Source organism: Trichosurus vulpecula, chromosome 6 (assembly GCF_011100635.1).
Source record: "Trichosurus vulpecula isolate mTriVul1 chromosome 6, mTriVul1.pri, whole genome shotgun sequence".
Classification (NCBI taxonomy): Eukaryota; Metazoa; Chordata; class Mammalia; order Diprotodontia; family Phalangeridae; genus Trichosurus; species Trichosurus vulpecula.
The window spans coordinates 75,000,727-75,289,084 of record NC_050578.1 but is presented as its reverse complement, the minus strand read 5'-3'; the positions used below and the strand labels follow the sequence as shown (position 1 = coordinate 75,289,084).

Here is a 288,358-nt window from a genome sequence, read left to right as displayed (position 1 = left end):
TTCCTCAGGCCATTTGCCTTTTTCTTCAATTCAATTCAACAAGCATTCATTAATGCCTCACACTCTGTGGGGCCACGAGGAAATAAAGAAAAAAAACCAATAATCAATCTCTGCCTTCAAGAAGTTTACATTCTACTGTGAAAAAAACTCACACACAAGTAAGTAAATACAAATTAGACTTAGGGTTTGGTGGGGTTGATCCAGGGACCCCTCATCTGTTAAATCCCCTCCAATTCCTTGATGGAATTACAGGTTGTCCGAATTTGAGTGGCCCATTTGCACACAAAAGGTTTAGGAAATTGCCAAGAATTGTGAGTCAAAGGACTTGTCACATTCTCTTTTCTCAGACCATTCTTGTGGCAAACTGGACAGACTGAAACACTTCTACGTGCAAAGGTTCCACTCCAAACGTGACATTTAATTTCAGAAAGTAGATTGGGGTACCCATTTGATGAGGGCTTCTCCACTCCAAGTGTGACACTCTAATTTTATAAAGTGTATTGGTGTACCCATTTGATGAGGGTTTCTCCACTCAAAAGAGTAGTTTGGGGGCACTCACAACCCAGGAGATCTGGAAAGGCCAAATGAAGGAAGTGGTCTCTGACCTGAGCTTTGAAGGGAGTTAAAGACTCCTGGGGCAGAAGTGGGGAGGAAGAACATATAGTCCCAAAGGACAACCCACAAGCACATAGAGCAACCCAAAGGCACAAATGTGGGAAACAATCTCTATTACATGTGGGGAGCATCAGGTCAGTCAATGGGCTGGAACATAGGGTGTATGAAGAAGAGTCATGTGAAATCAATCTAGAAAGATAGGTTGGAGCCAAGTTACAAAGGCCTTTAAAGGCCAAGTAAAGGATTTGTCCTCAAGGCAATGGGAGCCATAAATGTTTTTTTGAGAGAAGTGATGAAGTCAGAGCTGTGCTGTAGGCATATCAATTCAGCAGCTGGGTAGACAATGAGATGAAGGCGAGTAGAAAAATTGGAGGCAGAGGGAAATCAATTAGAAGGCTTTTGTTATGCTCCAAGTAAGAAGTAATGAGTGAACAAATGAACAGATGGAATATTTATTAAGTGCTTACTGTATATAAAGCATGGTGCTAAGTAAGGACTGGGGATATACAAGGTATGACTAAAAAGTAATGAGAATGGTTCCAGAGGCACACACCTTTATAGGCCTTCAGCAAATGCCCAGTCTTTATAATCCCATAACCCACTGTATGTGCAAAATGATAATCTTTTCATAACTTTTTTAAAAAAGGAATCATTGTGTTTAAGGAGTCCTTGGATAGGCACTAGCCCTACTTCCTTATGTTTCCTGACCTTTTGTCTTATGGGCTTCAAGAGTAACTAAGAACCCTTTAAACCTAGATCTTGGATGCTGTAAAGTGGGCAAAAATATTAAATGGACAGGAGACATAGGGCACTGAATAGTAAATCAGAAGAGTTATATAAGTAAGCCCCTGGATTAGAGTGGTCCCAAGAAGCCAAATTCAATCTTGAGGAAAGTTGAGCACAGACGAGTCATAAGACCCAAGTTCCATTTTGGAAACAAACTGAGAATACAGATTGGCTCAAGAATGGTCCAAGAGTCCAATTTCCTTCATCCCAGGAACAATCCCAACATAGATTCCACATCTTCACTGCATTAACCTTTATGTTGTGCTAATGGGCTTCCTTTAAATTGTTCTCTACCATTTATTCCAAGATGGTACTTTTCCTTTGCTGTTGCTATTTACCTTAAACAACTTCTGTTGTGATATCTTCCTTGGTATCAAGAGAACTCAACCTTTTAGCACTCACAAGCATTCTCAGGAACTCAGCTGAAGCTACAAATTGGGCAAGAAAAGTCATGAGCTTTGGCTTCCTGCCTCAATGATTTGGAAAAACAAGACTGGTAAGTTTGATTCTGTCCAACTCCTCAAGAACCTTGCTGTTTTGATTTTCCCCAAAATATCTGCCTCTCTCCTGGTTGCTTCCCCTCAGTCTGCAAGCATGTTTGTTTCCCTTATCCTAAAAAAATTCAAAACAAATGTCAATGTAGCTTCTCTGGGAATGCCCAGTTCACCTCACTTGGAGGTGCCCTTAAAGAGCCTTTGGAGCATGTCCTGATTACCACACATGGAGGCTCCTTCATTCATTACCATGGGTGGTAGCCTCTTTTGAAACAGGTGAGACTGAGCTGGTCTCCACTCTCTATTTGCCCATTCTACCTACTGTATCTAGGGGGTGAAGATCCCAGTTCACTCACACCACGGACTGCATGAAATGAACTTCGTCTTTTATTTTGGCCCAGAGAAATGGGCCTGAAAATGCTTGCTTCTGTTCTGTGTTATTTGTCTTCCTCAAGTTCAAGTGCCAGAAGTGATCCTCATGGGATCCAGGAGTTCAAGCCATGATGACCTTGGAGCCAGGATTGTAGGTGGAATGGTACAGCCAGATAGCCTGGCAGGGAAGCCTTGTCCAGAGATAGCACAGTTCCTGTGGCTAAAATCCAAGGTGGGGTTTTGGATTTGGACCTGGGTCTATAGGAACTGAGATAAGTTATGAATCTAATCCCCTTTCCTTCCCTAGAGACTGAGGTTGTATAAAAGAGAGGGATTATGCCTTCCTCCTGTTGAGGGAGTGAATTTGTATGTTTGTGATATATTTTTTAGCAAGCATTCCCTTTTAAAAGTGAATCAAATTGTTAGTTGCTAAATGGAGCTAGGGTACAGGCAGCCACCCCCTACAATTGAGGAAGCATCATCAATAGAGGCTAGAGCCTTTTGCAGAGAGCCTAGGCACCCCCAAACTCAGGGCAAGGAGTGAAATCAGGTCTTTTAAGGAACCAGCCACTGTTACCCTCTCTACTTGTTTCTTGATCACAGGGATTATGGATATTTTTAGTCTTCATTTTCAAAGGACCTAGTTTATTAGAAGGGGCTTGCCAAATATTTAATAGGGTGATAGAATTTTTTGTTTGGAATAAATCAAAACCTAGTTTAAAAGGGCCTGAACTTACTTCCAAGAGACTTAGGGGAAAAAGTTATTTGTAAAGTAAGAGGGGGTAAATATGTCTATTTCTAAATGTACAATCTGCCTCAGACTGGGAAGCAGGTAAATCTAAAACTTCATTTACTCAATATTTTGTATCTTTACAAATGTCGATCCTCTCTCCTCTCATAGGAGAAAACATGCAGTATTTTTTATGGCACATTTTCTGTTTTGGGAAATTTCCACATACACTGATGAAAAGAAAGAAATGATTTCACTGACGTGCTTGACCTCTCTGGTGGGACCTGAGCTACTTCTTTCAGGAATGGTAGGACTCAGTCAAGTGGAGAAGTAAGGGAAATAAAATGAATGACAATGTGGAGGCAGCCAAGTTCATAACTTGTTTCAGAAAGGGTATGGCTGAAAGCTGTTCTGAGTAAAAAAACTGGTTCAATCAGTTCAAGGGCTGCCTAGGAGGTAGGTATACTTAGGCACAGAGCTACTATAAAGGGAAGAAACAACCAATTTTGCTGTTCAGTCATTTCTCAGTAGTGTCCAAATCTTTGTGACCCCATTTGGGGTTTTCCTGGTAAAAATACTGGAGTGGTTTGCCATTTTCTTCTCTAGCTCATTTTACAGATGAGGAAACTGAGGCAAACAGGGTTAAGTGACTTGCCCAAGGCCGCACACCTACAAAAGTGTCTGAGACCAAAACTGAACTTACTAAGATGAGTCTTCCTGACTCTAGGCCTGGCATTCCATCCATTCTACCACTTTGGTATCTGAAATAACCAATAGCCATTTCAACTTACATATGAGTTGGGGAGATCAGGACAAGAGGGAATCTGTGAGAGCTGGAAGAAAAACATTACTTCCCTTTTGAGAAAGAAAAGGGAAGAGGAGGGAAAAAAACAAAAACACATCATCATACAAGAGAAAACGAAAATTAAGAAGCAATCAAGCTACAATGGGGGTGAGACAAATCAAGATGAAATGGAAATGAAAATCATTAGGGGAAAAGAAACATAGCATTGTGTTGATTACTCACAGAAGGCAGTTCATATTTGTTGTCAGAGCAAAAGATAGTTCGGTGACATGTTTATCTTAGAAAGGAAGAAGGATTATTCTTTACTCGGCATTAAATACCACTGCCAAATTCTCCTCCTCCTCCTGTACATCTTTCACAGTAAAGCATATTTGTTGGGTTCCTACAAAGTTTCTACACAGAGGTAGATATACAAGAGGAATATATAAGAGGGATATACAAGATATATAAAACTTGCCCCCTTGTTGGAAAGACAAAGAAATGTGAATAAAGAAGACATTGAAGACATGTGATAAATAATATATACCAAGAAATGCAGAGGAAGAAGCGATCCATTTAGCTTATGTCAGTAAAGGATTTGTAGGAAATATTTAGATCTCTCTCTAAATTAAGGAAGTCAATGTCCGTTGAGATCTCTTTGTCTAAACCTCAGGAGCTAGGATCTGCCAAGAAGTGCCTCTGGAAACTATTCTTGGAGTAGATACTAATCTAGGCCACTGCAATTGCCAAAGAAAATAATTAGACAGGGTTCAAACATAGCTCTACTTTTCCTGGTCTAAGGTTTAGCCAGATTCCACCTAGAGTAAGTATGGTCTAAGGTTTTCCTGTGTAATGAGAGTGTGCTGGGTTGCGTCCTTCTTGAGGCGGGTGTTATCCAGAGCATGCCTAATATTCCCTTCCTGGTTAACCCAACATGAGGCGACTTGGTGAATTAACTCTCAGCCATGAGTAACTGGTGCAATGAGCAGAAAGTTTTCTGGTTGGGTAAGTTCACATTCAAAAGGATCCATAAGTCAATACCTTAATCTCTTTTGTGCACTCTTCCCTATTGGCTTTTGATCGAAATCCAATGGTTGTCAGCCCATGAGCGGGGAGGAAGGGCATCCGGATAGTTTTCCTTCCATGGAGACGATTCGTGTCCCTGAGAGCACGATGCCTGCTTCTATTAATCTTTCCTGACCTTAGGTGAATGAGTATCAGGATATGGAGCCGACTAGGTGAGAAGCCGGTGAGTTTCAAGGGTTCAGAAGAACCATCAAAGCACCCCTCGGCAAACCACCAAACCTGGTAGCAGCAGCAGCTGGGTCTGGTGAGGGGCCAGCAAACCAGCTAAGGAACTCACTTAATCCAACTGTGAGTTGACCCATAAACTAAAACACTACATACTGGAAGATGCTAGCCTAATAGAGCAAGGGAGCAATTTGGCCATCAGCAATTACTCAACCCAAAAAGAACTTGGTGGGGACTCTATCAAAAGAGGATTCCCCTCAAGGATCATTCTAAGCCTAAATCCTCAGTAGTAATAGACTGAAAATTTAGTACCTGAGCATTCGATGTATTTTTCAAGCATCAGTAGAAACCAGAAGAGTAGGAATGAATACTCAATAAACACTTTCAAGGTATTTTATTAAAGACAACATAAGCTAAAAGAAACAACAAAACTATTTTAAGAGACTTTGGATATTGCATTGATCTTGGTGGGAAAGGATGACTACAGGAAGATTTGGGGGTCATTAAGATGTTTGACAAGGGGAGAGAAGTTGATTGGCACACCCAAAATATCTTCACTGAAAAGTCTGCCAGAGATCATGTGAGAGGTTAAGCTGACATCACTATGAAACGAGTCTGTGTTCTGTCCTCTGCCTGTCTCAGTGTATAAAAATGGTTGAGAGGCACTCCACTCTCTAGGCCCATCTGACAACTCTCCAAGGAATCCAGGCAAGTTATTGTTTTTGTTCAAGTTGTACTTCATTGAAATTCCTTCTAGAGGGTCCCTTTTGATTACAAGGTCTCCATCCTGTCTGGTAGCCGAAGGCATAATTCGGTTCAGGTCCTGCCCTTTTATTTTTTTATTTCATGCTTCTGGCACCTCCATTTGAGCTATCCCACTCCTGAACCTGTCTTTCTCACAATCAGCTTTGTGTCTTGGCATTAGCATGCAGGACCTCCAATTAGGAGATCATGAGAATAAGTTATACCCTTAGTTCTCCCCCGCTGTCCCCTTCGGGTACTTCCCATTTCCTTCTCTGGGTTACCTTTAGCAAACGGCTTTATTTAACCCCTGTGCTGCTAAATTTTAAGGAGAGCAAGGCCACTGATTTCAATAATTTTATTGTGAGATTTAGCTTCCTTCTCTATATTTTTCTTTTAGCATATTAAGATACAGACTAGAAATAGAATGAAGCATCACTTTGAAGGCATCACTCTGACTCTGGAAGAGCCAAGTTTGGAACTCTGTGGTTCTATGCCTGTCCCAGATGCAAACACAATAGAGAAGAAAGAGCAGTGTTTAAAATAGAGGATTATTGTTTTTCATTCAACAGCTTCTGTTCAGGGCTCAGTCCCACTGAAGCTTCTATTTCCCTTTTTCTTCTTTTCTACAGAGCCATCCATCAGTACTTGGGAATAGGGACTCAAAGACCAAATGGCTTATTTGAGCTAGAATTATAGCATTCCAAATTTTCAGGGGGTTTCTGTATTCATTATCTATTTCATTTTCACAACACCCATACAAGGTAACTAGGCAACTCTATTTTATAAATGAAGAAAATGAGACTTGGGAAAAATTGGTTTATCTAAATTTATAGAGCGTGTTAGTGACTGAGCCAGGATTAAATTCATGTGCCAGAGCACTGAGGCTAACCCAGAGACACGGACACTCACAGGACAGGCTCAGGGTATGGTGGGCCCAGAAAGCAACTACCATAGGTTTAATATTCAGGAAAGTGATAACTGAATGACTAAATAGCAGAAGAGAGGAGGCTGTAAATGGTACATTTTTGCTCAAATGAGCCACACTGAAGATAGGATGAGGGTAGCTTGTAGGGCTAAAGGCAGAAAAGATGTGGGATTGAAGTCAGTGATTCCTTACCAGAGAAGAGAGGCTGTGTGTGAGGAAGGGCGCAGGCAGGAACCAAGATGAGACAAATAGTGATTTAGGAAATCCATGGTTGAAAGGCTATGACAAAGAAGGGAGAAGCTAAAAAGGCAGCACATTAGGAGCTTGGTCAAATCCAGGAACAATCAGGTGGGCATAAAGTTTTGACACTGGCTCATGACATCCTTTCCTATGCTCTACTGGCCTCACTACTCATGTGAACTGACTGCTACAAGGTACCATTTTTTTCTATTGCAAAGTTTCCCTTAAGCTGACAGATGATATTTCCACTGTAGTCACATCATTAGGTTACCATAGCCTGTCTACATCCCTTGGAGAGTTGAGGAAAGCAAAAATGTTGTGAGAGCTCTAAAGTAACCAGAGGAACTTTATGAAGCTTCCATATGAGGATTTAATTCATCAGCAATAACAATCACCCTTTCTTTAAGCTATCCAGGTGTAAATCTTATGCTCAGTTCCCTTCATTTCACCCCATCTTCCCACTACAAATATGATATTTTTTCCAAAACATGAGCTAAATTTTGTGGGGTTTTTCCATTTTTCCAATTAACTAGCATTTTACTTATTTTCTCTCCCTTTGGAAGAAAAAGAAGAAAAAACTCATAACAAAAATACATAGTCAAGCAAAACAAATTTCTACTTTGGCAACATCCAAAAAAAAGAGGGCTTTATTCTGAATCTTGTGCCTATCACCTCTGGGAGTGGGTACCCTGCTTTATCATGGATTTTCTGGAATCATGGTTGGTCATTGCATTGATAAGAGTTCTTAAGTATTTCAAAATTGTTTATCTTTACGATGTTGTCATCGTGTACATTTTCATCCTGGTTCTGCTCAGTTCATTATGTATCAGTTCATAAAAGTCTTCCTAAGTTTCCCTGAAATCACTCTAAATGTGGTAATTCAGAACTTAACCCTGCTCCTAACCTCTCACTTGTTCAGATCCTTTAATAATGGCTTATCCTGAAGCTTGACGACCCTAATGCCTTCAACTACATCTAAGATACATATCTCCTCAAATATCTGTCAATCACCAGCATTAATTAAGACCCCACCATTTACCAGGTATTATATTAGTCTCCAAGGATAGAGATGAAAATAAAACAATTCCTGACTTCATGGAGAGCATATCCCATAAAGACAGTAGGATCATATATATGTTTTGAAGACAATATGAATTCATTAGGTATTTGTTATGGTCAGAGAAACCAGTCATTTTTTTCATTTACCAAAATGGTGGCAATTTAAATTCAACTCGATAAACATCTATTAAGTTATTTACCATAAAGGAAGCACTGGGGGTAGAAAGCCAAAAACAAAAGAATACTTGATTTCAAGGAATTTGTATTTTATTAAAGGATGAAACAAAGTATAGTGTAAAGAAAAATGAGGAAGAAGAGAAGGCTATCAAGTAGGGGAAAGATGTAATAGAAATGGTAGCACCAGAGCCAAGACTTACAGGATGATAAGGATGCTGAAATTAGAGATAAAGAAGAAAGGGATTCCAAGCCACGGGAGTGGTCTGTTCAAAGGCAAGGAGGTAAGAGATGCAGTGTTGAACTGGTAGAATGGTTAATAGTCCAGTTGGTCTGAACCTTAGCCATAAGTAATTATACAAAAGTAGGAAGGAGGCAGACTATGGAGGGCTAAGGAGTTATCCAATGACAGTCTGGAGCCACTGAAGGTTTTTAATAAGGAAGTGACGTGGTCAGTCTTGGGATGTATTGGAGAAGGGAAATATTGGAAGCAAGAAGACCAACTTGGTTGTTACCATATTCCATATGAGAGGTAATACCTCTCAGATAATGATTATGTGAGTAGAGAGAAGGAGCCAAACGTGCCAGATGTATTACAGGTAGCATTGACAACAATTGGCAACTGATTGGATGAGTTGGAGTGAAGGAGAGGGGCCAAGATGATTCAGAGGCAGTGAACCTAGGTGATTAGGAGGATAGTGGGCCCTCAGCAGAAATAGGAAAAGTGGAAGAAAAGGAGAAGGCAGTAACTTTGAATTTGAGATATCTGTGAGGCATCCAGGAGGCAGCTGACAAGGCACGCCTAGAGTTTGGGAAAGAGATTAAGAATATATGCATGAATGCATACATACACAAATATGTTTGGGCATATGGGTATCTATCCATATGTCTATCTATAGATGGTATGAATAGCAGCTAGATTTAGATAAATACTATCTAGTTGGTGTCAGTGTTTTTCAGTCGTTTTGGCCATGTCTGACTCTTTGCAACCCCATTTGGGGTTTTCTTGGCAAAGATACTAGAGTGGTTTGTCATCTGTTTGTAGACAGTATTTATCTTTTTATAGATAGATATATGGATATGAATCATCTGTATAGCAATGATACTTGAATCAGTGGGATCAGATGAGAGAGAGAGAGAGAGGAAGGAGAGGAGAGAGAGAGATGGAGAGAGAGACACACACAGAGAGAAACAGCGACAGAGATACATGCAGAGAGAGACACGGAGAGGGAGGGGGGAGAGAAGGGAAGAGAGAGAGAGAGAGAGAGAGAGAGAGAGAGAGAGAGAGAGAGAGAGAGAGAAGCAGACAGATAGAAGGGGGGAGAGAGAGAAATAGACAGACAGACAGACAGACACAGAGGCAGAATAGCATAATTTTCTTCCAATAGTAGAGAAAAGAGCCCAGGACAAGACCACTGAGGATCACTGACCCTAACTTGAAAGGACACAAATGGTTTTATCTAGCAAGAGAACTTGAGAATAACAGAGCAGAGGGGAATGGAGCCCAAAGAGAACAATCATGAGAAAGCCTCCAGGAGGAGGAGGAGATGTTCTACGGTATCAGAAGCTGACAGGCCAGTAAAGATGCGGCCTGGAGAAAGGGCCTGCATTGAGCAGGTCAGATATTGTCCCATCAGTATCTCCTAGTGCTTACTGAATTTGACATGGAACATTCTACAGACAATCAAGTATTTTTTTCACAATATCCCTGAGTTAGGCAATGCAAGTTTTATCACCTCCATCTTACGCAGCCTCTCGGCTCACTCCAACTCTCTTTTATTTTTACATGTATTTTTAAAAAATTTCCCTCTTTTCCAGTATAAGTTCAACTTCTAGCTGTGTGCTATTCTCTGTCTCTCTTTTTTATTTAATTTTTAATTTATGGCATAAAACAAGCCTTTCATAATAGCGCAATAAAAATGATTGTACATGAAACTGCAAGTCTACTATGTACAACTTGCTCTTCCTTCCAAATATGTAGGAAAGCTGAGTGCCCTAGAATAGGGCTGACTACCCCAGCAGGGAACCTTGAGGGGTTGAGGCTTTTTCTAGCACAATCATTCATAAGCCATCTTCTGTGTTCCCCACTGATCACCAATTAGCCAGCCAGAGGTAATCATCTTTTTAAAATAGGGTTTTTACTAACCACGTATAGCAAAGAGAGTTGTTATAGAAACATCTCCCAAACAAGGAATACACTCTCCCCTTGCTCATAACAAGGTCCCTGGAGAGAACAGGCTTATTCTTAACTCTCATATAACTTAACTTAGTTAGAGAGCTCATATGTCCAAAGGGTAAACTCACAGTTCAAGGCTTCTTCTTTCTTCATGGAAATCCTCATGAATTTCCCCTTCAATCTAGTTTTCTGCTAGGATCTGCAGGTTGGTCCCCTTACAGAGTCTGGAAGCCACTTTTCCTTGCTGTGATTATTTTGTTTCCAGTGTGTCTCCCAGTTCAAATACTACCATCAGCTACTGCTGCTCTGTCACAGGCTTCTCCATACCTTCCCACCTTTTGAAGTTCTCAAAGTTATCCTCTGGTGAAAGGAGAAGGGAAGTATGATACTTCCCCTGGGTTTGCTCATTCACTGCCACCTCTCCCCCTTTCTGGCTGCCTTCTGGGACAGGAGTTGTTCACTCTCCAGAAGCTTTAATAGCTTCTACTGGAAATCCCTTTTCTTATATATGTACGCAGATAAGTGTGTTTCATTCTTCAACCAATCCATATACATTTCCTTTGTAGGTAGCATTATCTGATTTAATCCATTGGCTGGAAGCTCTCAAATAGACTAAGGAATGGTTCATATCTAATTTATACCTTGATTGATTTTGTAAATAGCTAATTAAATAGGTGTTCTTACCTGATAAAGGTACCAGGGAGTAGAGCATCTTCTTGGTCCCATTAATTGGGATTGAGGGATATGAAACACTCCTCGTATATGGATGAACAAACTCTTACATATAGATGAGCTCAGAGAGTTAAAGGTAAGTGTAAGAATGTGGACTCAAATCCAGTTTTGTTTGTTTTTATTCAAAATCTAGTTCTTTTTCCTTTATGCCATGCCTTCTAGTCAGTGCTCAATATTTCATGAGTGATAACGAGTTGATAGCCACACCTTTGTTAGCAGAATTTATTGAAGGTATGTTTAACAAACCACACCTTTGTTAGTAGAATTTATTGAAGGTATGTTTAACAAACTGGTAGGTAAGCTGATTCTTCGACACAGACCAGAACTCGAGAAAGGCAGCTAAGAAAACCCAGATAAACCAGGCAATCTCTTATCTACAGTTATACCATAGAGCAGTGTCCAACTCAAATAGAAAGAGATCCCTGTGGACTTCATGTAGACTTAGAAAATGACAAATTAACATTATCTATGTTTTATTATTTTTTAAAAATTTATTTTGTTAAATATTTCCCAATTACATCTTAATCTGGTTCAGGTTGCACTCAGAGAGTTTTGAAGCAAGTTTGCCACCTCTGCTACCAAACACTGGCTCAGAAATCAGAGGTCCCTGATTCAAATCCCATCTCTAATGCTTATGATCTGTGTGAAGTGGTTTAGGCAAACCATTTAAGCCAAGCAGGCCTCTCATAGGTGAGCAAATTTTAGCTGGGATTTAAAGGAAGTCAGCGAGGCTAGGAGATGGAGATGAAGAGGGAGAGCATTCCAGGTATGGGGGACAGCCAATGAGCATTTGCTCAGGCAGAAGATGGAGCATCTTGTGCACGGAACAGTAGAGATTCTGGTGTCATTGGATCACAGAGTATGTAAAGGGAAGTTAGATCATAGAACATGTAAAGGAGAGTAAGACATAAAAGGCTAGAAAAGTGAGGCAAGAAGCAGGTTGTTAAGGACTTTGACCATGAAACAGAAGATTTTATATTTGATCTTAAACATAATAGGAAGTCACTGGAGTTTGAGAAGAAGTAGCTGCATGTGACATGGTCAGGCCAGGCTTTAGGAAGATAATTTTAGCAGCTGAATGGAGGATGAACCACAATAGAGAAAGACTTGAAGCAAGGAGACCAACCAGATTGCAATAGTCCAGAGAAGGGTGAGGAGGCCCTACATAAAAGTGGTGGCAGTGTCAGAGGAAAGGGAAGGGAAGGGAAGCAGGAACAAACATTCATTAATATGTGTCATATACTATGCTAAGTGCTTTACAGATATCTCATGCGCTCTTCACAACAACTCTATATGGTACGTGCTTTTCTGCCCTACAATTTACAGTTAAGGTAACTGAAAAGTTAAGTGACTTGCCAAGGGTCACCCAACTAGAGAGTACTTGAGGCTATTTTTAGACTCAAGATTCCTAACTCCAGGCCCTGCTCTATCCACTGTGCTACCTGGATGCCCAAGTGAAAGAAGAGAGAAGCCTATAGGAGAGATGTCGTGAAAGTAGAATCGATCATTCTTAACTGATCAGACTGATTCTGATTGAAATAGAGGGGAAGGGTTAAACAGAGTGAGGAGTTGACAATGACACCTAGATCGTGAGCCTGGGTGACTGGGAGGATAGTAGTGCCCTCAACAGTAACTGCCAAGTTAGGAAAAGGGGAGAGTTTGTAGGGAAGGAAAGAGTTCAGTTTTGCACTTGTTGAGTTTAAAATGTCTATGTTTAAGATGTCCGATAGTAGACAGTTGAGAGAAGGTGGGACAAATAAATCTTAGAATCATCTGCATAAAGATGATTTATTGAACCCATGGAAGCTGATAAGAAATCAAGAGGGATGAGAATTGAGAAAAGGCCATTAGATGTGGCAGTTAAGAGATCACTGGAAATTTTTGTGTGACAGTTTCAATTGACTGAGATTGGAAGCCACACTGAAGAGAATTAAGAAGAAAGCAAGAAGAAAGTAAGCACTGATTATAGATGACCTCAAATATTTAGCTACAAAAGGCAGGAGAGAAATGATATATATCTAGTAGAGATGGATAAAAGTTTTTTTAGGTTTTAAAGGCTTTTTAAAGATGGGGAGTCTCCTGACTGTTAGTGGAAAGCACACTAGAAGGGGCTCATAGGCTAGTATAAGGAGGCTAGCCACTAACAGGGTTATCCACAGAGTCTTGACAGTAATAATATCCACCCATTTGGATATCTAAATTATTAGCACCAGTGAGAGTTGGGCGACTAACCCTAAGGAAGTATTATACTTCACAACTCCCCCTTAGCTCATTTCATTGTACTTATGTTCTTCCTGACTTCTCCAGTCTTCTGCTTCCTATGCCCTATGGCATAGAAAGAGAGGGGACCCTCATGGTTCAATCATATGGTATAATCCCCTAGAGGAGGGAAAGACTGTCTCTGTTAAGTAAGTCCTGGGAAAGATGGTGGTCATAGTAGGCAATCCTTATTCTGGAAGGATATGAAGGATGGGATTGAATAAGACAATTGCATATGGCTCTGATGACAATTCCTGGAAAGAGATGGTGGGGGAGGCGAAGTTTCATAGTTTCAGTTGTTGAGCAGGACAGAGGAAGGCCTCTAAAGGGACGGTTTTACTAGCCTACTCTCTATAGTTAATGGAGAAAGGAGGGTGGGGCAGAAAATAGTGCATGTCAGTTCTCAATTTTGTCCCATCACAATGGGGCAATCTTAGAAGGAAGAGTAGATGGGGTGAGGATGCAGACTAGAGGAGATGGAGGGGCCAAATCCTCCGATAGAAGGAGGGCTCCAAGAAAGGAACAATCCTATCAGTCCTAGGTGATAAAAGGGAGGAGGGGAGTCAGGAAGCTGTAGGCATGCTAGAAGGGTCAGCTCTAATCAGGACTCTTGTGGCTGAATATGCATCCCCAGAGAGGGACAATACTCTCATGATACAATAGCACCAGGCAATATCTGAGAAAAGGTACCTGCACAGTGGGGTATAGTGGTACTGGGTAACCTCTAAAGGACTTGGGGGCATGGCAATGGGAAGAGTATGAGGCCTCAAAATGGCAGTACACTCAAGGCTTCACAGTTTGCCTTCCAGTAGGGAAGATGTGGATGTCAGGTGGACTCTATGGCTCTGGTGCATTCAGACCCATCAAACGTCTCTGGAGAGGAGGCATTGACTGGAAGTAACTCCATTCTCCATTCAGAGTACTGGCAGAGTTTTGGAGGACACAACTGAGCTCTGCACTTGGATATCTTGACAATCCTCCTATGTGGAAACAAAAGGGGATAGAGTCCGGCATGGTACAAAACAAAAACAAAGTCTAACAGGTTATGAAATGGGAGGTGTTTAGGTCAGCAGAAGACTGGGTACTTGCTCTTGGGGGGACCCCACTTTCTTAGAGTTGGAGCCACTCTTTGCCCTTCCACCCTTCAGCCAGGCCCAGCAGACTTTTCCCTTATTCAATGCTTCAGCTCTACTCCTCACCCTGGGGTGAGCTCAGAGAGCAAAGGGCATTGAATTCATCTGAAGCATTGGCGTACTTAACAAGCCTCTCTGTTAACTGTTTTAATTTGTTTGGGCCCAGGTCAAAATCATGAAGTCCTGCTTTCTATGTTTTGTTAGGGAGTTCATAAAAATATTTTTAAGAATCAATAAAATTCTCTTCTTTATAGGTCTTGATGCCACTTTGTGATCGTATCCCCACTATTATCTGTATAACTTGCCTTCACAACATCTGGGACATTCATATCAGACAGAATTATGACTGATCACTTTATATAACCAACGAGTTCAAAAATAATTCCACAGGAATTATAAATGTAATTTTAAAGACCAGTGATAACTTTTAGAATCAGAATGTACTCTCCTTGGGGGAGGGAAGCAAGGGAGCAGGAAGGTTGCTGTTGATCTTTGGGAGTTATCTGTTAGGAGAAATTCAGTGCTTATACTTCACTACTGAAGTGTTGATGATGAATTCTGTTCTCACTGTATCTGCTCTGTCTCTCCAGGCTTGACACTTTCTTCTCTCTCTGGGCCAAGGGACTCTCCATTGAATGGGTGGCTCAGCACCTCAGCTCACACTCACTGCTGTAATGTACAATGCATCTGGATAGACAATTCGAAGTTACTTATGCAGGGGTAGGAAACCTGGGACCTTCAGGACACAGGTTTCCTATGCCTGATTATGTTAACAAGTGGACAGAAAGTAGTCAAACTTTTTAAGTCAAAGTATGTAAGCATCATCTTCTAAAACAAACCACCACCTCGACATTTTGAATGTTCCAGTTAGTTTCTTAACTTGTCTCAACAGGGCTCACTCCCTGCCCAGCCACAGGCCTTGTATCTCCCTCCTAGGTGGTCATCTGGCAAGTCACATCAGCTCCACCCTGAAGCCAAAATGGGCTGCTTAAGTCTGAGTGTTAGCAACTGAGTGTCAGCCTGAGTCACATGCTAGGACCAGGTTGACAGCTGTGGCCTCAGGGAGGTTTTTATACTTTTAGCCACAGGTATTCCTAAGGTGTTTACCTCCTCATTTTATTGGTGGTTTACTTCAGTATTACTGATAAAAGGGTTCATAATATTGTTTTAATTGGCGGTCTGTCTTATCAGAAGGTCCACATATATTTATCAGTTTTTTTAAAAACACACACATGCTGTTTACTACATCACATCACACAGATGTTTATCTTATTTTTGAAAATTACCTTAAAGGAAAAGATCTTCCTCAAAAGAGGTCAGTGACAAAATAGGGTCTTAAAATAAAATGGAGTCAGTGATGCTAAGCTGACAAACTGTTTTATTAAGGTACTAAAACTGATTCTTAACACACACACACACACACACACACACACACACACACCACATGGTTCCCTGTGGATACCTCTCCTTTCTCATGCAGAGATTTCTACCCTCCTCCTCCTTTAGGAAAAGGGAGGAACAGACTGTCTTTCCTTCCCCCACCCAGGGCAGTGACAGCCTCACTGTTTTCAGTTCTCAGGACAGATGTTGAAGACTTTCTCATAGGATTGTTGTGAGGATCAAATGACATTATATTTGTAAAATGTTTAGCATAGTTCATATATATATGCATATATAATATATATTTCATAGTAAATTCTTAATAAGTGCTTACTCCCGTCCCTTTCCCCTACCCCCAGAGAACTGGCCCAGTACATAATCAGTGAAATCGCTAATAAAAGGGTGGATCCAGACAAGTTTGATTTTGGTGACTCTCTGATACCAGAAGGATTGTCCAAGAAAAAAACTCAAAGCAAAAGACGGTATGCTCTCTTCAAGTTATTGGGGTATGGAACATGATCATGGAACAACATACCATTTACCTCAATGACCCAGAGCATTCTAGGAAAATTCTGTGTAGCACAAGGCTGTGGGGTAAAACCTTGTACACCCACTAGCATTGGCAGGTTGGGTCTCTAGACCTCAACTACATGAGGGACTAGAGGTGACTTCACATACTGTCACTTACAAGCCCGCACCTGCTATGTTTCCTTTAATGATTATCAGTTGAAATCAATTAGCCAGCCTGAGTTAATGAGCTTTTACAAAGGGATATTTACTGAAAAGATACAGCAAGAACTGAGTAACTTCAAGAATTGGAAGCCCACCCTTCTCTACCACTTTGGTCCCTGGAAAGAGTGGACTCCAACTTAAAGTGGTGCTCACAAAACATACCCGTCACCGCATCACTTCTGGATGCCATAAACAAGTTGCCCTTCAGGGCTGGTTCCTCATTGGGCTCAGCTATTAGGCCCTGCTGTGGACTCTCGTTGCTGGACTTCTGATAGCTGATCCAACCTTTTGAAGTTCACAAGGTTGTGACCTGATCTGACTCATCTCTGGATATTCATTCCCCTAAGATCTAGAAAGAATGAAATACTGCGAGGATGGAGGCAGAGGTGGCACCATGCATCCATGACCATGTGGCAGCTGTGGAGGGAGAAAGAGAAGCAGAGTTCCATCACTCAGGCCTCTGTGATCTCTTCCCTTGCCCAGAGGCTTAGAGCAATTCTTGCCTCTTTGCCAACCAGGAAGATCCAGAGATTTTGTTTGTCTGTTTAAATGTTTTGTAAACACTCCATTCTGGTTCAGCAGCCAATTAAGATGGCTTTTCCTCACTATGCAATAAGTTCATAGGAAATAGTTAGCACGTATCTGGATGCTCTGAAACAGAGAGGGGAAAGGTCCCTTGATCATGAACTTACTGAAGCAGGCTCGCCAAGCTTCCACATGGAATACAGCAGGCAGAGAATGCTAAGCAGAATTGAGGCTTCATTGGTCAATCCTATTATATCCACATATGCAACCAGTGGTCTTATGATTCCTAGCCTAGTTTTATACTGCCCTACTTGTCTGACCTTGTCTTCTGTTTTGTGCCTTATTTCTCATCCTTAATTGGCTATTTCCAAAACAGATCCACGCTCCATGTGTTGTCACGGTGATTCCTGTTCAAGCATGGGTTGAACTAGATGACCCCGGAAGTCCCTTTCAATTTCTTGGTTCTGATTCTGTGATAAATAAGTCAATTTAATGGTTGTATCTAAAATCATGCAATCATACATCAGCTGTGAACAAGCCAGGATATAAACACAAAAGTAAACAGTCCCTAACATTAAGGAGCTTTTTTGGGGCTCAGCTCCAGGCTCTATTCCATACTCTCCAGCCTTCTTTGTCCACCATACCATAGCAGCCTTATCACCCTGGAAGTTCACTCCAGCCCTATTGACCCTTCCTCTGGTCAGTTCCTCCCAGAACACCTATTTTAAGGAAAGTGCCCAGTCCAACCATGTCTTTATCCTTCTCTGGGCTCTATAGACTTCCTTCCTTCCTTCCTTCCTTCCTTCCTTCCTTCCTTCCTTCCTTCCTTCCTTCCTTCCTTCCTTCCTTCCCTCCTTCCCTTAATAGTATTTTTGTTTTTTCTTCAATTATATGTAAAGATAGTTTTCAACATTCATTTTTGTAAAAATTTGAGTTACAAATTTTTCTCCCTTCTTCCCTTTCCTCCTCCTCCCCAAAACATCAACCAATCTGATATAGGCTATACATGTACAATCACTTTAGACATATTTCCACATTAGTCTAGACTTCTTTCTGCATTCCCCACTTGGCTATCCCCCCTTTTCAGTTTGCTTTTATGTGATATTTTCCCCCATTAGAATATAAACACCTTGAGGGCAGGTATTATCTTTCTTTTTGCTTGTACTTATACTTACCAGTGTTTAGCACAGCCTCTGTTTGTTGACTTGACTTTTTCTCCAAAGGGATTTTGCCAAATTCAATGACCAATTCTCAGCCATTATTGCTGTTTAGTCATGTTTAGACTTTTGCTGATCTCATTTGCTGTTTTCTTGGCAGAGATACTGGAGTGCTTTGTCATTTCATTCTTCAGCTCATTTTACAGATGAGAAAACTGAGGCAAACAGGGTTATGCAACTTGCTCAGGGTCTCACCGCTAGTAAGTGTTTGAGGTCAAATTTTAACTCAGAAAAATGAGTCTTCCTAACTCTAGGCCCAGCATTTCATCTACTGTGCCACCTGGCTTTTAGCAAGCATTTGATACCACTGAACGCTTAATCTTTCTTGATACTTCTCTCTTCTTTGGCTTACACATCACTATCATAGCTACCCTAGTTTTCCTACCTTTTTGACCTCATCTTTTGTGTCTTTTGCTGGTCTTCATACTCTTCCTCCTGCCTTAATTGTGGGTGTCTCCCAAAGCTTTGTTCTGTGCCCTTTGTCCTTTCTCTTCCTCTATTCACTTACAGTTTTCAAAATCACCCCAAACCCAGCAAGTCCCAAACCGAACTCATCAGCCACCTGACCTTTAAAGGTTGCTAGACTTGTACAGCTGCTTTGTCTTCTTGCCAGCTGTTGCTGCAGTCAGGGCCAGAGGGGAAATGAAAAAAAAAAGATTCATGTAGTTCCCCATGAAAACTAGAGTGGAAAAAAAATCTAGTTGTGGAAATCACATGAGTTTATACAGCTTTTCAACTATATCCTTTCAAGTATCCCTTTCCTCTAAACGGGCTGTAATTTTTAATTCTTCCAAACACAGGACTAGGAACTAAGTAGGTGCTCATTAAATATTTCTTTTATTTAAAAGAGGTCTAAAATTTAATTGTGACAACTGCCTTGACCCCAGAGAAGAAGCAATGTGGTACAGTGGAAAGAGTAGTAGATTTGGGGTCAAAGGACTTAAGTTTGAATCTTGGCGCCACCATTTGTTAACTATGACATAGAGTAAGTGATTTCATCTCTCTGGGTCTCCGTTTCCTGATATCTAAAAAAAGAAGGGATTAGATTACAAGATCTCTAAGATTCCTTCTAGCTTTAAGCTATGATCCTGTGACCTTTCCTCTCTTGGGAGAGAAGTTAGGGAGCTAGGTGTAGTATGTCCCTATTGTTTAGGTTTTGTTGGAATGTTTTTGATATAAGGGAGGAGTCATTGGGGAAACAGATTGGAAAATGATTTTAATGTTTTTTAAGAGGGCCTAAATTTGGGGGAGGGAATAAGCATTTATTAAGTACCTATTATGTGCCAAGTACTGTGCTAAATAAACACTTTCCAATTATTCTCATAATCCTCACAACTCTATAAGGTAGATTTCATTATGATCACCATTTGTAGCTGCAGAAAATGAAACAGGCAGAGGTTAAGTGATTTGTTCAGGGTCACACAATTAGCAAGTGTCTGAAGCTGGATTTGAACTCATCTTCCTGATCCCTGGTCCAATGCTCTATCCACTGCATCATCTACTACCTCTAAAGAAAATTTATTTGCTGAGGTTGGGAGAAAGAAAAGAAGGGACTGTTTCTGATATTGAATTCATACCTTTAGTTACCTGTTCTTTAGACCCAAATGTCTAAACTTATTTGTCCTTTGACACACCTATAACATCAGGCTTAGGTTATGCTAGGGTTGTGTCATTGCAGAAATCACCCAACTTGAACTGTTTCTGATGATGAAATCATCTCCATGCTCTGGAAATCTTCAGGATCATTTAAGCATGCACCAATGTTTCATGATGGATTTTTAAGATTTTTTTTTTATTTTCTGGAGCCTGCTTGTTCTCTTTCCAAATGTTGATGACTTTACTTATTTACTTATGATTATTAAAACGACTCCTAAGCTTTTTGGCTTTAAGGGTACTAAGATTCTTAGAAGCCCAAAATGTGGCAAATAGGCAGACTAGTTATGAGGGTGAGTTTACCATGTGCGACCCAGCACTGGGAAAGCAGCTGTGCTAATCCTCACCTTTACTGATCTACTACTGAGTCCTTCTCTTGAGGTGGGAGTGATATGGTCAGTTAGTTGGTCAACAGGCATTTATTAAGCTCTACTGTGGGCCAGGCACTAAGCTGAACTATGAGGATAGATAGATCAAACAAACAAATGAGAGAGAGAGAGAGAGAGAGAGAGAGAAGGATGGAGGGAGAAGAAAGAAAAAAGAGAGAGGAGGATGAATGAAGCAAGGAAGGAAGGGAGAAAAAGAGAGGGGATGGAGAGAGGGAGGAAGGAAAGAAGGAAGAAAGAAAGAAGAGAAAGAGACAAAAACATAGTGTACATTCTAGTGAAGGAGATAACCTGTAAATAACTAGGTACCTATGAGGTGTTTACAGAATAGGTGAAGGTATTTGGGGAGACCAGGAATGGTCTCCTGCAGAAGATAGGCTTTGAGCTGAGTTGTGAAGGAAGCAAGAGTAATTAAGAAGAGGTAAGGGGACAGAACACTCTAGGCATGGGGGATAGGCAGGGCAAAGGCATGGGAGTATTGTGTGCAATGTAGAGCAGCATAGCTGAATCATAGACTATGTGGAGGGGATTGATGTGTAAGAATACTGTAACAGCCCTTGGGATGGCCACTTGTAGGGAGGCCTGGTGCTAGAGACCATAGAAGTCTTATTTCTTTCCAGGATAGGAAGAGAGGAAGAGATCAGGACCAGAGGGCAAGCTTTTCCCCCCTAAGTGGGAATGTTAGAAGCTCTCTGTAGTGGGAGAGTAGAAAAAACACAAAAAGAAGGGATGATGGGACTTTCTGTTGACACATGGGCTTATTATACATTACCTGATTCTCTTCAGTTGCTTGTTTCTCCTCCCTGCCAAATTACCTTGGGGGTGGAGGGTAGGAAGTGTTTTGTACCAATGGTTCTCACTGTATCAGCTTAGTAGATGCCCCTTTCTAAGAGTTACTTAATCTTTCTAAAAATGACTTTCTACAGATAGTATTGAAGGGGCTTGGGGTAGGAGCATGCTAGTGGGGGCTCAAGCTAACACACTAGACAATAACTCTCAACTCCTTGGGGTACTCCTTGAATCCTGAGAAGAGGGAGATAAAGCTTTCTTCTGGGACCTGAGATGTATCTTTGAGAGTGAGACTTGGGAGAGGCATCTTAATAAGGCAATATGGGCAACATGAACTTCCATATTTCTTTTGAGGTCTGCATTAGCCTTTCGGTTATTCAAGGTTCAGAACCCTTGTGTCATCCTTGATACTTCACTCCCACTCCACAAATCCACTCGGTTGTCAATTCTCATTTCAATCTCCACATCATCACTCTTTCCATGGTCTTCTCTCCATGACCACAGGGATCACCCTAGTTCAAGCCCTCAGCACCTTTCCATCTGGACTGTTTCAATAGCTTTCTGCCTGGTCTCCCTAATTCAAATCTCTCACCTCTTCAATCCATTCTCCACAAAGCTGCCAACATGTTAGTCCTAACCGGTCTAACCATGTCATTCCCCTGCTTAATAAACTACAGTGGTTCCTTTTGCCACTAGTATCAGATATAAACCCCTCTTTTAAGCCTTAAAATTCCTTCCTGACCTGGCCCAATGTATTTATTCCTGTTTGTATCTATTTTGTATAATTTCATTTTTAAGTGTAGATTTCCCCTTGTTAGACTCCTCAAGGACAAAGAGGGTTTCACTTTTATCTATATATCCCTAGAGTTTAGCATAGGGTTTGGCACATAGTAGGCACCTATTAGATGCTTGTGGATGTGGAATGAATTGGCCTGAGAAGAAATGAGTCTGAGAAGAACTGGGTTCAAATGCGGATTCACTTCCTAGCTGTGTGACCCTGGGGTGAGCCACAAATCTTTGCTTGCCTCAGTTTCCTCAAACTGTAAAATATAATATAATATATAATACAATATAATATAACACAATATAACATAACATTAGTATTGTATTACATATATTATATTATATATAATATATTATATAATAACATACACAATATACTAATATATTAATATTACATATAAATACAATATCATATCATAAACATAACATAATAACACAATAATATAATAATAACACAATAACATATAATAAATATAATATCATCATCATCATCATCATCATAAAATAATAGCCCCTACCTCTCAGGGTTATTTTGAAAACCAAATGAGATGAAGTTTGTAAAATGATTAGCAGTGCCTGACACATAGTAGGTACTCAATAAATGTTTTTTTTTCTCCTTTCCCTCCTCTTGTTCCCCTTTCCTTTGTTGACGAATGAGATCACAGATCCATGCAAGTAACTTCCCCAAGACTTCCAACACTGTGCTAAGGGACATTCCTAACAATTAGAATGATTCGGAAGTGGAGTGAACTACTCTAGGAAGTGGTGTGGTCCTGCGCATTACGAGTCGTCAAGCAAAGACTGGACTCCCATTTCTAGGGATGCTGTAGAAAAAAATTCTCCTTCATGTATAGGATGAACTAGATCAGAGGCTGGGAAACTACTGCCTGAAGCTGTCTGCTTTGGGAGGCCACTGCAGCTAAGAATGGTTTTCACCTTTTATAACGCAAAAGGCTTTATCTAAAAAGTGCAGAACATTCTTAGATTGAGCACCAGACCTGACAAAAGGAGGTGGCAGACTTGATCTGTGTCTTAGGCAGTAGTTTGCCAGACCCCTGGGCTAGTTGGTCTTTGAGAATTAGACACCTCAGAAAAGTGTGTGTGTGTGTGTGTGTGTGTGTGTGTGTGTGTGTGTGTGCGTGTGTGTGATCCTTTCAGTTTTTTAGGTTTACAACCTTGGTGTAAATTCAGGTTTACAATTTTGACACTGTGTATACACACACACACACATAAATACATACACATATATGTGTATATACATATGTGTATATACATATATGTACGTATATGTATATATGTGTATATATATTCACTTCATCCTACCCTTCCCGCTTAACCCCAGCAGTGAAAAGATTAGTGGAAGGACATGTGCCTGGTGTTCCTTTTAGGGGACAGTGATCTATATTAACTGAAGCAAAAAAAAAAATTGTGAGAGGGGAAGGGTTGTCTTTCCTCCATCTCATCAGCTGACATGACTCTCAAAACCATTATTCCAGGAATCCCGGAATACATTTATGCCCAAGGTCTGATGTTCCCTAGAAGTACTTGCTCCCATAGTCCTGGTGGGCATATTATATCTCTGTTCTGGCTCCAGGTCTCACCTCCGGCTGGTCCCAGGCACCTCAAGTAGAAGCTCTGGAGATCGGTGCCAATGACAACCAAACCAAGAGTCAGTCTGAAGGCTGCTGTGCTGCTCAGCTCTGCATCTCACTTCTCCAAGGTACTTATTTTTTCCGACCCCCAGGCTCATGTGGCTTAAAGTGTCTCTAAGGGCAAAGGAAAATGAAATTTGGAAATTAAGGGAATGTACTTGTGCATACATCTTCTTATTTCTCTCTTGACTCATTCATCTATTTGTCTTGGTTAAAACCAAAGGGGCTAGAGCTATAAAATCAGGAACATTTACTGTGTAATAACAGAGGCAGTGAGTTTGATGGATAGAGGGTTGGCCTCAGAGTCTGGAAGACCTGGCTTTGGATCTTGCCTCTATGTGACCTTTGGGAAAATCTCAGTGCTCTAGACTATTCTTTAAGACCATAAGTTACTGCTGAGTTGCTGATGATTCACTCAGTAAGGGTGAGGATGAGGGTGGCAGTGGCGATGGTGGCCATAGAGGTTTTCATCACCTCATGTGACAATCACAATGTAATTCCCTTCCTGTCTGGGTAGGGAAAATTATAGCCTCCACAGCTTCACCTTCTTCCTGCAAGTCCAGAATCCTAGGGTTACTAGTCATTTGTGGTCCTTCCCCACCCACCAAAAATGGCTCACATTTGAATGCAACAGTCATAATTCATTTACATACCTGATCATTGTCAATCAAAACAGATTACTTATATCGGGACAAAAACATAGTAATGGCATGAGGCATTGTGACAACTAGCAAAAACTGTCTCATCAACAATGGAACAGTAATGATAGTTCATCATTTCCTCCACTCCCCAGGGTGGAGTTCAGACTCTTGGATGTCACTCTCCCTGCTTTTCCTGAGCTGCTACATGAGATGTCTGGAAGGTCAAAAACTTATCATGAAACCTTTTTTCATTAGAATAAGAGGTCTTTGAGAGCAAGATGGTCTTACTTCTTTATTTGTTCTCCCAGGGCTTAGAACAGTGGTTTGTACATAGCAAGTGCTTAATTAATGCTTTATTAATTTGTTCGAGCTTTCATTTCTCCCCCACATCAGTAGCAGAGATGGCAGGGCTGCAGTACCAGACTCAGGAATACTATAGAAGGTTCAATAATTCTCCTACCAGATTAGATTGTGATCTCTTTGAGAGCTGGGACTGTCTTTTTGTCTTTCTTTGTATCCCCAGGGTTTCTTGAAATGCCTGGTGCATAGTAGGTACTTAAATGCTTAATGACTGACTGACTAGGAGAGCTACTGGGTGAAAATGACTTCAGGACTGGCTTTGTCCAGCTCTTCCTTTAGGGTCCTGGTCTTAGAGAAAGAAGGAAGGAATAGAAAGAAACCTCAAGATTAGCTAGAGGAGACATGGCCAGTGGGAGTCTAGGTCTACACAAACCCTTAGCTTTCCTTTCCCTTCCACCTCCTTCCTTGCTCTCCAGCTTATTCTTCCCACTGCTTACCATTCATCACTCTTCTCTCTCTTTGACTTATCCAACAAGTGGGATCTGGACTGGGACTGTGACCCATTCCATTCACAGGATACATTGCTCAGAGACTCCAAGGTTGCATCCAAACAGATATGTCCCTTACCTCAAAGACAATGCATTTTAGGCCATGGCAGGCAGGAGTCCATGATAGTTTGAGAAGTAGGAACAATATATACTAAGTAAGTCAGGATAGTTTTTCTCCTAAAAAGCAAGGAAAATGTCTCTGAAATTTGATTGGTCTGGGGACTATGAGATTCAAGTCATTCATAGGACTTCCTTGCCACTTAAAGGTAATAAGAGAAGCCTCCTCATAAGGGGTTAATGCCCTTTAGATTTCCAACTGCTCTATGATAATACAGTGATGACCAGATGTATTTCTCTATGGAGACAAAGAGGCCAGGTTTCCCCTGAACCAAAGCTATGTCCAGGCTGAATGCACCTTCAACGCTAGAAGGCTAAGTTATCCTCTTTTTCTTAACGTTAGATGGTCTACAAGTGTTTCATTCCATTCCAGTCTCAAACCTTAGTTGCCAGACTGGCCTGAGTTAGATGATCTATAGCATTTTCTTGTAACAGAAAGGATTGAATTGAAATGGCTTACATCATGGTTGAAGTGGGGGAAGGGCAATGCAGATGTGGAGGATGGAGAAACATGGTACCGTGTGTCAATGGGACAGAAGACTCTCCAATGACCTGATGTAATTAATGAGTGTAAGCTAAAGAAGACTGAGAAAGAGGATAAGGCTGATGTCAAGGGGAGCATCCTCTAGTTACTGCTTATAGTCCTAGAGAAACTAAAGCTCCAGAACAAGAAAAATGTGAGCTGGCCAAGCACATTTAGCAATTAGAGAAAAAGCTTTTGGGTTTTTTTTTCATGAAGGTAACTGATGGACTTAGAAACAGGATAAGTTAAGGGGGTGACATTGATGGAGGTTAGGACCACTGGCTATGGGCAGGAAGCTTGTCTCCAACTCTGGTATTGCTAGAGAATGTGCTAAATCCTGATGATATATCACAGATGTAAGAGAAGAGAATGTGAGCAGAAGTGAAAAGGAGAATTGGGAGCAATCCATCATCAGTGGTTAAAGTAAGAAAGCCTCTGGTTTATCCTAAGTACCCACCCAAAGCATGATTTATTCCGCAATGGGATTGGAGGTTTTCATCACCAAGGATCCAGGGAGGTCATAGTATCTTAAATGACAGTCTGTGAGTCACCAGAATATGTTTGTTGAGAATGCATTCCAATGGAGCCAATTCAAAAATCCTCTCCATGGCAGAGTTCCAATGTACATATCAATAATGTGCATATATATGTATACACACACATATGTATGTATGTGTGTGTGTATTTTTAAAAATTTTGGGAGAGGCAGTAAATTACTCTTGGTTGTGAGCATATATCTTTTGCCTTTTGAAATATCACTTTACAAGTTCTCCACTCTTTTATGATAGTAGCTGCCAAATATTGTGTGATACTGACTATGGCTCCCCAGTAATTGAAATCTTTCTTTCTGACTGCTTGCAACATTTCTTCTTTAACCTGGAAACTCTGAGTCTTGGCTATGACATTCCTTAGAGTTCTCATGCAAGGTTTGTTTCAAGAGGGGACCAGTGAATTCTTTCTATTTTCACTTTGCCCTCTGATTCATTAGGTCTTGGCGGGAGTCTGCACAGGAGTCAAAGGCATCCTAGAGCACCACAGCATGGGGGAGGAACCACCAAAAGGGCCTAATATAGGTAGCCTAAAAGCCCTGTGAAGAGAAGGAGAGGGGTGTTTTAAGGAGAGCTTAAAAAGTTGGAGGATCTGGATTTCCCATTTACATCAGAAAGTATTCCAACCAGAGCTAAGAGCAGCAGGCAGAATTTGCACTGAGAACTGAGAGAAACGCCAAAGAGAAGTTAGACACACATTCTTTAAAGAACTGATCCTCAAAATTCAGCAAAGAGCTAAGGGAAACTTCATGAGACCCCTGTGAAGGGAGAAAAGAACTTCCTATAACCATCAGCTACCAGTTTATCATTTGGTCACACGTACTCTCTAAGTTTGAGCCCATGCTTCCTCAGGTGTGTTCAAGGGGAGAGTGCATCCCCAGTTTGGGATATATTTCTGTAATAACTATCCTTATTAAACCTTTCTAAGTACTAATTGTCTGGCTGCTAATTAACAGAACATATACTTATGGGGACTTGTAGTAACATGATGAGAAACATCAGCTACATATCCAGGACATGGCTAGCAATAATACCTGATACCTTGTAATTAACTTTATACTTTTCAAAACCACCCCTCCTGTATTATCTCATCCAGTCTTTGGCAATAACACTATGAATCAGGTATTCTTATTTATAGATGAGGAAATAGAGGCATGTGGAGCTCAAATAACTTATCTAAGTTCCTTCAGCTGGTTGGTAAAGGAATCCCAGGGGAAGAGTCCAATGTCTTTTCTATACTCCCTCAGAAGTAGCGAGATGTGCTTCAGACTTGTTGATTATACCCAGTCTCAGCCTCATCATCAAGATTATTCCAATATCTTTCTCCTTCTCTGAATAGTCTTCCTTATTACAGGTTTTTCTTACTTTATTGTGGAAAATGGAGACAGAGAGAGAGAGACAGAGAGAGAGAGAGAGAGAAAGAAAGGGAAAGTCAGACAGAGATAGATGGTAGCAGAGTCAGAGAGACAGAAAAATAGAGACAGAGGTCAATACCTAGTGATCTCTTGACAGAGATCAAATGAGATATTTGTGAAAATTGCTTAGCACACTGCCAGGCACACAACAGACACTGTCTAAATGTTTATTCCTTTCCCTCCCCCACCTCCTCAACCTAACTCTAAAACCTAATCGCTTCTTTAGGTATTGTTATTTCATGTGTAGGTTTTAAGAGACAGCATGGTGGCTCATGCATTGGATATGGAATTATAAGTCAATCACAAGGCCAGGATTTGAATCCTGCCTCAGATATGTTAGTTATTTGATCATGGGTAAAACAGAACCTCTCAGAGCCTCTGTCTCTGCAAAATAAACATAATAATATACATACAACCTATCTCATAGAGAAGTACTTTGAAAACTTAAAAGGACTATAAAAATGTGAGCTATCATTAGGTTGCTGATGCCTTAAATTACAGACCCTTAGAAGGAAGATCAACCAAGTCATCTTTGGGCCCTGATAGCCACTGAAGTGCATGGTGGGACTTGATAAAGAAATTACAGGAATGAAAAGAAACCCACCCACAGCCACATGTATGGATATCTGGGCAGAACAAATGCATCCTTTTTTAAGGTTTAGCTTTCAAACTAGTAGGAAAGCTAGACTTGAGTTTACAGATAAATTGCATTTCAACCTAAGAAGGGAAATGTGCTTCTCAAATCCTACTCACAAGATATCTCTATCCAGGAAGGATAGCTACCTATTTCATAAAGGAAAAAGTTGGAGGGGCGGAGCCAAGATGGCGGCTGGTAAACAGGGACTAGAGTGAGCTCCGTACCCGAGTCCCTCCAAAAACCTATTAAAAATGGTTCTGATCCAATTCTAGAACGGCAGAACCCACAGGACAGCAGAGGGAAGCTGGGTTCCAGCCCAGGACAGCCTGGATGGTCTCTGGGTTAGGTCTATCCCACACGGAGCTGGGAGCTGGGAGCTGGGAATGGAGTGGAGCAGAGCCCAGCCTGAGCGGTGTGGACCATCCAGACCACAAGCCGGGCGGAGGGGGCCCTAGCACCCTGAATATGTGAGCTGCGGCAGTTACCAGACTCCTCGACCCACAAACACCAAAGACTGCGGAGAAGGTTAGTGGGAAAAGCTGCGGGAGTAGAAGGAGTTCGCTGTTCGGCTTCCAGCCCCGGGGGCAGCGGAGGTGGGGCAGCTACAGCTGTTGTTACTTCCGGCTCCAGGCTCACCTGGTGGGAGGAATTAAGTGGCGGATCAGAGCAGGAGTACAACAGCCTGCTGAAGATCTAAGCCCAGTCTGGACTGGGGGTTCTTGGGGAAGGAGTAGTGCGGGTCTGACAGAGCTGGCACCTCCCCCCCAAACGTGGAACATAGAACTCGTTAGTCTACAAGCAGTCATACCCCACTGAAAAACTCAAGGGTCAAGTTAGTGGGTTGGGAATATGGCCAGGCAGCGAAAACGTGCCCAGATTCAGTCTCAGACTTTGCATTCTTTCTTTGGTGACAAAGAAGACCAAAACATGCAGCCTAAAGAAGACAACAAAGTCATAGAGCCTACAACCAAAGCCTCCAAGAAAAACATGAACTGGCCCCAGGCCATAGAAGAACTCAAAAAGGATTTGGAAAAGCAAGTTAGAGAAGTAGAGGAAAAATTGGGAAGAGAAATGAGAAGGATGCGAGAAAACCATGAAAAACAAGTCAATGACTTGCTAAAGGAGACTCAAAAAAATACTGAAAAATACACTGAAGAAAACAACACCTTAAAAAACAGACTAACTCAAATGGCAAAAGAGCTCCAAAAAAGCCAATGAGGAGAAGAATGCCTTGAAAGGCAGAATTAGCCAAATGGAAAAGGATGTCCAAAAGACCACTGAAGAAAATACTACTTTAAAAATTAGATTGGAGCAAGTGGAAGCTAGTGACTTTATGAGAAATCAGGATATTATAAAACAGAACCAAAGGAATGAAAAAATGGAAGACAATGTGAAATATCTCCTTGGAAAAACCACTGATCTGGAAAATAGATCCAGGAGAGATAATTTAAAAATTATTGGACTACCTGAAAGCCATGATCAAAAAAAGAGCCTAGATACCATCTTTTAAGAAATTATCAAGGAGAACTGCCCTGATATTCAAGAGCCACAGGGCAAAATAGAAATTGAAAGAATCCATCGATCGCCTCCTCAAATAGATCACAAAAAGAAATCTCCTAGGAATATTGTCGCCAAATTCCAGAGCTCCCAGATCAAGGAGAAAATACTGCAAGCAGCCAGAAAGAAACAATTTGAGTATTGTGGATACCCAATCAGAATAACCCAAGATCTGGCAGCTTCTACATTAAGAGATCGAAGAGCTTGGAATGCGATATTCCGGAGGTCAATGGAGCTAGGATTAAAACCCAGAATCACCTACCCAGCAAAACTGAGTATCATGTTCCAAGGCAAAATATGGATTTTCAATAAAATAGAGGACTTTCAAGCTTTTTCAGTGAAAAGACCAGAACTGAATAGAAAATTTGACTTTCAAACACAAGAATCAAGAGAAGCATGAAAAGGTAATCAAGAAACGGAAATTGCAAGGGACTTACTAAAGTTGAACTGTTTTGTTTACATTCCTACATGGAAAGATGATGTGTATGATTCATGAGACCTCAGTATTAGGGTAGTTGAAGGGAATATGCATATATATATATATGTTTATGTATATATATATATATAGGTGAATGTATATGTATGTATATATCTATGTGTATATGTATGTATGTGTATGTATGTGTATATATGTGTTTATGTATATGTGTGTATATATATATGTGTATGTGTATATATATATATATATGTAAAAGAGAGAGAGCAGACACAGGGTGAGTTGAAGATGAAGGGAAGATATCTACAAGAAATAAAATGAAATTAAGGGATGAGAGAGCAACATACTGAGAGAGGGAGATAGGGAGAGATAGAATGGGGTGGATTATCTCCCATAAAGGTGGCAAGAGGAAGCAGTTCTGTGGGAGGAGGGGAGAGGGCAGGTGAGGGGGGAATGAGTGAACCTTGCTCTCATCAGATTTGGCCTGAGGAGGGAATACCATACATACTCAGTTGGGTATCTTACCCCACAGGAAAGAAGAGGGAGGAAGATAAAAAAAAAAAATAAAAGGGGGGGGGATGATGGAGGGGAGGGCAGATGGGGGTGGAGGTAATCAAAACAAACACTTTGGAAAGGGGGCAGGGCCAAGGGAGAAAATTCAATAAAGCGGGATAGGTTGGGAAGGAGCAAAATGTAGTTAGCCTTTCACAACATGAGTATTGTGGAAGGGTTATACATAATGATACATGTGTGGCCTAGGTTGAATTGCTCAACTTCTTAGGGAGGGTGGGTGGGAAGGGAAGAGGGGAGAGAATTTGGAACTCAAAGTTTTAAAATCAGATGTTCAAAAACAAAAAAATTTTTGCATGCAACTAAAAAATAAGATACACAGGCAATGGGGTGTAGAAATTTATCTTGCCCTACAAGAAAGGAAGGGAAAAGGGGATGAGAGGGGAGGGGGGTGATAGAGGGGAGGGCTGACTGGGGAACAGGGCAACCAGAATATAAGCCATCTTGGAGTGGGGGGGGGAGGGTAGAAATGGGGAGAAAATTTGTAATTCAAACTGTTGTGAAAATCAATGCTGAAAACCAAATATGTTAAATAAATAAATTTAAATTTAAAAAAAAATAAAGGAAAAAGTTGCATGATAATAAAATAATTTTTTTGTACAGATGGGAAAACATAGACTGCTTATTAACCATTTAGATGCCATGTCCCGGTAGGTCTAATATGTAAGGATGAAGGTCCCCCAACTAACCAGAAAAAGCCCAGATATTTTAACTGAATCAATCAAAAGTTAACTAGATGTAAATACATTCTTAATCAATTTGAAAGGATCATAGGTGCTTTGGGCCATTGGAGGAAAGTAGATGATGCCACAAAGGAAATATCTTCTGATTGGTTGAAGAGAATCAGGCATGTGTCATGAGGTTGTACATAAAACAAGTCAGTTCATGAGTTCTGGCAGTCTACCAATCTGTAGTACTAGTCAAGCCCCTGAAAGAAAATTGCTTATAGGGAGGAAAGAATTTCTTCTTTCTCATCCTTCCTCCACAAGATGGCCTTGTTAGTTCAAAAGATCCAGTGGTACCATCAATAGTCAATAGGCAATAAAATTTATTAAGTGCCCACTATGTGCCAGGCACTGTGCTAAGTAGGACCATTGGAGGTCCCACTAGAAAACAGAGGTCATGGAAGTGACCACTAGAGCAGTAATGACCTTTGGCAGAGGATGCACCTACAGACAGATGTGGAAAAACAGCTACAGGTCTTCAGTGAGTGAAAACTCTGATGAGAGAAATAACTAATAGTTATAGATTCTAGAAAGGCTCTGATATTCAGAATCCAGCAGAGAATTTTATCTAAGGGGAATTCATTAAAACTCCAGAAAGGGAGCCTTTATGATTAAAGGACAAATGTAATTTATCTGATTGTAGATAGAGAAAGAGATTTTGATTACTAACTATAAGCTAAGGTTCAGTCATTCACAGAGAGGACCCAGAGTTTGAATCCAGAAAGCTAAGAGGAGAGAGAGGCAAAAGATAGATTTCAGAACTACATCAGCTGGAAGCAACGAATACCACAGTTGCTACTGAGGAATAATTGAATAGAGGAACAGACTGGTAGCAGAGAATCAGCAATATCACCTAGCAGACTGACTAGTTTGGCTAACACATCAGCGCCAAGGATCTCTTATGAAGAGTTCATGACAAGAAAGAGAACAGCAAACTTAAGAGTGCCATCACTCAAGCACATAGGTTTTCTTCATTCGTATGTCTGCTTGGAAGGTTTCTGTAAATATCTCTCCACTCTCCCCCATATATACTGAGTGCATTGGTGGGAGAGTAAGACCTATGTTTATATGTGGCATTATTATTTCTGCAATTGCTTTAATATGTGAGTACAGTACCTGTGATATTATTTTTTCCTTATTGCTAAGTAAATGTTTATGCTTAAGATCTAAAAGTAGCATCATTATGGTACTGTTTCATTTGTATAAATGGAAATGTATCAGTGGGGGCTTGAGAACTGAAGTGATAAGTCAGAGTGTATATTCCCCTATAACAAGGGTACTTCTAGGACCCTGAGAGAATTGGAGTGTAACCATTTAGTAGTAGTCCTTCTTTGGGTACCTGGACCTGCAAATCTGAGAATAGGTTAGAGGGAAGGAGCCAGCCCAGAATGAGTATGTGTCCACACATCTGAAGTGAAAAGTGTGAGGTACAGCACCACATTGCTTATACTACTTTTTTCTTTCTTCTGACCCTCTCCCTCTTTGGCTGTTAACTATCACTCACTGTGAAGTGGACCTGTATTCTTATCCATAAAATATGCCTTTTCTTTCCAGGGGTGGCATGATGGCTTCAGTCCCAGTACTCACAGATGTAGATAACAAATACAGAATCTAGACATTCAGAAAAGCATGTGGAAATGAATAAAGCCCCTGCCTTTTGCAATGAGAGATCATTAACTTGTGTTCAGCGAGGGTTTGTATGACTTCATTCTTGCCAGCTAATCTCTTTGAACCTTAGTTTTAAGGAAGACATTTCTCAATGTGAGCTATTTACCAGCTGGAACTCCAGGGCATACTTTCAGGCTCAATGAGATAGTACATGTGAAGCTCTTTGAACCGTTTATATGAGGAGCTATAAATCTCAACTATTGCTCCCTGGCTTCCAGGTACACTATGAAGATTAATGAGAGATAGTAATAAATACTTGGGTTTCTCAGATAAATGGTACCACATAAATAGAAGCTCTTTTTGTTGTCTTTTAAAGATAGAATGCTAACAAAGAGTTATACAACATGGGCACATGATATCATGAGGTTTGAAGGATGACTGATTATTATTGCCTCAAAGCTAAGGCAAGTGGTACTGTAAGTTTTTTGTATGCAGTTTTTCATCACAAGTCAAAATGTCTTGGTGATCACCCTCTGAACATGGTACATTTATCCTAGGCACTCACATAGATTTGAAGGGGAAGGGTATTTTATAGTTCTGTTGTTGACATGTTTTTGAGATGCCTTTGGGACATTCAGATTGAAATGTCTATTAGGCAGCTGGTGATATGGAATTGGACCTCAGGAGAGAGAACAGGACTAGATCTGGCAGTCATCTGAATGGAGATGATAATTGAACCCATGGGAGCTGACGAAGTAAGCAAGAGTGTGTATAGAGGAAATTTAAAATGTCCTAAGTTAGAGCTTCGGTACACACTCACGATGAAAGGATTCAGTATAAATGGTGGTCCAGCAGCGTTAGCTAAGAAAGAAGTGTCAGAGAGGCAGGGGGGGAACCCAGAGGGAGCATTTGCACAAAAACCCAGAGGGGGTATTTAGAAGGGGAGGATGGTCAATTGGTCCAATGCAGGAAGATTAAGAAGGATGAGGACTAAGAAAAGGCCAGTGGATTTTATTATTAAGAGACCATTTGATAACTTTGGAGAGAACAATTTCAAGAGAAGGTAGAAAGTGCAGACAATGAGTATAGACAATTTTTCCCCAGGAGTTTGATTATGAAAGGGATAGGAGGGACAAGTGAGAGTTTCTTTCAGGCAACAGGGAAGGAGCAGCTAGTTAGGGATAGACAGGTTTAGAGAGAGAAGGCGCAAGTGAAAGTCAGTGTAAGGCTGTGGTTCCCAAGACCTCTTGGCTCTCAGAAGTGATCCATAGAACCATAAATTTAAGAACCTTTTGTCTATCCCATTGTTATCACAGAACATAAGCTACTTGCAAGCATGGATTGTTTCTTTTCCTGCTTTCGTATCCCTAATATCTAGCACAATGCCTGGAACATAGTAGGTGCTTAATAAATGTAAGGAAGACAGCATCTTCATTACTTAAAAACATTCACAAAGCACTCACAACTTCCGTTAGACTTGAGCCTCTTAAGGAGAGACCTGGAAATAAGATGGTTAAAATGCTATGCACTAGGGAAGTAGGAGGTAGATTCAAGTGAAGAGGATGGTGGCATCATTTATTAAGGAAGAACAGAAAGTACTTTGGAGGGAAGTGAGGGAAAAGGGTCTCCATACAAGGAAAAGGTAAATAAAGGTGGTATAAAACCCAAAGGCTTGAAGGTAAATTGCAGGAATCCAAGAAAAGCAGAAAAGGTATTTGAAATAAGAGAGTTTGTGTAGCTAGGGTGGCCCTTTGACTGAATCCAAGCTTCATAGAACAAATTCCTTTAATAAAAGGATTTGTTCTGTAAAACTTGGACTCAGTCAAAAGGCCACACCCAAGCCCTAGAAGGCCACATGTGACCTCGAGGCCAAAGGTTCCCCAACCCTGGGTAGCATGAGAAGGAGAGGGAGTAAAGAAAGAAATTAATATAGCAGAGGAAGAGAGAGAAGGGGGGGGAATGTAAACATATTAGTGTGCCTCTTCATGCAATAAAATGGCCCCTGGATTCTTGAAGGCTCTCATATAGTACTAGCTCTGGTACCAAAGCTGGAATGAACAATCTGGACCAAAACAATAGACTGTGCCTAGTTGAGTGCACACACCCTGGTTATCAGGTGATCAATTCTTTGGCCATAAAGACCCACATAATAAATTTCTTTTGTTTTTTTTTTCAAAATCATCCCTTGTAGACTAGCTAAGATGGCAGAAAAGAAGGAAGCAATATAGCCCAGCTTTCCCCAGAATTACTACAATGGTGATCTAAGAAGAATGTGGTACCTGTTAGTGAATGGAAAATAAAAGAGAAATCACTAATTTGACATGTAGGTGAGTGACTAGGGGAGGAACTTTGTAACAGGGATTAGCCTGGATCCTAGACTCAGCACAGAGCTCTGAGCTCAGCCAGTAGGACAAGGACTGCTAAAACTGATCCCTCAGGGCCAGGCCCAAGCCAACAAGGAGACATCTTCCAAAGGGTCCAGGATCCTAGACTCAGCTCCCAGAGCTCTGAGCTAGGCCTATAGCACAGGGACACCTAAGCCCTAGCTCAGGCCAGCAGCTCAGGATTGGGAGCATGGACTCAAGCACCTAGAGCTCCCAGTATGAAAGGTCCCTCAGTGTAGATCTTGTCCTCAGACCCCTGCTCAGGAAAGCAGCACAGGGGAGGGGCATAGGGGAGCTTCCCGATGGACTCTGGCCATTTGAAACAACTCTCCGCTAAGCCAGAAACATTGGTTTGCTCAAAGCAGATTGCTATAAGAATGACTAAACAAACAAAGAAAAAAGATAAAGAGCCAGTTGAGACCAGAGATGCCTGAGACACAAACCCAGAAGAAGAGAAAATTTCCAAGCACTTACAATCAAAACCTTCAAAAAAAAAAGAACTTGGGAACAAAAAAAAAAAATAGAATTCCCAGAAAAAATCATGTAAGAGTTAAAAAAAAAATTAGTTTAAGAATGGTATTGTACAAGCCATTCCCCAATTGAGAAATGGTCAAAGGATATGAACAGGCAGTTTTCAGAGGAAGAAATTAAAGCTATCTACAGGCATATGGAAAAATGCTCTGGATCGCTGCTGATTAGAGAAATGCAAATCAAAACAACTCTTAGATACCACATCTCTCCTGTCAGATTGGCTAAAATAACAAATCAGGAGAATGATAAATGCTGGAAAGGATGTGGGGAAATTGGAACATTGTTGCATTGCTGGTGGAGTTGTGAGCTGATCCAGCCATTTTGGAGGGCGGTGTGGAACTATGCCCAAAGGGCTATAGAAATGTTCATACCCTTTGACCCAGTAATACCACTTCTAGGGTTGTATCCCAAAGAAATCACGCAAGCGGGAAAAGGACCCATATGTACAAGAATATTTATAGCAGCTCTCTTTGTGGTAGCCAAGAATTGGAAAGCAAAGGGATGCCCATCAATTGGGGAATGGCTGAACAAGCTGTGGTATATGAAGGTGATGGAATACTATTGTGCCATAAGAAATGGGGATGATGCAGACTTCATAACAACCTGGAAAAACCTACACGACATAATGCTGAGTGAGCGGAGCAGAGCCAGGAGAACGTTGTGCACAGCCACAGATATATGGATTCCCTGAGGACCAACCCTGACATACTGCACTTTTCTCAGCAACCTAAAGGGCAAGGACAACTCCAGGGGACTCGCGATGGAGAATGCTATCTTCATTCAGAGAAAGAACTGCGAAGTTTGAATACAGACTGAGGCACACTACATGCTCGCCTTTTCTGCTTCTCTTTTGTTTTTGTTTTTGGGTTTTTTTTTTTTTGGTTCTGTTTCTTCTTTCTCGTGATTCATTCCATTGGTCAAAGTTCTTCTCCACGACTTGACTAGTGCATAAATTAATTCAATACGAAGTTATACATGACAGTTATATGAGACTTCATGCCGTCTTGGGGAGGGAGGGGGGAGGGAGGAGAAAACCTGGAACTCAAGACTATGTAGAACTGTGTGTGGTAAACTAAAAATAAATAAAGAAATTTATAAAAAAAAAAAGAATGGTATTGTAAATGAAATGAGAATGAAAAAGGAAAGGGTTGAAAAAGATCTATGGAAGATAAACTTTGAAAAAGAATTAAAAGCTTGGCACAAGAGGTGCAGAACCTTACCTAAATAACAGCTATCATTTATATAGCGCTTACTCCTTGCCGGCCCCTGTGTTGAGCACTTTACAATTGTTATATGATTTGATCATCAAAACAATCCTGGGAGAGATAGGCTATTATTACTCCCATTTTAGAGATAGGAAACTGAGGCAAATAGAGGTTTAAAGGACTTGCCCAGGGTCACACAGCTAGTAAGAATCTGAGGCAGGAATCTTGATTCCAGGCCCAACATTCTCTCCACTGCACAACCTAGAAGCCTCCACACTCCCTGACAATTAGAAGAAACCAAACAAGTTCACAATTCCACGTGACAATAAGAAATTTAAAAAAAATTTTAATGAAAAAAAGGGAGAATGATACAGGTATCCCCTAAGAACGGTGACGTTGGCAGGGGTCATAGAGTCAAGTTAGATGAAGATTTGGGGTATGTTTTGATGATCTTATAATTAGGAAGAAAAGTGAGGGGTGGGGGAAGGTGATATACTAGGGAAGAAAAGAGAAGGAATAGAGGAGGGATTTATTGTCCCATCTAATCAGGGCGTATAAATTAAAGGTTATATAGATGAGGGATAGAAGGAGGGAGTAATTATCACTTGAATCTTGTGCTGATGCTCAATGAAGGAGCAGAGTCAGGGGAATAACATATATTCTACCAACAATATTGTAAAAAGAAACAACTTTGAAAGACTAGAACTCCGTTCGATGTAATTCATGATCAAGCAGGATTCCAGATGACTGGTCGTTTAGAATGCTGCCCACCCTCCTCCTGACACAGAAGTGATGGTCTAGACAAGCAGAGTGAGACATGCATTTTTGGATATGGCCAACGTGGAAACGCATTTTCCTTGACTATGCATACTTATTGCAGGTGTGTTTTGTTTTTCTTGTTAATTGGGAAAAAAGTTGATTTATTAAAAAAAAAAGTCTCCTTCTCTCCCCCCAAAAAAACAAACATAAAAACTAGAACATTGCAAGATGTTTAGTGTGCAGAGAAATAGCAAGGATTTTCACAGGACAAAACACACCACCACACTTATGGAGCTTTGTATAGTAATAGCAGGAATTTGGGCTGGAGGAGAAGACAATGACTTTGCCTCCTAAACTTACCTTTTGGTCTAGATGAGGAGGAGGAGGAGGAGTCTCCTCATTGTCATCCTCAACTTCTGCTCTCATTGGTAGTTTGGGTCCCCAGAGGGCAGTAACTCCTATTGTCAGATAACATGATAAGGACAGTTAATACAAAAGTTCTCCTAAGAACCTAGTTCATGCCTTCCTAGACCCTGTCCTTTATCCACTGAACCATTTAGCTCTCTTAGTAAAGATTAATAGGCTCCGCAGCCATTGTCCATAATGAGACCCTTTGAGCAATGAATGACCAATGTCATGCTCAGCAGCCACCACGAGATCAGCAGAGATCAGGTCCATGTGGTCAACAATTATTGTCAATCACCATGAGACCAATGGAGTAACATGTCTAGTAAAGGCACTCTACCCAACAGACCCAGTGAGAGTACAAATGACATCACTAGGGGAAATTTATGGTTCTCAGGTATCAAAGGCATATGTGGCCCTGGCCACATGTTCCCTACATTAGTGCCTCTCCTGCCTGATCCTAATTCATGCCTACTACTGGTAGTATATGTATTTGTGGAGCAAAGTGCCTCAGGTTAATGGGAATCTTTTATCATAAATTTTCTTTCTGTGATTTTTCATCAAATGCCTTTGTTTTGAAATGACTGTGCCATCAGGCTGACTACAGGTAAAGTAAATGCATCAGTGGAACTCATGAACTATGGTTTTGAGTGTATGTAGACCCACAGAGTACCTTGAACCTAGGGCGATTGTTGTGGTTATTGCTCCCACATGGGAGCAGAGGATGGGGTCTTCCAGAAGCTCCAAATATAAGGACAATCAGAATGGAGAACAAAATAATCCCCATGGAGAAGTGGTCAGAGAATATCCTTTCCAATTCTCTCACCCTCCCCCGCCCCCATGCCCTATCAGGCAACATATTCTAGACCTAAGAGCTCATCAAATGCCTTAGTATAACTTTGTGGAATAGAACACCACCATAAAATGTTACTTTATGGATATTCATCCAAAGAAGGGGAAATTAGATACGATTAGGAATCAAAACAGCTTTGTAAATCTCACTGCTAATGCTTGAAGTCAGAAAAAGACAACTCAATCAACCAACCTTTCTACCACCCCCAAGTCACCCTAAACAAAGTCTTATTGTTCTGAATATCATGGTTTCTTTTTTTGAGGAAAGACAAAGATGTAGCTGTGAGTTTGTGTTTGTAGAGCTGCCTCTGTGCCCACAGAAAAGATACTTAAGGGGCTGGGGTTGGCCAAAGGACAAAGGATCAATATGCAGTGAGTGCCTCCAAAAGAGAATATACCCCCATGGCGTTTTCCTGAAACACAGACCTAGAGTCACTGATTCTCCTTAGTTTCTGATTTCTGGTTGCTGGTACACACAGCCAAGGATGGTAGTAATAATCAGGCAGACAGCCTATGCCTAGTGTAGATCTCTTCTCTAAAACCCAAATTCAAAAGAAGTCTGCGGAAAAAGAAATTCTCATTAAAATTATTGGCAATCATATTAAGATGGCTTTGAGCATAAAACTACCAATCCAGTGATATTTTCAGGTCCATTTATTTTTTATGGGGATGTATGTCATCAGGAGTGGGAAAAGACTGGTAAGGTGCTAACTGTATCTTTCTCTGATCCACAATAGTTAATATGATGGAGTTGTGCTACTGAGAAGTGTATGAGAATTATTTTTAAATGAAATCTATTTCAAGTAAGTATTGTAATGGCTTATCTCTATTGTTCTGGGTTGGACCTAACTGAGGCCAGTTGCCTGGTAGTTTAGTTGTAATACTAGAACAAAATAAGACACTCAGAAATTGACCATAGCAGAATATTTAACAAGGATAGACACTGAAGACATCACAAGTTGATTCAGCTGAGTGAGGCTCCCTTGACTGAGTTGCCCATCATGGTCTATCAGCCAAGCCTCAGTGGTCCCCTCCAGATTTTCATGGCTGTTTTGTGCTCAGGCAACCTGGAGGTCATGTCAACAGCAGAAACCTTTAGTCCCTGAGCCAACCAACACTCAAGTATCATTTCAACAACTTTGAAGGAAAAGCTAGCCTAATTTTCATGGGGAGAGAGGTCAGGATTATGGGTGCTAACCCTGATAAACAGAGAAAAATTCTCTCTATTTTCACGTCTCCTGTTTCACGTCTCTCAAGTTATTCTGCTTGATTATGTTTGAATTATAGCTTAGGGGATGAAAAATCAAAGAATAGAACATTTCACTTCCAGTCAGGGATTATTTAACATACCAACAGAGGCACTTATGACCCCCAAGACACCTTGTTGTTGTTGTTGAGTCATTTCCATTGTATCCTGTGCTTCATGACTCCATTTGGGGTTTTCTTGGCAAAGATACTGGAGCATTTTGCCATTTCCTTCTCCATCTCATTTTACAGATGAGGAAACTGAGGCAAACAGGGTTAAGTGACTTGTCCAGGGTCACACAACTAGTAAGTGCAGGAAGATGAGTCTTCCTGATGTCAGGCTCGGTACTCTATTCACTGCACCACCTATCTGAAATCAAGCTATAATTCTTATTTAGTACTTCAAAGATCTGTGATATCACGATACCTCTGATATGAACCTTAACTCCTATATAACTTTGTAGACTGTTGTGGAGTGTTTCTATGGTTCTGTGTTTTTTTTCTCCTGAAAGTTTTCTATTTTAAAAAATTATAAATAAAATAATAACCTAAGATTTTGTGTCTCTATCCTTCCTCCTTCCCTTCCAGTATGAATCCCCTCAAACCCAAGGCACCACTCAACTAGGACAACAAATATACCAGGGACCATAGAAGTACCACTGCTGACCTCTTGGTTCACTCTCCAGGGACAGGGCAACCCTTCCCCCATTCTTCCCATCAGGGAATTAATAGGGGCAGGGAGAAAAAGAGGCAGTTTCTCTTCTTTTCTCAGGCCCAACCTTTACTCTCACCTTGCCTGTCCCTTATCACCACCACAAGTAGGAAGTGAAGAGGAATAGGGAGATGTATCCCAGAATCACGACTCAGGGACTGACAAATGAGAGGGGTACATGGCTCACAAAGGCAGTTTGAGCTCATACAGGGCCAAAGCTAGTGAGAATAAAGGACCACAATGCACCAAGGTGCCAGTGAGGACCACAGTTTGGCTAACACTAGAGATGAGGGGCAGGAGCAAGTGAGCTATGGGCAAGGCTAGGGGGAGAGCAGCCATTTCTAGAAGCCAAGGGCAGTCACAGTGAGGGTAAGTAAAAACAAACTATGGGAGGTATCCTTGGTAAAGAACGCAAGTCAAAGTTTTGGTAGAAAGGGATTGTTGGTTAGGGAGAAAGATGAACTGTGAAACTGGGGTGGTCACCAATGATGACTGTTTCTAGGAAGGTATCTAGACATGTTCTCTCTGTGTCTCCTTCGTCCCCCAAGATTTCATAGGGTAGGGTCTTAAGGCTAGTGGGACACCTCTTCCCCTTTGCCCATGCCTTCAAGCCCCAAGATATCCCGAGCTGTAGTGGACAAACCTGGCTTGACCTCCTCTAAAGAAGAAAGGGCTCATGAGCTGGGGCCAGACTCTAGGGCTGGGTGAGCCGCAGGAGGGAGATGATATCTGAGGACTAGCCTGAATCATCATCAGGTTAGATGCAGGGTGATGAAATTTTCACCTACAGAAACACTGCAGGCAGCTGTGGTGGCACAGTGGATGGAGTGCTAGGCCTGTAGGTGTCTTCCTGAGTTCAAATCTGACCTCAGATACATACTGGCTGTATGACCCTGGGCAAGTCACTTAACCCTGCTTGCCTCAGTTTCCTTATCTGTAAAATGAGCTGGAGAAGGAAATGGCAAACTACTCTAGTATCTTTGCCAAGAAAACCCCAAATGGGGTTGTGAATTGTCAGATATGATTGAAATGACTGAACAACAACGAAAAGTCTTCAGACAATAGACATATAATAATACATCCCTGCCCCCATACTTATAAGACTGAGTTTCTTCCAGTTTTCCATTCAAGAACATCATGGTTACCTCCACAAAGAGGCATCCAAATAGGGCCTTAGTAAGCTATGATGATGATAATAGTACTTCTTGGAATTTAAAATTTAAAAAAGTGAATACAATATATGATCAATATTCCTCCTCAGAGTAAGAGAGGGAAAGTCAGAGCCTTAGGAGCAGCCAGCTGTCCTACAGGTCTGAGCTGTGGAATCAGGCTTCTTAAACCAAGCCCAACAAACTTGTCAAACCTGTCTGGGCAGCACCCGGAACTGTTATTTATGACTTACTTGCTTTTGTGATTTCTCTCTCTTACGGTTCTGGAAGGAAGCCTGAGACTGGCTTCTATGGGACAACTCCCAAGTGAGAGTAATTCACAAGTCCACAAGTGAATAGTAGGAGATGGGGGAGGAGTAGATCATGTCCACAGCTGGTGTGGTATAGCCAGTCCTTGTTGGTCCCAGAGCATCCAGAAGGTAACATTGCCACAGTTTTGGTTGGTGATAGTTTGGGGTTCTATCATTTTCCCTGATGGTGTAGGAATTGGATTAGAATCCAGGAGGCCAAATGGAGGAGGTCAAAGGTACTTTACAAAAGAGCTGATGCCAGAGACATTTCCCAGTTCTGTCCCTATGATTTTGCTAAGTGCCCCTTTTATCTTGCTCTTCTTCCTGGCACTGCTCTGGCTTTTTTCAGGGTCATTTCCTGAGGGGAACCTCAATTCTGCCTCTCCATTTCCTTCCTCTTCCCTCTACAGAATGACTGAACTCTATTTGAAAATTGCTCAAAGGCGGAATGGCTGATAGCTGTAAACAACTGTAGCTTTAAACTTGGCCTGAACAGGATAGAAGGAAAAAAGGGTCAGAGAAAAAAGTAATGTCGAGTGGCTGTAATGAGAAGAAACAGAATGAACGGTGAAGTTTGGTGTTCAGATGGCCGTCTGCTTACCAGGAATGCAGGGATACAGGAGAAAACTCTTCCTGAAGTAATTTTAAAATGCAAAGGATCCAGAACACTCCAAGATATCCCCTAAGCAATAGAAAACAGCACCTTTCTCAAAGCTTGCAATCCCTGTGACCTTCGCATAATTATAAATATACATACATGTCATATTAATATATCTAATAAATAATTGCTAGATATTATATAATATAATATATCACCTATATTATGATAGTTTACTATGTGATATTTATATCTAGATAAATTTCTGACTTTACATAGACTTACACAGTTTACAAAGTGCTTTACAAAGCTCATTATTTCTTGTTAATTATAAACTTAATGATCAATAAACACAAGCATTTTAAGACACTAAAGACAAAAAAAGGATTGTGTATGGAATGACAAACTTCTATTTAATTTTCACACACATGGGTTTATTTCCTTTCATCTTTGACCTCTTTGAGGGATCTAAGCCTCAAAGAGGTGCTGCTGGGCCAAAGGATATACATGGTTTAGCAACATTTGAATATAATTTCAAACTGCTTTCCAGAATGCCCCACCGTGCCCATCCTCCTGCAGTGCCATTTTCCTAATTTGTCATTTTTTATTAGAGATGTGAAGTATTTTCATTTGATTCTCACGAGAGTCCTGTGACATAAGTGAGAAAAATATAATTATTCCCATTTGACAGATAGAAAAACCGAGGCTCTGACTTGCCCACTATCACATAATCAGTTGTGATTTGATTCTAAGTCTTCTGGCTCCAAATCTGGTCTTCCTTATCCTATGTACCATATGGAGTTTCCTTGAATTGATTATAATGTAATTGTAACATAATATAATTACATTATAGTTATGTTGTATGTATAGTGTAATTATAACATAATTATAATATGATATAATTCAATATATCATTCTCATTTTAAGGCATTTTACTTAGAGCAATTATCTTCATTTTTCCCACTAAAAGTATGATCTTCTTTTTATTGTGACCCTTGAGGCTCACTGTTGCTAAAAAAAATAGTAACAGCAATAATAAATGATCTTAACTAAGCCAATACTCAATTGAAACTACATGTCTGGCTTACCACCAGTAAATGAGCACTCTTTCTTAGGTGGAAGTAAAAAAAGCTCTTGGAAAATAAGGTTCTTCTCTGAATGGCATTCTTTCTCCAATCTGTAGGAGGGGATATACAAGAGGATTCCATCAGGAGGTAATTCTGGTGAAAGACGAAAAAGGGGAGAGAAGTGGTCACTGAGGTCACAGGTCTCCAGCCTTCACGCATTGGCCTCCAATGTGCCCCAAGGTGTATATGGACATTTGTCTGTGTATTTACTTTGATGCCTGGCTTTCAGTCCTAACTGGATGAAGAATTTTGACCTAATGGGGTCTAAGAAAAATATAAGGCACACAAAACATTTGTCATTTCCTAAAGGGATTGGCCATCTCAGAAGGAGGCGATATCCTGAAATGCCTAGGATTAATAACATCTCTGGCCCTCTAGTATTTTACATGTTACTTAATAAGTTTGCACAGGTGTTTGTAATATTGGCATGACTGGGTACATATTTACTTGCCTGCTACCATACAAATCATGAGAAGCCATCAAAAAGAACAAAGGAGCTGAAACAGCCAGATTAGTAGTTGATTTTTAAAATGTCAACAAGCATTCACTAAGTGCCTATTATGTGCTAGACATTGCCTTGTATATGGCCTGGACTTCCCCCAAGAGCGATGCTGATATCTCCCCACCATAAAGATTCTTGGTGGTGTTTTGCAGGGGATTTCTTAAGCTCTCACTGGCAGGTAGGGTAGTGGATAGATTTCCGGGCCTGGAGTCAGGAAGAGTCATCTTCCAGAGTTCAAATCTGACCTCAGACACTTATGTGACCCTGGGCAAGTCACTTAACACTGTCTGCCCCAGTTTCCTCATCTGTAAAATGATCTGCAGAAGGAAATGCCAGACCACTCCAGTATCTTTGCCAGGAAAACCCCCCAAAAGGGGCCCCAAAGAGTCAGACACAACTGAAACAACTGAACAACAACAGCAGTGCTCATCCTCCGATTATCATAAGCCAGTAATAATGGACATGGTTCCATTTAACCACTTACCACAGAATGGCTTTTGCAAAGAGATTATATACTTGAAAGATATAGCAAGAAAAATATGTAAAATACTTTGGAGGGCGTACTCTCCCCTATATCACCTTGGGCTCTGGGAGAGCAGATTCAACTTATCTCAGTTACTATAGAGCTTTGGGTGCTACCAAGTTCATTCGTGGGCCAGATGTGGCCCATGATTTTGCATCTTAGTTACTACTGACCAATGTCTCAAATGTCACTCCCTCCCAAAAGTCACTCCTTGCTCCTTGGGACATTGATTTGCACTGCCTCTAGAACCCAGACTCCGGAACACCAAGATGCCAAGGTGCCCTCCAGACCTTTCAACCTCACAAGATCATGGAGATTCTATTCCCTTCACCTAGAATTAAAAAAAATAAAAACAAAAACAAAAAACAAGCAGAGAGGCCATGGACTGAGGCTTTTCTTAGGGCTACATGACCTCAAGAGGAAGAAGGCTAAAGGCCTCTCCTCTTGTAATATGGTCTCTCAAGGAGTCACTGGGCTCTGAAAAAAGATGTTTCTGACAAACCTCTTGTAGTATCCCTGCTATGAATCAAAGAGCATCCTGGTCATCCTGTGATTGGCTGACTTGAACCAGTTATAGAACATCTTACACATATTCCACAGTGTCTCCAAGACATTTGCTTTATATATCATCCCAATTCTCCTGGAAGCCAGCTCCCTGGCCTCTTCATAAATGGAGACACCATCTGTAACAATGCTACTTGCCACTACTGTGGCTGTGCAAGACCAATAACACCAGCACACAGGAAGGCTGCTAGCACAGGTTCTTTGATCTGCTTCTCTAAGGAAAGCAACTTTAAGGGGTTTACAATCTTACTTTAAACATACATATATCATTCACTTTGCTCAGGGGAAAAAGTCAGCACCCTGAACTTCAGAGCAAACGCAAACAGAAATTACAAGCAGAAATTATATAAACAGAGCAACTAACACAAATCAACAGACAGGGCTTCTAGCTGTCTGACCAAGACATTACATTCATAGTTACCAGAGAGAGAAGCACCAAAATCTGGGTTTTCAAAGCCAGGGGGCTCTGCAATGACTACTCAGAGTCTTGTCTGGCCAAATCACAGGAATGTTCTTCTAATGAGCGAACCCCCAAAGCCAAACCTCTCCTCCCACAGTCCTGAGAGTTCTCAATTCTGAGTGCAATGGCTATTCTCTGGGTATATATATCCTTTTTTCAGGGCCTGAGGGCTTCACATCTCTTGAGAGCTTTATACCTCTTGTGACCTAATTAGCATATTAGCATAAAGGTGTGGGTCTTCCTACAAACAAAGGCAAGACTCAATCAAAGGCACTTGATTGCCTTAGTGCTGGAAGCACTCCAAAAGAAAAAAACAATAAAAAGTCCTACTTTGCTTGCCCTTACACCATCCCAAGTTTTCTGCATATGCATCAAACCTCCATTACACATTTATTAAGCCCGTACTATATGCTAAACTTCATGTTAGCTGCTGCTTATACTGATGAGCTGAAACCCTAAAATAGCTATCAGGGATAGCTTCTAGGTGTAGCCTTCTAGGTCCTTGGGTGCGCCCTTTTGATTGAGTCCAAGTTTTCTAAAACAAATCTTTTTATTAAGTGGATTTGCTCTGTGAAGTTTGGATTCAGTGATAGGGCCACGCTTGAGGACCTGGAGGGCCACATTGGCCTCAAGGCTTCTTTTACAACTCAGGCTCATACAGAAGTCTTATTTTTAAACATCCAAATTTTTCATTCACTGTTTCCCTACAAGAACTATTTCTTATCAGTTAAGCCTGCACAGACTCTTCCTCCCTATTGCCCTGCTGATCTGATGAAGGAAGAGATAAGCCCTGTTTAGGAGGCTGATCTCCATCTCTGCATCCTTAACAAGTCTCTTAAGGATTGCATCACCGGATTTCTGGCATGTGTGCATGCCTGTAATTTCATGTAGGCATGCTGAAGGACTTTCCAAGTTGAGAGATGGATTCCTAGGTTTAAAGGGAAGATAGACTATTGCTGGCTATCTGATTGGGAAAAAATATATCCTAAGAGGCAGATCAGGGAGAAGGGGTTGTGGTGGGGGTGGAGAAGGAGGAAGAGGGAGGGGGGTCTGGGACAAACACAATGGCAGCAAATGAGTGGCATTCTCTGGAGCACTACTGTTACCTGGCAACCTGCGGTATGGCACTCATGCCCCAGAGCAATGTCAATGCCTTGAATGAGGGCAAGCACTAGTACCCATTTCAAGTGGGTGCAAGGTTTATTTGTGGTTATTATTCAGGGCTGCCCCAGTTTAATAAGAGACTCAAGTAAAAGAGACTGAATACATTGGGTGCTAACAACTGAAGAAATTGGCAGACGTGGTACGTCTAATTCTTTTTCAGAGTTTAAATAGGTAGAGATCTCCTGGCATCCGAGATGTTTTGTTAAAAAAAATAAGGGAATTTCAGTACTTTTTTAAAACAAGTATGCATATAAAGGTGTAAGAAATGTATACCCTGCCAGTAAAAGTGGATGGGGATCTCATGTATGTGAACAGAATAGGAATAATTAGACTGTATGCACTAGAATTCAACGATTATTCAAAGAGCCACTGGTTTTGCATTAAAAGTGACTTGTCTAGAGGGAGTTTCCCTCCAGCAGACTAGGACTCACTGCTCCAAAAAACAATCTGTCATTAGCCCTTTGGTCATTGGAATAATCCGTGTTTTTTTAGGAGAGGATAATAGAAATATAGAGTTTAGAACTGGTAGGGAGTTCAGTGGCTGTTTAATCCAACCCATGCCTGAAAGGAGTCTCCAAATAAAACATATGTCAATTGGACTTACAGCCTCAGCTTGGACTTTAGTGTAAGTTATTTTTTGTGTTAACAGTGGCTTTGGGAAGGTTGGGGAAGCTTCTCTCTGGTAGCAGGGTTAACCTGCCATCCGTGGAATACTTATAATGCCCAGCTTGGTAGAGGAATCTTCCCAGATTAAGAAGACAATTTGGGACTGGCACACTGCAGAGAAGTCACCAGAGACCTCACCCTTTCTCATTTTATCTGGTCCCCGATCTCTGAATATTGTTACTATAATGAGGATGCAGGATCTAGGAGGGTATGAATGGTACCTGGAGATTCCCACAGTAAGACTCATCCCCCAAGGAGTGTCCTTTCCCACTGGGACACCAGGGAGTAGGGAGGGCACGATCTGATGACAGGTCTAGAGATTTCCAAGGCCTTTAAAACAGGGCCAACAAATGTTGAGTAATGCTATATGTATGGAGAAACTCTCAGGTCACAGGAAAAGAAAACGACGAGATTATTTTTGACATCCTATAAGTGCCTTTCTCTATTCAAGTTCTTTGTTGACTCATTATGTCATCGAGGCAACCCTTGATGCTCAAAGGTTCTCAAATGTTGTTACCACGAAATAGAGACCAGGAGGTTAAGGACCCCATGGTGCTGAGAGGAGCCAAGTCATGTGGGGACAATGCAGTATCCATCTCTGCAACCCACAACACCTAAAAGAGGTCCTTGGATATGGCAAATACCTGGAAAATGATGGAAAAGTCTAATTAAAAACAAACAATGTCCTTCAGTTTCTGTTCTTGCTGCCGATGCTAACACATCTTGATCTTGGTGCCACAGTAAACAACAGCACCCTTGGGCACAAAAAAAAATGACAAAACGGGGAATCCCACCTAAATTCGTCATGGAGTTCAATTTCCCTAGATAATTAAGCAAGAACTGGTATTTAAGAAATAAAAAGCAATGCACACTGAGCTAACTAAATTGCACCCCCCCCCACCCTGGGCTTTCTGCCCTATCTGTGCTTCAGTATTCAGCCAGTCTTAGAAGTTGAGCAATGCTTTCTTTTGTCTTGTTCCCTTCTCTCCTGAAATTTAAATAGATTCCATTTAACTAGTATTTGGTGGGTGCTTATTATAGCCTCAGCATGCTACATCTAAGGACAAAAGACTTCTTAGTCTCTCTTGGTTTGGGCTTTGGAGATCCCCTCACCCTGGAACACACGTGAAAGAAAGACTCAATTTTGGGTCACTGAACTTTCTGAGGACACAATTCCTCAGGTCACCATGAATACACCTTAATAGGCACTTAGTAGGATGCTACCTGTGAAGGCAGGACTGACTCTTATATATCATGCCAAAGTCAGCTCCCCGGCCTCTTCATGAATGGAGACACCATCCCAAGTGTTCTCTCCCCATCATTATTGTCTGCAAAAACTTTTTTTCATTTGATATTTTATTTTTCCCTCAATTATATGTAAAAACAATTCTGCCTTTCTTTTTTTCAAATTTTGAGTTCCGAATCATCATCCTCTCTCCCCCCTCCCATTGAGAAGGCAATTTGACATAGGTTTACATGTGTAGTCACGCAAAACACAGAGAAAACAATGTTTTAACCCTTCATACTGCTCTCCCTCCCCACACAGACAGGGCCACCATGACCTCTGGGCTTTGACCTGAGCACCTGTGCCTCAGTTATCTATTACTATGCTGCAAAGGGCTACACAAATCTTTCTTCAGGATTAGATTTGGAAGACTCTGCGTCCTGGCACCATCTGACAAAAGCAATAATGTCTCAGACCTTTGTAACCATCCCATTCCAGATGGCCCAGGTAGGCCCCTATCTAAAAATAGAGAAACATTCACCAAACGTCTCATTATTAGGAATCAGTTTAAGAATAACAATACATCTCTCACCACCGTATACAGCACCAGATTCCCAGACATCAGGCCCATCAACCAGGAGTCATGTGCAAGGCATCTCCTGTGTGTGTATTAATTCCACCATCATTTGGGGATGAGGCAAGGGAATTGGCACCAAATGAGAGTCCAGTAAGGCCCCTAGGGATTTACTGTCCCAGATGCCTGACCTGAATTTTTTCCTGGTTCAATCCTGGTATTTGAGAGGGAATAGACCAACATTAAGATCTGTTGTCACAGGATCGAGGAGGGTAGGAGCTCCAAGCACCTGGCACTTGCCCCCAGCAAACTCCTACTTCCTCCATCCCTAACCCTTGTAATAAAGAGTAGCTGTACGCAAAGACAATACTCTCTCCTTCCCTTGCTACTCATCCTTGCCTATCTCAGCTCTACCCCAGCTCAGTCTCCCTGTCCTAATCTCCCATTTTGTCCTCTGCAACCCCAATCTATGATTAACAGGTTTCTCTTCATCCTGAGCCTCTATTTTTCTGTACTAATGGAAACCTGGTTCATTCATTCAGCCAACTATCCATTCATTCATTCCACAAGTATTTATTGTATAATTATTATATGCCAGGTTCTGTTCAAAGTGTTGGGAATACAAAGACATAGAAAGACAGACATACACCAGTGTCTTCTCACAAAGAGATTATATTCTACTGGGAAGAATGCGACACAAAAACAGATAAGGAAATACATAATATATATGGAATAGGGGGATTGATCAAGGAACCTGATAAATCAAGTGACTGATTAGATGCTCTTCAACCACTGGATGAAATTATAGGATGTGATAATTAATACGGAAATATGTTTTACATGATTGCGCATATATAACCTATATCAAATTGCTTACTATTTTAGGGAGGGGGAAGGGAGCAAGGGAAGAAGAAAATTTAAAACTCAAAAATTTTTTAAATGAATGTTAAAAATTGTCTTTACATGTAGTTGGAAAAAATAAAATGCTATTAAAAAAGAAATTACGGAATGTGAGTACCCCGACAGGCACAACATCCTCCGCAAGAGACAGGGCTATGGCATTGCACAGACCAGTTACAACATTAGAAGACCCTATACAAGGCAGTTTTTTTAGGGCTATCACAAAAGACATTGCCAGCACAGCATCTAGGATGGCACAGCTCTGGTGGCCTTCCAGAGAGGCCTGCTACCATTGCAAAAGATAACATCTGGGTGAGGTCTATCGGAGCTATAACAGGAGAGAGAGAGAGAAAGAGAGAGAGAGAGAGAGAGAGAGAGAGAGAGAGAGAGAGAGAGAGAGAGAGAGCAAGCTAACTCACAGTTGGGATTTGTACAAGAAGGAGAAAAGTCAATGTCAAACTAATTAAAAATCATTGCTAAAATTTCTATAGTGCTTACTATGGGCTAGGCACTTTGCTAAGCACTTTATAAATATCTTGTTTGATGCTCACAACAAATCTGGGAGGTAGGTGCTGCTGTTTCCCTTATGTTGTTGTTGTTGAGACATTTCATTCATGTCCAATTCTTCATTTGGGGTTTTCTTGGCAAAGATACTGGAGGGGGTTGCCATTTCCTTCTCCTGTTCATTTTGTAGATGAAGAAACTGATGCAGAGTTAAGGGACTTGCCTGGGGTCACACATCTAACAAGTGTCTGAAGCCAGAATTGAACTCATGAAGATGAGTCTTCCTGACTCCAGGCCTGGCACTCCATCCACTGTGTCACTTAGCTGCCCCATAATCTGTGATGGACCATAAAGGGACATACCCAGAAGCCAGGGATTCTAGCACACAAGTCAAGGCCTCATCCTAGTCACTTGATCCCGATGCAGAAGCAGCAGCAAGCAAACTATAAGATAGCAGGAACCTGGGACCCACTTGCTGCATCTAAGGAGGGATCAGAATCTGGCTCTTGCACAAAGATTCAACTGAGAAACTGAGGCAGGAGATGTAAGTAAGAGAAGAAAATGTGGAAACACAGTGAAGAAATACTATGCATTAAGAAGTCCATGAGGTAAATCCAGAAGAAGAGAGTAACTTCACAACAAGTTCAGAACCTCAAATTTTATAAAAAGAAGAAAGTATATGTAAGCAATCGATAGACATATAAACAAAGGCTCTAAATCTCTGACTGTTAGGAAAATGCAAATTAAAGGAACTTTGAGGTCACACCTCATACCCATCAGATTGTGAAAGATGACCCCCCAAAAAAGGAAAATGATAAATGCTGGAGGGGATGTGGGAAAACAGGCATTCCAATACACTGTTCCAAACCACTCTGGAAAGCAATTTTGAAATTTACCTCTGAAGTTCCTAACTGGAGTACCCTTTGACCCAATAATACCACTATGGAAATATAACCCGAAGAGATCAAAGAAAAACCTATGCACAAAAATATTTACAAAAATATTTATAGAATCATGTTTTTGGTAGCAAAGAACTAGAAACAAAATGGGTGACTACCAATTGGGGAATGGCTAAACAAATTATATAGTGCATGAATGTAATGGAACATTATTTTGGTGTAGAAATGACAGAAAGATCTATTTAAGAGAAACTTAAGATGTCTATAAACCAAAACAGTTAATTGAGCAGGAGCAGGAGAACAATCTGTACAATGACTACAAACAACAGTGTAAAGGAAAATAACTGTGAAAGATTTAAGAATTCTCCCCAATGCAATGACCAAAACCAATGCCAGAAGAAGGGTATTGAATCCTGCTTCCTACCAGAGAGGTGATGGCTTAGCGATACAGAATGAGATGTAAATATTCAGGTGATGCCAACGTGTGGATTTGTTTACTTATTTGTTACTAGGGAAGACTTTTTTCAAATTTGGGGATGGGGGAAACTCATGAGAGTGTGCAGAGGGTTAGTGAAATACCAAAGAAAGAAAAATCATCACTGAAATATTTTTAAAATACACAGAAAATAGCAGTAGGATGTTAATGTACTTAAAATATATACATACAAATATATATGTGTGTATATATGTATATAATATACATCATATATATATATATATTTTCCTTTTGGTCCTCTTTGGGAATGAAGGACAGCCAACCAACCAACCATATGTATATACACAAAACACATATATACACACACATATATGTGTATATATGTATGTATATACTTATACATGTATGCGCATATGTACATATATATGTATATACGTATACATATATGTGCATATATCTATCTGTATAATTGAGATCCACAATTTCACATATGTAGCATCCCCAACTTTCCCCAATTCCCACAACCCGTTGGCTGTTGGGTCCTTCCCAGGGGGACAAACACCATTTCTGCTCTCAGGGTCCTGAGAGTAACCAGTCTCTAATATTGTCATTCACAAATCTCCATCGCACCAACCAGATGAGATTTTTGTTTCTTTCTCAGTTCTACAGAAGGCAATTCTCTTAAGGTTTTGATGACATCTATTCACTGTCACTGCCTGCTGTCTGAACTCCTAGCCCCCTTCTTTTCCACCTGAATTGTTTCTCCTCCAGATCACAATTCCAGCAGTAATTTCTCATCATCAATCAATGAATAGACATCAACTACCATTTAGAAAAGCAGATTTATTAAGGTCCTATGACCATAATAGTAGTCATAAATAGAATCTTCTTTCAGACTGGGACATTCTCTGTGCTTACTCACACAAAGTGCTTTCGGGACGGGGGCTAAAACTTAGTTTAACGTTATAGAGGTCATGGGTGCACAGGGGTCCCCTTTGACTCCTGGGCCTAGAAGTCCTTTTTATTTGCTGTTATGGAATCCTCCCCCTTAGATATAACCCTCTGCTGATCTCTATCTTTCTAGAATCGATTGCCAAAATTTCACTTTATATGAGGGATCACAATCCCAGACTAACCTTTCACCTCCATCTGTATCAGGTGGACTCTGCTATCAACCCTGATGCCTTTGAGGGATCTCCCCATTCTCTGGGCACTCCCTACTCAAACCATTCATTGAGGGGCAGTACAGTGAGTAGAACACCGGCCCTGGAGTCAGGACCTGAGTTCAAATTCAGCCTCAGGCATTTGACATACTTACTAGATGTGTCACCTTGGGCAAGTCACTTAACTCCAATTGCCTTGCCTTCCCCCCTCCAAAAAAAAAAAAAAAACCTTCATTGACACCATATCAGGAAATAAATACACAAGAATGGGACACCAGTTGCTTAGAGACACATGGTGGCTGGAGATGTGGCTGGGGAGGGGAAAAGTGTCAAGCTTCCCTCCCTCACCCAGCAGCTCAGAGCAATCCTTCTCTCAAAGGTTCGATGGAAGAAGAGAGGGAGAGAGTGACTGCTCTAATCTTTTATATGTACACTCATTTCCACTTCAGACTCTCCTGAATCATCAGTTTTTCTAGCTCCAAAGGCAACTGGAACACTTCCTTATCACAGAGAACTAATCCTGAGTCATCATAGCCAAAGTCTCTTTCCTTGCAAGTTTCCACATATCTTGGAATAAGACAAGGCAAGAAATATCTACAAATGCTTTAGGAACTAAAATCCTGTTGTCCAGTCTCTCCGCCCCCCACCCCCATTTAATATATAATTGTCTTTTTTTGTTCTTTATGAAAGGGTTGTGTGCTGTGTTTTGTCCACAAAGGTTATTATGTATGTCCACATTGGTCTGTCTAGATGTGACTCACAGGGAGGCACGAATTGATATTTCTAGAATCTTGTCCATCTCCAAAGAAGATTTTATTCTTGAGAGGAGGGGGAGCAAGAAGTTGGTGCAAGAGACTGGCCACTGCACTCTCTTCTGAGAGGGTACCAAACTAAAAATATAGCTGTCTGCTATCCCCAGTATGGAAATAATGCTTCATTTCAAACTGCACCCGTGACCACTACCCCTCAAGAAGGAAGGAGTACCCCCCCAAGCTATATTGCTAAGGTTTGACCTCCTTCCCATCACATGCCAGTTCCACAAAGAACACATCGTGAATGGCAAATAAGAGCATTTTTCCAAGCCAACTGCAAACAGAAATCAGAGAAGATATGCAGATGAAAATACACCAGATAATACACAGACTGAATGAGCTTTCCCATTGGGATAGAGTTATCTCAGTTCAACCCAGAGAGTACCAGATCTCACCCAAACGGAAATTCCCCATAGCAAGCTGAGGATAGTAGCATGATTAAGGTGCTGGCTCCTCTACATGTTGGCTGCTTTCCAGAATCCTTTTTCTCCCTTCAGGGCAAGAAGAGGTCCCAGATCCAGCACTTCCATTTATTTGCATTCCCAATCAGTTACTGTCTTTTTTGTTTCTTTAGTGAAACTGACCACCCTGCATTCAAATTTTTCTTTTCTGCCAACTATTTCTGCTGTGCAGGCCATAAATTCTGCTTTCACAATTCTTGTTTTTCTTTTAAACTATTCAATAACATCCTGTTATAGTTTTATGCATGCTCTCTTGGCAATCCACAAAGTCCTTTGCCTTGTTAGGTGTTGATTCATTTTCCTTTGTCTCACAATACTTATTCATAGATGCCTAAGTTTTTTCACTTGATGTGGGGGTCATACTTCCTTCTGCTATTAATATCTTCTCTGTTGGTTTATCTACTTAATCTCAAGGTCTTTGAGTTTTCTTCTTTCTGAGATCTTCAGCAATTTCAATCTTTATCCTTATTTTCCTCTATTGCTCACTTTCTGACATCCTCTCAAAAAGTCTTAGCCTCCACCCACACTGGACAAATTCATGGTCTCTGCTCCAAGAGACTTGGATAATGGATTCTTTCCCTCAGGCTAGGTGGAGTGCCACACAGCCTCTCCCACATTGTACCTTCTATCTGGCTATTCCTCTGTTCTCTGTCCAAGGTCTGCTGTGGCACAGGGCACTGCCTTTCTGTTGTCACAGTCTGAGTAAATTTCTGCTGTTTGGATCTCCATGGCACAGGAGCTGAGGAGAAGATGTTGAGATGCAGAGTTCAGTTTTGTTGTAAGCCCACAGGTTGGCTTGTGCAGTCTTGCTACTGGAAGCATGATATGTGGTGGGGAGAGAATGCTTAGTGAATGCTTTAGAAGTTAAACTTTAGCTTTCTCTCCTGTTAGCTCATCAGGCTTTTACCTTATTTGGGTTTTTGGTATCCTAGACCATAGAGACATCTAAGACTGCTTTGCTATTGTGTATAATTCCTACATTAGAGAAGTTTGAGAAGTTGTGAGGATCAGAGAAAATAGTCCTCTATCTTGTTCTGGATACAGCATGGAGGAGCTTAAACCTCTGAAGGGTGCAGTAATAGGTGCCAGCGGGCAGCTTGGCTGGACTGAGAAGGGTCTCTGTGCCTAAGAGTGGTGATACAGTGTGAGGAGAAGCCATGGACCCTAGGTTGTAAGAAAAAAGTTCAAAAGCAAGCAGCAATTGTGTCAGGGCCAGTTGCATCTCCCCTTAAGTCTCTTGGGGTAGAGACTAAAGCCAGTAAACCATGAATTGTCTGGTGTGGGAGGAGGTTAAAACTTTTTTAGAAAAAGTCAAAAAAGCGAGCAATAGAGGAAAAGAAAAGGGAAAAAGATTGAAATTGCTGAAGATCTCAGAGGGAAGAAAACTCAAAGGACCTGAGCAGGGTCTCAGTTCCAGCTTCCATCCCAATCTGAAGCACTCTGAAGAATAACCAAGGCAGCAATCCCAGACCAAAGGGAAGCTTATAGTTCTGTCACTCTGAACCAGTAGAGCTTTCCAGTTAGTGGCCAAGTATAGCAGCAGTCTACTGGGATTCCAAACAAGGAAAGCCCACTGATGTATTGCTCAGACTCAAACCCAGGTAAAGAACTGGCAAAACTGAGAACAAGAGGGCAGTAATCAGACTTTTCCCTGGATCAGACCACTTTGAGAGCCCTGAAAGCTTACAGGTCTCCAGTCTGAGCCATCCCTAAGATCCTAGAATAACACAACATCTAATACCTCAAGAGAGCAACAGCAGGATAAGCCCAGGCATTTCCTTCAGAAATGCATAGAACCTGGCCCTAACATAAAATCCAAAATCAGAAAGTAGGCTGAAAGTATGAGAAAAAAATATCACTATAAAGAGCTAATATAGTATCAGGTATGTCCAAGACACAAACCCAGAAGAGGAGAATGATTTCAAAACACCCACAAGCAAAACTTTAAAGAAAAAGACAACATATACAAATCAGACTAGAATTTCTAGAAGAGATGAAACAAGAGTTTAAAAAAGATTTGGAAATGTTTTTATAAATGAAATGAGAACAGTAGAGGAAAAAACTGGAAAAGAAATTCCTTCTGTAGAAGAAAGAATCAGAAAGGAAATTAACCGCTTGGTGCAAGAGGTACAAAACTTTGCCCAAGCACCAAACTCTGAAATAAGAAGCTAGTGTCTATATGAGACAAAAAGGAATGTTAAAACAAATTCACAAGACTGAAAAATAGAAAAAAATGTAAAATATTTCATAGCAAAAACAATTATCCTAGAAAACAGATCAAGAATAGATAATTGAAGAATCATTGAACTGCCTGAAAGCCATGACTTAAAAAAAGAACCTAGGCATCAGATTTCAAGAAATCTTGAAAGAAAATCACTAAGATGTCTTGGACCCACAGGACAAAGTAAAAATAGAAACTAGTAGTCGCCTCCTGAAGGAAACTCTGAAATGAAAACTCCCAGGAGGATTATGGCCCCAAACCATAATTATGGCTCCAGGTCAAAGAAAAAAAATATTACAAGTTGCCAGAAAGAAAGACTTCAAGTACTAAGGAGTCATAGACAAGCTCACATACAATTTGGCAGCTACTGCTATAAAAGAGCAGAGAACAAGGAATATTAATTACAAAAAGGCAAAGGAAATTGGTATAATATAACTTCCCCAACAAAGTTGAATAAAATTCTACAAGCCAAAAAATAGGGCTAAAGGAAATAAAAGACTTCCAAGCATGGCTGAGGAAAAGATCAGAAATGCATAGAAATTTGCAAGTATAAATACACAAATCAAGAGAAACATAAAAAAGTAAAGATAAGAGAACTGTCATAATGGACTAGACAAGGATGAACGGCTTACATCATAATATGAGGAGATGATATATGTTTTCTTCTGAACTCTTATCATCATCAGAAGTCATAGAGGGAATCATAGGAGTGATTCCACTATGTCCTGTGATCCTAAAAGAAGAATAGAAAGGGAGGAGAAGAGGTGTAGGTGTGGTGGAGGGAAAGCAAGATCAGGGTGTGCAAGTAGAAGTATATAGAATTGGTTGAAGGAGGGAGGACTGTTGGGTATAGAAACACATTTCACTAAAGAGGTTAGTAGGAGGGAAAAGAAAGAAGAAAGAGGGAGCAATAAGAGGGAGAGTAAATTAAGAGCATAGAAGATAGGGCATCAGGCCTGGAGTCAGGAAAACCTGAATTCAAATCTGGCCTCAGACACTTACTAGCTGTGTGACCCTGGGCAAGTCACATAACCCTGTTTGCCTCAGTTTCCTCATTTGTAAAATGAGCTGGAGAAGGAAATGGAAAACCACTCCAACATCTCTGGCAAGGAAACATCCAATAAAAAGGGTCACAAAGAGTCAGATACAACTGAAAATTCAATAACAGATGAATTCTAAATTTAAAAAAAACTCTAAAAACTACAAAAATATCTATAGCAACTCTTTTTCAGCAACAAAGAATGGGAAATTGAGGGAATGCCTTTTGATTAGGGTATAGCTGAACAAGTTATATAAATGTGATAATAAATGTGATTGTCCTATAAGAAAAGATGGAGGTGATGGTTTCAGAGGAATCTGGCAAGAGTGGAATGAACTGATGCAGAATCAGGGAAACAGTTTGTGCCATGATAGCAATAAGGTTTTGTCCTTCTTTGTCATAGAGGACCAAAATAACAACACTATAAAGAGAAATAACATTGAAAGACTTGGGAATTCTGATCAGCATAATGAATAATCTTGATTCCAGAGGATCCTTGATGAAACATGCTACCCCCTTCCTGATAGAAAGATGAAGGAATCAAAGTGCAAAATGAAAATCTTTATTTTTTGGATGTTGTCTTTGAAGAACTTTTCTCTGCTTGTCTATACATGTTTAGCAGGAGTTTTATTTTTCTTTCTTTCTCAATTTGGAGAGGTGGGTGGGGGTAATGAGACAGAGAAAAGGCAGATTTCCACTGAATTGAAAAAAAAGTTAATTAAAAAAATCAAAATTTTATGTGACCTCAATTTCTAGAACCACAACATTATAGACATGCAGCTCAATGTCTTATAATTTTTCTAAAAATAAGAGTATGCCCTGGGTTTTCAAGCCTGGCATATTTTGTGAACAATATAATAACTGATGCTATGTTTCTGAGAGATATACCTATGGCCCCATTATCTTTTCAAAATGCATTCCAGGGAAAAGAGTGATCAAGTATTTGGAAGTTATGACATGTAGGAGAAGCAGGTTACTCAAAATGTCCTTGATTTCCAATTTGTCTCCCTAGAGACTTCAGTGAATTTCTCATGGGTGAGATAGTAGTCTCTGTCAGTAGAAAGGGGAACCATCTCACTCCAAACTGGACAACTCTTTCACTTTTGTGTATTTTCTATTATATTCTAATCTATAGAACTTCTCCAAATTCTATTTGCTATTTTGCAAGGATAAATGGCTTTACTCACTAAATACTATTTGGGATGGTCTTTTGTGTAAACACTATTTGGAAGGAAGAGGCCAAGTCAATGGGTATAAGCACGCTTAAGCCGTTAAGAGGAGGGAAACAGCTTTGTTTTGATTTTATTATACCCTTTGAACAACAATATTTGGGGGGAAGATAGATATCTCTTGAAAATAGCCCATAGAAAAAGCAAGCATCCAGCCACGACCCTTATGTTTTGAGTTCTCAAGGTAAAAATTGCAATTTTCCTTGCAATATGAATCTTCAGACTCCAGATATATTTATAATAATGATAATACCTAGCATTTACGTATCACTTTAAGGCTTGTAAAACATTTAATAAACATCATGTCATTTTATCCTCACGAGAACCCTGGAAGGCAGCTACCATTATTATCCCCATTTTACAGACAGGGAAACTGAAACAGGTGAAGGTTAAGTGACTTGCCTAGGGTCACCCAACTAGTAAGTATCTGAGGCTGGATTTGAACTTAGATCTTCCTAACTCCAGGCCTGGTGCTCTATTCCATGAGCCACCTAGCTGCGTCTATTGATTCGTGGTTCCCTGTAAGCCATGTTTCTTTATGTTTAAACAACCTGTTTATGCATACATACCCTACATTAGGCACACGCATCATATAGGAATAAAATCACTAAATAATTTTTGTAAAATTTTAGTTTTTTATTCCCTATTTATAATGGGTATTTCATGACATGTGCTCAAGTATTTAGTGCTGTGGAGAGAAAGATATAGCTTTTTGTTTCTTTTTTGACTTCAACTGTTTTATATCTTCATTTCTTTATTTTGAATTCAACAAACAACAAACAAAAGGAGCATTTTTGTATCCATTGTAGAACAAATTGTACATGAAACTATGAATCTCTATTGTAGAGAACTTGCCTTTCTTTCAAAGTATATAATAAATTCGGTTTATAACTTTCAAAGTTTTCCCGCTCGTCTATAGTTTCTTTTATTCTCTTCTGATTTGAGGGGAGGAGGGAGAACCTTATCCTTAGCCACCTTCTCCCTCCCACATCATCCTGATTTGAAAAAATGAAAGAAAATGAAACTTTTTGTAACAAAGATGCACAATCAAGTAAAACAAAATTCCGTATCGGCAACATCCAAAAATAAATGTCTCATCCTGCATCTTGAGTCCATCAACTCTTTGTCAGGAAGCGGGTAGCATACACCATCAACAATCCTTTAGAATCATGGCTGGTCATTTCATTGGTCAGAGTTCTTAAGTCTTTCAAAACTGTTTTACTTTACAATGTTGTTCTTTTGGTCCTGCTCACATCACTCTGCATCAGTTCATAAAATCTTCCCAAGTTTCTCTGAAATAGTCTCCTTTGTCATTTCTTTTGTTGCTGTAATAATATTCCATCACATTCTTATACTGTAATTTGTCCAGCCATTCTCCAATTGATCTCCTAATTTTCTCATCTTTTGCTATAAATATTCTTATACATATGGATCCTTTTTTCTCTTTCTTTAATCTTTTTGGAGGATAGGTCTGATAAGGGTATCACTAGAACAAAAGGTATGCAGTTTAATGACTTTGGAAAGTAACTAGTTTCCAGTTACTTTCCAGAATGCTAGGACCAATTCACAGCTCTACCAACACTATATTAATCCCAATATCCCTTACATTTGTTATTTTCCTTTTCCATCATTTTTGCCAATCTGGGTATGAGGTAGAATTCTCAAAGTTGCTTTAATTTGCATTTCTCTAATTATTCATGATTTGAAGGCTTTTTTTCAATGAAAAAAATATTTAATTTAAAAAAAATCATTAGGTAAATACAAATTCTACTATTCCCACTTTTCATAGATCACAAAAATCAGTTTTGACCCTATGTTATATCATTCTTCATGTGTAAGTATCCAGTAAACCTTTTCATTTATACATAATATAGGCTTCATCTGATGCTTTAAATATAATTTTGGAACCAATTTGACTTTTTTTATTCATCTCAGTACAAAATGCACTATTTCACAACCATGAGATTTTTTAAAATTTAATTTATTTAATATATTTAGTTTTCAGCATTGATTTTCACAAGAATTTGAATTACAAATTTTCTCCCCATTTCTACCCTCCTGCCCACTCCAAGATGGCATATGTTCTGGTTGCTCTATTCCCCATTCAGCCCTCCCTTCTGTCACCCCACTCCCCTCCCATCCCCTTTTCCCTTCCTTTCTTGTAGGGCAAGATAAATTTCTATGCCCCATTGCCTGTGTATCTTATTTCCTAGTTGCATACAAAAACTTTTTTTTTGTTTGTTTTTGAACATCTGTTTTTAAAACTTTGAGTTCCAAATTCTCTTCCCTCTTCCCTCCCCACCCACCCTCCCTAAGAAGGCAAGCAATTCAACATAGGCCACATGTGTATCATTATGTAAAATCCTTCCACAACACTCATGGTGTGAAAGACTAACTATATTTTGCTCCTTCCTAATCTATCCCCCTTTATTGAATTTTCTCCCTTGACCCTGTCCCATTTCCTAAGTGTTTGTTTTTGATTACCTCCTCCCCCATCTGCCCTCCCTTCTACCATTCCCCCCTTTTATCTTCTTCCTCCTTCTTTCCTGTGGGGCAAGATACCCAACTGAGTGTATATGGTATTCCCTCCTCAGGCCAAATCTGATGAGAGCAAGATTCACTCATTCCCCATCACCTGCCCCCTCTTCCCTTTCTACAGAACTGCTTTTCTTGCCACTTTTATGTGAGATAATTTACCCCATTCTATCTGTCCCTTTCTCCTTCTCTCAATATATTCCTCTCTCATCCCTTAATTTAAGTGTTTTTTATATATCATCCCTTCATATTCAACTCACCCTGTGCCCTCTGTCTATATATATGTATGTATATATATATATATATATACACACACACATATATATACATACATACACACCCATATATATGTGTATACATATATATATATATATGTATGTATACACATATATATGCATATTCCCTTCAGCTACCCTAATACTGAGGTCTCATGAATCACACACATCATCTTTCCATGTAGGAATGTAAACAAAACAGTTCAACTTTAGTAAGTCCCTTGCAATTTCTTTTTCTTTTTCACCTTTTTATGCTTCTCTTGATTCTTGTGTTTGAAAGTCAAATTTTCTATTCAGCTCTGGTCTTTTCACTGAGAAAGCTTGAAAGTCCTCTATTTTATTGAAAATCCATATTTTGCCTTGGAGCATGATACTCAGTTTTGCTGGGTAGGTGATTCTTGGTTTTAATCCTAGCTCCATTGACCTCCAAAATATCGTATTCCAAGCCCTTTGGTCCCTTAATGTAGAAGCTGCTAGATCTTGTGTTATTCTGATCGTGTTTCCACAATACTTAAATTGTTTCTTTCTGGCTGCTTGCAGTATTTTCTCCTTGATCTGGGAGCTCTGGAATTTGGTGACAATATTCCTAGGAGTTTTCTTTTTGGGAACTATTTGAGGAGGTGGTCTGTGGATTCTTTCAATTTCTATTTTCCCCTCTGGCTCTAGAATATCAGGGCAGTTGTCCTTGATAATTTCTCAAAAGATGACATCTAGGCTCTTTTTTTGATCATGGCTTTCAGGTGGTCCAATAATTTTTAAATTATCTCTCCTGGATCTATTTTCCAGGTCAGTGGTTTTTCCAATGAGATATTTCACATTGTCTTCCACCTTTTCATTCCTTTGGTTCTGTTTTATAATATCTTGATTTCTCATCAAGTCACTAGCTTCCACTTGCTCCAATCTAATTTTTAAGGTAGTATTTTCTTCTGTGATCTTTTGGACCTCCTTTTCCATTTGGCTAATTCTGCCTTTTAAGGCATTCTTCTCCTCATTGGCTTTTTGGAGCTCTCTTGCCATTTGAGTTAGTCTGTTTTTAAGGTGTTGTTTTCTTCAGTATTTTTTTCAGTATTTTTTGGGTCTCCTTTAGCAAGTCATTGTCTTGTTTTTCATGGTTTTCTTGCATCATTCTCATTTCTCTTCCCAAGTTTTCCTCTACTTCTCTAACTTGCTTTTCCAAATCCTTTTTGAGCTCTTCCATGGCCTGAGACTAGATCATGTTTTTCTTGGAGGCTTTTGATGTAGGCTCTTTGACTTTGTTGACTTCTTCTGGCTGTATGTTTTGGTCTTCTTCGTCACCAAAGAAAGATTCCAAAGTCTGAGACAGAATCTGAGTGTGTTTTCACTGCCTGGCCATGTTCCCAGCCAACTTACTTGACCCTTGAGTTTTTTGTCAGGGTATGACTGCTTGTAGAGTAGAGAGTACTTTGTTCCAAGCTTGAGGGGATGTGCTGTTGTTTTCAGAGCTATATACAGACAGCTCTGCCACACCAGCACTCCTCCTTCCCCAAGAACCACCAACCCAGACCTGACTCAAATCTTAAGCAGGCTCGGCACTCCTGCTCTGATCCACCACTGAATTCCTCCCACCATGTGGGCCTGGGGCCAGAAGCAACTACAGCTGTAGTTCTGTAGCTGTACCACCTCTGCTGCCCCGGATGTGGCCAAACCCCAAACTCCTTCACTCTGTCCCTGCAGCTTTTCCCACTAACCTTCTCTGTTGCCTTTGGTGTTTGTGGGTTGAGAAGTCTGGTAACTGCCTTCCACTTCCAGCTCCGTGTGCGATAGACCTCACTCAGCGACCATCCAGGCTGTCCTGGGCTGGAGCCTGCTTCCCTCTGCTATTTTGTGGGTTCTGCAGTTCTAGAATTTGTTCAGAGCCATTTTTTATAGGTTTTTGGAGGGACCTGGTAGGGAGCTCACGTAAGACCCTGCTTTCCAGCTGCCATCTTGGCTCCTCCCCTCTACCATGAGATTTTTGTCACTTAAATTGTATGTCATTTTATTATGTAATTTAATAACTGGGTTAATCTGTTTAAAATATAAATCTACTCAAGTTAATTAAGAGTAAGCTTTTCAAGAAATGTAAAATGTTTATACCAAATGTATTGTAAATAGAATAAAGCATACATCATATTCAGGAAAAAAAATCATTAGATTAAAAAAAATATTGCTTCCTCGTATTCTTTGACCACTTATCTGTTGGGAAGACAAAACTTTCACTAGGAAATGATCTTGAACATTTTTGTTCAGAGTCAGTCCTCCATTCCTTTCTCATTAGAGCCCTGGTACCCAGAGGCAAGACTAAGTAAGATTCATTAGAAAATATCTGTCTAGCACTTTGAGATGTCAGGTTAAAGAACCATGCACTGATATCATTTCCTTGTTCTGTGTGTGTGTGTGTGTGTGTGTCTGTGTGTGTGTGTGTGTGTGTGTGTGTGTGTGTGTGTTGGGATTAGAGAGAATGACGTATTTATCAAAAGATTTTCTTGGAAGCTTAGGCCAGGAAATCCTTTGCTGAATCAAGAGACCAAAGACAGCAACACAGATGTAATGAGGATATGATTCCTCCAGTTAGCCAAATGTGAATGTGCACACCATTGGGAGTGTAGTTTTAGCAATTGTGTGGTGGCTTTGACAAATTTATTTGTTGTTTAATTTGGGGACATAAAGATCTGTCCCAGTTTGCTATAGTGGAAAGAACACTGGAGTTGGTGTCAGAAGACCTGCAGTCAAATTCTGACTTTGCTACCTGCTACTTGTGAGACCTTGGACAAGTCACTGAAATGATCCCAGGGAAAGGGTATCATTCCCCCAACCCCAAACCCCACTGACCCAGTGTATTTGTTGCTGATTTTTAACAGTAAAATGAAAAATGAAATTTTTAAAAGTAAAAAAAAAATTCACTGCCTTTTGCAAAAGAGCACTCATATTACCCATCCATCATTCTGTAACGTACATAGCATGTACAACAGAAACAGTTTTGTTTTGGGAGAACTGTTCCTTGTTCTTTAGAATAGCTTATACAGATATATCTATGGTTTAGCTATTAGTATCACATGGCAACAGCAAGAAATAATGCTTCCCCCTCCTGCCATACTGTTTCAATGTTGTTGTTTAGTTGTGTCTGACTCTTCATGACCCTATTTGGGAGTTTTCTTGGCAAAAATACTGGAGTGGTTTGCCATTTCCTTCTCCAGCTCATTTTACAGATCAGGAAACTGAGGCAAATAGGGTTAAGTAACTTGCCCAGGGTCACACAACCAGTACCTGTCTGGGGCCAGATTTGAGCTTAGGAAGATGAGTCTTCCTGACTCCAGGCCCAACAGTCTATCTACTGCACTACTGAGCTGCTCCATAAAAACTGATTACAACTGACAAAATACATTGTAACTGAAATGAATAACATTTTGAGTTTGTGTCTGTTCAAGTGTTTGTCCGCTCTATCCACTGCTCCACCTAGCTTCCCTAATAGATTTGTCTCAATAGAAAGAACTTTTAGGTTTTATTTTTGCTTCAGAGAGATGTTTTTTTAGAACTCCTTGAAATTCAAGTTCATATAATTTTTTGTTTTGATTACACAAAATAGATTCAGCTGATTTTTGATTCTTTTCTTTCAGTTTATGGTGACATAGGTGTTTGTCATTCCCCTAGGGAAAACTATGTTTCTGCTGACTGCAAGTTTACAAAAGTGGCTTTGGAGGCTATGATAAGAACAAAAAGGAAATCTGTAACAACAACCAACTGATTAAATGAGTGAAAACTTAATCATGCAAGAGGAAGATTATAACTAATCTTTCTAGTTGTAAATACCAAAATATAGAACATTTCTGATTGGGGCAAAATTAGGTATCTAAAAAAAAGATGTAACAAATTTAAATTGCCTTCATGTGTAGGAATTCAAAGCGAATTTTGAAACAAATAATCTTTAGTTTGTAAAAGTTAAAATATATCCACCATGCTTTTAACATCACTCATTAACCTGCTTTTAGAGGGCAAAGCAAGCTTCTGTTGTGTACTTGGCAAACAGTAGGTATCTAACAAATGTTTGCTCCCTTCCCTAATGTATGCTTGATTGAACCATCAGTCAAGAAGTAGGTCTGACATTTGTGTTTAACCTAATTTTTTTTTAAGCTCAGTGGACAAAACAGTCACCTAACCCTGTTTGTCTGTTTCCTCATCTGTAAAATGAGTTGGAGAAGGAAATGGCAAACTATTCCAGTATCTTTGCCAAGAAAACCATAAAGGGGGGGGGGGGGTCACAAAGGGTCACATGACTGAAAAAGACTGACTGAATATCAGTTTTGGTAATGGGGTTTTCCTACCCAGGGAAGTACATCAACAAAATCAAGTCTAAATTATAGAATAATCCTAAATATATGAAGCTTTGCTATGTAGAGGTTTACTAGTTTATTACTATAGAGTGTTACTATAGTAAAGACCAAACCAAACCAAACCAAAAAAAACCCATTGGAATCCTGTATTCTCTTTCTGGTTTTGCAACAATTTGGTTGTGTGTCCTTTGGCTAGTTACTTCTCTCGTCTATGTAGTCATCAAGTCAACAGGCAGTTAGTAATCTACTATGTGCTATGTGTTAAGTGCCAGGAATACAAAGAAATATCAAACTAGGCCCTAAACTCAAGGAGCTCACATTGTTTTTTTAAATAGTATTTTGTTTTTTCCCCAGTTACACGTAAAGACAATTTTGAACACTCATTTAAAAAAAATTTTGATTCCAAATTTTCCCTCTCCCTCCCTCTCCTGTCCCCTCCCCAAGACAGTAAACAATTGGATATTTGAACATTTTACATGTTCAATCATGCAAAACATATTATCATATTAGTCATGTTGTGAAAGAAGACACAGACCTAAAGGGAAAACACACACACACACACACACACACACACACACACACACACACAAATACAGAAAGTGAGAAATAATACGCTTCTATCTGCATTCAGACTCGAGTTCTTTCTTTGGAGGCAGGTAGCATTTTTTTTGTCATGAGTCCTTTGGGATTGATTTTCTTGGATCATCGCACTGCTGAGAATGACACAATATTGCTGCTACTATACACAATGTTCTCCTGGTTCTGCTCCCTTCACTCTGCATCAGTTCATATAAATCTTCCCAGATTTTTTTTTCTGAAATCCATCTATTCATCGTTTCTTGTAGCACAGTAATATTCCATCATAATCTTATGCCATGACTTGTTCATCCATTCCTCAATTGATGGGCATCCCTTCAATTTACAATTCTTTGCCACTACAAAAAAGCTGCTATAAATATTTTTATACACATAGGTCCTTTCTCCCTTTTTAAAATCTCTTTGGGATATAGACCTAGTAGTGGTATTGCTGGAACAAAGGTTATGCACCATTTTATAGCCCTTTGGGCATAGTTCCAAATTGGGGAGCTCACATTCTAATGGAGGATATGACATACAAAAAGAATAGTACATTAACAAGATATAGATATGTTAAATTGGAGTCATTTCAGGGGTAAGGCACTAGCATGAAAGGGGTCGGGGAAAGACTATAAATGGAGGGGATTGACTATGGGATCTCCAAGGTCCCTTTCAGCTTTAACATCCTATGGTCATATTTTTAGGTTTTAGGGCTCAGTGTTGCTTAATAGAATTCCTCCTTGAATGAACATATAAGAATGATTTGAAATTACCATACCAAAGTACCAGCCAAAGCAGGCTGATCTCTGCTTAAAGCATAATTACAGTATTTCTTGATATGTAAGTCGATAATTCTAAAGTGCTTGAAATGAGTTTGTTCTCTTAAGTACATGTCTTATATAAATTATTTGCTTAGCAATTTCCACCAAAGTTCAACTCAAGAGGCCTCATCCTGAAGTAAAAATGACTCTGGTTCCTTAATGACTATTTCAGTGGAAGACATGCTCTGACAGGCACTGGCAAACTGGAAAGGCTTTGAGTGTGGGCCTGATCGCAGATGGTGGATCAGTTATCTGAGGACCAGCCTCCTTGAGTTCAGACAGGTTCATCATGAGGCAGGGTGGGTGGGCCAGAGGATGAAGTTTTTCTATCCACAGTGACTTGTGAAGCATCTACTAAAGTGAGGAGGAGTTATAGTCTACACTGGTAGAGGGTGTACCCACACAAATGAACTCATAGATGATTTCAAAGTATTGAAGATACTATTGTTTACCAAGTTTCGCCCCCACCCCCTGCCTCTATAGACAGCATAAAGGTATACTTCAGCCCAGTCTCTCAGTTACTTCTTTCTTGTTTTTTTCCTTTCAAAAATATTATCTTTAATTATCAAGTAGTGGGGTTCCCCACCCCTTCATCCCACTTCCTCTTAGCCACTGGGGTGGGCTGGGGAGAGATGGAAAGAAAAAAATATTCCTGTATTATGAAACTACAGTCAAGCAAAATCTCCATGTTGGTCATATCTGAAACCGTGTTTCTTATCGTGCATATTAGTCCATGAGGTAGGCAGTGGTCTTCTGGAATAATCGCAGTTGATCATTTAGTTGGTCAAAGTATTTCAGAATTGTTTAAGTATTTCAGAATTTAAGAATTTTAGTATTCAAGTTCACCTTAAATATTTCAGAATTATTCATTTTTATATTGATATTAAAATATAAACTGTTCTGGTTCTGCTCATTTCACTCTGCATCAGTTCAGGCAAGTCTTTCCATATCTCTGAAACTTTTTTCCCTCATTTCTTATAGCACAATAGTATTCCTTTGCATTTACATACCCCCATTTGTTCATCCATTTCACAGTTGATGGACATCCCTTAGTTTCTAGGTTTTTTGCCCCCATAAAAGAGTTGCTACAAATATTTTTGCATATATAGGACCTTTTCCTCCTTCTTTGGGCTAACTGGGTCAAAGGGCATGCAGTGTTAAGCATCTTTTTGTGCAAAAATATCAAATTGTTTCCCAGAAAGGGTACATCCATTTATAACCCTGCCAACAGTTCAGTTTCCCCCAGCCCCTCCAATATTTGTCATTTTCTTTTTTGTCATCTTTGTCATTAACATCTTGCACAAATTCAAATTAGTAAAGTTCCTTTTACTGAAGTTTTACTATATTCATTTTCTTTCTTTTTCTTTTCTGGCTAGCTAAAAGAGCCCATGTTTCATTTTTAAATTTTAAATGCTTCTTGATATTTTTTGTTTTTCCATCACCTTTATTTCTAAATCTATCCCTCTCCACTTTCCCATTCAGCAAACCATTTCTTATGATAAAGAATTTAAAAAGAAAGAGAAAAAAAGCAATTCAACAAAAATTAAGACCACACACACACACACACACACACACACGCAGGCACACACACAGTTGCCTTCATATCCATTTCTCCTAGCAAGTCTGGCCAAGGAATTGAGCCTATCAGTAATATCTTCTCTTGATGTAGAAACATCCCGACTCCAGTCAATTCTGACCAAGAGACCCAGGATCTCCCAACCTCTCAAACTCACAAGGATCTCTCCAAGGTTTGAAGCATTAGTCTTAAAATTGTTGATCGGCCATCTATGTTCAGGGAAGAAACACAAAGCATAAAAATAGCAGTCAAGGGCCCAAAGGTCAGGTTTAGCATGCTTAGCCAAGCCCTCTGCCTTAGCTGCCAAATGCTGGCAGATGCCATACTGCCAGGGTGACGTAATATGGCATAGCGCCCTTCCCCGCCTCCCCCCCCCATACCTCATTATAAGAATTCTAGTAAAAGAGAGCTCCTAACCACACAGGAAAATGAAAAGAAGATGGTGAGGCCCGAGAAGCTGTCTTTCCATTTTAAATTGAAATACCACCACTGCTATCCAATCCTCAGTTATGGAGCTAAGGGACCAACAAGGAGGTTACTTCATTATCCCAAAGTACACATTTTATTTGTTGTTACTAAATTTTTATTATCTCAGATTTTGTTGATTTTGGATCAAAAGAGTTAATGTTCATAAAGCACTATACAAATGCTAAATAATAATAATAGTAATAATTTGACCTCATTTGCTTTTTTGCACTTTATGTCTTAATTGTTTAATTCTAAATATTTTTGTGGTTATTCAATGGGTTTTTCCAGTACAATGCTTTTAATTTGGGAATGGTTAGCTGGTAGTGGGCAGGGCACCTCTGTGTATATCCCATACAAGCCATGTTATACAAAGAAGAACAGAAAAAAGAAGGTTGTCTATACCATTCTGAATCTCTTATCTATGCTTGGTAGCTCCAACATTGCCCTGAATGGGGTGGATGAAAGAAAGAAGAGTGTAGGAGCAGAGTAAGAGAAAAAAAAATGAAAGAAAGAAAAGTTTTTAAAAAGAAAAGGATGTCATTGAAGGATTTTTTCTTAATTCCCAGAAGAAAACAAAGGGAAGGCCAGAAAGGATCACAGACAACCAGGACAGCTTTGAAAGGTACAGATTGAATTTATCATATATTTTAAATGAAAAGCAAGTTCTACATAATAGAGAATTGAAGTTTCATGTGCAATGCTCTTTTTCTGTTCTGCTGAGTATGTGGAAATACTCATTTTGTTTGGTGTTTGTTAGGTTCATAATTTAAAAAAATTCTAAATGATAAATAAAATGTACAAAGTAAAGAGGTAAAATCCATTTAATCCTGTAAACCAAAAAAAGCATAAGTGAAATGGTACAAAAGAAAAATTTCCCAAATTAAAAGATTTAAAGGCATCATCCTGGAAAAACCGATCGAATAACCGCAAAAATATTTAGAATTAAACAATGAAGACATAAAGTACAAAAAAGTGAATGAGATAAAATCATCATCATCATTATTATTATTTGGCATGTATGTAGTACTTTATAAACATTAACTCTTTTGATCCAAAATCAACAAAATCTGAGATAATAAAAATAGTAACAACAAATAAATGTATATAGTTCTTTCAGTTTGTAAAGCACTTTACATAGGCTATTCCATTGGTCCTCCGAACATGAAAACAGTACTATAATTATCCCCATTTTATAGATGAGGTTAAATGACTTGCCCAGGCTCCAACAAGTAGGCACTGTCTTAACCATAATTAATAATCCCAAGCATAAAAGAGACCTAAAATAACCTATCATAAATAATAAATATGCAATTGATAATAAGAGAGAAAGTGACAGAAAAACCAAATATATGTATATAAACATATGTGCATATGTGTGCATATACATATGTATATATATCTGTCTATCTATCTACATTTCTCTGTTGATAGGCTCTCTTGCTTATATTTCAATATTCTTTCACCATATTTGGGACATCCAATAAAGGCACTATTTATTCTTGTGCCTCTCAAGTCTCAGTCATGCTGAAGCAGAAATGGGTCTCCTGTCCCTCTATAGAGATCTCAAATCCTCACCTAATCTCTAGCTACATTAATTTCACACCAGACAAAGCAACAGCTGGATTTTCTTTTATTTAAAATAGAATACAATTGTGCAGATGAAAAAAATGGCAGGGGTAAAAATGAGGGGTTCACTAGACAGAAAGAAGCAAGCAGCTTAGTATTTGTTGTCTGAAAAGGCTCAATCCCTTGTCCTTACTTTAATTCCTTCCTCTTAACAGGTAGGGAGGAAAGACAGAAGTCTGATGAGTTTGACAGTTAATGAAGAGCTACTTCCTTGTCTAGGTCAGAGCTGGGAAACTAGAAAGATGCCTCAGTAGAGTGCTCCCATCAGTTAGAGCTAACCATCCTTCTCAGCTCTCAGCACTATCTCTGGCAGTTTATCTCTTTGTTCACTCTGTTCAAGAAGAGAGGCCCACCAAAATCTCAGAAGAAATGGGCAGGGGAACATCTATCCACATATCAAACAATCCATTCGTTGTGTCACTCATGAGATGTAGGATAGGGAACCAACTTCTTATGGCTTTTCTCTCCCAGCGTTTTCAAAAAATAAAACAAACCAAAAACACTATTCCAGAAGGCCAATTTTGGAAGATATCACCATACTGGTGAACTCTGGGATAGTAGTTTCTGCCTAAATCTCTCATCTCCGTAGTGAGGTTATCTTGGCTAGGAGCTCAAGAACCCAGAGCTACATGTCCTTTCCTAAATTACCCTGCCTTAGAATAAGTAGGAAAAATGAAAACAAAAACATATAGTAATACTAAGGGAAAACCTATGTCAATTGATCTTTATGAAAAGTTTTATGAGCAGTTTGATATGATGGAAAGAATGAAATCTCTAGAGAGTCTGAAGACCTTCATTCATGTAAAAACTCTAGCATTTATGTGACCCTGAGCAAATCATTTAACCTCTGGATGCTCCAGTTTCCTATCTGTAAAATAAGAGGGCTGGACTAGATGAGCTCCAAAATCCCTTCCAGTTTGAAATCTATGGTTTAATGATCTTCTGCCCAAGATGTGAAAGGGAAAGTAAAAATTGTTGCTTGGTAATTACTGTCACTTCTAGCCCCTTTTAGGTTAGAGAAGAGAAGGTGATTCCTGAAATAAACACCACTGTATTTACACCTTCATTTTTTGCCTACGCAGATGTAAAGTAGGTTCAAGCAAAAGCTAACCAAATGACTCCATGATTTGAGAATGTTTTCAGAGTTGTGGAATTTTCCATTATTAAGCACTGTCTTTGTGTTGTCTTCTGGGGATGCAATACCACTTTGCATTAATTCACAGTGCTACTGGCCAGCTCACTACTAACCAAAGATTTAGAGTATTTCTGCCCTAACGAATATTAATACTCACTATAATGCTATCTTCTTTACCACTCTGTTGTCCAAAATGTATTTTTTCCTGCAGTTGCTAGAATACAACTTTATTTATGTTTTAATTTCATGTGACTTCTGCAGGAATTTCATGAGAGGAAAAATTCATTCTGTATTAAAGCTGTTATACAACTGAAAATATTAGCTTGACTAATTTTTTAATCTACTAGATAGTAGCAGATCTGAAACTTAGGACTTTGCAAAGTAGATAGCAGTATGGGGAAAAACAAAGAGGGGAAAACACAAAAAAGACACACATTTGAATAGTAGTATTGTAAAAAACATGTTTTTAATGCCAGAAAATTCTACCATCTTTAGCTATGTAGGTTTGGGGGGGTTGTTTTTTTTTCCTTTGAGGAGGCCAGATGGTGGCAGTAAGTAAAATCCCAGATGTTACAATGCTTACTGCTTGTGTGACCTCCCCTGGCCTAGGTTCATCTGTACAAGACGAGGTTTGGGCCAAATGCCCTCTGAGGTCTGTCCAGTTCTAGATCTAAGCTATGAAGTAAAACTTCTATGATCAAAGGTGCCAGTTGACAGTAACACACACACACAAACACACACACGCCCCACACACAGATCACAATCTTTAAACCTTTCATGGGGGAAAGAAATGTCTTGCCCTGATATGTCTCAGTTAGAAGTGGAGCAGGATGAGATGACTCAAAAGTGGAAAATAAATGTAATGCAAGTGTTCTGCATTATAGATTCCAAACTCAAACCAACGTTAGCCAAATGCTGCATTTTTCTAATGGCAATTTGCTCAGCGCCCTGAGCCTTGTTCATAGAAGATGGGTATTCTCTTTTCATCACAGCAGATACTAATTGGAGTCTTCTCTTTTGTCATTTTTAGTATGGAGGCCATGGGGTCAACAAACCTGGGTATTAAACTCCTTCCTTTTTAAAAAATTGAAGCTGACCCACCTGTCAAAGTAAGCTAAACCTATCCTGGTTTGAAGCACACAACAGTCACAACAGCATCTCTTGTAAACATAACACTCAAGGGAAATAGACATTAAACTTTCAGAGTTTAAAAATGGCTAATACCCCAAATTTGTCTTGGAAAACAGTCCTCTCAAAAATGCCATCTATTGTGCTATAGAATCTGAAAATTTCATGAATATGTAAAGAGCATCTAATCAGTGAAAATTTTCAACCAATTTCCTAATACCTGTTTGGCATTAAAAAACCTACTCTGAAAGAAAATGAATATAATGGGAAATGATGAAGAAGAACATGCTCTTTAGATTTTGTATTCATTATAAGACAAAAACAAAGAAATTAAAACCTCCAGTCCAGTGTTGGCAGTGTTCTAAGGAGATGGGGTATAAGAAAAAAAAGTTTTCATGGTAGTGGAGTAGTACCCAGAGCAGTAATAAAAAGAACTCCTATTTATGCAGTTCTTTTTGACAGAGCCAGTAATAGTCCCACATCCTTGGAGCCTACGTTGACTATTTCTTCACTATACTTCTGAACCAATGTAGTCACGGTCTCAAAGAGCATCTGAAGTGTGTAGCATCAACAAAGCACCAAATGTTAGACAACTTAACAGAAATTTTTGCTCCAAGACCATTCACAAGTCCACACAAGCTGAGAGAGCCTCCCACTCATCATCTTCCTTCAAAACAGACTCAAGTACATCCTGGCAGGAGATGAGGTAAAGAAGATCTGAACACAGTGATTCATCAAGACTGATGAGAAGGTCTACATTGGTACCCAGCTGGATTCATAGATTTCATCATTGAGAAGACGGCTGAAAATCTTTGTCTGCGGTATGACACCAAGAGGTTCTTTTCTGTTCATCACATCATGGCTGAGGAGACTGTGTATAAATTGTACAAATTGAGAAAAGCCTTTGTGAGCACAGAAAGTATCTTCCATCTGGCGACCCATGATGTCCTCACTATGCATTACCATAAAACTGAATGACATCATTTAAGTTGATTAGGAGACTGGAAAAATCACTAATATGGTCACATTTGACACTAGTAACCTATGTAGAGGGACCAGTGAAGCTAACTTATTTAGAATTATATGACCACAGAGAGAGACACTTTGGCATCCTGTATGCCAATGGCAATAGTTTTTCCACTAGACTTTCAAACATTTTTGTTATTATCAGAGGACGCTTTAGACCTCTCTTCCCCAAGGAAGCCAAACAGAACACTAGATAGATGATTGCAGATTAGAATTAGCAGGGTTTCTTCAAATAGGAACATTAAAAAGTGATTTGAACAATAAAAATAAATGGATAATTACCTATAAAACATAAAATTTACAAATGAATAAAATAAGAAATAGAGATATTAACGACCTAATCTTGTAAAGTGAAATTGAACTAGCTATACATGTACCTCTCTTCTTTCCTTAAGTTGAGAGGATTGTGGGTATAAATGCTGTATAATATGGCATAAGGGGTTGCTGGCATTGGTCAGTTTTCCTTAACTGTTTTTCTTTCTTATAGAGCAAGATTTGCTGGCTGGAAGATGGGGGATTCGTCTCAAAGTGACTGATAGAAAAACAAAAGGCATGAATAAAACTTAAAAAAAACCAGTTGACTGGCTGAATTTTTGTTTTCAATCAGTTGCTTTTAGTCAAGCAGAGGATTCTTACATAATGGATAGCAGAGAGAGGTAAAAGGTGGTGTGGCAGCCCAACTGAAACCCTGCTATATTTGTGATGAGAGAATCTGGTCTCTTCTCCCAGTGACCTATAACTAGGGGACCTATAAATTTCCTTCCAACTCTAAGGCTGTGATTCTGAAGACTGACATATATTATTCTATTAGTTAGTAGAATTCATTAGATTATCAGAGATATAACATTAGGGAATAAGAAACAAGTTTCCATGGAGGTGAAGGAGTGCCCAGAAGAGTAATAATAATAATAATAATGACTCATATTTTTACAGTCCTTAATTGTTGTTCCTCACAACACCCTGTATAGGTACAGATAAGGAAATGCACAGAAGGCTGGAGTTGCAAAGGACTTTGTGGCCCAGATCACTGAGGCTCAGAAGAGTTGGATGATTGGTAAATGGCCACACAACTAGGAAGCAATAGAGTCCACATTCATACCCAGGTCAAGATACAAAGTCATAGAATATTAGGTCTAGAAAGGACTCCCATTGTCTGAATAGTTGTGGGGAAGCAGCATGCAGGTACTGGGCATCTTTGAGAGAGAGGACTTCACAGTATTGTCTAGGTTTAGCCCTACCTCTAAACCAAAGTATATTATTTTCCAAGGGTGTTATACACTGCTGCCCCAAAATCCCCTTAACAAATGAGGTTTGACAGATGGTAATGGTGGATAGCAAGAGATATTTGCATAACTTCTCTCTGACAAGCGCTTCTCTAAAGTTAGTTTGGAGTTGGCTTTTTCAGAAACCAGTGATAAGCACACCATTTCAATGACTATCAAATGAATATACCTTCACTAAGAAAATCTTCAAGTAACCCAACTGACTCAGAACTGTAATTTAAAATTTTATTTTTCTTTTATCTGCTGCCAGTAGGAATACCAGTTTACAAAATGGAGTCTGTTGAACTTCTGACCAGAATGTTTTTTTTATTTTTTTAAATAAATCTAGTCTTAAAATAACCAGATATCATAATTTAGCTTATACGTTAAACCTAAGTGGAACAACATACATTACTACAATAATGTAAACAAAGGTAGCATTAAAAGACAATGAAACTCAGATTAATTACAATGATAGAACTTGGTCCCATCATAGAGATGATGAAACCCACTTCCTATCTCTTTGTGAAGAAGTAAGGGACCACGGATATGCAATGTGTTAAGTTTTAATTAACTGTTCTCTGGTTATCTCCCATACCTGGAATATACTGTCTCCTCACCTCTGTCTTTTAGAATCTCTGGTTTCTTTGAATCTCAGCTCCAGTATCACCTAGATGAAGCCCTTCCTGACTTCTTTTCTTCCACCTCCAATGGCTCTCCCATCCCAAATTGGTTTGGTTTTTTTGTTTATTTGATAATGATGATGATGATGATGCTAATAGACAGCATTTAAGGTTGGCCAAGTATTTACATATATGATCTTATTTGGTCCTCACAACAACCCTGTGAAGTAAGTGCTATTATCATCCTCATTTTATACATGAAGAAACTGAGGTTAGGAGAGGTGAAGAGACTTGCCCAAGGTCACACAGATATTGTGTCTGAGGTAGAATTTCAACACCTTCCTGATTCCATATCCAGCATATTGTGTCATCTAGATGCCTCATATGTATTTTGTACATATTTATGGTAGGTATAAGCAAGCTGTAACATGTGATCAGCAAGGATCCCAAGAGAAAAATAGGCATAAAGGACATCATTAAAGACTTCTTTGACAGAAAGGAAAGATGAGTTGGTTGTATGGAGAGAAGAAGATATGAAAGATGGATGGCCAATGTGCTCCAACAGTACCCTGTCAATGGTGGGAGAATCAAAGAAGACTTCCAACATGTTGGGGGAAACTTTTTGAGGACATGGATAAGAGTCTCATAGAATAAGCAGGAATAGGTGGGTTGGAATCTGTATTATTGGAAGGGGAATTCAAAATTGATGAGATCACAGATGAGAATTTGAGGGTATGTAACATACCCCTGATAGTTTGCACACTTATTGAGGGCTGAGACTATTTCATTTGTCTTTGTATCCACAGAACCTTGCACAGTGCCTAGCACATAGTAGGTGTTTAATAAATGCTTACTGAAGTCATTCATTCATAAGAAAAAAGAATTCAAAAAAGAAGGGAGCAAAAAAGCATCACTGAAAATTAATTACCTAGTAAGCGGATTTCCAAGCCAAGCCAAGAGGTCACTTACTATTTCAGGGGTGCTTCCAAATGATCACAAAGTTTCCAAACAAATCGATTTCAATTTAATCTAATACTTAATAAAGTATGCCATGTGGTACTTGCAGGTGGAAAGGCAAGATATAGGGCAGTAGGGAAGTGTGAAAATGTGGTGAAATACTTTCCAAAAGTAATTCTTGTAGAGTTCCTCATCTATACCACAACACAGTGTTGCACTTACTTTTGTCTTATTTTAGTATTGTTCTCAAACTGCTGTGATACTTAAGGCACCACAGAAGTGCAAGTCTTTGACTCCTGGTATATTTAAGTTACCTACTAGATTGAAACCTTCGTAGGGATCCCATTTCATACACCTAATGTGTACCTCACAGCACCTGATATGCTGACAGGAAATAAATGTTCATTTGACTTATTTAAAGGTACAACAATCAACACATGAATGGAAAAGGTAGCGCTTGATCAAATTCCATTTCATAAAAAGAGCTGCTCCATCATGGAGAAGCAATTACAAAGAAGGTGATGGAAAGAACAATGGTTTTCAAGTCAAAAGATTTGGGTTCAAATTCCAGCTTTACTCATTACTGCTTGGACAAATTGCTTCGGTTTCCTTATATGCAAAGTTAGTCAGTCCACAAACATCTAAATTTTTTTTCTTTTAATTTATTAATTAATTTTTAGTTTTTTACTTTTATAAGATTTCGAGTTCTTAATTTTCCCCTCTCTTTCCCCTCCTCCATCCCCAGGATAGCAAGCATTCTGATATAGGCCATACATGTACAATCATATTAAACATATTTCCACATTAATCAAGTTCCACAAACATTTATTAAGCCCCCATTATGTATCAAAAACTGGGCTAAGCACTGGGGATGACAAGAAAGGTAAAAACAGTCCCTGTCCTCAAGGAGCTAATAGTCTAATGGAGGGGACAACATGCAAACAATTATGCACAAGCAAGGTAAATTGGAGGAACTCTCAGAGGGAAGATGGTAGCATTAAGGGGGAGTGGGAAAGGCTTCTTGCTGAGACTTGAAGGAAACTAGGGAAGCCAAGAGGCAAAGAGGAGGAGGGAAAGATTTCCAGGGACAGCCATATGAGGGCAGGGTATGGGAGTGATATGGTCAGACCTAAGCGGAGGGTAGAATGGAGTGAGTAGGGAGACATTTCAGGCAAAGAGATCAAGTAGCAGCTTATTGTAATAGTCCAGGTGACACCAGGGTGACAACAGTGTCAGAGGGCAGAAAGTGGCATATGTGAAAGGTGTTGCAAAGGTATAATCAAGAGGAATTGTCAATAGATTGGATATAAAGAGAGTGAGGAGTTAAGGACATAAGGTTGTGAACCCGGGTGACTGGAAAGATGGGAAGTTCAGAAGAGGAGAGGTTTTGGGGGGAAGATAACATGTTCTATTTTGGTCCTATTGAGTTGAAGATGTCTGTATCCAATGGTCTCATTCAGTTTGAGATGTCCAATAAGCAGATGCAAGACTAGAGTTCAGAAAAGGGTTTAGGTTTGAATAAATACATCTGAGAATCATATGCATAGAGATGATAATTAAATCCATGAGAACCGAAGAGATCACCAAGTGGAGCGGCACAGAGGGAGAAGAAGGCCAGGACAGAGCTTTGGAGAATACCCATAAGTAGTGAGCGCAACCTGGATAAAAATCCAGCAAAGAAGGAACAGTAAGATAGAAGGAGAAACAAGACAGAACCATGTCGTGAAAACCTAGAGAGAAGAGAGTCTCAAGGATGAGAGGGTGGTATACAGTATTAAAAACTGCAGAGAGGACAAGAAGGGTTAGGTCTGAGAAAAGAACATTCGATTTGGTAATTAAGATCATGGGTAACTTTGGAGAAAGCAGTTTCACTTGATTGATGAGGTTGGAAGCTTGCCTGTTTATGATGAGGTTGGAAAATGGAGAATTAAGTAGAGAGAGGAAAAGAAGATTGATTATAGATGGCTTTCTCAAGGAATTTAATCACAAAAGGGAGGAGAGATATAGTATGATAGCTATGAGGGATGAATGGATCAAGTGAGGATTTGTTAAGAATGAAGGAGACATGGATTTATTTGTGGGCAACCAATAGACAGGGAGAGATTGAATGTAAGTGCAAGAGAAAGTATAATAGAGGGTACAATCTGCTGGAGAAGACGGGATGGAGTGGAAACACTTGTGTATATAGAGGGGTTGGATTTGGCAAGGAGAAGGTCTAGCTCTTCATGTGAGACAGGGGTAAAGGACAACATAGTGGCAAAAGGCATCTGGGACATGTGAGTTGAGAAGACATGCTTTAGGAGAATGGCCTCAATTTTTTTTAGTGAAATATGAAGCTAAGTTCTCAACTGAAAGGGGGTGAGGTGGAGAGTGAACTATAGTACGTTTGAAGAGGGATGAAAAAGTTTGAAAAAGCAGCTGTGGTAAACGAGATAGTGAATCAATTAGGAAAAAGTGAAAAGATTGCTTTGCTGCAGTGAGGGCCCAGTTGAGATTATGTAACACAAACTTGCAATGGACCCAGTTGGTACAGTTTCACAGTCTTCTCCAGCTTTGTTTAGCAGTGTGCACATATGACCAAATGAAGCAGATAGGGGGAGTAATCCAAGGTGAAGATTTGGCATTGACAGTTGGATAAGGGGGCAAAGTAGAGAATAGTCTAGTGTTGAAAGCAGAGAATAGTTTAGAGTTGAAAATAGAGAACAGTATAGAGTTGAGCTGGTTCACCAAAAGATGGAGAGAGAGAGAAGGGAGGAGAGTGTGGTCAGTGCATAGAGTGATAGACTAAGAAAGAACTGAGGAGTGGACAGATGGGAGGTCATCTTGAGGTTGAAGGATAGAGGGAGGCATCTTAAGGCAGAGGAAAAGATGAAATAATAAAAGGTTATGATCAGATAAAGGAATTCCAGAGTTCATGAACATGGAAGTGTGTGGTGGCAAGATCGACAGTCTGACCATCACCGTGTGTAGATGAACTGGTGTGGAAGAGTAGATTACAGAAAATAAAAAAGTTTAAAAACTGAGAAATTAGGATGTTTGAGGGAATATTTATTGTATATTGATTGTCAATATGTATTGGAATCTCCTAGTATGAAAGCAGGAATTGGAGAGGAGAAAATTTGTAAGCCAGGCACTGAACTCATTGTGAAATTGTGTTCCTTAGATAATAGTTTCCAGAATCTCAACTGGGTGATAACTGTAAATTGTATGAACCTCAGAGGAGGTGAGGTTACTGAGTGGTGGTGGTAGAAAGAGAGTCTGGAAGTGCCAGTGGGTAGCAAGGAGTATTCCAACTACCCACCATGACTAGTGAGTTAGAAGTATAAATGAAAGTTCATTTAGTGCTGGAAAGGGTAGCCGGGGAGACTCTGCCATCAGAAGAGAGCCATAGGTATTAGTGAGCAGAAGAAGACAGAAGGAATGAGGAAGGAAAAGTTTTAAAATGAAAGCAAGTTTGTTTACCAATGGACCAAGAATTCCAGAGAGAGCAGTGAAAGGAATGTGGAGTTCTGGATTGGGACTTTGAAGGGATAGGATTGAAAGAGCTGGGAATGAGGGATGTGGCAGTGGGTGGTGGGGAAGCAGTTATACAATAAGAGCCAGGGGCTCAGAATCATTGGGATGTGCTAATTTTTGTGTTAACTATTGAGGAATAAATTCAGGCAGATTATTAGAGGCTGGAATAAAGTACATGATCCTGGCAGGGCATGGTGTTGGATTCTGGGAGCCTTAGTAGGTGTACCTCACAATAGGCAGGAGGTGGGGAAGGTACAGCTTGGGGCATCTGGACAGAAGGCAGGAGCTACCAAATCCAGGATGGTCTACAGCCTCTGAAGCGCTGGAGAAGACCCTGAGGTAAAGACAGAAGCCTGATACAGGGCACCCTGCGAAGACTCAGGAGGAGGAGGCCACAGGCACATGGGCTGCATCCTAGGCTAATACAGTGGAGGAGGCAGAGAGCACAGGCAGATGGGCTGAATCTAGGGCTCTGGGGGAAGAACCAAAGGCAAAAACAACAGCCACAAGCAACAGTGGGGGTTGAAGCAACACTACATAGGAGGTCTCAGAGGCAAGACAGAAGCCATTGTTAGCAGGCTCTTACAACTTAAATCTATAATCATTTACCAAGCACTGTCCTTAGCTTTTCTATAACCTTGGACCTGATGCTAGGCATTCTGGTGCTCTATGTGTAGCTAGGTTGGTTGGTATAGCTTCTGAATTATTCATCCCCTTCACTCTACATACATGAACCTGGCTCCACCTACCAACAAATGTGAAGGAAGGAGGGGGTTGTTATCCATTTTGGATTTCTCTCACTGTCTTACGGCAATAATAATAGCACAAGATGAAAACAAAAAAAAACCCGCTTTGCTTCTGGGCAGTCTCTAGCACAGGATCTGGGAATGGTACCTACTTCCTAAGGCAAGCCTTTTTTTTAATGGGATACATGATTAACCCCAAGGCCACAGACAGAAAACTGAAGCCCAAGGATTTTTAAATCGATTTATAAAGTAAAGAAAAGTCAGAGATGGTATGGATCAACAAGCTAGAGTGACTCCTGCCAGACTAAAATGAGGTCTCCCCACTGGAGTGATCCAGAAGCATCTCCACCAATTCCCACTCTGGCAACTATTGTCTTCTAAGAACAGACCAAGACGAATGTAGAAAGAGGGAGAAATGAGGACAGCAAAAAGGGGTCAAATGAACTACTGGATTGGGTGGGAAGGATAAAATAAGTGTCACCAAGAGTGATTGATGCAGCTAGTTTGGAAACAGCCACTCGGCTAATCAAGAAACATTATGAAGTACCTACCTACATGTGGCCTAATTGCTCAGTGTGAGTATGGCAGCTGAACAGAAAGGAATGCTGATTTATTCCATTTTACTCTCTAGGTATTTCCCAACAGAACCTAATCTTGTTGGGGCTTTAACCAACTGGGAGGCCAGGCCAGGACCCCAAAAGGTATGTAATCAACTAATGGGGAGAGGATGGGAAAATGAGTTACATCCCAATTTCTCTAGGATAATTAGCCAAGGGCCTAGTCTCTGACTCAACTGCCTATACTTCCATTATCTTAAACACTCCCCAACTCTACTCTTTGTGAGCTCCCAACCTTTCCCTTCACTGGGTTGTTGGTAAGAAAAGGGCTTTGTGATTCTTAAAGCACTATAAAAGTCATTATTATCTAATAACAAAGGTCTTTTATGTTCATATGGATAATTGAAAGTTGGCTATAATTTTGAAAATGAATATTATAGAACAAGCATGAAAGATGTCATTAAGGAAGCGTATGACAGGAAAAGAAAATAAATCAGATATTGACAAGAATAAGGGAGCCTTCTAGATGTTGGGAGAAATGCATGAAACACAACACATTTGGGGAATTCCAAATCAATGACACCACTTATCTATTTCAGTATTGAGAGACTATCAGATAATTCCAAGGGTGGGCTAGAAAAAGATTAACCACAGGGTCTCAAAGAGACACACAGGGCACACTTTTAAGTTTAATCTGCATTATTAACTTTCTCCATCACTTAAGTCTAGAAAATCAACAAAACAATAAAGCCAGCCCTTATTTGTAGCATTTGCTGATTTCTGAAGTCTAACTGCTTACATTGAAAATTTCACAATGGGCTTTCTTGCTCGTTTGAACTAGATCCAACACACTCCTGGACAGTTCCCTGAGGTAGTACTTTTTAAGACCTTATACGTATCCTCACTATGAACAGGACTGTATCTTCAAAGCTAAATAATTGTCTTGTTTTTTTTCAAAAAGGCATTTCTAAAAGTTAAAAATATGATATAAATGACAATACTAAAAATAATCTCCCTTTCCTTCCTCCCCCTCTTTCTTGGAAACAAGTTGATTGAGACAGGGCAGAAGTAAGCAATAAAGAGAAGTGAAAAGGGATTTGAGGAAGTAAAACAAGACCCAGTGTGGCTGGAATACTTCATTGGAACCCGTTAAATGGGGAACTCCAAGATGCCCTGTTTTGGGGCTAGAGCTGGTCTATATTTGCATATTCTGTGCAAGGCTGTTTTAAGTAAAATGAGGAGTATATTTAGCAGCGGCAACTAGTGAAGTGAGCAGAAAAATGGGTACACACATACCCCGCACAGTTTCTGAACAGAATCCAGCTATGCAAAGAAAAGTTCCTATTCCTATCCAATGTCTGCAATTATTAGGAGAAGTCCTTGGCCCACAGATTCACTAGTTAATCTAATGGTCCTAATGTTCTTGCTTTTAGTTTTGGAAGCAACATAATGAGTTCATTTCCCACTAGGAAAGTGGGTGATTGGGAGTTTTTGTAAAGGCTTTAAAAACTGACAATACTTGGCAAGTATTGCCAAGGTAAGAAGAGTCAAGAATGATTCCCAGGTCACAAATGGTAGCAAGAAGGGACAGCAGCATCCTCAACAGACACAGGGAAGATTGAAGGAATAGAGGGTTTAGGGGGGAAAATAATGTGTTGTAACACCAATGCTACTAGCAGCTGCTGTGGAGGTGTTAGACCAGCAACAAGACCAACAACACCACTACACGGGAGGGCTGCTAGCACACGTTCTTTGATCTGCTTTTCTAAAGGAAAGCAACTCTAAAGGGGTTAACAATGTTAACTTTAATTAAACATGCATATATCATTCACTTAGTTCAGGGGGAAAAGTCAGCACCCTGAACTTCAGAGAAAATACAAACAGAAGTTACAAGAAGGAATTACAAGCAGAGAAAATAACACAAATCAATAGACAGGGCTTCTAGATGTCTGACCAATACATACATACATAGCTACCAGAGAGAGAAGCATTAACATCTGGGTTTTCAAAGCCAGGGGGCTCCTTAACGGCCACCCAGAGTCTCCTCTGGCCAAATCACACTAATATTCTTCCCATGAGTGGAGCCCCCAAGCAAAATGCTAACCTCAGAGTATATATACACTTCTTCAGGGTCAGTTCACAAAGGGTGTCACAACCATATGACTCAAACTCATGTGACTTAGGCTTTCTTGTGACTTAAGCAGGTCATCAAAGACTCTTGATTCAAACAAAGGCAAGTCTCAATCAAAGGCACTTGATTACCTTAGTGCTGAGAAGCACTGCAAAAGAAAAAATAGCAAAAAGTCCCACTTTGCTTGCCAATACATGTATGTACATATTGACTTTGAAATGCCAAGGGAACATAGAGAAGGAGGCATGCAATAGGTGATATAGGACTGGAGCTCAGGAGAAAAACTAAGACTGGACGCTTAAACCTGTGATAGCTGATATGATGAAGAGAAAAGGCATGTAGGGCTCTCTTACAGACATCCTAGTTAGGAGATCAGAAAATGGATGATGATCCAGTAAAGAAAACTCATCAGGGATTAGATTGATAGTCGAAACAAGAAAGGACAGTGTCACAGAAACCAAGGGAAGAGAGAATACGAGGAAAGAGTGTTCCACAATGTCAAAGGCATCAGAGTAGGCAAGAAGGGTGGAGCTGGAGAAAAAGCCATCGAATCTAGTGATTAAGAGATCACTGCTAACCTTGGAGAGAGTAGTTTTGGTTGAGTGGTGAGGTTTTAGGTGGTTGAGAAGGAAGTGGGAGGTAAGAAAGTGGAGGTAATTAGCATCGATGGCCTTTTTTGGGGGTTCCCCTAGTGATAAATTCAAATATCATAGTCATGAGGAAGACTAAAGCCAAATATGATTCTTTTCAGAGTAGGTAGCTAAGTATTATGAAGTGAAATATGCCAAAGGCCCAACTGGTTTCCAAATCACTCCATCTAGGAAAGTTTATTAGGGTCTGATATTCCCTAGAGGCAGAAGTATGATGGAGCTACTTCAAACCAACACAAGAGCCCATTATTAAATTTTCAGCGTGAACATTTGTATCTCTGAAGTGACCACAACTTAGGAATTGATTTACTGTTTTGTTGATTGCTTAGACTTAAGAAAATGATAGAAAATGCTAATAATGTAGATTAAACTTAAAAAGTATGCAGTGTATACATTCTTGCCCCTTAAGGAGCACACCTCTAGCTAGAGGTATTATTTTGCATTAATCTCGCCCTCCTTTGAACCATTTGTAACTCTCAAGGCTACATTGTATTCTAATTTATATGATGCTGGAATGTGGTAAGGCTTGAAGCCAGGAGACCTGGGTTCAAATCCTGCCTCTGTCACACTAGCCAATTAGACCTTTGGTACAGCACTTAAAGTAGACCCTAGTTCCTTAATTTGTAAAATACTGTGATAGTCGTTATCTTTATCACTCAACTGTAAGGAACAAATGTTATAACTCAAGAAACATACTTTGCAAAGGTTAAGGAGCTATGTGAGCTATCATGGGGATCTGTGTACATATATCATTCATTGTACTAGACCATAAATCCCTTGAGGGCAGGGGCTGTTCCTTATTTATTTTTGTATCTCTTTCATATACTTAACAGCACCTTACTTGAATGAATCCCACTGATAGAGACATTCTTTTGTTGTTATTGTTGTTTTTTAGTTGTTTCAGTTGTATCTGGCTTGCTTAGTTGTTTCATTCATGTCTTACTCTTTGTGATGCCATTTGGGGTTTTCTTGGCAAAGATATTGGGGTGGTTTGCCATTTCCTTCTCTAGCTCATTTTACAGATGAGGAAACTGAGGCAAACAGGGTAAAGTGACTTGTCCAGGGTCACACAGCTAGGAAGTATCTGAGGCCAGATTTGAATTCAGGAAGATGAGTCTTCCTGACTCTCAAAATGGCACTCTATATATTGTGCTACCTAACTGCCCAGATATTCCTTCCATCCATGTAAATTATAACCCACCCTCTCCCTCTATGAGATTATCCCACACATTCCCCTATAGATCCTCCACATAGCATTGGCCCAATGGGATATGAGACTTCCTAGGCTTCTCCTAGACATTTCTTTTATGTTTTCTGTACCAATGGAGCTTTCTAAATGCTCACCTGTTACCTCTTCCTTTTGAAACACAACCAGCCAACCTGCCTTTACAGTCACACGTTTCCTTATGCCATTTCTTGTAGATTGGTCAGTATTGAGACTGTGCTGCAATGTGCTTGTGCCTACTGAGCCTCCCCACAGCACTTTAAGCATTGCAGCAATCACTTAGAATTTTGTAGCTTATGTACTTGCAGTACTTGAAGGTTACAGAGCATTTCATCATCTTTTTCTCATTTTTGCTTCACAACAATCTCATCAAGACGGCAAGGGGCAAGTATCATTCTTCCCATTTTACAGATGAGCAGCCGTGTTCAGAGGACTTGCTCGTAGTCATTGCTGTTGTTCCTTCATTCTCAAAGAGGACCGATGACATCAGGAGACTGACATCTTGACTTAAGAGTGAATTGGATTTAAGTGAGGCAGGGCCGTGCAAAATCATCAGCCTCACTCTCTCCCCCAGAATCATCGGGAGTCCAGTGGCAAGACATAGGTCAAGATGGCCCAGCTGCTCACAGTCACATGGTTAGTAAATGTCAGAGTCAAGACTCAAGATCCACATCTTCTGACTCTAAGCCTTTTTTTAAGCGGAAAAAAATTTAGGATTTTTTTGAAAATTTATTTTTTTCAATTAACAAAAATCTACCTCCTTTCCCTTTCATTTACTCCACCCCTGCTTTTGAAAAAGAAAAAAGAAAAAGAAAACAGTTGTAATAAACACGTATGGTTAGGCAAAATATTGGTATGTCCATATTGGTCATGTCCAAAAACCCCTGATGTCAGACTCCCAACTTCATGTTATCTCATTACAGAATGCTGCCCTGTATCTACTGTCCCAAGATCATGTTAAAATTAGGTGGGGCCTTAGAGATAGAATCCTTTAACGCTATAGACCTTTACTCCTATTCAAGGAAAGAAAATGTGGAGACCTGCAAAAATTCCTATCCCTGAGAAACCACTTTAAAAGCTACATTATTTAATTGAGTAAAAACAGATTAAAAATTAAAAACAAATTAATAAAATGCTGCAGAAAAATATAAGCCAGACTCACATACGTGGTAAGCTAGATTCAGTAATCATAAAGTTTGCTGGGTTTTGTTTTGTTTTATTTGCAAATAGACCAATACCTTACCTCTGAGATTGCCTTTCATTAGACTATATGCTGTTTTCATCTACTTCCTGTAACAGACACTTACTAGCTGTGTGACCCTGGGCAAGTCACTTCACCCTGTTTGCCTCAGTTTCCTCAACTGTAAAATGAGCTGGAGAAGGAAATGGCAAACTGGTCCAGTAACTCTGCCAAGAAAATCCCAAATGGGGTCACAACTGAAAAATGACACGATATGGTGTAACATGTATACTCTGGATCCATTTTCTCAGGACCAGGCAGACTACATTTGCCCCTCAGGATTCTAGGGTCCCCTGAAGGCTCTGTGGGAAGTCTCTTTTCTCTGCTATTCCCTGAGCCACCACTAGCTGTTGCCCTCTCTCCCAATTCTGGGGGTCCAATGAATAGCTCTCCAGTTCCATTTAAGCACCTAACAATGATTGGCTTTTGCAAAGGGGTATTTACTTCACAGATATTGCAAGTACAAATAGATGAACATTTTTCCTTCATATCTCAGGGGCATAATCCCCCTACAATCTCTGGGCTGAGGAAGGGAAAATCTAGGCTCACAATTTAGCTCAATTCCTACGTAACATTAGTCTCTCCAAGTCCATGGCAAAAGGTAGTTGCTGAGTGTTTATGCTGAGTTGGCTGCAACATCCAGCTTAGGGCTATAGACTCCCACATCCTCATGGCCTTTGCTCTCAGGTCATACTGGAAACTCTACTCCCTTGCCCTAGAACAAAAAGGCCCAAGACCCCGGTTTGTTTCTTTGGAGCCATATGACCTTGGGGGAAGTCACATGACCTCACAGCCTAATACCGTTACCAGAAGCCATTAGTGAAGGAATAATCCCCCTCTCTCAGGTGTAGCTGTAGCCATGTCACATCTAGTGGCCCTTTTGAAGGCCTTTTTGAAGAATTCATTAGTTTGGCTAACTAGACAATGGAAAAAAATCATGTAACTAGACCGATAAGAACGAGTCAAAGAATGTTCATCCTTGCTCCAGTCTGCACAATTCTCCCAGGAGCCATCCTCTTGGGTCCTCTATGTTGATGACTCCACCTTAGTAAAATGGTGGGGTCTGCACATTCTCCAGATCCCATTCTACAGTAAGTATTTGCAACTACACACACACACACACACACACACACACACACACACACACACACAGAGAGAGAGAGAGAGAGAGAGAGAGAGAGAGAGAGCTATTATAAATATCTTGGTATAAATGGAATCTTTCTGTCTTAAATCTCTTGGTCAGAGGAAATGGGCATTTTGGTCACCATCTAAGCAAAATTTCAAATTACTTTCCTGAATAATTGGATCACTTCACAGACCCATGTTAGTATGCCTGTCTTTCCACACTTTCAAAGTTAAAGTGGTTAAACTTTTATATTGAGGAGCACAGGTGTTCTCTTTGTTACAGTAGCCTAGACAGATCAATGTTTTCCACTTAGCTACTTCCCAAGAACAATAGAGGTATGTTATTTGAAGTGATTTTCCATAAGCACAGATCTGACTGTGTCACTTCCCTACTCATTAAGTTCCAGGTACTTCCTAATCCCCCTAGAATCATACATAGACTCTGTTTAGATTTTAAACCCCTTCACAACCTAATACCAGCCTGTATTTCCAGCCTCACTGCATATGACTCTCCCTTCCACATTTGGCAACCAGCCAGACCTGGCCTTCTCACTGTTCCTTACATACAACATTCCACCTCCTAACTCTCTTTGCCTTTTCTCTGGTTCTTCTCTGCCTCACCTGATCCCTCTCTTCCTTCAAGATGGACCTCAAGCATCCTCATCTCTTAGTGCCCTCCCTCTCAAACTACCTCGTATCTGATTACTTTGTATTTATTCCCTTTATATTTATTCTGTAAATAGTCATGTATGGCCTTTTTATATAAGTACCTTCCAAATAAGAATTATTCCATTCATTGTATTTATTAGCCCCAGTGCCTAACACGGTTCCTGGTACATAGTAGACACTTAATGCACACTTGCTGATTGATTGATAGAATAAATTTATAATTAGAAAAGTTGAATATGTATACAAATAATATTATGATAGTTTACTCATAAACTCATAGAATGGGAAAAAAACCTTAGAGTTTATCTAGTCCACTTTACAGATGAAAAATCTAAGGCTTAGGAAGGAAGAGTGACCCCAATGTCACACAATTAGTTAGTGGTAGAGATGGGGCCACTGGTCTTTCTACTCTCCCATGTCTTCATGCCATGCCCTCTCCTTGTGTAATTGGAGGAGATAATACAGTTCTGTCGAATGCACCATGTTAAGTGAACCATAATTGTCCACCATTTGGACTAACAAAGACTAGACTTGCTGGTTTGTTTCAGGAAGGCAATTTTTACATGGAAAATGTGTTAAAAATGTTCTATCTAGATTGTCAATTATACATAAGAAAGCATAATTATGAGGTGAATTGAAGTTTTTTAAAGGACAATAGAGTTAAAAAGAAATAAATCAACACATCCAATATTGTTATTTTATTGTTCTCAGTTTTATATTAAAGGAGATATGCAGGAAAACAGTCCCAAGCATTTCAATATTCTCTAAATTGTAAAAATTTCTAAAATCAGCAATAGCCTATAAATTAATATTTTCAAAAAGAAAATAAAAAATAAATGATATAGAAGAAAATACTGTCTTTTGTATCTTGGCCACAATACTGCCAGAGACAATTTTATTAATTAATTAAATTATTCTAATTCTAAGCATTTGTGCTTATAAAGAGATGGACCCAAGCGTATCCTGCCTTCAGAAATCTCTCTTTCCCATGAAGTGCCAATCACTGTGCTAAGTATTTGTAATGTTCCCAAGCAAAAGACAGAATTCTGTAAGAGAAAACAGCAACAAGGTTCAGGTTATGGTTTGATTCAAATGACAGAACAATACTATCATCACTTGACTTTCTGGCCTGTCATGAAGAATCATTTTCAAAATGATTTAATTTAATCCAGTTAAGTGTGGAGACAGGTAATGATCTTAATTAGATTAAGGTGTTCCTGCTGCAACTCTGTTTACCATCCTGATCCATTTTTTTAAGGAATTTAGGGCTCCTTCTAAAACTTGTAGTTTGTTTCCAATTTCCTCACAGGAAGAAGTTAGACCTCTGATAAGGTTGATCTAAAAAGTTGTCAGGGAAGTATTTTCAGAATTGATGGCTAAAGAAAGATTGATAATGTTGCTCATTAGTCTCACATAATTTTGTAATATGTAGCCTAAAGAAGAAAAGAAAGGAGTGAAAAGAGCTTGGTATGTTTCCATGACTTCCCAGACTTCACCTCCACACCTCAGCTACGGTCTCACCCTGATACTTGCCTTGGCCATACCTGGAACTGACTGCCTTCCCCCTCTCCCTTACCGCCCCAAATTTTTCCCTTCACAAATTCCCCACTCCTGATTTCTCTAGTTTTCTTCAAGGCTCAGTTAATATAATAACTGTCAGGTGGAAGTGAGAGAATCACAAAAAATCTATTTTATTTCACAGAGAAATTGGCTAAGCCTTAGTGTATCATTCCATAGATTTGACATTGTCAAGATATTTTATTGAGCCAACCTCTGGTTAGTAAATTGTCATTAACTGAACCTTACAAAGCAACAACTTGAAACTATGTTCCAATTCTTCACTACAATACAAACAATGGGATTTTCTATCCTCTATCCTTTTTAATCAGTCATATGACTGTAATGATGACTGCTATAGTAAATTAAGATACCAATGGTCTAATCAAGCTTGGAGAATCTGTGGCCTCAAGGCCACATGTGGCCCTCTAGGTCCTCAAGTGTAGCCCTTTGACCGAATCCAGACTTCACAGAACAAATCCCCTTCATAAAAGGATTTGTTCTGTAAAACTTGAACTCAGTTTATAAGACCAAACCCAGGAACCTAGAACGCCACATGTGGCCTCCAGGCTGCAGGTTCCCCACACCTGATAAGTACTCTGTGACAATTAGTGCCCTCTTCCCTCTTTCCCTCCACTCTGCCACCGGAAGGGGACAGGACTGATGGTCATTTTGAAATTTTGTTTCATGAGTTGCCATGCTAATACTTAGAGACACTGGTTCTTAGAAGATATTCTATTGTGGGGACCATATCCCAAGACTTGCCAGTACTTATGCTCCACTGATGAAGACTTAGAAAACCCAAGGTCCAAATATATCAAGAACTGAGTCAGATTTATAAAAATAAGAGCCATTCCCTAAGTGATAAATGGTCAAAAGACATGAAGAGGTAGTTTACAGATGAAGTAATCAAAGCTATCTATAGTCATATAAAAATGCTCTAAATCACAATTGGTTGGAGAAATGCAAATTAAAACAGCTTTGAGGTACCACCTCACACTTATCAGATTGTCTAATGACAGAAAAGGAAAATGACAAATGTTGGAGGGGATGTGGGAAAATTAAGGTACTAATGTACTGTTGCTGGAGTTGTGAACTGATTCAACCATTCTGTAGAGCAATTTGGAATTATGCACAAAAGGTTATTAAATCATGCATACCCTTTGACCCAGCAATACCACTATAAGGTCTATATCCTAAAGAGATAAAAAAGGAAAAGGACCTATATGTACAAAAATATTTATGGCAGCTCTTTTCTGGTGGCAAAAAATTGGAAATTGAGAGGATGCCCATCAATTGGGAAATGCTGAACAAGTTGTGGTATATGATTGTGATAGAATACTATTGTGCTATAAGAAATGATGAGCAGGATGCCCTAGAAAAACTTGGAAAGCCTCACATGAACTGGTGAAGATGAAATGAGCAGAACCAGGGGAACATTGTACACACACAAAAAATCAATATTGTGTGATGATCAATTGTGAATGACTTAGCTATTCTCAGCAATACAATCATCCAAAACAACTCTGTAGGACTTGTGATGAAAAATGCTATTCATCCCCAGAGAAAGAACTGATAAAGTATGAATATAGATAGAAGCATACTTTTTAAAAAAACTTTCTTTAGTTTTCTTGTTTTTTGTCAATGTTTTCTTTTACAACATAACTAATATGGAAATATGTCTTGCGCCACTACCCATGTATAACCTATATCAAATTGCTTGCCTTCTCAATAGGGGGAAGAGAAGGACAGAGAGAATTTAGAACTCAAAATTTTTTTTCAAAATTAAAGTTAAAATTGTTTTTACATGTAATTGGGGAAAAATTAAAAAAACTAGATAAATTTTTTTAAAAAAACCCCAAGGTTACCTTTATACTACACTGATGCCTTCAATTAGGAATTTGTTTAGAAGTGATTCATTCTGTCCCCAAAATATTGAAAGCCCTCATGGTTCATATATTTAGTGCTGTTCAACTTTTAAAATTGCCATGTTTAACCCTTCCATTTTACAGAGAAGGAAACTAACCACAGAGGTTAAATGACCTGTCCAAGTTTACACAGTTACCAAATGGCAGAAGTATGATTGAAATCCTGGCCTCTGACTCCAAATACAACCCAATTCATCACTAAGCATACACCAATAGTAGATAAGAAGAGACTAATGTCAATAGGATGGTTAAATGCCATTCTAAAGAAGGGGATGGAATGAATCTAAGTTCACCTTTCTGGCCTAAGGAGCATCTACATTCCTGATTACTTATATATTTACAGTATTTCTAAAGTCTGCGTGTGTTTCTCTTAAAAGTACGTTCACTAAACAGTGATTATCAGAGGTGTTCACTTTGGTACCATAAGCCATGTTGCATTCATGCAAAATCTGTCTCCAGAAAATATATATTCATTAAATATCATCTATTTGCTACCAAAGTTGTAGCTTTTGTTTTCTTTTGTTTTTATCTGAAAAACAAAAACAAAAACCCAGTGAAATGCCACACACTTAAGTATAAAGTAACATAGTTGAAAGGAAACCTATGTAAGAACATTTTTAAAAAGTAGAAATAGTTATTTGTGAGTGTGGCTTGAAAGTGATAGAATTTTTATAGTTTCAAGAGAGCTTGGAGACAATCAAATCCATGTTCAAGACATACTTCATAAAGAGATGGACACCCTTTGCTTTTCTCAAAGTAAGCTTGCCAGGTGACAACAGAGTTGGGACTAAAATGTAGCTTCCTTGATTCCCAGACTACCACTTTTTTCACTGCCTGGTGGAAAGTTTTAAAAATCACATTAAATCAGCAGCTCAACATGAATAAATGATACAACTGGGTTACTTTTTCTTCTTTCCTGTGATTATAGGATGTAAGAATTGTTTGGTAATCTTTCCCTAACACTTAGCTCATTGAGTGTTTTTTTTTTGTTTTCTTGTTCTTTTTTAACTCATACCTTCCCAACACTATCATTAAATGTTGCCATTTAAAGGCCTTTTTTTCACCTCCTGCTAGCTATGCCGGTAAGACAGACAGACGGACAGATAGAGATAGATAGATAGAGATATAAAGATATACAGATAGATAGATAGAGAGAGATAGATAGATAGATATAGATAGATAGATAGATAGATAGATAGATAGATAGATAGATAGACAGATCAGATCATGATATATCCAACAAATCAAACGTATAGTTGGCACTTTGACTAAGAATTTAGATTTCACCTCAAATCCATGTGACCTGGAAAGTTAAACGTCATAACTTAGAAACGTTATTAAACATAGTTTGTCTGCATCTGAAATCACTTCAATTTTGTCCATTCTAAGCTAATTTATATGAAATGGCCAGAATTTTTCCTTTTGTTATTTTTTCCTCAAACAAAAATGTAGTAACTATTTTCTTATAAGTTTGTAAAGTCCATTTAATTAGGGTGCATATCCAGGGAATTTTATTTTTTTCTTGTGGCACACATTTATTGAATAATCAGACAGTAAAGGATATTCTTTCTATTCACTAAATAAACTACAAGAACTAAAACTAAGCAATGTTTCAAAATTAACAAGCAAACCATAAGAATGTAAACTTAAAAACTGAGATGAGTATGTCAGTTTTTTGGAGGCCTAGCATACCTGGCTCATTCAGCATAGCCTGCATATATATGTCCATGGATCTGCTCTATTTTCCTTTTTCTTTAATAGAAATGGGACTTCTTTTCATGCCAGAGAAGGGGTACTCCTTATTCACTGAGAAACAGCATTTCTTGCAAGATAATAATATAGTATCTTGAAAGTGATTTTACAAACGATATTTACTGCATTCATAAGTAAAGAATAAAATGTAGCATGAAATTTAGTTTGATTATATACTCTGTAGGGAATGTAGTGAGTTGGTATGAATAAAAGGTTTCCTATAAGCAATAGTATAACTAAGTCAAAATGGATTTACACATTTGATATTTTTTCCTTCAATTTTAGTGTTTCACGGTTTTGTTAGTGCCTGGTTATAGTGTGCTTAACAATTCTGACTGGGTAGAATAGCTGAATTAATGATTATTTTCTCATTTCTTTGGAACTGAGATGCAGCATTATGATGCATTAAGGTGATGGCCTAATTGCTAATATGCTTTTTTTCCTGATTAAGAAATGAAAACAAGCCTCATTTTCATTTTGAAATGTCTCTGTATTCTTTTTTGTAAGACAGAAATGTTTGACTTTTCATTAAAGGTATTTAGTTATATCCAACATACTGCACATTTAAATGTGCAGTGTGGGCCATTATCCAGGGACTGATTGGCTAAATTTAAGAGCACTTTTGTTGAAAAATAAAAATGACATTACTATTGTTACTATTTTAAGATTAGTCAGTATACTCAAAGCATTTGAAAAAAAAGTTGTATTCCTTATTCAAGTTCTTTGATTAAGCTCCAAATAGTCTTTTTTGCATATTATTTCAATCAGTTAAGTATTATTTTTGGATGTTGGTGACTGTAGATTTCATCCCATGTTTTCAAAATGAAAACCATATCTTTCTAGATATTACTCTAGAAATGAATTTCATGATGTTCAACTTTGTTTTTTCTGTTGTTTTCTTTGTGATGTTAAATACCAAGTCCCAGGATTTAGTTAATTTGTATGTCTTCCATGATTGTAAATATAGTGCCAAAACTCTGGTCACATAATACAGAACTTTAAAAACAGTTCTTTAGAGTCATTTTATGCTTTGCAATCCAAGTCCCAACACTTGGTATTTTTCCTTCTTGAAAAATGTTTAAAAAAATATTCTATTTAGCAACTGAGAAATGGTAAGATGTGCCTATTGGGTATTTTTCAGGTCTCTTCTATTCCATATTGGAAAATGAAAAAAAATCAATCAACTTGGACTATTTTTCCATTACTTAGGGTCATAACTCCCATTAGCTTGTTTACCCTCTTTGGACATACTACCCTATTTGTAATCTGTAATGTAGTTTTAGATTGTGGGATAACTTCAAGAACACTGAATAAAAGGTGAGCTTTTCCATTGTCCTTTGTCTTCAGACAAGAAAGTTAGAGCCTTTTTTTTTAAAGCTTTCCATGTGCACTTGCCTGGCCTTGAAAGAGAAAGCATAGCTTCTTATCATGTGTATTTGGATATTGAATTTTCAATGTCTCCATTTCTGCTGGCACTTTATTTTTCTTAAGGACATGATTTTAATTCCATAATTCCTTCTTTGCTTCCTTTAAGTAGTGGTAATATCTAGTATTTACATAAAGCTTTTAGATACACAAAAGACATTATCCACGGTCTTTCCTTGGAACTTGATAATAACTGTGAAGCAAGTACAATGGGTATTATTATTACCATCTTATAGATACGGCAATTAGGACTCAGAAGAGTCACTCGGAAAGGAGTAACTTGCCCAGGGTCTCATACCATTGGTTTCTTCTCCTGAGTTTACAATGCCAGGTCCTCCCTTCCTAAAATAAATCCCATCAACCAAGCTATCTTCTCATCATCCTCTTCATTGCTAAGCTTTTTTAAACTAATGAAAATATTTTATTAATGCCTTTTGTTTTCATGTCACCATCATTTCCAGATATGCCCCTTCTTAGTTCTCCCCTCATTTCAATTTCAATTCAAATTCATTAAACATTTAATAAGTGCCTACTATGTACAAGGCACTGTCCTATGCTCTGAGGATTAAAAAAAAGGCAAAAGCCTGTCCTTGCCCTCAAGGAGTGTACAGTCACCAACATCCAAAACTAATACTTAACTGATTGAAATAATATGCATAAAAAGAATATTAGAGCTTAATCAAAGAATCTGAATAAGGAATATAACTTTTTTTCAACTGCTTTGAGTATACTAACATCTTATAATAAACAATAGTGAAGATGTCATTTTTATTTTTCAACAACACTACAGTAAGTTTTCTCTTCTAACAAATGAAACAGTTAAATAATACTAATTAACACAGCAACCTCAATGATCTGCCACTTGTCCAATAAAAGGAAAGAGATATACTTTTTCATTTTTTCTCCAAGAACAAGATTGGTTATTACACAGACTTTTGCTTTGTTTTATTGTCCTTTTCATTTGCAATGGGGTAATCACTTTTATATTAATTGTTTGGTTCTGTTTACTTCACTCTGCATCAGTTCATGGAAGTCTTCCCATATTTCTCTAAATTCTTCGTATTTGTTGTTTCTCACAATGTAATCTTTAATTGTCCCCTGAAATTGTTCATTTCATCACTTTTTATTGCACAATGATATTCTATTATATTCACATACCACAATTTGTTTAGCCAATCTACAATATGAGGACAATTAGTTGACAATTTTTGGTTCCTGTGAAAGGAGCTGCTATAGATATTTTTGTACATGTAAATTCTTTTCCTCTTTCTTTGATTTATTTGGGGATACAGATCCTAAAGGTAATTTCTTCCTTATTCCTCTAATATATTTATGATGATTGATCTTTTATATGTAGGTCATAAATCTATTTAGAGGCAAAGATTTATTGATCTAAATCTAATTTCTGCCAAATTTCTGTTGAGTTTTCCTGGCAGTTTCCATCAAATAATGAGTATCTGTCTTTCTCCCTACTCCTCCACAAGTAACTGGGGTCTTTGGGTTTGTAAAACATTATTCTACTGTATTTGTTTGCTTCTGCATGTTAGCTATGCCATTGTTTTTTTTTTCTTTCTTTTTGTCTCTGTTTTGACTAGTAACAAATTGTTTTAATGATTATTGCTTTGAAATTCAGTTTGAGATCTAATTTTAATAGACTTCCTATCTTCCCATTTTTTCATTATTACCCCCTTGATATTCTTGAACATTTGTTCTTCCATATGAATTTTGCTATTATTTATAATCATATACACATGGTTTTTATTATTTACATTATTAACATGGTTTGTTATATGTATAGTCTTCCTTTATTGATTTAATTTTTCTAAAGTTATTTTGAGTCCTTAGCTCATTTCTTGTTTATCATTTAGTTGTATTTGTTTAGGCCTGAAAGAGGTGCTTTAAGGTACCCCAGTATTCATTCTCTCTGTCTCTGTCTCTCTGTCTCTCTCTCTGTCTCTTGCTGTGTGTGTGTGTGTGTGTGTGTGTGTGTGTGTGTGTGTGTGTGTGTAATTGTGCTCAATTTTACTTAAACAGATTTAAAGTGCAGTTCATGGAATTCCTATTGCCCACTCACCTACCTACCCACCTCCTTCCTCCATGGCTGTATATCTTCACTGATGCACTGCTATTATGCATAGTGATTTCCTTCTCTTTCCTTCTTTCCCCCTCAACATAGTCCCCTGTCCCTCCCATTTTTGTCTTCTTTTTAGACCATTAAAGCAGAACAAAACCACGCACAGACATGCTGTCATTTCAACTTTTCTCTGTGACATTTAAAGATTTTTAGGGTTCTGAGTAGACATTTCTTATGCCCCTATTAATATGTGAATAGTCCATCTCCATATATTCCCTTTCGATTAAACAAAGATGTCTACCTTTCTATGTTTCTGATGGCATCTGCATTTCAATTTCGAACTAGGTACTCAACAGAAAGCAAGTTGGCAGAAACTGAGTATAGACCAATATCATACACTATTTACCAAAATAAGGTCAAAATGGATGCATGACCTAGATATAGAGGGAAAGATCATAAGTAAATTAGAAGAACATAGAACATATTACCTATCAGACTTATGGATAGGAAAAGAATTTATGAATAAGCAAGGGATAGAGAGCATTGTGAGATGTAAAATGGATAATTTTGATTATATTAAATTAAAAAGCTTTTGTCCAACTAAAATCAATGTAGCCAAAGTTAGAGGGAAAGCAGAAAATTGGGGGGAAATTTTTATAGACTGTTTCTTGGTATAACAACGTTACTAGCAGCTGCTATGGAGGTGTAAGACCAACAACACTAGTACAGAGGAGGGCTGCTAGCACAGGTTCTTTGATCTGCTTTTCTTAAGGAAAGCAACTTTAAGGGGTTTACAATCTCACTTTAATTAAACATACATATATCATTCACTTAGTTCAGAGGAAAAAGTCAGCACCCTGAACTTCAGAGAAAATACCAACAGAAATTATAAGCAGAAATTATATAAACAGAGCAAATAACACAAATCAGCAGATGGGGCTTCTGTCTATCCATAGCAATACATACATAGTTATCAGAGAGAGAAGCACCAACATCTGGGTTTTCAAAGCTGGGGGGCTCCTTAATGGCTACCCAGAGTCTCATCTGGCCAAATCACACTAACACTCTTTCAATGAGTAGAGCCCCCAAGCAAAATGCTAACCTCAGGGTATATATACATTTTTTCAGGGTTAGCTCACAGAGGGTGTCAGTCATGTGACTCAAACTCATGTGACTTAGGCTTTCTTGTGACTTAAGCAGGTCATCAAAGACTCTTAATTCAATCAAAGACTCTTGACTCAAACAAAGGCAAGTCTCAATCAAAAGCACTTGATTACCTTAGTGCTGAGAAGCACTCCAAAAGAAAAAACAGCAAAAAATCCCACTTTGCTTGCCATTACACTTGGATAAAGGCCTCATATTTCAAATCTATAGAAAATTTTGTCAAATTTATAAGAATATAAGTTATTCCCCAACTGATCAAAAGATATGAATGGGCAGTTTTTAGATGAGGAAATCAAAGCTGAGATGACCACTTCCAGGAGCAAAGATGACGGAGTAAGCAGTAAATTGCCATAAGTCTTCTGTATTCATCTCCAAACAACCCTAAAATAGTGCTCCAAAACAAATCCTGGAATAGCAGAACCAGCAAAAAGCCAGAGTGAAACAATGTTTTAGCCCGAGAAACTTGGAAGATCAGCAGGAAAGGTCTGTTTCACTTGGGTAAAAGAGGAATACAGTCTGGAATAGGAAGCATCCCAGCAAGCCAGCAACAAGTCCCACCTCAGCAAATCAGCAGGAGATCCTGAGCCCTAGTAGGGTGGAGCAGGCAAACACCAACACTAGGACTCCCCATGTGACTCAGTTTAGCCAAAGGAATGGGCAGACTCCAGCTCGGAGAACTGCCATGTGCTTCAGCATAGCCTTGGGCAAACAGGCAACTTGAAGGGGCCAGACTTCCATATGCTTCAGTGTAGCCCCAGGGAAACTAAGAAACACCCCACCAGCCTCAACACAGTAGACACCAGCACCAGGAACCAGACTGAGCACCAGGTAAGCTGCCAGACCCCCACAACCCCTGGTAGTACCAGCCACTCCCCACTTCACCACCTCAGTGCAGCACCAGATGCAAGAGGTTCCTCACAGGCCTCAGGCAACATTGGTGCAACACCAGGTAAATAGCCAGGGCCTGTAGCCCCTGACACAAGCAGCCTGAGACTGTGCCCATTCCACCCTTGGAGCAGAGCTCAAATTTAAAAGAAAAGAAAAAGGCCAAAAAAGATGAGCAAAAAACAACAACAAAAAAATCTGACCATAGAGAGTTATTATCATGTCAGGGAAGATAAAGACAAATTCAGAAGAGGACAACAATGTCAAAACATCTATGGGTAAAGCTCAAAGCAAAAACAGGGAGTGGTCTCAAGTCCAGAAAGAACTCATGGAAGAACTCAAAAAAGAGCTTAAAGATCATATGAGAGGTAGAAGAAAAATTAGAAAAGAAGTGAGAATGATGCAAAGAGTCAACGGCTCAGAAAAAGAAAACAATACCTTAAAAAGTACAATTGGCCAAATAAAAAGAAGTACAAAAGGTAACTGAGGAAAACAACTCCTTAAAGTTAGAATTAGGCAAATGGAAGCTAATGACTGTGAGATATCAAGAATCAGTCAAACAAATCAAAGAAATGAAAAAATAGAAGAAAATGTAAAATACCTGATTAGAAAAACAACTGACCTGGAAAATAGATCCAGGAGAGAGAATTTAAGAACTATCGGACTACCTGAAAGTCATAATCAAAAGGAGGACCTGGACATCTTTCAAGAAATTATCAAGGAAAAGTGCCCTGAGTTCCTGGAACCAGAGGGCAAAATAGGCATTGAGAGAATCCACCAATCACCAAGAGATCCCAAAATACAAACTCCAAGGAACATTATGGCCAAATTTCAGAACTCTTCAATCAAGGGAAAAATACTGCAAGTGGCCAGAAAGAAACAATTCAAATATCATGGAGACACAATCAGGATTACACAAGACTTAGCAGCTTCAACATTAAAGTATCAGAGATCACATTGAAAAGATAAAATACAGTTAAAAATAATGAGGGATCATTAAAAATAGAAAATTAATCATTAAAAAAACTCAACAAAATAGGTACTTGGTTCTAACCTTTTCATTAGTTTTTCAGTTAAACATTGCTGCCAAAGCCCCAAAATGGCTCCACCCCAAAGCTGAACCCCTATGGATGATGGTATCTGAATTGAACTAAATGTTCAATGATTGGAATACTCTCATCCTTTTCACAACCTTCCCATTTCAGTGATTCTGAAACCCTTGCTATCCTTGTTCAAACCTTGCTTCTGTACTCACTGTACCCTTATTCCCATCTTCCTCCACCCAAGGCACTAATTGCTTCTCCACTATTAGAATATTAGCAGCCCTTCAACATCACAGAACTCTTTTCAGTAATTCAAGTACATTTGCTTTTCTTGATTTCTCTTTAATAGTGAGTTTGCATCTTAAAGTTCCTGCTCAGCTCTGTTTTTCTTCTTCAGGAATGCTTCAAAATCCATGAAAAGTCCATTTGTTTTCTTGTAGGATTATATTTATTTTTGTAGGATACATTATTTTTGGTTATATAGCTTAATGTTTCTGTCATTGGGAATAGTCTATTCCTAAATCTCCCCTCTTTTTTAGTAAAGGCTGCCAGGTCTTGTGTGATTTTTGACTGTCAGTAGCTAAATTCTTTCTTTCTGGGTACTTGGAATATTTTTTTCTTTGACATGGAAACTTTGAGCTTTGGTTAACACTTTCCTGGGACTTTTTCTTTGGTGGTCTCTTTTAAAAGGCAGAATCTTGTTATTTTTTATTTTGCCCTCTGGTTCTAATAGATTTGGGAAGTTTTTGTTTATGATTTCCTGAAACATAGTGACAAGTCATTTTTTTTTTTAAATCATGGTTATCAGGGAATATAATGATTCTTAGTTTTCCAGTTCAGTTGTTTCTAAGAGCACATACCTTATGTAACAGTTACAATAATTAGCTTATTTTAAGCTTTGGGGCAATATAATGGACCCCAGGATTCATGTGGCTACTTCATTTGTGTCTTTAGGGAGTTTATTTTATATGAAATATTAATAGTTCAATAACAATTGCTCTGAGCCCCCAACAATGAAAATTCCCAAATTTAGGTAGAAGTTGGGCTGTCTATATTAATCTACATTTACATGTATCACTAGTTAACTTCCGACTTCTTTGAGGTTGAGGGAAAATTCAGATTACCAGAAATGTTTGGGTAAATTGCAGATTATATTATAGTGTGTGTATATAGAGAGTTATCAAGAGGGGAGGTGGGACTTCTCTCAATCCTTGATTAGGTGGGTACATTGGTGACAATTGCCTAAATCTTCTGTTCTGAATTGCTTGTAGAGTTAATGGTCTTCCGCAACATCTCCCTTCCCTACCATACATTTTTGTTGGTTGACTCTAGGCTGCTGATTCTTTTTTAGCTCGGCTCTGTATAATCCAACCTCACTTATCTTCCAGACCCTTGGAATCTCTATCTGATCTTGAGATAGTTTTTTCCTTCTCTTTATATAGATTTCTTGCAGGGTGAACAGTTCTCTAACTATGGCTTTGATTGATTCAAGGAGGTGGAAAGACCCTGTTCACACTTGCTTTTGATTAATTCAAAAAGTATTCTTTTTTTTAAAATTTATTTATTTATTTTTAGTTTACCACACATGGTTCTACATAATTTTGAGTTCCAGATTTTCTCCCCTCCCTCCCCCCTCCCTCCCCAAGATGGCCTGGAATCTCATATAACTACCATGTATAACTTCGCATTGAATTAATTTATACACTAGTCAAGTTGTGGAGAAGAATCATGACCAATGGAATGAATCATGAGAAAGAAGAGACAGAACCAACCAAAAAAACCAACCCAAAAACAAAAACAAAAGAGAAGCAAAAAAGGCGAGCATGTAGTACGCCTCAATCTGTATTCAAACTTCACAGTTCTTTCTCTGGATGAAGATAGCATTCTCCATCGTGAGTCCCCTGGAGTTGTCCTTGCACCTTACGTTGCTGAGAAGAGTGAAGTATGTCAGGGTTGGTCCTCACGGAATCCATATATCTGTGGTTGTGTACAATGTTCTCCTGGCTCTGCTCCGCTCACTCAGCATTATGTCGTGTAGGTTTTTCCAGGTTGTTACGAAGTCCGTATCATCCCCATTTCTTATGGCACAATAGTATTCCATTACGTTCATATACCACAGCTTGTTCAGTCTTTCCCCAATTGATGGGCATCCCTTTGTTTTCCAATTCTTGGCTACCACAAAAAGAGCTGCTATAAATATCCTTGTACATATGGGTCCTTTTCCCGCTTGTGTGATTTCTTTGGGATACAACCCTAGAAGTGGTATTGCTGGGTAAAAGGGTATGAATATTTTTATAGCCCTTTGGGCATAGTTCCAAATTGCTCTCCAAGATGGCTGGATCAGCTCACAACTCCACCAGCAATGTAACAATGTTCCAATTTCCCCACATCCTTTCCAGCATTTATCATTTTCCTGTTTTGTTATTTTAGCCAATCTGACAGGAGAGATGTGGTATCTAAGAGTTGTTTTGATTTGCATTTCTCTAATCAGTAGTGATCCAGAGCATTTTTTCATATGCCTATAGATAGCTTTAACTTCTTCCTCTGAAAACTGCCTGTTCATATCCCTTGACCATTTCTCAATTGGGGAATGGCTTGTGTTCCTATATATTTAGCTCAGTTCCCTGTATATTTTAGAAATGAGGCCTTCAAAAAGTATTCTTACGTAAGAAAGGTAATTACTTTTAATTGGGTAAGATAATCAATAGAAATACACCCTTGCATTTTCTCCTGCCTTTTGATTTTGTTCTTTTTTTTTTTTTTTTTTTTTGCTACTTCATGGAGTTGTTGAATTCTGTTTGGTCTATGCTAATTTTCAGGGGGTCTGCTATTTGGATAAGGTTTAATACTTTCTGTTCTAAGCTATTTATCCAATTCTTTTCTCCAGAGCTTTTATTTAACTTTTTATCTCTTACTCATTTCTTCAAAGTATTAATGCAGTCCTTGTGGAATTTCCATTTTTGCCCCTTTGAGTCTTAGCTTGCAGTTATTGTGGAGTTACTCTCTTTATTGTTTTTTTTTGTTATGTTGGGATAGCTTATTTCTTTTGGTTACTCATTAACCTTAGTTCCTGAATGGGGATTGTGCCAGGGCCAAACTCTGACTTCTGCTGCAATATCAGGAGAATTAGTAAGCCCCAAATAGTCTTGACTTGGGTTACCTAGGTTCTTGCATTAACACACCTCTTGTGTTAACGCCTCTTGGATTTTAGGGTTTAGAGAACTGGATTTTTCAAGGCACTCTATGAAGCTGGGCCCAGGATATCCAGGGCTGAGCCTGCAATTTCTGGTCCCTTCCAAGATCCTCACTGTAGCCATTCTATTGCTTTCTCAGGGAAGCCCTTCACTGTTGCTGCTTCCAAATAAAAGCATTGTAAGCTTTATGCGTTTGGTCAGTTTCTCACCACATCATCTTGTTTGCTAGTGTTGGCACTGGCTTGGCTGGTGCTTCCCCTTTCAAATTGCCTGTAGACTTCTGCCTGACTTTTTAGGTACTTCTGAGGTAGAGGAAGTCCCTGTAGTTTCTCACTGGATTTCTCGATCATTATTCAATCCTGTGTAATTTTTAGTTTTTTGCTGGAATAGGAATAGCAGAACTGACCTGCCTACTTCTGTTCACGTAGCCATATTGGCCAGAAGTCTCTCTAATTAAGATTTTACAGAGGGAAAGTACACTTTCCTGGGACCCTGGTGAATATTCCAGTTAACTGACTGATTGGACCTTGGAGACGCTGTGTACATGGAATACCTATGGGGCTGGCTTCAAGTTTTAGGTATCCTATGGCAGAGGGTCCATTTTTAAGACTTGGTTGTCTAGTGGAAAAAAGGAATAGATTTGGAGTAAAGAGATCTGGATTAGAGGTCTATCTCTAACACTAACTGAATGACCATAGATAAGTCATTGAATTTCTCTGAATCTCAGGTTCCTTCTTCATTTGTTAAAATGGTATTAGTTACACTACCTTTCTGGAATCTGAGGATGTAAAGTTAGAAGGAGGCTTGAAGAATTTCACATTCACACACCTCATTTTAAAGAGGAAGATAATGAGACTCTAACAAATTAAATGACTTCCCTGAGGTCAAACTGGTGGAGGCAAGATTGAAAACCAGGTCCTCTGACTTTACTCTGCACAACTGAAACTTCTTGCTACCAACCCAGGGTCACTATGGGGTGTTAGGAGCAACTGTCAGTCAGCATTAGTCGTGTGGAGGTAATATAGTTGGTTGGAAAAAGAACACTGGGCCAATAGCAGGAGACCTGAGTTTTGGTCTTGGTTTCGACACTAGTCAGCTATGTTACTGGAGTAAATCACTTAACCATCCTAGATCAGGTTCTTCACCTACAAAATGAAGATTATACACTAGATTATCTTAAAATATCTTATGGCTCTAAAATTATAAAAATTATATACGGCTGTTATGGCAAGTTGAAAAAAAATGTTTATCTTCCTACATACAGTGGCTCATTGCTGTCACCAGATAAGACAGAGGACAGAAATGTGAAGTAGTGATAAGGCATACAACATTTTAAAAGCTAAAAAAAAAACCGAAAAAACAAAAAAAAACAAAACCCAAACTTACACTTTAGGGATCTATTCCTTTGAAAATGACTTTCTTAACTTTACCAAACTAATAAAAGATAATCATCATATCTGAAATTAAAACAGTTCCAAATTGTTTTTATATTAGCTGGAATTATGTGAAGAAATATTTAACTACAATGAATATAGAAATAGTCAAAATCATTCTTCTACCATCCACAAAAGTCTATAGAGTATACACACACACGTATGTGTGAAAATTGTTATATAGACACACATATCCAACGCTGACAATAAATGTGTATGCATGCAAATCTGGATGCTAACTATACGTACAGGATGTATGTATATGTGTGTGTTATATGCATACATATAGTCAACTTCATAGCATTGGCAATTAAATGCCATTAACACATAGACATGTGTATGCATATATGTACTCATAGTTTTAGTATTCAATCATCTGTGCTAATGATTCGTGATGGATAATAATGACACTATAAATAATCAGAAACCACAGACGATCTCACCCATTTGGGTCATAGTTTCACACTTTATGGCAGAATTCTCTAAGTTCCCACAACCTCAATTCAGGCCACAGCTCAATTACTGATGGTGGGATTTTCTCCCATCATGAGACCCAACACCTATTTGGACATGTGGGTTATAACTTCACTTTGGGCAACAGTTGTCTGGCATTTGTAATCACCCTCAGAAGAATTTCATGACCTTCAGCAGTCACAGCTGGAGGGACATGTGACTGATAAAGAATTTTTTTGTTTATATCATTATTTGACACGCAAAACTAATTTTATACATGTGCCACATTTCACATGTATTGCTTTACTTCCTCCCTCTACTTCTTTCCCCTTCTGGATACAAGGCCATCTATTATTCCTTGCAGTGTTGTACTGTCACCTCTGAATGACCAGAAAGTCTTTGGCTATGTGCACACAGCAAACATTAGTTTCACTTAAAATAAAAAAAACAAACAACTCATTTGATTAGTGGAATCTCCTCTCCATAATAAGATTGACTGCTTATCAGGGAATCATTTAGATACCGAAAAAATCTAGATAACTGTTTATTGTCATATAGTCATAAATAGGAGCAGCTAGTGGTGCAGTGGATATAGAGCACAAGGCCTGGAGTCAGGAACACTCATTTTCCTAAGTTCAAATCCAGCCTCAGATAGTTACTAGCTGTGTGACTCTGGTCAAGTCTTTTAACCCTGTTTGCCTCAGTTTCCTCATCTGTAAAATGAACTCATGAAGGAAATGGCAAACCATGATAATATCTTGGCCAAGAAAACCCCGAAAATGGGATCATGAAGTCGGACATGACTGAAATAACTGAACAAAAACAAAAGTCATAAATAGGAATGTGAAAAAAATGTAGTTGCCATCTGAAAACATGCTGGCTATCATTTTGTTTCAAAATAATAGACATTGGACTTAGTATATCTTGAGTTTCTTTTTATCTTTTATAATTATGAACTTGAAGAAGAAAAAAGATCACTTTCACATCCAAAGAAGAGAAAAGGAAGATTGTGTATGAAACTGAAAATCTTTTTTACATAAAGATCTTTTTAAAGTATATAACAAATTCTAAAATCACCTTGCTTTTCTGTCTCCCTCTGAACTTTTTGCTCTTTGAATTTTTAAATGTTTCACTGATGCTCTTTTCTTTCTTGTCAGTTTTTTTTTTGGTCATCACTATCATCTCATTTTTCACATTAGCAAATCTTTATCAGTTCAATTTTTTTTGGTTAATTTCTTCTCTGATTTTCAGGATTTCCATTTCTGTATTTAGTTGGGATGTTGTTTTGACTTCAATTTGTTGCTTTTCTAGTGTTTTGTTATTGTTGTCGCATGCACAATTCTGTGATCTCTTCTTTCTCTGTTTTATTTGTGAAAGTATTAAATGATGTAAATTTCCTCTGGGGTACAATATTGGCTGTATCCCAGAGATTTGGGGGATTTTGTTTCATTTCTATCATTTGTTTCAAGTGCCTTTAAAAAAAACCCTCAACATATTGTTGGGTCCATCTTTCTAATCCATTATGCTATCCTCTCCCATTTTACAGATAAGTTCATCCCATTTATATTCATGGTTATCACTGCTAACTGTGAATTTCTTTTACATTTTTTCTTCTCTTTGGCCTTACCCCTTTTTTAACACAGTGGATGGTGGAAAGAAAAGGAATATGATTAACATTAGTGATCTGTAGCTGGAATGGTCTTTCATTTGATTGTTCTTCTTCTTTCTTTCTTTTGCCCCAAACACTGGTTCCTTTTCACCCCCTCTTTATAATGTACTTGAAGTTTGTTTTGCTTGAGACTATTCTTTCTCTTTTTCTTAAAACCTTCTCTCCCATTTCCTGATCTTTCTCTTTCTTTGTTTAGTTTAATATATTGCTATATCAAATTCTGTGTATATGTGTGTATTTCCGTAACTCACCTTTGTGCAGTTTAAGATAAAAGTGAATTTCATGAAATGCCAATTTCCTAATTCCTTTACTTCGTAAACCCTTCTTCTCAGGCATCCCATTTATGAGATAAGTATGTTTCACTTCCTTTTTTCTCTTTTTTTCCTCAGAGAGGAAAGAGAGATTATCCCTCCTTTTTCTTTCTTCTTTTAGTCAAGAAGTATTTGTTAAGGTCACACTATGTGCCAAGCACTTTGCTAAGCTCAGGTGATAGAAATACCAAGAATGAAATAAGCCCTCCTTTTTCCTTTTTTAAAATGTTAAAAAATTAAGTATTTAATATTTTTCAATATCTTGGTGTGTTTTGTTTCTTACATATCATAGTCTTCCCCAGTACTCTTCCTCTCCCCATGACAGTCATTCCATATAGCAAACAGTAGTTTTAAAAACAAAAAAAAGAAAAATAAAAAAGAGGAAAAAATTAGCATAACTGATCACAGCATGAACAATATGCAAAACCTGTGGACCTCCCAACTCCAGGAAGGAGTGCATTTGGAATATTCTCTTATATCTCTAACAACCTGTACTTTCAAGGAGGAATGAAATCATAGCAGTCCCTTTGTCTTATTTAATTTCTTCTATGGCCTTGAAGATATTCTGAAGCATCATTTGTCTCTTCTCTATTAAAATGTAAGTACTTCATCACTTAGCCCTTGTCTAATTGTTCAAATATATTTGGCACTTTAGATTTCTCCTGTTTTGTTTGCATTTTACAGTTTCTTCTCAACTTAAATTATTTCTTTCTTGCTGCTTGTATTACTTTTACTCTGACCAAGAACTTTGTGTTTTGGCTATGGTTTTCCTGGGTGTTTTCATTTTGGGGTTTCTTTTAGCAGGTGATCTATGTATTCTATTTTCATTTGCTAGCCACCTCTCCCCCCCCCAATTTGAGCAGTCTTCATTTATGCCTTCTTAAAATGTAGAATGCAGTCCCTGTCCCTCCCCCCTCTTTTTTGGTCATAGTTTCCAGGTAGTCTGATGATTCTTAATCTCTCTTCAACCCATTTTCCAGGTCAGTTGTTTCTCAGAGTATATATCTTATATTTTCTTCTGTTTTAAAAATAACGCAAACCTTTTCATTTTATTTTAATTTTTTGTTGTTGTCTCATTAAGTCGCTAAGTTCTATGTGGTCCATTCTAATTTTCAAAGATTTTGCCACCTAGGTAAGGTTTACCACCTAAGCTATTTATTCCTTGGTGTTTTTTTTTTCTTCCAGAGGTCTTATTTCATTTTTTCCCCTCTTGTTTCATTTCCTCTTGTACTGGCCAAACTATTTCCCCCTGGTCTGCTTATGCTTGTTTTAGAAATACTCTCCTCTTCTTTTTCCTTTTGGGTATTTCGATCCATAGTTTCTTTATATTATTAGATGTGCTCTGTTTATTCCTGTCTCCAGTCTCAGTTCCTGATTTGAGACTCTGAACCTGGATCAGGTTCCTTTCCGTCCAGCACTCTTAGATATAAGGGTGAGGTCCTAACTTTAATTTCCTGGTGTCCGGTTGTTGGCTCTTATCTTCCCCTCATCTTTGGGCTCAGAGTGCTTGCAACCTTCAAAATTCCTGGACTGTGCCTGGTCTGGGTGCTGCTGTAGTCTGGCTGGTCTGTGCACCTGAGCTCATGCTGGTTTTCCTGGAGGTCCCTCTCTTCCAGTGTTGTGGTGTCTTATTGTCTTTTTGTGTAGCTCCAGGTTGCATGAAGCTCACTCATGTTTCCCATTGGATTTCTTGATCCTTTTTTTAATCTGGTTCCCCTTTTTGATCCTCACTAATTATATAATGGAGAGCTAGGCTCTCCTGCGTGCCCTTTCACATCACAATATTAACTAGAATTTATATAGACTGTTCTCCCATAGTCATCACGACCATATTCTTCCATGAATTAGATTTTTCTTACCTCACTGGTGAATACTTAATTTCACTTCTGTTTCTCAAATTTCTGAACTATAAATTAGGGGAGGAGCAAATACCTATTTCTCCCCAACTTTCCAGGGTGTGCAGATAATAAAATGTGACAATAAATGTCAAAGTCCTTTGGTAGTAAAACCAACCAATCATATAAATATAAAATCTTATAGTAATGATGGTTGATACTGTTACTGCAATGTTGTCGTGCTTATAAATGTAAGAGCTTATAAAAATTATTATATAACTATGGGAAAATTAAAGAGTTTTTTTTTTACTTGGTACTACTTATGGTTTAAGGCTTTAACTCATCATCAAGTGATTCCCCCTACTAAATGAACTTCAGGAGTCGCTTACTCCTTCCAGGATGAAACAGAAACTTATTTATAAACTTTTAAAAATATCAAATATTTTGAAATATAAACTTCTTTGGCTTTTAAAAATCTTCAAAACCTGCAACAGTATTAATGTTATTCTTCTACCCATACTCCACGATCTATTTTAGTCAAGTTGCCTTTCTCTCTGTTCCCCACACATGGTACTCCATTTCTGACTGCACTTTTGCACTAGTTGCTCCCCATGCCTGGGGAAGCTACCTCCTCATTTCTACTACAGAATCTGTCACTTCCTTCTAGCACAACAAGGCATCACCTTCCACATGAAGACCTTCTTAACCCCCCAACTCCCTCACAAATACCATCCTTACCTGACCAAATTGTATTTATTCGGTATGTGGTGTTTCATTCTATACTTGTATGTCTTCCTGGATGGAATGCAAACTCCTGAGTAATCATTTACCTTTTTGTATTTGTATTCCCCATCAGCCCAGATGTTTGGCACTTGATGTGCATTAAATAAATACTTGTTGATAGGTGAATTGCTTGAGTGCGCTGCTATGTCACTGGATTTGGAATCAGAAGACCTGTGTTTAGAATCTGGACTCTCTTATCTGTTGTCTATGTGACCCTGGGCACTTCTCTAGGTCTCATTTTTCTTCCTCTGTAAAATAAGGGGGTTGGACTTGTTGACCTCTGACATTTCTTCAAGTTCTGGATCTGTAATCCTAAACTTGTATCATCAGATCAAACATCTCAGTTTATTTTGTCAAATAAATGAAATAAAATAAAGATTTTGGAAAATCGATTGTAGAAGATAGCATGAATTACTATATCGTGCTCAGATATATCTTCAAAATGCTTAGAATGAGAGGAATTGAAATAGTGGGTCTAAACACCTTACCCCCTAAACCACTCCTTGTAATGAATGCTCTTCCCTTCTCTTACCTACTAAAATCTCACCCATCCTTCCAAGTCTAATTCAAATCCCATTTCTGGGAAACCCCTGTTGATGTCTTCCTCCTCCAAACTCTTATAGAATTTTTATTTAATGGAATTTACCATATATAAATTTATAGCTCGAAAGGACTTTAGAGATGATTTAGTCCAATTCCTTTAGCTGTAGTGAAAAGAGTTAGCATGGAGGCAGCAGGAGCCAGGGTTTTAATCTGTCAGATTGTGCTCAAAATCATTTAAGCTATTTGGTCTTGTTTTCTTTTTTGTAAATGGAAGTTAACGATGCCTGTAATTCCTACCTATACACGCTACCTTAAAGTAATATTGTGAGTATCATATAAATTAAAGCATTTTGTAAGACTTCAGGGGCTATAAAAATATCAACTATCAGCAAGCTGGTTAGATCAGCATGCATCTATTAAGCACCTACTATGGGGTCAGTCACTGCTAGATGTTGGGAATATAAATGGGAGAATGAAATTGTCCTGGCCCTTAAGCAGCTTGATAAATAATTCATGATTATTTCCAGATGGGAAAACTGATGAGGTTATACAGCATGGAATTTTCTTATTCCCAACCATAAGATAAGCTCTTAAAAGGAAACTGCCACAAAGGACATCCAGCCTCAGATTTAGGAAGACCTAAAAGGTTCAACCTTTGCCATTTCAAATACATTATATATATTTATATTTATTATATATTACACATCATATATGTGTAATATATATTATTAGCATATTATTTTAATAAAGGTTACTTTTTAAACATTTCTCATAGTAAAATCGCCATATCAGATAGTACCTAATAAACAGGACATTGTTGTTCCGTCATTTTTTTCAGTGTGACCCCCAATTTTGGGGTTTTCTTGGCAAAGACACTGGAGGGGTTTGCCATTTCCTTCTCCAGCTCATTTTACAGATGAAGAAACTGAGGCAAAGGGGAGAAGTGACTCGTCCAAGGTCCCCAGCTGGTAGGTGTCTGAGGCCGGGTTTGACGCATGAAGAAGAGCCTTCCCGCCTTGAGGCCCCCACACTATTCATTTCACCTCCAGCTGCCCCTAGTGATAGGACAGGAGATCCTTAACGCCTAAGGAATGAATTAATGAGTGGAGAAATGAAGAGCGATCATTTAGTCAGTCAAGTAGCATTTATGAAGCACCTACTACATGCCAGCCTCCGCGCTAAGCATGGGGATGACCAGCCCCTGCCCTCCAGGGGTCCGGCTTCTCCAAGCAGCCCACGCTCGGAGCTAAGGTGCCAGGCCACATCCACACTTGGGAACTCCGGCCTCAATTTCTCCAGATGTAGGATGATGGGGTGGGGGCAGGGTTGGGGCCGATGGCAGCCTCAGGGTGGGGGGGCCGGGAAGCCTAGCGAGCGGGACCCGAAGGACTGGAGCCTCGGAAGACCACTCCCCTCCGGAGCATCCTTTCCCCAGCGGAGCCCGAGGCTGCCGGTGCGACCTTCCCTCCTCTCCGCCCTGCCCCCGCCTCTCACGTGATGCGGAGGCGGGGCGTCACTTCCGGCGGAGGGGCGCTCGCGCTGCGCGTGCGCGGAGCTCCGCTCGGGGCAGTTAGTCCCGGCGCCGCGGCCGCCGACGGCACATCTCCGGCTGGCGGGCAGGGAGGCAAGCGGGCAGGCAGGCGGACAGCCCGGGCTCGCCAACACCCCTGGCAGCTGCGCCGCAGCTCCGCCACGCTCGCTCGGCTCCCTCCTCCTGCAGCTCGCTGCTGTCCGCCGCGCTCAGCCCACTCCCCGCCCCCCAGCCCGCTCGCGGTGCGGGACAGCGGGGGGCCCTCCAGCCGCGGGCCTCGGTGTCCCCGCGCGCGCTCGCGCGGGATGTGAGGCTGCCGGCGCCCGCTGACTGCGCCTCCCGGGGCCGCGGGGGCCGCGCCCGCCACACCATGAAGAAGTTCTCCCGGATGCCCAAGTCGGATGGCAGCGGCGGCGGCAGCGGGGCCGGCGGAGGGGGCGGCCCAGGCTGCCCGGGCGGCGGCGGCGGCGGGTCCGGAGCCGGCTCCGGAGCCTCCTCCGTGGGAGTCCGCGTGTTTGCCGTGGGCCGCTACCAGGTCACCCTGGAGGAGCCGCTGGCCGAAGGTACCCGGGATGGGGAGACGGGGGGCCGGGGCGGGTCGGGGCGCTCTCTCTTCCCCGAGCCGGGCGCGAGAGCGTACGCCAACCGAGCTACATGCAGCAGCTCAAGTCAGCCCACATGCATTAAGCGCCTACTGTGTGCCCTGCCAGGGCTAAGATGGCCCCTGCCCTTCAGGAGCTCGCAGTCAGTCTTAGGGCCGGGGAGGGAGCGCGTGGTTTCTTCCGACCCGTCCAGTCCTGGGGATACCTAGGGCTGTCAAAGACGTGCCCTCAAGGAGCTTGCAGTCTGACAGGGGGAGAAGAACATGCAAACGACCATGTGCCTGCAACTTATATACATGATAGGGGTGAAATAATCCCTAGAGGGATTCAAAAGGCCTGGGAGAGAGACCTAGGGCCGGAGCGGGGAAGGGGCTTGCCCAGTGTAGGTAGAGCAGGTGGGTTTTGAACCCAGGTCCTCGGACTCCCTGATCCCCCAGGCTTCCCCCACCCCACACTCCTCCAGCCGCGCTGATTGAAAACAAACAATGCTGAAGGCGGCTCCACCAGTTAGTCTGCGTCCTGTGCTAGCCTGGAAGTTGGTCAAGTCCGTCTCCTGCAGAAATTGATGTCATCTCCTGACCTCAGACGTTCAGTGATAACTTCAGATAACTGCTTTGCACATCACTGTCTTCCCCAGGAAAAATTGCTTTTTAGGGAGGCGGTCACGAAGCACGTGCCTTGAGTATGGTTTTAAAGTGAGTCTTTAGTGGGACGCTCTATTATGGTCACGCTTTTAAAACTGGCTTCTTAGTAGCTCTTAAAGGATACTATGAAACAGCAGGTTAGAGTTTTCCTTACTGAATAAGCATTTTGCTCAGTACTCCTTATTGTAAATGACTGTGACAGTAGAAGTAGGGAATGGATTTTAAAATCTGTTATGTTCTTCACACTTTGACTGCAACACCCATTCCATTCATTTAAGTGATTATAGATCACAGGCTTTCCGGTTTTGTAATTCACAAAACTGAAACTCCTGAAAAGTGTCTGCTGTGTTGCTAATCTCTGTTTTCACTTGCCCCTGGAGGTTTGTTTATTGTTTGGTATTGTAAATTTTTTTTTTAAATCAGTGTGGTGTTAAAATTCGAGCAGCTAGGTGGCGCAGTGGATTGAGTGTCTTGCCTGGAGTCCTGAAGACTCATCTTCATGAGTTAAAATTTGCCCTCAGGTACTTCCTAGCTGTCTGACCCCCAGGAAAGGCACTTAACCCTGTTTGCCTCAGTTTCCTCATCTGTAAAATGAGGTGCAGAAGAAAATGGCAAACCACTCCTGTACCTTTGCCAAGAAACCCCCCCCCCCCCAAATGGGGTCACAAAGCATCCCACACGACTGAACAACAACAGTATTAAAATTGAGAGTTTGAGATTCTTAAAAACTAAATATATTTCTTTGTGGTAGCAAATACTTCCTTTAGAACCAAGATGAAAAACAATTATTGAACAGAATAGATGCAATGTATTTCATTTCTGTGAATGTTTTAGAAAAGTTTATGTATTTTGAAAATAATACTTCTAAGATGCATCATTTATGTATATGTTTTCAAATATCTTAAACAGTGAGCAGATTAGTAGTGTAGGAGAAACTTAATGAATTTGGGTATTTAAAATCAAGTGAGATAAAGATGCAATGGTTTTGTGAATGATTAAAAGTATAAGTTGTCTAGTTGAATAGAGAGAGATAGCAACTAAAAGAAATTTATTTGGTGGAGGAGCAGGAGGTCTTTGCCTCAAAACCAAAGAAATTCCACTTCCCCCCTACTCCCCAAAAAATTTTTGATGAATTAGCTGAATTCATTCTCTTTTAAGTTTACCAAACTCTGCTTAATTTTAGGTATTGCTATTATATCTTTTTTCTTTAAACTGCTACTTTCAATAATTGAAGTTATGTGCAAGTTGAGATATGCTCTCAGATTGTTAAAGTTGTACTATTAAATTAGTCTTCAAGTTTGTAGGTATTAGTAGTCATGAATCATTCCAGTGGCCTTTGCTTTCAGAGAGTAAATTAAAATGTAAATGTAGAATTAGAATAGTATAACAATTAAGTAATCTGTTGCAACCACAATAAATTTTGCTGATAGAGTGCCATATGTACTTTTGTCAGGATATTCACAACTAGAAGTAGAATTATGTAAGAAGCATGGAGAAACTTTCTGGGACCTCAAAAGGATGGGTACTGTGGAAAGAAATCACTGGATGCCAAGAAAATGACATAAGTTATGTTCCTCCCCCCCCCAAAAAAAAGTCATTCATAAGATATGTATCTGGTAGTCTTGGGGCAGAAATTCGATTACTGTTGGAGGGAGAGACAGTCTCAGGCAGAGAAGGTTGAATCCTGGAAGGTTTGTAGAGGGGGCACCTGCTGGCTTTATAAGCTTGTATGAGTTAGTGTACTCTGATCAGTGCCTGAGGCTCCTGGAGTTAAATCTTCAGGACTCTTCTCAAGAGATGTCTTCCTGGGAGAGAACCCTTTGGCCACCCACTTTCCTGGTTTCCTTCATTTCTCAAAGCATTATAAAAATGATTAAATCACTTTAACCTTTAGGATTAGCACTATTAGACATTAGACCTTTATAGACTAAAGCTGAAAGCCCTTCAAAGTCCTTTAGTCCAGGAGTTAACTTTTTGTGTGTCATGAATGCCTTTGTCAACTTGCAAACCCTTTAGCATAAAGCTTTTAAATATATAAAATGCATAGGATTATAAAGGAAACCAATTATTTTGAAATATGGTTATCAAAATATATATAAAAAAAAACAAGTTCATGGGTCCGAGGTTAAAAACCTTTGATTTAGTACAGTGTCTTCATTTTACACATGAAGAGACGAAGGCCCTGGGAGGCCAAATGAATTGTCCAAAGTTACACAAGTAGTAAAATAGCAGGGCTGGGATCAGAGAACATGTCAGACAGCCCTTTGCTAGTGTATGCAGACCGCATTGTGGCTAAACTGGAATGTGGAATCATAGAATCTCAGGAGTGGACATGGCCCTTGGAGAGATCCTAGGCCAACTATTAACTGAACCTGAATGTCATTTATAACATCCTGGATGAAATGATCTTTCAGCCCCTACTGGAAGGTGAAAAATTCACTACGTCCCTAAACAGGCCATTGTGCTTTTTGGGCAGCTCTAATTTTTCCTTGCATGAGCGTCATTTGAACTTCTTTTCTCTCCCAGTGCCTAGCTGCACAGTGATCTTCACAAAGTAGTCATTTAAATTTTTGTTGGAGGAAGCAAAACCAAGTCTAATCTCTCTTCTACATAATAACCCCTTCAAGTATTTTAAGACAGCAGTTATATCCTACGTGTTTTCTTATCTAGGCTAAACTTCCTCAGTTCCTTCAGTCACCAGTCTGGTGGCTTGGTTTCCAGTCTCTTTGTTATGCAGTTCATCCTCCTTTGAACTAGTTCAGCTTGCTTCTGTCCTTCCTAAAATGTGGTGCCTAGAACCAAGCTGTACTCTGAATGTGGTCCAACTAGGGCAGATTCCGGCAGGACTATAACCTAACTCATTGTGGACTCATTCCTGTTAATTTTATTTAAGATTGCATTAGCATTTTTGGTAACCATATCAACTCTGGACTAATTGGTTCTTAGTCCACAATGCCTCCCCTCTCCCCCAATTCCCCCACATTTTTTTACAAAAACCACTATCTCCTCATCTGTACCATACACACACATAATTTTTGAGGGAGGCTGAGAGCATAATGGCTCTGAAATGGCTCTGGTAACAGAGGACCTGGGGTCGTATTTTGACTGTCCCTTACTCCTACTTCCTTGACCTTGGGCCCATAAATTACGTAGCTTCTCTGGGTTTCTGAAGGGGGAACAGGGTACAGAAAGAAGTTTGGCGAACAGAAAGCAAAACTTGGCTGACTTTAGAGCCTGGAAGTTGAACACTAAGTTATTTTTGTCATGCTGATATCTCTAAAAGAGACATCTCTGCTTTGACACTTGCCTCCCATTCACATAAAATGTTTCTTTTTCAAGGGATTCTTCATTAATGAGCATAACAATGCACTGCATACATAAATTGTTGCAATTGATTCACTCTGTAACATCATATGCTTTGTATACATTGTAAGTTGTTTGTCCCATGATAAGCGTGTTTGAAAATACTATATATGGATGTGTATATGTGTGTGTATATATATGTATATGTGGCTCTAAGGGTCAAGAATGACCTATTTTAATATTTGCTCCGAATTTTGAGGCATTTTGTTTGTGGTTAGTTTTTGTTGATGAACATAAGTTTAGAATAAATTAGAGATAAGTGGAATCATGGTTTCATCAATATGGGTGTTCTTTTCAATGGTGCACAATCATGCTTTCCTCTTTTCTGCATTTTTTCCCCTTCATTTTTCCAAATCCTCAATAGAGGAGCTACCCAATGTACTAGTAGTCTTTTTCCTAGGTCATTTTGTGGGTACCAAATACTCCTTCAAAAGCTCAAGTAGGTATATTACATAGCATATAATTTTAGACAATAAACATTTCATGGTTGCTGATGATTACTTAGCGTGCCTCCTACTCCAGCTATAGATTTCATGGATGATATCTTTTTTACTTGAAAGTCATTGGTAACATGGTCCATTTTGTATCCACTGGAAGCCAATCTACAAAAGTTCAAGCTATGAAATAAACTTTTAAAATGCAATAATATATAGATTCTTTGAATGAAAGGCAATAGTTTCTAAAAAGTCAAATGCCCAACATCACTCAATCTTTTTTTTTAAGGAAACATTCAGGGAAGGATCTTATTGAAGCACAAAAATGGCTTTTTTTGAGGGGGATTCTAATATATACTCTAGGCTTGAGACCTATCAAAATTCTATAAATTTTTAAAGAGCTAGTTGGTGAATATCTGGATAGGGAAGCCATTAATATAGTGTCATCAAGACTAGATCATGCCAGGCTAACCTCATTCCCTTTTCTGACAGCATTGCTAGACTGGGGGACCAAGGAAATCTCACAGATACACTTTTTCTAGATTTAGGTGAGTCATTTGGCTTCAGTTCCCTTTTGAAAATCAGTTCAGACCTTTTCATAGTTCAGGGAATGACAAGTCAACATGTTTATCTGACTGTAAAGATAGACACTGTGAATAGAGCTTTCAAGCCATCTTTTCATCTCCTGCTGCAGGTTTTGCAGGCATTACTGATGGCATTTAGTCATTGGTCAGATAGATTATGGCCGAGAACCATTGAAGATGGATGAAAATTCATTTAGTGCTCACCCACCAACATGGAGAGGTGCCTGATCTCTGTAACCATTTCTTTAGATAGCTGTATTTCTGTCTCATGTTGTTCTTATAGAAGAGATGGACTTTTATAGGCTAGATAACAGTGGGTACAATGAGATGAGTTCTGAGTTGGTTGAATAGCAGGATCTGAAGAGTAGTCAAAAGTGGTTTGATGTCAGTTGGAAAGGAGGCATCTAGAGGCCTTTGCTGGAGAACTGTGTTTGTCTCTGTGCCATGTAACAGTTTTCTCAGTGATTGACAAAAGCTTAGATTTTATCAAATCTTCAAGTGATACAAATGTGGGAGAGCAGTCAGGATTCAAAAAGAATATGAGGTTGGGCTGAATCTAATGGAATGAAATTGTATTAGGGCTAAATGTAAATTGTTACCATTGTTAAAAGTCAACCTCACCACTGTAAGTTGAGGAAGGAGTGACTGTTTGGAATTGTTGGAATCCTTGAAGGAAAGACTAGATGCCTACTTGTAAATGTGTTGTATAGGTGGTTCTTCTTTAGAATTTAGGCCAGGTAGCCTCTGAAGTACTTTTTAAGGTTCTGTTTTTCTGTGAAATCTATATTAGTGGGAATTCGAGTGTAAAGAGTGTTTGAGGCATATTATCTTGGCATCTCTGCACAAAGTCCATATGGAAAGCAAAAAGATATTAAAGAAGCTATATTAAGTCTTTTGAAGGTGGGGTGACATTGACATTGGAGAGCTGTTGTTGATTTGGCAAATTTGGGTGACAAATTTGAAATGGGAACCAATCGACAGTGATAGGGATATTGAGAATTTAATCATAGTGTTCGTTCAAAGCGTTTAAATACTTGAGGAAGGGTGGGTCAGTCTAGGTTAATGTGTTAGGAATCATTGCCAATTATTTGTCAATTGGAAGTGAAAATGTTAGAACATCTCTGACATTGATAATAGTAAAGCAAAATGAAATGATTTATAGAAATTAAACACCATTTTCCAGAAAGCAGTGACTTCTAAAGCCTCATCTAAGGTTGCTTTTGTCTCTAAAAACCTGTGATCCTATGATGTATGAAAGAGTTGAGCATGGTCTGGAGATATAATTTATTTGACAGACATTTATTGAATGTCTACTCTATGTAAAGAACTATGTTGGGTACTGTGGGGGCCACACAAGTAAATATGGTATAAACATTTTTCTCAAAGAAATTTATAATTTAGTAAGGGATATGAAAAATTCAGCTTTTACTACATCCTACTTTGTAGTTTATCAGAGGTATGAGGTGCTTTTGGAGCTCAGAAGAGGGAGTGATCATTTTCAGCTTCTGGGTGTCAGGGAAGATTCTAGAGAAGGCTTTGTGGAGGAGGTGGTACTTGAGCCTGGACTTGAAGGATGGGTTCAATTTCTGCAGGAAGAGATGAAATGGGGAAAGGTATTCCAGGTAAAGAGCACAGTTCACTTTGACTGGAGTTACGGTGCATCTAGGTGGTGCAGTGGGAGATAAGGCTGGAAAGGTAGGTTAAGGGTCAGCATTAATGCCAGGCTAAGGAGCTTGGACTTTATTCTATAACCCGTTGAAAACCATTGCATGCATTTCTTATTGTTACCACCCTAATTCTTGCTTGTTTATGATATGATAAACCAGCTTCAGCTCCACCCCTACCTGCCTTTCCACAGTTCTATATACCAGTGGTAGATGCTGTGAACAGTCAGTGCTCTGCCAAGAAATCTTCCCTGGTAGAGAGAGACTTGATCACACTTGATGACTTACTGGGCATGAGAACTTAGGGGAAAAGAATCAAAAGTAATTTTGTTTTTTTTACTTAGATTAGAAAGATAGAAAGAGGAGCTGGTTTGGGGTTGGAGGGGAAGGAGATGATTAATTTAGTGTTGAGTATGTTGTATTCAAGGTACCTAGCAGGTAGTTGAAGATTCAAGAGGTGGTGATATCTAGCAGATATCAATGTTAGAATAATTTTTATGGAGATTATAATTGAGAGACTTGATGAGCTTGAGAAGCAAGAGAGAAATAAGTAGAGAAGAAAAGACTGAGGAAAGAACCTTAAGAATTTTCTACATTTAGGCTTTGGTAGGAAGAAGACAGTCAGATCTTGGATGTGTAGTGTCACAGATATCAAGGAAGGTAAGTTTAAAGAAGTGTGGTCAATATTAGATATTCTAGAATGGTCAAGGAGGTTAAAGTCTGAGAAAAAGCCATTGGATTTAGAGATCACCGATGCCTTGTTCCTTTTGGAAGCATGTTGACCAAAGTGAGATTCTTAGAAGCTGCCCCTTTTTGCTAGGTGTGTGGAATAACTTCTTAATCAGATTGTTTTTAAACATAGTCATTCCATTTACCATTTTTCGTATTAAGACATATTTAAAGGAATGAAATTTCTTTTGAATACTTGGTATGTAGACCTTGAGGCCTCACTGTGATATTGAAATATTTCTTATTGATCAAAGGTTATACCATCTAAATGCAAATTCTGGCAAGTGTTTCCACCCTGGAAAGGCTTTGAATAGAATCTTGATATTTGGTGACTTATCTAGTTACAGTGTTGTCTAAATTTTGAGAGGCTCATCACCTAGTTGGCTCTAGGTGATTTTCTTTCAGCCTTAGATCCTCACTAGGGACATCCCATGTCTAAGGACTTTGATCTAAATGAATGATATTGAAGAGACAACACCCAGTTCTTCCCCACAACTTCCAAATCAATATCTCAAAAGCAGAATTCTGACCATGTCAGTTACCTGTTGGAGAAGTTTTAGTGACCTCAGGTTTCCCTTGGATAAAATATAAACTTTTCTGTTTGGCATTTAGAGCCCTCCAAACACTGGCTCCAGGCTATCTTTCTGGGCTAATTATACATTATTCCCTCTCATATACTCTGGGCAAACAGGTTTGCTTCTCACCTCTCTTCTCCATACCTTTGCAGAGGCTCTTTCCTGTGCCTAGGATGTTTTTCCTCCCCCCTTCCAACTCTGGAAATCCCTGCTTTCCTGAAGTCTCAGTTCAAGTGCTACCTTCTGTTCTTTTTTTCAACTATCATTTTTTTTTCTGGCCAAACAGAGGAGTTTGTGTTTTATTCTAAAGGCAATAGGGAATTCAGAAAAGCATTTTGAGCAGGGGAATAACATGTTCATAACTGTGACAGAAATGTCAATTTGGTGTATGAATTAGAAAGTAACGATCACGGAAGCAGGGAGTCCAATTAGGAGGTATCCTAATAGTCCAGGTAGAGAAGTCCTGAATTGGAGTGGTGCCATGTGAATGGAGAGGAGACGTCAGAGATGTGCAGGTAGAATAGACAAGATTTAGCAATTAGAATGAGGAAGAATAGAGAGTCAAGATGACTCTTGAGTTTGTGAACCTGGGTGATTATCAACATTGTAATACTCTCAGAAGAAATGGGGTAGTCAGGAGGAATGGTAGACTTTGGAGGAAAGATGAGTTCTGTTTTGGACATGCTGAGTTTGAGATGCTTATGGGACAGTGAGATGAAAATGTCCAGCACACAGTTTTGGTCATGTGGGATTAACACTCCAAAAGGTCTAAGGCTAGATGTAGTTAGAGCTTGGAATCATCTACATAGAGATAATAATTGAACTGTGGGAGTTGATGTGATCCTCAGAAAGAGTAGAGAATAAAATAGGACCTTTTATACCCACTGTTAAGGGATAGTTTATTAGACAATGGTACAGTAAAGGAGACTTAAGAAGGACTAGTCAAGCAAGTAAGAGGAAAATGGGAAGAGGGAAAGGAAGAGAGCATTTATTAAGAGACTATGGTGTGCCAGGTTTACAAATATCTCATTTGGTCTTCACAGCAACCCGGTGAGGTAAGTGCTATTATTATTCTCATTTTCAGTTGAGGAAACTGAGGCAGACAGAGCTTGAGTGATTTGCCCAGGGTTATACAACTAGTTAGTGTCTGAGGTTGCATTTGAACTCAGGTATTCCTGACTCCAGGCCCAGCTCTCAATCCATTAAGCCACTAAACTGCTCAAAAATAGCACCATCACAAAAATTCCAGAGGGTAGAGTATCTAGGAGGGAGAGGATGGTCAACACTGTCAAACACAAAAGTCAAGAAGGATTAGGATAGAGAAAACAATCTTTTGTCTGGGAGAATTGGCTGTTACTCAGATGACTTCTTTGAATGGGACTTCTGGGAAACTTCATTTATTTTTTTAAGTTTGATTGCTTTTTACATGTTTATCTTTTGAAAAAGCAGTGGCCTAGGATGTTTATATGTTATTTTTCAGTTTTTTTAATTGTTCTCATTGGTATCACTATGAAATTGATGAATGTACCTTGCTATTCCACTTTTCTCTGCTTGAAGTAACCCCTCTCCCCCTTAGTGTAATATGTCATGAAATATTGAATCTTGGGCTCATCCTTGTTGGAGTCCTGTGTAATATTTACTTGTCCACTATAAACAATTTGGTCTTACAATTTTCTTGCCAGAGTTAATTCTTGAAGAATTTTTTTGAATGTATAGGTTAGCCATTAATGATACCTCATCATATCTTGCATGTTTCCTTTTGCATTTGTGTTACTTCTGGTGCTCTATCTATTTCAGTTGTATTTTAGAAATTTGTATAAGCATTCTGTTTTAGTCATTTTTCATTTCACCTAATTTTTATTTTCTTGTTTTTTAAACCAGTTTCTTAATTAAAAAATGAATTTAAATGTTTTTGTTTTCTTGTGTGTGTGAGGATCTTTGAACTTCAGTTCACGTCCAGTGCTCTATTCACTGTGTTTCCCAGCTACTATAAATAGATGACATTAAAGATTAGCATCCTTAATTTGCTTGTTTATCTTGCCACATTCTGGGATAGGATTGCAACACGTAATTGAGGCTCCTTCAGAGTTAAAATGTGCACCATTTGCATTTTGGGGTTAGTGAGATCTCAGTTTGGGCTGAGATACAGTTCAGTAGTTGAATTCCTTGCAGTAGGGACATTGATAGTCACTGATGCAGTGTAAGGAGCACTGAACTTGGGGTTATGGACTTGAGTTTGGGTCCCAGCTGGACCAGTGTACTTTTCCATTTGACTGTGGGCAAGTTATTTCATCTCTTAGAGCTTCATTTCTTAATTTGTACATGGAAGAGGTTGGGCTAGAAGACTCCCGGAGGTCCTTTCCAGCACGTAGATTTGTGATCCCATGATCCTCCTTTCTGAAGTAAAAAAGACTCAGAAAGGGACTTAGAATCAATATTTACAATTGTTGGGAAACCTAACGTTCATCTAGGCTACCCTCCTCATACAAGTGAGCAAATTAAGGCCCTGAATGGGAAAGTTTGTCCAAGGTTAGACAGGAAGTAAATAAGTGACAGAGACTGAATGTGAACATCTGTTTTTTAATTCTACCTCTGCTCAAAATGCTCTTTCCACTGATTCCATGTGGGTGTTAGCAAGAAGCGTAAATTGATTATAATTTGTGTCTGTGCATAGTGAGATAATATGGTATACCTGAGGACTAGAGCCTTCAATTTATGGGCATTTGGGGGAGGTGGTTATATGGAGACAGAGAGGTTATTGATGTTTGAGTGGCAAGAATATTGGCTGATCACACTCTACAGTGTGAAAAGACTCCAGGTTGAGTCATGAGGATAAATTGGCAGAGAGATAGGTTGTTTGGAAACTTTAGTGAACATATTGTTAGTTACAATTACCTGGGGCCTGTGTGAAGATTGATATTAAAGTCTAGGTCTAGTTTATCTTGAATTATCTCTGGTATGCCCAAGATATCCGTTTGTTTGTCCATAGACACACATTCCATTCATTTAGCAAATGTTTATGAAGTGCTTCAGCTAGACGTTATCACTGTTAATTCTTACCTTTGCATGAATGATTTCCAAATTCATATAGGTATCTCTAATTGCCTGGAATTTGTAAGTTCCTTTGGCTCCTCAAGCTTGGTGTGTGACCTAACAGATCTTAACCTGTTTTTCCTGTAAGCCTGTTGGTCCTTCTGATTTTACTGTTTTCAGTGGTACCTAGTCTCCGACATGTGAATATTTGGTTTATTTGTCTTGCTCATCTGTCACATCCAGTCAATTATTAGGTTCTGTTAATTTTATCTTTGCAATTCTAACCTGGCCTATTTCTTCTATTGTGGGATAAGCCTTCATTACCACTTACTTGGATTAGTGAAGTAGCCCACTAACTAGTCTACTACCTTTTTCTTTCCCCTCCAGTCTGTACACTGTTGCCAAATTAACCTTCCTTATGTATAAATTTGAGTGGGTCTTACTGAATAGCATTATAATTTCTTTGTTTCCATGGTATGGTATCACCTTAGCTTTCTGGCCTCATGCTACACTATTTCCCTTCACATATGCTATGCTTCAGCCAAGTTGGACTACTTATATGCTATGCCATCTTGACCTTTGCTAATTCTGTTTCTTCTCCCTGCAGTGTGCCAGGGTTGCTCACCCCATCCAAATCATCACTTCTTAAAATCTTATTCATTTGTGACCCAGTGCAAAGGTGATGTCTTGTATTGAGCCTTCCCTTTTCCTAATAATAAGAGTGATGCTTTTCCCCTACTTCCTCTTAGTACTTATTTTGCACATGTGAAGGGCCGGATGCTAGCCATCAAGTTCAATTTTGGGACAAAATGAGGTACTCATTGGTCAGTGAACAATTAGGTTTACTTTGTCACCTCATAACAAGGAGAGAGCAGCCCTTGGTATATATACCTATATGGCTCTCTGCGGAAATGGATTTGGTTCGAAGGGTCCTTGACCCCTTGTGGGTCATTCTTTTTTATGCCCTTAGGTGATTAGGAAGCCTTCAAATATAGCCAGTGGGTACCAGGAAACTGCTTCAAGAGAGGCATGGTTTGAGCCTTTCCCCTTTCTCTGGGCCAGTGAAGTCCTGCTTTTGTAACCTTTTTGGGAAAAACAAACCCACCCAACCTGAGGGGATGGGGAGATCACATATCACTACATGGTGGCAAGGTCCTAAGTATCTTCTAGGGGTCTTTCCACTATTTATAGGTCATATTGAGGGGAAAAAGAAAAAAAGAATTTGTGGCTTTTACTTAAGAAAAATGTGGAGAACAGAAATCAGAAATTTCTAGACTTTTTCCTTTTTCTTTTGGAAAGACCAAATCTCAGGTCTTAATGATGTCGTCCATGTAGTTGATGATGTCTTCATGGTGGGTTTCCTCATACATGATGTTGATGAAATTTGGGAACACAGCCCAGATAGTGACATCTCAAGCACAGTCTCGTATTCTTCTCCTGATTGTAAGGCAATAATGATGAGCGGAAGCCTCACCAGGAACATCAGGGCTCCAGCACAGATTATGAAACTTCTGGCACAGTCAGCAATTTTTCATCATGCTTTAGGGTCATCTCTAGCAAAGTGTCTAAAGAGGGTGTAAACCTGCTCTGGGATCTAAGTTGATACCTAGGTTCTTTCAATATCACCACCCATTCAGTATTCCCTGGATCACCCACCAAAATATCCCTCTCCCTGAGATATGAAATTTTTGTCCCTTAAGAAGCCTCTGTGGAGGGGCTGCCCCTTCTTCCACAGGGGCTAAATAAGGATTCTCATACAATCCCCTCTAAGGACTCAGAATTGCCACCAAGTCATCTAGGGGACCCCCTTCAAAGTAAATACACATCCTTATCATATTTAAATAGCAACAGTTTCACTTTGCTTATGCTCTTAGGGAAAAAAAAAAAGCTTCCCTCAACAATTGGTGGAACCACCTGTTCCTTAAACCCATCCCTAAGCCCTTTCTGAGAATGGAGTTGTTTGTACCATTCCAGTGCAAAGGAAGCATACTAAGTAAAGGGGACCTGAGCTATTTCTCCAGACTCTGTGGTGCCATCTGAGGGGACATTGAGCACAATTGTGCACTGTGGAAGGAATAAGAAAAGGTTGGAGAAGGTCAGTCAGATGTTTGTTGAAAAAAAAATCCATTTTTATCAAGTAAATCTTCCTGGAGACTGGATCCCAGGTATCTTTAGAGGAGACTCTTTCCCAGGGTGGCATGGATTTGTTATAACCATGGTTTCAGAGAGATTGGAGTCTTGACCTGAGCAGTCAAATGCATAAAGATGCAGCTATTGATTAGCAGGGAAATACCTCTTACCCTGAGATGGGAAGTGCCATTTTGCCAGGTTTGGGGTTACCTAGGTTAGGTGGGTGCTCTGACTGGCACAAGGAACCCATTATCCTTATTAGCCTTATCCTTAGGATCATACATTCCAAAATCTGTATTGGTACCGGATGCATTCTGGAACCTATGTTGTTCTTGTAGTGACTCCCACCTGTTTTAGCGTGTGATATTTCTGATGTATACTGACATGTCCCACAAACAACTGTATGCAGTAGGGAGAGGCATTGGAAAAATTCCTCCATTGCTCCTGACCCCAAAGTGGAAAGAAAGCCTTTGACTGTTCTCCCTCAGCCCCAGACCACTTGGCCAACCCTATGGTTGCTGCTCAGGAATCAGCGTGCATGAAGATCTTCCCTGGCCCATCTCTTAAGGCTTTCTCAAGTGCCAGCCATGCTGCCAGGAACTCTGCCCACAGGGGGGACTGGCCAGGACTCCCATTCCCTAGTGTTTCCCCTACTACTGAATAAGTGGCCACTGAAGTGTATTTGCATTTGCCTCTGTCATAGAAGATGAAGTTACTGGTAGATTGTGCAAAACAAAATTTCTCAAGAACCAGGTCCTTATATGGGGTAGAGGGGATGGAGTGGGGGACATTTGGTTAGTGGAAGAGGCAGCATTCCAGGGCCTGGACTTGAGGCCTCTCTGGTGAAGTTTTTACCTATTTGTGAAGGGTGCTACCACTGTAGGGCTGAAATGCAGGGTGTCCCTAAAGTCTGGACACATAGGCAATTGACGGCAATGTGGAGTTATTGCATCGAGTTCACGTGAATCTCGCAAAGGGCATCAACCTTTGCTTCACAAATGATGGAAATCATGTTGAAGATGTTAGTTGTTAATATTCCAATTAAATAAAAATTTCATTCATTGTATTTCTTGAAAATATGCATTTTTGCCTATGTGTTTAGACTTTAGGAACACCCTATATGTAATTTCTAATGCGTTGTTTCTCTTTAGCAATAGGGTCTTCCTATGCACTGTCTGAAAGAGGAATCATCATCCAACCCGTAATAGGCAAATCTGGAAAGAAGGTGATTATATGGCCCTGTGTTATTGTTTAGTATCATCTAGGGCCCAGTAACAGATAAACAGATGCTCTTCATTTTCTGTGTAATTCTGAGAAGTATTTTTCTCTCATTCTCTTCATTAATACTGTTCTCTTTCTGTATATGATTCTTATGCCTTATTCCTTCTTTAGACTGTATTTCTCATGGAATTCTTCTAAAGTATCTATTTTGAGTTCTGTATTCTAAGCAGTTTCTATGCTGTTGCTTTTTAGATCTTGCCTTATCTCTTTTTCTCTTGTGCATTACTCTTAGAAGTGTTAATTCCTGTAGGGGACAGAGAGGATAAAAGTATTGTCCTGTGATAGAAGTTTTCCTCTTTCACTGATTATGTGGTCCATTTCTAACCCTTATCTTGTATATGATCATTTTCCTTCCCAGATTTTATGAAATTTTTCTGGTCCATGCCTTTCCACTGTTCTGCGGCAGGATGCTGTTGATGGAGGCACACAGCATTCTCTCAGAGGTAGTGATCTCTCTAAGCAACAAATCCCTGTGGATTATACCAACTGTAAGGTTCTCTGTCTCCCAATGCAGAACGTCTCAGTACTTTCTGGGAGTGTTCTTTAGTGGAATCTCCTCCCACTACTGAGTCAAGATTCTCCCTTTTCCTTTGCTGTCCTTTGCTGTCCTTTCCTCTTTCCTTTCCTTTCCTTTCCTTTGCTGTCCTTTGCTGTCCTTTCCTTTCCTTTCCTTTCCTTTCCTTTCCTTTCCTTTCCTTTCCTTTCCTTTCCTTTCCTTTCCTTTCCTTTCTTTCCTTTCCTTTGCTCTTTCCTTGTCCCCTTTGCCTTTCCTTGTCCCTCTTTCCTTTCCTTCCTTTCCTTTACTTTCCTTTCCTTTCCTTTCCTTTCCTTTCCTTTCCTTTCCTTTGCCTCTTTCCTTTTGCTTTTGGCTTGTCCTTTGCTGTCCTTCTTTGTCCTGTCCTTTCCTTTCCTTTTCCTTTCCTCTTTGCTGTCCTTTGCTTGTTTGTCCTTTCCCCCTTTCCTTTCCCTTTCCTTTCCTTTCCTTTCCTTTCCTTTCCCTTTCCTTTCCTTTCCTTTCCTTTCCTTTCCTGTTTCCCCCCTTTCCTTTACTGTCCTTTCCTTTCCTTTTCCTTTCCTTTCCTTTCCTTTCACCTTTTCCTTTTCCTTTTCCTTTTCCTTTCCTTTCCTTTCCTTTCCTTTCTTTCCCCTTATATTCCTATTTTGCTCACTTTCCGACCCTTTCCTCATTGTCAGAGGATCCCTAAGGACTAGAACTCAAAGCATTCTTAACCCACTCCCATGTAGGGAGGACCTCTCTAATCTGTGCCCCTCAGTGACTTCTGAGGGGACAGAACTAGTCTTAGCTGAATGTGCCAGTCTCCTTTACTTCAGGCCTGATGCAGCTCTACACATAGTTACCATCCTGTGCCAGTTCTTTCTGTTCTCTGGTTATTTGGCTTAGTGCTAAGTTCCGGGAAGTATATGCTTCTGTTTTTTCTGTAGTGGTGGATGTTGGGTTACCAGTTAAGTTCTGCTACTTGTTGGCATGGCATGGCAGGAGAAATTCAGGAGCAGAATCTACGACGTCAAGGAGATTACTGAATGGATCTCCTGCGCTTAGTTGTGCTCCTCTGAAGAGTGTTAGGGACTGGTGGGACAGGATGCTGAGTGAACAGGTTAGGGGATTAGAGATTAGCCTTCTCTGCTCTTAATTTAACAGGTTTTTATTTTTCTGATGGTTACTTGGGCTAGGGAGACAGCTACAGTTACTTGTGTAGTTATTTCTTGCACATAATTGTAAATATGGGGAATTTTAAGAGTTCCTGAGAATTGGAAAAATTAGTTTTCATCTTGTTTGGGTCATGTGACTCCAAAGTGGTATCATGAGTGACTGCTTTGGGGAACTTGTAACTCCAGAGGTCACAAAGTTGCTTAAGTCACTCCTTGGTGCCTTTCACTCCTTCTGGTCTTCATGATCATGGCTCATGCCCTGCAGGGTCATAAGGGCCCAACAGGAGAGTCTATGGGACAGCCTTTTTCAGATCTTCTTGGCTATACCCTGTTCTGAGTCCCACTGGAAAGGCAGACCTTCAGATTGACTTAGTGGGGACTCTTACTATATATCCAGGTGGGGAACGTTGGTTCAGTAGTACCTGAGGAGTCCACTAGGTCTCTGGCCTTGGGGAAGTGAGTATCAGTAATTTATTTCAGATTGTGCCTGGAATCCCTGGGTTTTCCCTGCCCACTGTATTTCCCATTCATTGGCTGAACATTCTGGATCCTGGATTTTCCATCCCTTCTATAGATCACCATCTGATATAGAGCCTCTGCCACAGTGGCTTATCTTGCTTGGTTAGCATTGTGTTATCAGTCGAGTGTACATTGATACCCTTAAGAAGAGAGGCCATTTTCGAAGCCCACTGAAATGTGCCAATGTAAGGGAGAATTCAGATAGCCCTGGGGAAGGACAATGAAAGTATATTGGGCTCCTTCCCAGGTGAAAAAAAGTGCTCCAGAGAGAAAGCCATTGGTGAAGTTAGTAACCGAGCCACTCACCCTAGGCCTGGTCTGTCTAGTCAGGAACAGGTGTGGTGATAGGCATGAGGACTTTGTTCAGCTCACCGTAGTCACTGTAAGCCACCAGTGCCATCTGCCTTCCTCACAGGTAGTGCAGGGTTATTATGAAGGGAGCTGGTATGATGAAATGCTTCAACTTCCTTTCTCTTAATCTCTAGAGACACAATCTCTTTTCACCCCATGGAGACCTAGTACTGTTTGGTTTTAACTGCATGGAGTAGGTAAAGCAACTCCAACAGTTTCCATTTGACCTTACCTGCATTAATCTACATAGAGGCTCCTGAAAAGGCATGTATAGATCCTGATTGCCAAGAGCTCACGATGCCTCTTCTCTCCATAGTCTTCCTTATGTAGCTTCCCCAGATGGGGCAGGGGTTTTACAGGATGCCTTAGGCTTGGGGCGGAAGGGCCCCTATTGGTGCTGAATGTCCCTGAGCAGTTTTTCTAGCACACTCATAGATTGGGCAGTTCCTTTCTTATGCCCCTGAGTGTTTCAAGAACCACATCCAAAGCCTTCTGCAGGAGTTGAAGAAACCTGGTGGGTTGGACTTATTGTAGCACGTCTCTCATGGATTTAATATATCATGTGGCATTACAGTTATTTATGTATATATTATGCCCCCCTACTAGATTATCATCTCCATAAGGGCTGGGATCATGTCTTATTTAGTCTTGGTTATCTTCCTTGGTGCATAGAACTATGTGTTTTGCAAGTATTTAATAAAATGTCATAGTGAGTAGAATGCTGGTCTTCGAGTTAGGAAAAAGCCAGGTTTACATCCAGATTCTAAAACTTGTTCCTTGTATGTTTGTGGATGTCTGAGCTTCAGTATTTTCAGTTGTAAAGTAGCGTAAATGTAGTGTAAATAGTGTAAAACAGTGGATAGAGTGCTGGGCCTGTAGTCAGGAAAACCTGAGTTCAGATGTGGCTTCAGATACTTACTGGCTGTGTGACTCTGGGCAAGTCACTTAACTCTGCCTCAGTTTTCTCATCTGTAAAATGAGCTGGAAAAGGAAATGGCAAACCACTCCAGTATCTTTGGCAAGAAAACCCCAAATGGGATCACGAAGAGTCAGACATGACTGAACAACGTCTCTTTCACAGGGTTGTTGTAAGACTAATAAAGATAGCTCATATAAAACATTTGGCAGACTTTTAAAGCACTGTATATAGAAGAAGAAAATTGAATTTAGAAATTAAATGATTTTTAGCCTGTCATGTGGTTAGTTACTGTTGGAGGTAGGACTTGAATCTTGTTTGCTGACTTTTTACTTGAAGTTTCTTTCATTATACTGTGATGCTTAATTACTCATTTTTAAAGATGTTGAGGGATAGATAGGGTTTTGTGAGCTAACCTAGGAAGAGATAACATTCCTATGGGAAAATGTATTGAGTTATAATCAATTTATGGGCAGACTTTTGGCACAACCCATTTTTGAATAGGGGAATACTTCTCTATATGGAGGATAGTATATATGGATATGAGGCAGCTGGGTGGCTAAGTGAATAGAGCCCAGGGCCTGGAGTCAGGAAGACCTGAGTTTAACTCTACCCTCAGACACTTATTAGCTCTGTGACAGTGGGTAAGTCATTTAACCTCTGTTTGCCTCAATCTGCTGGAGATGGAAATGGCAAACCACTCCAAGATCCTTGCCAAGAAAACCCCATGGACTATATTGATGTACTATGGTCCGTGAAGAGTTGGACATGACTGAACGACAACATTTGTGGATATAGCTGATAAGTAGTACCAGTTGAAAATAGATTTAAGGATGCTTTGGGAGAAATGATGATAGGTGAATGATAGTCCCTAGAAGAGATTTTAAAGGTGGGTTATTAATGAAGCATTTGTGTTGTTAGGGATGCTTAAGATTAATTTCTAACCTGAGATATGATATGAATAAAACTGAATGAATGTTGAACAGAATTAATACATTAAGAACATATAGAAGCATTGGATAATTTGGAGTGATAAACAAATGTTATATACATTTGTTTGAGTCTGTAATGCTATATACAAAAGTAGATGCTTGCTGATTGATATGGTTAGCTTTTCAGAAGGCTAGAAAAATGGAGTTTTGGAATCAGTTTGCAAGGAGAGGCTTTGAATTAGGGGAAACATTTTGAGCATGGCTAATCCACTATTGCTTGGGTATGTGATTGTCTTTCCTCTTCACTAAAGCTAACCCCTCCATCTTGGCTCTTTGTCTCATCCCACCCTGCTTCCTCTTGGTCTTTTCCACTAGCACTTACCATGTATTTCTCTTGCATCTCCATTTCCTCTTCATTAGTTTAGGTCTTTCCTAAACCTCTCTTCTGTACTCTGCTCTAAGGTTCCCTTTCTTTCAAGTAATCTAGTCTCTCTCTCTTTCTCTCTCTCTCTCTCTCTCTCTCTCTCTCTCTCTCTCTCGTCAAAATGTAGGTTAGTAGTTGCACTTCTCTAACCACTCAATTCCTCATCTTCTTTCCACCATTGTTTCACTAAAATTACTCTTTCAAAGGTTATAATTTAATCCACTGACCTTTTCACAGAATCACAGAGTTCACTGGGATCTCAGAGGCCGATGAGTTCAACCCACTCCTGAACTAGAATCATCTTTTTACAATAGATCTTTCCCTATCTTTTTCGTAACGACCTTGTGATTCTAACCTTTTTTAAGGCATCAGCTATGTAATTAAAATGCAAAATTTTCATGTATCATTTAACAGAAAAAGGGATAATATGTGAAAGCTGAAGACCACGGGAGATGCTGAATGCGAACTGCAGTGTGGTCATTCTAGTCTTCTTGTTGGAGCTGGTGATGTGCTTGTTGATTACACATGCTTACCAAGTCTTAGTTGCTTTAGGTGTCTTTACTTCCCAGGAGTCCCTGCTTCTGATGTTGTGTGTTGGGAGGGGATTGTTGAAGATGACCCAAGGGAAACCTTTGCCATAACTATATTTACTTTTTTTAAAAAAAAATTTATTTTAGACAAATATTAAAACAAATACATAATAAGAAAAGTAAACATAAACTTAAATATAAAATAAGAAAAAAGACATGTCACGTGCACAGCAGAACATAGGAGAGGATTCAGAATATATAGCAATAACTTCATTTCAGGAAAACCTGTATATTAAATACTGTGCATTATGTTGAAAGCTTTTCTTGGCTTCCTTGTAGGTTTTTTTTTTGTTCTCTGCTGTACACTTTTTACTTTGTTCTTCCCTGCCCACCTTCCTCCCCACCTCCCCACCACCCCAAAGCTACAGTTGAGCATGGATATATTTATATGTAGGTATCATAACCATATTTTCAAACAACTTAGGAAAGTTAATTCCTGGATACCTGGACCTGGACAGTGCTCTTGAAGAGTTCTGAAAGCTACTGCGCTAGACTTTTTATGATGATAATTTTTAGGACAGCTAAGTTACTTGACTATCTGTGTTCCTTCTCCTGACAGTGATGTCCCAAATGTTTAGTAGTTTTTCAACACAGAGGTTAAATTCTTGTACCCAGGGAAGGGAGCTTGATGTATGCTAAAGTACATTATAGATGGTCAGTCTAGCGTTAAAAACTTCATAATTTAATTTTCTAGGTAATTTACTTGCGATAGTCTAACCAGGGTTATGTGCTAGTTTGTTTCGTGAGAATTAAACTTTAAAATGCTTTAAAGTGATGCATTGTAACTTAGATTTGGGGGTGACTGTAGACAAGAAAAATAGATCCTTTAGAGGAAAATGGTCTATGGTGTTATTTTCAACATCTATCAATTATCACAAAACTAGTATAATTTCCACAGGGTGGGGCTGTAATTTGTAATAAAAATAGGAGGAAATGTTTTTGAGATGTTCACTTATTTCTAGGTTGTAAATTGTCGCAATAGCTACTGCATGTTAGGAATATATATTTTCTTTGGGGCTGCTTGTTCGTTATAATTTCATAGCATCCATTTTCAGTTTATTTCATTATTCCTATTTGCATCTTTCAGTATATTGTTCTTCTGGTTCAGTTTACTTCTCTACAAAGAGAATGTTTTTCTAAGTCTTCCATGTTTGTCTGTATTTGTGATTTCTTACAGCACAATAATATTCCATTACATTAACATTAGTTCCACAAGTTGTTTAAGCATTCCCTAATCTATTGGCATCATTTAGTTTTAGTTTCTAGTTCTTTGCTCCTAAAAAAGCCCTGATATGAATATTTTGGTCTATATAGGGCCTTTATTAAGTGTGAATTTCGAATTCTTTTTCCTTATATTTTTAATGTTTCTTGTGTGTAATATAGCATACTTCCCCCAATATAATTTAGCTAGTATACTTCCATCTATTTATATGCTCAACTTCAGTTGGTTGGATTTTTAATCAAAGATTATTTCATAGCTATATGGAAGTATCTCGTTCTCCCAGGGAATGAGCACTAAACCATGGGGAACCATGAAACCATGATTCAGAATTTTCTTTTACATTTTTTTATTATTATGAATTTGAAAAACATCAATAAACGTGAACTTCCCATATACAAAGAACAGAAAAAGGGGTCTGCTTACAAAACTATGAATCTCTACTGTGTATGGCTTGATTTTTTTTGGGTGGGGGGTATATTTCAAATTTAATGTGTATCAACATTGTCTACTTGTCTGTGTCCTCTTCTGACTTTTCTCTATTGTGCATTTTAAAAAAATGATTCATTGATACTTTTCATATTTTTCTTTGGTAGTATCATCATTACCCCCCTCATTTCCTTCCCACCCCCATAAAATCCTCTCTTATAACAAATAAGTATAGTGAAGCAAAACAATCCACACATTGTCTCTGTCTAAAAATACATCCCCCAACTAGTCCATGACTTTTCTGCCAAAGAGGTGGGAAGCATGATTCTTTATTATTCTTCTGGAATTGTGATTGGGCATTGCATTGATCTTTCTTAAGGTTTTCACAGTTAATGTTCTAATTTAAACAGTGTTGTAGTCATTTTCTAAATTGTTCTGGCTTTGCTCACTTCACTTTGCATAAGTTCCTATAGCTCCTCCCAGGTTTATCTGAATCTCCTTACCCCCTCTCTTACATTAAACTGCCATAATTTGTTCAGCCATTTTCCAATTGTTGGGCACCACTTTATTTTTAGTTCTTTGCTACAACAAAATATTGCTACAAATACTTTTGTACATATGGTTCTTTTACCTCTAGAGCTGCAGTGGTAGTAGTGTGTGTCTCTGGACCAAAGGGCATGTATGCACAGTTGAGTGATTTCACTTTCCAGAATGTGTAGAGCACTTCACAGCTCCACTAGTAGTGTATCTGTACATGCCTCTTCTCTCATGATACAGCAATAATTGTACTTTTCCCTTTTTTTGTCTTTGCCAATCTCATTAATTGTGAGGTGAAAACTTTTATTTTACATTTCTCTTTTTATTAATAATTTTAATTTTAAAATATGGTTGTTGATACCTTGCCTTTCTTCCCTTAGGAAATTTGTGTTCATGTCCTTTGACTATCTTTTGAGGAATGTTCTTGTGTATTTGAAACAGGATATATTAGATATAATATTGTAGAAATCTGCTGTGAAGTTTTTTTCCCCGGTTAACTATTTAGTTTTCTAATTCTCATCGCATTGATTTTGTTTCTATAAACTTTTTTTTTTCAAGGGAAAAGATAAAGTTTATTAAGAGTTAGCCAAATAAGCCTGCCCCAAGAGATCCCACCCCTTGCGACGCCTGTAAGGAAAAAAGGGCCAGACCCTTCTGAGCTAGATTGGTTCTGACCCTCTATAAACTTTTTCAATTTTATCCAATTAAAATTTTATCTCCTGTGAATCTCTCTATCCTTCCCATAGCTAGAGTTGTGAAAAGTATTTATTTTCCTTGATCCTTTAATTTGTTAATAATATAGCTTTTTATATCTAGTATGTCCTCAAGTGCAATCCTTTGACCGAATCCAAACTCCACAGAACAAATCCTTTTATTAAGGGGTTTTGTTCTGTGAAGTTTAGATTTGGTCAAAGGGCCGCACTTGAGGACTAGAGGGCCACATGTGGCCTTCAGGCTGCAGGTTCCCCACCCTTGATCTAGGCCATATCTCTGTTTGGAGCTTGTAGTGGATAATGGTAAGAGGTTGCTCTAAACCTAGTTTCTGCCAGACTGCTTTCCAATTTACCCATAAGTTTTTGTAGAAATAGTGAGTGTTTAACTTGGTAGTTGGTTTCTTTGAGTTTATTGAACACTGTGCAGTTAGGTCCTTTGTTTCTGGGTCTTGTGTACTTTGTATTCTCTTAACATTGATTCTTCTGGGTTTTTTTTTTTAATCAGTACCAAATTGTTTTGATATGAGATCTGGTACTACTGCTCACCTCCATTCCTTCCTACTTTTCTCATTATTTCCTTTAAGATTTTTTGACCTTTTGTTTCTCCCCATAAATTTGGTTAGTATCATGTTGTCTAGGTCTGTAAAGTAACCCTTTAGTGGTTTGTCATGGTAGTGAAACTGTAGATTAATATAGGTGGCATTGTCATATACTACTAACCGTGAATAATTAATGTCTCCATTTAAAAAAGGTCTAACTTTATGTGTGTAAAAGAGTTTTGTACTTATAATTCCTGCGTGCCTTGGCAGCTGAACCATCATGTTTTACACATTCTGTAGTTGGGATCAAATTTTGTTACCTCTGGATAATATGGTAATTGGTAAATTTCTTGGTTATACAGAAAAGGTGATAATTTTAGAGGGTTTATTTTCTATCCTACTTTAGTGAAGATATGGTCACAATTAATATTTTGTTGATTATTTCATGTTTGCTAAGTAAGAAAAAATCTGCAAAAATGATAATATTGTTTCTTTTTTGGCCATATTTATTGCCTCAGTTTTTTATTCTTGTGATATTGCTAGTATTTCTAGAACTGTATCAAATAATAGAGGTTAACAGTGGACATCCTTGCTTTATCTTTGATCCTATTAGAAAGGCTTATGGGATTTCTTTGCAGTAGATAATGCTAGTTCTTGGTTTCAGATAACTCTTTCCCATGTTAAGGGAAATTCTATTTGTTCTTTAAAAATTATTCTCAATTTAAGAAATTTCAAATAAAATGGATATTTCTGCATACAGAGTAGACAGAAAAAGATTGTATATGAAAATGTAGATCTCTTATGTATAGCTTGCTTTTCTTTTTTAGTATAATAATTTCAAACAGTAGCTTTTACATTTGTCATGCTTCTGTGCTTCCTTGTGGCCTTCCTTCTGCTCTCTTTTCTGCATTAAAAAAAAAGATGCCTTAATCACCCTTGTTTTCTTTCCTTTCCCCCTTTCTTTGTCTTTTTCACCAGACTGTTGGTGGGGAAGGGGGAAAGAGAAGAGAGACAAACTCTTAAATCAAACAAATATGCATAGTTAAGTAAAGCAGATACCCAAATTGGCTGTATCTGCAAATGTTATGTTTTATTTTGTATCTTGTTTGAATTTCATCATCAGTCATTCTTCATATTGTAGTTTGTTTTTGGATTGATCACAATTCTTAAATTTTTCAAAGTTGCTTTTAAAGAATAATTGGTGCTCTTATTGTACAATTTGTTCTACTAGTTCTGATTGTTTCATTCTGCATCAGTTCAAGTCTTTTTAGGTTTCTCAGAAATCATCCATTTCATCATTTAGTCCCTAATGGATGAACATTCCCTAAGTTTCTAGTTCTTTGCTACTACAAAAATAGCTGTATAAATATTTTTCTATAATTAGGTTCTTTTTCCTTCTTTGATCTCTTATAGGCATAGTAGAAATATCACTGTGTCAAAACTGTTTAGTGTCTTGGAACATAGTTGCAAATTGCTTTCAAAAATGGCTGTTACCAATTCAGAGCTCCACCAATGTTGCATTAATGTGCTTGTTTTCCTATAGCCCCTCCAATGATTCATTTTCCTACTTTGCTACTCTAATGGGTATGAGTTGCTTTAATTTGCATTTCTTTGATTATTTAATTGCATCTTTTTTTAAAATGGTTTATAGCTTTTATTATTTTATTTATTATTTTATTATTATACCTTCTTTTGAAAACAGCTGGTTCCTAACCTCTGTCCATATATCAGTTGACGAATAGCTCTTCTTATATATTGGAATAAATTCTTTATATACCTTAGATATGAGACCTATATCAGAGAAACTTTTGGCAGAGGTTTGTTTCCCTTCCAATTTTAACTACGTTAGTTTTGTTTGTGCAAAGTCTTTTAAATTTCATATAATCAAAATTACCCATTTTATCTTCTGTGGTGCCCTCTATCTCTTTTTGTCATGAACTCTTCCCATATCTAAAAATGGAAAAGGTAATTTCTTCCTTGCTTCTAATACTGTGTTTCGAGACTAGGTCTTCTTATCTTGTTTTGTCTAGAAGTACTACAGCCATTCACAGCCTGTTACTGCCTTCACATTTTATGTTGAGACCAGGCTCTGCACTTCTGGGCAGAAAGTCTGGGCTGAGATTTTGTCTCCTTTGGGCCTCCTCCGGTTTTCTTGGGGAACTGAGCATTGTGTTATTCCAGAACCTCAGAGACAGTTCAATTCGGGGACTTGCGAGTTTTCAGTGTTCCCCAAGGGGTCTGATCCTGAGCAAAGTCTGACTTCTTCCCTCCTGGTCTGAGCTCTGCTTGTTCCTGACCTGGGTGTTGGATCTTACTAACACTCCTGTGAACTGGCTCTTTGATGGAAATTTCAATTGCTGTTTGTCCTTTGTTTTGGAAGAGGACCAGTTACTTCATGAGGCCATGTCTTGACTTGTGCATGAATTGGATTTAAGTGAGGCAGAGCTACACGGAGTCGTCGGCCCCACTCTTGTCCAGAATCATCTGAGTCCAGCGGTAGGACAAAAGTGAGGATGACTGGTAATGGCCCAGGATGCAGCGGATGACCTGGGCGTCTTTGATGTCTGACCAAACTTTAAGCATTCCACGGTGCCTGCTTCAGCCACATCCCCCTAACTCACCAACAGGTTTGAGGCCTGTTGGTTACCCTCAGCCTGGTTTAGTTCATTTGCTGAGACAGTTTACTGGGGTGTGACCACTGCACATGCTACAGCTTTTTGGAGCCACAGGTGAGAGTTGACAAGTGGACATTAAAGGTAAATAAGCAGCCCTGAAAAGGGCGCTGCAATCCCTCACACCAGAAGTATTAGTCTTCCCTGAACACCCCATAAACTTCGAAAGTTACAGTAGACTCCTGCTAGACTTGAGCACTGTTAGCCAGCTACAGAGCTCTTCGAGTTCAAAATGACAGAGCTTCAGGCTGCCCTGGTTTTCCACCGAAGCTTTTAGACAGAGCTGGAGGCTGGTACTGAGGCCCTGCTCGTCTCTGGGGTCTCAGGTACTAAGCTACTGTTGGCTTCTCTGAACTTGCTCCTTGTTGGTTACTCAGTCTAGTCCCTGCAAACTCTCTACATCTTTGAATGCCTTCTCAGTCTGCCCTGGATCCGTGACCCAGAACAACTGGGTGGTGAACAACAGATCTGTCAGTTGGTGCCTATCTGTCCCTGTAACCTCCACCACCTTGGGATCCCTTGTCTTTCAATTCCTGTGAACTGAAACCTTAGAATGTTCTACTCCTGTATGCCCTTTATCAGGTCCCCAGTGTTTCAAAGACCTTTCTGTGCTCACTTGGGCTGCGAAGTACAACTCCTTATGTTTTCAGTCTTGGATTTTGCCCATCAAGATTCGGTCTGGTGAATTTTTTAGATCTTACCCCTGAGACAATAAATCATAATGAGGCTGTTTTAACTCTTAAGTCTCAAGAGGCTGTTGGGTGAATTTTGCGTATTGTTAAATTCACTTCAAAGCTATGATTTATTCCATCAATCATTGTGGAAAAAGTAACTGAAGTTAGCCTTTTTATTTAGAAGAGATGTTTGTTCTCTTTTGGTGCTCAAAACATCAAGATAAACACATTTGAAACCTTGTAAAATGTACTTTTCAGTTATGATTACACTGAATGTTCAAGTATGTATCTTTCTTTTGAGCCAACGTTTTTGCATCAGGCCTTGAAGTAATAGACAGACTGACTTTCTTTGCACAACATTAGTGTGTGTCACACTGAGGTTAGTTGTGCTGAATGGTTGTCTAATGATGGCAAAGCTGGTGCCTGGAAGAACTACTGTCATTTCTCAGTTTTCAGTATTCACTTTAACTTTACATTTTACTTTTCTTCTGCTTAAAAGAGACTGAACTCTGAATCACAATCTCATGTCCTTTCACCTCTCCTAAATCTACCTTTTATCCTCACTAGGATCCCATGTTCCCTTTAATTGCTTCCTGCCCTCTCAGTCTTTCATCCCTTTTCTGGCCTCTCCTTTGACCCTTGAGATTCTGGATCCTATATATAACCATTTTAATAGAGCACTGCCTTCTTTCTTAGTCTTTTGGTCTCCTTGTCCATCTGTTCTTCATGTTTGTCTAATCCTTAACCTTAACAGCCACACCACCTGTCTGCTCAATTCCTATTCCAGAGCTTCTGAAAGTTGCTGGAGGGAGTCAAAGGAAGTTATAACGACATTGTGCTGACCAGGGCCGATATAAATTCTTACCTAACCTCAACTGGACCCTCAGTAGGGCACAATAGTTCCTTTATTCACCTTTGCTCAAGCTCCCAACTGGTTCCCAGGACTCCCTTTCCCCCACTTTGATTCTGACTCAGTGCTCTTGAAATGTTTTTTCATTGCATATCCTTACTAGTAAAAAATTCCTGAGCATGCACCCCCGATATATGTATATTTACTCATTCATGAATTTTATGTATTCTACAGTGTTAATAATTTTGTATGTTACAAAACTTACACAAAAATAAAACTAAAAAAAGATGAGCTAAATATGAAGCAAAATTTAATATTATAGTCTTTAATGAGCCCTTGGAGTTGAGTAGAGGAATGAGATGGTTAGACCTGCTTTTTAGGAAAATTATTCTTTTTAGGAAAAATACTTTGGGGTTGGGGGTGGGGATGGTGGTAAGTTGGAGAGTTGAGAGATTTGAGGTGGCAGAACAATTACTAGGTTATTGCAATTATCCAGGAGAGGTGAGGAAGGCCTTGAACTCCGGTCCATATCTTCTTTAGTAGAGAGAAGGGAACAGATGCAAGATCAGCTGTGGAGGTCAAAAGATCTGGCTACTCATTCGGCATGTGGGGAAAGACAAGAGAAAGAAAGAGATGGAGATGGAGAGATGGAAAGAGTGCAGAGGATGTGCTAAACATTTCACAGATATTAGCTCTTTAATCTTTACGATAACACTGAGGGGGAGGGGCTGTTGTCTCCATTTTACAGTTGAGGAAACTGAGGCAAAATAGGCAGGGACTTTCCAGCCACAGACTGGATTTGAACTCAGTCTTCTTGACTCCCTGCCCAGTACTCACTCTGTCCACTGCACCTCCTAGCTGATTCTTATCTCATCTTCCTTGTCTCTATTTGCCTATTAGCATGTCCAGGTTGTCACTATCCAAACTGTATTACTGATGCTTCCCAGCCTCTCTCATCCTTCTTGTGCTGTTGGCAATCTGTACAGGGTAGTCTCCACTCTAGAATGTCCTCTCTTTTTGTTGGGGTCTCTTGGAATCTGTTTTCCTTGCCCTCTCACCTTACCAGCTCTGCGTCACCTTGCATTTTGTCTGCATCCTGCCTTTGCCCCCATCACACCGTGCGTTACACTCTTCTGTGTAGTTTCCCTAGCCTGCTCCTGATAGAATGTAAGGTCTTTGAGGGCAGGAACTAGGATTTCTTACCTTTGCATTTCTAGTACCTACTACACTACCCAGCAGAAAATAGGTGCCTTATAAATGTTTTAGTTAGAATGTTGAATATGATTCGATACTGAAGCACTGATACACTTGTCCTTAGTTTACCCTCAAAACACATACACACACACACACTCAGTTGTATGTGTTCCTTAAAAAAATTGTTAAATTGCATACGTGTAGGCAAATATGTTTGAGAATTTCTTGGTGGTACCTTAGCCTAATTTTGAATGCTGAGAAGAGAAATATTTATTTTACAACATACTTTCAATTTGTTGCTAATATTTTGATACCTTGATTGAGCCTTGATTACATTTAAACTTTAGTTGTAGGAATTACTTATATGATTTAATGAATGGTGAAGTTCATTCTGTAAAAATGGTTTTGGAATTTTATTAAATTAAAATAATACTTTGAGAAGCTCTTTCTAGTAAATTTCAATTATAGTTTACATTTATAGTTTCTTCTTCCCTAGCCTGAAATATTTTAAGGCAAAATAATGTGTCAAAGCATCTTATGACTCAGAGGAATTTAGGGCTGGAAGGGTGTTAATCATCATTTACTTGGAATCACAGACTTTTAGAGGTAGAAGAGAATAATAGTAATGAAAATGATAATAATTGTTAGCAGCCATTTAGTTCAACCCATAACTCAAAGAAATTCTCACTAAGACATCCCTGACAAGTCACCTGTTTGCCTAGGTTCTGCTTGAAGACCTCAAATGAGGGTTAAGGGGTATGTACAGTTTAGTGATTTTTTGGTCATGGTTACCAAAACTGCTTTCTGCTAACACTGCCGATTCAGAGGTGGTCCAGCGATGCATTATTGTGCCTATTTTTTCCACAGGCTCCCATTTTCCATTTTTGACAGATATGCCAGTTTGATAGATGTGAGGTGGGACCTCAGAGTTGCATAATTTGCATTGCTTTATTAGTGATTTGCAATATTTAAAAAAAAATTGCTGTTGATAGTTTGGTTTTCTTTCTTTGAAGCAGCATCCCCCAGGCTACTGGTCCTGCTTCCAGCCCAGCCCCCACATCAAATCCTTTGGAGAAGGGGCCAGACCCCCACCAACTGCCAATCAACCAACCAACTACAGCTTACAAGGCAGGCACTCCAGTCTAGCTGAAGCAGCAAAGCCCCCTGGGGGAGAGACGGAAGGCAGCATGTACCAGGCAAGTCAAACCACCATCACCTTGGCCACCATCTCTGCTCAGACCCTGGTGGAGTCAGCTCAGGACCCTAAACCCCAAGAGCTTTTGGAATAGCCATGCATCCAGCCCAGTGCCCTCAGCCATCATGCCAGGAAGCACTCCTGTGGGAATGCAGCCTGGCCCCGGCTCCTGAAGACGTAGAAAACACAATTCTTGTCACCATGGTCCTTGGTATTCTCAAATTGTTCAGCACCAGGAACTGCTAGTATTTGATGAGTGGAAATGACATTAAAGAAGAGGCATGACCATCTGCCCAAGAATCCTGGGACCTTTCCATCTGACTTGCATCTGAAACCTCATTAGAATGTGAGCTCCTTGGGAGCAGGGATTGCCTACTTTCTGTGTTTGTATACTCAGCGTTTAGTCAGTGCTTTACTTGCAGGAAGCGTTTAATAAATTCTTTTTTTCATTCATTTATTCATTTTCATTCATTCATTCTGCCCTCTCCCAAAGTATAGCAATACTGCATTACATTCATGTACAACAGTTGGTTTCGCCATTTCCAGTCTTTGGGCATCTACTTTGTTTCCAATTTTTTTTTTGCTACCACAAAAAGTATGGCTATAAATATTTTTGTTTAAGTGTGGACTTTCTTCTTTGGATTATAAGCCTAGTAGTGGGATCTTGATCAAAAGGCATGAAAAACATTTTGGTCACTTTATTTACATAGTTCCATAATGGTTTTCCAAAATGGTTATACTGATTCACAGCTCCAACAAGAGGGTGCCTATCTTCTCCCTCCCAAAATTGACTATTCACATTGTCTATTTTGTGGGTATAGAGCAAAACCCTCAGTGTTTTTTGATTTATATTTCTCCCTTTGGTGATTTGGAGGATTTTTTGACATGGTAATTCTGTGTAATTCTTTTGAGAACTGTTCGTTCATATAATTTGACTACTTATTTATTGGGGAATGGCGTTAGGATTGTAGAATGTGAAGAAGGGGAGTAACTGGACTGTGAGGAAATTTAAATGACAAGCTAAAGACCTTCTAAGTTTTGTAGGATATGGACTGGAATGGGGAGAGGATTGAAGCAGGGTCTTTAATTAGAAGGCACCAATTCCAGTAGTAATGGTACAGTTAAGAATTTATGAAGAACCAGGTGGTGGCCTTGTGAGTGGAGATAAGGGACCTTATCTGAGAGTTGTTATGAAGTGAGAATTTGTAATGGAGTGGACTCCTGGAAGTCTTGGTTGTGACGCCTGAATTGGCAGCCTGGGTGATGAGGGTGGGGCTGTGGTGGGGGAGGGATGCTAGTGCCTTTAGCTATCATAGGATAGGTCAGAAGAGGAAAGGATCTTCTTGGGGTATGGAGTTTTGGTTTTTATATATCAAGGTATATCCAGTCTGGGATACTTAATAATTCTGGTTTTGTAGAGCAGGAAATTTAAGTTCCAAGGTCTTAAAGCGCTGACTACAGTCCAGTTTGTCTTACTACTTCTTCTAGTCTAGAGTTTTTTCCATTATGCTATGATGTATTGGCGTCGCCCATCCCCTCTCCCAAATTGAGCAGTTTTAAAGAGGTTTTACTTTATATGGTGATATATACTCTGCAGGAAAGACTTAGATTTAATCAGTGAGTGATTGTCTTTTAATATAACTCATGTAAACATTTGCTTTGAATCTTGACAAACTATCTTGTACATCACAGTCCTTAATGATAATTTGAAAGCTGTAGACATTTTATTTTAAATTTGATATTGTTTCTTGGGACAGCTTCAGTGATCTTTTGAGCTGTTGCATATAAAACCTCCTGGTTTTAGGGTTTGGCGATTCTGTTTTAAATATTTGAATGCTTAAACCAAGAACCTGTTGCTCTGCAGGCAGTTTCCAGAAATACTTGTGCCTATCTTGTAGCTCCAGGAGTGTGCTCATCTTTTTATATTGCAGGGGTCAAACGCAAACTCCTACAGATATTGAGGGACTCATCTGGTAGAAGCTCTCTCCTCTCCCTCCTATTTCATCCCTCCTTCCCAGACTGATATAAAGTAGTGAAGATTATCATTCTGTTGTTGGCTAAATAGGGAACCACCCAGAATACTCTGAAAGGAACCAAAGCTTTAGTTAATAAATGAAGGTTACAAGCTTGTGAGACTTATACAAGGTTAACTGTGACACTGATCATGGACTTTGGGGACAGAAATGTTGATTTGGAAGAAATGAGTCCAGTTTGGCATGTTAAGTGATTGAAGTTCTTTAAATATTGTGGGGAGGAATATATTTGCTTATGAGGGGCAGAGACCAGCTTTGCACACTGAAAGCTCCCAAACCTCAAATTCTGCACCACGTTTTGCATCTGCGCTCAATTGTGTATGTATAACATCTTCAGATGTACTTTTGAAAGCATTAGAAACACAACAGCAGCATGCTTCATTTCCTTTTAATATGGAAATGTTGCTAGTAACCATCAGAGTCAAATTATAGAAAAAAAAACTTAAGAAACTGTATGTTTCTATTCCTGGTCTTTGCATTTCATTTCATCTGAACAGACATTTAGTATGTACCTACTTTGAACAAGGCTCTGGGGATTCGGATAGAAAAATATACTCTTGAGGAAGCACCTTTGGGAAAGTGTTCACAGAAAGTGCTCATAAAAAGTATTAAAAAGTAATTTCACAAAGAAGAGGGCCTTGTCAGCTGGGTGAAGGGGTCATTACAGGCAGAGGAGGCAGTACCTGTATGTTATGCTTTGAAAGAATTAAAGGGAATTTAAGAAGCCGCCATTTGTCAGGGCCTGTGAGGTGCTGGTTATACAGACCTCCAAGGACATTAATTTGTATATGGGAAGATCCCATGTGCATATATGCATATATGTATATACACAGCATAAACCAAATAAATACGGAAGGTATTAATGACTGGGGGTGGGGATCAGGAAAGGCTTTAGGTAAAAGCTAAGCTTTGAAGAAGACTAGTGGTTTTTAGAGGCTTTGGTGAGGAAGAAAGCAGTGCAGAGGTGTGGCATTTGGAGAGAAGCGAGGCCCGAAAGTGAGGGTGTAATTGGGTTGGAGAAGGGCTTTAAATAACCCTGTTTTGTTTGTTTCATAGAGATGATAGTAAAGCCAAGGTGGATGAGGGGCTGGGGAGGAGACGCCTGCACGTTGTGGGCATGGAAGTAGGAGATGCCTGGTGTGTGCTGGAAATGTCTGGTGGGCTAGTTGGACCGAAATGGAGTGTGAATGGTGGAGAATAATGTCAGATCATACTGGAAAGGCATGTGGGAACTAGACTGTGGAAGGCTCTAAATGGCAGGCTGAGGATTTTGTCCTGTAGAGTCAGAAAGGAATCATTGAAAATTTCTGAGTAGAGTGTGACCCAGTCAGATTTGTGAATATCAATGAGAGCTGGATGGAAGATGAATTAATTGGAGAAAGTGAGAGACTAGAGGAAGGGGGAGTACTGATGATATGGGTCTGCAGCAGAGTGGTGGCAGTATCAGGAGAGAGGTGACAGCAACCAGTTGGATATAGGGAGTGAGGGAGTGAAGAATTGAGGGTAGCCCCAGGTAGATAGAGGGGTTAGAAAGAAGTAGGGAGGCTTGAGGGGAAAGATAACATTATTAGGTAAAACAGGGGGGTCTCCAGTGACAAAGATGGCATTGTCACCGCACTGATAGAGAAAACTCAGCTGTTAGAATTCGTATTTTGGACAAATGTGGAACTTTCAGTTATGAAACAAATATTTGCATAGATTTTGCTCATAGTTCCTATGTGTGCATTAATTTTGGTGGAAGTCTGAGTATTAAAATAGTAGAAATGTGGATACTTTGGTGACTTATTGTGGCAGTAATGTGATATAGTGGAAAGAGTGCTGAACTTGGAGTCACAGGATAGGAATTCAAATTCTGACTCCACCAGATTGCTTCCTGTATGAACACATAAGCACATCCAGGCCTCAGTTTTCTCATTTGTAAAATGAAGGGGCTAATGACCTCTGAGGTTCCTTACACCTCTAAGTCTCTCCGTAGGTCAGGCTGGAAACTCCCCCAGATCTGTCTGTATAAATTATAAAATAACTGCTCAAGGGTCAGGGAGGTAATGTGTTCAAGGCCACACAGTTCTTAGGGAGGACAGTATTATCTTAGGTCTTTTTGCTTTCTGGTCAAGAATGCTATGCAAGGCACATTTTTAAAGCACCTACTGTGTGTCACTGGGGACACAAATAAGAAAATGACAATCCTGGCTCTCAAGAAGCTTACAATCTAATGCAGGAAGACAACACACAAAAAAAAAAAAGTTGAAAAGGTTGGGGGGAGAACTGTGCCTTTCATGGACCTTAGGACAAAACTGAGATCTCCTGCAGGCAGGGGGCCTCCTTTTCATGTCCTGTTGTAAACAGAAGGACCCCAGGAACGTATTTGAGGAGTTGGTCTATTTTTCTTCCCTATGTATTTTAAAGTATTTCAATTTTGTATTTTAAAGAGCAACTAGTACTTTTTAGATTCTACAGGTAGAATTCAGTTTTAATGAAAACCTTTGTATACAATAAAGTTTTATTGTATAATAAAGTTTCTGTATAACAGGTTTATCTACTAGGTATTACCAGGCCTCATCTGATTCATCACTCATGTGAATATAGCCAATTTTGTTGGAAAAGCAATCCTTTTCAGAATAGTCACTGTTTATGGAAAAGTCAAAGTATTTAATGAAGCTTTTTTTGCTTTGCTAAAGGTGTTAATATAGCTGTACTTGTTGAGTTTCAAAAAATACCTAATTTAAGAATGCCTAAAGATTTTGTCATTGTCTCCCTCTATTCTTCCTCCCCATGAGGCTGCTTGGGACAGTGACAGTGTTGACCTGAGTTGACAGCCATCTCTTGGACTTCTGAGGGACTTATCTTTTTCCTACCTTCTCCATGGAGAACTGTGTGCATGTTGAGCTCCTCCCAGCCTTACCTTCATAGCTCACTTCCATTTTTCTGCACACTTCCTTTTAAAGTCAGGCCCTTTATTTTCTAACTGTTGTTACCCCATGAAAGTCTTTTTTCTTATTGCTCTTCTTCACTTCCTTTAAGAGCCCAAAACTGATCTCAGAGCAGGGCTAAGAAATATAAGGGTGGTGTGATAATGTACTTTTATCAGGCAAGAGGAAAGCTACAGGTTGCCAAGTTATATTTTAAAAAATTGCCATAAATTTCCAAAGCCTTTGAAAGTGCTTAGAAATACTGTTTAGAAGGTCCACAAACATACCTTCTCATAATAAATGTGCCTTCACTCATATCAACATTCAAGAGGGAAAAAAACATCTTTAAATTTTAGTTCAATTTTGCTCTTGGTTAATGACTAGAATCAAAACTATAGTTTTCTTGCTATTTTTCTTCTTTGCGTCACTAATAAATTAATCTTTTGTGAGCTGACTTCGTACACTAACATCATTTATAACAATATTTCTAATTTCTCTGTTGACCTCCAATCTCTTATCTCAAGCTGCCTTTCAGACATTTTAAACTGGATGTCCAGTAGACATCATAAGCCCAACATGTCCAAAGCCTAACTTACTATCTTTCTCAATAAATCCTTCTCCACCTTCCTCCTTACCTCTTTCCCCTTCCCTGTTACTGTGTAGGGCAACATCGTTCTCCCACTCCCTCAGGTTTATAGCTTAGGAGTCACCCTGGATTTCTTACTATCTCTCACCTCCCATATCCAAGCTGTTGCCAAGGCCTGTCGAATTCACCTCTGCAACATCTCTTGAATACATTCCATTCTCTTCTCTGACATTGCTACCATTTTAATATAGGCCCACATCACCTCACATTTGGACTATTACAATACCCTGCTGGTGACTTTGCCTGCTTCAAATCTCTACTGGATCCATCCTCCACTTTCAGCCACCAAAATGATTTTCTTAAAGCTTGGGTCTGACCATCTCATCCCCCTTCTCAATAAATTCAAGTGATTCCTTATCACCTCCAGGATCCAGTACAAAATACTCACATTCAAAACCCTTCATAACTTAGCCCGCTCCTGCCTTTCCAGTCTTCTTGCACTTTACTTCTCACCTTGTACTCTTTAGTCCGGTGACATTGGCCTCCTTGCTATGCCAGGAACAAGACACTATTTCTTGTGTTGGGTCATTTTCTCTGGTTGTCCACCATTCTTGAAATGTTCTCTGTCATCTCTCTGAGGAGGTTGGAAAAGGTTCACTGTTAGAAGGTGGGATTTTAGTTGGAACTTAAGGGAAGCCAGGAGGCAGTGATGGATATCCCATAGTCATCTCAAATTTAATATATCCCAAACCAAACTTGTTATTTCTCCCTTTAAACTGATGGCTCCTCCTACCTTCCCTATTTTTGTTGAAGGTCGGCACTATTCTTCAAATTTTTCTGTTTTGAAATTCCTGTGTAGCTAAATTCCTGGTAAAGGACTTCTATAGTACGTACCTTCACTTTCTCTTTTCTTATTCTCTTCTTAACCCTTCCTACTGGCTTCTGACCTATATTGTTCCACTGAAATGGATCACTCCAAACTTACCAATGATCTCTTGGTTGCCAAATCCAATGGCCTTTTCTCAATCTTCATTCTCCTTGCCCTCTCTGCAGCCTTTGACGCTGTTCATCGCTCTCTCCTCCTTGATACTCTCTCTTGGTTTTCTTCTTACCTATCTGACTATGTCTTTTCTGTCTCCTTTGCTGGATCTCCTTCCAGATCATGCCCTCCAATCATGTGTCTCTCAGGGTTCTGTTCTGGGCCCTTTTCTCCCACGGTACTACTTCACTTGGTCATCACATCAGCTCCCATGGATTTAATTACCATCTCTATTTTGATGATTCTCAAATCTTCCTTTCCTGCCCCAATCTCTGCTGACCTCCAGTCTCTCATCTCCTCTACCTTCCTCTCAGCATCTTGAACTAGATGTCCAGTAGACACCTTAAACTCAGCATGTCCAGAACAGAACTCATTATCTTTTACTGTTAAATCCTCACCTCCCCCTTTGTCTATTACTGTATAGGCAGGGCACCACCTTCACAGTCTCTCAGGCTGGCAACCTAGGGGTCATTTTGGGTTCTTCACTATCATCCCTTATCCAAGCTGTTGCCAAGGCCTGTCAAGTTTTGCCTTTGCAACATCTCTCGAATATGCCCCTTACTCTTCTCTGCCACTACTCTACTGCCTAACTTTTGGGTCTGCCTGCCTCAAGTTTTTCCTCATTCCAATCCACTCTCCACTCCACTGCTAAAGTGATTTTCCTTAACAAAGGTCTGATCATGTCACACCCCCCTTCTCAGTAAGCTCTGCTGGCTCCCTCTTTGGCATTCAAAGCCCTTCCTTCTCACACCTTATTCCCCAGTGATCCTGGCCTCCTCCACAAACCAGATGCTCTGTCTCCTGCCTCTGGGCATTTTGTCTGACTCTCCTTGCCTGGAACACTCTCCCTCTTGAGACCTCTCTGATTACAGACCTCCCTGACTTCCCTTTAAGTCTCAACTAAAGCCCCGTCTTCTACAGAAAGCCTTCCCTAACCTTTCTCAGCTTTCCCTCCTTTGAGTATTTCCTGTTTATCCTCTGTGTAGCTTACTTTGGATAGATTTGTTCTCATGTTGTCTGTCCCATTAGATCATAAACTCCTTGAAGACAGGGGCTGCCTTCCCAGCTTTTAGCACAGTGTCTGGCACATAGTTGGCCCTTAATAAATGTTTATTGATTGATTGATTGATTCTTCACTCCCCCTTATCCCCTGTATCCAGTCAAGTATCTAGTGCCAGGGACTGAATTAAGTGCTTTCCAGCTATCTCCTATGATGTTGACAATAACCTTATGAGATAGGCGCTATTATTATCCTTATTTTACAGTTGCAGAAACTGAGACAGACAGAGGTCGAAGCGAATTGCCCAGAGTCACACAGCTGAGAAATGTTTCAGGCTAGATTTGAACTCAGGTCTTCTGACTCCAAGGTCAACACTATCTGCCGCACTACCTGGCTGACTCTAGCATTTCTCACATCTGCCCCTTTTCTCTACACATGCTGCAGCTCTTTATCTCTTTCCTAGTCTCTCTACATCCACTTCGTCCACTTACCAGCCAGATTGATAATCTTTTTTTTTTTTGGCAGGGCAGTTGGGGTTAAGTGACTTGCCCAAGGTCACACAGCTAGTACGTGTATCAAGTGTCTGAGACCAGATTTGAACTCAGGTCCTCCTGACTCCAGGGCTGGTGCTCTACTCACTGCGCCACCTAGCCGCCCCCAGATTGATAATTTTAAAGCATAGATCTCATCCTACCCTTTCCATATTAAAGAAACTTTAATGGCCTCCTATAGCCTTTAGGGTAAAACACTCCTTTATTTGGCATTTAATATGTTTCCTAGTATAATTAAATAATTCAAGCTCCCCTCCTCCCTGCGCTGTACTTTGGAGCAGCTGGGTGGCCTCATGGAACAAGGTGGGAGACCTGCCATTGGGAACAGCTGAGTTTAACTCTTGGCAAATCGCCCAACCTGTCGACCCTTAGTTTCCTCATGTCAAAAATAGGGGTAATAATAGTGCCTGCCATATCAGGTAGTGATGAGAGCCAGTTAAGATTACTTACGTAAAGTGCTTTGCAGACCCTAAAGCATCACATAAGAGCTGCTGCTTCTCTTCTTTCTGCTTCCCTCCCCCACCACCCCCACTGTCTGTCTAGTCCTCCATGACCAGAATGGTCTCCCTTTGTACCTCTCCTTTGAGAACTCCTTGAAGGAGCTTAAGTGTGGAGCTCAGGTCCTCTCCTCCAGGGTTCTATCCTGATTTCTCCAGTCACTACTTCCCCTTCATCACTGTATATATCTTTTGTGTGTATGTTGTATTTACTTGTCTATTAATCTCTTCCCTCCTACCGCTTCCCCCACCCTCCCCATCTCGTGCTCTGGGCTTCCAGAGATACAACTTTGGTCACATCATGTGCCCTCTCTATTTATTCTTGGCTGTAAAATTTGGATAATACTGAGCAGTATTATCTCCGAAGGAAGTTTGTAGGGAAAATAGTGTTAACTGTAAAATGAAATGTGAAGGTGAACAGCTATTATCTATCCTCACAATTTGTGTATAGCTGCGAGAAGTTTGTTGTTTTAAAACTGTGAGACTGTGCTTAAACGGGAAGTCTTAGCATTTTACGCAGCTGTAGAGAGAATCATAATTTTAATTAAATAAACTGCTTTACAAATTGTAGGTGAACTGGCATTTAATGTTTCTAGGTTAAAACGTGAATTTCTTGATAATAGGTAAAGAACAGATGATTCCCCTTCCCTGCCCATAGTCATTATTTTTTTAAAACGTGATTTTCAAAAATAATCTTTAGTTTATATGTCCACTTCTTTCTTTTGAATTAACTTTTCCCCCCCTCCTTCCCCCAGGTGGATTCTCCACTGTGTTTCTGGTACGGGCACATGGTGGAATACGGTGTGCATTAAAGCGAATGTATGTTAATAACATGCCTGATCTGAACATCTGTAAAAGAGAAATAACAATTATGGTGAGTAAGAGAATAATTAACCTCTGAAATGTTTGTGGTGTACTTATGTAGCATCAAATGACTTTCATTAAAGCTCTTAAAATTGTTTACATATGCCTTAACCCCTTTCTATTGTTTAAATAATGCAGGAAAAACAGTTAACAAGCGTTTATTAAACCCTTACTGTATGCCAGCTACTGTACTGTGAACAAGGAGAAAACAAAAATAGTTGCAGACAATATGCTTATAATTAAGTTTATACAAGATACGTTGTTTTGGTAAAGGTATAAGCCTCACCTTGATGGTAGGGGAGGAACTCCTTGCCATGGGGAGCACGGCCTTGGAAGGGAGTCCAAGGCCCTTAGCACTGCTCAGGGGCTCATGGGTCTAAGGGATACAGAGAGAGGGATTTCTTGTCCCTGAGGCACTGAGTGCAGGCCCTCAGCTCTTGTTTTCAAGAAGTCCTGCCCATGGAGGTAGAGCTATTGAAAGTCCTAGGCCTGGCCTGGCCAGTGACTTAGCAACCTGAGGGTCAGGGAAGAGTTCCTTTTCCCTGGCTTTTGGGGGTGAAAGTTTCAGCCCTTGCTCTCCCATCCTGCCTGTGGTGTTGGAGAGGTGCAGAGTCCTGGTTCCAGCTCTGGTCAGTAACTTAGGAACTTAGGGGAGGTACTGGTGGTCAGTACACCTTTACACCTTGGCCATTACACACAGAAGTGGTTAGAGTGGATTTTAACAGGGAAGGAGTGCTCCAAGAGACATTACCAGAGGATTTATTAGTGACCCAGTGACACTCACCTCTGCCAGAGGCTGGTGGTGGATGTGGACAGGAGCTGGAGGAAGGTGAGTTCATACTCTCTTTCTGACCCATGTGTGCATGGATAGACAGGCCACTCGCTGTCTCAGCGCTTCAGGCAGTGATGGAATCATGGGTTTAATCTTTCCTGCAGAACAATGGTAGCAGCTGCAGCAAGGACCCACTACATCAGATTAAGCAGGGTCAGTTCTGAAAACTCCACTGTTTTACAGTAATTCAGAAGCTGTAACCCTTCAGATGTCCAGTTCCATAAGCATACTTCAGCTTTTTGTCGCAGTAAAGGGCCATGTTTACTGAGTATATTTTGGTGCAAGAGAAGCTATGAGGGGAAGAGGAGGGCTGGTCCTCACCAACCCCCTCCCTCCTTCTGCCAGGCTTGAGGCTGAGAGTTCCAACCTGCCCATGTTGATCTTGAAGCCCTAAGCAGAGTTGGGGAGCCTGCCACGTTAAGACCACATGTGGCCCAGTCAAATTCAGTCAAAGGGCCACACTTGAGGACCTAGAAGGCCACATGTGACCTTGGGGCCACAGGTTCCCCACTCCTGTGCCTAGGCACAGTCCAGGTAGCAGCTAAGGTGGCCGTTATTCGATGTTGTATTTGTGTATTTCTTAATAATTTAACGTGTGTAAAACTGTGCTAGCAGTTTTATTAGGTTCCTGCATTTTTTTAATGTGTCACTAGTGAAGTTCTTGAGAGTTGTGCTTGTAAACTCTTTTTCCTCATAAATCAGTGTACACTGATTCATGGTGAAGTTGGCAGGGCCAATTACATAGAAACAGAAATTAGTCATTTAAAATGGGTTTCTATTTGGAAGCTGATGTGATTTTTTTTTTCCATTTAGAGTATTGATTGGAAGGGAACTTTGAGGAGTTTATTCGTCATATTGTAGCTACAGTCTTTTTGTTGCCTCTCTTATTAAATTTGAAAGGAGGTAGTTAATATACCAGGCTAAGTAAAACCTTCTTAACTCTGAAATTAATCTGACAAAATCAGAAGCATTCTAAAAACCTCAGTGTTATAAAATATTTAGATGTTCAGAATTGTGTGTGTATGTGTGTATTATGTTCTTTATAAGATAAAATTTTGTGTTACGTGATTTATTTAATGGTAAACTTGGGAATTGGGGGCAGTTAGGTGGTCCAGTGGATAGAGTGTCAGGCCTGGAGTCAGGAAGATCTGAGTTAAATTCAGCCCGAGACACTTTCTAGCTGTTGCCTCAGCTTGTCATCTGTAAAATGAGCTGGGAAAGGAAATGGAAAACCGTTCCAGTATCTTTGCTAAGAAAATCCCCAATGGGGTCAGGAAGAGTAGATCGCAACTGAAATGACTTGACAACAAAAACTTGAGAATAATACTTAAATTTCATGTAAGAAGTAAAAATTTTGGCCACTTTGGTTTGACAGCAGATGAAACTTCACAGAAAAATAACAGTTTTGATTTGGATTTTTGAGAAAAATTAGCTTAGCTTTTTTAAGAGCTTCCAATGGTGCATTAAAAAATATAAAGCCATTTATCATTTTAATTTTGAAAATAAAACAGTGGTCATCTCTTATTCTCTCTCCCCCACCTCATGAGAGAAGGAGAAGAACAAATTCTCAGTTACAGTTAAGCCATCAAGCAAAACAAATTCTCTAGTTGGCCTTGTCTGAAAAATATGTCTCATTCTTTACCCTGAGTCTTATCACTAACCAGTCAGGAGGTGGATAGCATGCTTCATCATTGGTCCCTTGGACTCATATTTAGTCATTGCATTGATCAGAGTTCTTACATCTTTCAAAATTGGTTGTTTTTATAGTGTATTTACTATATAAATTCTTCTCCTGGTTCTGTCCATTCTTTTTTAGTTTATACAAGTCTTCAAGAATGGTTGATCATTTTTATAATATTGTTCTTGTGAATTATTCTTTTGGTTCTACTCATTTCACTCTGTATCACTTCATATAAATCTTAACATGTCTCTTTTAAAAATCATCTTTTGGGGGTGGAGCCAAGATGGCAGCTGGAAAGCAGGGACTTGCGTGAGCTCCCCCCAGGTCCCTCCAAAAACCTATAAAAAATGGCTCTGAACAAATTCTAGAACTGCAGAACCCACAAAAGAGCAGAGGGAAGCAGGGCTCCAGCCCAGGACAGCCTGGATGGTCACTGGGTAAGGTCTATTACACGGAGCTGGGAGCAGAGTGGAGCAGAGGCCAGCGTGGGCAGCGTGGACCAACCAGACCGGGAGCTGGGAAGAACAGGCCCTACTGCCCTGAATCAGTGAGCTGTGGCAGTTAGCAGACTTCTCAACCCACAAACATCAAAGACAACAGAGAAGGTTAGTGGGAAAAGCTGCTGGGACAGAGTGAAAGGAGTTTGCAGTTTGGCCACATCCCCAAGGCCAGCAGAGGTGGTGCAGCTACAGAACTACAACTGCAGTTGCTTCTGGCCCCAGTCCCAGCAGGTGGGAGGAATTAAGTGGAGGATCTGAGCAGGAGTGCAGAGCCAGCTTAAGATCTGAGTCGAGGTCCTGATTGGCGGTTCTTGGGGGAGGAGGAGCGCTGCTGTAGCAGAGCTTGCTGTGTAGAAATAGCTCTGAAAACAGCAGCTCAACCCCTCAAGCTTGGGACAAAGTACTCTATACTCTACAAGCAGTCATACCCTGGCGAAAAACTCAAGGGTCAAGTAGTTGGTTGGGAACATGGCCAGGCAGCAAACGTGGACTCAGATTCAGACTCAGACTTTGGAATCTTTTTTTGGTGACAAAGAAGACCAAAACATACAGCCAGAAGAAGTCAACAAAGTCAAAGAGCCTACATCAAAAGCCTCCAAGAAAAACATGAACTGGTCTCAGGCCATGGAAGAGCTCAAAAAGGATTTGGAAAAGCAAGTTAGAGAAGTAGAGGAAAAATTGGGAAGAGAAATGAGAATGATGCAAGAAAACCATGAAAAACAAGTCAATGACTTGCCAAAGGAGACCCCAAAAAATACTGAAGAAAATAACACTTCAAAAAATAGACTAACTCAAATGGCAAAAGAACTCCAAAAAGCCAATGAGGAGAAGAATGCCTTGAAAGGCAGAATCAGCCAAATGGAAAAGGAGGTCCAAAAGACCACCGAAGAAAACACTATCTAAAAAATGAGATTGGAGCATGTGGAAGCTAGTGACTTTATGAGAAGTTAAGATATTATAAAACAGAACGAAAGGAATGAAGAAATGGAAGACAATGTGAAATACCTCATTGGAAAAACCACTGACCTGGAAAATAGATCCGGGAGAGAAAATTTAAAAATTATTGGACTACCTGAAAGCCGTGATCAAAAAAAGAGCCTAGGTATCATCTTTCAAGAAATTATCAAGGAGAACTGCCCTGATATTCTAGAGCCAGAGGGTAAAATAGAAATTGAAAGAATCCACCAATTGCCTCCTCAAAAAGATCCCAAAAAGACAACTCCTAGGAATATTGTTGCCAAATTCCAGAGCTCCCAGGTCAAGAAGAAAGAAACAATTTGAGTATTGTGGAAACATAATCAGAATAACACAAGATCTAGCAGCTTCTACGTTAAGGGACCAAAGGTGCAGTTCTGTAGGAAGGGAAGAGGGGGCAGGTGAGGGGGAATGAGTGAATTTTGCTGTCATCGGATTTGACCCGAGGAAGGAATAACACACACACTTAATTGGGTATCTTACCCCACAGGAAAGAAGGAGGAAGGAGATAAAAAAGGGGGGGACAATAGAAGGGAGGGCAGATGGGGGAGGAGGTAATCAAAAACAATCACTTTCGAAAAGGGACATGGTCAAAGCAGAAAATTGGATAAAGGGGGATAGGATAGGAAGGAGCAACATATAGTCAGTCTTTCACAACATGAGTATTGTGGAAGGGTTTTACATAATGATACGCATGTGGCCTATATTGAATTGCTTGCCTTCTTAGGGAAGGTGGGTGGGGAGGGAAGAGAGGAGTCAATTTGTAATTCAAAGTTTTAAAAGAAGGTGTTCAAAAAAAAGTTTTTGCATGCAACTAGGAAATAAGATATACAGGCAATGGGGCATAAACATCTATCTTGCCCCACAGGAAAGTAAGGGAAAAGGGGATGGGGGGGAAGTGGGGTGACAGACGGGAGGGTTGACTGGGGAACGGGGCAATCAATATATGCCATCTTGGAGTTGGGGGGAGGGTAGAAATGGGGAGAAAATTTGTAATTCAAAGTCCTGTGAAAATTAATGCTGAAAACTAAAAATATTAAATAAATAAATAAATAATGATTTAAGGAAGGCAAAAAAAAAATAAAAATCTTTTTTTTCCTATTTTTTCTTTTTAACTGCACAGTAGTATTCTATTAATTCATATCCCACTGTGTTTAGACCTTCCCCAGTTGTTGGACATCCCTTATTTTCCAGTTTTTTTCCACTACAAAAAATAGCTGATTTATTTTTGTATCTACAGGGTCTTCTCCTTTTTTCTTTTATCTTTTTGAGGTATAGGGCAGCAAGGTTAAAGGGTATACATTATTTAGTAACTTTTTGTATAAATTCCAAAGTGCTTGCCAGAATGGTTGGTTTCATTCACAGCTTCACCAACATTTAGTGTTGCCATTTTACCACAGCTCCTCCAACATTTGTCATTTTCTTTTTTGTTATCTTTGCCATTATTGCGGGTATGAAGTAGAGCTTAAGATTTTCTTTAATTTGTATATCTCTGGAATTATTAGAGCATTATTTTTCCATTTGGGGAAGTGGAAGAAGTGTTACCCCTGACATAACTGCTTTACAAATATCACCTCATTTCATTCTTACAACAATACTTCTAGGTACGTGCTGTTAAAATCTTCATTTTACATTTGAGGAATCTGAGGCAAACAGATGTTAAATGACTTGCCGGGGGTCACACAGTAGTGTTGGAGGCCAAGCATGTTAGCTGCTTCACTTGTTAGCCACCCCCGTGGTTTTAGGTAGGTAGGTTTTCTTTCTTTGAGAATGTCCTATTCCCATCTTTATACAATTTATCAGTTGGTTCTAATTTTCAGGACTTATCCCAACTGAACTTTTCTTTTAATTGTGTACTTTTGTGTGTGTTCTCTGCTTATGTATTAGGAAATAGTTTTAGATGCTGATAGCCTATTACAGAGAAATGTACTGTCCTATGATTTTAGTGATATGAAATGTGATATCTATATTTTAAGGTAAATGACTTAGTGTACCTGAGTGTACCATTTTTCACATAAGCGAAAGCTTTAAAGAAACAACTGTTTTGAACAATTTTAAGAGTTGTACACATTCTTTATTATATTTTGCATTAGTAATGGGTAAGACCTTGTAGAAAACATAGTCTTACATAATTTTAAAAAAGATTTTTCTGGGGGAAAAGTTTGAACTCAGATTTAATTGCCCCTCTTACTACTTTCTGTTAAACGTTTTAAACATTGAATTGTGCTAAAGTATTAACAAATGAAAGACTGTATTGTTACAGTAGACCTGTCTTGAAACCAAGACCTGCTTGGGCTGAAGGTGGCTTAACCTCTTTCTGCTCTAGGCAGTTGGACTATATGTCTCAGAGACGGTGCCTACCCACATTGGCAGAAGGATTTTCCTTGGGGAGTAGTGGTGGTAGTGGTTTTCTTAATACCCATGAAATTGCAGTTCTAGTACCTCTTTCTATCTTTAATAATAATCATATGAAGGGTTGTTCCAAATCACTCATGATGGTAGTAAAGCAAACCAGAGCAAGTCTGAATTTACTTCTCCTGTAACAAATTGACAAGAATGAGTGAAAATGTTGGTGTTTATGGGGCCGTAGAAAGATAGACATGCATATGTATTGTTGGTGAGGCCATGGATTGATTCAGCCATCCTGGGATCCATTTGGAATTGTGTTGAAAAGAGAATAATGTGCTCATACCTTGTGGTCCATAGATCCCAGTGCTAGGTATATACTGTAAAAAGATCAAGGATCAGGATGAAGGGACCTATATGCACCAGCGTATTCTTTAAAAAATTTTTTTAAACAATGCTGCCATTGTTTATTTTTTTCAGTCTTCTTTAATTTCATTATTTATTTATTTTTAGCATTCTTTTTTAAATTTTGAATTCTAAATTCTTTTCCTCCCACCCATTCCCCACATACTGAAAAGGCATATCAATTATACATGGGAAATCATGCAAAATATTTCCATATTAGCCCGTTTCAAAAAACAAGAAACATAAAGAGAGAAATTATGCTTCAGTTTGCACTCCAAGTTCATCAGTTCTCTCTCTGGAGGTGGGTAGCATTTTTTCAGCATGAGTCCTTTGGAATTGTTTTGGATCTTTGAATTTATCAGAGTAGCAAAGTCTGACAGTTGATCATTGTTATAACATTGCTGTTACTGGGCATAATGATCTCCCGGTTTTTTCTTAGTTCATTTTGCATCAGTTCATATAGGTCTTGCCATGTATTTTTTCTGGACTCCCTCTCCCCAGTCCTCAGTCATTTCTTATAGAACAATAGTACTTCATCACAATCATAAGCCACAACTTGTTCTGCCATTTCCGTATTGATGGTTGTCACCTCAATTTCCAGTTCTTTTGCCACCACAGAAAGAGCTACTATAAATATTTTGTACATATAGGTCCTTTTCCTTTTTCTTTGATCTCTTTGGAATATAGACAGTTGTATTGCTGGGTCAAAGGGTTATGCACAGTTTTATAGCCCTTTGGGCCTAGTTCCAAATTGTTCTTCAGAATGATTGGACAGTTCCCATTCCACCAGCAGTTCAGTAATGTCCACATTTTTCCCTCATCTCTTCCAGCATTCGTCATTTTGGGTAAGTGTGAGTTGATACTTCAGAGTTGTTTTAATTTACATTGCTTTACTCAGTGATTTAGTGTAGTTTTTTCCAATGATTATAGATAACTTTGATTTCTTCTTCTGGAAACTTCCTGTTTATATCCTTTGGTCATTTGTTAGTTAGGGAATGGCCCTTATTTTTATAAATTTGACTTAGTTCTATACTCAGTATTTATTTAAGATACAAGACGTTTGTCAGAGAAACTTGCTGTGAAAATTTTTAAGATTACTTCATTGTCATTGTCTATGGCATCTTTTGAGAAAAATGTAGTTTTCCCTTATTATCTCTTTTAATTTGGTCTTTTTTTGCTTTTGCTTTAACTGAGATCAATATTGTTACTCCTCCCTTTTTTTTAAGCTTTAGCTGAAGCATATTACATTCTGTTCCAGCCCTTTATTTTAACTCTGTGTTTGTTTTTCTGTTTCAGTTGTGTCTCATGTAAACAACATATTGTTGGATTCTGATCTCTAATCCAGTCTGCTCTCTGCTTCTGTTTTATGGGTAATCTCATTCCATTCACATTCACAGTTATGATTACTGTGTATTTCCTTCCCTCCCATTTTCTTTAATTTCTTCTCTCTCTCTTTATTCTGTCCCTCCTCAAAAGTCTGTTTTGTTTCTAACCTCTGCCTCCCTTAATCTCTCGTCCCTTTTATCACCTACCCCCCTATTTCCTTCCCTTGCTATTTCCCTGTTGGGTAAGTTACATAGCTGAGTCTATTTATATTCTTCCCTCTTTGAACCAGCCTCCAGTGAGAACAAGGTTCAAGCACTGCCTGCCACCTCCCAATTTCCCCCTGCATTGTAAAAGCTCTTTCTTCCGTACCCCTTTAATGAGAAAATTTTCCCCATTCTACCTCTTCCTTCCCCCTTCTAGTGCATACCTGTTTCTCATCTCTTCATTTTTGGGGAGATTATTACATCATTACAATATAATTGACTCATACCTATGCCCTCTGTCTATGTAAATGCTTCTTAACTGCCCTAATAATGATAACGTTCTTAGGAGTTACATGAATCTTCTTCTCATGTAGGGATGTTCACAGTTTATTAAATTCTTTATGATTACTCTTTCATGTTTACCTTTTTATGCTTCTCTTGAGTCTTGTGTTTGAATGTCATATTTTCTATTCAGCTCTGGTCTTTTCATCAGGAATCCTTGAAAGTTCTGTATTTCATTAAATATCCTCTTTTTCCCCCTGAAGAATTACACTGAGTTTTTTCTGGGTGGGTGATTCTTGGTTGTAATCCTACCTCCAATATAATTTTCCAGTTCTTCTGTTCCTTTAACATGGAAGCTGCCAAATCTTGTGTGATCCTGACTGTGGCTTCACAGTATTTGAATTGGTTCTTTTTGACTGATTGAAATATTTTCTCTTTGACCTGGGACCTCTGGGATTTGGCTATAATATTCTTGAGAGTTTTTAATTTGGAATCTCTTTTAGGCAGTGATCAGTGGATTCTTTCAATTTCTGTTTTACCCTCTGGATCTGAGATTTTGGGATTGGTTTCCTTGATAATTTCTTGAAAGATGAGATCTGGGCTCTTTGATCATGGCTTTCAGGTAGTTCTGTAATTCTTAAATTATCTTTCCTTGATCTGCTTTCTGGGTCAGTTGTTTTTCCTGTGAGATATTTCATATTTTCTTCTGTTTTTTCATTCTTCTGACTTTGTTTTATTGCTTCTTGATGTCTCATGGAGGCATTATCTTCCATTTGCCCAATTCTAATTTTTAGGGAGTTATTTTCTTCAGTGAGATTTTATATCTCCTTTTCCATTTGACCTACTCTGCTTTTTAAGGTATTATTGTCTTCAGTGTTTTATTTTTTTGGTGCCCCTTTTACCAAGCTGTTAATTCTTTTCATAATTTTCTTGCACCACACACTTTTCTTTTCCTAATTTTTCCTCCACTATTATCTCTTTCTATAATTTCTTCCAGGAATTCTTGTTGGGCTTGGGTCCAAATAACATTTTTTTTGAGGCTTTGTAGGTATTTTCACATTGTTGTCTTCTGAGTTTATGTCTTCCCTGCCACTATATCAGCTTTTTATGGTCAAGTTTTTGTTTGCTCATCTTGCCAGCCTATTTCTTGACTTTGCACTTTATGCTAAAATGGGCTCTTCTCGCCTTGGGTTGAAGAGGCAGCAGCCTTCTCTGCCCTGGAACTGCGACCCAGGACTGCCTGTGGGCAATAGAGTTGCCAGTTAGCACCAGCTATACCCAGTGTCAGCAAAGGGGTCCCCTGTAATCTCTTTCTGATCAGTTTTCTGACCCCCTTAACCTCTTGGCTGAGAACTCCTGAAGCTGCTGATGCCAGCTGGCACTGTCTGGACCAGCTAAGTTTGCTTAGCCTGGGAAAAAGGTCTCACCTTGACCTTTTGTTGGTTCTGCTGCCTTAGTAAGCATTATTTTAAAGATTTTTGGAGGGGGATATAGAGAGAGTTCAGCTGAGTTGCTGCCTCTAATCCTCCATCATCACTCGGCCCCCTCAACATTTTTTTGTGATGTGTTAGGAACTAAGGGCTGGTTATCCTTCAGTTGAGAGAATGGCTGGGCCATTTGTGAATGTATTAGAATTTGGACAGTGAGGGGAGGACTTGAGGTGATCTAATGTACAAAGCAAAGGGTGTGAAGTCTGTATTTGTGGTGACTAGGTGATAGAGCTAGGAAGGAGCCTTCCTCCCTCATCGACTCGGGGTATAGAATGGCCCACAAATCCAGGACTACTGGATTTATGTGACGTGTTAGTATGTTACAGGGTTTGGCTTTCTAGGTGGGGAAGGGTATATTTGGAAACGCAGGTGACTTTGGAGGGGTAGATGGCAAAAAAAAAATGGAATTTTTCTAAAATGGAAGGAAATTATTAGGTCCTTTTTATTTGTTTCATATTTAAATATGATGTTCTTACTATTAGGCTGATAAATAGAGGTGACCCTTGGATTCTTGTAGGCTGTATGTCTAGAGTACAGAATCTGTCAAACCCTATTCGTCTTGGGGCACATTCCTAGGAACTTTTGTTGTCTTAAGACCAGCATGGCTAAGTGTGGGGAGACCAGGTTGTCTGCAGAGTGATGAATTGTTTATTGAAGCTGTACCAGGTCTCAAGGCAGTTGACCAAATTATAGAGGAGTTATGATCTCATGTTGGTGGAGGTTTTGTTTGTCACTTAGGGGCTGGCGACAGATGCTGGGACTATGATTTGAATAGGTAGATAATCTAAGGATATTCATATTCTTCTCAGATATGTTAAGGATGAAAACATGGTGGGGAGGGGGGAGAAAAAGAGTTTTCCTTTAAGTAACAGAATACCTTTCCCTTGGATCATATTTATAGTTTTCAGTCATATAGACAGCCATGAGTTCTTTTGATCTTAGAGCAGCCTCCTGAAATACAGGTAGTGAAAGTGATTCTGTCTCTATTTTATAAATGAAGAGAGTGATGTCCAGAGAGATGGAAGGATTTAGTCAGTCAGTCAGCAAACACTTGTAAGGGCTTACTGTCTGCCAGGCACTGTGTAAGTACTGATGCTAAAAAGAAAGGCAAAAAACCAGCCCCCTGCTCTTAATGAATTTAATTCTAGTAGGGGAGACAGTGGGCAAACACCTATGTACATAAAAAGTATAAACAGGATAAATTGAAAACACTTACGTGAAAAATATAAACAGGATAAACTGGTGCTAATCTCAGGGGGAGAGCAGGCTCATTCGGGTGGCTGGGAAGGAAGCCAGAAAACTGAGGGGATGAGGGAGAACTTTGTAGGTCTAGAGGAAAGCCAGTGAAAAGGCCCACATTGGGGAAATGGAGTATCTTGTGTGAGGAGCATCAAAGAGACTTTGTGTTGCTGAATCCTAGAGGCTGGTGGCTGAAAGTTAGGTTGTAGAGTAAATGAAGGAGAGGGCTGAATTATGAAGGTTATGAAGGACTTTAAAATCCAAACAGAGGATTTTATACATTGGAGTTTATTGAATGGGGGGTAGGGTGACATGGTCAGACTTCAATTTTAGGAAGATCATTTTGGTAGCTGAGGGGCAGAAGACCATGGAGGGGAATTTGTCTATTGTTCCATGTTGCCTCCTTCAAGTAAGTGTATATGTAGCAGCTCCTTAGTATAATTTTAAGAAGAGGGAAACCTTCTAAAAGGGTCACTGACAACAGAGCAGACCGTTCACGTCACATACTGTATTGAAATTGCTTTTATAAATTTCAACGAACCCTTCATATTTTGGTTAACTTTAAAATATATGTGTGTGTGTATACATATATATATATATATATAGATAGATAGATAGATAGATAGATAGATATATTTCAAGTACTTCTGTGATTGGCTCCTAGCAAATAAATATGTTAGATATTTTCAAGTAAAACCATGGAATGGCATTTTATACTAAGAATCTTTTAACTTAATTAAAATCATATCTTACAGATGTGATTTGGTATTCATATTTTCTATTTTTATTCTCTAAAGATGGGTCAATTTGTAGCTATTACAGAGGATAAAGTTTTTAAAATCTGGTTTTCAACTCTATAATTATTAGTTCTGTTAATTTCTATTTTACAGAAAGAGCTATCTGGACATAAGAATATTGTGGGTTACTTGGACTGTGCTATTAATTCAGTTAGTGATAATGTATGGGAAGTACTCATCTTAATGGAGTACTGTCGAGGTAAGTAAACCACTGAATATTTCATTTATTTTTTACAAAATAATAAAAAGAAAATTCTTTTAAAGTGGATTACTAGTTATATTTGTTTCTCTCTGTATAACTGTCCCCATGATACCAGGCACTTAATATTTCAGTTTTACTTCTCAGTCTCAGACTATTTAAGGAAGATTATTAGTCATAGTTACTACAGAGATGGCATGCCATCAACATACTGTTCTAAGTGGATAATTAAAAATATGGAGGAAGTCTAAGCAGATAAAGAAAATGTTTGTTGCAACAGGAAGCATTCTCCTTCCATGGGATTTGTAATTCTGATTAAAATACAACAAAAGATAATGAAGTTCCATTTGGCAGGACTAATCTATTATATAGCATGAATTATGTTAGAATTCTCCTGAGTGTAGCTGACCGAGGGGACAAGATTTGACTCAGGGGCTATTTGAGGCCTGTAATCAGTGATGTGTGTAGTTTTCTTAAGTTTCAGAGGATACATAAACTAAGCTGCATTTTAACCTAATTATGTGATAATGCATTTTTCAAATGCCATGTTTACTGAGTAGTTTCTTAATGTTTTTTGGCTAACATTTTTCCTGTTGTACAGTAGGTATGTGGGGCAGTTATGTCAGCTTCTGGATCCTGCCAGATTAACCATACCATCTTTCTGAAAGTGCCCGTGCCTGCTTAGCAGGAAGCTTAGGAAGTGCTAATGAGTTCATATTGGGGGACAATATTGTTGTTATTAGTAGCTATCGCAGTGTTATGAAAGCTGTGTCTAACAGCATTAATTTTTGGGGAAAACCCAACTATTTATTTTCCTCTCTAAATTAAAGGATAAAAAAATAAAAAAATATGGAATATTCGGAGTTAACATATTGTGAAAATTTGATTTTTTAGACCATATAAAAAATCCTTTGGATATTTGAATTCAGCATAGTTTTCTAGTTTTTCCTTTTATTTTTACATATTTTCACCATTATATACATGTTAGTGTCTTTTTAACAGGTGCTTTCATTTTCCCATTTTCCAGGTTTCTGAATTTCTGTAGCATCACAGTTGTTGATCTTTAACTTGAGTAGGCCAGAATTTGACAATTGTTATTTCTGATGTGATTGGGGAGTAGAGTAACATCTGGATAATTTTATTTCCCCTGGCAAACTGAAGCTGTAAAAATACCCTCTAACCTGCTGACTGGCTTATCTACTTCCTGTTTTCTCTAATTTAAGCCACTATTTATTTATCCATTGTTATTAAGCTGTTTGCCCTCTGAATTGATATTGCCAGATTGTGCCTGATCCTTATGAAAAAGTTTGAGTATTGCCCTATACTTCAAGGTGCAGAAACAATCTTCTCCAGAGAATAATAGAATTATTTAGCTGTCTTTGACTATATGAGATGTGGGAGGACTGTATATGCATAAGCATACACTTGAAATGAATGAGTTGTAGTCTGAGACATCTTGAGACTCATCCAGCACATCACCACTTTCATTTAGCAGAAAAGGAAGGAGACATTATACATAAATTTTTGAGACAAGGGAATTTTACCCTGTTTAAAGTAGCACATCTTTAAAATTTATTTTATCTGGAAATTTATTACCTGTCTTTGAATTTTCATTTAAAACATGTATGATATAATTTGACTTTTTCCTGATTACTAAGGTAAGGATCAATAGAGGACCTGAAGAAGTTTAGCTTCTACACTAAATGATTCCGAATTGCTGTGCTTTTTTTTCCTCTACTTTTAAGGGGTGTGGAACCTGCAGCCTCGAGGCCACATGTGGCTCTCTAGTTACTTAAGTACAGTTCTTTGATTCCAAACTTCATAGAAAAAATACTCTTAATAGAAGGATTTATTCTGTAAAACTTGGATTCAAATCAAATCAAATGGCTACACCCAAGGACCTAGAAGGCCACGTGTGGCCTTGAGGCTTCAGGTTCCCCACCCCCATATACTCTGGGCTCTTCTGCTGCCTTATTCTACATAAAATCAAATGGGTGATGGGTCTGTAGGTCCCTTTTCTAAAAGTGCATGGGCTTAGTAACAGCTATTTTCCTTGCAGTGAAAAAGCAATTTTTCTCTGTCTGTGTTGGCTAAATTAGTCAGAAATCTGATTTCTAGAGAAGTGAACGTATTGCTATAATAGCTTTTAATTAAAATATTACTTTATTAAAATTTTACTTGTCTGCTTCTCACAAAGATGCAAGTCTAATCAGTATGAAAAGTAAAATGAATGTCAGTGACTTTTATGATATGGTATTGACTTTGAAATTTGGTGGCTTGGTAGAGGATTTCACCTTTCTTTTTAATGAAGCTCATCAATGAATACTTAAGTTTTAAAATGGACATTCCTAAATAGATGATCATAGTGATTTGTAGCTGTGAGAACCTTTGGGATCATTTGTGTAGGGAGGGAAACCAAGGTTCAGGGGGTTGAATTTTGCCCAGGATCATACAACATAGCGCAGTTGGTGGCAGATGGTGGGTCATGTGGTCCTTTTCACTGCAGATCTTTGACTCTGTACTGCCGCCCTCTCCCCCACCAGTCCGAAACCCCTTTGCTTAAGCCAGTCTTCCTCTTCTAAGGACATAGCTTTTCAGCCTTTTCTCCTCTCCTGGCAGCTGGACAGGTGGTGAATCAAATGAATAAGCGGCTACAGACGGGTTTTACAGAGTTGGAGGTGCTGCAGATCTTCTGTGATACCTGTGAGGCTGTGGCCCGGCTGCATCAGTGCAAGACTCCAATCCTGCACCGGGACCTCAAGGTAAGATGGGGGTTGCCATTTTGTAAAGCTGAGCAATCTTCCTGGGACTTTTGACCCTCAAAATGAGTGTGGAAGCAACAATCTTTGGTGCAAATTGATGCAGATCCTTTTTTTTTTATTAAGTACATTTTTTATGAGGAAGGAGTTTTTTTATTTGTTATGTTCTTTGATTATTTTCAGTTGTACAAATGTGAGACAGCATTTATATGCCTTGTAAATCTAGCGGATTTTTCTCCAAAAGTTGAAATTTCTAAGAATTTTCAGATGAGAATTCATGATTAAAAATCCTGAGGAAAACATTGTTTATTTCTATGCAGCCTATACTTTGAAAGCCTAATGTTTATAATTCCACATAGCTCTATAATTCTATATATAAATTTATGCTACTTAGAATTTTTTTGAAGATAACTATTGTCCACAAGTTTATGGTTGGTGAATTTTTTGCCTGTGATATGCAAAAACTTGATGATGGGTGGTGCAAAATTCTAAAAGAAGAAAATGAGTTTTAGAGTAATGATTTAACTTGGGAACCAAAAGAATTATCCAGGGAAATTAAAACTGCGGTGATTTGGTAGGGAAGAGAGAAGACTGTCATAGAAATGAAATAGCACACAGAAAACACATCTCATGTTTATTGGCACCTCTTGGTTGGCTTAAGTTTGAGTGAGTAGCTAGATACATTTCTTTTAATTGTATTCAAATTTTTTTTAAGACTTGTGGAAGAAGCCTATCAGTATATACACTGATGGATATTGAATACTGTACATTTAAACTTGCCTGTGGTTAAGCGAATTCTGAGCAGTATTCTAGGCAAGAATTCTTTTCTTAGGGCTTTAGAAAGTAGTTCTAGGGCAAGGGAAAGGAGACTTTTAGGTCAGATAAGCTATCATTCAACATCAAGCTAGTCAATCATGATTTTAATTGGTTGTTAAGTGATTTTTTTTGGAGAGGGGAAGGCAGGGCAATTGGGGTTAAGTGATTTGCCCAAGGTCACACAGCTACTAAATGTGTCAAGTGTCTGAGGACAGATTTGAACTCATGTCCTCCTGACTCCACGGCTGGTGCTCTGCTCACCGTGCCACCTAGCTGCCCCTTTTTAAGTGATTTTTGACCAACCTGATTGATCTTTGATTATGCTAGGAAGCCTGGTGGATATAAAAGTCTTAACTGATCTAACATACAAAGTGTTTGAAGCAGTGCTTTGAGAAGCAGTTTCTCCTGAATCCTCAGATTACTGCATAGTATGTTGAGAAATACCTCAAGTAACTGGGGTAGATAAGTAACTGAGGTGGACATAGAGGGCTTTCATTTGAGACCTCTCCACAAATGCCCTGTTGTCTTTATGGACTTAGTCTTGAGTAAACGGAAATGTTTGAACACTAGCGAAGGAAGGGTATGTAACTGCTGCTACCCTTCCTTACTCCACAATACCTTTGTTGTCTCCTCCATCTGCTATAGAAATGTTGCCTTTATGATTAAGTAAAGTGAGACAGGAGAACAGAAGCATCATCATAAGTAAAGTAGGAAAACACAGTAAAAATAATCTTTCTGACTTCTTACACTTAGCTTTTTGGGAGAACATTTCTAGATCAGGGCTATCTTGAATTGTGATATGATGACTAGTCTAAGGACCTTTAAATCTTTATTTTGGCAAAGTCAGATTTTTCTCTTTAGTCATAGAATTCTCAACTCAGGTGTTTAATGAATGCACAGTAATTTGAGTTCATTACTGGGTCCCTGCCCTCAAGAAACTGTGTATTTACATAAATATAATATATACATTAAAAAGTATAATTTAAGGCAAAACTGAGAAGGAAGAGATGAATTCGAAAACACTGGTAATAATTCAGCTTTTTTTTTTCCTTAAGGTAGAAAATATTTTGTTGAATGATGGTGGAAACTATGTCCTTTGTGATTTTGGCAGTGCAACTAATAAATTCCTTAATCCTCAGAAAGATGGGGTAAATGTAGTAGAAGAAGAAATTAAAAAGTAAGTCTGAATGGGTGTTATACTTTTTTTTATGAGGATATAAGTAAATTTTGATCTGTTTCTATTCCTATAAATAAAATAAGCCTGTTGGAATTAATTTTAGGAATTACATTAAATGAATTAGATTTCAGCACATCAGTTGCTAATTTATATCTGGATCTAGTGCAGTAGGAAATATCTGGTACCTTTAATACTATTTTGAATTTAGCTTTTATTTAATATCTGATATTTATAAGCAAATTTACAGAGTATGATTTAGTAAAAATGGCATCATAACAAATATTTTTAAGAGAATGTAGTTAGTATCATTTGTTTTCATTGATGATTATTGTGAGACCTTGTACATGCAAATTATTCCTTGTCCTAATAATTTCAAAATATACAGTCTTTTCCTTATAATTTAATATTAAGAAGGGTAATTACATACTTTTAAGACAGTTCTTTGAGGAAAAGTATGAATATTGGGCTTTAAAAACAGAATGCTACTATAATTTTATATATCTTTGGATTATGCAGGGTCTTGATTAAAAATAAGAAACAACTTCTTAACCTTTTATGTATCATGTATTTAACATAATTTTCCAAATTATGTTAATTAAAAATTATGTTAATCAATAAGCCATCTATTGCCATTTTTTCTACTTATATTTTCTTCATCCTTTAGAAAATGGAATTGTTTCATTATACTTTATTACCTTTAGCAAAATATGCTTAATTATCACAGTATGAATAGATTTATGTAATGTGTACCCCAACTCTCACCTTTCTGATATGCCTGCTCTTATTTGGAGTGTGCCAGCCTAACAGGGTATGCTAAGAACGCATTTAAAATTTAGTTTTATTTTATTTAGCTGCGAGACACTAATAGTATAACATAGACAAAACATCTGTTTACTTCATAATTACTTTTGATAACATGAGGAAAGTATACCTCTCATTAGAATTTCCTTCACATGAAGAAATTTCATTAAAATTTTAGTGTTACATAGTGGACTTTAGGTTTCAACCATTTTTCTTCCTTTCTGTCCTCACATTTCCTTCTAAGTAGCTTCAATTGAAAGTGGATTTTATGAGTGTAGATGTAAATCAGAGGGTTACACATGTAGAAAAAAGTTAGAAGTGATCTAGGTTATCTATATGTGTCTACAAATATCTATGTATTCATACACAGACATACATTTAGTATAAAGGAGAATCCCTACTATATTTAAGGTACTTTATATATAAGTTGTTTCATATGGAGAAGTAGTAACTAAAAACAGCATCAAATGTAAGTTTATGTTTAAAGTTGAGAAAATCTAAGAATGTTTTCGTAAAGAGATAATTAAAATTAATTATGTAATTTTAAAAGGAATTTAAGGGAACCAATCCATTGCCATCATTTGAAGTTCTCCCGAATAAAAGAAATAAAGTTTTCTTCTTATTAGTGCGATATATTTTCAGAATTAAAATCTTTTCCAATAACTTCTGTTGATTAATCTTTGAGAGGCAACTGATGATTTTTTTAATCCTAAAACACAAAACTATTGCATATAGAAGCTTTATTTGTAATAACTTATGGCATGTAGGCATTCAGTTTTATTTTTGGGGGGAATCAATGTAGTATCTTTCTTTTGTTGACATCTCCATTCCAATTCACTTATTTACTGCCAGGTATACGACTCTGTCATACAGAGCTCCTGAAATGATCAACCTTTATGGAGGGAAGCCTATTACCACCAAGGCTGATATCTGGGTAAGGAAACGGAAGGGGTACGATTTATTTCAGGCAAGTCCAATAAGAAATGGTGTAAGAGTCCAGCTCAGTCTAAAGAAAAAAAGCACTAACTTCATAGTGAGTTGAAAAAAGGAGGCAATGTGATTTATATTTGTGGAAATTAAAAGGATTAGGAAAAATGTTCCTAATCTCAAACTTGAAATTGAGGACTTTGGGCTTGTAATGATTTTCTCAGAATAGATAAATTATTTCTAAATAATTTTTTGACTTAATGATAAAATGTTTCAAATGCATTGTATTTTGCGGGCCTGTTGGCATTTAGGCTCGTTCATGGTTCAGAAAAATCAGGTATGATTAATTAAAAATATGTGATACTTTAGGGAGTACTTTTGAAGTCAGTTAATGGAAACCAGCACAATGTTATCTATATTATCTCTCTATATGTATGCAGATATTTTTAAAATTGAGAGACATATCATAGATCAGCTTCTGTGTATTAAGGCTTGTCATTATGTTTTAGTTTTTAGAAATACAATCATGAAGCATTAGTTGCAAGGAATCTTTAAGGGCTTCTAGTTTGACTCCTCATTTTACAGGTGAGGATTATGTTATATGAAGCTATTCGATTTTTATTAAGTTGCCATATTCCAAATGGCTAATATTTTAATCCCTTTCTAGCCCAGTATGTTTAGTAGTTGATGTTAGTATATTCTTCCTCTTTGAAAAGAAGTGGAGATGCAGTTTATACCCAGTGTTCTTCCTAGAGTAAGTGGCCTTACTCACATCCTTGTTCACTGGCACAGAGAGCCTTCACGCACCTTTCTTCCATCCCTTGTTTTATGTTGGAGTTGGCGTGTAAATAGTCGCTGACTGTGAGGAATTTTAATTGCATAGACGTTTTGCATCTTTTGTATCCATTCTTCCTTTTATAACTTACCAGAAAAGCCAGACTTGGATAGTTTGTTAGGTCCATGATTTTATTTTTTGTGTACCCTCTCCACCAGTGCAGATGGCTTGTCCTCTAGGCCTTCTTACCCTGTCTATTCTTGCCTCCTTTTTCCTATTGATCCTTCATAGAGGACTTATTTAAGACCCTGGTGAGCAAAAGGTTTAATAAGAGGGAGAGAAAAAAAATATTCTAATAAACTTTTCAAGGCCCAGTTGTTTCAAAAAAAGTTTTTTATGCATTGACTTTGAAATATTTGAATTTTCTTTATATCCTAGCTAGCTCTAAAATTGTAAAAAAGGAACCCAGTCAAACCAAATTACTAATGTATTTTGGTTAGTGAATTTAGTATTATATATAGACCACCAATCCGCATAATTTAAATAATAGTTATAGTTCACATTTATGTAGCAGTTAAAAGTTTAAAGAGTATTTTGGGCGCAATAACTCTGTGACATAGATAGTCTAAGTCAGAGGTGTCAAACATTTGTCCTGCAACATTCCTGAGTGTGTCCCAAACTAGATTAAAATGTAATTGGCCAATAGATAACAAAATAAAAGTGCATTTTAAAAGTAAGTCACTCTGTGGCCTTCAGGGCTGCTGATTTATGTGTGAGCAGCCTCTGTTTCTGTTTGAGCCTGACACCCTGGTCTCAGCATGTCCGTATTGTGCTGATGAGAAAGCTGAGGTTGAGTGATTGGCCAAGGGTCTCCCTGCTGGCAACTGCCAGCCAAGCCCATGCTCTTTTCATTGTACCACACTTGTGAACACACTCTTCATCCCAGATGGACATGGACAGCATAGCATAGTGGCCTGAGCCTCCAGCTGAGAAGTAGAAGAGATGACTTCCAGCAGCTTTTGTGTCATTTGAGGCAGGAGATTCGATCTCTGCCCCACAGCTTTTTCACATATTGACCCAGGAGATGGAGGCAGGGAGACATGAGTTCAGATTTGGCCTCAGCTACTTCCTAGCTGAGTGGCTTTGGGCAAGTCACTGAACCTCTATTTGCTTCAGTTTCCTCAATTGTTAAATCAGTTAGTCAGTCAATAAACATTAAGTGCCTACTATGTACCAGGCCTCTACTAAGCCCTGGGGATACAGAGAGAGACAAAATATAGGTCTTGCCCTTAAGGAGCTCATAATCTCATGGGGGCGACCACAAGCAAATAGCTGTATACACGTAAGCAGCATTCGAGATAAATAGGAAACAAGTCAACTTGTTTGAAGGAAGGCACTTCTTATAGAGGGTGGGATTTTTGTTGGGATTTGAAAGAGGCCAAGGAATACAGAAAGCAGAGATGAGGAGGGAGGGCATTCCAGGCATGGGGGACAGCCTGAGAGAATGCTGAGAGCCGAGAGATGGAGGGTCTTATTCATGGAACAGCCTGGAAGCTGGGGTCACTGAATTGAAGAAGACCATGCCAGGGAATAAGGTGGAAGAAGCCTGGAAATTTAGCAGAAGGTTGGGTTATGAAGGATTTCAGTGCCAGCCTGAGCACTGTGTATTTGCCCCTGGAGGCAGTGGGGAGCCATAGGGGGCTACTGAGTTAGGGAGTGGCACGGTCAGACATGTCAGACGTTTTAGGAAAATCCCTTTGGTAGCTCGGTGGAGGATGAATCAGCTTAAATGGGATAATGATAATAGTCATAGCATCTGTCTCCCAGGATTGTTGTGAAGAATAAATGAAATATTATTTATCAGGCATTTTTCAAACCTTAAAATGTCATCTAAAATGCTAATTGTTGTTATTGTTATTATGCTGCATCTTCTAAAGGGGCCTTGAACTCTTAAAATTGTGTTACTGTGACTGAGTTCTGCAGTATGTGAGTATCGTGCCAGTGCCCAGCAGCAGGGAAAACTGCAAGAGGCACCAGAACTTTGATGGTTTTTAAACCAGAGAGAGTATATTAAACTCATGATTCAAACATATGACAATAAGATGGTTATTATAGGATGCTGCAATATTTTCAAGTTTAGAAAACATTTAAATATTGCTAGGTCATTGTGTGAAGATGAATCTTTTACATAGTATTTCAGCTCAGATACTCAATTTTAGATTTTGTTTTGATATTTAAGTAAAGATTAAGTAAAAAGTAAATTGTGTTAAACTGTTCTCCCTGGTTTTTTGTTTGTTTTCACCATAGGTCATTATGTAAGTAATGTATTTACAAGAGCAAGAAATAAAAAAGGGGAATAGACCTGAGATTATCTAGCCTAAATTACATATTGCTCTATTTTTAGAGAATTGAGATTCAAAATTAGCTGTTCTAAGAATTATAAAAGTCCTTTATTTACATTCTTAAAGTAATTTGTGCAACAGCAATTAATAAAAATAACTGACATTGACATAGCACTTTAGAGTTGGCAGAGTGCTTTGGGTACATTATGTTGTGCCTTACAGTAACTTTGAGAAATAAAATTTACAGATATTATTATTATTGTTGCTGTTTTACATGCGAGGAAACTAAGGCTTATTGTCATACAACTTAATATGTGTCAGAGATGAAATGGGAACCCACGTCTGCTGCCTAATTCAGAATGTAACCCTCTGGTCACTATTGTGACATCAACCAGAGTGCAGCTGTGAAATGTGTGACTAAAGTTCTCATGGTGGAGTAGATGCAGCATCTGACCGTCATCTGATGACTCAAGTGACCCAGGGTTGCTGTGCTCCTTAACCTTGCTGCAGAACCTTGCGTATGTCACCCAAGGGTAACTTCACCATACCTGTCAAGTAATGGAATTCAGATAAGTGATGTGAGATTCCTTCCAGCTCTAATACTTGTTGGTTTGTACAATACAAACCAAAGCAATAGTAGATAACTTTAGAAGGGATGAAAAAGCTTTTTAAGAATATCATCCTTGAGATTGGCCTTCATTAGCTGAAGTGAAGGACAGTAAGAAGAGATTTTTATCACTGAATTCAGAATCTGACAGAATTACCAAGTCAGTAACAGATCAGGCAAAATCAGATTTTGTATTCTGGACAGGTGGTGGCAGCATTCCATGATTCTGTAGATAATAGATTTATAGTATTTGTTTAGCATTTTGAATTATTTTAGTTGGAAATTTACACTGTAGACCTTGTGCTTCCAAATACATTCTTCTGGCATTGAGGTGTAGAATAACGTTCATTTTAAAAATAAGAATCCAACACACTTACTACAAGTTACCTTTTAATGTAGAAAAACAGTGAAGAAATAATAGATTTAAAAATCAACTCATCTTCCCTTTTTTTCTTTTCCCAGTCCTGCAGAGATTTTTCTGTGGCTCAGATTACGAAGGAAAAAATTCTTTGGCATTTAAAAAAACTGTGATGATGTCGAATTGAAGTATTTTTTTTTTTTTAGCAATTTTCTCCCCAGTGGGTGCTCTCGGCACTGTAACTCATATCTGGAAAATTTGCTTTAAAAAATTTACCTACTTAAGGGGAAAATAATGCAAATTATTGAAGATTAATTTAATGAATCAAAACTGGCCACTTTTCATTAGTTTCAAAATTTAGACTGTGCATAAATTTTTCTGTGACCTTGGTGGTCAAGTATCATATATGATTTTCTTAACACAACTCATGCTATTAAGAAAAGTTTTGGGCATCATACATAGCTTTTCCTGCATTGATCATTGCTCTTAGAGTGAAGCTTATGTTTAATTTGCTATTTTTTTTCCTGAAGATTTCTTTCTTAAGGAAGGAAGTGATGGTCTGAAGTTCCTTTTAAAATGGACCTACTTCTTGAACTTAAAGATTTGTTTTCTTCTCAATTAAATTAACCGTATCTTTTAATTTAACTTAGTATCAGTGAAAATATGTATCAAATATGAAATGAAGAATTGCAATTTATAGAAATTTTAATTTTCTTATCAAGCATTTTATTATGAGTAATGCAAGGATCAACTGTTGCAAGGTAATGTCTATTGCAAGGTAATGTTTATCTTGTTAGTGTCCATCTGGTTTTTGTACAGAAACAGCCCAAGGGATGACAATTTTTCCTCACCATGTCCATTAAAAAGCATGTAATGCACCTGTCTATTGTCATCTAATGATTGGCTGCATTTAATAATTTAGCTTTTGAGAAAAGTTGTAAAGTAAGCCTGACTTGCCATTTATAAAATGAAGTTAGGACAATATTTTAGTATAGCTAAGTATAGTTGCATATAGTGGAACTGGAAAATGTCCTATAATTTGGTTTCGAGTATAAAGTGTATCTCAAGATCTGTGGGCTTTAATTGTTCCTGTTTCTTAAACTGGTTAAAATTGCGTAAATTTCTTTTGATGCATTAGTCTGTTATTTTTCCTCTTCTCTTTTGTTTTTTTAAGTGTAAGCAAATATTTTATTTAAATAGCTTGTGAAATCATAGTTTACCAAATGTATGTGAACATAATGAAACATTTTTAAGGCAAGTGGGCATATATAAGGAGATGACATAATCTAAAATGCCTATCACACAATTTTCTAATGAACTTGACTTATTTTATGTTGTGTGTATGTGGATACACTCCAGGATACAAGAACAATAGAATCCAAAAACTTAAAACAATGTGGTTTTTTTCTCAGTAGCATCAAAAACATTTTTTTTTTGCTTAGTACTTCAAGCACACTTTATGTTTAAACATCCATTGTGAAATAATCAGGGCAGTCCTAAAAATTTGCAGAATTTGAAATTTTTGAGACTTCTTCCAACTTTCACTGGAGCTTAAAGCAAAATCCATCAATAACCTAACTTTCTGTTTCCACAGTTTTTTTTTTCACAAATTTTCACTGTCTACTGAGTAATGATACAAATGGGGATATAAACCTGAATGGATGTCTGAGGAGGAATTGTACCTTTGGACTAGGAAGGTGTATCAGTAAGGCAGTAATCATAATACAGATGATAATTGTCAAAATGCCTACATGGTTCTGTATTGCAAAATATATGAGACTTTCCACATAGAAGGTAAAAGTAGTAAAGCATTTATTCAGACATCAGAAAACCAGATCCTCTAACCAATATGCCCAATCCATCACAGCAACAAAGAATTCGATACACGGTATCACAACGTGGAGCCTCGCCATCCCACAACTATCCTCCCCCTGCTGGAGCCTTCCCAGAAATACACCCAAGCAACCATGTCTGCTCTGTGGCTCAGTTCTAATTGTCACAACTGCTGTCTCAGCATTTCCTGTGACACAATTTCCGTTTCCTCTCAGGAAGCTCCTCCCACCACATGTGTCTTAGGCTCCCTGTGGTGTAAGCAGGTCACATGACTTATTAATGGGTGGGAAAGATCTTCAAATCTAAATTGCTACTATAGAAAGCCTCGTGAAAGCAGCAAAGAAGCCTCACTTAATGTTTTCTTGTGGCTCAAAACTCCACAGTGCTTTACCATGGACATGTGCACTCATGTAATATGTGATAGACACATAGGTCCACACCTCATGGAATGTATCCTTAACCAGTAAGTGAAGGAAAATATATAATAAGACAGAACAGAAATGCAAATGTCTTTCTAGTACCTTCGCACAGTATAAAGGTGACTCTTGGTTCTTCAAGGCTGCTTGAGTGAAGCACTAGTGGTAACTGGCCCTACCAAATAGGAAAGATTTCAGAACAAGCAGACTGTTACTTATATGTTTCTTGACCAAGAACTACTGTTTGAATAGACTTATCGCAATAATAGTTTCTTAAGGCCACAGCCACTCTTAGAGAAACCTGCAGAGGGCAGGAAGGGTGGCTGATGTGTGTCAGTGGAAGGGGAGGAGCCGCTGTGGTTGTGAAAACAGATTTCTTCTTGAAGCATCAAAGTCACTTAATGTTATGTTGAAGTTTACGAAACAGCAGTTATTAATTACTCAAATGCATCTTCTGTTGGAAAGTTTACCATGGTCAGTTATTACTTTGTAAGTTAATGATCCTCCTAGACTAGATCTGTCATCTCAAACACATAAATGCCTTATCCTTCACAGCCCAGTGAGCTCCTTTTCACTCTGCACCTCGACTGCAGCCCCCTTCTAGTGCCTGTTGAAGATCTTTTTCTTTGTCAAAATCTGCTTAGGTCTTTCTTCTCCCTTTGCCTCTTCCTTGGGGGTGTATTTGCTGTCCGTCCATCTGTGTACTGTATAGGCAATTCGCATTCTTCCTCTTCTTGTTTTTTCTCTGTGGATTGTTAGGCTGATTTCTGATTGACTATAGAAATAAACTTTCTACAAGACTCAAGAGGAACCAAAACAGTGACGATTTCTCACCATATTCTTTGTGTAAGGTTCCTTTAATAATATATGGCTTCATTTATTGCCAGCATTTGGAGCCCCAGGATCTGCTGGCAGTTTTTATATCTAAAAATGCAGAGAAAGTTTTTTCATTAGAATTATGAAAGTCAGACTATAACGGTTTATATAGATCAAGTATGTGAATTTATATGTGAAGTAGCTGGCCAGGTGCTTTATATGTTTAAGATTATAGCTAAAGAGTTTGTGAAAAGAATGATTTATCCATTACATAAAAATTCAGAGGTTTTTCTTTCTTCAGTGAGCACCAAGTGCATTAGGTCACTAAGTTACCCTGATTTTAAGAAGTAGCATACTCAAACTGGGTTCCATGAAACTATCAGCTGTAACAGAGATTAATGTAACTAAATTTGAGAAATAGAGGGGTTTCTTTCTGAGTGACATTGGTTTATTGTGTTTTCTCCCCTATGACGAAACTTATATCTGTTCTCTTTGTTTACAGGCATTGGGATGCTTACTGTACAAGCTTTGCTTCTTCACTGTTCCCTTTGGTGAGAGTCAGGTTGCTATTTGTGATGGCAGTTTTACTATCCCTGACAATTCTCGTTATTCTCATAACATGCACTGCTTAATAAGTAAGTATCTGGATGAAGTATGACAACTGAAGACTTTCAGAAAAGCTGTTAAGAAACTTACCTTTAAAATATTTGGTAAATCTCCCTCCCAAGAGATAATGAATCTCATCTGCATGTTTTGTTCTGAATCTGTTATGTATGTACTTAGACTGACAGCAGTCTGCTGCTAAAATCAGGGTGCACTTGGACAAGCTGCCCTGGGCAAGTTTTTTTTACAGGATATTTCTCTCCTATATCACTTGGCATCATTATGGATGGTTCAATAAAAATAATTCCCTCAATGCTGGGCTTTATTTTGCTTCAGATAGTTCTTTTAAAAAATTCATTAACTAAGGTGAACAGAGTTCTTTGTTATTCTATATTTATATTGAGTAAAAGTTTATTTAACTGGTAGGTTAGGGAATGCCATAAAGAAAGTGTCACTGGATTTTAGAAAAGCATTTGACAATGTTCCGTGTTAAGAACAATAGAAATGTGGGCTGGATGAAAGGTGAATTTATAATTTGCTGAATGATCACACTAAAAGTGATGATCAATGGAGTCATATCAACCTGGAGGGGAGGGCTTTAGTGGAATGTCCCATAACTCTTTTACCCAACATTTTTATCAGTAACTTTTATAAAGACATAGAGGAAATGCTAATCAGATTCACAGATGACGTGAAGCTAGGAGGGACAGTTGTCACATCGGTTGACAGAATCGAGTTCTTAAAAAGATTTGGACTATCATCCAAATATAATAAATGGCCTCTGGTAGGGATTAATGTCATAAGTTACAGTTGGGTTAAAAAAAACAAGTGTACATAAAAAGGGAAGAAACATGTGGCTAGGCAACAGTGGATGAGAAAAAGACCTAAGATTCAGTGATACGAAAGTTCTCTATGAAGCAAGAGGAATGGCCTAGCTGTCAGAGAAACTTAGTGCATCTTAGGGCTGCATTAACAAAAACAAGGTATCCAGATCACTGGAGGCTTGGATTCCCACTGTCCTTTTCTCTGGTCAGACCATTCAGTTTTTGGCACAACATTTTAGGAAGGACATCGACGTACTGGAGTGCATCTAGAAAAGGATGATTAGGAAAGTGAGGGGAATTGAAACCATGTTGTACAAAGACCAGCTAAAAGGGGGATTATAGGAATATAAGTGTGCTAACTAGCCTTAAGGACCCTCCTTCTCTGTATCTGTGAACACTAGAAGGATTTGGCGAGGGCAGTTGTATACAAGGATGTTTAAAGTTTTTTTGTACTTTAAATTCAACAGATATTAATTAGGTGCCTGCTCTGTGCAAGATACAGCTTCTGGGGATGCAAAAACAAAAGAGAATAAACTTAATTAAAACTTAAATGTTTCTTAGATGAAATATTTATAGAGATGATTTTGAGGGGCAGTTAGATGGTACAGTGATTAGAGCACTGGCCCTGGAAGTCAGGAGGACCTGAGTTCAAATGAGGCCTCAGACACTTAACATACCTACTAGCTGTGTGACCTTGGGCAAGTCACTTAACCCCAATTGCCCTGCCTTCCCCCTTCCAAAAAAAAAAAAGAAAAGAGATGATTTCGAAGTATGGGTTGTTTTGAAGGAGAGAGAGAGAGACTCTGAACAGCATTGGTCGGGGGCAGGGGGTGAGGGTGGAGAGGATAAAGGAAAAATGGAATCCAGAGGGTTAGGCAGATATATTGGGTAGAAGTTACAGAGAGCCATCTTCCTGTCCAAAAGTAAAATTGGCTTGGGAGGTAATGGTTCTCTTACCTGAGCAGGGCCCCCCATGACAATTGTCTGACAAGACTTGTATGCTCCTTCTGTTTGCCGTAGGCAATTTCTGATCATTGAAACTGCTTCGGCTTGCCTTCTGTGTCTTTGCAATTTTGCTATCTTCCCTTCTTTTATTTCTGTTTATGTTGCTTACCCTGAACTTTTTGACTTGGCCTTTTATGAACTTTCCCAGCCAGTGGAAGGATCTCTCCTAGTCTTATGAAATCTTGTGTGTTTGGGGATTTTAGCTGTTTTTGTTAGTGATAAGTCCGCAGAGCTTCTTTCTTTCATGCTCTCCTTCTCCACCTTGTATTTGACCCCATTCTTTGTGCTCAAGAGTTATACAGGACTGGATAACTAAGTGACTGGTAAAACTTTCATGAATATTGCTCCATTGATTTATTCTTAGATATGAGTGTAACAAAATAAACACCTGCTTTTGGGGACAAATGAATTGTTTAAATACTCTTAGTGATGTTCATGTGTATAGTTAAAGCTGCATTTCGAACTTGAAAAAATTACTATATATTAACATTGAGTTGTATTTTCACTCATGTAGTTGAACTAATTATATGTTTATATTTAATAAAAAGGAAAGAGGTTTACATTTTTTCCTATGAAAAGTCATCGATCTACTTCCAGCATAACACACTCTTTGGTTGACTTTTACAGGGTATATGCTTGAACCAGATCAAGACCATAGGCCTGATATTTTCCAAGTGTCCTATTTTGCTTTTAAATTTGCCAAAAAGGATTGTCCAGTTTCTAACATCAATGTAAGTAGTTTTTAAAAGCTTAATTCTTATCCTATAGTAATCTTTTTTTTTCAGAGTATTTACTTGTTAAATGTTGTGAAAGTATGACTATTATTACTCCAGTTGGTCAACAAGTAAATGCTTAAGTACTCGATGTATGCTAAACACTGTTAAGTGCTGGGAGTTCAAAGAAAAAGTGTCAACACTCCTTGCCTTCAAGATAACATTTAAATAATGACATAGACACATTGGACATAGAAAACAGATGAAAGGTAATCTCTGAGGAGAAAGCACTGGCAGCCCGGGGAACTGAGGAAGACCTCTTGTGGAAGTGGGAGAGGATTCTTGAGGGAAACTGCAGAAGGAAAACCCTCTAGGCATGTACAGGGCAGTCCATACAGACTCCTGCAAGCGATGGAGGAGTGTGTTTGAGGAGTAGCAAGTAGGGCCAGTGGAGGTATATTGAGGGGAGTAAGTGCCAGAAGACTGGAAAGGTTATGAATAATTATCAGTGTTAGAAACCTCCCTCCTTGGTTCTTGTGGTAATGGGGGTCATGGGAGTTTGCCATTGAGTAGTGAGGGGGGTGTATCATGGACAAACCTGTTTGAAGAATTGTACCTCATGCCTCAGATGGGTTATTACCTTTATGGTCTAATAGTATCAAGAAAGTTAGAGTTGGAAGAGGGCTTTGAGATAATTCTGTCTAGCATTCTCATTTTACCTGTGAGGAAACTGAGAACTCGAGAGGCTGTGACTTGCGGAGGATCATTCAGATTATAAATAGTAGTCAGGATTTGAATCCAGATCCTTAAGATTCTAGAATCTTTGTTCTTTCTCTACCTAATGTTTATTCTTTTGAATGAATATTAAAAGAATTTGTGCTATTAGTCTCTCTAGACCTTAAAAGGATAACATTTTTAGAGGTTTTTTAGAGAGAAGTTTTATTAAGCTTACCCTGAATTGGCTTTAACTCTGTTTATCATGTGGTAGATGGTTTCAGACATCTTGTATTCTGTATAAAAACACTTAATTATAACTTGGTGAAAATAAGCTCAAACTTCATTATAAGGTATCTTTTGAATACTCCGCATATTGTCTTATTAATGCTCTTTTGTTGTACTTCATGTGTTAATGCTTTTGATGGTCTTTTATGTGTGTGATTTTTTTTCCTTACCTTATGATTACATTATCTGGCACAACTTATTTCCTCAGGTTGTGTGTTAGACTTCAATTCTAAGATCATACACTTATAACTGGAAGCAGATTTAGAGGCGCTCTGGCCCGGTATTCCAAACAGCCATCTGATAGAAAAGGATTCTGACGCTGAGAAAGTATGACTGTGCCCTGTGTCACCCATAGAATTGGCAGAGCAGGAATTTAAACCTAGAGTCTTAGCTAGAGGTGCACTGCATAAAGTGCCGGCCTCAGGTTGGGAACCTTCTTCAGGTCAGACTCTGGACGCTTCCTAGCTGTGCGACTAGACAAGTCCCTTCACCTCTGCTTGCCTCATTTTCCTCAGCTGTAAAATAGGGGTAAGAGAAGTGCCTGCCTCCCAGGGCTATTCTGAGGATCAGATAAGATGATGTGTTATTGATGTTCCTTCCATGCAAGCCTAGGACACTAAAGCACTAATGGAAGGGAGGGCCTTGGCCTCGTCACCTTCATGCCTCACTGGTGTGTCTCAGTGTTCCTGCTTTACTGGTTAGCCACCAGGGATAGCTTTTATTCACTTATATTTTGCCATGGAGAAATAGGTGGGAATGACTATGTCTGTTCCTCCCCCTGGCGCCCCACCCCATTCTGCAAGGAGGAAAATAAAATGATTGTTTTGTGATATAAAATTGAGGTTACCAAATTAGGGAATATGTAGATTAGGCATTCCATTTTCAGACCTTTATATAGCTATTCATTATCTTTTTTCTGTCTTTGTGTTGAAGCAGACATAATGTTGTTGTCCTCTACCTATTTTTGGAGAACTCTTTGGGAATAGAGCACAAAGAAAGTATTTGTGTATGCTGGGAGAGTGGGCTAGAGGCTTGGCCAGACTTATATGTGTAAGTAATGTGCAGGCATCCGAAGTTAAGATGAAGGTGCTGTAATGGATATAGGCTTTAAAAATTAAAATATTCTTGTGTGATTTAAAAATAGATAAACTTTATGTAATTAAAACAAAGATGAAAATAAAATGCTTCTCTTCTTTTCTTCAAGAATTCTTCTCTTCCTTCATCTCTTCCTGAACCTTTGACTGCTAGTGAGGCAGCTGCTAGGAAAAACCAAATAAAAGCCAGGTAAGCAAAGCTAATAGTTTTTGCCGCTCCTAATACTCATCCTAATGACTCCAGTACTCTTTCATTCAGGTGTCATTTCTCTTAAAATATTGTATTCTTTAGAGATGGGGTAGTCACTTTAGTCAGCAGGCAGAAAATAAACTTTGATGTTGAATTAAATGTTTGACATCAATCCGTTTTGAAATTATCAATCCCTGAAATAAAGAAGTCCTTGTTTATTATTAGTAGTTGTACAATGAGCTCTTTAAAAGGTCTTCTGATACTTTAATCACATGTGAGAGCCAGCTTGGAACTCAGATTCCTTCTTTGTCACTTTTTTAAAGTACATAACTGGTAAACAAATTTTCAGTTAGGTTTTTTTTTTCCTTTAAGGGAAGGAAGTGTTTATGAGATATTTTTAAAGGACAGCAATCTTGTACATAACTACTAAAACTGTACTGAACCATTAACATAGTCATCCTTTAAGTAAAATGGGACAAAGATATAAAGTAATATCTTGACCTTATTTTTTTCATGATTATTTTTACTTCAAGGATATCGTATAGCTAAGGACATGTATCTGCTAATGACAGTCTTTTCACTTTGTCTTTTTTGGCCTTTGGAGGTTAATAATACTATTCATCCTTTAGATAGCCTGGACAAGTATGAAGTGTTCATGTGGATTTTTTGGGAATGTTATCTTTGTAGAGTAGTACATTAAAAAAAATTGAAATTACACTGTTTGGCACAGGATTGTATTGATGTTATTTTTTCCCCATTTCTTTTCAGTTTATTTTAATAGAAATTTGTAAGATGTGTTAGGTGCTATGAAAGATGGAAAATGTTATTATAAGCTCTTGAAGGGCAAGGACTATCCAGTAAGGGTATAAGAAGCAATATAAGTTAGAGTGTGATAAGTGAATAGAGAGAGTTCAACACAGAGAATTGATAGATTGGGGAGGAAAGAGCACGTCTAGATAGAAGAATCTGGGAAGACTTTTTCAAGGATGTAGCACTTGAGGTAGTTGTTTAACTAGGCAAGGAGATGGATGTTTGCAGCCTCTTCCAGATGAAAATAACAGCCTGTGGGAATGCATGGGATGTTGGAGAATGAGGTGAGATTGGGGAGTTTGGTTGGAATGCAGGGGGAAGAATGTGAAGTAATAATAAGCCTTTAAAGGGAAATGAGAGCCAAATGTGGAGGATCTGATTGCCAGGATAAGGAGCTTATATTTTATCTAGTGGGCAGTGAGGAACCCCTGAATGTCTTTGAGCAAAGGAAGGACATGATCATTATTTTTTTTAAATTTAATTTATTTAATATTTTGAGTTTTCAGCATTAATTTTCACAAGAGTTTGAATTGCAAATTTTCTCCCCGTTTCTACCCTCTCCCCCGCTCCAAGATGGCATATATTCTGGTGGCCCTGTTCCCCAGTCAGCCCTCCCTTCTGTCACCCCACTGCCTCCCATCCCCTTTTCCCTTACTTTCTAGTAGGGCAAGATAAAATTCTACGCCCCATTGCCTGTGTATCTTATTTTCTAGTTGCATGCAAAAACTTTTTTTTTGTTTTTGAACATCTGTTTTTAAAACTTTGAGTTCCAAATTCTCTCCCCTCTTCCCTCCCCACCCACCCTCCCTAAGAAGGCGAGCAATTCAACGTAGGCCACATGCGAATCATTATGTAAAACCCTTCCACAGTATTTACTTATGTTGTGAAAGACTATATTTTGCTCCTTCCTATCCTACCTCCCTTTATTCAGTTTTCTCCCTTGACTGTGTCCTTTTTCGAAAGTGATTGTTTTTGATTACCTCCTCCCCTATCTGCCCTCCCTTCTATTGTCCCACCTTTTTCATCTCCTTCCTCCTTCTTTCCTGTGGGGTAAGATACCCAATTAAGTGTGTAATTCCCTCCTCAGGTAGAATCTGATGAGAGCAAGATTCACTCATTCCCCCTCACCTGCCCACTCTTCCCTTTCTGCAGAACTGCTTTTTCTTGCCACTTTTATGTGAGATAATTTACCCCATTCTATCTCTCCCTTTCTCCCTCTCTCAATACATTCCTCTCTCATCCCTTAATTTGATTTGATTTTTTTTTTAGATATCATCCCTTCATATTGAACTCACCCTGTGCCCTCTGTCTATATGTGTGTGTGTGTGTGTGTGTGTGTGTGTGTGTGTGTGTGTGTGTGTATTCCCTTCAGCTACCCTAATACTGAGGTCTCATGAATTATACACATCATCTTTCCATGTAGGAATGCAAACAAAACAGTTCAACTTTAGTAAGCCCCTTGTGATTTCTCTTTCTTGATTACCTTTTCATGCTTCTCTTGATTCTTGTGTTTGAAAGTCAGATTTTCTGTTGAGCTCTGGTCTTTTCACTGAGAAAGCTGGAAAGTCCTCTATTTTATTGAAAATCTATGTTTTGCCTTGGAGCATGATACTCAGTTTTGCTGGGTAGGTGATTCTTGGTTTTAATCCTAGCTCCATTGACCTCCAGAATATCGTATTCCAAGCCCTTTGGTCCCTTAATGTAGAAGTTGCTAGATCTTGTGTTATTCTGATTGTGTTTCCACAATACTCAAATTGTTTCTTTCTCTCTGCTTGCAGTATTTCCTCCTTGATCTGGGAGCTCTGGAATTTGGCAACAATATTCCCAGGAGTTTTCTTTTTGGGATCTTTTTGAGGAGGCGATCTGTGGATTCCTTCAGTTTCTATTTTCCCCTCTTGCTCTAGAATATCAGGGCAGTTCTTGATAATTTCTTGAAAGATGATATCTAGGCTCTTTTTTTGATCATGGCTTTCAGGTAGTCCAATAATTTTTAAATTATCTCCCCTGGATCTATTTTCCAGGTCAATGGATTTTCCAATGAGTTATTTCTCATTGTCTTCCATTTTTTCATTCCTTTGGTTCTGTTTTATAATATCTTGACTTCTCATAAAGTCACTAGCTTCCACTTGCTCCATTCTCATTTTTAAGGCAGTATTTTCTTCAGATCTTAAGCAGGCTCTGCGCTTCTGCCCAGATTCGCCACTTAATTCCTCCCACCAGGTGGGCCTGGGGCCCGAAGTAACTGCAGCTGTAGTTCTGTAGCTGCACTACCCCCCTTGCCCCTGGGTCTGTGGCCTGAACCACAAACTCCTTTCACTCTGTCCCAGCAGCTTTTCCCACTAACCTTCTCTGTTGTCTTTGATGTTTGTGGGTTGAGAAGTCTGGTAAGTGCCACAGGTCACTGATTCGGGGTGCTAGGGCCTGTTCCACCAGGCTCTTGGTCTGGTTGCTCCAGGCGCGGCTCACTCTGGGCTCTGCTCCACTCTGCTCCCAGTTCCGTGTGGTAGACCCTACCCCATGACCATCCAGGCAGTACTGGGCTGGAGTCCTGTTTCCCTCTGCTATTTTGTGCATTCTGCAGTTCTAGAATTTGTTCAGAGCCATTTTTTATAGGTTTTTGGAGGGAACCTGGGGGGGAGCTCATGCTAGTCCCTGGTTTCCAGCTGCCATCTTGGCTCCACCCCCCTTTGACTGGACATGATCATTATGATTAATAATAGGTCACATTTGTGTTCTTTATGGTTCACAAAGCAGTTGTTAACAAAAAACTCTGAAGTTTAAGTAGTGTAAATAGTAGGTAGTATCCTTGTTTTTATAGGTGGGAGAAATTCTAGTTTAAGCCAGAGTGACTGGAACAGGGTAATGCCCTTACCAGATAACGAAATGTAATGGCTTGGGGAATGAGATGAATTCCATTGAATTTTTGGAGAAGGCAAGAGAGGAAATGCTTGACAGGCATTTAGAAATTGGGGTTGTAATTCAGGGGAGAGGCTATAGTGGGAGGGGAATAAAAGGCCATTAGGGAATTATCTACATAATTTAGTAAAAAAAGTCAAGATGATGGTTAGAAACATTGCCTTGGATGACATCACTAAGGAAGAAAATTCAAAGAAAATGCATTTGGAGAAATCCACTCTTGGGAGACAGGACTCAGTGCCCAGGATGGCTCTGAAAAAAGGCATTTTCTTTTTTTTTAAAATATGAATTAATATTGAATACTTAGACATATATAAACTAGGGCAGAAAAGGAAAGTAGCTAAGTGATGCAGTGGAGAGAGAGCTGGGCCTGGAGAGTTAAGAAGACTCATCTTTCTGAGTTCAAATCTGGCCTCAGACACTTCTAGTTGTGTGACCCTGGGCAAGTCACTTAACCCTGTTTGTCTCACTTTCTTCTGTAAAAATGATCTGGAGAAGGAAATGGCAAACTACTCCAACATCTTTGGCAAGAAAACCCCAAATCAAGTCTCAGTCAGACATGACTGAAGCAACTCAACAACAAACAACAACAGAAAAAGAGGATGTTTGGGAAACCCCGAATCTCTGTTGCATATAGCTAACCTCTGAACTTCTCTTTTGGACATTTAAGTATGCCTCAGTGATTCTCTGTGGTCTCCTTTTCTCTCACTGTCTCCTTCTCTTGCCCCTTTCTTTTCATCATTTCCCAGCCCTAATCTCTCTCCTGACCTCGAGTCTGGCATCTCCAGGTGTCTGTTGGATATCTTGCCATCAGATGTTCCATAGACATCTAACACTCATCATGTCCAGAACTCTCAAACTCTCTACCTCTTACTATGTAGAGGGCCCACCATCCTCCGTATCACCCAGGCTCTCAACCTAAGTGTCATTCTCAATTACTCCACAGTCCTCACCCCATATATCCAATCTGTGGCCAAGTGTGGTTGCTCCTTTCCACCATCTCTTGTCTTAGTCCCTTTCTCTCCTCTGACACAGCTGCCCCTCAATAGAGGCCTTTGTCAGCTCATAACACCTGGACTCTGAAAATAACTTTCTCCTTCTGCTTGATCTCTATGACTTCGTCAGTCCTCCACTCAGTTGGCAGTGATTTTCCTAAAGCACAGGTTTGACCTTATCTCCCTCCTATTCAGTAAACTACAGTGGCTCACTGTGACTTTGAGGATCAAATAGAAAAATTCTCTACTTGGCTTTTAAAGCCTTTCACAATCTAACCCCTTCTTTACCTTTGAACTTTAAAAAGCCCTTGCCTTTCTTATTACATTTTACTCACCTGCATGTGCTCTACAATCCAGTTATGCCAACTTTTTTGCTGTTACTAGCACTGGATGGTTTGTCCCCTGACTCACTGAATTTTCACTGGCTGTCCCCCATGCCTGGAATGCTTTTCCTCCTAACTTCTCTGGCTTTCTTCAAGACCTAGCTCAAATCTCCCTTAATGCTAGTACTTTGTCTCTGAAATTACCTGTAGTGTGCCCTGTATGTATCTTGAATGTAGACAGGTGATTGCATATTGTATGCCTCATTAGAATATGAGGTCCTCGAGGTCAGGGACTAGTTTTGCTTTTCTTTTGCATCCTCAGTGCTTAACATGTAGTAAGTACTTGTATCAACTTGTTGACTTACAGCATTGCATTTACATGCTATAGTTTTTCAGCCATTCTGCAGTTTGTTTCTAGTTCTTTGCTATCAAAAAGAGGTGATATAATTTTATGCTATGTTTTTCTTCCCAAAAAAGCATTTTTCAGTTCATAATTGAAAATTTTAAATTATCTCTGCCTAGTAGATCCAGACCTGAACTATCTTTCGTTTAGTTCACCCCACTCAAAAGAAACTGAGACCCATAATGTGAAAATCATTTGCCCAAAGTCTATTCAGTCATACTGAGTATGTGTTTGAGTTCTTACTCTGTGTAGGCCGTAGTGTGGAGGTGATACAGAGTTCCTGAAGGCTCTTCTGGGTACGCAAAAGCTGTAGCCGGCTGTGCTGCGCTGGAGCGGCTGTGAGAATGAGAAACAGCCTAGCCAAGCTCAGAAAACTGCAGTACCAGTAGTCTACTTTTGATTACAAATGTTTTGGCCTTGGCAGCTCTTTGCATAAAGAAAATTACCAAATGTTTTTCAGTCTGTGTCTCCTTTCAATTCTGAAGCAGTGGTGGAAAAGGGATATGAAGCTATTTGGAGGCCAGGGAGGGGTTCTTAGTTTTTTGTGTCACGGACCGTTTTAGTGTGATGAAGCCTATGAACGTCTTCTCAAAATAATGTTTTTTAAATGCATGAAATAAACTGCATAAGATTACATAGGAGACCACTTATGTTAAAATAGTTATCAAAATTTTTATTAAAAAAAAAACCCAAAAAGCAAGTTTGTGGATCCAAGGTTAAGAATCCCTGATCAAAATCATTGAGTAGATGTACCGTTAGAGGCAGGGTGACATAGTAGATTGTGTTATGCTTGAATTTCGAAATACCTCAGTTTGAAACCCACCTCTAACACTTACTGGCAGTTTGATCATTGACAATTTACCTAAACTGAGTCACATCAACTTTTTCTGTTAAATGTGGACATAATGGGGAAATGAATAAAAGGACAAACATTGACACAAATTTTGCTGTTTCTTAAGGGCATTTAACAAATAGAACCAGTTGCCAGGAGTAGACTGGAATGGGTTCGACTCACAAATCCTTGATTTCCTTATCACTCAAAGAAATATGGCAGCCAAGGGCAACGCTGGTTTTTAATATAATAAACTCATTTGGAAAATCTTGCCCCAAAAGATAATGCTAGTAATAGCTAGCATTTATGTATAATTTTAAGGTTGCCATATATGCCTTCTCATTGGATTCCCCTAACAGCCCTGGGAGATAAGTGCTGTTATTTTCCCCATAGAATAGATGAGGAACATGAGGGTGGCAAGGGTGAAGTGACTTGCCCAGTCAGTATTTATTATGTGCCAAGAACTGGACTGAGCTCTGGCCGTAGAAAGAAAAGATGAAGGAAGAGCAGGAAAGAGCTTGCAGACGTTGTCTGGGTGCTTTCCTTTCCCTCGTGTTTCTTTGACAGTCTCTCGGTTCTGTCTGTTAACACTTCCACATGTTTCTTGAGTTAGATCCTTTCTTTGCATTGCTTTTCTAGTTAAGTTAGACTAATGTGGACTCTCTAGTTTTTTTCATTCTGGTGTCTCCCTCCTCCGTTTGGGTGAATCTTGCTAAAATTCTGCTTTCATCATGTTACACGACTGCTCAAAAACCTCTAGTGGCCAACAGGATACAGGATACATTTCAAATTCCTGAAGCTTTTTTCCAGGCCCTGGCATAGCCTGGCAGTCCAGGTACCTGATTTTGGGAGACCTGTGTTCCAATTCAGCTCTTTCACTCCCCAGCTGGAGGCTGTGTCATGATCACTTCACTTCTGTGGCCCTCCTTTACCTTTTCTGTCATTTTAGGATGATAATTAGCATTATTCTGGGAAGCTCTAAAAGTCAAACACAAAGAAAATGCTTGGAAAGCTCTCAAGAATTTAAAATTTTAATTTCTTAATTTAAGTATTTAAATTTCAGTTATTGTTATTACTATGTTTCCGGTGTATCTCCCTCTTCTTCTTCTACATAAAACCTCTGTTCCCAGCCTGCTATACTTAATATCTCTGTTGGATGTTTTGCCTCTTCTCCTTTATTCCTTCACCCGTTATATTCTTCTATTTTCTTTCTATCAAAATTTTATCAGTCTTTTAGGGCCCATACTTTCATCCTTTTAACTTTCTAGAGCACACTATTTTTTTATTTTTTGCTACCTATTTCTTGTATTGTTTTGTAATTTATTGTGGCATGCGCCTATGTGTTTTGTATGCATGGAGTGTGTAAACTCATTAAGCATTGGGATTGATTGTGCCTTATACCCAGGGCACCTAGCATCGTACTCTAAGTACTGTGTGAATATTTGATTATTGATAATGTTTAAACACAATTAAGGGGTAATTATGCATAAACTTTTTTATGTGAAAGGATTGGGTTTCAATAATTTTGAAAATAAATCATGTATAAAGCTAGAATTATAAACAGATTTGTGTGTACAAAAAAAATTAAAATTCTGAGTCTCTTTCAGTCTATCTTATCTAAGAGAACGTTGTAAGAGCACCCTCTTGTGGTGTGTACAGATATTAAGGAAAAATTGAGATTGTCAGCTATTGTGCTTTACGCTCTAAGTAAAAGCTGTTTCTGTAATTTGAATTTAGGAAATCAAATCATACTTTAAATGCAGCTTCTTTCTTAAAGGAATCTTTTGCCGAAATTCTTTTTAAAAATGAGTATAATAACCCTTTAATTTTTGTTTTCTGTAAGTCAAGGTTTGTTTAAAGCCAGGTATATATGCTGTATATAGCCTTGATTTTTTTTTTAAAAAGGGAACTATTAAAATTAAAAGCAAAACTAATGCCAATATCTTTACATTCAGAAGCTTCTATCCTATTTTATAACATGTGTTTCACCACATATTATTCCAGCCATTTTACTACCTGCTTTAGGAGCCTAAAAATAGCGAAGAATGAAGGTTAGGACTAAAGTGGTCATCAGAAGTAGCATTGATAATTTCTGTAAACTTTTTCGTGTTGTTAATGAGGAAGATCTAAAGCCAAAAGTGCAAATGGCTTTGTAGTTCAGTCTGATGCAGTGTTGACATCTTATGTTTCAGTCACTCCAGGGCTGGGTCTTTCCTCTATTTCCTCTAACCTGTAGTCTTCAGAGCTGATTTTGGTATTGAGATTATGACCAACTCAGGACATCTCTCAATTTTAGGTACTTGAAACAATAAAAATGAAAAAAAGGAGAGTAGTAATAATTGAGAGTATTAGGAAAAGATTAACATCAAATTTGGCATTGAGCCTTGAAAGGAATTACCGGTTTTAAGAGGTAAAGGTGTAGAGGGAGTGTATTCCATGTATTGAAGACAGCCTGTGCAGAAGCACGGAGGTAGGAGGTAGGACGTGGAGGTCACAGGACAGCCAGAAAGGCCAGATTGTCAGGATTAAAGAATATAGGAAGGGGAGCCATATACAAGAATTCTGGAAGGGTATATGGAAGCCTGCGTTGTGGAGGTCTTTTTTTTTTTTTTTTTTTTTTTTTGTGGAGGTCTTTAAATGCCAGGTTGAAAAGTTTGTGTTTTGATTGTGGAGACATTGAGAGCTGTTAAGATTTTTGAACAGAGCAATTGAATGGTCAGACCTGTGTTTTTCAGATGTTAATTTTTCAGTAGGGATGCACATGGACTGGAAGCTGTCAAAATAGTCCATGTGAGATGTAATAGGGACCTGAACCATGGTGGTGTCTTTGGGTGGAGAGGGATGGAAACTAGATCGTGGAAGTCCTATTGAAAAGAATTGACAGATTGATTTGATATTAGAAGCAAGAGTCAAGGAAGAATCCAAAGTTGTAGAGCTGGTGACTAGAAGGAACATAGGTCTCAGATCCCTAGATTCAAATGAAATGAGTAGTCACTTACCCTACCCTATTGTTTCCTTGCCTAAGGTCATGCAGGGAGTGAGTACCGGAGGTGGGGTTTCAATGCACATCCGAATACTACACATTTAGCACTTTTCTACTGAACTGTACTGCTTCCCAGGGAGTGGCTGACTTCATTCCACAGCTTTGAGTGATTTGAACTCTACTTATTGCCTACAGTATTCTCCAGAAATGTTTTGATGAGCTAAGAATTCCACAAAAAATTACTGTTGAACAAAGATATTTATTAGATCATTCATTCTGGCTAACTGCTGGAAAGGTTCGTTCAAAAGTATCTGTACTCTTGGGAATTTTCAGAACTCGGCTGTCCATTTCCACAAGCATAGTACATATGGATCTTTACTTTCTACACATGCACAGAGAAATTCTTTAGGGAATGGTTTCTTGTTTTCTCAATCTAAGCTTAGCTAATGTTTCCCCTAAAGCTGTACTTGTACAGTTGTTTCTCATTGAATTGGGAGTCAGGAAACTAGTTGAAGCCCCAATTCTGCCACTTGCCAGCTTTACAACCCTGGATAAATAGCTGTTCTTTGTGCTTCATGTTTCTCTTTTGTAAAATGAGGATGATATTTGCACACTCCAGCAGAAAAAGGAACGTGTGGAGCATAATAGGGTTTAGAGAGGAAGATGATCTTTTCATTGGATTTACCACATTTGAGTTGCTGATGGCATATTAAGGTAGAGATGGGCAGCAGGTAGTTGATGGTACAAACCTGGGGTTCAGGAGAAAAATTAGTACTGGGTAGATCCCTGAGAAATGTGTCTCTTGAAATAATTGATGGACAGTGCATCTTGTTGGTTCACCTAGACTGGTTGTTGTGAACACTTTTCATTGCTATCTTTAGCACCAGATTGAAGTGGAATAAATAAATGCATGAATAACAAAACCAGTTTTTAAAAACCTGTGCTATTTGCCAAGTGCTGTATCAAGTGCTAGAAATACAAATAGAAAAAGCTAGACTGTCTCTGCCCTTAAGGAAAATCTAATTCCGAGAAACAACAAATCAAAGAAAATTGAGGTATAGGGTGGATAAAACACCCCAAAACCAAATCCAGGGCAGATGGCAAGTCCCAGGATAACTTATGATGTTTTGTTAGTAAGTCAGACAACAGTGCCAGGGATCTGCCAGAGGGTAGATGAGGGCAGATAGAACCGCCTAGTCTAATGTTCTGCCATCTCAACAGAAGGAGCAGAGCTGGTGACTCCATTCTCTCTAAGAGGTTGATAGGTTTTGGGCTCCCTGGCTGGGGGAGAAGGGATAAAAGAAGACAAGAGAGGAGGACATCTCTGGTGCTGGATGGGGAGTCTTCTTGCTGCCTGTCCATTCCTAATGGGTTCAGGAGGATAGGTTAGAGGGAAGTAAGGCTGCCCTTTTGGCTTCCTGTTTTACCTGTGGTTCTGACAGTTGGTCTAAAGGATGCAGATAACTTTAGTTTCCTTTATTTTATATTTCTACCAATTGAAACCCTGAAACAAGTGACCCTCCAGTTAGGTGGCCTTTGTGGTTGTCATGTGTGTTGTTAGTGGAATAATGTGTAAATATGTAATAATTTCGGTAGTCTTCAGTCACATTGTAATATATGAAATGAAATTTATTCTTCTCTTTTAGAATAACAGATACCATTGGACCAACAGAAACCTCAATTGCACCAAGACAGAGACCAAAGGCTAATTCAAGCACTGCCGCTCCTAGCGTGCTAGCGATTCAGAGCTCGGCCACACCAGTTAAAGTACCTGTTCCTGGTGAAATTGGTAACCAGCGGCTAAAAGGTATGTGGCTTTGAACAGTCAACTTTCTACCTATTTGAGTTTGGCCTATATGGAGATAGATTATTGGATTTCGCATCTTAAGCCAGATGTGAAGGATACTTTAAAAAGTGTGTCCAGATTATGAGCATTCTCATCTACTCAGGTTCATTAACTGATGTTAGGATAGTGACAGGGTCCAGAGTGGAGCTACCTGGCCAGAAGACTGGCCCCTTTCTCATCTCTGCCTAGGCCCCAGAGACTTGGCGAAAGAGATCACCCAGTGCCATAGGAATCATACTGGTTTCTAAGTGTTTGCAATAAAAAATTATTCCTTTTTAAAACTTAGCACAGTTCTTCGTAATCTATATGCTAGTCCATTGCCAAAGTGGGTAGTGAATGTCGTTTTATAGCCACTTGTGCATAATGTAACTTATTTTATTCTTACTCATTTAGGATAGTAGATGTAGTGCTACAGAGTGACCTAAGAGTTAGACTGGCGCTGAAGTATCCTTTTCCTCATTCAGTATAAATGGCACCAAACATTAGCAGCCTTCATCTTTCCCTTAGCTGTGTTGTCACCCTGTCACCATCCTTGACTTCTTCCCAGTGAGGAAAGTGGGAAAGGTAGGAAAAAGATGACATAGCTGTGGATATTATATAGTAGCCACAGCTACTACGAAGCATATTTACTGGCATTTTGTAAATGAAATAACTTTTGCCTTTTCAAAAACTATTTCTTATGCAGGCATTTGTTCCCATTAAAAGTATTAAGTTGTAGTTATATGAACATTGATATTTTTCTTTTCTTTGAGGGAAGTAGATAAAGGAAGGCAATTTAGAGGATCATGATTATTCTGTACCTAATAAAAGGAGATTTAAAAATATTTTGTCCTTTGGAGTGAGTTTTAAACGTTCCAGTAGCTTTCTGTGTGCAAATTATAAAGCTTGTCTTCCAAAGAGGATAACTGTGAGGTGGTACAATAGCAATTATCAGTTGGATTTCTGTTTATTTGAAACTGTACTTGAGTGTCTGTTGAGAGTAATTTAAGAAAAATATTTCTAGAGTATGAATTAGTATTTTTTAGCATAGTATTCTTTTGTTTTTTATAAACAGCAATTCCTGTTCTTTAATATGATTTTGATTATGTTACCAATGCTACATAATGAATTTCAGAACAAGCCTTTTAAAAAATACTTATGGAGTTGAATTTTCTCTTTCTTTTTTTTTTTTTTACTTTTTAAAATTTAATTTATTTACTATATTTAGTTTTCAGCATTGATTTTCACAAGAGTTTCAATTACAAATTTTCTCCCCATTTCTACCCTCCCACCCACTCGAAGATTGCATATATTCTGATTACCCCATTCTCCAGTCAGCCCTTCCTTCTGTCACCCCACTCCCCTCTCATCCCCTTTTCCCCTACTTTCGTGTAGGGCAAGATAAATTTCTATGCCCCATTGCCTGTGTATCTTATTTCCTAGTTGCATGCAAAAATTTTTTTTTTGTGAACATCTGTTTTTAAAACTTTGAGTTCCAGATTCTCTCCCCTCTTCCCTCCCCACCCACCCTCCCTAAGAAGGCAAGCAATTCAACGTAGACCACATGCGTATCATTATGTAAAACCCTTCCACAATATTCATGTTGTGAAATACTTATATTTTGCTCCTTCTTAACCTATGCCCCTTTATTCAATTTTCTCCCTTGATCCTGTCCCTTTTTGAAAGTGTTTGTTTTTGATTACCTCCTCCCCCTATCTGCCCTCCCTTCTATCGTTCCCCCTTTTTTATCATCTTCCTCCTTTCCTGTGGGGTAAGATACCCAATTGAATGTGTATGGTATTCCCTCCTCAGGTCGAATCTGATGACAGCAAGATTCACTCATTCCCCCTCACCTGACTTCTCTTCCCTTCCTGCAGAACTGCTTTTTCTTGCCACTTTTATGCGAGATAATTTACCCCATTCTATCTCTCCCTTTCTCCCTCTCTCAATATATTCCTCTCTCATCCCTTAATTTGATTTGATCTTTTTAGATACCATCCCTTCATATTCAACTCACCCTGTGCTCTCTGTCTATCTATCTATATCTATCTATATACACACACATATATATACATGTATACACACACACACACACACACACACACACACAGATGTATATTCCCTTCAGCTACCCTAATACTGAGGTCTCATGAATCATACACATCATCTTTCCATGTAGGCATGTAAGCAAAACAGTTCAACTTTAGTAAATCCCTTGTGATTTTTTTTCTTGTTCTTTTTCTTGATTACCTTTTCATGCTTCTGTTGATTCTTGTGTTTGAAAGTCAAATTTTCTATTCAGCTCTGGTCTTTTCACTGAGAAAGCTTGAAAGTCCTCTATGTTATTGAAAGTCCATATTTTACCTTGGAGCATGATACTCAGTTTTGCTGGGTAGGTGATTCTAGGTTTTAATCCTAGCTCCATTGACCTCCAGAATATCATATTCCAAGCCCTTTGGTCCCTTAATCTAGAAGCTGCTAGATCTTGTGTTATTCTGATTGTGTTTCCACAATACTCAAATTGTTTCTTTCTGTCTGCTTGCAGTATTTTCTCCTTGATCTGGGAGCTCTGGAATTTGGCAACAATATTCCTAGGAGTTTTCTTTTTGGGATCTTTTTCAGGAGGTGACTGGTGGATTCTTTCAATTTCTGTTTTCCCCTCTGGTTCTAGAATATCCGGGGAGTTCTCTTTGATAATTTCTTGAAAGATGATATCTAGGCTCTTTTTTTGATCATGGCTTCCAGGTAGTCCAATAATTTTTAAATTATCTCCCCTGGATCTGTTTTCCAGGTCAGTGGTTTTTCCAATGAAATACTTCAGTTGTCTTCTACTTTTTCATTGCTTTGGTTCTGTTTTATAATATCTTGATTTCTCATAAAGTCACTAGCTTCCACTTGCTCCATTCTCATTTTTAAGGCAGTATTTTCTTCAGCGGTCTTTTGGACCTCCTTTTCCATTTGGCTAATTCTGCCTTTCAAGGCATTCTTCTCCTCATTGGCTTTTTGGAGTTCTTTTGCCATTTGAGTTAGTCTATTTTTTAAGGTGTTGCTTTCTTTGGTATTTTTTGGGGTCTCCTTTAGCAAGTCATTGACTTGTTTTTATGGTTTTCTTGTATCCTTCTCATTTCTCTTCCCAATTTTTCCTCTACTTCTCTAACTTGCTTTTCCAAATCCTTTTTGAGCTCTTCCATGGCCTGAGACCAGTTCATGTTTTTCTTGGAGGCTTTTGATGTAGGCTCTTTGACTTTGTTGACTTCTTCTGGCTGTATGTTTTGGTCTTCTTTGTCACCAAAGAAGGATTCCAAAGTCTGAGTCTGAATCTGAATCCGTTTTTGCTGCCTGGCCATGTTCCCAGCCAACTACTTGACCCTTGAGTTTTTTGTCAGGGTATGACTGCTTGTAGAGTAGAGAGTACTTTGTTCCAAGCCTGAGGGGATGCGCTGTTGTTTTCAGAGCTATTTCTGCACAGCAAGCTCTGCCACACCAGCATTTCTCCTCCCCCAAGAACCACCAACCTGGACTGGACTCAGATCTTAAATAGGCTCTGCACTCCCACTCGGATCCGCCACTTAATTCCTCCCACTAGGTGGGCCTGGGGCCAGAAGCAACTGCAGCTGTAGTTCTGTAGCTGCACTACCCCCCTTGCCCCTGGGGATGTGGCCCGAACCACAAATTCCTTTCATTCTGTCCCAGCAGCTTTTCCCACTAACCTTCTCTGTTGTCTTTGATGTTTGTGGGTTGAGAAGTCTGGTAAGTGCCACAGGTCACTGATTCGGGGTGCTAGGGCCTGTTCCACCAGGCTCTTGGTCTGGTTGCTCCAGGCGCGGCTCACCCTGGGCTCTGCTCCACTCTGCTCCCAGCTCCGTGCGTGATAGACCTTACCCCGTGACCATCCAGGCTGTCCTGGGCTGGAGCCCTGCTTCCCTCTGCTCTTTTGTGGGTTCTGCAGTTCTAGAATTTGTTCAGAGCCATTTTTTATAGGTTTTTGGAGGGCCCTGGGCAGGGAGCTCACGCAAGTGCCTGCTTTCCAGCTGCCATCTTGGCTTCACCCCCCCCCCCCCTCCTTTTCTTCTTATCTAACAAAATGTTCCCTCTAACTTATTTTTAAAAAAGACTTTAGAAAATATACATTTACTCTAGAATCTTTGCACTTTTAAAATGTGCAACTTTATGTGTTAGAAATGATGAGTTGGGGTTTGGTTTATTAGTCTTTGCCTTTGTCCCTGAACCATAAGAAAGACTTTAGGAGTGTGAGATTGGGTCAGGAGGGCAGGAAACATTCTAAGCTCTGCTGGTAGCAGAGGCTTCCGTTCTGGAACACCCTCAGTGAGACCCTGTATCTTAGAAGAAGCCAGGACCCAGGCTGCCAGCCTGTGGAAGATTTCTTTTCTTCCTCCCCTCCTCTCCCCTCCTCTGCTACCCTCCCTTCCCCTCCCCTCTTGTCTTTTTTTTTCCTTTTTATTTTTGGGGGTGAAGAAGTTCAGTGGTTGCTGGGGTTGGAGAAAATCCTCAAAAGCTATTTTTGTGATCCAAGAATTTGAGACTCATTTATCTTTAGCCACCAAGAGGTCCTAACTAGGCATGTAGTTTGACAGTATGCAGGTGTGAAAATTATTTTTAAGAAAAATCGTTTCAAGAAAACAGTGTGTTTGAAGACAGCAGAGTCAAGTAGCGTCTCCATTGATGATCAGTCTTAGTTCTTGTGGAAGAAGTCTTTAATGGTAGCTACAATAAATGGGAGTTTAGGGGAAAGTAGATAAGGACAAGAATTGCACTGAATGAGGAGTGGAGGCAAGGTGGAGGGACTATGTACATTTGAAAGAAGTTAACAAACGCCTTTGGAAATATATTTTAGGAACATTGAAACTTGGAAACAGTCAAGAGATGGTGTTGCCTCAGGGTCAGCAGCCTCCGCAACAACATCGAGTATTGCAACAGTTACAGCAAGGTGACTGGAGATTGCAGCAGCTTCATCATGTGCATCATCCGTACCATTACCAGCAGCCCCAGCTATTTCAGGATGCTTATGTTCAGCAGGTAATAGACTTCTTATTGGAGGATTTTTCACTTGTATTGTGAAGGTGGTTTATTTTGTTCAGAATAGTAGGTGCCTGTCTAGTTGTTGGTCAGTAACCTCAGGGGAGTTATTTTAAAATGCAATCTGCAGTTGGTTTGCATTTCTTTGTATTTATTTTTAAAACTTATGCTGTATCAGAACAGTAATGTTCTGGGGTGAGAGACTTAATAAACATTTCTCCTACTCATAATTGTTCTGGTTTTGATAAAAAACCCTGCTTCATCTTGTTAGTAGAAATGTATCTTAGGAAACAGGAGGATGTGCTTCTGTTGGAGAGAAAATTAGCATGGTATGTGCATAGAAGCACCTTCTCATCCTCTGCTTTACTTAGCAGAACACTCAGATTGCTACTGAAAATAATAATACTATTTTGGTGGAGTTATAATAATTACTATCCAGAGCGTTTGAGAGCTGATTGTGTCTGGGAGACTGGATGTCTTAGTAATTCTTTTTCAGACTTCCCCACCCTGCTAGAAAAAGAGAAAGTCTCTGACTTGTGCCCATACGAACTGGAAATGGGCAGAATGACAAATGGCCCAGTGAACAGGCAGAGCATAGCGTTGGGGGTGTAGGAGGAAATGGGTTGGTGCTAGCGCAGATCATAACTTTTCTCTGGTGAGTTTACTTTTCAGTTGTGTGGGGAGAAAAAGGAGGGAAGTACTTTTAATGGCTTTGTTGGGTTCTAAGCCTGATTCAGGTTGGTCTGGTGGTTCCAGATTGGAATGAAATGAGACACTTGTTGATGAACAGCTAGCTTTTTTTTTTTAAAGGAAATTGACTTAATAGCATGGAAAATATTCCAAAAAGTCAATGATTTGAGCTTTATTCCCTAAACCCTTTAAGTCTCTAGGATGGCTTCATTGTGTTACAGGGAAAAATTAGTCTAGCCTGCATGAAAGAGACATGACTTGATGTTGCTTCTGTCACTTGCCTGGTGGCAAGGTCTTTAGTACCTTTCACCACTTGAGGCCTGATAGAGGACAACTCTGGTAAGAGAAACATCACAGGCACCATTAGCATAGCAAGGCTAATGCAGAAACAAATCAAGTGATGTAATAACCCCCTGAAAGGATAGCTGGATATAGAGGAGAACAAGTTCATGAAATCCCAGGCTGTTCCTCTGTTCTTCAAAAGGACTGAACTCAGCTCTTAATGATCTGGTCCATGTTGGGGATGAGGGTTGGGAAGAGGGAGTTGGTGGGTTAGGGGCAGTCAATGAAAGCATGATGATGATCAGGAAGGGACCACAGCACAGATGGTGACACTTTAGCACAGTCCCTAATCCTTATCATGGTCCAAGGTCATAATGTGGTTAAGATCTTAAAGGATCCTTCTTTTGGGGGCTTGAGTTTGGGGCTCTCCTCATAATCCACTATCCACTTAGTATTCTGTGGCCCAGCAGCCAGCATTTCCCTCTCCTTAGACCCCTACTAAGTTGGTGGTGGTAGTGGTGGTGGTGGTGGTGGTGGTGGTGGTGTTAAAATGTTTCCCTTTTATAGGCTCTTGCTAGGGGATCTCTTTGGGGGGTGGGGGTGGGTAAAGATTCTTCCTCACCTTTGTTCAGAGACTTAGGATTATTATTAAGGGGGAGTTCAGACGCTGCTGATGCTTTGTCCTCAGGGTCTCAACAAAATCCCAGAGTCTGGAAGTGGGAAGGCATCTGTCTTGTCCAGTCAGTATACAATGTAGTTGTCCAGATGACACTTAAAGTCCTCTAAGAAGACTCCTCACCTTTCAAGACAATCTGTTCTGTCTCTTAACTGTGGAGAAGTTTTTTCTATCTCCCAGCCTAAATTTGCTTGTTTGAAACTTCTTCCTGTTGCTCTGGGTTCTGGGGCCAATGTAACAATTGCAATCTCTACTCCACATGAAACTTCTTTTAACATGTCAGCCTCCTTCAGTCTGTCCCCATATGACATGGATACAAAGCCATTCACTTTCCTTTCTCGTCTCTAGACACGCTCTAACTTGTCCATCTTTCTTAAACCACAGCTCCTCTAGCTGACACAGTACTCCAGATATGGTCTGATAACGACAGAAATCGGGGAGACTGTCACTCCTGCGCTCCCAGAAGCTTTTCCTCTCAGTGCAACCCAAGGTTGCATCAGCCTTTTTGGCCAGCATATCACACTACTGACATATATATTCCATTACAATCCCCAGATCTGTTCTCTCTCCATGCCTCCCCCATTGTGTACTTGGGAGATTGCTTTTTTTTTTTTTTGTGCCCGCCTGGAAAACTTTACCTTTATACCTAGTGACTTCATCTTGTTCAGTGTAGCCTATCGTTCTGCCCTGTCAGAGTGTCCTTTCGGATCCCCACCCCCATCTCTTGTGTAAACCGCCATTCACAGCTTTGTGTCATCTGGAGACTCGGTGGACGTAGCATCTATTTCTCTGTCCAGTTCATTGTTAAAAGTGCCCAGCAGGACAGGACCAAATATTGATCCTTGGATTCCTCCCCTGGAGACTGACTTCGATGTTGACTATTAGTCATTGACTCTGATTCCAGCCATCCAGTCAAATGATCACTTCTGATTGTAAGGCAACTTGGTAGAGTTTGAAATGCCAAATGTAGAATCTCAATTAGTTCATGTAGCACATTTCTTGGACAATCTTCAGATGGCAGGCTTTAGGGAGGGACCAAGGCTGCCATAAATGGAGGACCTTGAGATCATAATCACCCCAAATACAAAGTTAACAAATTTAACAAAAGCCTTTTAGAATTTTTATCATCTCCCTGGCACAATTCTTTGATTCTCAAAGTACAATTACATTTGTCTCTAATTGCTGCATGCCTGTGATCAGTTGACTTCCTAATCTCACTAGTTCATTAGTCTCATGCTGTCTGTCCCATTGAGAAGACTTGTGATGTGTGGTAAGAAGCATCTTGCTAGAAGAGTGCAAGGTTTCTGTGTCAGGGCATCTCATCTCCCTGGAATCTACTTCCTCCCTTATATAGGTGACCAGGAAACTAAGGCAATGAAGTACCCTGAACTAATGAAGTATCATGCACAGTTAAATTATTAGGAAAATCTAGTGTACATTGCCAGGACCTTAGTAGAGGCTGCTTTTATCAAACGTCTGGATTTAGTAGAAGGAGACTGCTTTTGCCTTAAATGTTTGTGTTTGTGTGTATGTATATCTATATATTTATCTATATATCAACAAATCTCCACAAAAACAAGTTCAGTTTGTTCTTAATGCATTCCTCAGTGTTAATATTTTGATAGTGTTAAATGTACTCATAAAACCTTGAATATTTGTGTGTGTATGTATATATATATATATATATATATGCATATATATATATATATATACACACATATACTCATGATTCAGATTTAACTGTTTTAACTTCAATATTAATGTATTTTAAGGTATGCAACTTCGTAATGTGAGAGTTCCCTCATAGAAGTCTAGAGTTAGGCTTGGAAGGGACGTAAATCCCTTTATGTAGCTTGAAAGAGCCTCCTGGTTTCATAGATGAGGAAATTTAGGCCCCAAGAGGTAGAGTGACTTGTCAGCAGTAAGTGGCAGAGCCAGGCTTTCTTATCAGCGCTCGCTCTCTGCTGTACTCTGTGGTGCCCTGCTTCGGGGCAGCCTCAGGAAAGGGAGAGAAGCAGCCTCGAGCCTCAAACAGCTTTGCCCTCTGGCATGTACTGGCTGTCACCCTGGCCAAACCATGTCCTCTCTCAAACAGTTGCATAGTTCCCTCCAGACTATACTTTAAACTTATAAATTAAAGCTATTGGTTGCAGAGCAGGTGGTTACTTGTGTTAGACAAGTGTGTTCTCTTCGGTGGTGGTTCCCTAATTCACAGGTCTGATACCTATCCATTTTCCTGTCTATATGTATGTACATGTTTCTTCTGATGGAGTGTTACAGATAGTGGTGGACTTGGGGTCAGGAAGACTTCAGCTCATATCCTGTTTCAGATGTTAGCAGTATGATCCTGGGCAAGTCATTTTACCTGTCTGCCTCAGTTGCCTCATCTGCACAGGGAATAACAGTAGTTCTTACATTACAGGGCTGTTGAAGGCCAGCTGAGAACCTAGGGGATCTGTTCAGCCATCCTTAAAGCACTCTGTAAATGCTAGTTTTCGTGTTCTCGACTCGTAGTGCAATGCCTGGTGCCCGAGGTGCTTGATAAATGTTGATGGATTGATTTGGAAACATTGATTAGTTGCCTGTTTTTGCTTGTGTTTTCACTCTGGTATCAGCAGGCAATGCAGCAGCAGCAGCAGATAGTCCAACAACAATTTTTAATGCATTCGATGTATCAGCAGCAATCTTCTGCATCCCAGTACCCTGCAATGGTAAGTGTTGCATGGTTTCTAGAATATTCTTTTTAAACACAATAGATTGTAATTGTATATATTTTTTGAAAGGTGTAAAATCAAGATCTTAGAATTCACCATAGTTTTTTTTATATCTTCCAACTATTTTTTTCCTTAGTAGTATTTTTTCAAATTATGTAAAGATAGTTTTCAACATTCATGTTTGTAAAATTTTGAGTTCCAAATTGTTTCTCTCCATCACTCCCCTCCCCCCTCCCCAAGATAGCAAGTGATCTGATATAGGTTATACGTGTACAATCATGTTAAACATATTTCCGTAATTTCTGTTTGTCATGGTGTGAAAGAAGAATCAGAACAAAAGAGAAAAGCCATGAGAAAATGAAAAACAACAAAAAACTAAAAATAGTATGTTTCAATTCGCATTCAGACTCCGTACTTCTTTCCCTAGATGTTTACCATAGTTTTTTATAACGAATTCAGTATAGTTATTTGGCAAGGGTGCTTTTCCCAAAACAACAGCAACAGTTCAAAAAGAGATATTTCCTTAAATTTGATTTAATTTTCTGAACCTGACACATGAATTTATAAATGAAGTAACCAGTAGGCCATATATAATTGCACTTTTCTTATGGCAAAGGACCACACTTACAGCTTCTTTGATATTTACATGCTGTTTTGATGAACTCTAGAAATCCTTATTTGATATTTGCCAGTTCCAATGTAAGATGGCTATTCCCTTTTGTTACTGTTTGGCTCAGTTGTGTTGAGTGGGCCCAGGCTTTCCATTGGAGGCACTTAGGACTGATTTTCTCCCCTGAGGCCCCCCAGGAATATGCCTTCACCAAAAACAGCTTCTCAGTCTTGATCTCCTGGCTTAGTTAGGGTGACCTCTAGCGGAAGAGCATGGAGCCTTAGTCAAGGTTTTTAATGGCCTGAGTGTTGGTGTGTTGTGATGGCATTTCCTTCTTTCAGATGCAGCAGTATCAGCAGGCTTTCTTTCAGCAGCAGATGCTTGCTCAGCAGCAGCAGCAGCAGCCACAGCAGCAACGTTCCCCTGAGTATCTCACCTCCCCTCAAGAGTTCTCACCAGCCTTAGCTTCCTGTCCTTCATCTCTGCCTTCCCAGATTGGAGCCATAATAGACTCTTCTTACAATGCCAATAGGTGAGCATTTTCCTAATAGAAGGTTTATGTGGAGGTAACCTTAAAATATTATTCCTACTGAGGGATACAAGGCAATTTCTAGTGTGCTTATCTCATGGAACATTTCCCTTTCCCATTCTCTCTTTTTCTAATCCTCCTTGTTTCTTAAGTCTGCTATGAGTGGTACTTGTAAACAAGGCTTAACTGTCCCTACCACTGCCTTGGCATTCAGGAGTGACTCATGTACTAATGCAGACCACAGAATTCGAAAAAGAAAATGGAACACAAGCAAAAACCCCACCACCTTAAAAAACAAAATGAAACAAAACAACAAAACTTTCACTAGTTAAAAGCATGCTTGTTTTTCCACCCTAAATTCTAGGTTATCCATTTAATTTCACTTTGTTCCTTAACCTGATTTTTCAAGGTAAGTTTATTTTGAACTCTTCTCTTAGTCTCATTGTTTATATTTACCCATGCTGATTTGGTGTTGAGTATTAAACTTATATAGCCTTTTCTTGCTTCTTTGCTATTAAGATTTTTTCAAAAGTTTCTGTCCCCAGACCTCATTCACACGTCTATATTTATACACGTTTTTCACTGTTGAAAAAAATCCATACAGTTGTTGTTGGTACCTAGAAATTTTAGGTCAGCGGCTATGGGGAGAAAAGGTTTCTGCAGTGCAGGGCTGTCCAAAGTGGGGCCCGCAGTGCAATTTTAGGCGGCCCGCCTGTGTTTACGATGGGCTTGGAAATTGACATAAATGCTTTAACTAAAGCATTTGTGTTGATTTCTGTGCTTGTGGTGGACACGGGTGGGCTGCATGGGGGCGCATGGCCCGTGTTTTCGGTAGCCCTCCTGTAGTGCACTGCTATCAGTTCAGTTTAGCAAACACTTACTCCATGCCTCTTGTGCACAAAGCCATCCTTTTTGTCCCATGGAAGTAATGGGGATACAGTGGCGGAGATAAAGCTGCCCTTATGCTTGCCCTCAAGGAATTTCCATTCTGTGGGAGAGGTAGACTACAGAAAGATGGCCTATGAAGCAGCTGCAGGAATGCGAAGGGTCCCCTGGCTCGTTGGGGCCCAGGAATCTGGCTCTGAATCCCATCCACCCTGTTTACCAACTGGGGGTCAGTGCTTATGGCCATGCCCCTCTCTGCATAGGCCCAGTCCCAGGAGGATCAGTCAGCTCAGCTGAATCAATCAGTCAGTCACTCAGAAGTATAAATTGAGTGTAAACTTGTTCTTGGGTCAGTTTGAGGGGATAAAGACAGGGGATACCACACAGAAACTTCTTATTGTTGCCTGGAAGAATCATCCACGTCCCTTGATGTCTGACACCGAATTCAGCCCAGAACTTAGTGATGGGAGAGTTCTAGCTAAGCCCTAGAGGGAGAAGCGTTCCCTCCCTCTTCCATCTCTTCTCTTCCTTGTCTCCCCTCTCACCTAGTTTCCTCCCTCTGTCTTCCCCCTCCTGGCGTGGTGTAGAAATGCAGGTTTTTCTTGACAAATGTTACCTCATTTTATCCTTATGACAACCCTGGGAGATACGTACTGTTATTATCCTCATTTTATGAGGAGACTGACCCAGATAGAGGTTGAGTGACTTTCCCAGGGTCACACAGCTGGTAAACGTCTACAGTAGGATTTGAACTTGGGTCTTCTTGACTCCAGTTCCAGTGTTCTATCCACTGTACCACTTACCTGACATAATGATTATTGAAGAGCCCAAAGTGCTTTTCTTTATGTAAGTTATATCTGTTAATATATACTCTACTAGTAGTAGTATGAAAATAGTTTTGACTGCACAGATACTCTGAGGACCTGGTATGGAGTGATATTGTTAGCAGCCCTTTTGCCTTTATACAGATGTATACCTAGGGATTCTTGCTTGTAGGGCAAAATTGTTTCAAGGTTTAGGGAGGAAGCAGAGAATCCCAGCCTTTGATCCTGGAGAGCCCTCCTGGTATGAGTCCCCTAGGCTAGGTCTCATCTGCAGCCTGGCCCAGCTGGACCCAGGGAGAAGGAACGGCAGCAATGGAGTCTTCCTAGGCCCAGGTCAAAGGCGAAGGGCAGGAAGGACACATCTTCCATCGTCCTAGAGTACAGCCATCTAAGGAGGAGGGAGAGATCTTCCCTCTAGTACTGGCTCTGTGCTGCCGATTTAAGGTTGAAGGCTTTTAAATTTTAAAATGTAAGTGATAGGAGGATGCATATTCCAACTTTTAATTTTCCCTTCCTCTTGCCTAATTGTCTCCATAGATCAGTTCCTGATGCAGAGGCAGCTGCTACTTTCCCGAATCAGAACCTCAATAACCCCCCTGACATGTCGGGCTGGAATCCATTTGGAGAGGACAATTTCTCTAAGCTAACAGAGGAGGAGCTCTTGGACAGAGAGTTTGACCTTCTGAGATCAAGTAAGGGATGCTTGAAGGCTTATTTGGCTTCCCAGTAAAGGAGGTTCTGGTTGGGCCCCGCGGTCTGGGCATGTGTGGGAAGTTCTTTTGGAGCGTTTGAGGGCAGTCTTAGGGTCCACCTTCTCTCCTTCGTGTCCATCATCCAAGTGTGTTGTGTCCAAAACCAACCATTTGGTATCAGTCTCAGATAGCAGAAAATCGCCTTGCTCTCTTAACTCTGAAATACTCCATATCAATTGTTGTTCAAATGAGACTCTCTCAGTATGGAAACGATGTTCAAATATAACTAATGGGACACAAATTAGTTGCTTGCTTTATTAGTCATTTACAGCTCTCCTTTATTGTACATCTGAATAGGAGATTCTGTGGGGGAGCAGGGGAGGTTCTGAAATGCCCTTTGAAAATGCCTGAAAGAAAATATGGTCTACTACATTATGTTAATGTTTTGTAACGTCCTTTTGATGAGTGGCTACTTGTAAGGGCTGCTTTATTGTTCTGACATGGCAATAGTTAAATAAACTCCTTTCTCTTCAAGTCAGATATCTCAATGTTTTTACTTATAATTATTTCCTTACTTCTAAATCCTAATGCATTATTTTAGGCTTTACCACACATATGTGTCTTTTTACATGTATATGTGTATACACTCATAATCTTATAGGCAATTTTTTTGGGGGGGGGGTGCGGTCAGGTAGGACCTGGATGGAAGGAGAATATTTGGTTCCTTTTTTGAAAGCTGAGTCTGAATACATGGCAAAGAAGGAGACACAAATCCTCTTCCATGATTTAATTTTTTTTGATATCTTAGGACAGAGAGACATCTTCCTACCAGCTTTTAGTTACTTCTCTTTGACCATTTGTCTCACAGGATAATTCCAAGTTAAGCTCTTTACTACAGCTACCAGGGGTGGAGAACCTATGGCCCCAAGGCCTTCATAAAAGGATTTGTTCTGTGAATTTTGGATTTAGTCAAAGGGCTGCACTTGAGGACCTAGAGGTCCACATGTGGCCTTGAGGCTGCAGGTTCCCCACTCCTAGAGACTAAATGATCATCTTAAAATGAACAGTTTGGGATAAAAATTTTTGTTGAATCATACTTTGTGGTTACTTGGTTGAAAACAGTGAAATAAGCTGCAAAATGCAGTTGAAAAATGGGTTCTATTTAGCAAAACAAAAGTTTGTAAGCTACCATGGCAAAACCAGCATCATGAAACATTTTGGATTCTTGTGTAAAAAAAAAATGGCATGTTAAGTACTTTTAAAATGTGTATAGCCCCACACCAAGTGAGGATTCTTTAAAGCAGGGCTGGTAAACTATAGCCTTAGGGCCTTTGAGCTAAGAATGAGGTTTACATTTTTAAATCAAGTAAAATTTTTTTTCAAATATGTAAAAACTCTTCTTAGCTCTCTGGCTTTACAGACACAGTGCCACCTGTAGTTTGCCAACACTTGTTTTAAAGGAAATAAATCCTCACTGTTGGAGAAATATTTAAGTCCCAAACAAATTCAGGATTGTTTTAAAAGAAAAAAAAAAAGACCACATTAGAATTCTTATTTCTGGCATTCTGATAATAGTTTTAAACATTGTAAGGCTGAATTTTGTTGTTTTTTGGCAAAACTATTTTTGCAGTTTGTCAGTCAATATGTTTTTGAACTTTTCTATTGACAATATAGATTGGCAAAAGTGTTATTATTAGTCTGTGTCACCATCTAACAACTTTGCTTCTTCTAGACTGCTCAATTGCTCCTTTCACTTGTTATGAGCAAATATGGCATTTATGGGTCAGCTAGATGGCTCAGTGGATAGATTGCCTGCCCCGGAGTCAGGAAGACCTGAGTTCAAATATGGCCTCAGACGCTTAATAGTTATGCAACCCTGGATAAGTCACTTAACTCTGCCTCCATTTCTGCATCTGTAAAATGAGCTGGAGAAGGAAATGGCAAACTCCAGTATCTCTGCCAAGAAATCCCCAAATGGGGTCACAAAGGGACATGACTGAAATGACTGAACAACAACATGACATTTATGTCTATGAAATTATATTTGTAGTATAAAACTCAACTAAAATGTTTACCTAAGAGCCAGAATTCAACCACATATTTAATCATTATTGTCAGGACTAGATAATTAATATTTCATTGTAATATTCATTAAGAAAGGTAACTAAGTTCCAAATAAAAGTATCTGTAGGTCAGATTTCTGTTATTCTCAGTTACACTCAGAACATAGACCCAAATGAGAAAGTAAACAAAAAAGAATTCAGAGCCTGTCACATGCAGGTGAAGTAAAACATTTGCATTTTGTTGATTAATTGATAGTTCCGACAAGCCCCAGATTAAGAGTTAAAGATCTTAGACACTTCCAGTGAGGTAATAGGTTTTGGCAGTGGGGGAAATTATAGTAGTCTACATAATGATGACTGAATCATGGAAAAAAGTGTATCTTTGATAGAGCTTGCTAAAGAAGAAATCCATTAAACTTATATATTTCAATTTGAAATGGTTGCTGTTAACTGCAAAAGTTTTTTTTAAATGAGATAATAACCATAGAACTTAGCTATTCTGTGTATAATGTTCCTTTGAGGGATTCTAGATGTTTAAAAATGTACTAATCACCTAATTACTAGGTTCTGACCCTATATGTAAATTTTAATTCATTATAGGAGCAGTAGCACTGCCATGTAATCTTTTTACCTTACAAATACCACATTATCTGGAAAAAATGGTATATCTACTATGTTTCCAAAGTATGGAAAAATTTTCCAAATTTATAATGGTGATCCAACATATCAAAATTGTAACATATACTTAAGAGCCAATATAGCTAATCTTAACTGATGCATCAAGATAACGCTTGATTTTGTGTGGTTTAACATTCTTATACTAAGTTGGATTTTTCATTGCTTTTTGTTTCTCACTTAATTTAAGTTTTATCTAATTATAGGGTGTGCAGCGTTTGATCTGTGCTTACTTGAGTTCAAAATAATCGAATTTATCTCACCAGTATAATTTTTTTTGAATTAGAATCTCTTTTCATTGCTTTTTATTCAAGGACTTAGATTAAGTTAATTTATAGAAACCCAAAGATAAATAACAAATGCACTGTCTCCCATAGGAACTAGATAAATGCTTTGGGAACAGTCTTTTTTAAAGTTAAAACTTATATGAGCAGCTGCAAATATTGCTAGGAAACAATAGAGTGTCCTTTCACTTGTTTGTAGAGAATTTGGGTTTTGATGTTTAAATCTTATGTAATCAAATACACTGTGTACATAGTAAATTTGGTTAATTAAAAGTATATGTATGTGACATTTAAAAAAAATAATTTAATTACATAATTGCATTTTCTATAGAAATAACAGATGGAATATATACAAGTACATGCTTATCTGTAATTGGCTATTTTTGAAAAGACTTTGAATTGTGAAAGCTTCATGTATGACTGGCTTCTGTTACTGATGTACAGAATAGAACTATGCTAAAAATTTAAATGTCAGTTATTAAGTAAAACTTTTTGTCCTTCCAATATTAAAAGTTGCTATTCTTTAATTTAAAAAATGTTTTAAGATGAAAGCAAAGATTTAAAAGGGCTGAGAAACGACAGATTATATTTATAGCTATACTTCTTAGTTATACTCTGATTTTAATGTTTAGGTCATATATACAAACTATTGAACTTGACTTTTTAATAGTATTTTATCTAGACAGGCATTATGGAACATGTTTATCTTAATTCTTGTAAAGGTATATTTGTATTTTTATATAGTCTGTTACATAAATTAAAAATCTTGAAAAGAAGTTGTTGTTTTTGTTCACCAACACAAACTCTTAAGTAAATGACTTCTTTGGTTGAGGAGAGTGACAAAATCTCCAATTTCTGGTATTTTAAAAATTAGAAGTATTCCTTTGTATCAGAGAAATTAATATGTGAAACTAGAACTGTGAAAACAGATAAATGGATAGGGAGATTTGAGTTGGCATTTTGTAATACAAGTAAGTTACCTTAATCTTTAATTGAAGGTTTCTTCATATTTAAAGAAAATAAAACTTTCCTAGTGGTTTTCAGTTTGTTTTGAGAACATTAATTTAGAGATGAAGAAAGAGGCATGTGATGGCGGGGACAAAATAGTTAAGTCATTAGGAGCTTACATCAGCAAGACATGAAACTAAAGCATCTCAGGAATTGTTACTGAGATTGTGATTTAATTTACAAAAAAATTAACCCTTGTATGACTTAGGAAGTGTTTTTTTTTTTAAATTACATAGTTTGTGTATATAGCTGGTAAGCCATTTGTTGTATTGTGAAATACTTTGCAATACTACCATTACTGTTTCATGCCACTAGAGGAAAAAGATCATAAGTACTGTTTAAAATGAACTTGTTTCTTCTGAAGTAGCCATAGCCTTCAGCCCTGGAAATAGGTCCCAGCAAGAATTCTGACTACAAAATTATAGGCCAGTTTTTAAAAACTTCAAAAGCCTTGCTCCCTGCTCCGGAGTGGATTGGGATGGTAGGAGGGTGGCCTGAAGAGAGCTGGCTGCCACTGGCCTGAGGATGGCGGAAAGTGGGGCAGGAGCCTTCGTCTCACTGTCCTCTGCTGCTCCTGGACATTCACAAGCTTGTAGGCCTGAAACCAGCTGAGGACAGTGTGATGGAAGAGGGTTTTCAGATTAAGAAATATCTGAGCAACTCTTGAATTTATGTGTTGGATTGCGCTATCATGACCTCTTTATAGAATTAGGTGCAAAATGAAATTTTCCCTTTCAGAAATTGAAGACTTGATAGGCAGCTTGATGTAATCAAAAAAATGGTGAACTTGGACTCAGTGGACCTGAGATTGAATCCTACTACCACTTAGTGGTCAAGTGGTTACCTTGGGCAAGTCAGTTAACCTGAGCCTGTTTCCTTTTCTGTAAAATTAGTACAATATTACCTGCCTTGAAGAGCTGTGAAAATCATTTGAAGTAATGTGTTTGTAAATCTGAAAAGGCCATATAAGTGTAAGCTTTCTGTGAGACTTCAGTGAATGGAGAGTTGATAGCATTGCCTGGGCAGCTGTGGTCTCATTTTGTGCCAAGGTCATTCCTTTGACACATCCTTGACTCACATATTTCCATCTGGTCTGGCTCTGATGACAGGCTTCTCCCCACTCCTGAAAAGCCAGTGGATTCTGAGGCTTAAGATAAAAATTAGAGTTTGATCACATTTCCTAATAAAGTTGCCAGCACTTCTAGGTTTGTGGAAGACATTACAGTTACTAGCCTGTTTGATCCTCACTGAATCTGTGTAAAACAGGTGCTGCTGTATCCCCATTTTACAGATGAGGAAATGGCAGTTGAGAAAGAGTGAGTGGCTAGGCCATGGTCCCTTGGGCATTGAGTGTCTGGGGCAGGATTCAGGCCCTGGTCTTCTTGACTCCAGTGATGGGGTTTTGTTCACTGTTTCACTAGCTGCCTTGGAATAGAGATGATAGGAGATGAATTTGATAACTTGTATTTATTTCATTATTTGTTTATTATGATTATTTTGGAGCCAGGCCTTAATTTGTATTGTTGAACGACTTCCCTGTACCATTGCAGAATGCCTACTTTTTTGGTATAGTCTTAGAGTTAATTAACCTGTAGTCCATTAACTTTAATTTTTTTTTAATCTTTTGATGCCTGTTTCAACCAATGGCTTCCCTTGTAATCTTAGGTACTTTATGCATTAAAAATCATTATTCTGAGAAGGGGTCCTTAGGCTTCTTCCCCAGACAGCTGCCAAAGGGCTTTCATGATATACACAAAAAGGCTAAGGACCCCAGGCTTCCAGTTATCTGGATCACTGGAGTGACCTGCTCAGGGTCATGCAACCAGTGTGTTAGAGGCAGGATTTGAACCCAAGTCTTATTGTCTCCAAGATTATCTCCATATAAACTACATCTCTTATAAATTAAAGATTATCCTTATATAATGTTAAATAAAAAGCAACAATTAAAGCCTTATTTTTCATAGTATAGCAAGCATGTATCTCATTTATACTGAGCTAAGTTACAGGTTATTCTCAGATTTTAGTTTACTAAGCTTCTGTAACAACCGAAAAAAGTGCCCACTTTTTATTATATTCTACAGCATTGGACAACAAAAAAATGATGCACTTCTTAGACCTGGTCAAGTTTTTTGTTTTTTTCTGGTGGAAACGAGGGACAGTGATATCACTACTATTCTTTTAGCACAACAGTTCTCATAATTTTTGGTCTCTTTGCACTCTTAAAAATTATTGAGGACCCCAAAGAGCTTTTGTTTATGTGAGTTTTTATATCAATATTGTCTAATATCTATTAGAAATTAAAACTGATAAATTAATTTTTTTACTAATTCATTAAAATAATGATCCCATTACATGTTAACCTAAATGCTTTTTAATGAGAAGCATTTTACAAAACAAAAATAATTAATTAGAAAATGGCATTATTTTACACTTTTTTCTTCCAAAACTTTCTTAATATCCAGCTTAATAGAATGCAGCTTGATTCTCATGGCTGCAACAGCATTCAGTGTATTTTAATAGTTGTTTTGGTTGAAGCATAGGAAGAAAATCTAGCCTCACACAGACATGTGGTTGGAAAAATGAGAAGCATTTCAATAAGCAAGTAATGTCTTAGTATTATTATGAAAGTAGTTTTGAATTCAGATCCTCTGAAAGCACTTTGAGGAACCCCCACGGATTTGTGAACCACACTTAGAGATCTGCTGCTTTAGCATATTGAGTGTACCTCAATAGAAATATTCAGGGGACAAATTTAGAAAATAAATTAACCCAAATAATTTGTGCAACCCAGAAGTGGATACTGCAAATTTAGCCCTAGGCTTAAAAGCTCACTTTTAACAGGTTTTTATTAATATTATTAGTATGATTCCACAGGGACATGTAAACACTTTCAGGATTTTGCAGGATGCCAACAAAATGTTTCTTATCTCTTTAATTTCCTACTTAAAACTTTGACCTTCACTGGTAAGTTTAAGTCACATTGGCGAATCCCCTTCTCTCTGGATCTAAAATAGCTTAGAAGAGCCTGCTGGAAGCTTACAGCTGCATTTCTGTGGGCTACATGAAGTCTGAAGTAGAACCTGTGACATGGATGTGAACAGAAGCTGTGGTGCCAAGGATCTCTGGCTTGTATAGAATATTCAGAAAGAGGGAAGAATGAGCAACTAGCTGTTCCAATAGGAGAGAAATTAAAGCAAGGCAGCAGTAGGTGCTGGTCAGCATTGCTAAGTGCCTGCTGTGTGTAGATCATTTTACTAAGGGCTACAAGTGATAAAGGGACTGATGAATGCCTTAGGGCACATAATACTAGTCCTGAAAGAACTTGGAGTATAATTGGGGGCAACAGAACCTAGTGAAATGAACAACATATCCAGTCACTAGGCGCAAAGTAATTTAACTCAGCCATTTACATTGTTCAAATTAGAAGACAGGGTCTACCTGCTTCATACTCTTACACAATGTGTTTTTTATTTATATGATTCTGGGAGGAAGTTTTAATTTGATATGTTATTTCTAAACTTGTGTAATAATGAATAATGAATGTCATAATGGGATCCACTGTATTACAAGTTAAAGAAAAGTATCAGGAGACTCTGAATAAATAAGGGCATGAAACAGACATCTTTTGAGACAAAAAGTTGTTTATTAAATACATTTAGCACACAGTAAAATAAATTGACTCAAAATTGTCCCTCAAACATCTAACAGTGGATTTCTCACATATTCTATGTGTGAAGAAATGATAACGTAGAATGTAAACCCCCGAGGGATAGGACTAATTAGTTTTTGTGTCTCCATTCCTAGTGCTTGGCACATTGTAAGCACTTGATAAATCTTGTTGATTGATTGTATTTATTTAGCACTTATTTTAGAAAAGGACCGCCATTTTTGTTTTTATTTTATTTTATTTTTTATTCTGTTTCATTTTATTTTTACAGACAGGTTCGAGGAGAGAACATCCTCAGATAAGAATATAGACTCACTTTCTGCTTCACAGAACCACCCTCCAGAAGATCCTTTTGGTTCTGTACCTTTCATTTCTCACCCAGGCAAGTTATGGCTGTAACCACATCACTACCATTTTTAAAAATAAGTAAACTCATTTAACTAAAGCAATTTCAAATGGAATCAAATATGCTACTGAAAGTAGATTAGAAAATATTTCTCAGCTTGACATTTTCATCCTCTTCATTTTAATATAACATAGCGTACCATGGAGGTACTAACATGTTCAGTTATGCCTTTGCCAGGATATGAAATGCTAATGTATTAGCAAGGCCTGTACTCTTTCATTCATCTTTATTATTGAATCATGCTGAAAATGAAAAGTAAATGTTTGGAAAAGCTGTCCTTTTGTTTTTAGATAGATGTCAGATGAGCCAGAAGGGATCCCAGATACTTCTCCTTGTGTCACCATCCTGAAGTCCATTCCTGGGGTTGAACAGAAGAGAAGCTAACCCTTGTTCCTTTCTGGCAGCCTTTTAAATCTGTTTCAGTTTTCACTCATCTTTTATTTTTAGTCTCTGTGTTGGTTTGCTCACACTCTTTTTTCAAAGTCTCCCTCTTGTCTGTTAAATGTCATTAGCAGTTTTCGTGTTTGGTAGTGCAGTATTTTTTATTGCATGTCAGTATGTTCCAAAAATCAGAACTTCCTTCTCTCTTCCACAGACATAAAAAGTGTTATCTAAATATTTGCTGAATCAATAAATTATCCAGTAAGCAATTTTGGTGGTATTGATGATAGAATCTCATTCTCTGACAGGAGTAAATTGTTTCTTAATATTATCAATAAAATAAAATTTAAACTAATTAAGGAAAAATCCTCTGATTGCAAGAAACAATGTTATAAAAGATGGTTATTTTTTTCCATAATGTATCCAAACGAGCATATTCAGACTTCTTGTTGTTTTGGGTTCCTTGAAGGGATAGGGACTGGACTTGATATTCCAGTGCTTACAGGGAACTCCTAGGTGAGAAAAAGCCCTTTATCAGTGCACATCAGCCTCTTCTCTTAATTGTCTTGAGCACTAAGAGTTGTGATTTGCCCGGGGTCATATGGCCAGAACATCAGGGTCAGGACTTGGAACATAGGTCTACTGGTTGTGAGACTGGCTCTTTTATCCACATGTTGTTTAAATATTTATGTCATGTATGTCCTTGGAGAGGGTGAGGAGTATTGTTATTTCTATTACTCTTTGAGTCCTTGGGACCCAGCTGCCGTAGAAAACATTACTGTCACCCTAATATTTGTCCCTTTTGGGAAATTCTTGAAAACATTGTTCTCTTTTTCCCTTTCCTCAAAGTCAGCTTTTTGTGTTGATAAAATTGATTTCAAAATAATAACGGGGGAAAAAATTACACTGTTAATTTACATCTTTATGAACCATTGTTTGGGGGGGGCACAAAATGGGTGAAAGAGAGCACATTATTTTTAATTCAAAATAGCAGTTACAAGCTGCCAAGATCACAACTGTGCAGCCTGAAATGCTGGGCACTCAGAATGGCAGTAGGAGCGCTTAGCCTTTTTTTCGCCCTATGCTTCAGATGAACTGCTCAGCCTCCATAAATCTGCAAGCATCCCAAACAGCCAGTTCTGGAGGCTTGGTTTATTAATAGGCTCCTCAATCCTAGAGTTTTCTCTCTGAGACTACCCCCAATTTATCCTGTCTTTATTTTGTTTATACGTAGTTGTTTGCAGGTTGTCTTCCCCAGTGAACTCAGTGGGGCTTGGGTTTTTTGCGCCCCCCCCCCCCTTTTTTGTATCTTTAGTGCTTACTTAAGACAGCCAGGCACATGGTAGTCATGTAATAAAGGCTAGTTGATTGATGCTTAAAGTAACCTGGGGAAATAAAGACTAGTTTTAGGGACCTGAAGAACCAAAGCCTTTTTCTCAGGGCTCAGGGCACAGGGCCTTTGGAAAAACTGTTTATTTAATTTGGAATTATTAAAAGTTAGAATCTTAATTTAAAAATGTGCTACCTGTTTAATGTAGAGCAAAAACCAATTATCTCTTAAAAGATGGAAAGCTGATTAAAAGTAAAGTAATCTGAGTAGTAAGTTGCAGGAGAATCTTAACACAAATCTTTCTTTGGCCTTCCTGAAATATATATATATGTTTGAAATTTTGTTGTAGCTTTCCACCAAGTTGCCTTTTTCTGGGAGGAATTAAAGTAGGCTTCTGACCTCATCACTCAGCTGAACCACTCCCTCCAGGGTCTTTAGTGATCTCTTAATTGCAAATCTGATGGTTTTTCAGAGTTCTCTCTATGCCGCTGCTTTCCCTTGTCTCAATGGTTTTCCTGGTTCTGCTCACTTCATTCTTCCCCAGCTCCTCCTGTTAGCCAGGATTCTGTGAAGTAATCCCTGTGGTGATTTTTTGTGATGCAGTAAAATTGTGTCACATTCTTGTACCATGTAATTAATGTTCAGCCATTTTCCACTTGATGGATAGTTCTTTTCTTTTTTCCTTTCACTCTCCCTTTCAACAGTAGAAAAGTTGTTTTGCTTGCAGATCTTAACTTCCTTAGCAGTGTGCTCCCTCTGTTCTTCCCCACCCCCCACTTCTCCATGCCCACTTGTTTCCCTTTTGGGTTTGATATATTTCTAAATTGTGGGTTCAGCTCTCTTTTATTCATTTCAGATTAGGGAGTTTCATTCTATGCCTGTTTCCCCTCCCGCTCCATGTTTGTATACAAGTGCCTCAGTTATCTCCTTCTTCCTCTTTACTAGTATATTCCTTTTACCCTCCTTTCTCCTTTTCTTCTTCAAGCCCTCAGAACAGAATTAATCCTCTCCCAGGACCTTTTTAAGAGGAAAAACAAAACAATGCCCTCAATAAATGCTTTCTGAAGACAGTAAGATTTTAAAGAATCATGTATATTTCTTCTCCCCCTATTAGAATGTTAGCACCACATCATCATGCAGCTTCTTCAAACCTTTCTAGGTTTCTCTTGTATTTGCGTTTCAACATTTTTACTTGACTCTGGTTTTTTATCAGAAATTCTAGAAAGTTCTGTTCCATTAAAAGTTCATTCTCTTTCCACTTCCACCCCCCAAGTGGGACTACACTTAGCTTTGTAGGTTTGCCACTCTTTTCTGATAACTTCCCAATTTCCTTCCAATTTAAATTTTTTATTCTGCAAGATCATTTCTTATAGGTGATCCTGTAAAAAATTCACTTTTTCCCTTTGAATCTCTGCTTGCAGTTGTTACGGAGTTATATAATTCTTTTGGAGAAATTTGCATTAATCTTTTATACTGGTCCTTGTCAGTTGCTGAGTTTTGGCTTTGGGTCTAGGCCAGATTCTGCATCCTGCTGGGCTTTTGGGCAAGTTGGCTATCTCTGGTTGGACATGCCTCTACTTCTAGGGTTAGGCCTCCCTAGATCTTTTACATTGAGAGTGGTGGATTTTTAGGGCCATCTCTGGTATCCCAGAATAGATTATTGGGCACCTCAAGTCAATCAGCAAGCCTTTATCAAATTCTTATTCTGTGTTGGGCACTGTGCCAAGACCAGGGAATACAAATTCAAGCAAAACAAAAATAGTGCCTATCCTGGAGCTTGCTTTCTAATGAGGGAAGACAACATTAAAAGAAGTTGGGGAAGAGGGAGGAAGGTAATCACTGGGGTGGCTTGTTGGAGAAGCCTTTATTGGAGCTTAGTGAGAAATGAAGAGATGGAAGGCCTGGATACCCTTTCTGATGAGGTTCTAGGAGCCTCCGAGGCTCCAAGGTACTTCTAGGGTGTGAATCCTGGGGCTGAAGGGAATCTTCTAGAATGAAGAGTCTTCTGGAGCACTACGAAGAAGTCTGGAGTGCAGCCTATTTCAGGGAAGCCCCAGCTGGGCTTCATTTCTTCCCTCCCTCAGTGTGTCTGGGCTGTCTTGTTCAGAGTCTACGGCACATGCTGGTCACTGGTTCTTCCCTTTTCTTTCCAAGTTTGTATTGTAGGGTGTTTTGACAACCCTGGGGCTTTTTGAGCTGTGCTGTCTGCATCCGGTGGCCTAGAAAAGGCCTTATGTGTGCTTCTCTGGTCATGGTGGACTGGCTTTGCTGAAGAGCTCCCCTTTCTTATTACCTGTGGGCTTCTGGCTGACTTTTTATGCAATTTTTTTGGAGAGAAGAAATAATTTACTGTAGTTCCTCATTGGGTCTTTTGATCCTCATTTGTTTTGATGTGAACATTAGAGTTTTGTTCAAGTAGGTATGTGGGAGCTGGGTAGTTAGCATCACATTCAAACAGTCAACTTGGCCAGAAGTGGGCCCTCAGATATTTGATCAGAGATAGCACATTCTCCCTACATCTTCCCCTCTTCAAGCATCATGGAATGGTTCCAAAGTCCATCACCATTACTGGTTATATTACACTAAATAATCTCTAGTTTATAAATGTTCTTCTTTAAGTGTCCTGAGCTGAAAGCCATACTCCAAATATATAGTCTAATGTGTCCACTGACTTAAGGTATGGTGGAAGGTGCTCTTCTGTTCTGATACTGTGACTGTCAGTGCAACTTAATAATACACTGACTTCTTTGGCTGCCATGTCACAATTTTGACTTACTTTGAGCTTGAATTCACAGGAATTCCCAGCTTTTCATAGAAACAGTTGTATAGCCATATTTCCCCTTTATACTTCTGAAGTTGATTTTCTGAATGTAGGGCTTGGACTAGATGATTCTAGTAGCATCCAGCTCTTAAAAACATAGGATCTTGTGGAAATCTAGGATTCCTGTGTCCCTCTGCTCCAGTCCATTGCTCTTTCTACTAATTTTATTTTGGACCGGGCCTGTATTTCATTGTTAGAGGGAACTCCCAATAAGGAATCTTCCTGTACCAATGTAGATATTTTACAATTTCTAAATAAATAAGTAAAATGTAATTTATTTTACAGTTTAATCTTATTTTGCCTGGGGCACTGAGAAGTTACATGACTTTCTTAAGGTCACACAGTAAAATATCAGAGATAGATCTTGGATTCTGGTCTTCCTAATTCTGAGCAAGTATTGCCATGCTGCTTTCTTGTACATCTACTGATGCTTTAAAAAATATGCAGAATAACATAATTATAAAAACTGTAGGGAGAGATTGACTTTGACTAAAAAGCTTATCAGCTTTAAATGGTGTTCTATAGGTCACTGAAAACTGAAATGAAAGCTTTGGAGAGATCTTATTTTCTATGACATTTGATTCTCATTGAACTCGGTTTTTAAGGAAACTGCAATAAAATCTATGTGGAAAGTAAACTTTTGATATCATGAGACCAGTTCAGTTTGTATTTGTTCCCAACTCCAGTCTTCATTCAATTAATTCACTTATTAAGAGTATGTGAGTTCCATAATAAACTTGTGTTTCTTTCCCAGAAAACAGTCTCTCTTATGTTCTTTTAGGAGAAAACCAATGTGCACAGATAAGGCAAAACAAAATATAGGCAAAGTAAATACAAATGTAATGCCAGAGGATGATATCAGATGAAAAAGACACTCATTTCTTGACATTATTCCCTTATCTGATCATCTTATATCATTCTATCTTCCTTTCTGACTTAAAGACCTTAATTGTTCTTGGTCTCCACCATGGATGTGCAGTCCCTTCGGTCCTCAGTTCTCTTCCCCAGCCATCACACCTGTCCTGGGTACATTCTCATTTCCTTATCTTGACCCCTTGGAGAACCAGTTTAGTTCCACACTATTCTTGATACCCCAGTTCCTACCCCCTGATCTCATCACCATCTTGCCTTTTCTAGCCTCAACCTTGGAATTCCTTCCACCACCCACAAAATAAGGAAACCCGACTGAGTCAATTACAGACTTGTTAATAAGCTTAACTGTGTTGTCACTGCTACTCCTTTGACATTTCTTAATCAGTTAATTGTGTCATATGCAGGAGTGGCTTTTCCAAACCTTTCCATTCCTTTTCAAACCTTCTGTGGCTAGCACTCCCTCTCCTATCTTTCAGCTAGGAATCTTGTCTTATATTGCACCAAAAAAATTGGAAATATTCATGAAGAGGTCCTAGTTTTCCCATCCCCCTCATCTCACATGACTCAGATGTCTTCCCCCACTATCTCCTCCATTACCCCTATTTCACACAAAGATGTGGCCCTTCCCCTTGCCAGCAGACTCCTCTGCATGCATCCTTGAGCCCATTCCGTCCCATCTTCTCCAGCAAATGGCCCTGTCCTTTTCCCACTCTCACTAACCTTCAGTCTCTCCCCATCTCCTGGTTCCTTCTCTGCAGCGTACAAATATGCTTACGTCTCCCTCATCCTTAGAAAAAGACCCCCATGTGACTGAATCATCGCCACTGGCCATGGCCTATATCTCCCCTCTCTTTCATGGCTAACTTCTCTGATGAGAAATCTGCCCACTTTAGTTCTTCGTCTTCTTTTCTAAACCCACTCTGGCTTCTGATTTCATCATTGAGACATCTCAAAAGTTGCCCGGGATCTTTGAATTATCAGATTTAATGGCCGACTGTTTCTCCAGCCTCAGTCTTGACCTTTCCGCAGTTTTTGTTGCTGTTGATCCCCTGTGTCTCTTGGGTACTCTCTGCTCTCTAGACTTTGATAATCCAGATCTTTCTTGATTCTCCTCCTGACCATTCCTTCAGTTTTCTTAGCCACATCTGCTTACTCTGGGTATCCCCCCAATGATCTGTGCTTGGCCGTCTTTCTCTACACTATCATCTCTCCAACTCTTTGGCTTCAGGGCCCCTTTACACTTTTAAATCTGATGACCCCCAGAGAGCTTTTGCTTATGTGGGTTATATCTTGGTATTTTATTAAAAATTAAAATGTCTTAGTAGGATTATGAAAGTAGTTTTGATATCATGGATCCCTTGAAAGGGTCTCAGGCCCCCCTGAACCACACTTTGAAAATTCCTGCTCTGTGCTTTGTGATATCAGTTCTCATAGGTTCAGTTTTCATGTTTACACAGATGATCCTAATCTGTTTATCTCTGCCTCACCCCTAGTTTTGTATCACCAGCTGCCCATTGGACACCTCAAACTCTATTGACTCCATACCAGTTACTGCCTTCTCTCCAAACTTTCTATAAATGTCTCTTTTCGTACCAAGGGCACCCCCATTCTCCCAGTCACCAAGGCCTGAACTCTATCACCTTTGACTCTTCCCTTTCATTCATCCAGTCTTTTGCCAAGTCTTGTCCTGCCTACCTTCACAGCGTCTCATATACATCCCCCTTTTCTCCACTTATTAGCCACCATCCTGGTGTAGGCCCTCAGCATTTCATACTTGGATTATTATTGTGGATTTTGAATAGTCTACCTTTCCCTGAGGCAGTTAGGTGGAGCAGTAAATGGAGAACATTGGGCCTGCAGTCTGGGAGACCTGAGTTCCAATCCAGCTTCTCACATTTACTAGCTTTGGGCAAGTCATATAACCTCAGTTTGTCTGCTTGTAAAGATTAAATGAGATATTTGTAAAATTCTTAGCACAGTACCTGGTACATAGTAAGCACTTTAAAAAAATGCTTATTCACTTCCCTTTCCTCCCTTAATTTCTCCCTATGTCTACCCTCCATTCAGTTGCTAAAGCAATCTTCTTAAAGCAGTCTGACCATATCACCCCCTTCCTCAGTAAACTGGTGGTTCCCTGTTACCTCCAAGATCAAACAGTAAATTGTCTGGCTTTTATAAAGCTCTTCACAAGCTTCACCTGCCTTTCCAGTTTCCTTATGCTTTGCTATCCCCCCTACACAGGCTCCACAGTCCTGACCATCTTGCTGTTCCTCACATGCTCCTCATTTCTGCTTCCTGGCTTCCCTGGCTCCCTTGAAGACTGAGCTCCAATTTCTGCTTCTCCCGGAGGCCTTTCCTAGTCTTCCCTCCCCATGATCTCCTCTTTATGCTCTGTGTCTTACATGTACATAGTCATGCACATGATTTACCCCATCTGCATGCTGGCTAATTGAGGGTGGAAATCACAGTTTTGACCTTTCTTTTTATCTTTAGCACTTAGCCGAGGACCTAGCCCACAGTGAGCTCTGTACGAATGCTTGTTGGCGATTCTGGGCATCTTGGAAATGTAAAACTTTAGTTTTGCCATTTGTTTTTAACATCATGATAATTTTCCATTTATTTCCCCAACCTCGGTTGAATCCTTTCTCATTGGAAAGAAAAAAGCTCAGCAGAATCCATTTGACGAAGCAGTAACGTCTGGCAGCATCTGCGCCATCGTGCACTTTGGGAGCTCCTCAGCCAGGAAAGAGGGGGTTTCATCATCTGTTTTCAGGGACCAGCATGGCCTTTGGCGGTTATTCTGAACTCAGCAGTTTACTGTTTTCGATTATGTTATTTTAGTGATATGTAGCTTTACTCTATGACCAGGATTTTAGTTGTTGCACAGGCTCTCCTTTGGTCTGCATCAGTTTGCATAAGTCTTGATGTATTTTCTTGAATTTTTCATATTTGCTGCTGCTTCTGGTGCAGTAACATTCCGTCATGGTCATCTACCCATTTCTCAGCCTTCCTCTAGTTGATGGGCTGTTTCCATTTTCCTGTTTTCATAAAAAATAATGCAGCTGTGAGTATTTTGAACAGCGTAGAAGAGTGGAAAGATCAATGGTTTTGGAGTCATAATTAGTATAGTGCCTGGCACTTAGTAGGCCTTGTTGATTGACCTCTGATGTGACCTGCACAATGCTGGGAACATCATGTAGCCTCTTTGGCCCTGTTTCTTCACCTGCAGAATGAGGAGGGTGAACTAGGTGCCCTCTGAGGTTTCATCTGACTTGAAATGCACGGTCCTCAGATGAGGGTCTCTACCTTTGTCAGCTTGGTCATCATTATGGAGCCCTTCTCACAGTGTGTTTTAAATGCATTTAAAAAAAACACCTAGGATTACAAATGGAGCCAATTTTATTTAAATAAGACGTGCTTTTTTCCTGTCCACCTTCATCTGAAATCTGTCCACATATTTCTGGAGGCTGTGAATACCCAGCTCAAGAAGCCCTGGTCTGAAAGGAGTATTGACATGCTCAGCAGCATAGTAGAGCAGAAAGACCAGGCCTGGAGTCAGAAAACTCTGGGTTCAGCTCTCGACTCCTGAGTTACCAGCTTTGTGAACAGGGGGGTTACCTCTTCTCTCTTAAGTGGGATAATACACTATCATAGTAATGCATGAAGATATTAGCAAAAAAATTAGGGATTGGGCTTAAATTAGTGAAATATCAGTGAAATATTAGTGAAATATTATTACTGATTCAGATAAGGGTGTAGGTGGCAGACAGCGCAGAGCTGGGAAGGGATAATTAACACGTGAAATGGCAAGGCAGGCTCCAGAAACATTAGGCTGACTCTAATAAGATTAAATACTGGAAGAAATGTAAAGTCTTAGACTTTGGTTCAGAAAATCAGCCTAACACAGAAAAGATAGAGAAGGTAGGTCTAGACAGCTCGTCTGAAAGAGATTTCAAGGTTTCTTTGGACAGTGAAATCAATATGAGTCAAGAGTGTGAAATAACCAAAAGAAGATCATACAGTTTTAAGTTGCATTGAGAGAGAAATCTTAGCTGAGGCCAGAGAGCAGGGGTCAGGCCCACTCTGCTGTGCCCTGATAGGACCACATCTAGAAGATTGTTCTGGTTGGGGTGCCATATTTGAGAAAGGACATGGACAAGCTGCTGAGTGTCCAGCTGGATAGGGAAGGGCCTTGAAATCACGGTGTGAAGATAGACTGAAGGAACTAGAGGTATTTAGCTTAGAGAGGAGAAAGTCCAGGGAGAACACAGTAACTGTCTTCAAGTTTCTGAAGAGCTGTTGCCTGAAAGAGGGATTCGGTTTGTTCTGCCAGGCCATAGAGGCAGAACCAGTGAGCCTTGGTGCATGTTGCAAAGATGACAGTTTAGCCCCAGCAATGACAGCTGTCTGAAAGAGTTAGCTTGGGAACTAGAGCAGTGTTTGATAAGGAGAGGAGCTGGCCATTCCAAAGCAATAAATGTTTGTCGCTTCCAAAGTATCACTGGCTACAGGGTGCGTGCGTGCGTGCGTGTGTGCGTGCGTGCGTGCGTGTGTGTGTGTGTAAAAGAATGAAATGACATTCTCAAAAGGAAATATCTTCAGTGTAAATAACTTTAAAATGACAACTTTATACATGCTATAAATTATTATACCTGTGGGTGATTTTGTACACACATAGTGCTTATAGACTTGGAAAATCTGTGATTTAATAAATACAGATTATTTATTTCATCCTTTTAAAATTCTTGCATGACATATTTAATAATTAACTAGGACACCCCAGACCAAACATCATTATAGTCACTTGATTATCTTCTAATAAAAATGAGCAGTATAGAGACAGCCGATTAGCCCAGTAGTGAGAGCATGGGCCTGGAAACAGGAAAACCTAAGTTGAAATATGGCCTCATATGCCTCCTGACTGTGTGGCCTTGGGCCCGTCCCTTCACTGCTGTTTGCCTCAGTTTCCTCATCTGTAAAATGAGGATAATAATAGCACCTACCTCCCTGGGGAGTTGTGAGGATCAAATGAAATAATAATTGTAAAACACTTAGCACAGTGTATTATAGCTGTATAAATGTTAGCTAGTTAGTAGCAAAGGTAGCGGTGCTGGTGCAAAATAATGTCACTGTGTTTCCAACATGAATTATTGATGACCAATAATGTAAGAACAAGTGTTTATATTTTGTATCACTGCAGCAGGATTTGAATTGTAGCTGTTGATGGCTTAACACATATAATAGCGCATCACTTTTAGATTATTTTCAAGAGACTAAGCAGGACTTTAAATAATTTTAACAAGAAAAACAATATAATCTAGTTAGGCAAAGAACTGAGCTTTTACTGTGTTTAATAAATTCCCAGCTGAAACATAAATACTTTTTTCAAATTTAAGCCTTTAATATGATATGTATCTAAGAGCCCTTTTATATCTACTTTGTGTTTGTATGCATGTATACATATATGTAGAGAGAACATATGTGTGTGTTCATGAGCACTCTACGAATGAGGCCAAAGTCAGGTTGGATCGTTGTGTAGTCTGAGACTGGCTGTATTTTGTGACACCCTCAGCCCTAGCCAGTTGCTTGTCTATAATCATTTACTTTTGCTTAGAAGACAAAAGAATCAATTTTATAGTGCCAGTCCTCCAGTACAAGGAAGAAAAAGATTATGTCTTCTCAGTGGTGATCAGTTAGTTGTGAATTCTTTATGCACAAGGGACAACACATTGAAATACATATTTGTATATGTACATACTCCTCTCTATATATATATATTCAATATTTAATAAATTGTTATGGAATACAACTCCAGATATCAGTCATTCTATAAAATGTTATATATATTTAGTAGACTTTGGACATAATTATATGCTAATAATCCCATCACTTAAATGCTATAGAATCAATGTCTAATAACAAAAATGCAGTAAGTAGGGAATCCCTTCCTGTCCCCCAAAAGTGACTGGCATGAAAAATTTTCAAATATTCCCTAGTGAATTTTATACTGTTGGTGCTTAATGTGAACATTTTGTATTCATTTGAAATGCTTTATTAATTTTTTTTTGGACCTGCAGGTTCTCCTGAAAAGAAGGTTGAACATTCATCTAGCAGTCAAGAAAATAGCATAGGGAACTCCATCAAAGATGTAAAAACAAACCAGGTATCTAAAGGTGACCAGAATGGAAGAAAAATTGAAGATGCCTCTTCAGCAAGGGGGCATGTGCAGAAGAGGGGCGATGAATCTGAAAGTGATTTTGAATCAGATCCTCCATCTCCCAAGAGCAGTGAAGATGAAGAACATGAAGATGAAGATGTTCTTCAAGGAGAACAAGGGGATTTCAATGATGATGACACTGAACCAGAGAATTTGGGTCATAGGCCTCTTCTCATGGATTCTGAAGATGATGAGGAAGAAGAAAAACATAGCTCTGATTCAGATTGTGATCATACCAAAGCAAAATGTGCTGACGGGAGCCCTCTCAGGAGCTACCGAGACCGAGCTGGCAGTGGCCAGGCCAGAGCTCCTGGGATACCACTCCCTAGCCCAACGCAGCTCCCTTTTGCTGGAGGAAGTGTCACCCCCAGGCAGGAATTTGATGTGTTTGGCTCAGTCCCTTTCTTTGTGCTTCATGCTCAGCAGCCACAGCACAAAGAAACAAATGAAAAAAACTTGTCCGCACAGACTGTTTTTCACAGTGTGGCAGCAGAGCAGGATGACTTTGATGTATTCACAAAGGCACCCTTCAACAAGAAGGTGACAGTGCAGGATTGCCCTGGGGCAAGGTCTGAGGCACAGACTCTTCCCATGTGCCCCAGAAGTGTAGACATATTTGGCTGCACTCCCTTTCAGCCCCTGCCCACACCCACACGGGAAAGTGAAAGCAAAGAGGACCTTTTTGGGCTTGTGCCTTTTGAGGAGATAGCTGGGTGTCAGCAGCAGCAAAAAGTGAAACAGCGAAGCCTGCAGAAACTTTCTTCCCGCCAAAGGCGCATAAAGCAGGAGGTGTCGAAAAGTAATGGGAAACGACATCATGGTACCCCCACTAGCACCAAGAAGACTTCCAAGCCCACCTACCGGACGCCAGAGAGGGCCCGCAGGCACAAGAAAGTAGGTCGGCGAGATTCTCAGAGTAGCAATGAATTTTTAACTATATCAGACTCCAAGGAAAACATCAGTGTGACACTGACTGACAGTAAAGACAGAGGGAGTGCCCTGCAATCTGAAGAGAACCTACTGGATCCTTTTGGTGCCAAACCCTTCCATCCTCCAGACCTGATACGGCACCCCTCCCATCAAGGCCTGAGTGATAACCGTGGGGACCACGGTACGGCATTGCCTGGGAGACCGAGGCAGAGCTCGTTACATGGATCATTTCATAGTGTAGAGGGATTGAAAATGGATGACTTTGGGGCCGTGCCCTTCACAGAACTCGTGATACAAAGTGTCACACCACAACAGTCCCCGCAGGCCCAGCAAGGAGAGTTAGATCCATTTGGTGCTGCTCCATTTCCTTCTAAGCAGTAGATGCTTCTAACAAACTTTTTTCATTGACTCCAATTTTTAAAAAGTGAAGTTTGTTTTATGAATTTTCAAGAAAATAATTTGTATAGCTCTTTGTACCACTCATTACTGCAGGTCAATGTAGAATAGATTTAAAGTTATTTGATTTTGTATAAACCAAATGGAAGAGGAAGTATTTCAACAGGGTAGTAATTTGGGGCCCTCTGAATTTGGGGGCTTCTTCTGAAGAGAAGAAAGGGTAGCAGGTATGAGCCCTAACAATCATTTTAGCTGCTAACTTTCTGGCACAGAAATGAAGGTTATTTCACTAAACAGTGATAGAGCCTTTGGAGATGTTAGCTTCTGCACTTTGTGCTGCCTTTCTACTCCTGGGCCAATAAAGGAGGATGGAAAAAAAGGTCTCACATTTTCTATGTATAACAAAGTGATGCTTCTTGGATGCACAGCTCTGGCCCAGTCCAAATCCAGCATTAGGAATTAGATGTACACCCGGGCTGAGTGGAAACAAGTGAAATCTCGAAATGATTAGAAAGCTGTATGTCTTCATGTAGAACTCATTGGCTTCAGATCTCATACTTGTAGAGCCAGAGGTGACTGACTTGTGCCTGACATCTTTTATTCTTTACAGTAAGTGCCATTAATATATTTAAAAACTACACAAATGCCTAAAATGGAAACTAAAGATAAAGAGAATCCTTTGTTTTGAAGAAAAAAAAAAGCATGAATGTAGGAAAACTTAGCAGGGAAACCTCCAGCATAATCAGCACTTTTGAAAGCGTATCCATTAATTATGAAGGGCTGATTTATCCAGTGCTACAGTAATGCCCCCGAAATAGAGCAAAACATTGAGTGAGGACAAACAAAAGCGAATTATGCATACATTTTATTCTATGAAAAATTAGGGGATATAGCTAAAATAATTTCATTTGATGAGTGATTTTATTGCAGAAATTTTATATATAAATCATGTTGCATTTAACATTCTGTTTACTATCATATGTTGCTCATGTGAAAATTATTTTATTTTTGGAGGGTAAAGTAGTATTTGCCAAATGCACTGAGATGAAGTGCACATGACACCAGTTAAAAGACAAGCGCAGCAGAGTAGCAAAGTACAGGTAGTTATCAAAAGTCTGGTCCTGTTCAATCGGGCAACTTCATAGCATACCACAAAGCCTTACAAGGCAGGACCTACACCTGCAACAAGTACCTCCACATCAGTGAAAGTACCTCTTTTCCAAAAGTTGCACACAGTTCTACTAAAAAGTAATGCAAAAGCATCAGGCACTGAGAGGTTAATTTGTGTCAACCCACTTTGAATAAAAAGATCTTAAGTTACCAAATTATTTTTCTCAGTACCACAAATCCTGCTTGGAAACTTGAAATGTTCACAGAAATTTTCATCATGTCTGTAAGGTAGAAATTACAAATGTGAATGACTGAACATCTATGTGAAAGCGCGTATATGTATCTCCGATGTTCTCACTACTCTTCCTCCCCTCATTGTCAAAATGGATGGAAACAATTTAAGACTATTTAAATGGCTCTTTCCTGAATTTAGCATGGGATTGACATGGCAACAATTGGAAATTTCTGGAAATTTTCAAGGTATCCCAAAAAGGGGGAAGGAAAACAAAATCAGTTTGAATTCTTGGTTGTTTTGCTTTTATTTTAAATTCAGCTCTCTTGGAGCCCTCTTAATGCATTTCTATTATTAACTGAGTTAAGCCTTCTTGGCAATAGTACCCATCGGGATGTCCCATTTGGAAGTTTTTGTGGAAAGAAGTCAAATGTATATATAATTTAATTACATATCTTTCTCTTTATTCCTTCATTTTTTCTGTTTTTTAGAAAACGCAGAATCATATTAAAAGCTGTGCTAAGGTCAATATGCAGAATGCTTTATAGGGTGTCAGCAGGCTAGCATTCACATACTACTTTGACTTGGAACTGAACATGGTTGTACCGTCAAGACTTTAGCATATGTTTCTTCTTTGTGCCAAAGGCAAATATGTTTGCACCTGTTTTTATTTTTTCAAATTCTCAAGTTGATTAAAATAACTCAACTTCAAGTAGATTTCAGTTAAAAAGAAAATATACTGAAATTACTTAAAAGTGAAAAGAATTGGATTTAACAAATATTAAACACCCACTGTACCTAAGGTATTATGCTAGGCACTGGAATATAATAAAGTTGGGACACATTTTGCAAGGGGCTTGCAGTCAAATGGGGGGAAAAGATGTACCCTAATAATTGAGATGAGAGAGTGGGTGAGAGAGGTGCAAGAATTATTCCACATGGCAAATTCATGAGTTAAAATAGGTGAACAGAAAGTATCAGGCCAAATATGTATGTATAGATACATACACATGTATACCTACACCTTGATCGATGTGTACACCATCTATCTTTGATGACAGCTTTAGATTTTTCGCTCCTGGGTATGTGCCAGAATTCATTACATTATTAAACTTTGAAAAGTGGGGCAATGGTGTGTGTGTCCGTAGTAATTCTAAGTGAATTATATAGAGAGAGCAAATCTTGTAACCATCTCGAATTTTTAGGTCCTGTTTACTTGCCTTTCAGTGTGGAAACACTTTCATGGAGGTACTGAAGGTCTTCTTAGGCTTGCCATGTTGTATAAGTGATAACTGCATTGAAAGGTCTTTAGACAGCACTGTTAAATTTTTTATAATATACTTATTCAACGTGGAGTGACCCAACCAAGGGCTTTCTCTTTTTGAAGGGAAATCCTAAACAAATTCTAGCCTACCAGTCAGGATCAACTTACCTCCAGAGACCTGGCAAGTTCTCTTGACATTGACCCATTAGCCATTTTCCAAGGACAGATGGGCCACTGTTTTCTCTCTTCATATTCTTGTTATCTGTCTCTTGGAAAAGGGCTTAAGTGCAGATTATCCCATTATGCACAACTCACAAATAACATATAAGGTATTTGGCAATTCTCCATTAATTCAAGAAGGAAGTTCCCACTTGGAATTTTGACACTGATAAAATCACAGGTTCCTGAGTTAGTCCAATCTTGGTTATAGCAAGAAACTTGAGAAAATTTATTTTTTTCTTAGTCTTTCTCTTCTTTGCCCTCTTGTACCCCTTTAATGACTAAGAAAACAGTCTTAACTCCAAATTCTAGTGCATCTTAGCAATATTGAGGGATACAAAATGCTGTCTCTTTTAAACTGACAAAATTCACTGGTCGAAGTTAATAGTGTTATTACAGGTTGCTTGTTAATGGTTATTTTTTTTTAAAACTGATCCATTTACCTAGCTATTTTAATGTTTCTGTCACATTCACCATAAAAGCAGCCTAGCACAGTGGATAGAAAGCCTGTCTTGGAATGAAGAACTGGATTCAGGTTCTGCCTGTCCCATACTGGCTTACGGCAATGGCTAGGCAAGGACCTGAACTTGTCAGTGCCTTCAGGCAATTCCCTAAGACTGTATCTCGCAGAACAGTCGATGACCTGCATCCGTAGGAGTTTCCTCACCGAGAGGTCCCTAATAACAGATCTTGACCTTGCTTTCAAAACTATTTTCATGCTAAAATATACTGAAGTAACTTGATGCGATGAAAGCCTATATTTGCTCAGTTGTTTGTTGGTTGTGCATTCAGGTAAGGAAAAATATGTAGATACTGGGAATGATCAAATTTTTATTGAGGAGCATTATTGTTCATGAGGGGAAAAAAAAAGACATCAATACAGAAATATTGCAGCTTTCTTCCTCTCCTCCTGTTTCCCCCCTCCCCTCAGCTTTATGTGTATGTGTGTGTGTATATATGTATAAATGTTATGTGACCATATCTGGGGAAGGCAGGTGGATGCAATATTAGTCATGTCCCATTTAACAACGATAATTAAGTGACATCTTTTAATAGAGAATTGTAAGGAGCCTGTTCTTTTATTTTAATGCTCATTAGGCCCTGAGTATCTCAGCCACCCTGCTGACCTTTCTAAGATATGAAGTATTGCCCATTGGCACTGGGTATCGCAGAGGTACAATGGTACTAGAATCCCTTGGATTAATCTGTGATCAAAAATTACTAGTTCTGGATTTTGGGTATATAATGGACATACACAATAGTAGGTGACCTTTTCATTTCCCCACTAACGTGTGTGTGTATGTGTGTATGTGAAACTACCCGTAGTAGTACTTTTGTCACTGTTAATCAGATCCAGATAGTGACATGACATATCTACTGTGAGAATGAGATGACATGTTTACTGTGAGAACAATATAACTAATATTGTTTATCTGGAAATTTTTATACTCGTCTTATTTATAAATATATACACACATGCATGCCCTTATCATCACATGTTACTACTGTAGAGTTAATGTGAAATTTTAAAAAATGTCATTGCAACAACAATCATTTTCATGACTAGGAGAGAATCAGTTCCTAGTGAGTGAACAAAAGCCACTAAATTAAAAAGCAGGATGCAAATGCAAAGGGTAATGTTAGGTATGTCTTTTTGTTTCATTTTAAATAGTGCTACTATTGAAAGAAAAAATAAATGTGTTTCTATTACTAAGTTGTTTCTGTGATTGACATGCCATCAAATAGTAAACTGTTTAAAAGCTATTTTAAAATTTTTGGCCAACTGCTTTAAGTGCACTTTCTTTGATTTCATGTCCTTTTTCGTTGTTGTTAAACTTGAAATTCCTGGAGAATTTTTTGTGTACCACTAACCAATTTTGACTTTTAGACAAAATTGATACGTGTATATGGAATGTGCCTGTACTAAGCACTAGGAAAGCAAGCTGGTCCATGGGTGCAGTGGCAGGTTAGATGGCAACAATGATGGGCCTAGAGGGCATAATGGTAGGTGGACCTTCAAGAGCAATCACAGGGCAGACAGCAAGGCCCACCATCTTTACAGTACTTCTGTCTTCACACTACTTGTGATCATTACAAAATATACATGCCAGAGTGGCTTCAATTAATAAATACAACTGGGAAATAACTAAAGTTCATCATCAGTTAGTTTTCTCTAAGCACTAAATAGAAAAAATTTACTACATACTGTCTTAATTGCTTGCCAACATGTCTTTCATTTTATTTTAAATTTTAAAAATTATTTTCTAATTGTATTTATCATACTTGATGACTAATATTCTGTTTCCTTTTAATGCAATAAATTTCAATTGGATTCTGTATTCTGTACAAACAACCAATGACTAGTGTTTTCTAATGTAAACTTTGAGGCATTAAAATGACAAATTTGGATTTTCTGTGACAGTTCCAGGATATTCTTCTGTTCTTTGCTAGTATTGTTATTATAATGGATGTTCATAATGATGATGAAGCACAAGTTCTTGAAGTGACTTTTGAATGAAAGATTGAACAGTATTCTGTATATTTTTTAGCTTTTCACAGTTTTCAGTTTCTTTGAAAACTGGTAAACCATGTGATAGAACAATTGACCAGAATTTAACCAAGACCTGTTGACCATGCCAGAATTTTATTTATATTAAAGGTAAGGTATCTGCTAGTTTGGTGTGCTGGTTGTTTGTTAATTCCTGAAAACCTATATTCCAACCACAGGTGATTTTCATATTGGCTACTCATGAAGGGCACTTTTGTTCAGAATGAGGGTCTTGGGGCAGAAGCAATTATTTTTTCTTGTAATAATTCTTAGATTTAATTAGACCTCCATGTTCAAGTAATAAATAGTAAAGTTTAGGAAAGGTTACTGACTAGGTTGGTAGATCAGGAGTGCTATGGGTATATAATTTTAGCAAGAGAGTTAAAAAAAATCTCTTCTGGCATCCTTGTAGACTGGATAATAGGATAGTAAGGTAGGCTCATATCTGGTTAACAGACTGGATCAACTTGGTTAGCTCTGTTTAGGGGTATTTTTTATTATTAACCTGTTTTTAACATTTTTTGTCAATGACCTAGCATAGTGACTCTCAGTATAGTCCAGGACCCTCGGGGGTCTCTGAGACCCTTTTAAGGGATCTGTGAGGTCAAAATTATTTTCAAAATGAAACTAAGAAGTTCTGATTTCTAATATGGCAAATATCAGTCAGTATAACTCATGTAAACAATTGAGGTACTCAATTTTTAAGAGAATGTGAAAGGGGTCCCTGAGACCAAAAGTTTGAGAACCACTGACTTACACGAAGATTAGATTTGGGGATGATAAAAAGTTACAGAGATGAAATATATTAAATGAGAATCTTAATTTTTAAAAAGCTTGATAGGCTAGCATCATAGGCAGAAGTTAGTAAGATAAAATTGAATAAGATGAGGACTGTACCTGTTATTAAGCTGGTACAGGCAATACAGGTAAGGAAAGGCCTTTTGCAACTTAAAGTCTTCAGAGCCTTGCCCCAGGTTACACAGCTAGTCAGAGGCGAGACTTGAACTCACATTTTCCTGGCTGCAGCGCCAGTTCTCTTTAACAATACCACACTGACTCCTAGGCATAAGATGAAATTTAATAGGAATAAGTAGTAAGTCCCATATTTGAGTTAAAAAACAAACTATAAAAGTTAAGTGAAGAAATAGGAAGTTTTGATGGCCCATGGGTCCACGATGAGCCAGCAGTTACATGGCAGACGAGAAGCTAAGGGTATGTCCGTGGGGCCACATTCATAGACATGGAGGGAAAGGGGAGGCGAGTACAATGCTGTGGTCAGAGCTCATTCTAAAGAGGGAGGGCTATCCCTGTGGGGAGGTAGGACAGAACCAACAAGTATGGGTCAGAATGACTGACAGGAAACCAGATTTTAGCCTAACATTTGGGGAAGATTCCTCCTCAGTGAGAGTTATCCCAAACCAGAATGAGCTGCCTGGGTAGGAAAGGCATTTCCTTCTCACTGGATGTATTTAGTGCCAATGCAGCTGTATTTATGACTTACTAAAGATAGGTAGAATGGTTTGCTTTGAGTGTGGGGATTAAACTATGGCTGCTTATAACTCAAATTATAAAGTTTAAATTTAAAAACAGTTTTAAAAAAGACACTTATAAATGTTTTAATAAATCCAATTTATTTACAGAATACATATTTTTCCATGCAGCCCACTGTAAATTGCACTCAGTATAAACACAAAGTGACAATATCTTTGCTACTTGTTGCTAATGGCTTGACTTTATACAGATACTTGTGTTACTAAAGCTAGTTGACTATGAAACCATAAATTACTATACAATATTCAAAATGGCTCCAAATTAAAAAAAAATTCTTTTAGTCTACAGTTTTAAAGCAGCTTCTGATCCTGACAGAGCTCAGGATCTGGAGTATTAGTGCGCTTTTAAACTTGCTTTATTGACAAGTTTGTAAAATAAACTGAACAAATGTACATTTTAAAAGGCTCAAATTTGGGTGGCAAGTTTTAAGTAGTCATTTAATGTTAACTAATGAGACTTCTAAAAATACCAGTGCAGAGTTCACACACAAGTAGTGGTCGATCAATATTGATGAAATTAAGTGTTTAGAGTTGTTTGCAACCTACATTCATTAACACCTCAACAAATAAATATACCACATTAAGATTTACAAGTAGTACAAAATTTACAAGAATAAAGGCTTTAAGTGTTGAGATGTTTCTTGTATAATTCTCCCCAAGACTAGTATAGTCCATTTAAAAAAAACTTACTCATGGCATCATATAAATATCAAACAAGTCAAATAATGTTGCAAAGACTTATTTGTCTATGTTGAGGAGACATGACAATAATCAGGTTACAGACCCAGATGAGCTCTTAAGTTACCTCTACCGTAGCATAGCACAGGTTCTTTTTCCTTTGCCCAAGAAGGCAAAATATTTGATTGTTTGAAGGCAAAAATGTTGACAATAAGCCAATAAGAGACGCTTAAGAGAAGATACGGCCAATATTATGAGGTTTCTAAAGGCATGGGGTAACTATTGTATAACTATTTTCAAAGTGGGAGTGCCACCAGAAAATGTGAAGTACTGTTCCTTTTACAAAAAAGGAAACTTTACCTATATATTGCACTTGAATATCTCAAAAGCTGGGGCAGAAAAGTTAACATTTCTATTTTCTAGATAGATAAATGAAGGCAAAATTAGCATTCTAAAAGGTCATACCAGATGTATAATTTGAATGTGTTATCATTCAACATTTCTCAGGAAAGCTAAGTAATTCTAACTCTCTTCAAATACGCTATTAACTCATGAGCTATAATTTATGTTTTAAAAGTTTGTTCAGCTTAGCAATAACAGGATTTAAATCCCATAGCCCTCTTGTTCTTAAGTCTTTATCTTATGTATGTGTTAGAACAAGAGAATTCAAAAATTTTCCTTGTCTGACAGAACACTGAGATTGCATATCTAAGTACTAAATGGAAATAATTCCAATTTTGAATTCCGAGACTCCAAATATTGGCTATTTATATGACAATATTGTAGTATAATTACAATGCTAACATTAGGGGACTTGAATATGAAGAACCATAACTAATCAAACTGGGTAATTGCATTACTGTACTCCAGTGGTTCTCAAAGTATGGTTGGAGTTCCTGAAAACCCTTTTAGGGGATCCAAGAGATCAAAACTATTTTTATAATAATACTAAGATGTTTTAATTTCTAACATAAGTATTCAGTTTTTAAGAGTGTAAAGGGGTCCTGAGACCAAGAAATTTGAGAAATCACTGCTTTTACTCCAAAGCTAATGGACGATTTCAAAATGAAGCCTTGGCAATACTCCTAGGAAGCTGGGATCTTTCATCAAGAATTCAGATCCCCAATTTCTAGAAAAAGGGTTACATGTAAGAATGCTTAGCCTGACTCCAGCTCTGGGGAATTCTGGGGCCCTTTCTTTGCATTAACGTTCAAGGTTTGGATAGACGGATGAAATTGGCTGTTGTGGCTAATCTGATAATAAGAACAGTCTCATTGCAAAATCATGTCAATTTCCAATGAGAATGACCACAGTTAATCAATGTGTGTATATATTCCAAGCTTGTCTAAAATCAAGTTTTAGAGGCTAAAATTCATAGGAGGTAACAAAACAGCTTATTATGACAAACCCTAAACCTGAAAGGGACAGTGTTCTTCTGAAAATCTATACAACACAACCATTTGATAAATCAGTATTTCCAAAGCTAAAAAAAAAGGACCTTGTTGCAAACCTAAGTCAAATCAAAATGATTATTCAAGTCTACTACTCTAGTACTTAACTTGTTAACTCAGGCTATTATTGCCTTGATCAGGCACTTAAACTTGATTTTTTAATCTTCGTTTATAAACAATAGGGGTGACTGCAAGAATAATTCTGTAATCACAGATGCCATCCTCCAGTAATGTTGAATGCTTCCTAGAGAAATAAAGCTGGTAAATAATAACCTCATTTTCAACAATATAGATTGGTTTAATACTCTTTGTTGGTGCTAAGTTGGCATATGTGAGATGAATACATACAGCAGAATTAAACAAGTTGTGAAACCCAATAACTGAGTTATTGGGCAACTATAAATCCCCCTGAGTGTATTTCTTAAAACTTCCATAAAATATTAATCATGATACACACCTTAAGATAACAAAAGAAAAACAGAACATTAGAAGTAAAGAATATACAATTTCCACCATCTAATATTGCTTGACATTTGCCTGTACCAGGTTGTCATACCTGCATTCATAAATGTGGAATATAGTCAGGACAAGGCTTGCTGTGTCTGTACTGCATGACAGTCACTGTTGACTGATGCCACCAATACAACATGACCACTGCGAGGATGTGCCATATTTGGTGGCTGGACCCGAGGTAGTTTAGCTGTCCTATAAGGATAAACAGGAGGAAAAATACACATAATTACAAATTCAAGGTGCTGATATGGATGTTACTTTTTACCTCTGGCTTTGCAAGGACAGACCACCAGGCTCAACCACTTTAATAGACCTACATACTAAGTCTCAGAGTTCTTGAAGGGAGATATATGGCTAATTTGAAAAAGGAAAATTTAACTTTTTAGTCATGGCTTCTTGTTTTAACCTATAAAAGGTAAAGGCGCTTATATTCAACAAAAGTTATCTCTTAGGAGTGCAGGGAGAATTTGTTCACATGCTCTGATAAACAGATTTTTCAAATGAGGTAGTTGTAGTACTCTCATACAGCTACATACCTGGAAAGTATCTTTCTGGAACTTTGGAAATGTAGAAGAGGAAAGCGACAAGAGCAATCATATACATCACTATCACACGAGGTGCAAATTCCTGCAAATGAAAGCACATAAGTCATGGTGACAATTCAGGTTTCAATTAGAACACTAATTCTTCCTTGAAAGCCAAAGCACTGTAGTAAGACACAGATTTTGTCTTAAGAAGCAGGATGTCAATCCTGGGACCAGCTCAGCTCCAAGAAAAAAATACCAAGGGAAAACCCAATTCCATACCAGGAAGGGAAAGAAAGTACCAGATGACTAAGGGGTTGAATCCAGAACACAGCAACTTGATCATAGAATCTCAAGTCAGAAAGAAGGGCCTCTGGAGGTCAACTGGCAAAGCCAAATGGAGGAACTGTTACAATATCCACGAAAGGTGTAGAGTTGATTGCTTCTGAGGCCTATTCCATCGTGTGACATCTCTGACAAAATGACCTTTCTTGAGACCAGCTCCCCTAAATAGCCTGTGGTTTTTAGACCCCTCATCCTAGCCATGCTCCATATTTGCTCTAATTTCTCAAAGTCCTTCTAAATCTCTAGTGCTCATGCAATATTCCAATATGGTCTAAATAATACAGAATTCAACGCAAAATTCCCTTGATCAAACAGTCTATTAATGTAGCCAAAGGATATATTCATTTAGGGAGGGGGTGTGTGGGTTTTTTAATTAATTTTTTTTGGTAATTACACCACACTACTCATTAAGTTTATTGGTCAAGTGAAAAAGATGTACATCTTTTTTTAATAACAATTTCTAAATCAAGTCTAATTTAAAGCAGCACATGGGTATTTGATTATTTCTACCCCCCCTACATAAGTACACACCAACTTTTACATTTATTTATTGCAGTTACATTTCATCTTATTAGTTTAGAACCAGTTACTCACGTACCTTCTTTTCTATATCCATTCTACATAACATTTCTTCTGAAAAACAACTGGGTGTTTAAGCAGAATTCAAGTTAAATATGAGTCAGTGAGGTGATATGGCAGCTAAAAAATCATCTTGGACAGACTCTTAAGTGAATTGTAAACAGTGTTCAGGGCTAACTAGGGAGGCGATAGGCCCACAGTACCCTGCCACAGTCAGGATACAAGACATAAAGTACATAAATTGGGTAACACTCTTTGTTGCTATAAAGTTGGCATTTGCGAGAAAAAGGTGAATATGCATAAACAAACAGCAGAATGTTCTAAGAACCTTTTATAAAGGACATCACTAAGCTGGAACGTACATGAAAGAACATGACCAGGATGGGGGAGGGCCTCAAAATCATATGCTATTGATTCAGCTGAAGGAAGATGGGATGCTTAACTTTGAAAGAGAAGATGGCCGGGGCGGGGGGGGGGGGGGGTAGGTATTTGGAGCTGTCACAGGGCAGAGAGATCTGATTTATTCTGCTTTGCTCCAGATTAGGAATCATGGGCAGAAAATGTGGAGGGGCAGACTTCATCTTGAGGTAATGAAAAAATTCCAAATAATGACAGATATTCAGAAGTGGAAGGGGGCTACTCTGGAAGACCATTCATAGGAAATAACTAAAAACAAGGTGTGTAACCAATAATAGGAAATGGCTGAATAAATTATTCTATATGAATGTAATAGGATATTACTGTACTGTAGAAAATGATAGAAGGGTGGGATTTGGAGAAAATTGGGAAGACTTGTATGAACTGACGCAAAGTGAAATGAGCTGAAATAGGAGAACAAGTTATAATTCTAACACCGTAAATGACAACTGTGAAAGACTTAAGAACTGTGATTAACAGAACGATCAATCTTAATTCCTGGAGTGCTTAACGCTTTCAGCTCTACAGCTTGTCCCCCTGCCCCTTCCCTCCCCGGACTGATTTTTATGGATTATGGTTTTCAGGATACCAAGAAGCCTAACAACAAAATGGATCTGTGACATCAATCAGGAAACTCTTTTCAACCATGCAGATCATAGACCATCCCATGTGCCTCTTGTCCACATCCTGCTCTCTCAAAAATCTGTCAATATGTTTAACCTTGTTATCCTGCCTCTCCAAAGTTTAGAGTTTATAATAAATAGCAAAAATGTCTATTTACATTTGGTTTCCTTTCTTCTGCTCACTGACTGATCATCTCTTATTCATAATTAGTCAATCCTCATCCCAACCCTGTTAGTGTGTTTTTAAATGTTTAATGAAAATAGTTATGATCAGTGAAATTCACAAAATGACACTGTTGATCTGCAGTTGTAAATGTATGGTCAGATGATGGCAGCGTCCTTCCTGGTTTTTTATCACTAGGTGAAATACTTGCGCAAAGAGATGACAGCAGGAGAACAGAATGAAAAAGGCTTTGGTCACAAACAACATACCTGTACAATAGGTGCACCAACACCTCCATTGAGCCAGACCCAGTGAATAGTAGGAATCACTCCATACCCAGACACTGAACAAAAGATAATGGAACGAAGTCTGTGCCACTGTTGAGTGAGGTAATTGGGGTGAATCTGAGCAAAGAAGACGGTGAGGATCATAGCAAGCACCATAATCAGATAGACCTGACGCCAGTACTGGAAGGGGAAGGAAAAATAAATGCATTTTTGTTAGTTAACTACAATGAAGTTGGAGCTACTGAATTATAAGTCCAAATTATTTATTCATTCAGTTCCCTTTTTTCATATTAAAAGTTGTTTCTTATTAGTGTTTGAATTCTTGGAAAGATAAACTAAAAGTATACATTTCTTACGGATGCACATAACAAGTCATGTTAGAGATGAGAAGCAGGCATATAGGTTATGGATGTCTTTCCAACTGCCCTCTTTTGTTAGTACTATGAGACCTTTCTCATTCTTGTGTACATTTCCCTTCTTTGAGACATCATGTCTTTCTTACTTAAAGCAGTAGTGTCAAACTCAAATAGAAATAAGGGCCACTAAATCGTAAATAAGGAGCCTTGTGGGCCACGTACTGACTTAGAAAACTACAAATTAACGTTATGTTTTGTTGTACTTTTAGCTTTGTTAAATATTTCTGAATTACATTTTAATCTGGTTTGACCTGCACTTAGTAGCGTTTGGCACTGTATGTGTGTATAAGGCATAGATTTCTTCTGTACATATGTGGTCAGGTCTAACCATTCTTCCTTATTTTAATTTCTTTGCAAGGATGCTTCAAATGATGGATCCTTTTAGTGAACATCCACCTTCTCTCACGGATGATTAGGCTCAGGTTTGTGGGCTATGTCATTTTGACCATCTTAAGCTGCTTTGATTTTTGGAATATGTTACTCCATTCCCTTCTCTGATTTCTGGTGGGTACAAAATAGTCTTGTGTTATTTTGTCTTCCTTAATACTTGTAAGTGTTTCTCCTGATCTCTTGCAGAATTTAATATTTTTCATTGGAACTTTAAAATTTAAGCACTGTATCTTAACAGAGTGGTTCCCTGATGGCAATCTGTGGATTCTTTCCATTGGTGCTTTGTTTTCTGTGTTTGGGAGTTCTGGGTAGTTTCCTTGTGTTGTTGTGTTCAGAATTTTTTGATCTGTCACATTCTTCTGGGAGGTCTGGGATCCTTAGTTTTCCTCTTTGCATCTTGTCTTGATATTGATGTGTTTTGCTGATACAGAGATGATGGGTTCTTTTAATAGTTTGGTTTTTAGCTTCTCTGGAGTAGTGGTGTTTCCAATCTGCTGCTCTTGTTCATGTCTTTGGTGAGACTTGCTACTATAGATTCAAGTTTTCTATTCTGCCAATTCCTTCTGCTGCGCAGGTCATCTGTTCTTGTTAAATTCTCCTCTGAAACTTCTGATTTCTCTCTTCAGCCATTCAGGAACATCCAGCTCTAATTCCATGCTATCTGGAAAGTCACAGGATGCTGTAGTGTCTTCAGATGCAGGTTTGCTCTTGGCAGCCACAAAAGAGGGAAGAGGATAAGGCAGGGAAAACAGAGAAAGCTACCTAGAGCACAAAGAGCAGAGAGACTAATAACATCCCGTAAGTGTGTGAGAGGAGGCCTTCCCTGGCAGTGTCTTATCCTCTAGCTCAAGATCTAGTCTAAGATGAAAATTATCAGAAGAGTTTGGAGGTTTTATTAAGAAACAAAGAAAAAAACCTATTGTCCATAGGTGGGCAGGAAATAATTCATCTCTTTAGAAAAATACAACAACAAAAAAGTACTGAACCCTTGTGCAACCTGGAAGAAGGTCATCAATGCTATGCCACGACTATCTTATTCACCACTTTTATCAATGATCTGGATAAAGATGCAAAAGGCATGTTTATTAAATCTGTGGATAACACTGAACTGAGAGGAATTAGATAAGAGAACAGGGATTCAAAAAGATCCCCATAGGCACTGGAATGCATGTTAGATAAATGTTACGATAAATATAAAGTTCTAGACTTAAGTTAAAAACAAATCGACTATACTACAAGTTCAGCATGGGGAAGGCATGGTTTGATATCACTTTAAGTAATATCTATCTATGTGTACACACACAAAAATTGGTCGCATTTGCTAAAGGGACACATGAAATAGACCTAAGAAAAATCCTTATTTCCAGCTCTTTACGTGAGTGTGAGAGTGTGAGTGTGAGTGTGTGTGTGTAGGACACTGAGGTTCCTTGCTTTCTAAGCTCATTATAATGCTCTAGAGTTCTCTTCTCTTTCACCAATATTCTGGTGGCAGGTACCTTATGCCAAAGACTAAATGTGCCTTTTCTTGTCTGGCTTAATAGCCCATACAGGTTTACTTTCATTTCTGGAGGAAGGATAGCTAATAAGATGCATAACTGAATAGAGATTAAAAAAAGTCTTTGCAGGTGCAGCTTTGAAGATGTGTCAAAAAGAAGAAAAGGTGTGAAGAAAGAGGAAGCTGGAGTACTAAGATAAACCTGATCTTCCTTCAATTGTGCTGAGGCCTGGCCCCATTTGGTTTCAGTTGTACCTGTGCAATTGAGAGTGATGCTTTGGTCCTCAAAGAAGTAAAAAAACAAAGAAGATAATGAGCCTCTTGTGTACTGGCAGGATTTTGGATAAGAGCTTTATCAGGCAATGATAGGGGACTGGAGAGAAGAGGAAAATTGATTTAAAGATTTTAGAGCCATCTGCATGCCTATGGAGTAACTAAATGATGCAACTCCTACTCACATGAAAATTAAGCATTAATTAATAGTGGAGACTACTTTGTATATTTCACGTATACTTTGTATTTCATTTGCTGTGTGTCTGCTATTTTTCCCCAACAGGACTGTGAGGTCCTTAAAAACAGGGCCTTTCCACTTTTGTCTTTGTAGCACCAGTGCCTGGCATGTGCCAGGATCTTCATAAATGGGTGTGAAAGTACTGAAGATACATTGCCAAACAGCGCAGACAGACCACTGATTACTACACAATAACTCAATATCTGCATCCTATGGCACACAATTTTTCCTTACTGAAAGAATAGTAAAATTGGTAAAAAGATGACTGAGATTTTAGAACTCAATTCCCACCTCAAAAATCACTTTTATAAATAAACATTCTACTTCTACATAAAACATTCTATATTCCCCACCAGTGAATTATACACTGCTCATAAATACAAGCTTTAGTCCTGGGAACTGAAACACCAATATGAAAGATTGAAAGGCCAATAAGAAATATGTTTCAGTTACTTACATTATTACAATAAAATGCATAAAATACTCCTGACACATAGCAACCCAGTATGCCAACAGAGATTCCTGCATAATCTAATGCCATCCATCGTCGACAGGTTTTTTCTGAACGATGACAAGAGAAGAGGTGATAGCCTACAGAACAAAGCATACAGACCTACGAAAAGCAAAAATAAAACAAAGCTTAGTGACATTTAAAAGACAGATTTAAAACCAAAAATAAGGCAATGATTACTGAAATCAATTCCTGAAAATTAAAAAAAATTATCCATCTAAAAATGTCATTAAGTAACATCCTGTATTATCTAAGATTTAACTAGCTATTAAGACTATGTATGGCCAAATTAAATCAAAATGGTTAAGCACATCAATATCGTAAGAACAGTACATTTATTAACTATGTTTCTCAAAAGGAATATCAAACTATTATATCTTTTATCAATTAACCAAGAGTTTAACGATAAAATCACATGCTAAATATGGTTCTTCTTGATTCCAGGATAATGATGATTTAAGGTATGTTGGTTTATCGCCTCCAACTGACAAAACAATGCATCTGATCACGTCAGTGGCTCAACAATTAGCAAAATAAAAAGGGCAGTGGGAAGAGCTGAAATCTGGGTATGGCAACCACTGGGTTCTAGCGCCAGTTCTGCTGCTGTTGGGGTGTGTGAGTTTATTTAAGCAGACCTGAGCTGTGGTTTTCTCATCTATAAAGTGAGTAGATGAGACGAGTTGATCTCTGGGGTCCCTTCCAAATCTATAGTTCTATGGCATCCATTAAATCAGAAGATGGTTGTTCTGCAGTCTGACTTCTTCACACAGGGAATATAAAAATAAATGTAAAATATACGTTATTTTTCTTGATATATTTTCCAACTTTTATCTACGAAAGATTATTATATCTCACTCTATGGAACAGGTATGTTCTTGAAAAAATCTATTAAACTTTGTAGAAATATCTGTTTCCTCATTGATTCTGATTATAAAATTGGACTTAGATTCTAAAAGGAGGAGGGAAATCTGGCATTAAGCATAATAAAAATAGTATCTTGAGATTCAACTTACAGGAAAAATAATTTTCTGATAAATCTAAAGGAAATAATGCATATTCTAAAGAAACTTTAAATATTACTTCAGAAACTATTTTTCCTTGAGATTAGTTCATAGGAAAGAGAGGTATCTGTCGTCAAAGAGGGAAGGACAGATTGTGCCTTCCCATTCTGGCCATTTTACATCCTCAAGTCCTCTCTCCTCAACCAGAACATGCTTAGCAAGACAGTAAAGCAAATGATATGATCGCTGTGGCTTCGGCTTGATTAGTTTCCTATTTTTCAATGTATAGAGAAATATAAAAGGCTATGGGGGAATCAGTGGTTTCTGTGTACACGTGTACACACACACACATTCAAATTTAGAAGAATTTAGTGAGGAGACTGGATTGGTAAGGGGCCAACAGTTTGGATTTGAGAGGAAGTAATGGTCCATTTAGACTTCCACTGACTCCATAAAACCACCACCAGCTACAAGGGGAACTAATATGGTTTACAAAGTCTGTGGACTTTCAGTTTTAAGAGGCAAGGTGGGGGAATATATATGTGATGTATTTTAATCAGAAATGAAAAAAGTATGATTTTCCTTTTTTCCTTTAGATGTTGCATCTCAGTATGTTTACTGCATTTGGCATTGCTTTTATTATCCCTAGGATTAAATTGTCTCTTCTTTTAGAAAAAAGTTCCAATCTAAGAATGAAAAAAATGAGGGCAGGAGGATCAGTTTAAAGTTCTTTAGAGATAACTTTTAAAGAATATATCCATTTCACAGAGTGAGCTGAAGAGGAAAAAAAAATTTGGATTGCAAACTGTCCACATGAAGATTATTAGTGATTATAGCAAATGTTTTAACTTGAGATTTACTACCTAGGATCATGATGATGATAATGCTTAACATTTATATACTTTTTATTATAAGGGGCAATGAGGTGGTACAGTGGATACAGTGCTGGGCCAGGCACACCTGAGTTCAAATCCAGCCTCTGACACTTACTAGCTGCGTGACACTCCTGGGCAAGTCACTTAACCCAGCTTGCCTCAGTTTCGTCATCTGTAAAATGAGCTGGAGAAGGAAATGGCAAACCCCTCCAGTATCTTTGCCAAGAAAACCACAAATGGGGTCACAAAGAGTCAGGACTGAACAACAACATTGATTATTACATGCCAGGCACTGTGCTAAGCACTTTACAAATATCTCATTTGAGCCTCACAACAATCCTGTAATATGAGTTATCAACCCCATTTTACAGTTGAGAGAGGCTAAGGCATAGTTTGGAGGCTTTGGTAATAGTCCTGACTGGAAGTAATGATGAGCGGGATTAAGGCTGTGGAAGTTAAGAATGTTGAGGGGGGAGAGATACAAGAGATGGGATGGAATAAGAGCAAGGGGGAGAAAGGAGGAGAGAAGGGGAAAGACAGGGAGAAAGAGATGGGGAGGGAAGGAAGGTATGGAGAAGAGTATCTAGATCAGGGGGTTCTTCACCATTTTTGTGTCAAGCACCCTTTAGTCAGCCTGATAAAACCTAGACCCCTCCTCAGAATAATGTTTTCAAATGTATAAAGTAAAATGCATAGGTTTACAAACTCCAGTACTTTGCCAACAAAACCATAATGGGGTCATGAAACAACTTAACAACAACATTTTAGGTATGATAGAAAATCTACAAATGGCATACAGAGATAAACAAATGTTTATTCCGTGTACTTCAGCCAAAGAATATAGTTTAACCTTCTCAACTATAATAGTAATGTTTCAATGTTACAGAATTGAAAATATGATATAACTATAGTAAAAAGTTAATTTCAGAAACCACAAGTGAAAATCAGTCTTATTACATTGTGGTCATATCTTTTGGAAAATATGGTGTTTAGAAGTGTTTAAAACTCTAAAATTAGGTTTCCAATGTTGTTTGCTTTTACAATAATTGTTATCATACCCTCAACAAATTCTTAAAATTTAGAAACATTAGTATTTCCTGAAAATTCTGTAAGATAAAAAATGAACAGTGAAGTTAGGACAAAAGGTCATTTAGAAATACTAAACAAAATGAATTTAAAATGCTATGAACATATAAATGGAATAGACTGAGAGAAAGCTAAAGCAAATACTAACCACCTGAAGTCAGATCAGAGTTTAAGCAGACGCCAGGGCGTCAGAAATAAACATAAAAAAGATGGGTAAATCAGATAAGCACAATATAATGTTGAAAAAGAGGAATAGTAGAAGCAAACCAACACAAGGCAATGAGAGGGAAAACAAATTTTTATTAACTTATTATTAACTTATATTAACTTATTAGATACTGTATCACCATCTGATAAAATAGATTACAACCATAAATTGCTGACAAACATTTATTAAATGCTGACTATGTACCAAGCACTGCACTAAATTCTGGGGTTACAACGAAAAAGCAAAAACAGTCCTTACCTCTCTTAGATATTTACAATGATATTAAATGAAGGAATCTTTGGGGATTTTTTTTTCAAGTGGAGGACGGAAATTTTTGTCTTAAGTTAACTGTCATTTCTCAATCCTGGGAACAACCTGGATCTCAAATGTCCAAAAGAACATACTAGGTTTTTGATGGTAAGATTAATACTGAGTGAAACATGAATTATTTAATTTGACCTATTTACTCCTGTGCTGTTTTAAGCAAACGGAATGGCTGAGGCAACCCAATGTCATCTGCCCAAGCAGGCCTGTCCAAAATTCCTTCACTACTCATCCTCCATTACTGCTTAGAAAATTACTTACCTGAAAGCAGAAAAGACAAATAGAGCAAATCACAAAGTCTTCTCTAGAAGCTCTTGCTGAAGGTAATACAGAAGTCATGTCATATATACCCAGTGTGAAGAAGAGGAAGAAACCCAGCAAATGACTCCAGATGTTTACTGTCTCATTGGATAAGATAAACAAACTGCAAAACAAACATATGAACAGTCATTTTGGATCCCAAGTGTCTGGCACTCTGCCAACATGCAAATGTTATGGGGAAATGTTTGACTATTTACCATCTATCCTTAAAATGTTTGCAGGTTGAGGCGAGGTATCTAACAAGTCCACTAGCATATGAAGCTACCCAGGTTAGAAGCAGCATGGCAGAGGAGAAAGAATGCTGGATTTAGAGTCAAGACCCAGGTTCAAACACCAGTTCTCTGATTTACTCTAGGTGCGACTTCAGGCAAATATCTTAGCCCTTTGGGACCTGAGTTTCTTCATCTATAAATGAATGAGTCCAGAGACAATCTCCAAGGTCCTATCCATGGTCCCATTAAATCTGACTCTCAAATTGCTGATTTCTAGATCGACTTTGCTCAATTACAAAGCAGTAGTTAAGGTGTTCAAATGCAGATATTATATTTGACTTGAGAAAAGCAACCAATGAATTTGAAAATATTTGAGAGATCTGTCCAGCCTGATAACTTTGATCATGTGACTTCACAACTAAGAAAATTAGCCTACACTTGTCTGGACAAGTTTATTGAGCTTAGATCAGGTAAGACATAATTTGATATTTCACAGAATCACAGGCATGCAGAGCTAGAAGGGTCCTTTGGATTCGTACCCCCTCCCACCACTTATTTTACAGATGAGGAAAAGAAATCCTAGAAAAGTTTAATGACTTAACCTGAATCACACAGTTAGTGGCAAAACTGGGGCTAGAACTTGGGTCTTCTAACTCAGCCTAGTCTCAGAACAGGAGCATTACAGTCAGGACAACTGGCTTCCAATCTAGGGTGTACTACATGTTCCTTGTGTGACTTTAAGCAAGTACCTCTGGGCCTGTTTTCTCATTTATAAATTAGAGGGTAAGACTAGCTACCTCTAAGATCCCTTCTACCTCTACAGCCTATCAACAAATAAATTCCCAGGCATTTCTGAGCAGCCATTATGTGATATAGCCTGAGGATACCAGTACAAAAGTGAGCCAGTCCCGGCCTTCCACTGGGGAGATACAACACCAAGTGACATCCTAACGACACTACAAAGTAGTATACTAACACCTGGGAGAGTCCAGACTAACTACCTGATGGAAGTGGCACTTGTGGGAAGCTGGGGATTTCAAGAGGCAGAGGGAGAGGACATTCCAAGTCTAGGGGAGGGACAAGCTATGCAAAGGCTAAGGGGATGGATGGAATGTCTCAGACCGGGGAGAGTCAACAATCCATTTGGTTAGGTCACAGTGTGATACTAGGAGTGATGTGTAATTAGCTGGCAAAGAGAAGCTGAAGACAGATTGTATATTTAATGCCCTAAGGAAAGAAGGGGGTGATGTGATCAAATACTGTGCTATAGGAATATCAATCTGGCAGCTGTAGAGATAACTGAATGGAATCAGGATGGTGGGAGACCAGTTAGGAGTCTGTTATAATAGTGGAGGCCAGGGGTGATAAGAACCTGATTTAGGGACTTTGTGATGTGAACAGAGAGAATGACAGGCATGTAGAGATGTGGAAGTGGGCCAGGAATTGGTAAATGACATGGGGTATGTGGGAATATGGGCCTTAAAGGGAACTAGATTTCCCAAAAGGCAGAATTGAGAAAGAGGAAGTGCACTTTAAGCATCAGATCTGCAAAGGCAAAGAGATGAACTGGAAAGGGGTAGAGAGAAAGAGAAAGGCAGCACGGGAAGGGAGGAGGGTGAGAAAGAAGGAGTGGGGAGAGGGAGAAAGGGAGAGAGGGACAGAGAAACAGACAGACGGGATAGCTGGTGGGGGCCAGAATGCTAGCAGAACTAGGGAAGTCTTAGTTACTATCTCGTTTCCACGTCACCAACCACTGGTGCTAAGCTAAGTTATGGAACGGACATGGGCTGTTTGAACTAATTTCACTCCCAGGTGGACTGATCTGGAATCATCTGTGGGCCCTTTGCAGAGGGGGCATTTGCAGAAGCAAATCGGGCCACTGAAAACTCTGAGACCCCCAGTAACTTCTTTGCTAGCACCTTTTACTCTCATTGCCTTGGGTTTTACATTCCTGTGGACTGTTCTTATTGCTTTGTGGATCACTTTTATGGTTATGTCTTTATTATTTATGTAAACAGTCCAGAAAGACAGACTGGAGCCAGATCATGAAAGACAAATGCCAACTAGAGTCTGCATTTTGTCCTAGAGGCAATAGGGAAACACTGTTGAGCAGACCCTCTGACACGCTCAGACCTGTTCTTTAGGAGTATCAATCCGGCAGCTGTGTGAAGGATGGAGTAGAGATAGGAGAGGCTAAGGCATGGTTTGGAGGCTTTGGTAATAGTCCTGACTGGAAGTAATGATGAGCGGGATTAAGGCTGTGGAAGTTAAGAGTGTTGAGGGGGGAGAGATACAAGAGATGGGATGGAATAAGAGCAAGGGGGAGAAAGGAGGAGAGAAGGGGAAAGACAGGGAGAAAGAGATGGGGAGGGAAGGAAGGTATGGAGAAGAGTGTCTAGATCAGGGGGTTCTTCACCATTTTTGTGTCAAGGACCCTTTAGTCAGCCTGATAATACCTAGACCCCTCTTCAGAATAATGTTTTCAAATGTATAAAGTAAAATGCATAGGTTTACAAATGAAACCAATCTACACCCTCTGGTACACCCACAATAAGGGGGAGGAACAAGTAGGAGACTCCTACAAAAGAGACTGAGAACACTCAGTCTGACAAGAAGTAGTGCCAAGAAAACCCAGGGTGAAAAAACTGGTGAAAGGGGTGGTCAATAGTGTTAGGTAACCTTACCCTTTACTCTTCTAAAGGTGTTCAGACATTGGATTAAATGTGAATGGCCAAGACAACACAGTCCAATGGAAAGTGTGCTTGACTGGCAATTGAGCAATCTAGAGTCTTCTAGGATGCTTTAAGGACCCTTCCAGGATCAAACCCGAGAGGCTTTGGCCAAGCTGTTTCTTTGGCTTCATCTGAAGGGACCTTCTTTAAGATTTCATCAAGGTTTATAATTATGATTCTATGAAATGGTTCTGGAAGCTGGGGCAGGCACCATCTGCTTGTTAGCTGTGAATTTCAGCTTTTAGGCTAAAGAGACTTTCAAGTAGTCTAAGTCCCGTTAAAAGTTGTTATAGCCTTGCAAGACTGTGCTTAAAAAGAGAGTGCGGCCTGACAAGCTGTGCTTTTGGCAACTTCCCTCAGTCTCTAGGAGTTACCGTTTCCTGGTCTGTAAAATGAAGGGGTCTGACTGGCAAAGTTCCTTCCAACTCGAAATCTATGATGACACATGGGACAATTCTTCCCAATTATCAGAAGAGAATGTATTAACCACACTGTTAGGTGAAAACTTTTCATTTGCAAACAAAGAAGGAAGAAGCAAGGAGATGAGCACTCAAAGGCTGTTTTTAAGAGTGAGACAACTAGATTTAGAGTGGAAAACGACAAGACAGGACAAAAAAGGGGAACTCAAACTGGAAGAACATTACTAATTTAGGATGGCTACTCACTGGGCTCTAGAAATTAGATCCCACTATCTTCGAAATCCTCACTGATAAACTAATAAGAGGAGCCAAGAGGGCCACTGATGTCTTAGACATGAGTTGTGGGACCCTAGGCAAGCCACTTAACCTATCTACAGAGTTTCCTCATCTGTAAAATGGAAATGATAGCAGCACCTGCCACCCAGGATTGCTGAGGGGCTCAAAGGAGATCATAATTATAAGGGGCTTTGCACACCTCGTTATGTAAATGCTATTTTTTATGGGCCTGCTTTTTTACTCCAGTAAACAGGCTTAAAAAAGGGGAGTATCGCCTGTGGCAAGCCCAGATTTATTTCCCGGGGGCAGGGACTGTCTGTCTGTCTTAGCATCAGCAGCGCTTAGTGCAGAGTCTGCCGCACAGACAGCGCTTAATAAAGGCTTGTCCCAGGCTACTTCATTTCTGTTTTACTCATCCCTCCGACACCTAGCAGTGCCTGGCACATCCGGGCGGGGGCGGCCCAGTTCTTTGTGAAAGGGTCTGAGAACAGGGGGTCAAGTCATCCCCTTCCCCCCCCGGGATGCAAGGAGAGGGCACAGGTCGGCTTCTCCTTCCCCCACAAAGAAAAGTGGGAGATGGTCCGGTCGGCACCCACTCCCACACCCAGTCCCCAGTGGAGGAGGGGACAGGGCCCCCACCAGAGAGGAGAGACGCGGCTTCTCCCCATGCCAAGGGGGCGGGGCCAATTCGGACCGCCCCCCCGGAGGAGGCGCTCGGACCCTGGCCTCTGGTTCTCCCTATGCCCAGGGGGCGGGGCCAGGCCGGGCTCCCTCTCAACCCCCCCCAGGGGGAGGAACTCGGACCCGGCTCTTCCCTGGGATCAGGGGGCGGAGCCAGATGGGACCGCCCCCAGCACGGGTTAGCCCCTCCCCCTCCCGGTCCCCAGAGCAGCGCCGCGGGGAGCCCCGCGCGGCGGAGGAGGGCCCGCAGAGGGGTGGGGCGCCTACCTCTTGAGGCAGAGGCGTGAGGGCAGGTAGGCCCGGTAGCCGTCCGTGATGTAGGGGTTGTCCTTGAGGGACACGGGGATCTGTTCGTAGGTGTAGAGGCGGATGCCGCGCGGCACCAGCACGGGCCAGTACTGGTAGCTGCCCAGCTCGATGTAGTGCGCGTTCTTCAGCAGCTTTGGGTGCATTGCGGCCGCCGCCTGCGCCGCCCCTCCCTCGGCCGGGGGATGGACGGGCCCGGCGCCGGCTCCGAGCGAGCGGCGGCCCGAGGCAGCGGGGGCGGCGACGCGGCGGCCGGGGACCCTCCCCGCTCCTGGGCGCGGCCGCCGACGCCTGGTCTGCGCAGCCGCGGCGGTGCTGACGTCAGCACGCCGGCCCCCATGCCCTCCCGGCGCCATCGCCGTCGCCATCGCCGCTCACGGAACTTCGGGTCGGGGAGGAGAGCGGAGCCTGTGCGCGCGCACGACACACGGGAGCGCGCCTGGGGGGCGGGGCTTGGCGCAAGCGTCCTTCCCCTCCCTCGCGCAGGGTCGAGGATCTGGGGCTCTGGGAGCTCGCGCTGCGAGTCTAGAGGTCCGGGAGGACTGGTGGGAGTCTGTCTGAGCTAGGATCCGTGTTGGGAAAACTGTCAATCAGTTAGCATCCATTAACGGTCTCATACGTCCTGGGGTTGCAAAAAGAGGCAAAATCAGCTCCTGCCTTCAAGGGGCTTACAGCCTAATGGGGGAGACCGCGCGCAAACGAATGCACAGCAAGCAAGCTATCTGCAGGATTAAAAACACAAACAAAACCCTACTAACAGAGCCGCCCCAAAGTAGAATGGGCTACTCGGAGACATAGTGAGCTCCCCGTCCCTGGAAGTGTGCAAGCGGAAGCCCCAAGTGGGGGATCCCAGGTCTAGTTGAACAGAAGTTACCGGCCCGTTCTCCTCACTCGCATCCTCCTTTCTGCCTCCCCCTACACTCTTTACTCCTTTTCTGAACTCTCCGCTCTCTTCACTCATCAATCTTTCCTCTGTCGACCAGTTGAGACTCACCCCAACCAGATACATCACCCTGGCTCCTAGTGCAAGTGGCTTTGTTTTTTTTTTAGAATATTCCCTGTCATCACCCTTCTGGCTCACGCTTCCTTCCACCACGAACCTTGGTCCTTAAAATTGGGGATTTCGACATACTTACTGATGTCACCTTAGTCACTCGGTCTTCCCAGTACATTAGCCCCCTCGGCTCCCAGGACCTTCATTCCAGCTCAGTCACCGGCAAGGGTGAACTAGCTCATCAAGCACAGCTTCTGCATGTTGCAAAACTCTGAAATCTCTCTTTGATCATGACCTTAGCCTCACATTTCTTCCTTCGTCTCCCTCTCCTAAACTTGTTCTTTGACCTCATCACATCCTCCTCTCTCACTACCTTTCCTTCCTTTCTCAACCGGTTACCCTTGCTTTGGACTTAGTCTCTTCCCTTTGGTGTTGAATCCTATCGTTAAAGGTTACACTGTTTTCTATCCTTAAACTATCCTATCCCCATTCATCTCTTTCCAAACCCCAATTCTGGATTTTCTAAACCCATCCTTCTATTTCTACACTTCTACTCAGAGGAAGTCAAATAACCATGCTATTATAGCAGTGTAACATTTAGGTTAGCATAATGCCGTGTTGATCTGGGGAGTCCTAATTAACCGTATTAGATTGCAGGGTGTGGATTTTGCTGCATGCACCCGAAGGGCACCTTCCTGAGAGGTAGTTTTGCACATAGACACCTTACCGATTTGGACTTCGGAGCTGCCTCCTGCTGACTGGTTGACTTGAGGGTCAGAGTGGGTGGATTCTAGTTGGAGGGGTTGCCCCTTTATTGTATGAGTACAATTTATAAGCGAGCTGTGAAATAGCTCTGCCCTTTTCTCATGCTTTCTCTTCCTTGTACTTCCAGACTTAAATGCAGCAAGTACTAAGCAAGAAGTGTCCTCTGATAGACATTTAAGTACTAAGCAAGCAGTAAGTTCTGATAAAGTTTGTTGAATTTGTAGAACTGTGGGGGCAATAGTGAGTGATATCTGCCCCTATGAGCTGTGCTATGTTGACTGTGAGTCTTAAAACACTTTCCTGTGTATCAGTGGGGAAGTAAGACTGATACTTAAGGCTCCCTACGACCCCAGAGAGCTGTTCTATATCGAGGATATGTATAGTGAGTTCAAAAAGCATCCCAGTGATTTGATGAGGATGGAAAATATTCCAGAGGGGCGAGGGGACAGGGAAATGTAGCTTCCTTATGTCCCCTTGTAGTAACAATTTGGCTATCAGCTGTTGTGGGGGTGAAACACCAACACAAACCCAACAACAAGATCACTGCCAGCACAGGTTGTTTGATCAGCTTTACTAAGGAAAGTAAGGGGTTAACAGTCTCAATTTAATCCAACATACAAATGTCCTTCATTTAGTTCTGGGGGAAAAGGTTAGCCCCCTGAACTTCAGAGCAAATACAAACAAATTACAAACGGAGACAATATAAACAGACCAAATCACAATTTGTAGTTACCAAAGAACCAATGGGTCTGGGTTAGCAAAACCAGGGGGCAGTTACAAGGGCTTGCCCAGAGTCCCAAGCCACTCTTCCAGTGACTGAGAGCCCCCAAACCAAACATCTAGGTTTCTTCAAAGCCAGGGGACTCTTAACAACAGCTGCCCAGAGACTCCACATCAACATTCCTCCAGTGAGTGCGAGTCCCAGACAAAATGCCAGCTTCTGAGTTTTTATACTGTGTTTAGGGCTTGAAGGATTCACACCTAATCAGCAACAAGGTGTGAGCCTGCGGCTTTACATCTAGTTAGCAAAAGGGTGTGTGTCTGGAGCTTTGTTCTTAGTAAGACTTAATCAAAGGCACTTAATTAATTTAGCATTCTAAAATAGTAAAAAAAGAAAAAAAGTCCCACCCTAATCACCAGACCTTGGGGGTAGAAGGGTGTGTACTCCTAGACTGCGAGAAATTACTTTCTATCCTTTCTCTACCTTCTCAGCAAATCCCTTTATAAAAGCTAATTCGTATCAACTGGTTGATATGGGGGAGCAGAGACAAGCTGGATGAGGGCTCATGAGCAATAGTATTAAAAGCCACAACCGGAGGAGCTTGGTGGAGCAGTGGATAGAACACTGGTCCTGGTGTCAGGAGGACCAAAGTCCAAATCCAGCCTCAGACATTTTTTTACTAGCTGTGTGACTCTGGGCAAGTGACTTAACCTCAATTGGCTGCTAAAAAAAAAAGCCACAACCCCTCATGTTTATCTTTAGAACTCTGGAGGGGGGGGGCAAGGGCGGGGAGTCAATAGTAGTTCTCCTGTTGGGGAACTGACTACTAGTACAGAGTGAATGCAGAGGGTGTGTTATAACTAACAGTGCACTTCTAAGGGGAGCGAAAGAAAAGTTATGCCATGAAGGGCCAAGAGATCTGGACTTTGTCAGCCATCAGTAATAATTACAATAAGTATGTCAGATGGTACAGGTTCAAGGTGAATGGGGAGTGTTGGTTTAGCAACCCTAAAAGGACTTTATCCCCATCATACAATGAATGGCTATGTAGGAGTTGGGAGCCCTGTTACCTACATTTGGGAAAACCCAAATACCAGTATCTTTGCCAAGAAAACCCCAAATAGAGTCACGAAGAGTCAGATACAACTGAATCAACTGAATGACAATAAGACACCAGCTATATAACTAACCTTTGTTCAAATTTCCCAATAGTTTATTCAGATTTCCTCACATTTTTAATCCAGGGTCGAGGCAATGAGCCAAAGAAAGATAATGACCCTGTTCTGGGCTCACTGCCCAGGACTGGATTCAGGTTTGTCTGAGCCTAGAGTCCTTTGGCTATACGTTATCTGATTTCAACTGTTTTTCTCCATTGCTGTGTGATAGTCCTTTGCTCTTCCTGATCAAGTATCATACTCTTCACAGAATCTGCTCCAAAACTTTTTTTTAATTGGTAGCAAAAGTACTGTACAAACAAGAAAACCAAATTTTAGCTCCTGTTAGAGCTTAAAAATTTAATTAGACTTTAAGAAATATCTTTTATTTCCCGTGGAAGAAATTAGTCTGAAGTGACCAGTTTTATAGATTTATGTTGACTGTAGAGAGTCTGGGAGGATGAAAGATTTGGGGATTCTAGCAGCCCAGATTGACTCGAAGTGAATGAACTATTTTCAGCTTTTTTGAGGTCTTCTGTTTTTTTAAAAATTTCTCCTCCCTGTAGTCCTAACCTTACTGTAGCATTGGCATAGGTCCCAGAAGGAGACAGAGCAGGTGAAATAGTTATTAGAGCTTATACTCATAGAGTGCGTTAAGATTTACAAAGTACTTTACACATATTATTTCAGCTAGTTCTTATAATGATCCTGTGAGTTAAGTCATTTAGGTGTTACCTGAGGTATAGTCAAGTGACTTGCCTAAGAACACATAACCAGTAAATGGTGGAACCAGGACTTGACCTAGGTCTTTTGATTCTACATAAGTATTCTTTACATTATATCATCTTGTCATGTACTCTATGAATTAGACATTTTCACTATAACAATAACAACAAAAATAATAATATTCATGCAGTGCTTTGAAGTTTACTTTGTTCAAAGTACTTTGTTCAACCCTGTGAAAAAGGTAATGCAAATATCACCCCATTTTGAAGAGGAAGAAAATTAAGCTTAGAAGGGTTAAGGGACTTAACACCATGCACCTGGACTTGAACCCAAGTTCAATGCTTTTTCCTCTATATCACACTATTTCCTAAGAGCTGCCTTCTCCCGCCTAGCCTCCATGAGGCTTTGAGCAGGCTTCATCTCTTTTGTGATTGTTCTTTCTTGATCTTAGGCAAACTAGTATTCTGCAGTGAACATGTCAAGGACTGGAGGTAGTCTCATAAATTCCTAAAAATCCAAATGTCCTGGGAAGCCCGGGTAGCTGCCACCAGCATCCACCAAAGCGGCAGTGGCTGATGACAGAAGACAGGATTGATTGATACCAAAGAGCAACACCAGGGAGCATGACCCCTCAGGGTGGAAAAGATGCTGACGACACTGTCTCCAGAGGGAGCTATCCAAGGACTTTATGAATGGAGAAAGGATTTCTAGGACTTAAAGTACCATGAGTTGTGAATGTTACCTATGTTTGGACTTCACTACAGTTGTACTCCAAGTGTGAGTCCACTTCTTCCTAAGGATGATCAATATCTTGTGGAATAGTGTACACCAGGTTTTCGTGTGTATTTGTTGGGGGAGGTCTGGGAAGGGAAAAGGAACATTTTGTACCAGCTGTTCTTGCTTTAGTCTATTAACTGATTATTACTGGGAAGCACACTGGTGGGAGCTCAGGTGCTATAGCTTTAAAAGTATAAGCACCCAAAGTATTAGCCCCATAACCTGAAAATTTGTAGTTGTCCCTCTGTGTGTGTGGTGTATTTGTATATAACTAATGAGGTAACTGGTTTTGCTTGATTGCATGTTTGTTATAAGGAATTTGTGTTCTCCCTCTGTCTCTCTCTTTGTGTATCTCTCTGTGTCTGTCTCTCTTTTTGCATGTATCTCTGTGTCTCTCTCTCTGTCTTTCTCTGTCTCTGTCTCTTTTCCAATGGGGATGGGAGGGAAAGCAAATTTTTCTTGTTCAGTTGTGTCCAACTCTTAGTGACCCCATTTGGAGTTTTCTTGGCAAAGTTACTGGAATGGTTTGCCATTTCCTTATCTACCTCATTTTACAGATGAGGAAACCGAGGCAAACAGGATTAAGTGACTTGCCCAGGGTCACACAGCTAGTGAGTCTCTGAGGCCAGATTTGAACTCGGGTCTTCCTGACACTAGGGCTGGCACTCTATCCACTGTGCTACTGAGGTGCCTTCAGGAGAGAAAATAGATTTCCTCCTAATTAAAAAAATAAATATAGAGAGGTAGATGTTGTGCTATAGCTGTGGAATGTTGCATGCACTTTCGGAAAAGGTCACTGTATTGTTAGTTTTGCTTGTTTTACTTTGTTACAAGAGACCTCTTAGGAGTAGAGGTAATCTGTAAATGCTCCTAATGTAAAAACATAACACATCAATAAAACAAACAAAAAAAACTTTTTGGGGAACCCAAAACAATCCATACTTTAAAACTATAAAACTGTAATGGGCAGTAATAGTAAAACAAAGCTTCCCTTTTTCGAAAGATGCTATAATATGTTTGGGTACATCTGGCATACTCTGTATATATGCCATGTATTTTATATTTATCCACATACATAACATATGTGTGTATATGTACATATGTATGTATATAGAGAGAGGGGCAGACAGAGACAAAGATAGGAGAGAGAGAGAGAGAGAGAGAAGCAGGACAGCAGAGAGACATAGAGAGGATGGGCTGCCTGATAAACTACATGTTAACATGGGCAGTATACATTTAAAAAAATCTAGGCAGGTATACAGGATGTTCCAAGTGTATTCATACATGTTAGCTTGGATGAATGGGCATAACAGTAGATCTTAATGTTGTATCTTCGTTTTGTTTGCTTTTCTGGAGTTTGAGAAAAAAAAGACAACATCATTTGGAAGCATCTTTTTCCTTTGGACTTTGCAATTATGTTTCCCATGATACTGGTGAACACCTTGAGTGATCATCTATCTCCCTGTTTGATGTAGATAGATATGTAGCAGCTTTGAAACAAGGTTGCCTCCATAGTTCAGTCTGTTGTGGAATCTGGTATGATAGCGTTTGTGTGGGAAACTCTTTGAGGAGTTAATAAAAGCCGACTTTTGTTCCTTAGAGTAACATGCTTTTCTTGTTTTAATCAGCAAGCCGAATGGGATCTTATATTCTCTACTTCTCTTAGTAGATCATGTGACTCTGAAGATGTGGTCTGCTGTTTTTTGTAAAAGCCTGATGTTTCCCTTCTCATACTTTCGCCATGGTTGTCATTGAAGCATGTAGCAGTAGGTCATTCCTATAAAGATTGTAGAGAGGTAATAAAGTAGGCCGTGGCTAATGCGACATTCTTGATCACCTTTTAGTGTAACTATTTAGCGTCTCTCCCGTTACATTGTAATCTTCCCCCTTTTGGAATACCTTCCAGACCCTGCTTTCCACACACATTTCTTCTGGTAGTTATTTGATCTGGTTCAGACACTTTTCTCAACTTCATCATGTGTCTCTTTGTTTCATCACATAGCACATTGGATTTGATCTGGCCACTGGACCCAGATGGCTCTGGAGGAGAAAGTGAGGCTGGTGACCTTTTCTCAGCTCTCCCTCACTCAAATCCAAGTCAACTGCAGGTCGTGTCATTTCCCTGATGTCATGGTCCTCTTTGAGAACGAAGGACAAGCACAACCACAACATGGGATTTACATTTCAGTTAGTGTATTTGAACGTTTCATTGTTTTTATCGTTTTTTTTTCTTTTTTTAAAAAAAGAAGGAACTTTTTAGTTTTGGGTGTGTATATTCACATCAGTGTGTCTTTAAACAGTTCTAAAACATATAGAATAAAAGCTGAGTCATCAAGCACATGATAGTCCTGAATCCTGAATAAACACTACCAACCTACAGGAAAAGGGGCAGCCTTTAGCTAAGATCTACCTAGAGAAGGTACTCTTCGGTAGAAGTAGGAATTGTAGTCTAATAAGCCCCGACAAGGCTTGGAGAGAGACTAACTTACATATGTACCTTGGATATTACTTTATTTTATTTTGTTAAACTTATAATAGCTAGGATTTATGTAACACTTTGCAAATACAGGTTGCCCCAAAAGTCTTAGTGCAATTTTGAACTTTAGTAATGGGATAATAATCTCATTTTATCCTTATAACAACCCTGGGAGGTAGGTTCCATTATTATTCCCATTTTACAGATGAGGAAACTGAGGCTGACTTTAAGTGACTTGCCCAGGGTCACACAGCCAAGGCTGGCTGTGAATTCAGGTCTTCCTGACTCCTGGCTCACTCCTCTATTTAATGATTTACCTAGCTGCCTATTTAGATCAATTGATCCTTCCTTCCTTCTCTCCTTCCTTCTATCCTTCCATCCTGCCTTCTTTCTTCCGTCCTTTCTTCCCACCTACTTGCTTTTCCATTTAATTCTGGGATCCATAGTCTCTCTTGACAACTTGATAACTTTTTATACTAATTTTTTATGTATACCCACAACAGACAAAATGACAAACTGGTTGACTGATTTTCATTTGATTAGTTTGAGTTCATGTGGGTAGCATCTTTTTGGAGAGGATCAGAACTTTGAGAAAAGCCTTGATTTTGTTTATAAGGTATTTAAAGGATTATTTTATTTATTAGACAGGAAATAAATTTGAATCTCAGCCTAAGGCCAATTGTATCCTTAGGTGGAATAGGTATCGTATGATGTGATCTCAAGTAGGGCAGAGGGTTGCCTGCCCCAGAATGTCTGCTAGCCTACTACCCAACCAGAAATTCTCACCATTTGGGTAATTTCTTTGGGTTAAAACATTAACACTAAAGAAAGCCCCTGTTAGCATGCAGTATGTCTTTAGAAGATGAAATGTATTAACATTTTATCAGCCACTATCACATTAGTTCTTTAGATTAGCTGGCTATTACAGAGAGCAGGGAGCTGAGGAATGGAATAGAGGACAACTGTTCTTGCCCCATGTTTTGATGGGAGAGAGAGATCAGGAAGAGTCCCAAGCATGAAGTGCTTCCAAGAGAGCACAGAGGTAAGCCCTGGGTGAGAAAAAGCTTGAAAAGACTAGAGGCCTGCAGGTTGTAGGATAAAGATAGAGAAACACTTGAAAATAGGCACAGGGCACTTCAAAGACAAACTTTATTTAGTTCACAATTTTTCACTTTCTCCCTTTGGGGGTTCTGTAGATTTTTGTTTTGTATCAAATTTGTTTTATTCTTTACAGTTCCTCATTCATCTTGATTCAGTCATTAGTGCTGCTTCCGTCTGAAGGAGCATCCTTCTGTAAGTCTGGCCTTGCCTTTAGTAGGCTGACAGAGTACAGTGGACCATCCGACGTCGAGGACCACTGTTTGTACGTGGCTGAAGACAATGGTGATTTTATAGCACCCTGGGCACTGTACGTCCATGAAACATGAGTTTGGACTCTGCACCAGGTGCTTCTTCTTGTGTTTCCGCAAGAGGCATGTTAGTACGGGGAGGTCTTCACTGCCGGAAAAGCTGTAGATTTGAAATATCTATTTTTCGTATTTATCATTGCTTTCTTGGGTTTACTCATCTCTTCATTTCTTCAATTTCTGAATTGAGACTATACCAGAGAAGTCTCTGGCCCCTGATATACCTTTGGGCAGGTGGTTGGCCCTGTTTGCCTTTGTCCCAAGTCCCTTGGGTTCTATCTCCCAGAGTTAGGCCTGTCTAGGTCTTTGGGCTCAGGCTCCTCAATGGAATCTCCGGTCAGGGTGTTGGGGACCTCAAAGCCCTTGGGTCTTGCCTGGCCAGGTCTGAGCTTGGTCTTGATGCAGCGGTTATTGCTACTCCCCGGAGTTTGGAAGGTCGATTTTCAATACCTGTGGGACTTTCTTGTGGGAATCCTCCATTCTGCTGCCTCCAGATACAGAGCCTTGCAAGTTACAGGCTTGTCACCTTTTTGGTCCTTTTGGGAGGCTACTGGCTTGTTTGCCTACATTGGCATTAGATTGTGAGCCCCTTGAGGGTGTCTGGGTTTTTGTTTTTGTCTCTTTTTGTATCCCTAGCACTTAGCACAGTGTCTGGCACACAGACAACACTTAATAGGTGCTTATTGACTGACTTCTATTGGCTTTATGGGTAGCCCCTTTTCCTATTGCCAGTAGGAGGCTTCTGACATACTTTTTGTGCAGTAATGTAATGGAACAAAATACTGCCTTTACTCATTGGATTTCTTAGTTATTATTCAGCCTAGTGTGAATCTCAGGTTTTTGCTGGAATGGGTATATGTGGGAGCTGAGTGCTTTGCTTCAGCCGTCTTGGTTAGAATCTACCAGGAATTTATTTCAATTCAAGAAACCTTTTAAGGCATGTGGGAGCCTGTGTAATTTCCTTTTCAAAGATCTTCAAAAACAAATATTTTTACAGTTTCTTTCTTATTAAAATAATCAGGATGGACTAGATAACTTTCTAACCTAATTCTCCATATTTTTTTGTGATTTAAATCCATTTCCAAAACAACTTCTCTGTGAAAACGTAGGTGGACAATACATTCTTAAGAATTTGTTTTTTTTAAAGCAGACTTTCTTGTGTAAATATCGATTATTCCTGTAGATGTCAGTCTTCTCCTGCAGAATATTTGATTGCTGGAGAAAAGGAACACATTTTAGAGTAGGTCTAATGTACAGCAATAGCCAGGAAACTGTTTTATGGTTAACATTCTGCAATGAATTCAATAATATGCTTGAATTAGTGTTTCTAAACAAAAGTAGCCAACTTCTGAGAATAGAGTAGAGGGGAGATTTTTTTTGTTTTCACTGACTAAATGAGATTTTTAAATTGCTTCACAGTTTTCCTTTTATCTTAGTCTAAAAGGCTTTAATTTATAGTTCTATTTTTCTAGGAGAAACTGGAATAAAGCATGTATTTGAGAGAGTTAGCCATCTTGACTTTAGAGTACTGCTTTTCTTACATGCTACATGACATTGGACAAGTCTAGCTACAATTTTCTGGCTTAGTTTCTCATTTATATGTACTGGAAGTAACCATAACACTTCTCACCTACCTTCCATTCTTGCCAATATTTTCTGGCATATATTATAGTTAATTTGGAATTGGGCCCTGCTCACTGCTTCTGGGGACACTTGTGGCCCAGCACTGATGTACTTGCACTTTGAGATAATGAAGCAATCTCCCTTTGGCCTACTAAAATTGAGCCTCCTGCTCAATCGGCTTTAAAGGGAGAAACAATTTCTACTGTCCAGCTCTTCCTTCTGACTCCAGAATGTATTGTTTCAAACTCTCTATGTCTTCTCAAAAGGAAAGGGAGGGAGATGCTACCTCCTTCCTCCCCCTCTACTGCAGCTATGATAGTTATTCACATTTGACACATATGCTTTACTGGTGAGCTTGAAACTAGATCTCAAGGTCCCTTCTACTTTGGGTTTCTTTCCCTCAGCTTTGTTAACCAAACAATGATTCTGAGAAAGATGTTTCCAGCTTTGGAGGCAGCCCGTTGTGTATAAGAAGTCAGAAATTCCTGGCTCCCTCAGGCAGTAATGGTTACACTATGGGAGGTGTTCCCTATAGTTATCATGTCTAAATGTAAAGGATGTGCCAAAAGCTGGACCCTGAAGGAATTGTCTGGAAAATGCGTTGCTAAGGTGAGTGTAAAATGCCTATTCAGTGACCCCACTGACGATTCTATGTAAGAATCATTTTAACTATCGAATTCCTGTAATAAGAGGTAATGGTTATGGTAACTTATTTGTCAGTGTACACTGAATCATTTGTGTCTTAAGCATCTGTTTCATTTGGAAGAAGTAAAGAGTTCTCCTATAATTAGTATATACTTTACATTGTGTACGTTTCTAGTCCTTTTTGGGGAGACCCTAGACTTGAATGTTTCGACTGGTGACACAGTGGAATGAGTGCTGGGCCTGGGGTCAGGAAGACCTAAGTTGAGTGTGGGATACTTACTAGCTGTGTGTGACCTGAGCAAGTCACTTAACTATAGTTTGCCTCAGTTTCCTCAACTTAAAATGAGGATGACAATAGCACCTACTTGGCAGGGTTCTTGTAAGGATCTAATGAGATAATATTTTAAAAAATGCTTGATGACGCCTGGCACATAGTAGGCAGTGTAGAAGTGCTCATTTCCCCCTTACTCTCCTTCCTTCAATAAGGTATGACCAGAACACATCAGAGACCAGAATAAAAATCTCAGTGGAGTCATGTACCATTTCTAGTACCACTCCACTAGGAATCATATTTATTTTGGGGTAATAGTCATGTCTGGCATCTATTGACTTCTGCCTTGGAGTTCTGAATGATGGATGGAGATGGTGCAAATACACACCAGTAGATCTCTCAGCTTAGAATAACGGAACCCTAAATCTCCTGCTCTGAGAGGAGGGAAAAAAAGGTCTAGTTTCTAGTTGCGAGCAGACCAAGGAACATATGGGATATGTGAGGTCCTATGATTGATTAAAGGAGTCCTATTGGGCAAAAGGAGTTGCCTCATCTTAGTTAAATGAATCATAAAGGTCCTGTCCCAGTATAGCAGATCATCACACCTCCATGCAAAGATTTACAATCGACCTATTCCCCAGTCTCTACCATTCTTATAATGGCATTAACCTGGTTATTTAGTTTAGCAGCAAGGACAGTCAATCTTCAACTTTTGCCAAGGTAATGTTACTAGAAAGTGGCCAGAAATAAAAAATGCAAATGTTGACGCTTTGAACATATGGGAAATACCTGATTAGGTTCCCACAACTGCCAAAACCTTTCATCTTTTGTTAGAGATTGCTGAAAATACTATTTCTAGTCTACCTTGGCCCCCTGCTCTCTAGACTAATTTTCTGTCATGCCCCCAGGGAGATGCCTTTCCCCTTACCCTTTTCCAGATCTATTTTTGTATTATTTTCTCTCATTAGAATTTAAGTTCCTTGAGGGCAATGGCTGTCTTTCTTTTTGCTTGCATTTGCATTATCAGCACTTAACACTGTGTCTGGCAGATACTAAGTAACAAGTTATTGTAAATTTGTGGTTTTTTTTTCCTGCATTGAAATTTTGGTTATGCAATATCATATCATGTAATATATAGTATCGTATTGTAGACAAATCATTACATTCACATATTCCTGCCAATGCATGCTGGATTTCCTGATAATGTAGGACACCCTCACCTCCCAACACTTGCTTGTTAAGACATGTCAGCAGACTTGACCACTGATGGGTTATAACTTGCATTTTGTGTATTTATTTGGAAAATAGTGTAATCACTATGACTTTAACTCTGTTACACAACAGATGAAACACGTACAATGGTTTTTCAGAATTTTCTTCTTATGCTTCCACCACCCCCTTATTTTTGTTCTATGCTCTCCGATTGCACCCGAGGCTACTATCCCCTCCCATCATTCCATTGGCCCCTGGGGTCAGTATTGCCCACTTTGGGAACCCATGCTTATATAATCTTGTGATCCCACTATTGATTGCAATTTTATTGCAATATGATTTGTAAAGGTTGTGGTTAGAATTTCTGCCATTTAAAAACATTTATAATTCTTCTGTGTCCTAATCTATTTTTATAAAGGTTCTATGTGATAATGAGATAGACTTATATAGTATTCTTTTTCAGAGGATCTATAAATTTGCACTACACTCAGGAGACGTAATTGCAACGTAAAGCTTGAATTTTAAAGGAAAACAATGAAAATATGTAATGAATGCATGGGGTGCTCTTTGCAAAGATAGGGTGAATGAGACCAGAGAAGCACCTAGTAGGATACCAGCCACTCTACAAACTGGTGCGCATCATGCCTCTCATTTTTTCCTCCACTGTGCATAACTGTGAATGTGCATGGTTGCCAATGTGAAAGTGAAAATGAGGTTACTAATAAAATCATGAGAATGATTGAAGTCTGTAAACTTAAATGCTGGATTGTTGAGGATGCCGCACTAACAACTATATATGGTGGAAAGCATCAGCAAAATTTCTCCATTGCTTCTGAACCCAAAGGGGAGTGCCTTTGATTGCCCAGTCCTGTTCTTTCAGGTCCCAGACCGTTCAGTCACACTGTTGGCTGAAATTGGTATAAAATGATTATCTAAGACACTGAAATAATCATTCTTGTTAGTTTGAAGTATTGATGCTTCTTTTGATGCCTGTGCTGTTTAATTGAAGACTTCAAGTATACTGTAACCTTGTTGATGTTTGCAGGAGACTGTAAATTTTTTGTCCCCAAGGAGGAATGTAGCATTATATATTGTGTGATCAACCACCATAGCCGCTGAGGAGTCAGAGGAGAGTTCCATGCCTTAGGTTCCAGAAGACGGAAGAAGAGAGCAAGAGTGAATGTTGTTTTCTACCTTTAAAGTGTAGGAGTGGGCAGCTCTTCCTTTTCAATATCCAATAAAGGGATCACTTCGTTATCTCAAAGGGAAAGTTCTTTAACGTTGAATCAGATATGTCCCTGGAAGCGGCCAGAAGAGCTCATCTCAGCTTCATGAATGCTCCAATGTGGTGTTATAACGAACCAGACATAACCAGGACATCTTGGTGACTCAAACCCAATATTAGAATGAAAGTTCATCTAGAAAAGGATGTTTACTTAGACCTAGCAGTAGAAGGACATTGAGAAAAGGGAAAAGATATTAATTGAGGTTATGGTTGGTTCGGTTAAGCATAGCTTTCCTGTGCTAATGTTGGTCATGCTACTATTGGTCTGCAGTCTGAAACCTAGGGAAGAGCTTCCAAGACCTCATATTTTGGGTGTTTTTCTATTTAGGCGACCAGGAAGCTGTTTCAAAGGCCCAAGCCTTAATCCTATGACCCATTTAATTTCAAGGAAAGCTTAAATATGTTTTAAGAAAAAAAATAGACTAAACTCAATGGTTGAAGGCTTTAGAATTTTGCTCCCATCATAGCTACGAGCTCTAGTTAGAGATTGGAGTCTTTTTATTAATCTCCACCAAAACAGTATTTATCCATAGCTCCTCCCCCCCCCCCCCATTTTTTTTTGGCTTTTTAAGACACGTATATATTCTTTCAAGTGACTGATCTCTGACTCCCAATTCAGTGTTGAACCTGCGCTGAGAGGTTTCAAGCAGATGTAAATTAAAATAATTGAATTTTAGAGCTAGAAGGAGAGTTGGAAATAGTCCCATTCCCTCATTTGACAGATTAAGAAATTGAGGCCCATAGAGATTAAGTGATTTGCCCAGCTATCAGTGACAGAGCTAAGATAGGAATTTATATTTACTGACCCCCTAATTCCATGTTCTTTTCACCACATCTTGCTAACATCATTATAGCCAAATCTAGTTTTACACATAAAGTCAGTTGTCACCAATATGGTGTGAATGTGCAGGAAGGGGATGACAAAGACCCCTAGCTCCATCGATTATGCTCTACTACATGCTGATTGCCAAAATTTCTGTAGAATTTTATCCCATTAGATTAAAGTTCTAAGTCTCCATTGAAATATGAATACCCTCAGAAGTTACAATTCATTTATACTTTGATATGAATTGCAGCCCTAGTATTGAGTGACTTGTACCACTTTGCAAATTGTAAAAGGTAAAAAGTTGGGCATGACCATTCACAGCTTGTAAAGCAAATATAAGGAAGTATTTATTATAGTTGCTTCTTTAGAAGGCATTAAGGAGCTTCTCAGTTGAGTTTGACTGAATCTGCTATGCCTCTGGTAGCCTTTAAAAAGTGAGTCAGCCAGATCTGTAATCAATCAAGACAGGAGTTCTGACAAGAGAAAGGGAGTCATCCTTGGCAATTGAGAAGACAGCCAGTTGTGGAAGAATCCACCTATTGAGAGGGCATTCTTCACTTTTCTCACTGAGTCTCTTGTTTCAGGGTCTAATGGTAGGGCAGTGGGAGATGGACAGGGATTTTGAGCTTGTGTTTATACTATACTGTTCAGCAAATGCCTTAACTTTGAGCTAATTATATCCTCTGTCTGGCACAGCAGTGGGGACTTTTGAACTATAGTTTTAGGAATGTGGACCCATAGAGTACCTTGATCCGTCCTTCCTTCCTTCCTTCCTTCCTTCCTGACTGCCTTCCTTCCTTCTTTCCTCCCTCTCTCCCTCTCTGTCTCTTCCCCTCCCTTCCTTTATCCTGGAGATCCAAGGATGGAAAGGTAACACTGGAGGAAGAATTACTTTGTATTTGTCTTTATTTTATTGTCTTTTCAGTCCTATTTTATAACCAAAGATAGGAATAGAAGGAAGCCTACTACTAGGGTACCAAATGAGCACTTCTGAATTCTGCTCTGATCAGTATCTAGGAGTGACACATTCCTGGGGATTTTTGATGTGTGTGTGTTTGTGTGTGTGTTTGTAAGAGAGAGAGAGAGAGAGAGAGAGAGAGAGAGAGAGAGATATCACTCTGAATTCCCCTTCTGTAGCTTGGAAAAATGAAAAAGCAAGGATTGTGGGGTAAGATTGTAAGGTTGGAGCCAGAAACAACATTATGAACGGGATCCTCTGGCCTCACTATTTCTATTGGTCATTGGAAAGTTTTCTTTCTCTATTTAGATATTGTTTAGAGGGGAGAATACTGGGTAGGAGCATATAGGGTAGTCTTTCTGCACACATAAGAAGAAGGTTACTAATGCCCTTCTAGAAAACAAGGCACATTTTGTTATTTTCTTTATGTATGTTCATTAGAACATAATCTTGAAATGCATTTATGAACACGTGGCTGTACCACATACAACCTGCAGGGGGCATTGCTGGTGTACAATATATGCATATGAACTGAAAGGAAAGGAAGAGACTTGACCAAAACCACAAGGGATTCTGAGGAATCTTTCTTGCGGGAAACACTTACAAAGACTTTTCTTCATCTGGGCATGATCCTTATCCACAGATTTTTCCTGCATATAATATATAATAACATCAAAATCATATTCTAATCCACATCGACAGACCTTTTATCTTCATACAGAGACACCGTCTATTTTGCTGCTGGGGACAATGAAGACATCCCATCCCTCCACATGGAAAGTTTCGAGGCTTTGTACTGTGATCGTGACGATGATGTGTGAGTCACATCAGGCAAGTGTTAGCAAAGGTCACAACTTAATGGCAATTAGCGATTTCAGCTACCAGTCTTTTTTTTTCTCTTTGTAAATACAAATATTTGCATTTGTTGACAAGTTCATAATAAAAAAAAATAGTAGCTTTTAACTCATGGTGAATCTCTCTGTTCTCATCAGTCGTAAGTCTATTCTCTTTTGATGGTATAAGGGCAGCTGCCAATTATGAGTGCAGAATTAAATTAAGCTTTCCCCTGTTGTATTATTCATGTTGAATAAAACAGCATTTCACAAACAAGATTTGAAAAGTATATTGTCTATTTTAATTATGCATTTTGTTAGTTTCATCCAATTTCTTAAAATTTTTAAAAATAAACCAAGGGAACTTTTATGCAAGCATCTTCAAGCATAAGCTTCTGTGTGTGTGTGTGTGTGTGTGTGTGTGTGTATTAACTATTCTCAAGCATCTATAGTTTTACTGCTGTGGTTATACCCTTCACTGCTAATGATTGCAATCCCTCTCTAACTTAGCTGAGAGGCTTTCAGGGTTATTGGAGACAAATCATCTAGTTGCAACCATTCTGCTGATTTTTTTTTCTGTTAAGTAGGTTGGTCTTGAGACAGCAGATGCTGCTGGGTTAGACTTAAAGCCTTCCTAGTTTAGAATGACCTGCTGGAGATTGCACTCTGTTAACAGAGCCTTTAAGAACTTGGGTCACCAAGCTAGGGAAGGAAAGAAGGAAAACTTTAGTGGAAATTACTATCATCTGAGTCACTGATACTTTGACGTATCTCATCAGTGTCGGTAGTCAGTTCTTCTAGTGGTTCAGATTGTAACCCACCCATATTCTGTTTCGTGTTGTCCCATAAATCCTCTACATGGGGTCTACACAAAGTGCTAGGAACATTCCTCTTGATATTTTGACATTGTATGACTAGAAATGGATGGTGGAAAGAGAGGAAGCAGTCTAGCCCAGATCTACCATATAACTACATCAGCAAAAGTGACAAGGAAGAACACCAGACTGAGCGATGATAAGTAAAGCCAGGGAGAAATTATAGTGGGTGCTTTTTTCTAGCCCAAGTTGGCCTGTGCCAGAGCACTGAAGGCACTTGGGAGGGTGTCCAGCCAGGAAGGATCGCAGGGAAGCCTGGCATTTAGTGGAGTACCTGGCATATAGTTGGTTGTCCTTTGTTCTTGAAGAGGATAAAAATGACAGCACTATGCTAGAGTCAAGTTTTAATGTGTCCAACTGTGACTGATCAGACCAATAAAAGCTTGGAATGCTCTACCGCAGGTCTTGCACAAATAGTCCATGTGAACATTTGGGGTGGATTTTCTAAATTTGTGCATCTCATATTTCTTTTGAGCTATTTCAATTCTGCTTCATTCCTAGAACACAGTGCCTTCTCTGATGAGGGCATGCCATGCTGAGCAGTCCTGTGCCAGTGTCTCCCATGTCACACAATCAATTCCAAAGTTCTTAAGAGAGACTTTGTATAGCTTCTTCTGACCACCATGTGAATGCTTAACCTGTGTGAGTTCTCCATAAAATAGTCTTTTACAAGTATATATTTGGCATTCGAACAACATGACCAGCCCATCGGAATTGCACTTGCGGCAGTAGAGTTTGAATGTATATAGTAGGTGCTTAATAAATTTTTATTGGGTTTGTTTGAATTTCTAGTGTGGACTAACTCTGAGGACTAGAGCTATGTACCAGGGCAAGGAGCATGGATTAAAGTCTATCTTGGAGTTGTATTACATTGATGCTATACCAGGGTGGGGCTGCTAGGTGGTGCCATAGTGGATAGAGCAATGGGCCTGGAGTCAGAAAAACCCCTCTTCCTGAATTGCAGTCCTGCCTCAGACACTTACTAGCTGTGTAACCCTGGTTAACCTTGTTTGCCTCACTTTCCTCATCTGTAAAATGAGCCAGAGAAGGAAATGGCATACCACTCCAGTATCTCAGCCAAGAAAACCCCAAATGGGGTCATGAAGAGTTGGATACAACTGACCAACAACACACACAACTTTCCATCTTAGTCATCTTGAAAAAGCCAAAGGGTGGTCTCCATGTGGAGTGTCTAACTGATTTAACTGGCTTTTCAAAAGTAAGTGCTAGGAGAGATGCCTTCCCAAGCTACTAGAACTGTGCTGAGGAGAACATCTCCTCATTGGCTCCATTGGGGCACTCTCAGTAACCACTATCCAGGTGCTATTTAAACTTCTCTTGCTCCCTCACCAGTTCCTTAGTGATGAAAGTCCATCCACCCTCTGCCCGTTGTGGAGGAAATCCCTCTCGAGGAGCAGTAATAGGGTAAACCTGAGTCTGTCTCATCACAGATTCCTAAGCCTTATTCTCACTTATGCTCTCAATCTCATGTGTTCTAATCCTGATTCCAGCAGAAAGCCCACATTTTCCAGTGAAATCTCTGAGTCAGAGACCATACTCCCCTCTGGTGACCTGTTCCTGCCCACTGACTCTAGAGTAGCTGCTGCCCCCCCACCAAAGAACTGCCCATCTCACTTGTGTTGTAATAACTTCTCATATCTGTGCTCTGTTTTCATCACACAGTCCTTAAAAACCACAAGCTCTGTCTCCAGCCTGTCAATGTTCTGAGCCAGTTTACATGCAACTTTCTTATACCAGCAAGTTGTATTCTGAACAATGGATAATAATAACCAGGGACTGGTAGATCTTGTGCTTTCTTTACCCTCTCTGGCAACATCCTCCAGTGATAACTGAATTAATTACTTCATGTCAATGGGAGCTTTCCCTCTGTTCCATTGAGAAGACTCTCCATGCACCATCCAAATGGGCCTTATCACAGGGTTCCATATCTCTGTATCTGGCTATCTGATCATCCCATCTTCTCTACCTTTTGAATTTACATTGCCCTTCCCCCACTTCAATCAAGATGTGAGCCACAATGCTATTCCATTACTTGATGTCAGTGGTCCTCTTTGAGAATGAAGGATGATAATCAACCACCTATATTAATTGTGGTGGGCTAAACTTTACTCAGATTGGTCCTCTGGTAGTGTAGTTTTGACTCATAAGTCATTTAACAGTTAAAAAAAGGTTTACCTGGCTGTAGCACGGTGAGGATGCTCAACAAGTATATAGCACTTAGCTTCGGTAGACATCCCATCTAAATTCAGAATGACTCTTGTTCCAGAATATAATGTAGTGACTCAGAATACTTTGGGATACCCACTAAGTCTGAAAGGTCCATGTGGACAGGCCTTCTATTCATATGGCCTGAGGTCATAGAGAAGCAGCTGGAGGTTGCTGTAGATAGAGTTCTGGATCTAGAGTCAGGAAGACCTGAGTTCAAATGTGACCTCAGACCCTTATTAACTATGTGACCCTGAGTAAATCACCTAACCTCTATTTGCCTCAGTTTCCTCAACTGTCAAATGGGGATAATAACAGCACTTACCTCACATGGTTGTTGTGAGGATTAAATGAATTAATATTTATAAAGCACTTAGCACAGTGCCTGACATGTAGTAGGCATTATATAAATGCTTACCCCCTTCTTTCCCCCCACCCCCACCTTCACTTTTTCTGTGTCAATAGCAAGGCAGCTTGAGTCGTAGCCCTCTGGGCCAATCAAGTCTTGGGGACAGCTTTCCTGTTATTTAGGACCAGAACTAACCTACCCTACACAACAGGGGGAAAGGTGCTGGGGGAAATCCTGGCATATTATGATTGCTAACAATGTGACCTTAGATAAGTTATTTAGCTTCTCTAGGTCTCAATTTTTTCATTTATAACGTGGCAGGCTTGGGCTGGATAATCTATACAATCTCTTCCAACTACAAAATGCTGTGCTATAAACAAACTGTTAAAAAATTTTACATACACTTCTTCAATTATATGTAAAAGTTACTGATTTCCTATGGTTCACTCTTGCTTTACACTGTCTACAGCCTATTTTGACAAGACTAATCATGTTCCTTGAATAATAGATGAAAACCAGACTTCAGAGACTCAAGGGCTCCCTCTGCTCTTTATCTTTGGAGAACTGGTGAATTGTAAGGGAGGGCTTCAGTTCTTTGTTGGGACTGCATTAAGAGTTTAATTCCATTCCTAACTTCTTCTGGGTTGGGCCTACTAGGTTAGGTCATCTTAGTGTGGATCAGATTTTGGGGATAACTGCAGATTCCAGTTTGTATCCGAGATGCAAATCTTTGCAATAGAGCCTTTTCAGATAAGGTTCCCCAAACTCCTGAGTCTATCCAGTCTAGATGAGCTCAGCCTTTCCCTTCCAGCATAATGCCTGACCTCCTTAACATGGAATGAAACCAAAACTTACTTAGTGGTGGATAGTCATTTGGCCTTATTTGCCCATCATTCAAGTTGGCATTATTCAAGTAAACAAGCATTTATTAAGTGCTTACTATGTGCCAGACACTGTGCTGAGTGATAGGTATACAAAGAAAGGCTAACACAGTGCCTGCTCACAATCTGTTAGAGAAGACAACATGAAAACAACTATGCACAAGTAAAATTTATCTATAGACGTGTGTATGTATATGTATAAATGTATGTGTATGTGTATACATATATACAAATGTATGGGTATACATTTATATATGCATATATTTGTATATAAATATAAATAGATATATAAATGTATAAATAAATAAATGTATATATATACACATATATGTATATATATATACATATATTTATACATATAAAATAACTTAGAGGTAATATAAAATAGAAGGCCAAGGCCAGATATCAAATGGGGCCAGGGAAGGCTTCTTGCAGAAGGAAGCATTTTAGCTGAGATATGAAGGAAGCAATAGAACTCTAGGCATGGAGTTCACATGGGCCAGTGAAATGCACAGTCTTGTGCGAGAAACATAAGGAGACTGATGTCACTAGATTGAAGACTATGTGGATAGCAGTAAAAGTGTAAGAAGACTGGAGAGGTAGGAAGGGGACAAGTTATTATGGACTTTAAATACCAAACAGGATTTTTTATTTAATCCTGGAGGTAATAGAAAACCATTAGAGCTTATGGATATGGTTAGACCTGTGCTTTAGGAAGATCATTTTGCTAGCTGAGTGGAGGATGAGTTGGAGTGAACAAGTAACCAACCAGAAGTCTACTGCAGTAGATCAGATGTAAGGTGATGTCAGTGTCAGAGGAGAGGAGGTATGTGTGTGTGTATATACATATATATATATATATATATATATGTGTGTGTGTGTGTGTGTGTGTGTGTGTGTGTATGTATATATATATATATATATATATATATATATATATATGAAAGATAACTTGAAGGTGGAATTGTAGGTCTTAGTGACAGAGTGAATGTGTTGGGTGAGTGCAAATGAATGGTAGAAGATGACATATAGGTTTTAGGGGCCCTCAACAGTGATAGGGAATATAGGAAGGGAGGAGGATGTGGGAGAAAGATAATGTGTTCAGTATTGGGCATTTTGAATTTAAGATATTTGTGATATCTTTCTCTAATTTGACATGTCCAATAGGCAGCTGGAGATGTGAGACTGAAGGTCAGAAGAGAGGTTAGGTCTGGATAAAAACATGTGAAAACCATCTGTGTAGGATGGCTATTGAATCCATGGAAGCTGATGAGATTGCAAGACAAAATAGTATAGAGGGGGAAGAACTTTGGGGAACGTTATAGGTTAGTGGGCACAACCTAGATGAAGATCAAGCAGAGAAGACTGGGGATCAATCAGATAGGAAGAGAAACAGGATAAAGGCAGCCAAAACCTATAGAGAAGAGAGTGTCAAGAAGAGAATAACAATTGAAGGCTTTAGAGAGGTTAAAAGGATGAGGACTGAGAAAATGCCATTAGATTTGGTAATTAAGAGATCATTGATAACTTTGGAGAAAGAAGTTTCAGTTTTATGATGAGATTGTAAACAAGATTGCAAAGTTTGGAAGAGAGTGAGAAGAAAGGAAATGCAGCTACTGAGTATATATAGTTTTTTAAAATGGAATTTAGCTTAGAAGGGATGGAGAGATCTAGGACTAGAGTTGGAGCACATGATAGAATCTAATGAGGATTTTTTTTAAAGGGTAGGAGAGATTTAGGCTTGCTTGTAGACAGAAGAAAAGGAACCAGTAGATAGGAAGAGACTGAAGACTAGAGAGAAGGGAGATGAAGATTAGAGTTCAAGAAATCTGTTATAGAAGATGGGATGGGATGGGATGACTGAAGCACATGGAAGAGTTTTTCTTGGCAAGGAGAAGTGTCACCTTTTCATGAGTGAGGGATGAGATAGAGGCAGAAGATGTGTGTAATGTGAGATGAGGAGAAATGGAGAAGAGGGAGCTCTTGGTGAATGGTCTAAATTGTATCAATGAAATGTAAGGCAAGGTTTTCTTCTAGTACTTCCCACTTGACTCTGCATCAGTTCATATAAGAAATCCTTCCAGGTTTCTCTAAATCCAATCCTTTCATCATCCAGTCTATTTTGTCCCTAGAAATACTGTTCTACAGAATGGCCTCAGTAGAAGGTAATATAGCATTAGTTTAATTTCTTTTTATTTTCTTTGTGAGAGATTCAGTCATTTAAATGTAGACTTTTGACCCATTGTTAGGTAATGGAGGTGGCTGCTTATATGACTTCAATTAGACTCCTTAATAAGGAACATTTTATTTTTTTAAAGCTCTCCCAAATCTAACCCAGATTTGTCTTCGCAAAGACAGAATGTCTCCCCTTTCTAAAGTTCTCACATCAGAGGCATTCAACCTTACATTAGCATTCTTTCTACTACTCCATAGTCATGCCCAATCAGCAGCATGGAAAATGTCCTAGTTTTAGTTAGGAACTTGGGTTATGCAAATAAGTATAATCACACAAAACAGATCTACATATTGGCCATGTCTGAAAACGTATGTCTCAATTTTCACTTCTGTTCCATCACCTCTCTGCCAAGAGGGAGGAAACCAGTCTTTTGAAGTTGTGACAGGTCATCACTGTTTTTAAGTCTTTCACAGCTATTTTCCTATACGATGTTATAGTCAGTGCATTGGTAGTTTTGATTCTTCTCACTTCCCTCTTCATGAGTCTTCCCATGTTTCTCTAAATTTCCCTCTTTCATCATTTCTACAGGCATGATGATATTCTATTGCATTCATCTATCATATTTTGTCTAGCTATATCTTAATTGTTGGACATTCACTTTGTTTCCAGTTCTTTGCTACAACAAAAAGTTACTGTAATTACTTTTCAATATAAGAGTCCTTTCCATCTTTGATTTCTTTGGGATATGTGCCTAATAATAAGCCTCATAATGTTATAGATGAGATAACCAAGGGAACTGAGAGATTAAAGTCATTGCTTAAGGTCATGTGGGAAGTATGTAACAGAGCTCAGATTCCAACCCTGGTCTTCTGAGTTCTATTCTCAGGCTAAAATATTATGGTTCTTATCAACAATGAAAGGTCACCTCTATAACACAACACTAAGATATTAAGTTAAGTTGTTTTTGGATTTTAAACAATTTTGTATTGTTTTTGTATCAGGTACAAACTTCCTAGTTTTTCACTGTCTGAACAAAAGCTGCCTTGTCATTTCAAGAGTTTGTTTTAATTAGGAGGTCATGATTAAGACAAAGAGAGAACACTGCCTGTTTAATTTCTCAGCTGTAACCACCCATTTTGAAATGGCTTTATTTTCTTTGGCTCTCTTAAATGGCATAGTAAATTATTGAGTTTAACCATATACTAAATGGGCACAACTCAAAGTACTGTGCAAATATTCCTGGTGGTTTTTGTCAGGTAAATGTAGCTTGAATCTCTTGGCAAATATTATAGACATATTATAAGTGAAAGTCTCCTTATAGTGACTGGTGTACTTGGGTTACACTTTTACTTCTGTTGTTACCTTCTTCCCTCTTCCCCCAACTTGAACTTACAAGTTTTTTTTTATTAGATTTTTATTTTTAGTTTATAGCACTCAGTTCCACAAGTTTTTGAGTTCCAAATTTTCTTCCCCTCCTCCTCCCCAAGATGGTATAGAATCCAATATATATTCTACAAATACCTTCACATTGAACTTATTTACATAATAGTCAAGTTGTGAAGAAAAATTATGACCAATGGAATGAATCATGAGAAAGAAGAAACAAAAACAAAAAAAAAGAGAGCAAATAGTTTGTTTCAATCTGCATTCAGACTCTGTAGTTCTTTCTCTGGATATAGATAGCTTTTTCCATCATGAGTCCTTTGGAGCTGTCTTTGGACCTTGTATTGTTGAGAAGAGCCAAGTCTATCAAAGTTGGTCATCACAGAAGCAATATAACTGTGGTTGTGTACAATGTTCTGGTTCTGCTTCTCTCACTCATCATCAGATCACGTAGGTCTTTCCAGGTTATTATGAAGTCCATATCTTCCCCATTTCTTATAGCACAATAGTATTCCTATTCATATACTACAGTTTGTTTAGCCATTGCCCATTGATTTCCAATTCTTTGATTCCCTTGATTTCCAATTCTTTGCTACCACAAAAAGAGCTGCTGTAAATATTTTTCTACATACGGGTCCCTTTCCTACCTCTGTGATCTCTTTGGGATACAGCTCTAGAATTGGTATTGCTGGGTCAAAGGATATGCACATTTTTATAGCCCTTTGGGCTATAGTTCCAATTTATTCTCCAGAATGGCTGGATCTGTTCACAACTCCACCAACAATGTAACAGTTGAACTCACAAGTTTGATCTCCCAGGAGATGATTGCCACAGTTTCAAGGTATTGTCCAGGTCCAGACTTCTAAAATTATAGTTCACAAACCATGGCTCATGTGCTTATCTTTTAATAGTTAGCCAGTAACTTAACTAGATAAGAATGCTGCCTGAATGGAGGCAAGCTACCCAGTTCACCCATACCTACTCCAGCAAAACCCTGAAATTTGTACAAGACCAAATAATGACCCAGAAATCCAGTGGAAAAAATACAGTAATTTCTTCTAACCCAGAAATGCATAAAAGGTCACCCAGTAGCAACAGGAAAGGCAATCAGTAGCAAAGACAGAACCAATGCTGGCAAACATGCCTGTAGCTTTCAAAGGTGATGAGAGAAGGGTATGAAAAACATGAATCCTGCAGGACTGTGTCTAGCGGCAGCAAGGGAGGAGACCCCTTTGAGAAATCCTCAGGGAGGTTGTAAGCCCACATCATGTTCCTTAGAAGCCCAGGAAAGCAGCAGTAGCCAGTGGAGGACTGGCAGTGACTACAGAGATATGCTTAGATTGGAATATTGCAGGGCTCCAAGGTCCCTCCTGGAAAATTATCCTCAGGTGCTATAGAAATCCCTGATATCTAATACTTTTAACCTCAAATATATTGGGTGGTGAGGAAGCTAACCCCATGGGGGAGGTCAGCTAAAGAATCCAGGGCAAGACCAACCAGGGCTGACTGTACCACAAAGCCCCAATTCAGTAACTAAATCAGCAGAGATGGGTTAACCAAAGAAGATACAGAATGTTATCAAAATTATTGGAAACCTAGAGAGCCCCTTCTGGGGGCAGAGTCAAGATGGTGGAGTAGAGCAAGGACTCAGGTGAGCTCTTCTAACATTCCCCTCCAAAGGTGTTAAAAATAACACCTCAAATTAAATTCTGGAGTGGCAAGATTCAACAAAAGGTCAGAGTAAGGCATTTTTCCATCCCGAAAGAGCATAGGAGATTGGAAAGAGAGATCTGTGACACAGGTGAGGTGGCTGGCCCTGAGCCCACATGGATGAAATGCCAGTGGTGGAACTAGGTGGTGGAGACAGAAGCATCAGCAGCTTTGCGTGCTCTCAAGCCAGGGACAATAAGGTGACCTGCAACCAGTCAGAAAAAGATTACAGGGTACCCCTATGCTAGCAGTGGACAAAGGACTACCTTCATTGCCTATACCCACTTCTTGGTATAGTTCAAGGGTAGAGAGGAGCACTTTCAGTCAAGAGGGAATGGAAGCCCTGAGAGGCAGTAGCACTTCTGGCCCCAAGAGATCAGAGACCCTGAGAAACAGTATCATTTTTAGTTCCAATGGAGGAGGGGCTCCAAGGATCAGTATTAGTTGCAATTCCAAGGCATCAGGTGCCCATTCTTGGCAAGTACAAGAATCTAGACCAAGAGAACAGTGATCACACCTCTCCCTAGATCTCACTACCTTGGAAGCACCAAATACCTCCAGAACTAGCTCAGAAAATAGCAGTTCAAAAAAAGCCTGAAGCTTGATACATAACCTGTCCTCCTCCACACACATTGGGAACAGAGCCCAACATTAACATAATGTTACAAATCAAGAAATAGGGTGGAAAAGTGAGCAAACAACTAAAAAAGAACCTGACTATTAAAAGCTACTATGATGACAGTGAAGATCAAAATATAAACTTGGAAGAAGACAAATCAAAATAGCTACAGGCAAAGCCTCAAAGAATTAAGCATAGGCACAGCAAGAATTCCTGGAATAACTAAAAAATGATTTTCCAAATCAAAAAGAGAGAGGTAGAGGAAAAAATTAGGTAAAGAAATGAAAGTAAAGAGAGAAAGTTATGAAAAAGGCATAAAAATACTGAAGAAAATGGCACCTTAAAAAACAGAATTGACCTAGGGCAGAGCCAAGATGGCAGCTGGAAAGCAGGGACTTGCTTAAGCTCTCCCCCAAATCCGTCCAAACACCTGTAAAAAATGGCTCTGAACAAATTCTAGAACTGTGGAACCCATGAAATAGCAGAGGGAAAAAGGTCTCCAGCCCAGGAGAGCCTGGATGGTCACTGGGTCTATTGTATGGTGCTGGGAGCGGGGCACAGCCCTGCTGTGGACCATGCCAGGACAGACCAGACTGGGATTCAGCCAGTTGGAACAAGCCTTAGGGCCATGAATCATTGACCTGTGGCAGTTACCAGACTTCTCAACCCACAAATGCGAAAGAGCAGGTTAGTGAGAAACTGTGGGATCGTATTTAGAACCATCTGGCCCCATCCCTGGGGGTGGTGGAGGTGGTGTAGCAGTGGTGGTGGCAGCAGCAGGAAGCTCCTGAGGTTGCTTCCAGAGCTTCAGCATCAGCTGCTTCCCTGGTCCCTGGCTCACACGGTGGGAGGAATCTAGCTGTAGATCAGAGCAGGGATGCAAGGAGTACTTTGTGGGCACAGAGGCAGTTTCTCTTGCTCTACCATGCTTGGATCTGGATTGCAGTCCTGGTTGGTGGTTCTTGGGGGAGGAGGAGCACTGCTGTGACAAAGCCTAGGGTGATGGTGGAGTAGAAGTAGCTCTGAAAACAGCAGTGCTTCGGCCCTAAAGCTTGGGACAAAGTACTCTCTCTTCTACAAGCAGTCATGCCCTGACAAAAAGCTCAAGGGTCAAGTAGTTGGCTGGGAACATGAACAGGAAGCAAAAATGGTCTCAGATTCAGACTCAGACTCAAGCTCAAACTCTAGATTCCTTTTTTGGTGACCAAAAAGATCAAAGCATACAGCCAGAAGAAGTCAACAAAGTCAATGAGCCTACATCAAAAGCCTCTAAGAAAAATATGAATTGGTCTCAGGCCATGGAAGAGCTCAAAAAAGGATTTGGAAAAGCAAGTTAGAGAAGTAGAGGAAAAATTGGGACCAGAAATGAGAGTGATGCAAGAAAACTATGAAAAACAAGTCAATGACTGGCTAAAGGAGACCCCAAAAAATACTGAAGAAAATAAAACCTTAAAGAATAGACTAACCCAAATGCCAAAAGAGCTCCAAAAAGCCAATGAGGAGAAGAATGCCTTGAAAGGCAGAATTAGCCAAATGGAAAAGGAGGTCCAAAAGACCACTGAAGAAAATACCACCTTCAAAATTAGATTGGAGCAAGTGAAAGCTAGTGACTTTATGAGAAATCATGATATTACAAAACAGAACCAAAGGAATGAAAAAATGGAAGACAATGTGAAATATCTCATTGGAAAAACCACTGACCTGGAGAATGGATCCAGGAGAGTAATTTAAAAATTATTAGACTACCTGAAAGCCATGATCAAAAAAAAAAAGCCTAGACATCATCTTTCAAGAAATTATCAAGGAAAACTCCCCTGATATTCTAGACCCAGAGGGTAAAATAGAAATTGAAAGAATCCACCGATCGCCTCTTGAAAAAGATCCCAAAAAGAAAACTTCTAGGAATATTGTTGCCAAATTCTAGAGTTCCCAGGTGAAGGAGAAAATACTGCAAGCAACCAGAAAGAAACAATTTGAATATTGTGGAAACATAATCAGGATAATACAAGATCTAGCAGCTTCTACCTTAAGGGATCAAAGGGCTTGGAATATGATATTCTGGAGGTCAAAGGAGCTAGGATTAAAACTAAGAATCACCTACCCAGCAAAACTGAGTATAAAGCTCCAAGGCAAAATATGGATTTTCAATAAAATAGAGAGGACTTTCAAGCTTTCTCAATGAAAAGACCAGAGCTGAATAGAAAATTTGACTTTCAAACACAAGAATCAAGAGAAGCATGAAAAGGTAAACAAGAAAGAGAATTCATAAGGGACTTACTAAAGTTGAACTGTTTTGTTTACATTCCTACATGGAAAGATGATGTGTATAATTCAGGAGATCTTTCTCAGTATTAGGGTAATTGAAGGGAATATACATGCACACACACATACACATACATACATACATACATATATATATGTATGTTATATATATATATATATATATATATATATATATATATATATATATATATATATATATATATATAACAGAGGGCACAGGGTGAGTTGAATATGAAGAGATGATATCTAAAAAAATAAAATTAAGGGGTCAGAGGAATATATTGAGAGAGAGAAAGGGAGAGATAGAATGGGGTAAATTATCTCATATAAAAGTGACAAGAAAAAGCCATTCTGTTGGAAGGCAAGAGGGGGCAGGTGAGGGGGAATGAGTGAATCTTGCTCTCATCTGGTTTGACTTGAGGAGGAAATAACAATTGGGCTATCTTACTCCACAGGAAAGTAATGGGAAGGGGATTAAAAAAGGGGGGATAATAGAAGGGAGGGCAGATAAGGAGAGGAGGTAATCAAAAGCAAACACTTTTGTAAAGGGATAGGGTCAAGGTAGAAACCTGAATAAAGGGAGACAGGATAGGATGGGAGGAAATATATTTAGCCTTTTACAACATGAGTATTGTGGAAGTGTTTTACATAATGATAGATGTGTGACCTATGTTGAATAGCTTGCCTTCCTAGGGAGGGTGGGTGGGAAGGGAAGAGGGGAGAGAATTTATAGCTCAAAGTTTTAAAAGCAGATGCTCAAAAAAATTGTTTTTGCATGCAGCTGGGAAACAAGATATATAGGGAATGGGACATAGAAATCTATCCTGCCCTACAAGAAAGTAAGGGGGAAAGGGGTGTGGTGGGGGGGAATGGGGTGACAGAAGGGAGGGCTGACTGGGGAATGAGGCAATCAGAATATATGCCATCTTGGAATAGGGGGGAGGGTAGAAATGGGGAGAAAATTTGTAACTCAAAATCTTGTGGAAATCAGTGTTGAAAACTAAAATATTAAATAAAAATGATAAAATTAAAAAAAATAAACCCAGAATAGACCAAATGGAAAAAGAGTTACAAAAGTTCACTAAAGAAAATAACTCCTTAAAAATTAGAATTGGTCAACTGGAAGCTAATGACTCCATGGGACATCAAGAAACAATAAAACAAAGTCAAAAGAATAAAAAAATGGAAGAAAATGTGAAATATCTCATAGGAAAAATAACTTACCTAGAAAACAGATCCAAGAGAGATAATTTAAGCATTATTATATCACCAGAAAGCCATCATCAAAGAAAGAGCCCATCCAAGAAATTATCCAGGTAAATTGCCCTAATATTCTAGAACCAGAGGGTAAAATAGAAACTGAAAGAATCCACTGGTTACCTCAAGAAAGAAATTCCAAAATGAAAACTCCCAGGAATATTGTAGCCAAAGTCCAGAGCTCTCAGGTCAAAAAGAAACTACTTCAAGCAGGAAGAAAGAAACTATTCAAATACCATGGAGCCACAGTCAGGGTCACACAAGATTTAGCAGCTATCACATTAAAAGAAGTAGAGGGCTTGGAATTTGATATTCCAGAAGGCAAAGGAGCTGGGATTACAGTCACGAATAACCTACCCAGCAAAACTGAGGGTAATTTTTAAGGTAAAAAAGGGGCAATTTATCAAAATAGGGAACTTTCAAGCATCCCAAATGGGGAAAAAAAAAACCACAGCTGAATACAAAAAAATGACTTTTCAAATGCAAGAATCAAGAGAAACTTAAAAGGGTAAACATGAAAGAGAAATCATAAAAAACTTATTAAGTTTAAACTATTTAGCTTTCCATATGGAAAGTGATAGATATATCTTCCAAGAACTATATGATTATTAGGGCAGTTAGAAGGATTCTACTTAGCAAGAGGGTGGAAAAATTAGTCTATTATGTTGGGATAATGTAAAAAAAAATGGAAAGATGTATCAGTAAGGTAAGATTCGTGACCTCAAGGATGACCATGAGCATGCCTGTATGGTTTGGAATCACAAAGTATCAGAAATTCTCTAAGTAGAAGGCCGAGGAAGTATAACATTTATTTAGAAATGAGAGAATCCAATTCCGTATTCCATATTCCATACCAGTAATTCCAATTCCATACCAGTAAGCCCACCTCAATGTAGCAACAAGGAAATTATAACAAAGTATTATAGCAAGGAGCCAAACCAACCTGCAACCTCTTCCTCCTCCCCCTGCTAGGGCCTTCCTGTAAACAATCACTCATGAATCCTAACTCTCGGCTCAGCACTCTCTTCTGCAGCTCTTCTGACTCTGAGTTCCTTGATCTCCACAACTCTCTCTTGTTCTGCACTCTCCACTCTTCAGTCTCTATTGATGCTGGCTCCCCCTCAATGTCTGCAGCCTCAATGTCCTCTCGATGTCTGCTTCTGTATCCTGCCTCTCTCAGTTCTGCTGCTCTCAGTTCTGCTGCTTTCAGTTCTAGGCTGTGTTTTCAAACAGTCCTAGCTGGCATCTGATTGACTAGAACTCAATGCACATACCATTGGCTCTGGTCTTAGAAACTCCCCTTAGGACCCTAAGGGCTTCACGCCCACATCAGCTTAACTAGCAAAAGGGTGTGGGCCTGGGGCCTCACACCTAGTTAGCCAAAGGGTGTGGGCCTGCCTCTAATCAGGCTTCCCTTTGTTGGCCCCACCTGAGACTTATTCAATGGGTGGGGAGTGATATTTCACTTACTGATTGGCCTTACTGAGAAAGAGGCATCCCTTAGGACAAGGCTCTCCAAAATACTCTCCACCCCTCCCCTCCCCAGTGCAGTTTTATGCCCCTCCTGTGGGTTTTAATTTTCATGAGCAGAAAATATAAAATAATAATTTGCATAGAATGCATATTAGATTTTTTAATTCCATCACAAATAATTTTGTTGATGTTAGTTTTCTTTGGTGTTTTTAAACAATATTACGGATGGACAGAACATGTTGGATGGAATTTTCAATCCATCTGTGGGAGGCATTCAGTCTGTACAATGCAGACTAGTCAGTATGCACCTACCTTTATACTGTTGTGTTGTCTCTTTGTGGTTTTGTGTTTGCACCTTCGCCTGTTGTATTGATGACGAGAGTTCCCCACTTTCTATTAGTGTACTGTATTTTTTATTCTGCGTGTGGCCCTCAAATAATTATTTTATTTTAATGTGGCCCTAGATAACCTAAGGTGGGACAGCCCTGCCTTAGGAGAAGGGGGACAGGAGAGAAAAAATGGGGAAAATTATGTCACATAAAAGAGGCATTAAAGGAAGAGCATTTACAGTGGATGGAAAAATGGGGGTGGGGCAGGCAATGTATATCTAAATTGGTTCCAAGGTATATATCTACATATTCAATTGATAATAGAAGGGTATTTTACCCAACAGGGAAGTAGGAGGGGGAAGGGTATAAGAGAATAGGTAGGTGATAAAAGGGATGGCAGATAAAAGATGGCACTGGTCAGAAGAAAAATAGACTTTAGAAGTGGGGGCAGGATAAAAAGAGAGAAGGAAAAAGAGAATAAAATAAGATGGAGGGAAATGTACCATTAGTAATCATAACTGTGAATGTGAATGGGATGAATTCACCCTAAAACAAGTAGATTACATGCTTGAAACAGAGATTCACGTAGAAAGTTAAAATAAGGGGCTGGAGCAGAACTTATATGCTTCAGCTGAAGTAAAAAAAGCAAGGGTAGAAATCATGATCTCAGACAAAGCAAAGGCAAAAATAAGCCTAACTAAAAGGGATAAACATGGAAACTACATCTTGCTAAAAGGAACCATAGACAATGAAATAATATTAATCCTAAACATATGTGCATCAAATGGCATAGTATCCAAATTGTTGAAGGAAAATTTAAATGTATCACAGGAGGAAATAGACAGTAAAGCTATAGTAGTTATGGGCCTCAACTTTCTCCTCTCAGAGTTAGATAAATTTAATCATAAAACAAGAAGTCAAGGAGATGAATAGAATCTTGGAAAAGTTAGATATGCTAGACCGCTGAAGAAAACTGAATTGGAACAGAAAAGAGTATACCTTTGTTCTCAGCTGTACATGGCACCTTCACAATAATCAACCATTATTAGAACATAAAAACCTCAAAACAAATGCAGAAAAGCAGAAGTATTAAATGTACTCTTTTCAGACAATAATGCAATAAAGTTACATTTATAAAGGGCATGGTTTAAAGCATGGTTTAAAAGCTAATTGGAAACTAAATAATCAAATTCTAAAGAATAAGTGGGTCAAAGAACAAATTATAGAAACAATAAATAATTTCACTAAAGAAAATGACAACAATGAGACAACATTCTAAAATTTGTGGGATGCAGTACTTAGGGGAAAATTTGTATCTCTAAATGTATAGAGATAGAAAATAGAGAGAGAAAGAGAAAATTGGTGAGTTGGACATGCCACTAAAAAAAATAAACTAGAAAAAGAACAAGTTAAAAATAGTCAAACACCAAAACTGAAATCCTGTAAATCAAAAGAGAGACTAAAAAAAATTGAAAATAAAAATCATTGAACTAATAAATAAAACTAGGAGCTTGTTAATAACCAATAAAATAGATAAACCATTAGTTAATTTGATTTTAAAAAAGAAGAAAACCAAATTACTGGTATAAAGAATCAAAAGCGTGAATGCACCAACAATGAAGAAATCAAAGTAATTATTAGTCGTTATTTTGACCAATTATATGCCAGTAAAATTGACAATCTAAGGGAAATGGATGAATATTTAAAAAAGTACAAACTGCCCAGATTAAAAGAAGAGGAACTAGAATAATTAAATAACCCTGTCTAAGAAAAATAAATCGAGCAATCCACCAATAAACTCTTTAAGAAAAAAAAATCCCTGGGGGGGCGGAGCCAAGATGGCGGCTGGTAAGCAGGAACTCGTGTGAGCTCCATACCGAGTCCCTCCAAAA

The 288,358-nt window shown here is 39.3% G+C and overlaps 3 protein-coding genes and 1 long non-coding RNA gene across 9 annotated transcripts; 2 read left to right on the top strand and 2 right to left on the bottom strand.

Moving 5' to 3' along the window:
• The first annotated feature begins 74,214 nt into the window (after nucleotides 1–74,214).
• On the top strand, nucleotides 74,215–75,884 carry LOC118854289. Its single transcript, XR_005010706.1, has 3 exons — nucleotides 74,215–74,287; nucleotides 74,985–75,127; nucleotides 75,820–75,884. It is a non-coding gene; the product is annotated as an uncharacterized LOC118854289 (long non-coding RNA).
• A 38,099-nt stretch (nucleotides 75,885–113,983) lies between these two features.
• BMP2K (BMP2 inducible kinase) lies at nucleotides 113,984–235,465 on the top strand. 3 transcript variants are annotated; one of them, XM_036762794.1, is made up of 16 exons: nucleotides 113,984–114,176; nucleotides 153,448–153,566; nucleotides 165,726–165,831; nucleotides 168,451–168,593; nucleotides 170,462–170,583; nucleotides 172,237–172,318; nucleotides 179,961–180,093; nucleotides 182,518–182,621; nucleotides 184,810–184,889; nucleotides 195,798–195,958; nucleotides 200,832–201,013; nucleotides 205,280–205,372; nucleotides 206,327–206,517; nucleotides 208,761–208,915; nucleotides 216,884–216,994; nucleotides 228,501–235,465. In XM_036762794.1, exons 1-16 carry the CDS (start codon nucleotides 113,984–113,986, stop codon nucleotides 229,949–229,951), a joined length of 3,426 nt encoding a protein of 1,141 aa, XP_036618689.1. In that variant the 3' UTR covers nucleotides 229,952–235,465. The 3 variants fall into 3 exon arrangements, with proteins under 3 accessions (XP_036618689.1, XP_036618688.1, XP_036618690.1); XM_036762793.1 differs by having other exon boundaries at nucleotides 205,277–205,372; XM_036762795.1 differs by lacking the exon at nucleotides 216,884–216,994 and having other exon boundaries at nucleotides 205,277–205,372.
• PAQR3 (progestin and adipoQ receptor family member 3) lies at nucleotides 205,299–254,499 on the bottom strand. 4 transcript variants are annotated; one of them, XR_005010648.1, is made up of 8 exons: nucleotides 254,195–254,487; nucleotides 249,548–249,710; nucleotides 245,739–245,894; nucleotides 242,452–242,649; nucleotides 240,068–240,158; nucleotides 239,575–239,723; nucleotides 236,237–236,398; nucleotides 224,433–225,461 (listed from the first exon to the last, which is right to left on the bottom strand). XR_005010648.1 is itself a non-coding variant. In XM_036762799.1 (7 exons), exons 1-6 carry the CDS (start codon nucleotides 254,377–254,379, stop codon nucleotides 239,581–239,583), a joined length of 936 nt encoding a protein of 311 aa, XP_036618694.1. In that variant the 5' UTR covers nucleotides 254,380–254,487; the 3' UTR covers nucleotides 205,299–205,364; nucleotides 239,575–239,580. The 4 variants fall into 4 exon arrangements, 3 of the variants coding, with proteins under 3 accessions (XP_036618694.1, XP_036618693.1, XP_036618692.1); XM_036762799.1 differs by lacking the exons at nucleotides 224,433–225,461; nucleotides 236,237–236,398 and adding an exon at nucleotides 205,299–205,364; XM_036762798.1 differs by lacking the exon at nucleotides 236,237–236,398 and having other exon boundaries at nucleotides 224,434–225,461.
• Nucleotides 254,500–263,105: 8,606 nt separating this feature from the next.
• LOC118853984 (40S ribosomal protein S27-like) lies at nucleotides 263,106–263,264 on the bottom strand. The gene has a single exon (XM_036764275.1). It carries the CDS (start codon nucleotides 263,262–263,264, stop codon nucleotides 263,106–263,108), a length of 159 nt encoding a protein of 52 aa, XP_036620170.1.
• Nucleotides 263,265–288,358: the final 25,094 nt, after the last annotated feature.

Excerpts from the sequence above, each read along its gene's own strand:
- BMP2K (XM_036762793.1), top strand. The coding sequence starts at position 113,984 with ATGAAGAAGTTCTCCCGGATGCCCAAGTCGGATGGCAGCGGCGGCGGC. Across the intron at positions 195,959-200,831 it reads TGGTAACCAGCGGCTAAAAG|GAACATTGAAACTTGGAAAC; the intron begins GTATGTGGCTTT and ends AATATATTTTAG. Across the intron at positions 216,995-228,500 it reads ACCTTTCATTTCTCACCCAG|GTTCTCCTGAAAAGAAGGTT; the intron begins GCAAGTTATGGC and ends TTGGACCTGCAG.
- LOC118853984 (XM_036764275.1), bottom strand. The coding sequence starts at position 263,264 with ATGGACGTACAGTGCCCAGGGTGCTATAAAATCACCATTGTCTTCAGC.
- PAQR3 (XM_036762797.1), bottom strand. The coding sequence starts at position 254,379 with ATGCACCCAAAGCTGCTGAAGAACGCGCACTACATCGAGCTGGGCAGC. Across the intron at positions 245,895-249,547 it reads TTTGTCTTTTCTGCTTTCAG|GTCTGTATGCTTTGTTCTGT; the intron begins GTAAGTAATTTT and ends TGCTTTTCGTAG. Across the intron at positions 240,159-242,451 it reads TTGGTGCACCTATTGTACAG|GAATTTGCACCTCGTGTGAT; the intron begins GTATGTTGTTTG and ends TTTCATTTGCAG.